This window comes from Buteo buteo, chromosome 19 (genome assembly GCF_964188355.1).
Source record: "Buteo buteo chromosome 19, bButBut1.hap1.1, whole genome shotgun sequence".
Taxonomy (NCBI): Eukaryota; Metazoa; Chordata; class Aves; order Accipitriformes; family Accipitridae; genus Buteo; species Buteo buteo.
Window position 1 is genome coordinate 5951609 of NC_134189.1, and position 277994 is coordinate 6229602.

A 277994-nucleotide genomic window follows, 5' to 3' on the forward strand; every position below is an offset into this window, starting at 1 on the left:
CAAGAAAGCTCCTGCGAGTGGAAGCGAGGGCATCGCCACCGCCTGCCGGTTCTCCCCGGGCTGCGGAGCCTCGGCCGGGCCCCCGCGGAGGGAGAGCGGGACGGAGGGAGGGAGACGGGGGCCCGGCTTCGCCCCTTGCCGCCACCGAGCCCCTCAGGGACCGCCTCAGGGCGGGCGAGAAGGCGTCAGCGGGGAAGGGGAAGCCGGCGGGAGCTGAGCCCGGGGGGCGTCGGGCCGGTCTGTGAGGGACCGCGGCCCCGTCCCGTCCCGTTTTCTCTCCCCTCAGCGGCGCGGGGCGGCGGCGGCTGCTGCTGCGCATCACGGGCCACATCATCGCGGGGGCTGCCCGCCCTCCAAGCCTCTTCCGCGCCTGCTCAGTGGCGGCGGCGCTCACCTAAGCTCCGGAGCTGTCACCGCCGCCGGGCTCGTCCCTCCTTCCCTCCCCGCCCGCCTCCGCAGCGATGGAGCGGGACGGCGGGCCGCTGCCGGCATCGCCCTCGCCCAGGTGAGGGGAAGGCGCCGACTGAGGCGAGGGGTGGGCGCCAGCGATGATGGCGGGGGGGGCCGGGGGGACCTGCCGCCCCGGGGGCGAGGGAGGCGGCGGGCGGGAAAGTTTCCTCACGCGTGGCCGAGCGGCCGCGGGCGCCGCCCGGCCTGAGGGCGCTGTGATCCCCCCCCTCCTCCGGCAGCGCCTCAATGCCGGGGGCGGAGGGGGGTCCGCGAAGGGCTGCGGGGCAACACCGGACCGCCCGGCCGCCTTCCAGGCGCGGGGCCGCCGTCCCCCCGCCGTGGGCGGTGTGGCTCTCCCCGGCTCCCCCTCGTCCGGGCCCTGAGGCGGCCGCCCCTCCTCACAGCTCCTCCTTTCACCCGCAGCCGCCCGTCTCCGGCACCGGGTCTCCTCAGCGGCCCGGCCGGGAGTCCTACGGCCGGCCCAAGGGGTGCTGAAGGGCGGTAAGGCCGCCCGGTAACGCTGCGGTCCTCGAATCCTCGGAGCTCTTTTTCATCGTGTGCGCATAAATACGCGCTGCTGCAGGTAGCCTGGACGAGGAGCCTTTTCTTTGGTTTCCCCGTGCGTGAGCGAGGTCCAGCAACATTTCCAGCGGCCCTCATTCCGTCCCTGTGTGCCTGCATGTCTGTTCCCACCTTTGCGCCCATAAAAATACGCCAGAATCTGCTACCGCAGATGCAGTTGGTAGACAAGCGTGGAACCTGTATCCAAACCTTCAACGATCATCCTCTTTTTTTTTTTTTTTTTTTGTTTACAAGCATTGTAATTAACATGTGATGGTACATTTTTATTCTTTCCGTACTTTTCTGCCAAAACATAGGAGCTTTTTGTGATTTGCTCTGCTTTACTTTCTACTCTGTCATTAATTCTCAATTAAGCTCAAGTTCTAGCTGGGTCTCTTTCTTTAATTTCAGTGAATATTATAATTTCCTCTCCTTCCACCCTCACCCCGCTGTCCAGGATGTGTCTTCTTCACTCACATTTGATCCTAGATTATAGACCACACTACATTAGCTGGGCTCTGATAAATGGAACATACAAAATTAAGTAATAGTTTAGTCTTAGAGTCAGGAACAAAACATAAATACCTGAAAAAAGTCTGCTCAAACATCTTTTCTAGGTAGGGTCCTAGCAAGCTTTAGTAGACATCCAAAGTTATCCTAACTTTACCAGTTCAGTAATGCTGGTAAAAAGATGAGAGCAGGTGGGAAGACCTGTTTTGGCAGCATTCCCTATATACACTCCCTTAAAGAGATTGTGAAACAGGAACCATAAATACTACAGTGTGACTGGTAGACACTTCAGAAGGAAAAAATAACAGTGTATCATTTTCTTTTCAAATACCTTAGGATATTATCCACAAAAAACCCAATGTGAAGTCTGTATCCTACTGCCTGAGTTAATAAGCAATTCATCCCTCCTTGGTGATGACAGTAGAAACCTGTAATCAGGGTCCCAAATAGTACAGTTAGGACTCATCCTAGCAAGTACCTATTGGTTATTTCATCTAGAGGATGGCATTAGCTCTTGTATTTCAAACTTTCCCACCTGCTTTTGATGGGCTGGATGTGATTTGCCTGGTGTTTTTCATGTTGGTGTTCTATTTGGGTGATTTTACAACCTGACCACATTTCACAGCCTTGCTACCTTGTTTCTGGCTCTGTTTTGGTCTCTTCTAATTGCATTGCCTTGAAAGTGTAGAGGCAAACCAAATCTTTTTCCCACAGGTGCTTTTTCTTTCCTTGGGGCCAAAATCGAAAGCTGCCACGTTCAGGAAGTGGAATGCAGCAGTCTCAAACTTGTCTGAAAACTGAGCCTGAGGCTAGCAGCTCTTTCAGTGTCTTATATTCAAGAAAGCATCTGGAGGTTCTTTAATCTGTCTTTTCCTCCTTGTTAATTTTGCTTTTGTTTCTTTTGCTATTGATTTAACCTACAACTGCCATACAATAAACACCATGTTAACCAGTTTACTGCATAATATTTAAGAAATGATATGTAATGCCCATATATCTGCCTTGCATGCAACATTTGTTAATTTTCAGCATGTTTTCCAGTTCTTAGTACTTAGCATTAAGTATCTGGTATAAATAATCTTAGCCCAGGTTGGGTTCTGGATTCTACAAAATGGTTAATGATAATACAGTCTGTTTGTTTACTTTCTATAATGCTGAGATGATATGATGTAGCCTTCACTGTCTACTGATATGTCCACTACAGCAATGTAAATGATTAACCAGAGCTGTGATAAGGATGTCAGTGTGATACTGGGAACTTGTATGTGTACAGGACTCAATAGTGGAGGAGGCCGTGCAGATTCCTGTATCACCTGTGTAAATCTTATTCTGAACTTAAAGAAGACCCCCCAAACCCTCACATTTCAAACTTTACAGAATCTCAGAATTGTTGAGGTAGGAAGGAATCTCAGGAAATTTTCTTTTCAGCCACCTCTGCTCAGTCTAGGGTCAAGTAGAGCAGGTTGCTTAGGGCCATGTTCAGTTGGGTTTCAGATATTGCCAAGGATGGAGCCTCCATAACCTGTTTGGACCAGTGTCCAACCACCCTCATGGTAAAAAAAGCTTTCTCTTCTGTTTAAATGGAATTTCCTGTGTTTCAATTTGTGCCCCCTACCTCCCATCCTTTCATTGAAAAGAGTCTGGCTTCATCTTTGAAGACAGAAAAAGAGTCTTTGAAGCCAGAAAAGAATCCAGCTTCATCTTTGCTTATTATGGCAAAATATTAAAGCTCAGTATTTCATTGACGTTTCATATTACTTTCCTGACTCCCTTTCCAAGTCTTATTCTTGTACTGAGAGGTGTTTTTCAGACAGGCATGTTTAAGCTATTGTATTTTATTGTGGACTACCTAGAAATGCAACGTAGAGATTATTATTGCTTTAAAAGATTACCTGTAAAAAAAATGTTTGCAGCTTCTAGGAGAAATTGAGTTTGACTGTGGTGTGATTAGCTTTGGATCCTGTGAAAGCCCTCAGTATTATTTCGATAGGTGTTATCTTTTGGTTTTGTTAGCCACACTCTGAAAGAAATCAGAAAATTAATTTTCCTAGACCTGGACTTTGACAAATATTTGTTTTAGCCTGTCATAATGTTGACTCTACAAAAGTTTCATACTTGATGATTCACCAATCTTCCCTCTTCCCCTTTTTTTGGAGGCTCTTGAAAAAAGCATGGTGATCTAATTGCTAATTGTTTTCATGCCTTAAATAAATTATCAGCAGTCCAATCACTATATGATCAAATCTAGCTGTAGAATCTGGTCCCTTAATCCTGCCAGCACTAGATGTTCTTTAAACCCTGGGAAAGTATAGAAGCATCTCTTTTCCCATGCTCTTGAGAACTGAATCATGGGTGTGTCTGAAGCAATGTTGGCAATTTGTTTGGGTACTAATGAAGAGCGTTCTTGGTGCCTCTTCCTGAACAGTTACATTTTCTTTGCCATCTTCATCTTTCTCAGATGAATCAAGACCAATCAAGCCAAAGGTGAAGGATGGAAAAATGTGATAATGATCAGGTGTTCAGTTTCATAGCTGAAGTATCTGAAATTTTTCTAAAGCAGCTATCCATTTCCAAAAGTCAGCATCTCTTCCAGCTCATAGTCCTGTCCATTTTCCACAACATCTGCTTCTGCTTGTCCATTTTACAAATCGTATATACTGTGTCCATGTGTATTTTTTTAAATTGTTGTATGCATCAATTGTATTAAGCCTTCTGGGTAAAATGGGTTTTTTATCTGTTGGATTGCTAAGTGTCTCACTTGTCAGGAGCATGTCTTCAGCAAACAGCAGAGTATGGCTGTATTTCCTATTTGTTTATGTTTGCAGGGCTATTTGTTTATGTTTGTTTGTGTTTATGTAAGTTTGCGGGACTGAGAGAGGTGAATAATACACAGTAATTGTTATGTGGTATGAAATTTATGAAGGAAAAGAAGAAACTATTAAACATAGGTACTTAGGAGATAATAAAGAAGTGGAAATCATTATATTCATGGTTTAGGCATAGCTCATTATTTTGCTTGTAGGGACAAAGACAAGATGTCCTTTCATTTCGTTTATAGCATGCCAGGTATGATAAATTTGAGTCTGCTTCCTGGCTTCTCAAAGGATCTTTGTGTCTCTCTTTTCTTTTTTTCAGTCCTTCACCTTTCTCTGTAACTTCCTGATTATATGGCAAGAAACCAGATTCATTTGTCTCCTCTTCCTACAGAAACTGGACATGGGGTTTTGGAGATTTTTACCTCCTTTTCTTCATATGAGTTACTCGAGTAGAACTTGCTTCTTTAGCTGACCATATATTTTCTAGACAACACTATAAAATTGGCATTGTTCTTGTCAATGATAAAGCTTCTTAGGAAGTTCTTGTCCCTGAGATCATACTGTTCCTTAGATGGCTTGCTGCATTTTGCAGGTACAACCCACCCCCCCACCCTCCCAAAAAAAAGAAGTACAGCAATATTAGCATCCTGTAACTCAGGATAAAATTATTGCATCAGATGACATTTGGAGAATTATCTTTGTTGGAACAGGTTTTCAGAAATGAATAGTTGCATTCAGAAGGCTTCATAGTTATCTCCTCTCTGTATGCTCTGAGCAAGTAATTACTCTTCTTAAATTCTCATTTTTCAGCATTTATCATTAGCTCACTTTTTGTCATTCCAAGTCTTTTTGGTATGAAAAACATAAATGACTGTCATCCAAACTGCTTTGTACTATTTCAATTGTTAGCTGTCTATGCCAGCCTCTTCCTCCCTTTGTAACTTGCTACTTGACCGAATCATTTTTCTGTTACTCTTTTTTTTTTAAGTGCCATTTCTATTTGTTAACACTTTCTCATATTAAGTGAAACCACAATCTTCCCAAAAGATTTGGTTCTTTTAAAGAAGAAAAAAAAAAGTAAAAATTTAAAAGGAGAAAAATCCATATGTTAGAAAGATATGGATAATTAACCCAAATATTTTTGGCCAGGGTTCCAGACCAATGAATAATTTCCATGACTCACTGGTCTAGCACTCTGGTGATGTGACTGGAGGACATATTGGAGAAACCACAGAGAGAGCCAGACTCTGCTTTGTTAAAGCTGTTGGGAAATTTTCTCAATGTATTTCCCTGTGAGTGAAATAAAATCCTTCCTTTGTTACTCCCCCCCTCTCCTAAAAAAAAAAAAAAACCCTCTTAATTCTACACCCCATTCTTGAATTCTGTCATAAAGTTTCTCTAATGTAGATGTTTCTTGTGACAAGCTGAAACTCAGCTGGCTAAAGTGATGAAAAGCTTTTCCCTCTGCAAGCTTCCTAAGTAGTGTGCCACTTCCCATTGTCATAAATCAGTTGGCAACCTTCAGCACCCTAGACTATACCCTTCCTGAAATTTTAATTTTCCTTAACTTCCATGAACTTCTCTTGTCTTGTATTCCTCTTAATCCTGCTATAAAGCTCTTTGCTGTTGTCATTAGAAGTTGATAATAGTTAGGTTGATAGTTAATGATACATCTGCTTCTGATTGTCTTTTTTTATGCACCATTTCTTTTCTTTTACATAGATAATGCCAGCTTTGGGCCAGGAAGAAACAAAATTGCCTCTTTTTGTTCCTTCTGGAGCACTTAACAGAGCACCATTTTGGCCTGTGGTTAGAGCTCCTCTGGGACAGCAGCAAAAGTTGTTTTGTTATTCTTAATTGAAGTGTGTGGAAAACCAGAACTGAGGCCTAGGAGTTTTTATGCACTTATACTAAAAGGTTCAACGTAGCACAATCTGCTACAGAGTGGCAAAAGATGTTGCAGGAACCTTGGTTACTTAAATTCCTCTGTCGGTCTTGTGGAAAAAAGATTGCTTTTTCTTGCAAAACTTGACTTCTTTCTATATCAAGCAATAAACTCCATTGTCATTTTTTAAATACGCGTTTCTTGGTCAGAGCTCCCTTGGATAAAGCAATTGGTAGAGGGAAAATCTTCACGTTGCTTCTGAGTCATGTCTTCACTCAAAAAACCCAAAACAAGTAATTCTGTGAGCAGCTGGACTTTTGAAGTTGATTTGCTGTCGCCATATATGAGTGAATTATCGTAACAAATGTTTGAAGATGCCTTACAGCAAGGGCACAAATTTGGATCTCTTATAAGGCTGTTAGATACTAAAAGCTTTGACATCTCTACTCTCTGATTGCTCCAGAAATACCGGATGACTTAAAAACATTGAAATGGAGGGAGGGAAAGTATAGGGATCATAACATTAGCGGTATGATCTTAGGAGCTCAATTTTCTTAGGAAACATAGATTAAAAATCCTCCAACCCTAAACTATTTTTAATTCCTGCAGTCTGTAAAAATATGTTTTCACAGCTTTGCATAGCTACAGTGTCTTGAGCTTGTGGAGTTGTGTTATCCCACATCATGCCGGTGTAGTCTGCCTGACCTTTGTTTCTGTGTTTACGCCAATCATTTGGAGTCTAGTAATAAATACCAAAGTCAACAAGGCTCCAAGTGAAATTAAGACTGTTCTTTTAGTAAATTAGCATAACTATTATCACAAAATGAAAACTGAAGAAGAGGAAGGTAAAGTAGCTTCTGGTGGAGAAAATACCAAATGACTTGAGACTGCCAATATATCATTGTTTAGTTTTCTATCATGATGGAAATTTCAAAGTAGAAACAAATGCACATTAGATCACATTAAACATAAAAGTTAACAGACTGTATTTGCATGATTTGCAGAAAGCAAAACAAATTAACCACATCTAGTGTTAATATTGATCAAATAATTATATTTTACTGGTTACTAGATGTTAGAATAACCTATCTTTCAGGAAATAACCGCAACCTACACCTCATGCAAAATTAAATTAAAATAAGATTTTTAATACCTTTGTTTTAATTATCCTCTTAACCTTTCTTCTAGTTTTAATTAAATTTTAATATGCCATATTTATGAATCCAGTACTGTAGGTTTATTTTTATATTAGACTAATTTAAACTATTTTAGACTAATTGGTCTGAATTTCAGTACTGTTGTAGTTCCTTGATATTGTAGTATTTTAGGAAAAAATGTCCAGTTTTATTATGTATATAGTAGCTCTTTATATTTAACATAATTTGTATGTTTGCTTCAGAGAAAAATCAGTTATTATGATTTTAAATTAGCGTGCTTTTGAATTGTACATATATTAGTTTGCCACCTTTTTATGGGGATGGAGGGCAGGGACTGTCAACACATAAGGCCTTTGCCACCCAGAATATTGCTTTAGGCTTACTGCCTCTGATAACGTTTTGAAAGTTGGGGGATTTTTCCTTATTTTTTCTGGGCTCCTTGCCATTAGCATAGAGTTGGAGGAACAACAGTGGCCCCGCAGTGCATCACGTGGGTTCTATTTGTCCATACCCTTGCACCTTGCAGATATACTTTTCCCTGGGGACCTGCTGCCTTCAAGGGCACTGAAAGTCTAGGTCTACACACAGTACCTGCCTGAAGACTTTGCCTTCCTGGGCTTCCAGAAGGCAAAATCTAGGCCCTCACCAATTCACTTTCAGTCCACATTGCTGTCACTTTCTTTCACTGAGAAGTACACTGGTTTGTGAAACTTCCTCACCCATCAACTTTCCCTTTTTACCTTCTGATTTCTTTCAACTTAGGCAGTTAAATGTCGGAGGAGATTGGCATTTCTACAAATACTTGCTTTGGAAAGATACTGGGTGATCTGTAAATTTAAACCAGTATCTTGTGTCTTCTGTAGAGTTCAAATATTTTAAATCTTGAATATATGCTTTTTACTTTCTTGCAGATCCAATCTTGCTTATGGAATTGTTGAAGATCTGAGATCAATGAAAAAACATTTTTGCATGCAAAAAAGGATCATTTTGGCTTATCTGTTTTAAAATCAAGGGTGGCACTCGATGACTCATCTACAAGATTTCTTTGCTGACATCTGAAGAACAAAGTGCTTTTCAACCTGTACTTCCGTAGCACTATGACTAACTGTAAAGGCAGATCTACCGTCTCCAAAACAAGTAGTAAAGTTCATGACAGAGAAGGTTTTGTAAACTGGACCATAAATCTTAATACAATTCAGTCTGATAAATTTTTGGGACTGCTTTTGAGTATGGTTCCTGTTGTTTACCAAATAAACCAGGATGAAAGACACAAAAAAGTGAATGGTGTCTGGCAAGATGGATTACAACCAGCAGGACACAATTTTAATGTTAGATCTGAACAACACACAGAGTACCATCACTTCTCAGAACCGGGTTTTCATGGTAGTAATGGACACAGCCCATCTAGCTGTAGCCCTAAATACGATAATTTTACCAGTTATAATTACTGTGATGGAATGGACACTTCAGAAACAGATGCTATGTTGCAGGAAGACAACCTATCCAGTGACAGTAATGAAGATATCATTGTGGAAGGAAGTAGAAAACAACCCAAAGAATCTAGTAGTATTATGGCATTACAGATACTCGTACCTTTTTTGCTAGCAGGATTTGGAACTGTTTCTGCTGGCATGGTTTTGGATATTGTACAGGTTGGTATTTGCTTTGGAAGATGTTTTTTTTAACAGGTAGTCTGTGAGGTTTATAATTGTGATGTGGGATATTGTAGATGTTTACAATGTTGGGGAATAATTAGGCCTGTGTATGGTCCTGCTGCTATGAACTCCTTTTCCCCAAACCTTGTCTTAAGCAGTTCCAATGTTTAATTTGGAGTCATTCAAGTCTTGGTAAGTGTTGTTGCTTAGCCACAGTGAGCTGGTGAATAAAACTGTTACCTTCTGCTTAAACTAAGGAGAGAAATATAGTAAGGGTTCAAAATTTTGTTGACACTAATAAATGTATACATAGTCAAGTAGGAGTTGTAATTAACCGTGACGCCACAATATGTAGGCGTTTAAAAAGATTAGAAGTATGTATTGCATTATCTCATCTCCTTGTGTGCTTCAAGTCTATGCAATTTCTGAAATACTATGTAGGTTTGGTCCATCATAATGCATACGGTATATGAAAATGTGCATTACATTCATATGTTATATGAAATTTATATGAAGTGATTTAGAGCTTTTTTGAATATTCAGGTGTATGTAAGTGACTTTTTTAATATAAAATTAGGTATACCAAACACTTGGAATTCCAAACATCGGTGGTGTGAACAGGGCTGCAAAGTCACGTCCCCCTTGAAATATGATTGTAGTAGGTCCAGAGAAGCCAGATTATCTTGGTATGTGGTAGCAGAGTTGACTGATGATAGTTATTCAGGGCTAAGATAAAATAGAACTTTCTTTCAATTTTAAGACTGAAATTTAATAATATTTTCAGAACCTGTTTTGGAGTATTATATCACTAAGACCCTACTGACATGGAACATTTTTAGGACAAGGTTTCACCTTGTCTTCCTTCCATTAAGGGAATGTGTTTGTATAGCTGGTTTGGGGGCTGGACTGAGATATATCTTGATTTTTCCTTCTATATTACTTTTAATCCTTATTGGTTTCCTGGTCCAGCTCACCATGAATGAGAGAGATGTAGCACAAAGACAAAAATAAATAGCTACTGTCAGTACTATCTTTTTTCACCTTAAACTAAGCATTAAACTGTGATGTCAGTAAAGCAGAATTTTGAAATGTGACAGGATAAGTTTTAAAAATGAAAATTTGAACACGACAAGCATTCTAAGGTTGTTTTTTACAAACCAGTTCATGGCTATTCTTTCCCACTAGTAAATACTCCTGTAACTTCACATATAGGTAATTCTTGCATCTTGTTTACATTTGAGAAATGAATCCTTTTATTTTAATTAAAATAAATAATAATTTGAATGATTGCAAATCCCAGAATAGAAAGACAATTTACAGTTTTGTTAGTTTAGTTAAAGTTGGTAAATGATTACAAATTAAATACATGGATTGATAGACATACAAAGTAGCACAGCATTTCAGTGCTGAGAACTCAGTGCACAAAAAATTATGGGAGAGTTTGCTTTATAAAATCTGGGTTTTGGAAAACTGTACTCTTCTAAATTTCACACGTAGAGGTGAAAGAATAAAGATAAGCTTTTTTCACTTACAGGCTCTGTTCATTTGATGACTAATTCCTTGCTGGTTTTACGTGAGGTTTCTACACAGCTGGAAGGGAAAAGATGAAAATATTATTGTAAATTAAGAGCAGACTTCAAGAGCAGTCATAGTACTTGTTACTATTTCAAAGTCATGAAAAAAAAAAGACTTCAAATTAATGACATCTTTTTTTAACTAGGTTTGTTTTAAGGCCAAGTTTTGTATCTCTTACTTTTGGTATTCTCATCTTTGAAGTAGTAATATGCAGTCATAAATCTATTTTATCTAGATAGATAACAGTTCTGGCTTTAGACTTTTAGGTCTAATATAAAAAGATTAATTTTTTTTTTTTAGAGGGTTAAGTTACAAGTTACAGAATTTTTTAAGTACTTTGCAGATGGTCTAAAGACAATTTTTCAGTTGTATGTTTCCTACTGTATCCTTTATATAGCACTGGGATGTGTTCAAGAATGTTACTGAAGTTTTTATCTTGGTTCCTGCACTTCTTGGTCTCAAAGGAAATTTGGAAATGACCTTGGCATCCCGGCTGTCAACTGCTGTAAGTAACTTTCTCTTCCCCTTTGCTCTTCAGATATATTTTGTAAATATTTCAAAAGGAAAACAAATCTTTGGAACACAAGTATTTTACGTTTATGGCTTAATCTGGCTGTTATGGGGGCTCTTTAAATCTGTTATTAAATTAGCAAACTTAAAAAGGCAACCCTCTTCTGATCTCCACATGTCAAAATTTTACTTCTTTTGTCTCTTCTGAGTCATCATTCAAAACAGATACAGTAGATTTTTGAGATTTGTATGTGTATTCTGTAAAGTTGACAGATCTCTTTGGCCTTGAGGGGGGTTGAAATAGACTAACGAAATGTGTAAGTTTTGGACACATTTTTCTAAAGGCCGCTTGTGTGGCACTGAAATAAAGCATTGCTAACACTGCTACTCCAGATCCCTGTTGATCAAACTGTAAGAAACTCTTTTGTAGCTTTCTGGCTGAATAATTTTATTCCTTTTTTGTTGTGGTGGGTTTTTGGGGTCTGCTTATTTTTTGTGTGTCAACATTCTTACATAGCATAACTAGGTTTTTTCTATGTCTTCTTTCTTACATATTTGTCATAGTTCTTTTCTACATCTCAGGGGATGTGTCCTGGTTTCAGCTGGGATAGAGTTAACTGTCTTCCTAGTAGCTGGTACAGTGCTATGTTTTGAGTTCAGTATGCGAAGAATGTTGATAACACTGATGTTTTCAGTTGTTGCTCAGTAGTGTTTAGACTATAGTCAAGGATTTTTCAGCTTCTCATGCCCAGCCAGGGCACAAGAAGTTGGCACAGGACACAACCAGGGCACCTGACCCAAACTGGCCAACGGTGTATTCCATACCATGGGACATCACATCTAATATAGGAACTGGGAAGTGGGGCGGGGGGGGAATCGCCGCTCAGGGACTAATGGGGTGTCAGTCGGCAGGTGGTGAGCAATTGCCCTGCGCATCATTTGTACATTCCAATCCTTTTATTACTACTGTTGTCATTTTATTAGTGTTATCATTATCATTATTAGTTTCTTCTTTTCTGTTCTATTAAACCATTCTTATCTCAACCCAGGAGTTTTACTTCTTTTTCCCGATTTTCTCCCCCATCCCACTGGATGGAGGGGGAGTGAGTGAGTGGCTGCGTGGTACTTAGTTGCTGGCTGGGGTTAAACCACGACACGACAGGATGTTCCATCTATCTTTTCCCTTACCATCTATCTTTTCTGTGTGTGTGTGAATAACTATAGTGAACAAAATGTTTTAATAATGTGGCTAAACTATTTCTGGTACCTGAACTGGGTATCTCTGTAAGACACTGCCTAATGCAGTGTTTCTCCTTTGTAAGGTAATTTTTCTGTTGTCCAGCAAGGCCCCCACTCTCTGCCTGTTCCTGCTTGAATGAATCTTTCAAGAAAATGTTTTGTCAAAGGTATATATAAAAGGTGTATATAACTCCACATGAGACCTTACTATGGCTTTGTAGGATAGCACTTCCCTATTTCTCTCGAGAAATTGCTCTTGAAACTTTGTAGGTTTATATGTACTTATTTGCCTAGCGGGGTCAGATTTAGACCTCACAGTCACTTTGTGATCAATGACTGCATCCCAGTATTTCTCCTCCTGTGTTATTTCCAGCTGTCACTCCCATCTTCTGGCAGAAATATTATTAGTCCATAAGTGCATGACCTTGCATTTCTACTGTTGAATTTCATCTGTTTTCGTTGCTGTAATCCTCAAGGTCATTCAGTTTTTGTACAATATTACAATGCTTTGTATTGACAAGGTCTCCCAGTTTTCTGTCATTAATAAATGTCACTGCCACATTATATTGAGTTATTGCCCAAATGCACACTGTGATGGACATAGCCTTAGCAGTCCTATGAAGGTTTGCCTGTGTCATGCTCATTATAGAAATTGATTACTTTTGCCCCATATGCATTCTTTCATATGTAAGAATTAACATGTTGTGCTGTATCTTTATCAATGGTAGCCTTAGCTATTCAGTCTTGTTTTCTGTTTGATTTTAATGCTCTTACTTTTCTGAGTATTCTTACTGTTTCTTAAGAATATTTTGTGTTTAAACCTTACCGCCTTTACTGTCAGGTATGAATACTTCTGTCTTTTGCCTTAATTTTTAATAGGCTCACTCTATTATTTAATACATGGATGAAATCTACACAGAAAATTAAGTTAGAATCAGACTATAATTAGATATACAGAGACCGAAAATGCAATAGGGTAAAAGAGGAATATAGAAAGAAAAATCAAGTTAGAATTGATTTCTCATGATCCGTACAGAGATCGGGATTGTAAAAGGGTAAGGGAGACCCTCCTGTTGAGTCACAAGGTTCAGAGAAGACCCCCTTGCTTTCTAAACTCCTTTTGGAGTCTAGGTGCAGCTGGATCAACTCTTAGTCACAGACTTGGTCAACAGTTTATATCTAAAGGGATTATGAGTATAATAACAGCCTGAGATTCATTCACAGTTGAATAAAGTTCCCAACAGTAATTTAAGTATAGTTTTGAAAAGCAATAACTTGTAATATACTTGCTATAGAATATTCAGGTTAGTACACACATGCGTGCATAAAGGCACTGAGACATATACATATAAGCAAGTAGAAGAGGTATACCTGTTTAAAATTCCCCTTGAGTTCAGTGAAAATATTCACATCGAATGCTTCGGCATCTCTTTCTCACTGGGCAAAGGGTTGAATCTCAAGGAGTGGAGAGTATCAGCCCAAGTCTTGTTGGCTTTCTGCGACAGACCTCCAACAAGTTACTATGTAAAACTCCATCAAGTTTAGCTACTTTTGGATAGATACTGTAAATACAATTTAAAATCAACAGCAATGCTTGACTTGAAGAAAGTGTAGCTTGGTTTTAACTTGCTTTCAGAATGTCTCTTTTTTTTGTATGAGTTGAATTATTTGTGGGTTTCTACCTTGTTAGTGCATTTTAAAGTAATACAATTTTAAACTCAAATATCTGAAATCCTTTTATAATTTTGACAGGTAAATATTGGAAAAATGGATTCTCCCATTGAGAAATGGAACCTAATAATTGGCAACTTGGCCTTAAAACAGGTAAATATAATGGATTTATTTGATTAACTCTTATAAGTGAGCGAAGTTATTGAAAAAGTCCATCACAAACATTGGTAAGTATGGAGATGGACAGTGTTAATGGGAAACTAGCCTTACTACACTAGCTCATACTTAATAGACAATGTTTGCATCATGATTTTTTTTGAACAGTGTAGTTCTCTGAAACAATATGAGCTTATATTTATCAGAAGAAGGGGTAAAGTATTCTTTGTGGCTGTACCAAGGGTATTTCCTTTTTCATTTTTATGAGAGAGGATCTGAGGATGATTAGAGAAAAATTTCAGATTTGGCAAAACCTTTTAAATTTGACCTCTCAAATGTTTTCAGTACTGTGTTTGCATTGGATGCAATGTTTAAAGGAAGTATGTGATAGAGCTTTTGGATAATAAACAATATTTTAAATAGCTGGGTCATTTGAAGAAAGGAGTGCTTGTTCTCCAAAGCAACTATTTCTTAAGATTAAGAACTATTTCATGTTCATGTAACACAACATGCTCAAAATATAAGTGAAATGTTTATGCTGTGACTTCACTGTTTTAAGTGGCTTAGAAACCTCTTCAGGCATTGGCTTCTGGTAAATCCTCGGCTCTTTTCCCTGATTTTACTTTTGCTGTTCTTGAGTCTCTGAAATGCTGGTAAAGCCTTTTCTGCTGGCATAAGATTTTTCTTCTTGATCATCCAAGGTTATCATCATCTCTACAAAATGGATGAGCATGCTCCCTTTACACCCTGCAAATAAATGTAGATAGAAGGAAAGAATAACAGAAAATGATTCTGTAGTCCTCTTAAGTCTATCAATTACTTTAAGAATTGCTCACCACCTTTTTTGTTTCCAGGTTCAGGCAACAGTAGTTGGTTTTCTGGCAGCAGTGGCAGCAGTTATATTGGGCTGGATTCCAGAAGGCAAATATCGCTTTGATCATTCAGTCCTTCTGTGTTCTAGCAGCGTAGCAACTGCCTTCATAGCTTCTCTTTTACAAGGTAAAAGGTGTATATATGTTACTTTTTACAGTTATTTAGTTTTCTGTGGAAGCTGAATGTATATTATGTTGCTTTTCCTTAAAAATTTAAATCCAGTAAGGTATAATACATCTGAAACACAGCTGAAGATGGGATGCCCTTTTGCAATTTCCGTATGCCTGCATATTGCATTCCTCTCCTGTCATATTCTTTGAAAAGGTTTTGATTTGCATGACCTCCTGAGCATATCTAAAACAAAAAGTATGTTTTTAGACTTTACCTAATATGATGGAGATCTTTTTTCCCCTGCTTTCTATACTCATTAATGTACAAAATATATTCTTAGTACTAAACAGGTAGAACTTATTTGTAATTAAACTCAAGTAAGCCCGGATGTTAGCTCAGCTGAATCTGAAGTTCCTGGTTGCCTGTGCTGCTTATATGTTAGTTTGTGCTCTGCTTTGTATCTGAAGTGAGCAAATTGGCTTGTTATGTGAAGGGTTTGGGCCAAGTTCAAGTCCCCCTCTACAAATAGTGCCAATGACTGTCTGGAGCCATATGACATGATGAATTTAATCTTCTTTTCCCAATTGTCAGGAAACATTTAACCATAAAAGACAGTACTTAATGGACATGAGGGGAGGGAAAAAGTACCTCTACTTGTGACATATTCTTAGTGAAAATACATAGTCAGTAGTCATAATTAATATCAAGTCAAGTAAAATGTTTAACTTCCTTTTTTTACTAATTTGATATGCTAACTTATGTGAAAATTACAAAATTGTTAAAGTTTTCCATGGATTTAAGAGCACGCACATTTTGTTAGTGACTACAAATCCATTGAGTTTGATCATGCACAGAATTAAGAGCAGTGAGAGAACTGGGGAACATGAATGCATTTTTTCCACTTCTCTTGTATAATTCAGACATGAAGAGAAACTTTTCTTGTTATCTGGTGGTGGGCCAGCACAGGAAATTACTTTCCAAGCTTCATCCTCCTACACGTGAAACAGGTGCTTTTGAAATATTTTGATCCTACAGGATCATTTCAGTTCTTTGAGAATTTTATGGAGTGTAACTCTTTAGGCAGTTCCTCTGAAAGTGAACTCCTAAGGTAGCCTACATTACATAATATTGCTAAAATACATGAAAATTATAATACCAATTTTTTAACAGTTCTTTAAAATAACATAAACAATAGCATACACAGTTGAAGCTCTTATGTGTATTATGTGATGAGAGGCAAATTAGTCAGGTTATGCCAAAGACGACTGTTAATAACAATGTGACTTTTATTTTTAGTGGCCACTTGCACTGTGCAGGGAAATGCCTCTTAAAAAGTTAGTGTTGCTGTTTATGGAAAAAAAAAATAGAAAGCAACATCCCTAACTTAAAATTCTTTAACTGTGTAGCAAGTAACATTCTTATATGTTGTCTTGCTTTTAATATATGAAGTAGCTTCTTGACATTTGGTACTAAGCCCATGACTGGAAATCTTGCACAATATCAAATGTCGAAGTATTTAATCTTATGTTGTTTTCAGCCTAGTGTAATTTAAATTTCAGTGAGTGAAAGTTAGTAGGGTGTAGAAATAATACACTGCATATTTTTTTCTTCAGGAAATGGCTGATTTACAGTTTCAATAGTGCTAATTATAATCATAAGCAAAATAGTTCATTGTACAGATGGTTCTTGATTTTGTGTGTGTGTGTGTGTGCTTACTGTATTTTTTTTAATATATAACCTCATTTTTAAGAATGGCAAAAACTTAAAAATACAGACGTCAGTCAGGTGGGAAGAACAATCATCCTGGGACAAAAGCACTGACTTCTTAAGCTTGAAATTGCCATTTTCTTGGAATTTTCTGTGGAGTTACAACAGTAGATATGGTTACTGTACTGTCTTCTTTGTTCAATCTAGGAATAATAATGGTTGGAGTTATTGTTGGATCAAAGAAGACTGGTATTAATCCTGACAATGTTGCCACTCCTATAGCAGCGAGTTTTGGAGATCTTATTACTCTTGCTATACTAGCATGGATAAGTCAGGGTCTTTATACTTGCCTTGGTAAGTACGTTCCTAAGTGTGTATGTCTCCCTAGGAACCTCTTTTGGGTTAGGAGGGTGGGGGAGAAGGCAGGGAGGGAGAGGTTCAGAAAACCTTTTAGTTTGACTGACTTTTTTGTCAACATTTTGTACCATTGAATGATAAACCTTGGGTTGCAACATTGTGCCGTGATCTTTTTTTTCCTCTTTTTTCTTTTTTTAAGATGATAGAAGTCACTGACCACAATCTTGGCACAATCTGCTAATGTCTGAAAGACTCTCACAGTATCACAGTCAATCTACATGTGAATTAGAAACTGTAGTTGCTGAATTTACTCCACTTTCTTGGGGAGGAGGGAAGGTGCTTCATCCAATTGTTCTTGAATGCCCACCCCTAAATCAAATATTTGCTTCCCAGAGAGCTTTTGAATTGTTCTCCCCTTGTACTGAGGGGAAGGAGTTGAACTGGCTATCTTGATAAGCTGCTGGGAGGCATTCAGAAAATGATTAGACAACAAGTTAAAAAAAGTTAAAGAAACTTTTTTACACAGTATGTGATTGGGATGTGGAACTTATGATGTATTAAGAGGACCAAAGTGATTTTAGAAAATTATTTGGATACATTAATCAGAGAAGAATCCATTGAGGAGCATTGAACAGACAGATGCAGACAGAAACTTGAGAGATTAAATCCCTGAGGCAAACAGCAGCAGAAGCTAGCAGAGCACACTGAAAGAAGCATCACTCTAAACTTGTCATTTTCTTTTCTTCTTTCCACAAACCTGAAGTATTGATCATACTCAGACACAGGATACCGGACTAGATAAGACCTTTGGCCTCACCCAGCACAGATGTTCTTATGTTCTTTCTGTTATTTCCCTGCTTTCTCAATGCTAGAATAACAAGCCCAATGGGAATGTTATAAAGAAACCCACAGTTTATGGGCTAGTAATGAAGCAGGTGGGATTCACCCCTCAGCTTCATTCTGAATTAACTATTTTCCCCTATGATTTATTAGCCTAGCTACTCAAATGTACGGAAACAAAATATAAGTTTCTGGCTCCTTTCTGCAGGGGAAGAGTTGTTTTCATGTAACAAGACTGGAAGGGGAGAAATTATTTTTGTACAAGCTTTCAGCTTGTTGGTAACAGAGCTGTAGCCCTGTGCTCAGCCTTTGGTTTGAGAGGGATAGGGATTTAAATATTAAAAGGTTAACAGTTCTTTCTGTCTTAACAACTCCCTAAAAACCCCTGTATTTGTGAATCGTTGTTAAATAGCTGGGGGAAAGCACTAGAGGGCTCCTCAGGACCGTGCTGGGACCCAGCTCCTCTTGCTTGAACACAACATGGGGAATGCTCTGGAATAGGAAGACCCAGTATATTAAATGTGGAGGTCCGTGTTGCTTGTCATTTATCAGTAATGATCTGAAGACTTCATTTAAAGCTTTCCTTTTTTCTCACAGAACATGGCTTAAATATGCAGATATAAATTATATTTATTTTGGTTATATTTCATGAATCATTATACACTAGCGAGACTGTCTTCTCATATTTTTTTTTCTGTTTTTTTTAAACTTGCTACAAAACATTTCTGTGGCAGGATGACGTGTATGTGTATTTTATATTTACATAGTTATTATTTATTTAGAAGTTACCTATTAAATAATTCTTGGTTAGTATTCATTGTTCATTTGCTGGATTGATTTCAGTTTTATCTATGTGCGCTTTCATTTTTTTTCAGAAGAAAAGAATTATATGATAATCTTTACTTATTTTTAGTGTTCTTTGTAATTCTTGGACTACATTACTGGACTAGCTCTCCAAGCCTGGAGACTGATGCAGATAGTTAAATGCTCTCCCTTTTTTCATGAACACATTCTAACAAATTCTTTAGTTGTTAGAGGGATTAAAAAATAAATTATTGTAAAAGGCATACTTTTTTGAACTTTAATTTCCTTTCCTGTGTTGGTAGAAGTCCTAAAATAAAGACTACAGTGGGCTAATTGTTGATGTACAAGTGAAAGAATTTTAAAAATTAGTGTTTAATTACAGTAGTGCTCACCATTGCATCCGTATTTTGCTGTTCAATGTTTGTTTGCAACAGAGGATCTTTGCTGACCAGCAGACTTTAGCTTTTAATAAAATTGGCAACCTCTCCAAAAATGTGGCAAAGACTTGGAACATATTTTGTGCCCCTTTGTATTTTACTAAATACACTACATTAGAGCTATTCTCTCATTCTGACCTTTAAATCAGTTATGGGCATCTGGTACATCCTAATGCCTCACCTTGGTTCCATATGAGAGGAACAGACAGGGAGAAAGGAAGATGTAGCAGGGATACAGTATGACTTATGGCTTGGAAAAAAAAATAGAGGAGAAAAAAAGAGAGGGGAAAAGGAGAGAAGTTTCAAATTTTTAAATAAATAGATGTAGAATGAATGATGCCTTCCCATGTGACAAATTTTAGTGCACACAGGGATCTTTCTTCATTGCAATTGGAGGGAAGGATGTGTTTACCTGGGCAGTAAGTAGTTCAAGAACTTTACATCAGTACATTTTTGTCTTTTTTTATTAAGTTTGATAAAACAAAACTATAATTATCAAATAGAGGAATCATGTATTGTGTGTACCCTTTTGAGTAAGAACACTACATTAGGCCCACCTCTTAGCTCACAGAAAGAGGAAAAAGGAGGAAAAAAGGCACAGGCACCACAAAGGAAGCATGAGATAATATACTAGAGAATAGTTAGGTAAGGAAAGGAAAAAATTACTTCTCTTTTGGGCTTTGTCTCATTCTCATTCTAATAGCTTTCCACTTTTAGCTTACACAGTGAAAGGTATCTCACTATCTTTTCTGCTGGCTCTGCTGCAGAGGTTGTTACCAGTCAATGCAGAAGGATAGTAACTTCTAAAAACTCCTCAGCAATTCTTCCAGGAGTAATTTTAGCTCCACCAAGATAACATCAAAGTAGTAATTGCTTGAATTTGCAGCCTTTGTAATAAGCCATAATACATGGGTGAGACTACTTCTTTATATACTAGATATTCCTCTTTGGTAAAGTGTTTGTGTGTTCTACATTAACCATTTCAACCTGTAATTTAAAATATATTTTTCATTAAGACTTGTCCAAATTCTGAAAGTTTAGACAAAATGTATTTACCATTAAATACATGACCACATTTCTCATAAAACTAAATATATGTAAAAGTGGAATATTTGCATAGTTTATCTATTTGCCATTAGCATAAATTTTCCTTTATTTACCTCACTGTTGAATTAGGAAGTCTTGGATAACTGTAGTAGCTTCTGTATGGATGGGATTATAAAACCAAGTAATCAAAAAAAATAGTATTCTTTCTGTGGAGGCAGCTGTTTGCCTTATAAGCTCAGCTTTATGATGGTACTCCCTGGTGTTTGCAGTTGTGTTCCTATGAAATATGATACAATTCTTGTGGATAGGTGCAAGCAGCAGAATCGTGGCTATGAATTTTCAGACTCAGACTGGTTATAAACCAACTGAGCTACTGATATAAATGTTTCAATATTACACATTGTGCTTGCATCATTTTAGATGTGCTATTTCTGGGAAGATTATCATTATTATCTGTGCTTTGGAAAGAAGGGGGTGTACATATGTTATGAATTTGTGTATAAACAAAATGCATTTTCAATATATTCAATTTCTTTTTTTTTTTGTAATATGTTATAAAATAATGTTTTCTATTCCACATCCTTACTGCATTTTTATCATAAAGCATCATACAAAAGTCCTCTTCAAAATTCCTTCTTTGTACAGATAGTTTTGTCCTTGAGAAGATGGGAGATGGTAATCACAGATGGCAGATATTAACCATATTGTTTAGTGCAGTAGTTGAAACTTTAGGTACAGTAGTGATAAAGGCTACTAAAATTCCTCAGTTGCATGATGTAGATTATAATTTATTTGAGAGTTCTAAATTAGGAAAAACATATAGGAATATCTTGAAAGTAACACTTTTTTTGTTGTTTTTTTTCTATATTTTTATTTTAGAAACGTATTTCTATGTATCTCCTTTGGTTGGTGCCTTTTTTTTGGCTCTGACTCCGATGGGGATTGTCATAGCTGCCAAACACCCAGCTACCAGAACTGTCCTCCATTCAGGATGGGAGCCTGTCATAACTGCCATGGTTATAAGCAGGTAAGTCTGTTTGCCTTGCTTCATCTTGAAAGTCATCCTGTGTCTCTGTATATCTTATTTAACACCTGATTGTACTTAAAAGAAACATTTAAGGCACCTCTAGAATGTAGAGTGTGAATAAACTTTAATCTCCCCCAAACAAGGAAGTTGCAAAGTTAAGTGACAGGTCGGAATGAGTGGGAGAGCCAGCAGTAGCCTGTGGCAATGACTGAGCAGAATTGTGCCATATCAAAGGAAGGAAACGGTGAGCTATTCATCTCCTGCAGTTTCCAATCAAGATTATACACCGATCTAAGAGATTATTTAATCCAGTGAAAGTTATGAATCTTAAAAGTGGAGTGATTGGCTGAAATCCTATGGTATTTGTTATACAAGAAGTCGATTTTAATATATAAATAACTATAGTGAAGTTAATCTGTAGCTGAGAACAAAGTAATGGGGTGGGGGAAAGATGAATTGAGAAGAAAATTGTGCTTTGAAGATGTTCTAAGACAGACCTAAAAAAGTTTTTAAATACTGGTTAATATACCTGCTTGCCTTATTCTAATTATTGTACTTTGTTTTTCAGTATTGGTGGCCTTATTCTGGACACAACTGTATCTGATCCTAACTTAGTTGGAATTGTTGTTTATACCCCAGTAATTAATGGTAAGACTCTGACAGGATTATGTGCTACTATGTATCAATTGATATACTTTGTTTTGAGAAAAGTCTATTACAGTAAATTTCTGTTATCCTAATTAGTATCTGGTATATTAATTTCAAGTTTTGATTTTGATGTCAACAGTTGTTTATTTGAACACCTTAGGAGTGCTTCCTGATCTTATTTACTACAACCATTAAAACATGATAGAGAATGTGAGAAGTAGGAACCTAAAGTATGCATTTAGAAACTGAAAGTGTAAATATTGGAGTAGTATATTCAAATATTAAATGATCAAATATCATATTAAAAGGGTTATGGCTGAGGAAAATGTAGATAAAATTTTATTTCAAAGGATTTTCTTATGAAAGAACAAATTTTCAAAACAGTAATTTATTATTCACATGTAGTGTACATAAATATAAGACCTAGCAGGGATGCTACAGGCAAGTAAATAGATTTCTCAAGAAAAATGGGTGTTGTTTCCCATGTTTGGTATGCGCTTTCCAGGTGTGTAAGAATGTATTTGTGAAAATTTGGTCCTTAAGTTAAGTATTCTAACAATAACAACAAGGCGAATTTTATAAGAACAGTTAATATCTTATTAGACTGATGCAGTTTGAAAATACTTTTTTTTCCTACAGTATCACAGGGTTGATACATATTTAGTTTGCAATAATTATAATCACCAAATCTGTTTGCACTATATTGCTACCTAGCTATTCTTTTCCCCTTTTGTATTTCTCTGTTTGATTTCTTACATTATTTTGCACTTCTATGTATTGTTGATTTTTAAACCATTTCTCCAATTACCAAGATGATTCTGACTTCTTATTTTTGCCTTACAAAGTGCTTTTGACTTAACTTGGCCTTTGCAAATTCCACATGGGTATATTCTATTCTGTTTTCTAAGCTATCAATTAAATTAATTACAACCACTTGTTTTCCACCTTGATAAGAAAATGTTAATATGGACACTGAGTTGTAGTTTTGAACCACATTGCCCTGATATAATTAATTTTCCAGAGGTTGCTAATGGAAATGTAGCATGGGATAGCACCAAAACATTTTGATAAGCTTTACTGCAGTTGAGAGTTAGGATATCTATTGCTGCGACCATTAGGCAAGCTGTTCAGTTAGAGGAGGAAATGGTATTGTTTTGACAGAAGCATGTTCTTGGTAAATTCATGTTAGCTCTTGTTTTACAGCTTTCATATCTTCTAGATGCTTATAAATTGTCTTTTTAATAATTTGTTTGAATACTTATGTAGGAATGTAAATTTCACTGATACACGATTCCCCAGATCATCCTTTTTGGCCCTTTTTAAAGATATATTTTCTATTTTCTCCATTACAGCCCTCTGGTATTCTCTAACCTCCAAAATAATCAGTTTGCGGAAATGGTCACTGATAATTCATGGATTGATCATCTAGCTTTCTGAGGATGCGCTACATTTAACTTACGCTCAGGCCCTAATACATATCAGTTTGTAATCAGTCATCTCCATTTTTATGAAGGCAGTAGACAAAAGGAACTGAGTATTTCAGTCTTCCGTAGAGCATGCTGCTTGTTCTTCTTTCACATTAAGGTCCTGTATTTCCTTTGTTCTTACTTTTAATATGAAGCATTTCTGTGTTGCCACTTGTGTTCCTTGGTAACCGTAAATTAATTTTTACACTTCAGCCTTTATGCTTTCTTGCCTGTGCCTTTATATTAGTTCAAAATTGCAAGTACTTGCAACTAACTTTTGTGTATTTCCATTTTGATTTCCAGATACCTAAAGAGCAGGGCAGATGTGTCGATCTTCAACTTTTTTCTGCTTTATACCTGTAACTTTTCTTACAATAGTCCTTTTTGGTAACCCCCTGGATTTGCTTCCTAAGAGAAGAGGATTGTTTTTCTTTTTAGGCAGGTGTACCCAAACCAGTAGTCTTACCAGTGGTCCTGCTTTCCTAGATGACATCCCTTGATTACAAAAGCCAACAACTGTCTGGTGATTGTTTCTTACAGTTTCCCCATAGGCCTCTATTTCTGCTCCAGTACAGTACCAGAATACTACTGGATTTTCTCTATAGACTCACTTACTCTATAGACTCGCTTATTCTAGCTATTCGCTACCTACAATGGATACAGGTCTCACGGATACACGCTTTTCTCAAGGCCTCAGGCTCCTACCAGATGTTGCAGTGATGATGGTCTTTTACCCTGTAGCAGTTATGGACTGCTCTTGTAAGTGGAACAGTGTATCCTATTCAAGGTCATTTTCTTTCACAGAAAGGCTGTGAAACCTGGATTGCCTGCATGTTTACATTTTACCTTTTTAATATTTTTAGCTAATGATTGGACTTAAGTAAATAATTTAAATCGCTAAGAATGACAGCTTACTATATGCCTCTAGAGAAAATGACAAATGTACCACTTTGTTTCCTGTTTTCTTTCATAAGTTATCAACAGAATTAAGGCAATGTGCATACATTCTTTTGAACTACCTTTAGAGAAAAAGAACTAACCAAAAGCTATGCGTAGCCGTGGATGATTAGCTGACAGGTCAAAAGATCCTTGAAGAATTAGGCAGATTGAAGAATTAGGCAGATGGAAGAGAGGGAAAGCTGGGGCTATTGGAGGAGGCAGGGAGAGCAAAAGGCATACTTGTAGCTGTGGCAGTCCCACAGTGGTTCTGTGCTGATGATTCCTGTGATGATTGTATGACCTGCATTCAAAATGCTGCTTTTTCATATGAAGTTTTGTATTTCTAGACTGCTCTTAGCCTTTGTCATCTACCCTCTGGACTACTACGCAGTGCCTGAGAATGTTATTTTCCAAGCCACGCCAGGTGCCTTACTCCGTTGTTCATCTGGATTTTTCATGCTTAGCTCCTTCTTTTCTTGATATGCGTAAGGCAGTCTTTTCCCAGCTCTCAAAGTTTAAACTTCTTCAGTGACTAGTAACGGACCATCAGCGAGTTGTTTATAGTCCCACGTCCATATTTTCAGAACCTTTGCTATTATCCCAAACTTAAACTCTACATTGTAAGAAGAGAAACCTCATACCAAGCTCCATTTTGGAGCTCATAACAAGCTCACAACCAGCCTACTAGGCCAAGACTGGAGTCTTGCAACGGTAGCAAAAGGTTCAGTTAGCCTAAGGCCCATGGCCTGTTACTACCAATAGCGATAACGCTTTTGCAGTGCCACGAGGCAGCAACAGAAGCACTAAGGAATTCTGGTTTTCCCTCATCCACAAAAAAGCAGAGGGGAGTAATGTTGTCTGTGCTTGTGCTTACCCCCTCAACCCTCAGAATTCTAAGGATAGAGGCATTTCTATCAGAAAATATAGAGAAAATATGTTCTGTGTAGAAGATGCAGAGTGGGCCTGTTTTATGGTACACCTCCTGGAAAAGGAAATTGTAGGTAGGTGATTTTCTTGGTTGCTGTTAGATTAGCCTCTCCTGGGTTTCATAATTCTGCTGGCACCTTTTGATATTGCTGGTCAGTATAGTGTAGTAAACTGGGGTTTAGGAAATCTTTCAGTTAAAAAAGTACATCTGTTGACACTCATTTACTGACATAAAAGGTGTGGTAGACCACTTAACAGATGGCTTTTTAAATATTAGTGTTGCAAAAAGCTTTCTCTACAAGTGCTTTCCTGGTCTTGGAATTCTCATTGTAAGCCTAAGGAGTGAAAAGAGTTGAGGGTTTTCCCCTCAAAATGCTTTTCACATGCCTTTTCCTTTCTCTTACCTTAAAGTTTGTTGCTCCTGTGACACAGAAAACCTGAAAGAAACCAGGGAAACCTGAAAGAAATATTGTAACCTGTTGGGATTGTGTCAAGCCAAAATTTGAGGACAGTGTAAATTTGTCCAGGATTTCAAGCTGTCACTGTTTTTTTCAGTGCCAGTTGTCATATCTTGAAATGCTAAACAGTACACACTGCAAAGTTGTCAGGTGTTAGGCTTCCTATGTGCACCATTAAGTAGCTTTCAACCTGGTTCTGTCTAGATGGATTGCTTATTCTTAGATGCGAGACAGGTTACTTTCATCACAAATGTTACAGTGTGGAACCATAAGCCTTTTGGGTTAAGAACTATTGGTCTGGAATTTGAGCAACCTCAAAGTTCCTACCTCTATTAACAATAACTGCAAATATTTGCCAAGAATATTAAAATAATTCTTAAGCAGACAGGCATTTATAGTCAGCTTTACTGCTGGTGGCCAGAAGTATTTCACAACTGCTTTTCCATTTTCCCTTTAAACACATTTCTTGAGATGAATAATTATTTTTAATTCTATGGTTGGTTGGGTTAAATTGTAACTGCTTTTTAAAAATAAATAAAGTGTTTTGTGGTTTCAGCCATTGTGGCACTTACAAACTACTTGAGATTTAGATGTCTGTGTTTGATGTACTGAAGTTCTGAATAAAATAACTAAGCCCAAGAGTGGCTGTGCTTCAGCCTAGATACTCAAGTTGATCTTTATGTTTTCTAATGGATGAGATAGTTACAATTTGCAAATCCTCTTACAGCATCACAGCATGTTGAATTTGGCTCAGGAATTGCAGTTTGCAAGTAGCCAAGTTCATTTGTGCAGAAAAAAGGTAATGCCTTAAACAATTAAATGCTTCTGAATATGCAGCAGAAGTGAACTAAGGTGCAGTTACCAGATAGAGCCACTTTTGTCTCCATTTTGGTTGTATGCTTAGACAAAACATTGTGAGATATCTTCTAAGTATTTGCATTTCAGGAGTTACTGCATAATAACCAAAATGTTGGTAGACTTCACCCCATTTTATGCATCTTATAGAATGGAGGTTCTGCAAATTAATTGTGAAAACACCTGAAAATCAAAGAAGCTTTGCAGGCTTTATGTAGAAAAACTTGCCTTTGCAGATGGTTTGAAGCAATACTCTTTAAGGGTAACACAAACCTGTTGTAATATTTCTTACTCTTTGGCTGTACATATTGTGAGAGTATTTGATATCTGGAGGGAATAAATGTAGATCAAGGAATATGAGAAAACTTAACACAAAACTTACTGAATATCTGTTGTCTGGGAGATGAAAGTTAAGCTTATGTAATATATTCCCCAAACCATACCTTTTTTATCCATTAGTAGGATAAATTGAATGACATTCAGGTTTTTCAGAGAGCTTTAGTTGTAAGTTGTTTTGGAGCATATGGAAAGAAAATACCCAGAAACCATTCCACCTCAAAAAAAAGAGCATTTTTTAATAACGGTATATTTTAATCACTTATAGCATAGTTGTACTGTCAGCTGTCACACAACAGACTAGTGCTTTGATTAGAAAGTAACCATTGCCTCAGACAGTTGAGCATCTGAAATTTGCCTCTGTAAATTACAAGGGAAAACATTAGTGTACCTGTAGGGTAGTAGAGTAACAAATTAATTTTTCTGCATCCTGAATTGGAAAGAATGTGATAATCTCAGAAGGCACCTATACTGTATGAGAAATTTATAATTCAGTCTTTATTTTGGCATGAAAAAGAAGGAGGGTTTTGATTTTGGATATTTAGTTCTGATGCATTATTGCGTGATAGTTTTACTACTTTTTAATTGCTAACCTGTACATGTAAATCTGCATATTCTGTGCTATTACAGACGTGTGTGTTCCTTCTTTTAAGTCTTACTTCTAAATTTTTTAGATTTCAGTAATCATTAGTTTTCACAACACAAATATATCCAGAATATTTTCATTTTTTGACAGTCAAGGAACAATTTTTTATTAGGCATAGGAAAGAAATGATTTATGAGTCAAATCAAACATAAAATGTAATAGTTTGCATGTATAATGTTGTCTCAAAGACTTCTCTTAAAAAACCATTCATATAGGAAAAGCTAATAATTTCCAACTGTTTTCCCTCAAACATTTTTAAGTATTAAAAGAAATGCTACAAAGTAAAAAGGAAGATAGAAGAAATGTGGATAAAAAACACCCATAAAAAGGTAGCTAGTTAAGCTAGGCTTCTAATCTAAGTATTTCACTTGCATAAAACATGATTTATTGAAGTTAGTGGTAGAGAGGTCAGAGCAAAAATTGATCTTGAATTTTCTGAAAGATAATACTATTATTCAAAAATTTAGAGCTTTTTTAGCTCAGTCACTATTGTAACAGATTCTTTTCCTCCCTTTTCATTTCATTTTTATAATACAAATGACATCCAAAAGCAAGTTGTTGTTGAACTCCAAAAAGACAAAATTATTTTGAACTATGGATTGTGCTCAGGAGTATGCAAAAGTGAGAATCTTCTTGTCTTCCTTCTCTTGATAGATTTACAAGAAAAATCATGTCTCAGAAATGGACATGGTACTCCTGGTGTGGCCTCACCAGTGCAGAGCACAAAAGAAGCATCACCTCTTTTGCCCTGCTGATAATGCTTTTCCTAATGCGGCCAAGGATGCTGTTGACCTTTGCCATGAAGGCGGATTGCTGGGTCATGGTCAACTTATTGTCCTCCAGGACCCCTATGTCCTTCTCTGGAGAGCTGCTTTCCAGATGGTCAACTCCCAGTCTCTACTGGTGCATGGGGTTATTCCTACCCAGAGGCAGGACTTTGAATTTTCTTTTGTTGAACTTCATGAGATTCCTCTTGACCCAATTCTCCAGCCTATCTAGTTCCCTCTGAATGGCAGTACAACCCTCTGGTTTATCAGTGACTCTTCCCAGTTTTCTCTGGAAAATGTTACCCTGTTCATCAAAACATGCAGTATAAGAGCTGAGGAAAAAAACAGCCCGGTGTGTTACCCAGAGCACTGGATGGTCTCAGACTAGTCTGCAACAGCAACACTCATCCAGCTTCCCTTAACTTCTGGTTTTTTACCTGTAATGAGGGTTATGAGACACAGATTTACTTTGACATATTCTTTAATATGCATTGATGTAAAGTACTTTTAAAGTGGTTTTCTGAATAGCATGGTTACTTCTATTATTAGAAAAAAGTCCTTTTTCCAGATAATGATTAACAGAATCACGCCCGCAGGCCTGTTCGCAAATACATGACATGGTTTTGGCTCTACTTTGAATATGGTTTTCTGTGCCTGTTAGACAAAAAAGAACTGTGATAACAATTTTCAGAAGTATTCTTGCATAGCCCTTAACTGGCTCGATAAAATGATGAGGTTTTCAATTTTCTTTTAATGTTGTAAGTCAGCATGACATCCTTCACACTTTACCAGACAACATCTCTTCTGCTTATTGACAAAGTAGCACTCTCTTATTGAAGTTAAACACATCTGCTCTTCTGAGAGGAATGCAGTAACAGTTGCAGGACTTTACTTTTGAAAGAAATTGTTTTCCTCTGTGTTGTAGTTCTCATGAGAATGAAGAGAAGCTAACAAGTTAGTCTTTATTTTAAAGTGTTTGCTATACTGTTTTCCGGGGGAAAAAAAATTCTGACTTAAATGTTCATGGAAACAGTCCTCATATATGTCTACAGAGATTTTCATAATATGAGCAGCTACTGAGCACATGACCATTTTATGCATTCAGAAGATGCTGAGAAGCTATCAATTTTGTGTATTGACATCTTGTCAACCTACGCAGTTTTATCTGTTTTCTGCCTCTTGCAGGGGTCTGATTAATCTGATACTGCTGAGATAACTTCACATGCACAGTAACTGCTGTTACAGAACAAACTGAGTATCTCTGTACATGTTGAAGTGATTCATTCAATCCAAGCACAGCTTTATATAAATCATTCTATGACCAGCAGAATAATGAAATGTGATTCTGTGCTGATTTGTATCCCGAGTTTTTAGAGCACCAGATAGCCCTTTCACCACCCAGTGTTTCCTATGTCCTCGTACACCTGCAATACGTGCTGCTCACAACATTCTCTCCATTCTCCCTCTGCTTTCCACAACATCATTGTTCCTCTTCTGTGTCACTGAACTTCTGGCTGAGCAAGAGGCATCATGCCTAGCTCCAAGCTAGGTGCTGACTGGCCAGCTGGCATGCTTATGCTGTTAACTATACAGTTCATATTACTGCCTTTCTCTCACTGAGGGCACAGATTTGAATCTTTCTCTTTATTTACCTAACCAACGTTTCCTGTTTGTTAACTTGTTTAACCATACTTGGAGGTGGTTAGTATCTCTATCCTGGTGTCAGACATGGTTGAAATTGGCCCAAAGGTTCAAAAATAATTACAAGAAAGAATTGGTAGATGAATGGACAGAACTAAAAGACAGTGTGACTGCTGCTGTCCATCACCATACGTTGTTGGCTGGTTGAGACTGAGCAGGATGTATGGATTCGAGAAGCTTTTTACACTTCAGTACACCTGCCTATCTTCTATGAGTTAAACATATACCACTGACATTAGATTACTGAGACTCAGACTAAATGAAATTTAAAATAATTTTGCTTAAGATACGCATATTGCATTTCCAGTTAGCTAAAATAGATTGTATATGTTCAATTCAGCTGTAATTAAAATAGAAGAGAGAATGTTACACCTCTTGAAATCACACTCCACGCTGGCTGTTTTGGTTAGCATATCAGCTTCCTTTGCAGAACAGATAGCACCTCCTTTTACCAGTGTCCCGTGGCTGACCAGTTTGATTTGGAATCACTTTTAATACTTTTTAATCATTTTTCTTGTTATCTACATGCATACTTGGGGCATACTTTCTCTAAACAATGGTTATAAAAGTAAAAAGATTTGTGATTAATAGCTATCCATCAAAGGATTGACAACCAATCTTATACCTTCTTTCATAGACTTGGCCATGTCTCTGTTATCCAGACAGCTTTTTAAACACCATTTCAAATGGGCAAATTTCCATTTTCCTTAATTCTTTTCTTTCACTCAGTTTCCCTTGTTATTAATTAGGGAAAGAGGTCCAAATCATCTATCATATTTCTGATTGTCTGAATTTGTTGAAGCAGATAATTATCAGTCACGAGAGGAAATTGCATACATCCTCGGAAATACGTGAAATCTATTTTTTTTTGTGCCAATGTGGTTTACGGTTGCATTGCTGCAAACCTCAAAACATACCTTGAAAACCAGCCTATTTACTTCTATCTTTTATTTCTTCTTGTAGTGCTGTAAGAGATATGGAGAGTGAGAGAAGAGTTCACTGATTTTTTTCTTTTAATATTGTTTTGAATATATCAGTTATTGCAGTTGTTAGCCTGCTTGTAATTATGCAGATTGCTTTTATCCCCTCTCTTTTACGCAGAAACTGTTTTGTATTTTCTAGTCATATGGCACAATCCCCAGCTTTGTAGATTTACTAAGAAGCAGTTTTATGTAACAGCTTTTTTGTAATTCAGTCACAGAAGTTATCTGATCCCCATCCAAATGTAGTGCATTGATCCTTAATTTTATTTCTGCCTCCCTTTCCATACTGTATTCTCATTAGTCAGAAGTCTCAAACTTATTGTTCTCAATCAAAGGACAGACTTTGGACCCTACTTAGATTGGTTTTAATCTGTTTAAACCTCTTGTAGTTTAGACAAATCCCTTCTTTTACTTCTCTTTCTGTAGTTCATCGGAAAAAAAGCTACTGTTGTTTTAATTTTCTTTGCAAACACTGACTCAACCTTTTGGTAGTTCATATTTTGTCTCTGTATCTCCTGACTGGGAAGATGCAGATAAGTTTGATGAACAATCCTTTCTGCCAACTCAACTTTGAGTTCTCAGTATTAGATCTTTGTCCTAACCACTCTATAGTCACCAAAAGTATTTGGCAAATAGTGTTTTCTGGTGACCACAGATACTTGTTCTGCGACCAAACAAAGCCCTAAGCATCAGATAAACAAATCCATTCAAGTACAATAAACAAAGGCTTTCTGAAGTGGGATCAAGATCTGCATTACTTCTGCCTAATCATATCTTCTCAGAGAAACCCATGGCTATGTAAAGCATCTGGAAGAAAAACAAAAAAAAAGCATGTGCTTGATACGCAAGCAGACAACTCTAGAGTATAATAACAGTAGGAGAATTTTATGCTAGTGCCACTGCATTCTGTAATGTAGATATAACAAGCTGGTTTAGTTTTCTATTCATTGAAGTAAAAATTCATAGAACATGGAACAGCTTAGGTTGGAAAGAACCTCAAAGAATCATCTGGTCCAACCTTTTGTGGGAAAGGGAGCCTAGATGAGACTATCTAGCACCCTGTCCAGTCACGTCTTGAAAACCTCCAGTGGTGAGGACTCCATGTCCCTGGGGTGGTTGTTCCAGTGAATGATCGTTCTTACTGTAAAAAATTTATTTCTTACATTGTGAGGAAAGGTCTTCTGGCGCAACTTGTACCCATTTCCCCTTGTCCTCTCCATGTGGCTCCTTGTGAAAAGAGAGCCTCTGTCCTTTTTGTATCTGCCCTTTAAGTACTGGAAAACTGTGATGAAGTCTCCCCTGAGCCTTCTCTTCTCCAGGGAGAAAAGACCTAACTTCTTCAGTCTTCCCTTATAAAGCAGGTTCTCTAGCCATTTGATTATCTTCATGGCTCTCTTTTCAACCTTCTCCAGTCTGTCCACATCTTTCTTGAATTGTGGGGACCAGAACTGGACACAATACTCCAGGTGCAGCCTGACAATTGCTGAGTGGGATGATAAGTCTATCTCTGCTGGTAATGCCCCCAATTTGCTTTCGTTGCAGGAGCAGTGCACTGCTAATTCATGTTCATCTTGTCCACCAGGACCCCCAGGTCCCTTTCAGCAAGGTGCTTCCCCAGCCACACAGATCCTAGCCTGTACTGGGCTCTGGTTATGTCATCCTAGGTGCAGGACCTTGCACTTGTCTTTGTTAAACTTCATACTCTTCCAGCCTGTCCAGGTCTCTCTGTAGGGTGGCTCTCCCTTCTGACATGTCCATCTCACTACTCAGTTTAGTGTCATCAGCAAACTTGGTAAGGGTGATTTCAATCCCATCATCCAGGTAATTTATTAAGATGTTGAACAGCGTGAGGCCAAGTATCAACCCCTGATTTCTTAAAAAAACATTCATATAGCAAAATCTAATAATTTCCAACATTGGAAAAAACATTGATCACCACCCTCTGAGTGTGACCTGTTAGCCAATTTCCTACCCAATTCACAGACTACCCAACCAACCTGTAACTTGCCAGTTTGTCTAGGAGGAAGCTGTGGGAAACTGTCAAATGCTTTGCTGAAGATAGCTGTGATATTTGCCCTCTTCCAGTCATCAGGGATAGCCCCTGATCTCCACAACTTTCCAAAGATTATAGACAGTGGCCTTGTAACAATGCCAGCCACTTCTCTTTGCATCCTGGGGTGGTTTGTTTCATAGAAATTGTTTCATAGAAATCTTTTTTCTAATGGGAAGTATATCAACAGTTGTCATGAGGAAAGTAGAATCTCCATCACTACTATTCTTTTAAAAATCAGTTATTCAGCCACTTGTCTTGTCCTTTCAGCCTGAATTATGAATGTCAGAAAACTATGGTTAATCCTGCTCTGTGGCAAAGGCGAATGTCTTTTCCAGTCCCATGTGTGAATTCTGTGATTCTGTGTGTGAAATCTGCATTTATGCTTGTGGTAGTGAGTGCATCTGCTTTGCATCATTTATACTTGCCAGCAATACTGACCTAGCAAGGTAATCCAGCAGTGGCACAACTATGTAGTACTTCTGTTGTTCTAAGACGTATTTCTGAAGAAGAGGGAGCAACAAAATGGAGCTTCACCTATGAGAAAGCATCAGATTGAACCTTTTGGAGGAATCTTTTGCACTTATGAATTAAAACTGATGTCCAAATATCCAGTGATATACCAAATTTTAGCCGAAGTTTTTTGACTTATTTTAGTGCTTGGTGTTAGCCTGTCTAATATACATTCTAAAGATGTTTCTCTTTTTGACTTTTGTATGTAGGGGACTGTGGTAAACATAGAGGAAGTTGTTACATTTGCAAAAACATTGCCTACTAGGGGGAAAAAATAGTTGAAAATTTACTACTTGTTCCCTTTTGTATTTCAGGTATTGGTGGTAATCTAGTGGCTATTCAAGCTAGCAGAATTTCTACCTACCTCCATTTGCATAGCATTCCTGGAGAGCTGCCAGAAGAAGCCAAGGGTTGCTATTATCCATGCAGAACTTATTATGGTACAGGTATGTATTAGTCAGCTAATTGTTAAAACTAATGTCTCATGTCTCCTCTTTTTCTCCCTGTATGCCAGACTGTACCACCAGTGAAAAATGGCAACAAACTGAATTTGTTGTATGCAATTCAAAGGGAGCAGAGGCTTGGCAGTTTCCTTTGCCTGCAGCTGTTTGCTGGTGAGAATCACAAAGAGCTCCCTGCAGGAGGGGGTGCGTAGAGAGAAACACAGAGAAAGGTCTAATCCTGGCAAGGGTGGAAGACAGGAACTGTTGAGGCGGGATGCTATGGTAGCCACTCAGAAGGATTTCAACCTTCATCTTTCCTTAGCTTGTTTACCTGCTCCTAACCTTTGTCATTTAACTCCAGAAGTTCCAACCAATTTCCTGTTAGGATGAAACTTTATATCTAACATTATTATTAAGCCAAGTCCCTGCTTTCCATTTCCCATTTGCCTTTTTCTTTCCAGATTCTTGCTTCACAGCTTATTCCTCCCCCGTATTGCTCCTTTTCCTAATAATGTGGTAACTGTGGTGAAATGTGATGTGTAGACAGCATGTATTACACTTTCATATTTATGAAATGAATTGGAACAGATGAGAAAGTGGTAGATGTGGGATTACTTTTTAGAAATATAAGGTACCTCTGAGGATGTCTTGAATACAATGTCCAAAACATCTTCTTTCCTAGGAAGGCTTTAGGAGGTCATTGCAGCTCCAAAAAAGTAGATGGTATTACATGAGTACAGAATGAAAGCAGACAGTTTGCACCCTCTTCTGGAAAGGCCCTACTTAACTTTTCTGGCAGACACTATAGGTGGCTTTTTTCCCCCTGTGAAAATCCTCAAGGAGTCTTTTAGCAGAAAATAATGCCTGCTGTTCCACAATAGTCAATGCTGTGGAATTCCAAAACTGCTTTTTATATTAAAATTAATAAAAATCTGATATAGTAATTGAAGAGCTTAACAAAATTTTTTATTTTTTTTATTGTAGGAGTAAATAACAAATCAGCCCAAGTTCTGCTTCTTTTGGTGATTCCTGGACACCTGATTTTCTTGTACACTATCCACTTAATGAAAAGCGGACACACTTCCTTAACACCTATCTTTATAGCAGTATATTTGTTTGCAGCTCTGCTACAGGTAAGAACAAGTACAACTTGAAAATGCTGGTATAAAATCAAGTTCTTGAAGAAAATCATGTTTTATCTGATTTCTGAAATCTCATGAATAGTACAAGAAGGTATGGGTTAATACAGGCTTCCAGCACTGTTTTGAACTAACTGATTATCTCTACAGCTTACACAGGTGTATCTGTATTGTGAGTGCTTTTCAGAAGACACTTGACTGCATTATTTCCCAGTCATGCATCCTGCGCTTTCTCTTTCACATGCTTCTTGGAACCATTGCATCTAAAACCCCCATAATTTTAATCAACTAGAGGGGAGATGGAGAAAATGAAAAGTAGCATTTATGAATAATGAATACATCAAGGAAACTCTCAAAGAAATCTCCGGAAGTGGTTCACATTACTGTTTTAGTTAACATAGTTAAATATGCAATAGATGAGAATGTTATGGCTTGCTTGGTGCATTCTTAATATTTATGAAAGTTGAAATTACTCTGACAGCGATCGCTGTACAAGAAATTGTAATTGCATTAATTGTCAAACATTGATACATTATTTTGGCTGGTCTTACCTAGTGGCCTGTTCACACCCAGCGAGGGCAGTTCTTGAGAGATTCCTTTTGAAATAGCAATGTCTAAAGTGAAATAATTTCACTTAGAGAAATCAGTAATACAAAATGAAATGTTTCTATTAAATCCACAGCCAATTTTTAGCTAAAACCTGGCTGAATTAATTATAATGTTTCGTTGTACCTTAAAAACAAAAATTAACTGTTCATGTTACACAATAAAAATACAGGTGAAATATCCATAAGTTAAATATACATACTGCTCCTAAAATTGTGACCAATTTAGTTTTAAAATACAAACAAAATTATAAACAGTCAATCCTTAATAAAAATTATAATTTTTAATGTCATTAATTGTCTTTCTGTGTTTATCACACTACTATTTCAATAAAGATAGGTTTCAAAAACTGTTACTATTGTAATTTCATATGAGAATTCTATACTTTTTTGGTAGGATATAACTGGTAACATTTCAACCTTTGCAAGTGAGAATATCATACTAAAAGTTATAAATTGCTTTTTATTTTCCTTTTACATAATATTCCTAGTTTCCAGCCTTATCATTTGTTTTATAATGTGTTTTCCTGAGGAAACAATGCTATACTTTCACTCTGTCTGTTCTGTCTGACTGGCTGTCCTTTCTAATAACTTTTGAATCCTTTGGCCCATTTCAGTCAAGTTTTTCTAAGTCCCAGCTCTCTCAGTGATACTATGTTTCTATAAGCTTAATAAAAACAGGTTGGGGAGAGAGTCCCTGTTAATGCCTCTGCTGAAGGTAAGACATCAGTGTGATTGCAGCCTTTACTAGACTTCAGAGATTTCACATGGGAATCAACCTGAATTCATAAATCCATATGAAATCCATCTCCTGCTCACAGAACTGCAATCATAATACGTTTAGGGATACAAACCTTTTCTTCAGCAGCAAAGGATACGGTAAGATGTGAGAAATGCAGAAGTTCAGCTGAAATCCAAGTTAAGGCATTAGGGCAGGACTTTCAGATTACACAGTAATTCAGACACAGCATCAGCACATAAACACGTGTAAAGTTCATTTTTATAAATTCAAGGTCTGATTAGAGTATTCAGTTTTGCAGTCATGCATCTCCATTGCAGTCCGTAAGGCCACACCTGATTTTCTTGATTTTTCACCTGTAGAGCAGACATATAGCTTTTTTTCTTTTCTCCCCACTGCCTTTTATAGATGATTTTTTCCTCTTTATCTTCTGTCTTTAACCATAACAGGCAGTTTGAGATGTATTTACTTTGAAACTGAGTAACAGTATTGCACACTGTAACTTTTCATGGGTCTTGACAGATTTACAATTTGGAACTCCATGTTTTTTAACACCTTCTGAAAATATTTAAAAGAGTCTTTCCCCCATTTTAATTATTCCGGCTTTTTTCTAGTAGTGATTATTGTAGTTTTGCGTACCTCTAATTAGAGGAGATTTAAAATTTTCAGAGACATTATTCTTGCTCTAACCCTTAAATCTTGAACATATTTTATTTACCTGTTGGTCTGAAGCACTTGCCTACTGCAGTTGTGTGATTTTAAGTTTCTCCTTTCTCAAGGAAAACACTTAAATATTTGTACTCATTCCTCTTCCCTTTTTTCAGTGACATCATCTATGCACCTGGATATAGTAAATAACAGTTTTTAACCTGCCATTTCTTTTGGCATAAGCCAACATCTACTATCTCATTTTTCCAGAATTCTTTTATATTTTTGTCCTCCCAATGAAAGCTTTACCAGTTCTGCTGTAAAGCTGAAAAAACACCTCACAGCTAATTGTTATAATTTCAATTATCAACAAAACAAATCCATTTACGGTCTTTCGAGCAGTGAGATCTGCATTCTAGCCCTTTTTTATAATACACTGGCCTTTGCATTTATTTTCACTTTGCCTAGAAGGCATATGAAAATGGATGTCAAAACTTACAAGCCTGCTTGCAGGTTGTATCTTTTATGTTTGAGGTGGTAGATGATAATTTAATGGAACATAGTGATTCCCAAAGGTGAGAGTTAATTATGGTCAGTCCTGGGTTTGAGGAGGTTTGATACTACTACTTTGCCCTTTCCAATTCCTTACTTATATTGAGCTGGGGGGCAGAAGGGGTATCTGAATAATGATTATGGCAATGTACCACCTATTTACACTTTTTCCACTATGTTAAAAAATTAATGCTAAATTAAAAACAACAACAACAGCAACAAAGTGAATTTTCTATCTTTAAAATTCAAGTGACTATTGTAAGATGTTAAATTATTTAATGACATGTTTTACAGTGGTCTGAAATAGATTGTTAATTAACTTCAAGATCTGTTTATTATCTCTGATTGTCCAGCTCTGTGTTTGTTTAAAATAGAGAGGAAGGGGTTAGGGAAATGACAAAAGTAGAACTAAAATGTTACAGTAAGCTGAAAAAAAATCAAGGAAATGTTAATACAAAAAGCCTTGAATTATGACTTTTATATTTCTCTCTTCCTCTGTCAGTTTATGCTATTCCACATTATCTCTACAGTAAATTTGTAACGTATATGTGAATTCTATTTGGCATTTTAACAAGACTTTTTCAGATTGCCTGTAAACTTCAATATTCTTCTTCCCAAAGTGGTAAAATGGAAATTGTTTGCATTGCAAGCTCTGTACATTATTACTGAACTTCCAATCAGATAGTTATTTTCATTTTCATCCAATTCTGATACTTTCATTGTTTGATTTTTTTGGGTTTTTTCACCACCCATGCCTACCAGCTTCTTTCCTCTCTTCTCCCTCCCTCCCTGTTTTTAGGTATTCTCTCCCCAGCATGTCATTTAATTGAAATATTTATGGGAAATAAGTAATTAATATGATATAATGTACATTAGCAATAGGATGATTTAGTTATTATTGACCAAAAATATGCTATGTAGTAAAACAAAGTACAGTTTCACTGAATATGTAGTTGTTTCTAAAAATCATTAATTAAGATATTTTAAATAATATGAGTAGCCAGTATTGTGATCTGCATTCTCTCTGATTCTCTATGAACAAAACAGTTCTGCATTTCTAGGCTTAAGAAAATCCAGAAAGTGTTTTATTTTCTTTTATTTTAATATTCCTACCTTTAATAGTACAGTTGTTTCTGTTCTTTAAATAAGTACATATTCTCGAAATGTTCTTCAATTAAATTTTAAATTGGTTCTATTGAAATCCAAGGCTATACTCCCTTTAACTTTAATGGGGCTAGGATTTCACAATTATATTTTCATAAAGAAGGGGGAAACTGCACAAATATTTATATTAATCTTTATTCAGCTAGAACTTTTAGGCTTGAGTTCAAAAGGTCTGAATTAGCTCTGTAGTGAAGAGTCTGTTCTGTGTTTATGAATGGCAGCACCAGGGAAAATAAAAAAAAATAAAATTATGAGGAAGGTACAGCCTGTAAGTATGTAGGGTACTTCACATAATGCATTGTACAGTATCTGGGCAAGCCAATGTGCATTAATGAAAACCAGTATATTGATTTTAAATGTGTTTTGGATTTGGTGACTGGCTTCTATGTAGGAAGAATACTCTTGAAAATGTTACAAAAACAAGTCACACACAAGGACATACCAGGATGCTACGTGCAGTTACAATCTGGCGTAGTCACACACAAGCACATACCAGTATGCTACATGCAGTGACAATCTGGCGTTTGACCAACAAAGAGTATGTTAATTGAAAACCAGTCCTCCTCTTATACCTCACAAAGGCCCACGTATTTTTTAACTGTATGAGGCTATGCACTGAGCAAAGGTTCATCCTCTGTCTTGTCAACCTGCAGCAGAACGAGAGCAGCGCTGGAATTGCCGAGCCATCAGTCCTAGCACACGGCTCAGCGTTCAAAGGCGGTCTCTGTTCTGCATGTTCTCACCCAGCCAGCAAAACGCCCTCTTAGGAATTTTCACACCTCCTAACCAAATCTGAGCACACAGTTACGTTAAAGACTCGGGGAATAAGCAAACAATAGGAGATTCCCAGAGCTATTACCAAGCAAATAAGTAATTCCAAAATACAGTCCTTCTTGCCCAGTGAAGGTCAGAAGTCTACTGCTGTGAAGTAACTTTTGCAGTACTTCAGGGCTGTTTGGGGCATAGAAAATGAAGAATTCAGCAGTGCTCATAATGACTTCCTGCTCACATCAAAAACATCTTGGATTTCTCACTAGTGTGAGGATTCTAATGATGGTATGGGTCTCTTCAATGTGGAAAAATAACTCATGGGGTATAATGTACATTATAGAGAAATAAGGAAAGTTGTGTTTATAGAGAAAATATTGATGCATTTTAAATACTGCTTTTTCTAATAGGAAAAGTTACTTCCAAAATGTAGAGCATATATCTGCTAAAGAGACTACATGATTCAAGGAAATATAGAAACTAAGGTCCAAACCTGGACAGTTCTGCGTGTTCAGTGCTTTCTCATTGCAGCATGAGAAACAGACTTGCCAGACTCATTGGGATCTGAATGTGGGTATCACCCGCTCTTTCACTTCCAGACACGTTGCTGTCTGTGGTAGAAACCTGGCTTCTACTAAGTCATTATCAGGGATATATCATTTTTGTCTCCAGAAGGCTGAACTCAAAGTGTTTATGTGTGTAGCATGACACACTGAGTTGTGCTACAGCTAGTGCGGGTTGAGCATACCTGAACACTGAATGGTCTGGGTTGCACTCCTCATTCAGACAGCTGACAAACAGCATGAAATTTGGACTGTCTTGGTCAAACCAGGGTGTCTGGCAAAGCTACAAAGAAATCAAGAAGGCAGTCTGAGGAATTTGGTTTCAAACTGTGGAATAAAAGAAGTTCCTTCCCACAAAATTGCATCAATATGATCAAATTGATTCAGAAACAACTTCACTTAAAATGGTATCCTCTTTTTTACTTAGATGAGGTTTTAGTCTTAGACAAATGTCTGCTATGCTGTCTGGGTACTTGGATACCATAGTGTAGCTAATACCACTTAGGTACAACACAAACAACAGCAGCAAGAAAGAACTTGCTGTTCAGTGGTTTCTTTGCAGCCAGACATTGAAGGAAATCTCTGTATGTTTGGAGGAAATAGTGACTTGTTTCCCCTGGACACGATACACACCAGATATGCCACCTGAGAAGACAGCGGAGGAAAATTTCATTTGAAAAATATACATAGACCCTACTCTGAGAGTTCACTGACTACAGGATTCTGGCTGTAGACAGTGGAAATTCAGCAAGTAAGTTCAGTGTTGATCTCTTATGAGCGCTTTACAGATACTACTTAGATTCACATGAAGACATCAAAAGCCATTTAAAATCTAAGAAATGTCGTGTAAAATTTAAACATTAACTTAATGAATGGTCACAACCACTAGAAGATCTAAGCCATAAATCTGGTGAGAATGCTGTCAGAGTCAGGACACAGTAGTCTTTAGAGATCCTTAACTGGGCGTTTCCACTCATAATTAAAAAAAAAAAAGCTTACCTTTGAATTTCATAGACTTGTAAGAGTTCTTATGCAGAATTACCAGATCTTGTCATAGTTACATTCTAGGTGAATTTTGAGTTAGTGTAAGTTTGAGAGTAAAGGAGAATTAAAATACATTTGAAAAGAGGTCACCACAGTTTATTTGCATCCGTGTTTCCTGTCTGAAGTAACAGAATGAAACTATTTTGTAATGCACCTTCACATGGAAACAATTTAAGGTGAATCAGCAGTACTAGCAACATGTGGGATATCCTGTCCAAGGCATGCTAAACAAACTGTTAAATGGTCTTGGTTCTACATACTAATCTTACGGTTGAATTTTGATAATGCCCGTGTGAAAAAGTATATGCAAATATATAACCTAAACTTTCTCTTTCCAGTTTGGTGTTGGAATTCACTAATCACAGCAACTAATGTAGAAACTAATACAAACATAAAAGATTAAAATCCGCTTTACAAATATTATGCATTTGAATGTTATACTTTTTATCACTGTGATTTTGACATGCATTCACTTATGAAAGATGGTCATCCCAGCTGAAAGAAACAATAAAAATATTATAGTATCTTGCAACATATTAATTAGGCTATAGGAAGCTTAGACAGTATTAAGAATGTTTGGAGGGAGTTATGTATTTTTATTTTAAATAATAGAGTTTCATTCTTTTCCCATTTCAGAAATCAGGAGAAAGTAATTACATTAGAAAATGCAAATATCTTTTAGGGGTCCTTACTTCATGCAAAAGACCAAAAATAACTTTTCTTTAGCTAAACTTGTTATTTGTACCTGAAGACCTGCAAAGCATGAAAATAAATTTTGTGCCCCATAATAAAGGAAAAAACCTGCTTTGTAGTGTATAATGCTCCCATTTCTAGTCTTGCAATCATAAGATTTGAGCTTTAAATAGTGATGCTCACCCTTATTTAAATATTCATATTCAATTTCAGTTTCAATCTGATATTCATAATTTGAATCAGAAAGTTCAATATCGAGAATTACTGTCTATTTCTGTCCTTTGTTGTACAAAATGGTATGTGTACTTACACTCCGTATTTTCAGATTCTTCATCATTAGGGTTTGGTAAAGACTTCACTCTTGCTCTTTCCCTCCCTTGCTCTCTCCCTCCTTCCCTCCCTCCCTCTCATTCTTATTGCTATATTCTGCTGCTTCTGTCTTCTGAGGACCTTTCTTGACAACGTGACTGATAAGTCTTTTTACAAATACGCATTTATAAACAGAATATATCAGTCATTATTGGGATACTTATTTCATATTTTGTTAGTCTAAAACTGATGATGTCTTTAGTTTCATTTTCCTCATTTTTTATTATAATTTCTTCCAGAAGAGTAATAGCTTAGCATGATCTTCCTTTTAAAATACCAAAGATCTGGAGTTGCCTGTATTTTTGTAATCCTTGCTCTGTGGTTTTTTTTCTTGATCAGTGACTATAGAGTGTCTCCCTTTTCTTAGATCTTTTTATGTATAGAGAAATTTAGTTATTTTTTACCTTTTTAAACCTCAGGGTTATTTAATTCTTCAGTCTGGAAGAATTCCTAGGGCTCTGTTTCATAATTCTATTACTGTTCCATCTGTTTTTTGCAAAAAAACCACTTCTTTGTTCTTTTCCTCTGTATATTAAATAATTTAAAAATACTAGCTCACATCTGAACAGTTCTGCATGTATTTACAAGCTTTTCTTATCACTTTTCTACAGCATTTCAAGCTAAACAGACCATTTTTGTACTATCTTATTAGGCTTTTCTGTAATGTTGATTCCTTCCCTCAAAACCAGCTGGTTTTCAATTTGAAGTATGAAGGCTTTCTTCCTCATAGCATGAGTGCAGAGTAGAAGTACACAGTAGTTGTACTGCTATGCCATCTGTGTGATTTTGTTGAAATAAGTGTAGGGCACTGATAAATCCCAGAAAATGTGAAGTGTTGTGCCACTTAAAGTAACAAGTCTTGTAATGTCTTTTGTATGATTTTTTCTCTTCTTTTGACCTCTGACAAATCTTTGTGAGTGACCTTTCTTATCACTTTAAATTCAAGGACTGTCTTACTTTCAAAAATCAGCAAACTCATAGTAGGGCTTTTGATTTATTTTTTTTTTTCCCAAAAACAACAGTTGATTGACAACTTTGATCAACCCATTTTAAGATTGTTAAGAAGTAAAATCTCATTAAAGATTTAAGTCACATTGATGTTGCAACACCAACTGTGGCCAAATAAGTAACCATTTCCAAAGACTGATCTGTGTAATTCTTAAGTGTTGGTGAGTTTCTAGCTATGCAAATGCATGATGATAGCATTATTCCTTCACCAAAATACAGGCTCTTTCAGTGTACAGCCCTTACCCCTTGTCCTGTCACTACATGGCTTTGTAAAAAGCCCCTCTCCAGCTTTTCTTCAGGCCACCTTTAGGTACTGGAAGGCAGCAGTAAGGTCTCCCTGGAGCCTTCTCTTCTGCAGGCTGAACAACCCCAACTGTCTCAGCCTGTCTTCATAGGAGAGGTGCTCCAGCCTTCTCATCATCTTGGTGGCCCTCCTCTGGACTCGGTCCAACAGCTCCATGTTCTTCTTATGTTGGGGGCCCCAGAGCTGAATGCAGTACTGCAGGTGGGGTCTCATGAGAGCGGAGTAAAGGGGGAGAATCCCTTCCCTCGACCTGCTGGTCACGCTTCTTGTGATGCAGCCCAGGATATGGTTGGCTTTCAGGGCTGTAAGCACACATGGCTGGGTCATGTTGAGTTTCTTGTCAACCAACACCCCCAAGTCCTTCTCCACAGGGCTGCTCTCAACCCACTTATCGCTCAGCCTGTGTTTGTGCTTGGGATTGCCCGACCCACGTGCAGGACCTTGCACTTGGCCCTGTTGAACTTCATGACCTTGGCACGGGTCCACCTCTCCAGCCTGTCCAGGTCCCTCTGGACAGCATCCCTTCCCTCCAGTGTGTCAACCACACCACACAGCTCGGTGTTGTCAGCAAAATTGCTGACGGAGCACTCAATCCCACTGTCCATGTCACCGACAAAGATGTTAAACTTTATATACTTTCATAAGCATCAGTTAATATAATATGGTATAACTTTTTTCCTATTACTTAGAGAAGCCAGGTTTGTTATAATTTGTGTTATGTGTTATGCGCCTGTAAGTTAATAAGAGAAGGTTCACAAAACTTAATTTCTAAACTACCCATTTTTCACAATAGTCTAAGTCAGTTATTTTAGGGTGGAAAAAATATAGACAAATTAAAGGTTTTCATCTAATGATTTTTAAAAGCTAAAAGTGCATACCGTCATTTAAATTGAACTGTGTGCACTATGTCTAATTGGTTGTGTCATATAAATGCATTTTAAATTATTCTTGGAACAAATGCTCTCATATTCTAATAGAACACGCATAACTATTGTTGATGTGGGGTGCTACAGAGTCTTCTGTGCACATCCTGTAGGAGATGTTAATGTACAGTATCTTTTATAAACAGGCCTCTTTTTGTCTCTGTTAGAAGAAGGAGCTGACTCAAAGAATCTGATAGTCTTCCAAAGAAAACATCTGTTTTAAATATATTTGTTTGGATTCCAGTCAGCACACCTAGGACTTGCATAATTAGCTTAGACTACAGAGTTCCCTTTTCAGAAGATATGTTTATATAAATAAGCCATGCATTTTTCATTAAGCAAATACCCCTCTCCTCCTTTTTTTTTTTTTAATTAGAAATTCAGGCTTGTATTTTAACATATGCTTTTGCAAATCAAAGATTAATTGAGAATTTTTTTCAACACTTTTTCAACAATTTTTATATGATATTCATTTTACTGTATTTCGTATTGTGGAGAAGTGTCTTGCAACCATCCTATCAGTATTTCAGTAAATGTGTGTATACTTTTATAAAGAAGTTTTTTGATACTAGTAATCGATCATTTACTAAATAAAATATGTATTTTGTACCTTTTACTACTTTTGATACTGCATATTCTTTTAAATGTACATAGAAGACTTTTTAAAAATGAATTATGGTAGTAACTGTCATACATTTACCATTCCCAAAGACCTGATTAACTAAAACTACATAAAATACAATGTTTATTTCATCTTAAGCAGCTCCTTAGAAGAGACAAGAAGAAATGGAAGCACAGTTAGTGGTCCTGTCTCCATTCATCTCATGCCATGCCACACCACATGACTCCACTGAACCAGAATCTCTTATCATACAGCTGTGCAACATTAAAAGAATTCTTTTCTAAAACTGGATTAATGATTATGCATACCTTTTGTATTAAGATCAAACCTCTTGAATGTTCAGACATTGACAGTTGGGAATGAAATCTTTTACTTTGGGACAAATTCAGCCTGGAGCGACAATTTCATAATATGTATTGCAGGTGTGCCTTATTACAGAAGGACTGAAGCTGGTATTTCATGCATAAAAGTAGCTTCTAGGCCATTTTTTGCAGTTCATACAATCCAGATGAAACTGTTCTTAATCTGACCTGGTATTCTTTATATCATATCTGATTTCAGCTCAGTTCTAGACCTGTGGAAACAAGAGTTAGCCTGTGTTGAGTGTTTTCATCTGGGGCAACATCTATTGATTCTGAATGATCTCGAAGCCCCGCTTAAGCTCTCGCTGTGCAGAATGATGTCTTGTGTGAGAAGTGCAGTCGCATGTTTCATTGGAATTTTTGCTTTCTCTTGCCATTTTCAGAAGTCCTCAAGCATAGACTGGGTGAAGAACGCTATCAATGGTTCAATATGTTCTTTCTACCTGTGCACGTGATTGACTGAGAGAAGTTGGCTAAGTGTCCCCATCTCTGGTTGTGGGGAGTGTTTCAAAAAACTATTTTTGGAAAATATTTTTCAAAAACAGTTGTATACAATAGTGCTAAGTAGTAAGGAGACAATAATGTTAGCTGTTGACTTCCTTTCAATGTAACTTAATTGGTAATAATACAGATTTTGTTTGATGTTCCGTAGGTGTTTACTCTGTTATGGATCGCTGACTGGATGGTGCACCACTTCTGGAAAAAAGGAAAAGATCCTGACAGTTTTTCTATCCCTTATCTTACTGCACTGGGAGACCTGCTTGGAACTGCCTTATTAGCGATAGGTTTTCATTTTCTGTGGCTCATAGGTGACAGAGATGGCGATGTTGGAGACTAATTATTCCAATGGATGCAATGACTTTTCCTGGAATATTGACAAGACCAATCATTCCACTTGAAGGTCCTCAAAGTGATCATTCCATTTGGTATAAGTAAATCAAGTTGACACAGTTATAAAACAGCCTTAATGATTTTAGTTTGGTTTATTTTTTAAAAAACAGGATGGAACTAGGAGGATACTTGAGACCTTTACTCTGAAACCAAGGTGGATTGCTGCTAGTTGAAAATATCTGAGTAGACACAGTGAAGGGCAGATCAATCCTTCATCAAGTTTTACATTTTTAAAAGGTCTGGTCTTTTAAAAGAACAGTTCCTTACCTGCATTGCAAACAACAACAATCTCTAATTGCTCATTCAGTGGTGATGAACAAGAGGGTAAGACCCAGTCAGTGGCTTGCCTTGTCTTTCCCTCCCGGGAACAAAGTGGGTATATATTTTCATCTTACCACAGAAGTGGTTAGTAGACCTCAGATGAATTCAGTTTCATAGACATTACCTGATTAGTTGATCATATGTTCTTATCTTACAATTTCAGTGCTGTGGCTCTCTGACCATTGCAGACTTGATATCAATAATAACTGTTATGGTGATTTGAACCCTGATTGTCTAAACAATTTGTCACTTTATTTTATGTGTACTAATATGACCATCAACATTTATAAAATTAGACACTTGAAAAGCACTTTGTGCTAAAAAAAGCAACCTAATTATTTTGCTGTTGTGATTTATTAGAATAAGAGCATAGTAAAGACAAATAATGTGACTCTGACCTGATCAATAATAATGGATGAATGATTAAAACTCCTTGTGTTGGAAAGTGTATTTTCATTTAGCAACTGAAAAGATATTTAACTAACTGATGTTAATGGTGTTGTGATGGCCAGTATCCTGATTTTAATGACGTATTTGGAGGTGTTGATTCAAGTGTAAATACTGATCCCCGATTAAAACTTGGGGTATAAAAGATTATGTTTCTTTTTTAGGCACTTAGGAAGTTACATAAACTTCTAAAATTCCAGAGCTATCTATGTCATCCATTTCTAAGCAGAAATCTTTGCTAACAGGATTTCTGTTTTCAAACTGTGGAAGTAATATGGTCAGTAAGGAAAATGACTGCTTCTAAATAATTTCTCTTATTTGTATACCTCAATATTTCAAATAATACATTGATCATGAGGACTCTGGTTGCCACTTTGAAAAAGATGTGCTAATTGCTCTGTTTTAAAGTTTAGTGGGAGTTCCTCATGGCATATGTTTATAAAGACTATAGCATACATCCTAAATGCATAATTAAATAAACAGTTCATATTTTAAATGTTGTGATTGAAAGTTTTAAATTTTGAGACTTAAATCAGACAGCTAAATCCATATATCAGCATATGTTGTAGTCCTGTAAACATTAGTCATGTGATTTATACATATAAAACCTCCCTTTTAATTTGAATGGACCTACTCAGATGAATTGAATTATATGGATAAGTGTTAATGGGACTTCTATAGGTGTCGGTCACCTTAAACTCTGTGGAAGTTGGAAGTGTTTGCAATTCTGAAAATTAAACCAGCTATTCAGTGCCTACACATGGATTTAGATGCCTGACTTTCAGCTCCCTCATTTAAACACTTTTATTTAAGCTTTTTCTTACCGTTATGATAATATAGTTGTTTGAATGAATCATATGTATTATGTCTTTTATTATGTGAGAGAGATGAAATCTAACTTCAGGTTCTCTGACTTTTCTTAGTTTGTATTAATGTTATTTAAAATAGTTTCTTGTATGTAGCATTGTGGGAAATACTCCTATTAAATTGTTTAAAGTGGACTAGATGTAACTGATTTTTTAATTTTTTTTTCTTCAATAATGGTTATTAATTTTTGGTACAGATGTAGATGCAAATTTTTTTATTCTGTTAGAACTGCCATCTGAATCAACTAAGCTGCCATTTCAAGAACTTTTCTCATAAAAGTTACTGGATTTTAAGGTCCTTTTTAAATGAATTGCAAGATTCTTAAAAATTAAAATTTCTTGAGATACTTGTGATCTGTGCTTATCTGATGCATGAGGGTGCTATAGTATTTAGTCCTGACAGTATCCTTAGTGTGTTAAGTATTTTCCCAGTAAATAAGCAGCAACTGTTGATACAGTCTGCTGACAAATGGGTGAGTGTTTAGATCACAGAATTGGGGAAGAAACGTTAAATGGGACAAATTCAGTGAAATTTGAAAAAGGGAAATATGTTGACAGACTGGAATAATCTGGGCATGGAAACAGTAAGTGATGGAAAAGTGTAATGGGAAAATTTGGTACTTCAAGAAGGGGAAAGTTCATTGCATGGTTGAGAGAGCAAAATCCATGTTGTGGGAAAGAAAGAGGTGCAAACTTTTACACAGCATTCATTATGAGAGGCAGGAGCAAACAAAAGGAAGTTATTTGGAGAAAAGAATAAAAAGGCACAGCCAAACTTGTTTTTCAGGAAGGGAAGAAAAATTTAAGTCGTGTTGAAAGCAGTTGGGGAAGAGGTGGAAAAAGAGATACTTTGGAGAAAGGTGGAAGTGAGAGAAAAAAAAGAATGGTCTCAGTAAGAAATGGTTAAAGAGGAGTTTGAGTGGGGAAAGAAGCATGACATTGATAAAGCAGAGAAAACCTTGACATCTGGAAGAGCAAGGAGTAAATAATCTATGATGTGGAAAAGGGTTTGATTCCTATGTGGAAGGGGCATTTTAACAACTTACAGGGATTGCTAACTCTGCTACCTAGTGTGATGAAGGTAAAAAGCTCTTACCACCAAGTTTTGGGGGAATATTATTGCAGCCATGAGAATAATATGGGAGAAGGCACGAAAGAGTATTTGGATAGAAGAGAACCTATCATCTGTTCAAAAGCTGTACTCCCTAAATCAATTTTAACTCTAGTCAAGTCAACCTCTCCACAGTATTCCACCAACCTGATTTTTTAAATGCATCCCCGTAACAGTCAATTACTTCACTGTATGTGCGGGTAAGAAATGTTACCAAAAATTCTATTAGTGACAAGTCGTGTGCTTTTTGTACTGCTCAAAGCATACGATTGAAAGGGATGTCCTGAGATGTTATTCTGTCTCTTGTTATCAGACCAGCCATATTTTATAATCTTGCAGATAAAATGATTGCTTTTTATATTAAAATTCATTATGTGTTTTCCTCCCCTCCACCTGCTAGAAGATTCTTTCATACCTTCTTTTATAATTTCTAGCCTAATTAGGGCTAGGGCTGATTCACATCTATTTGCTTTTGTGTCAGCATGTAGCGTTTTCTTTGTTTGACTCTTGCTCACATCAGCTCATTCACCTTATTTAAGCTGCAGGTCATTGTAAAGCTCCTCCTGCAACTTCTTGTACCATTTTCATTCTCCTGATGAGCTAGACCAGCCAGAAGCTCCAGTTGCTTCGCCTGTATGAGTTACTATCTGTAACCTGATGCTGAGTAACTGCTGGAGTGCTCTTGTTTGGCCATTCTTACTGCCTACTCTTTTTTTCTCTATTTCAGAAATATCTCTAGGGTTAAATATATGTAGGGGCAGGTTATTTGAAATCTGTATCATTTGCCGTTCTGAAGGATTTTGTGACCATCTCAGTTGTTCTATGAGCATGCATGAAAGGGGACAGACTCATCTGTTAAACTACAACCAAATGCAGCTTTGAAATTTGGAGTCAGAAGCATTTCATACCATAGGTGGTTTATTTTCTTTTTTCTGTGTAATACTTTGAAATGATGTTTGCATTCTAGTGAGTTACTGAATGACTCCAGCTTATTTTTAGAGTGATTATGTAGCCAGGATAGTTCCACAGCTTTATTATGCTGTTTGATACAGGGGAGGATTCTTTTTTTTAATGTATTTAGATCAATATTTTGAGTTTTATAGCATCATTGTACACCTTGCCTTAATCTGTGATGTTTAAATTTGCAATATCCTCTTCCACTCCTGTATTTAATATATTAATTTCACAGGGGTTTTTAGAATGCTGATGAGAAACTGGTGAGCAGCAAATTAATTTCATTGCTTTCTACAATTTGCCAACTAAATTAAACTTTTCTCATACAAAGATTAAAACAGCATGGAGATTACGGCTTTATAAATGCAAAATAGTTTGCAGAATCAGGACTCAAAATAAGACCTATCATCTTTTTAATGGATTTGCTATTTCACTTCAATTCTGAGCATCATGAAAAGCTCTCTTAAGTCCAAGAATAACCCAGAATACACATCAGGAAACAGTAGTATAAGCACTCTGTGAAATGAAGTGTTTGAAATTCATTATTATTATTATAATGGTAAAATTGCTATTGCAAAGGAGATAGCCTCTTTAGAGGTGCAGAAAATGGCAATAGAATATGGTAATTGAATTATAACCTGCTGTAAAAAGAGTAAGACGATGTTCGAAAACAGTACCAAAGGTACTGGAAGCAATGTGAAGTCTCTTAGGAGGATTTTTCTTTTTATTTTTGGCTAGGTTTTCTGTGATACAATACATGGTATTAATTCTGTTCTCTAATCCATTCCTAATCAAGTCAGTCTGTTGATCAGTTATCTTTTGGATTATCATTTTCCCATACGTACTCAAAGTTAAAAAATCAGCTTTCTGTATAAAAAGGTGGTGAGGAAGAACTAGTAAAGAGGTGTGTTTTGTCATTAAAGGACAAAGTCATAAAGGAAAGTCTTTCTGTTAAATTCAATGAAAATTTTATTGTCAGGCTGTGCATGGACACTCTAGGGAATCTAGTATTAGCAAAACATGAATAATTCACAATTAAAGCTAAGAACCAACACATTTAGTAAATAGATGAGATATTGCCATATTCTGGGTGGGTACCCAAGAGCAGCAGTGTACCCCTTAGTCGTTCAGCATTGGCAGGGCTGGATGGGCTTTACTTTCTCTGCAGTTAACAATTTAATTTGATTTCAAGTCCTGCTAGTTGTTTATTTAATATACAGGATAGTTCATCATATGGTCTATGTATGCTTTTATTTCTCAGTTCAAACTGTACTTGAAATTTGCTTCTTCCTTTACTTGGCATTCTTCAGCTTGCTCCTTTGGGAGATTGTTTCCTCTTCAAGAGCTGCTAAAAGTCTTGAGAGGTCAAGGAAGTGCTTTCCTTGAATAATTTTAAATCTGCTTTTTGCAAGTGAGATAGGGTCCTGAATAAATTATATGGTAGACAACTTTGGGAATAATTGACTTCTGAATAGTTCCTTGAGATTTAATATTTCTAAGTTCTCAGATTTACATTCTAAGTTTTACTGTGAACAGGATCTAAAAAGGATTTTGCCTGTTTACTAATTTTTTCTGTCCTCTCCTGGTTTTAATTAATGAAGTTGTTGCCATGTCCTGTCTACAGTAGAACAGCCTTTTAATAAATTTGACATTCTAAATGGTTTTCCAAAAATTACGAGCAATAATACTTGTTTTATACTTGGGAAGCAATCATCCACTACTTTCCTGTGAATCTTCATACTATGGTTAGCTTTAAATCATCCAAAGCCCTTTTTTTTCCTGTTTGGTTTTGAAGCAGGTGTTTTTCCCTGTGCTGACACAACTAATTGTGTTATTCTCTTATAGTATCCAAGATACTGGAGTAACATTAGGACATGCTTCATCTCAACTGTTTTGAAGACTGAACCAATTTTTACTCATTAGATAGGAAAATTTAGACATGTCTAATTCCAGTTCTAGGGACATGGATGGTAGCTTTTACTTAAAATAGAAAAGTACCTCTGGAGTTTAGAGCATTTCCAAATTTAGCTTGTTAAGCTTGCCCACATTAGGTAACTGAGATCAGCTCAGGTACCAAGTTCATCTGAATTTATGGACAAAAGTATAGATGATTTGGAGATGCAAGTGAGCTTTGTACTTATCTAATACGTGAAGACTGGCTGATCACTCCTGTTTCATTCATTTCATCTTAATGCTTTGAGATTGCCATTGCTGCTTCTTTAGAACCAATCCATTAAGGCCACTAAGTACTATGGTAGTGTAAGTAACTACCACATATATATGGAAACTGTGGTCCCCCTTTGTAACAGAAGACATTAAGGCCTTTGAAAAAAAACCCTTACAAAACCTGCATGTCGTTTGTGCAAAACGACAGATCTCAAATGCTGCAAAATCAGATACAAAAAGACACGCTCACTCCTAGGTTTCATTTCCAGCTGGGCTTTGCTCTATTCCCACTTTAGAAAGCTGATTCATTTTTTTTAAAGACTTTTTTAAAAAGCACTGTAAGGTTACCATGCCAAAGAGCATGAAACCCGGCTCTGTTAGACACCATGTCTGGTTACGTGCTCTGTGCGTGAGACCGACATGATCTATGACTATGTTTGCCCCTTGGAGAGAACTAAATTCCTTGCTTTGAGCAAAGCCGGGCTATATAGTCTTGCCATTAAACAGAATATGGCACTCTACAGGATTGGCACTGTGCTGAATGTGCCGTACTGGCTGTGCGGGGTTCTTCACCGCAGACAGCTCTACAGCTGGAAGAGCCGACACCGAGACACCCACTGTGTTGCTGGTACATAGTAAGACTCGGCTGAGAATTGGGAAAGAAAAACTGCACGCAACAGTTCCTCTAACCCATCTGAAGGTATTTACTGAGCTACCCCCCCCTTTGCTCCATGGGCCTTCGCTCTGCCCCGTGCAAGGTGTCTCAGCCATCTGCTTAGATTCTCCTTTAACTTGTTGACTTCATAAGGGATGTGAACTTGCAGACACCTCTGCGATCCATCTTATTTTCATGTCTTACTAGAGAAACAGGAAGATGTAGAAATGTCCATCAGTTCAAAGGAAGTCTGGTTCTGCTGTGCTACAAAAATTGAATTTAAACATTTATTAAGACCTGTAAATATTTTAAAGGCCTTCTGACTTGAGATTATTGCATTACATAAATGTTTAATAGATACAGAAGCTGCACTTAAAGCGCTGATTAATGCATACATACCTCTGGAATATGTATAGCTTTCAGACTGGCACTAAGAGAAACAAACTTGAACATTTTTTAGCACTCATTACAAGAAGTAGAAAATGTCCTATTACCATAGGAAGCTTCTCACAACACGTATTCATGAGACAAAAGTAGCAACCTTTCTGATTGTTTTTCATTCAACTCTAAGAATATAGCACCCAGTTTTCTGGTCTATTATGGAACCAAGGTGTTCAGTGTAAGCTCATTTTTAGTTACCAGATTTTTTTCAGAGCCACAGCATACCTGCTGCCTCGACCATGTTGTGGCTGTGTGCATCCCTCACATATGTTCATGGTCAAGTCTCCTGCTAGATAAGGACCAAGTCTTGTAACCCATTTAGTCCTGTTCGTACCTATGTAGAAAGCTCCTGCCATATGTAAGAGATTTATTTTTTTTTTTCCATTTCTCCTGTTTTTAGGAGGGGATGGCTTACAGCTCAGTGGACTAGGAGAGATCCGTGCACCCTCCGTCCGCCCTGAGGGCAGCTGTCTCCTGTTCGCCGACAGCCTCTGAAAGCCCCTAGATAGCCTGGAGTGCCTTTTCCAAGAGGAGCTCTCGGGATGAGGAGTAGGAGGGCTACGGTGTCAAGTGTGACTGTGCGAGGTCGGTAACTAGCCCGGTTTGCCTGCGGATTTTGGGGGGTGGGGGGTCTGTGTGCTTGCCTCTCAGGGCTACAGGGGGTGCCAATGGCCGTAGGGCAGAGACAGCTTTGTACAGCACTGACCCGGGTTTAATTCCTCGCGTGACATGGGAGATACGGCCTGGAATCCTTAGTCAACAACCCACAGCAAATTTAATTGGCTTCATATAAAATTTTCGAGTTCAGGCCAAACAATACAAGGAGCTGTGTTTGCTCTGTATGGCAGACTGATGGTCACTTGGTAGAAATGAACCGCTGTGAGTGAGAGGGACGGTAGGATGCCCAGGTTTTGGATGCTTCTCCGCTGTCTGACAGCCTCTGGAAAGGGGGGGGGAAGCATCTGGCCGTGCAGCACACGGCAGCATTCAGTTCACGTCTATCCTGACGTATATCCAGATCACATCAGCAAAATCTTTGATGCAGAAGGAAACCATTAGCTATCACCATCATCTCTTCAGCTAATTATCCCGAGGCTTTTTATGTGATCAAAGGAAAAATGCGAGCATGTTATTTCACTCGGAAGCAGGAGCACACCTGGTTGAATACATCTCCCGAAATGTCCTGCTAGAGAGAAAGCTAACATCTCTGTCTCCAGCTGGAGAGCTCTGCACACCTCAAAAGCTCACTTTGCATGGTAATTTGATAATAAAGGAGTTAACAGTAATACCCGTGACAAGGGCTACAACAGCATCTGTGAGCCAAAGGCTGGCTGCAGCCTTATCCTTGTTTAAGGTATGGAGGGCATACCGGTCCTAAGGGCTCGAGACGGAGCCTCTGCCAGTCAAAAACCAAGCACGAAGCATCTTAAACCTGAAACCAGTTAATTATTTCAGAAGCGTTCACCTGAATGCTTTCCATCTGACATCTTTACACTCGTGAAAAACAAGACTGAAATCCAGACACTGCAAACTGTGTAAGTCCTTCCTTAGGAACTGGGATGGAGCCTGTGTACTCTCCTCCGGCTGCATTTCCCAGCATGGAAATACTCATTAACATTATATGCGAGTCATTTATAGTTTTTAATCAGCTTCCAATAGCCCTGGTAAAGATTTGCCAGGTAATCTGAAACATACTACAATAAGCAAAGCAAGATTACTCACCTCGCTGTGTTCTCAAACACTTTCCTCTAATTTAATTCTCAGTATCTCACAAGGAGAATCCCCAAACAGAGACTTTCCATCTTAAATTTCCTCCCAGCTTGTGTTCCTTTCTGTAGTTAGACAGACTTAATTTCTCACCTGAATTGCACTCAGCTGTGCCTCCTTCTAATCCTTGCACCATTGACTTAAAGGGTTTTTTTGGTAAAAAAAATAATTGTGGATTTAATTTTTGAAATTTTCCTAAGTGACAAAGGGAGGCTTTAAAAGCATCTGCTGGAGGGAATGATACATATTGCACATAAAATCATACTGCACAAACAGCAGTAACATTTTTATGATAAAATAGCAAAGTACGTTGTAAAATTGATACAAAATAGCAGAATTGTTATGTCTTTCCATATAACTGAAGGCAAATTTCTTAATAAATCACATACAGCAATAATTCCAGGAGGGAAAATATTTTGTTTTTCTTGAATGGTTGTCTCAGCATTTACCCGGCCATCTCTGCAAACAGCGCTTGCCTCTCTATAGCATGGCTGCTTGCTCTGATTTGACCTTTCTTTCTACATCCATCTCTTGGAAGTTCAAAAAATGGTAAAAAAATCTATGCAGTGATTGATTGCATTAATGGAGCAAACAATCACTTTAAAAAAAACAAAGCAAGACTTCTACTTTAGACGTAGAACTAAACCTGTTTTAGCTAGAATAGTTATCTGCTAAGATAAGTCTGACTAAATTGAGCCTAAGAAGGGCTTAGGCAATGCCCCAGCCCTGTCTCTGCAGGAGCTTTTACAGCAAATTGGGGCCCGTTGTGGTTGCAGGTTTTGACTTGATGTAGGGCTGCAAATACCTGCTGACAGCACAGAGACCACTTGCTAGCTAAAAAGTCATGAATTGCCACAGTATAATTCTAGGTTTTAGAATAAGATGAGGCCTAATGGTTTAACAGTTATTATTCAGCCATATGTTATCCTGGCAGCTTTATGTATTAGTAAAAAAAATAGAACCAAGGGCATAAACTTTGGATTGATTTTTCTCTTACTGAGGAAAACAGCTTTGCTGGTTGTTTGTTTTTTAATTAAAAACTCTGACTGAAATGAGATTTTCAAGCCCACATAACTTTACTTGAAATGCTATGTCTCATTTTCCAACATAATCTGTCCATTTGTTGCATAGTGATTGGATGTATGCTACTAAACACCTAAAGAAATGTTCTCTCAGGTCTGCATTTACTCACAAAATAGGGACAGAGGAATCAATTTCAATGTCTAAGTCAGTAACATTCTTGAAATACTGGCAAAATATATTTTTAACAATGTATAAATGAATGAAAATATTTTCTGTATTTTTTTCCTCCCTGAATAAGTCACTACTCTCAGTCCTAAATGCCTCTGACTTAGTCAGCAGAAGCCATTTATTGACAGTGAGTTGTAGCTCATAGTCTGGAGGCTTGAGCACTCCAGCAGAGTGATGTTTCCAGTAATGGGGGAAAAGATCTGCTGTTCATCTTGCGAATAGGGAAAGTAAAGTTGATTTTTCTCTTTTATCACAGATTTTTTAAAAAATTGATTTGCATGCAATTTGGGGCGGTGGCTTTTGGTATTTTGTCCTTTAGTGCACTGAAGAATAAAACCAGACTCTGATTTTTCAAAATTTTCAACTTTTGGCAAAGTTGAACGTGTAACTGGAAAAGCAAGATGCTTTTGTGTGGCAGTCAGGAGTCTTGTATGTGATGATGTGTAACACAGCGAGTGAGAAAAGCACGGCGCTGCTGTCGAGAAGCATACGCTCTAGTTTCCACTCTGCTGCTGGCTGCATTTCTTTCATTTTTTTTCTTTCTTCCTTCCAGTTTGCCAGATTTTTAAATTTTTTCTTTTTTGCAATTATGGTAGAATTAAATTAAATGTATTGTCATCCAGACAAGGGTTGGGAAGCATTGGCGGAGCTCGCACCTGCACAGGGAGCACGTTACGCCCACAGGAACAGGCTTTCTTCAAACTTTGCATCATCTCCACTGGACTTCTTACTTGTGTGACCTGGTCACTTGCTTGGGCGAGAGGACACCTCAGCCGTGCAGGATCCTACCGCTTGGTCGCATCCCCCAGGGCTCTGTACCCATCTCCCCGGTGCCGTGCACAGCCCTGCTGCCCCCAGCTCTCCTGTCCTTACAGCAGCTGCCCCTGGTCCATACTGGGGGGGGGGGGGGGGTGTCTTGGCAGCTGTGGGGCATAAGCTGTATGCTGGGTACCAATGGGAAGGGATTTTTGTAAATCTGTAATTATTTAATGGAAAAATTGAGGCTTGCCAAGAAGACAAATCCTCACGCTTCCTTCCACTGGAGCAAACCCAATTTTGTCAGTCGCTGCGGCAGTATCAGGGATCGGGCTCTTCTCCGCTGTCTTACAAGCAACGGAGGAAACCACCCAAAAGCTGTGCACCCAATGGCTGTGCAGAGAGGCCATTTCTTACCCCATTACCCCCAAAATGGAAGTTCCCATTTTTGCATCCACGTGATTTCAATTTTCTGAAGCCCCCCAGCTCACCCCCTCCGTGGCCAAGCTCCGCAGCCGCTGGTCCCCGCTTGCCTGGGCTCAGTCCCCGGCGTGCCCTGCCCCATCTGCCCCCACGCAGCCACGGGATTTCTCTCGGCCCTCGTTTCTGCGTGACTTCATTTTTGGGAACGCAGATGTTATTCGAAGCTGATGGACTCTCTCAGGGCAGTGTAGTGGCTTGCTTAGACCCATGTACTGCCAGAAGAGGATTGCATCACTTCGAAGCTTAAGTCATCCATGCCCTGCCAAGGTGCTGAGGGAGGCAGAGCGATCAGCACGGTGTTAATCGCTCACTGACACCGAGTTCTTCTTGAGACCTTCTTAATTATCTCCCTCTCTGGGTGAGATTGTAGAGGAAACAAATCGCCCATGTTTTGAAATGTGAAGGTTGTTGTCTTAATACCGCACAGCCAGGCTGCGATTTCAGGAGGCTACACTCCAGTTCTGCCTATTAATTAGGGAGTGCAGGGTGGTGGGGCGTTTAAGGTGGGAATGGGCTCTAAAGATAGCCCACCATGTGCTATGACACCTACTCAGCAGATTTCCTATTTTCTGTTTGCCTCTGCTCTCATTGTGAATGCCGTTTGCCTTCTGAGGAGTGGGGCCGGCAGATTAAATGATCTGTTTGCCACTGGCAGTGCTGCACCCAGAATACGGCACTCAGTTTTGGGGCCCTCCCCGGTTCAAGAGGGATGTGAAGATGCTGGAGAGGTTACAGCGATGGGATACCAAGATGTTCAGTGACCTAAAGGATATCACCTACGAGGAGATGTTGAGGGATCTGGCCTTTTTTAGTGTGGTGACGGTGTCGCGAACTAGGAGACTAATAGCAGTCTACAACTACTTGAAGGAGACTTACAAAGAAAGTGAACCCAAACTCTTATTCCAGCAGTGACAAATGATGGAAACAAGTTAAAGGCTGGGAGTCTCAAAGAGCCCACTAGGAAAAACCATCTCTGCTGGGTGGGTCGTACGGCAGTGGACTGGGCGCTGAGCCCTCCGTCCCCAGAGGCGCTGAAGCCTCAGCTAGTCAAAACCATGGCTGACCTGGTCGTGGTGACCTTCTGCAGTGGGGTGGCCCAGGCGACCCCCAGGGTCCCTTCCAACAACACAGTCACGATGGTGAGCAGTTATTGCCTAAATGTATGCTTTTTCTTAAGTGTAATTTATGATGCTGATTTCCTTGCCAAGTTTGTCTTCAAAGCCCAGCTGGAAGTTTCTGCTTTGGGGTTAGATGTGGCCTCAGTGAAAACCACAGATGAGACCACACAGATTTGAAGACTGCGAGAAATTTTAACTCAAAGCCATTGTTAGTGAGTTCACACGAAGGTGGGCAAGCACGTGGCCTAAAGCTCATCAGCCAGCTGGAGTTTATGTCATCTGACTGACTCTAAAACATCCTTGCTTGAGGTGGGATGATGTTTCTGGGCACGCGACAGGTCTTAAATTGACAGCCCTCCTCCTTGCTGCTGGGAACCTGAGAAGGAAGGGAGCAAGAGGGACGGTGTTAGATGACTTTAGCTTTCCTCCTGCACAGCAGTACATAATTTTGACTCTTGTGCTTGTACTGCCACAATAAGCCTTGTGGGAAAGCAAAGCTATGCAGACAAAAATCCCACCCTGAAAGCATGAGCCAGAAATAAAGCACACAGAGAGGAACTTTCTTTCTTCAATTTAATTGAAGTTACTTAGAAAAATAATCAGGCTTGAATGGCTTTTTTAAGGAAAGATTCATGAGCAGTTCACACTTGTGTTGGCAATGTATAATTTAGCTTTTTCCTTTATTAACAGTATATTTAGGTATGAGGAGATACTTTTCTACAACAAGCCTTCTACTGCATACAAATAGGTTAAAAAAAAAAAATCCAACCCCACATCGATGTTAAATTATTCGTACACATTGTATTGTGCATGCATGTAAGAAAATAACACTCTCTGTAACAAGAGTAATAGTAAGGACAGTCCCTTTTTGTACCTGAAAAGTGCAGCAGACTACAGTGAAACCCTAAAACATCTGGGGTCAACTTACTTCTAAAAGCACTTCTGCTTGTGGATTATTTATTATTTCACTTCTTTTACACAGCGCGTGGTTCAGGCAGCTCGCACGTTTCTGTGATAATGGACATGGTTTATGAAGAGGCTGAAGCATGGACCAAGTCAGGATTGGGAGGAACCTCCTACCGCCCAGGAGTCACCACCGTGTTCAGATGGGCCAAATCCAGCCTGGGCACCAGGTAAAGGTGCTTGGGGCCATCTGGGGGGGGAATGAACCCCCAGCTGTGGGTAAGGAGCCGCAGGCGCTGCTGGGCTCAGCGCTGGCCCTGCCAAATGACAGGGAGGCACCGGCTGCTCGGAGATGGGGATCACTGCTCCCCAGCCCAGCGGCTTTGGAGGGGCTGGGGGCAGAGGTGGGGAGCGGGACCGTCCCCGCTGGGTCCTCTCCGCGCTCACCTCTGCTCGACCAGAACTAAACGCACATTCTTCTCAACCGGCAGCTCCCCGGGTGGCCCTCGCGGCCCCACGGGCACATCTGTATTTTGCATTTTGCTGGGGCTGCAGATTTGCCTGTCTGGCTCCCGGGACCAGCCGTGGCCACAGCAGAAATGAACCGGGGAGGGAGGCAGAGCTCGGGAGCAGACCAGCCCCTCTTCTCCTCCGGCTGGGAAACCCAGTAAAGAGGTGGGGGTAAAACCAACCTGGTTCCCCGGCTGCCCCCGCAGTGCAGGTGGTGGCCACCAGATCGCTGAGATAAGGAGGAACAATCCAGAACATCCTCCTGTGTGGGTGCAGTGGAAAGAGATAGTTTTTTGGCTCAGTCAAAACAACGCACCCAGTAGACCAAAAAAAAAAGGCTATTTCTTAACATTTGTGGTCCAGCTCTGACCTGCCGAGGGCTTCATGCTCACCACGCAGGACACGATCGTAGCCAGCATGTCAGCTGTTCATTTTAAACGCAGACCTACAGCCCATTCACAGCACCCCAAAATGCATATAACACACTAAATGGACGGTTTGTAGTAGTTTGGGATCAAGGTTTTTAAAAGGCAAGTGACTTTTCAGTAGCCACTTAAGTCCAAATAAAAGCCACCTCAGTGCTGAGCATCCGCCCATAGGGCAGCCCTCTGCGGGGAGGCAGAATTTGGGTAATCAAACCCAAAGCTGCTGCTAAAAATCCCGGCTCGAGCAGCGCTCACCCCTCAGATCTCCTGAACATGTTTTTCACCTAAAGCTTTTCTATCATAGCTGTCAAATAGGGTTTTTGTGTCTCCAAAGCAGTGAAACTAAAGAGAGTATTTCAGAACAGACAAAACCATGGTGATGACAGAGAAAAGTACAAAAAGGAGGGGGGAAGCACACTCCCTTTGAAAATGATTTACTTTCTGAAGCAACTTTTTTCTTAAATGAAAAAATTCACATCACATTCTGTTGGAAGGATTAACAGCTAACTGAAGAGAGAATTGGACCAAAATATGAACACTGTCAGATACAAGATGAAACAAGCACACAAACAGCTTGCGGGAAATATTTGGGGGGGGAGAGGGGGAATCTACCCTCAGACAGATTTTTTTTTTTTTTTTTTTTAACAAATATATAACCATTGAACTACAAACAAAAGAAAGCCAGGGCACACTGTGATAGGCACTTGCAACAGCTCCACGTACTCTAAATGAGACAAAACTGCTTTCAAGTAAAACAAGCCAGCGATCAGCAACCGCTCAGGAATTCAGAGCTGTCAGGCGCAGACAACCAGCTCTTCGCTAGCCACTGGGTCAGCACTCCGGGTTATAAATAGGACCTGGGTTATGAAAACTGTGGCTGTTCCAGAATGGACGAGAGATTTATTTGTAGGGTATGATAAAAAAAAATAATGACCCGAATCCTGGCTAAGACCAAATCCAATTGTGAAAGGACTTCAGCTGCTGTTTGTTATGTTAATTTGTTCTTCACTGAGATTTATTTGGAGACTTATTTTTATAAAATAAGATGGAACCTATTTTTCTCCTTTAACCACATATCTGTCCTGGAGACTAATGCAATTCAGTGGATATTACTGGCTACTGTACAATACGACATTTTCAAGATCCGGCTCTGATACTGTTAAAGCAGCTCTGCCTTCAGCTGAGTTTATTCGAATCTTCACTAAGTTTTGGAATGGTTTGGTTTGATCGTAAGATTGACGTGCAGGCAAGTTCAAACCCCATTTTAACCATCAATCAACTTTAAAAGAGATTTTGGGTTTCCCCCTGTGCCTTGATTTAAGCCTCCTTTTGCCCATCAGCTGGCTGCCCCGGGACGGGAGAGCTTGGGGTGACTACAGACCAGTCCGCGGGCAGGCGCCGGCCACCCGCTTGGCCGTACCCCTCGCCTGCCTCAAATTAAAGCAGACATTTGGAGAAGCCTGTACTTCTGCTCACTAGCTTGCTAATAGATCCACACTGAAATCTCATTTTTCATTCTTTATTTGCCGTGAATAGATTACTACTTGCTTGCCCAAAACAATTGCTCGGTATGCTATGCCTGGTACAGTCTGCCATCCCAACAAGGTGTTATACACAAAACAACTGCTACTCAGACATTCACCTTAAGTAAAAAGGTCATGATCTCACACTAGAGCTGACTTAGATGAAATACTAACCCACTGGAAATTAGAAACATCCCTGTCAATGGTATTTAGGCATCAACTAAAGAAAAAGACGACGCCCTCTTCCCCCTAGGAAAAAGCCATGAAACCAGCATGCAGGAGGATGAGACCTTTTTTATTGCCTTGCATGCTTAGAGATCAACATGAAGATGACTTTCTGACTTTTCAAATGACATGCCCACATCCTTTATAGCAACGTATCATGACCGGTGTCTTTCGAGCCAATTTCGGTTGTCCATCTTACAATCAGATAGGGAGGCAAGACTTGCAGAGGACGGAGCTCTCCCCAGCCCCAGCCTGGATATGAATTATGTCAATGGTAATTGCTTTGGGCATTCAAAAATCTCTACAGTCGCTTTCAAAATGCTGATTTTATCTGATGGACTATCTGCAAATCTGCATTCAATTGGGCTGGCAGGCTTCAAATTAAGACACAATGGGACTGGTCATATTCTTGATAAACTCATTAAGTCCAGACTTATAAAAAGTTCATGGTTTCTCTTCCCAAGGAATACATTCACATTTCTTTCAGTCATGGGTTTAGCTATCATGAATCTATCAAAATCTCTTTTACTTTTCCTTTTCAGGGCTAGAAGACAGATTTAATTTTTTTAGTACACTTGAGTGCAATATCACTTTCTGAAGAAATTATTTCCACCACTCTTCTCAAAACGTGTGGTGTCAAGAACCGTTCCCATATTTACCTGCATCAACGGCTAATGGAAGAGTATTATTACCCAGAGACAAGCTCAACCGAGGAAAGCACAAAACCAGACTCCTTTTGTCCAAATGTTATCTTATCTCTGCTGCTGAAGTGACACCTACCAAGAGACCATGTTTTAAATAAGTATAAATAACATTAATTAGAATTGGAGCAATGCAAGATCAATGAAATTCACCAGAACACAATTAACTTTTTTTTTAAACAGTGTAGCAGTATTATTCATTTCTACAGCTAGATCGTCACAATCCTGTTACCCTGCAAAGAGAGCTGTCCTTTCTTACAGTTGATTTAAATAATTTTGACTGTGCTGCTCGCAGCATCATTCAAAAAAAAAATATTAATTTACAAAATAACCCATTCTCCATATTTATTATGACAAATAAAAATCTTAAATAAAACAGGCTTTCTCTCCCCTCTCTCCCCCCAACCCATCCCTCATTCCAATTTCAGGTAGCTTGGCACTGAGTAATTGAACATTAAAAAATCAAGTTTGTAGACTTCATACAGCTGCGTTTGGTGCTCAGAGCTGATGTTCTGGAAGAACTCTGTGGTCATTTCGTCAGTAGTTCTCGTAGACTTTGCATAGGTGGGGAACTTCAGGTAGTTGCCTACTCCCGCCAGCTGGAGAATGTAATTCGAATCCTCTTCGAGCGTTTCGTATTTTCCTATGAGGTCGTAGTGGATGTGGCAAGGGTGGCAGAGAGAGTACACAGTCTGCCAGTGCTCGTTGAAGGGCTCTTCTCTTTGGGTGTGCGGGTCAATGAGATACGCCACAAATTCTTCAAATTTCACGTCATCGCCTTTACGTAGAGCTTCCTGGGTTGCGTTTTTCCTCTGGCGCCTCACGATTTTGGTGCCATATCGCTTGTGGAAGGAGGTGTTGTACTTCTGGGTGAACTTGTTTCTGTAGGCTGACACCAGTCTCTCGAAAGGCTCGCGAACAAAGAGGAACTTCATGTAGTTTTTCAAGCGGTGGTTGATCTCTGGGATGCTGTACTGGTTGAGGGTCTTCAGGTTCGAAGACACATGGGCTTCATTGGCTGGTATTTCCATTGGATCGCTGTACTTGCCTCTTCCCGTCAAAACCATCATGACTCTCTTCCAGTTTGTGCAGGCCACTTTGGGAACATAGCAATAGATCATTTCATGGTCTTCATCCACGACTAGGTGCTTGAGATCATTGGGTGTCAGCACACGGCGCTTCCTGCTAGATACACTGTTTGCTCGGCACGTGTCTGTCACTTGGTCTCGTCTAATCTGATGAAGAATTGCTGTGTTGGACAACTGCAAAGAAAGCACAGGCATCGGTAAGTCAAGCGGCTGGGAAACTCTTACTGCCTTTTTGCTTATCATACAAATTCATAGAAAAGTAGATTACTGCCTGTATAGAACAGTTCATTACGTGGCTGAGTAAAATTGTTCCTATGCTGGAAGACACACTCTTTTTGTCTCTGAACTTCTTGATACGTGCTGCTTAAATGCTGTTCAAAAGTGTCCAGGGCTTTACTTTGAAGCCAACACAAAGGAGCACAAGCGCTCACACAGCCTGGTGGCAAGTGTATCTGCAGCACCCTCATCCCGAGATGCGGTCACTGCTTTTCCTAGTGCTGGAAAACAGATCTCCCCTCAACTCTGCAGTCCACCCCACGGCTACAGCAGTGCTGGACCCTGCCTGACCTTTTGCTGCTGAGATGGGGTAGGAAGACATCAGAGTTGGAAAATTTGTCAAAATGAAAACAGTATGTGCTCTTGTTGCTGATGTCTTTTATGCTGGAGAATTTAATAATCGTGGCTTGTTTCTTCACTATGACCTTGGCAGAAGAAATGAAGCCCATGGAGGTTCCTGTTTGTCCTGGTTTCAGCTGGGATAGAGTTAATTTTCTTTCTAGTATCTGGTATAGTGTTATGTTTTGGGTTCAGTACCAGAAGAATGTTGATAACAACTGATGTTTTCAGTTGTTGCTAAGTAGTGTTTAGACTAAGTCAAGGAGTTTTCAGCTTCTCATGCCCAGCCAGCAAGAAGGCTGGAGGGGCACAAGGAGTTGGGAGGGGACACAGCCAGGACAGCTGACCCAGACTGGCCAAAGAGGTATTCCATACCATGGGACATCATGCCCAGTATATAAACTGGGGAGAGTTGGCCTGGGGTGATCACTGCTCGGGAACTAACTGGGCATCAGTCAGCAAGTGGTGAGCTATTGTATTGTGCATCACTTGTTTTGTATATTCCAATTCTTTTATTATTATTATTGTCATTTTATTATTGTTATTATTATCATTATTAGTTTCTTCCTTTCTGTTCTATTAAATTGTTCTCATCTCAACCCACAAGTTTTACTTTTTTTTCCCCCCAGTTCTCTCCCCTGTCCCACTGGGTGTGGGGGGAAGTGAGCGAGCGGCTGCGTGCTGCTTAGTTGCTGGCTGGGGTTAAACCACGACACTGCTACTCCCCAAGGGGAACATTCACTCAGATGTGATTTCTTGAGGAGCAGGGAGAACATTAACTATAAATTTGCCTCTCTGCTAAAGCCATATTGACAGAGAAGGAAAGAGTGCATGGCCTTCTAACACACACAGCAATACATTCATCTATAGCCCTTTATTATTTTATTAATAGTGCCCTAACTTTCTACTAATACTGCTACTGGATGCTTTGGAGAGGTTGTAATCTCTCTTAGGAGGGACCCACACGGCAGCGGCACAGACATGGCCACACTCTCACCACGAGCCACCTCCTGCCCAGATTGTGTCCAGCAGAAACAGCGAGAGCTTCTGCTAAGGCGGGTAATGAGCTCCTTGGGAAAACGGGGAATATTAGCCCAAGCAAAGGACCGTGCCGATGCAGGGCTCCTGTGTTTGGTTATTCAGAGCCAGCTGAGGTGTCTCTGCATGGCACAGCGTTTTGCTGTGCAGCCGTACCCTCACTGCTACAAACGCCTTTTAACATATTCTGAATAAATTGCATCAAAGCAACAGGGGGAAGGTTTTGGTAATGTTATTTACATTTATTTAACACCACTTACCTGTGGATTTCAAAGAGCCTTACACTCAGTAATTAGTTTAGCCTCAAAGCTAAGTATTAAGGCAAGTATTGACCTTCCTATTTGATAGGCAAGGAGGTCTGAGATTCCTTCTTGTATGCCAAGTCTTTCAAAATGTTTATCTGCTGCCTTCTAGTTAGGTTAACATGAATCACAGGACACTGCAATGAAGCAGTTGCAGCAATGTAGAGCGTACAAATCTGTTATGGGGATGCCTTTGGTTATAGGGGTCTTCCCCCTTGCCAGTATAACACCCTTGGCAAGTGGTTTTGCACCAGCTTATTAGGGGTTCATACTGAACCTCCAGTTCCTGCAGTCATGGGTCAAATCTCTGCTTTCAATACCAGTAGTTAGCCATGATTCCTATCAAAAAAAACCCTCAAAGAACAGGATCCAGATGCACTTAGAGGCAAAACTCAAACCAAATGCCAAGATGGGACCAAGCCGGTTGTAGAATTTCTGAGTTTTCGACGGAAAGGAAATAGAAATTGTATTGTTACAGACAAGCCCTAAGAGCCCAGGTTTCACCCGCCCAAGGGGCAGCAAACGCTTTTGCAACACGTGGGCAGCAAAGACTGTCCCTCTCTCTGAGCTGCGGTGGGTTGCAGAGGAATGTTCTCGTGGGATGGGCAACACCAAGGGGCTGCTGCACCTCAAATTTGGGCAGGAGGATTTTTTCTTCAGGACAGCATTTATGTGCCAAGCCTGGGACCTCTGTATTTTGTACCGTGCCACCCACGGCTTCTCCTCTGAATTCCTTGATACTTTCCTCATCTCACCTCTTTAGCCCCTTTGTTCAGTAAAATGTTGGCTAATGGTTAAAACATGCAATAGCCCAGTGCAGCTCCTTTAGACAGCTTGGCTCGTCTTTTGTGCGTGTGTGGTATCCCCCTGAAAACCTCCCAGGTGCACTTCAAGGGCAGTTTTGTGCTCTAGTCAAAGAGATGAGAAGCCAGATGTGAAATACGCTCCATGTTTCCTAGGAAAACTGACTGGCAGAGAGTTACCAAAATAAAATGCTAGAAAGCAGTTGTCAAGGACCACACAGATTTTTGAAGAAAATTACTTTTTCTGTTAAAAAAAATATAAAATCCCTATTTCAATTTATGCTGTCCTCAGAGACAAACAGAACTAATGGTCAGCTCTATACTGGTTAGAGTTACCAGTGAATAATTTTCAAAGAACTAAACAAAACCCTATGCAAACAATAGACGTACAAACTCTCTGCAGACAGATAAAATGGTGAAATCGCTCCTCCTGCAGATTTTCATCAATATTGTATAGCACAGTACTGCTGTTTGCCTCTGGTTTTAGAGTAAAAAAAATAAGACATGCCTGAATATACTGCTACATTACAATATGTTAATGCACTGTATTTGCTTTTCTGGTGCTGTTGTTGGGATAAATACAGAATTAAGTGGATGAGATTCTATGGCCTGCATTAGATAGAAGGTCAGATTTGATAATCTAATGGTTGCTTCAGACCCTTATCTGCAGATGAATCTTTGTAGAGCTGTGCTTTGCTCCTGATTTCATTCCTACATCAATAGGCTAAGCACTTCTTCCCCTTACATTAACATTAATGAGATTTTCAGGCATTCGGAGTAAGGGGAAAAATGCAGCCTTACTATTTGCAATTGCAAATGAGATTGTACTACATTAAATTCACTTAAAAGATGATACTTGTGCATTTTGAAGTGGTACTTGTCTCCCACTCTTTTTAACATGGAAAAGATGTGAAGAAATGGCATACAAGTTTGGTCAGCTATGTTTACTAAGTATACACCAACACCCCAGGGTCAGCTCTGCATGTGCTCTGGCCTTCTGGCCTGTCTGGTGGCACACAGAACACATATTAAATATCAATGTAACGTTAAAAGGGTATTGCCCTATTCTCATAAATTACAGTACCATTTGGTATGGCTGATGGATGAAGAACCATGTAGGAAATACAATTTTGAAAGCTCTGCTTCCTTTTTTTTTTTTTTTTCCCTATCAACTTCAGCTTATTGGAAAAAAAGGCCAATTTAGTGACTGTCCTAGAACGATGCCAACTGTATCAAACCCTATTTTCTTCTGCAGCTGACTAACACACCCGATGCACCCTGGAAGAGCTGACCTACCTGCTTCCCCCAGAGAAGCAAAGAGTCCTGCTGGCTCTCCTTGAGGTTTAATGGTAACAGCCCTCTCGCTGAAGGAGTGGGCAATACGAAAACCACACTCACACTGTGCTAGTGAAAAGTCGGGTAAGGCACCAGAAAGCCTTTCAGGGAGCTCCTGCAGAACCACCAAACTCTTCCTTGTAAGCTGCAGACCACGGAGGACATGCTCCACGGTCCCCAGAGCCTACAGCACCATGCGAGGTAATCATAACAGCATTTTTCAATTTGGTATTTTGAAATTATATATTAAAACTGAGTTATCTGATGCTAATATGGTCCCTCCTCATTTTAAGTTATAGGCAAGGCTTTTAAGCCACATAATAATTCAACTCCCGAAGCTGGTGAGGGGAACTGGGAAAGGAGTATGATTACTCGAGACTGGAACTGCATTCACGTAAACTAGAGATCCACTTGGCCAGTGAAAATGTGCTCACAACTAACGAGGAAAACACACCCTACAGATTTAAGCAGCCAGAGAGATAAGATCCAAGGGAGAGCTGTCTTTAAACCCGTGGATGGTGAAGGGTAAGTCAAACAATTTGGGCCAAGGACTGTCTTCCCCCAAAGCTGTTACAGATTTGGGTACAGCAGAGCTGGGAGAGCAGAGCTGCTGCCCGGACACCGACTGCGGCATCTACGGTCATTACCTGAGGTCCCCGCTGATCCCTCAGTTCCAGAATGGCCTAAATCCACCCCACTTTGGGAGAGGGCACTTTTAAGCACGTGTGTGGGTTACCCTGAGAGCAGCGTGGGGATGGTGGTAAAGTCAGTGCTCCGGTCTGTCCTCTGACAGTTCAACTTGGACTTCAGCTGGGCATTAAAGGTTTTGGGAAGACATCTGATAAAAGCATCCATTCTTCCCTGAAAGGACTGACAACACCATAGATGCACTTGATCACAGGGGTTTTTTTCCTGCAGAAGTTGTAAAGGGGGACAAAGAAGGGCATGCCAAGATCAAAGGTTTTTTTCTTTTCTGATGCAGCAACCGAGTTGAACAGGGAGGCAACATGAGCAGCAGGAGACTCCCCAGGTCAGCGGCATTTAAAGAAGAAAAAAAAATAAAAAAAGTAGTCTGGGGACATTCTGATCCTAGAAGCTTCAAAAAGTAGTCTGGGGACACTCTGATCCCAGAAGCTTCTCATCTCCATCAGTCCTAAACTAACAACAGGGGAGGAAAGCTAAGTCCAGCACACTCTGCTCATGTGGATGTCCTCTGTACAACGGGCGGGCAGGGGGCTTTGAGTGTAGTGCACTAGAGAATATCCTAACCAGAAATATATATGCTGACCAACTGACAATCATCAATCTGCGACATGCAAAGGTTATTCAAGGGAAATCACAGTAATGAGATGGGAGGTATTTTCTTCTGGTTACTTAGGCACAGCAGGATAAAATAATCTTTGAGGGCCTTTCCAAGCTTGATGGCCAAGCATTAAGTTCAGATTTAAACACAGGACATTTTTAATTAATGAGGTTTTTTCTGAATATAGTAGAGTACTCCAAACGAGGAGCAGAGATCAATCCAGTTCATAGGTACCTGCACTGAAAGCACTTTTTTAATAGAAGGATGGAAATACCTATGTGTCACTCAAAAAACTCATTAATTAAATTTTGTCTCGCTATACAAAATTAGTGTGCAAAGAAGTGTCCCCCACACTTAGAAGGCAGGGTTTTATTTATTTCTATTGCACTGCCTGCAGCTGCTGCTAGTTCTGCATATTACTGTAACCAGGCTCACAACCAATCAACGTTGGGAGTGCTAACACGACATTTGGGCATGACAGACTAAAGGGCAAAATTATCCAAATTAGAGTGGAATAAGGAGGATAAGTACTGTGAATGGGGTTTGCAGTCCCATGCCCTGCTAAATTGCTTTTTCTCTTCAGTTTTGCATTAACGAAGACTTTGCATCTGTCTTTAATTCTTCAGTTACACTTGTGTTTGGGGTTTGGTTGCTGTCCTGTGCTAGAACATTGCAACTTGCCGCCGCGTTCCCCTTATCTGTGGTCCAAGCGGCTATCAACCAAAATCAGCTGCATCTCTGCTGAACACCCAATTAGGTCTATCCAGTAGCACTGTTAAGCTTAGCATAAACCCGAGCTTATCTCCACCAAATTCTTCTTAATGGTATTTGTTTAGAAGCTCTGTGCAGCAGGCTCACAATCCATTGAAAACAAGGTCTTAAAGTGAAAAGTGTCAGATAGACTAACTATAGGTGGCACTAACGGTCCTAGTTATGTGACATGGAGAGAGACTACTATTTCAGTTGACTTAAAATCTCTCAGGTATTATCAGCTCTCCTTTCCCCAGCCCATCAACCACACCATCTGAGTTCTAGGAGGTGTTTGTTATTCCATATATAAAAAGTTTCTCAGTATTATTTATATTTTCCCAAATGCTTAAGGGTTGGGTTTTTTTGAGCATGAGGTTATGTGCAAGCACGTTTCCAATCCTGTTTTCACATAAGATTCTTGCAACCTTGATGGACAGTCTTGAAGTTACAAACATATTTTAGGCTATTTTAATACTTGGCTTTTACAATTTGCATCCATAACTACCCTACTTGGTATATATTCTATACACCAAATTCTAGATTTTGCTTAAAAACGTTCAGCATTAGACAATAAAGAGGAACTAGCAATTTTTCATACTTGACAGTCCAAGCATAAGCATTTCTCAAATCATCACAAATAATTATTACTCTTTGCAGACTTCTGCATATGACAGTCAGACAATTATAGCTATGGGAATCAAAACAGTGGATCTAAAAGAACAATTGCATTTTAGATAAAGGGATTAAACTGACCTGGACTGCAATAATTTTTTTAAGTAATAGCTTTGCAATGTTTCATACTTTGATTTATTTCACATTTCATAGCGTATTATTCTTGACTTAACTTTTTCAAAGATTTCCAGCGCTCAAATGAGAACCCCACCAAAGCCTCAATTAATATTGGTTCAGAGTCCAATAAAGCAGACTAGAAAGCACACCATATGTACTCGAGATGGAAAATCTTAACATCTTCCCTGACAGCCTGCAGACAGACAAACTGGAATATAAATTTGCTATGAAGATGTCTCTACAGAGTGGCTGGATAATAGAAGATAATAAAACTAATATTAACTTAGGAGCATTTTTACTAAGCAAGAAGATTTTAGAGACAAATTATATCCTCTGAAAGAAACTCTTGAAATATTACAAAGCTGCTTTCTTTTCTCCATTTCTTGCATTGAACTTACTGCCCCACAGAGAAGATAAGGCTGAATTCACATTTTTTTCAATTCTCTGTATTTGCAGTGCAAGATAACCACATAATTTTCAGTTCCCACTATACAGAATGCATTGGGGCCATGAAAAGAAGGATCAAAGCTGTTGAGAGTAAAACAGTCATACACAGTAGCTGCTAGCACTGTATTGTCCAAAATCCTACATTGCTTCAGACATTCCCTCCTTCTTCTTCCTTTGCATGTCCCCAACTTCGTCCATGTGCATGCATGTAGAACGGAAGGGTGAAATAATTCAGCAGTTGCATTACTTTGGGTTTGGAGGCTACAATTATTTGAATAACGACACACCCCAAGCCTGCATCAACTCTGGCATTCACTCTGCTTTGTCCAGGTATGTCATTTGGGTGCTTGAAAAGAAACAACACTAAACCAGTTACAATCTGGCAGCAGACACATACGCAGCTGAAGATGCTGATGCTTTTCCTGGGAAAACTTCACAACTAGGTCATTAAGTATTGGCCTTTTTGTCTTGGAGAGAAAGTAAAGTACCACAGTGAGCCTAAGTGATGCAAAAATCTCCTTGAAAAATCACAGACTGACACAAAGTGACACCAGCTGTATGTTAAAACCAGCTTCTTAATCAGTCTAAGACCCTGTCACACAATAAGGTATGGATTCAGGAAGAAAAGAGCAAGTCCCCTGCTAAATGCAACCTTCTCCTGTAAAATCCCAAAGGTCTTTGGAAGCCTGTCCATTCCCATTCTCCCTGCTAGAAACTATTTGGTGTCAGGACTTGTACAGTACATCGGGTTTGGGGCTAGTAAGATAAACATATACATCCTCTAAAATGTCTGCTCTGAAAAAGGAGATGGAAAAGTTGGAAGTCCCCAGGAAGACCAGGCAGAAAGACCTACGGCCTGGCCACACAGGGAGTGAAGGACGTGCTGCCGTGCATGTTGCTGTTCTGAAGCTCTGGGGGAATCTTAAAAACACAGGGCAGGCAAAACCAAAGTGACCGAGTTTAAGTGCAATACATGTGAGAGGTAAGAAATCACCAGGAAGGCTGGAGGAGCCTCAAGCTGGGAATAATTAAAGCAAAAAATCTTCATGTCGGTGGGTTTCTTGGGATTTAACTTACAGAAGACGAGTTTGGAGCCTCGTGTCGCGCGTACAAAGAGCACTTCGTGGTCGATGCCGGCTGTCAGGAGAGGGAGAGAAGGGGAATTTGGCGGATGGCCAATCCTTTTTTTTTGTGTGTGTGTGTGTGTCTCACAGCAAAAAGAAGCCGATGAAACCCCGGGCCGGGACCTCGGCTGCCGCGGCAGGGTGAGGGTGAGGGAGCTGCGCTGCCGTCCCGCGGCGGAGGCTCTGCTGCCGGGAGGGAGCCCGACCGCCCCGTGCCGACGCTGAAGCGGCTCGCCGCCGCTTTGACAGAAAAGGATGGCGCGTGATGAATTTGTCCGCTCCTGGCTCATTCTTTAAGTGCAGCCATAAATCACTGTTTGTATTAAAAAGCTGGAAGATCTGGCTATCCTATGAATTTAATTTTAAAAGGAAAACTTTCTGGCCTTTCCCCTTCAACACACGCACACAGACGTGCACCCACGTGATGGCTGGAGCTGAGCTCAGGCTCTCCGGACCTGTGCATGTAACCTGTAACGCACAGGGACACAACCACGGTCTTTCTAACCCTTCCCGGTCCCCAGGCATGGATGTTTCAGCTCCAAGCTACACCCAAGGGCTCCCAAAGCTGCCTCAAGCAGCCCTTAGGAGCCCCTACCTATCATCACCTCCGATGGACTTAATTGCGCTAACGGGTGATTGACAGACAAACAGCAGCAAGGAGTGAGTTTGCTCTCGGGTGGGTGGGGGACAGGGAGTGGGGACCTGGCGGTGGGACACAGCAGCGTGGCACATCCCAGAGTACGAGAGGCTGCGCTCGATCTTCTTGGCTGAGGGGGGGCCAAGGCTGGGAAAGCCCCGTCCTGAGGATACGCTACCGCTGGCTGCAGCTGCTTGGGAAAGGGCTGGACTTGCAGAACTGCCTCCAGGGACCGTAGATAGGGTCAAAGGGACTTCCACAGTTTATCTCACGACTCCCAGGTTGCAATCAAGGCACAGATGAATCACAAAGTGGGACAACCCAAGCCTGGAGACGAGGCACATGTGTCGGGAAGTTCGAAGCCAAGGGAGTGACCTGTAGCTGCTATACTCTGCTATTACATCTCTACTGTGGGAGCTGTAGATGTGGTTTTCAAGGAGAGGCTTGAGAACTGGTTAGGAAAAGGCATGCCACGGACATCTGCAAATGGTGCACCAGGAGGAGCACTGGGCTGGGGATGCATGGAGTCAGCCAGGGTGGAGCTGGGAGTCGCCCTTAAAAAACAGAGCGAGAAACTGCATTTTAACGTAGCTGGCATCTAGGAGACAATGGAAAAACTGACGTTTATTTCTCTGTTGCAAGAAGTTGTTGTAGTAGGGGTGAGAGAAACTGGGTGGAGGGGGGAAACAGGACAAAGTAGATACGTAAAAACAACAATACATAAGAAATTCCACAAGGAGGAAGGGAGTAATCTTCTGTCTGGACTCAACTGTGGTTAGGACAAGTAGTAATAAAGCTAAACAAGAGAGACTCAGTTTAGATGTAGGACAAACCCCAATAGAAAGGATAAGATAGGTCTGTCCTGAAACAGTGAGGAATCTCCAGCATTGGGAACCTCCACCTGCCCAAGAAGGTGTCAGAGGGACCCAAATGATCCGACCATGCGGGCAGGCGTCTCCTTGCGGGTCCTTCAAGCTTCATGACCCTGGGACAGTGGTTTCTGGAAGCAAAGCTCACTGTTGCAAACCTAGGCATTTTACACGCTTCAGGAAGAAGGCTTTCAGCAAATGCTGCAGAGCCACACAGGCAGAGCGGCCAGTTAGTGCTTTGAATGAAACCTCCCTCAGGAAAAGGCAACAACATCAAATGATGGGGTGGGCAAAGACCAGACAGGAGCTCAGATCCCACCATGAGAGATGCTGTGCGAGGCCCTGCACAGGACACGGTGGAGGAGATGCAGGAGGCCTGAACGCCCGGAGGTGCCTGGGACGCTCGTGCCCCGCTCACGCCGGCAGCTCTGACCTGGCAGCCGATGCTAATGGATTTCTCACTAACACAAATCCTCCTCCTGTACCTCTGGGTTGCAGCTTAGGTGTCACACAGTCAAGTAGAAACACTTATTTTCTTCTCAGCAGGATATCTGCTATTTTAACTGAATACAATTTACTCACTCCCATGCTAAATCAGGGTAATACATTTCCAATTTTTAACTCAGCATGCAACGCACCAATATTACTCCAAAGCTTTTGAAAGCCAAATAGGAAAAACAGAAGGTAGTTGCTGCATAGCTGGTTTCTTTACATATAATTCGCAGGCTTTAGCAACCCGCTCAAGGAGAGGGGAACCCGGTAATTACGTGTTTAGCCATGTTGAGTCCCTGTCCTCTTCTGACATCTCTGAGCAGTTCAGGTGAATGCTGCTCCTGCAAGCCAGGGATACAGGCTCAGGCCCCCACCAAGAAATGTGCTGGTTTTTTTAAGGTAAGACGCTGGAAGTAGGAGTGATCATGCCTGACAGTGTATACCCCTGCTGTAAGCTCTCCCCTGTGACGGTCACTTGCTGTCTAACTGGATGGTGCGAAGGACTGGAGGAAATGGGGAAGAGAGAGCTGGTCTCACCCCCAGCAGGTTGGTGGGAGAAACAAGAACAGATTTCATCTCCTATCTCAGTATGACTCTTTTTTTTTCTTGTAATGATTTGAATGAATTCATCCGGACACAGACTGGCAAAATACCTAAATCCTTTAGATAATGGATTTTCTTCTCCTCAACTAAACTCTTACAAATTAACATTGAATTTCTTTTACTTCCCCTTGGTGAGATTATGTTTTGCTCAGACTAAACCTTGCTGTTCCAAAGTAACTTTTCCTGGCACATTTGTCTGTGCTGGTCACTACTGTTCACAGAAGGCAACTAACCAGGGCTGCTCATTCTCCACAGCCTTAATTACAGTTAACCAGAAACTTCACCTTTCTGCTGCTGTACAAAAAGAATTAGATAACCCCCTGCTTGAAAAGACAAAAGGCCTTTTCTATTAAAATGCTAGCATCCATTTATAATCTTAATTACAACAGGCTTCCCAGGAAATCTTCCTGTCATGGAATGAAGTAGTACAGAAATAAGATTCTGGATTAACACGGCAAGCCTGTTTCATCAATAGCTTCTTAGGTCTGATTTCTTCTACCCTGAGATAAATACCAGTGACTCCAACCCTGAGGGATGCTCAGCCCCAAACAAGCCAGCAGCAGTCATTTAGTCCAACCCTAATGCTGTCAGGATTGGGCCCAAAGAGGGACCAAAGCAAAAGACTGAAGATGTACCATGACACAGGAGAGGGATTTGTTTGCATTTTCAATATTTTCTGATTTTGTTAAAAACCCAGATGTTTCAGTCTTCGTACACCAAAAGGAACTCACTGCCAGTAGCCGACCACAGATGACTCCACCACGGGCTTCTCCGGGAGGCAAAGAGCATCTGCATAAGGCTGCTCTCTCTGTTGGCCACCGACACCTCTTCCCAAATGCCAGCGTGCTCCATCCACTGTGCCAGCTCTACACAGACAACAACATCCAACGCTCTGCAGATCCGACCACCAGGCCCTCGCTGGAAACTTCCCGTCTCCCTGGGTCCCTCTAAATTGCAGCTGGGGAGACCTCGGCACAGCAACAAAAGAACAGAAAACGTGCCTAGGTAATCTTTAAATCCTGACAAACCTACAAGTGTCTTGGTTGCATTTCTAAGCATCTGACTTGCTACATTAAGCCTTCTTATGTCGGAGCATGAGGGCAATGTTAAAAGTAACTTTCATCAGTGATTTAAGACAACTGGAAGGTACAATTATTAGCATGATGCCTTGTTAATTTTCCTCGTCTCTACAGCTGTGTTTACTGTGATTTCTAAGGGTTCTCTGTCTCATCTAATAACAGATCCATTTAGAGACCGCATACTAAATGTTAATTTACAATAGAAGAACAAATTCTTAGTATTTCTTTAAATGGCAACTATTTTTTCGAAACCGTTCCCTCAACTACACCCTGAAAGAAATTGCACAGCATCTTTTTTCCCCTTTTTTTAATGCTCACTCTTTTTTTAAACTTCCCAAAGAAAATGAGCAGAAAAGGCCCCTCTGAGCTCTTGCTTTCGGGATCTTTCTCCGGCTGCAGCCAAGCGCCGTCTCCTTGCTCTCTGCTCCTTTCACGGATGCTGAACGCGCGCCAGCCTCTCATCAGTTCCCTCTCTATCTGCTGAAAGGGCCGGCTCCCTCTTCGCTGCTCTCGCATCCTTGTCATCCGCCTTGTCCCACCTGCAGCCTGAGCATGCCAGCAAAGATCAAGAAGAAAAAGGAGCTCCAGGACCAAGTTTTCAGCTAGCTCTCGCTCTGCATGCAAAATCCCCCAAAGCGAGTCCTTGCTGTCCCTGAGCCGACTGCAGCGCCAGGCGGGCGCTCACGGCACTTGCGAGCGTGGAGGGCGCTGAAAAATGGAGAAGATATCCCTTCTTCCCAAGCAGCAGGGCAAGGCTGAGCGGCGAAGAGGTGCCAACCCGCAGCCCAGCGGCCCGAAGGGACACGGTCTGGCAGCCAGGAGTGAGTCGAGGCATTCAGCTGTGCGGGCGACGGGAGCCAAGAGCGTGGGCTCAATGGAAATGTGCCCTCTCCTGCGCAGCGGGGAACAGGACGGCTCTGTCCTGCACACAGGACCAGCGCTGTTCACCTCCCGCGGGGCTCCTCACGCGGCAGCGGGGTGAGCTTTGCTTTAAGCCGCTTGCACGGGCAGCTTCCCCTCAGCACGGGTAAAATGTAAAGCCTGGCCGTTTACACCCACGGTGCTGCTTTTTGGTATTACAGCCTTGGAAACGTACTTATGGGAGAACTTTTTGCTTGGCTATCAATACCTCCAGCTACCGCTGGCTTCTGCTTGCCTACCCTTACCAGCCTGTTACGGTTCTCAGGGCTTTTTATTTTAATAAGCTGCCTATTTTCCCTTTGATTAACAAATAATGCTAGTAAGCTGAGCAGGAATACATACATCTCCCTATATACATACGCACGCATACATGTATATACATCCCTGCCTACATCCCAGTGGTGAGCACCCAGGTGGCACGCTGGCTTGTGTGGGTCACAGACCAGGGTGCACGGGTGCTTCCAGGCAGTACTGAAGCACTGAAAGACATTCTCATGCATAAGTAGGTGGGACTGAAAAAATTCAGCAGCGCAGTGGAGGGCAAGCATGCACTGCTGCTAATTTTGCTTGGTAGGGTGGTCTGAGAAGCATCTGTGGTACCCACAGCCAGGCGGTACCCGGAACTGCTGTCACCTCTCTGATGATTTCAATCAAGACAGCAGAGGCACCTGATGGCTCCTGAGAAACACTGGGAGTTGATGCTGCTCTGGCTTATTGAACGGAGGTTGTCCTTCTCCAGAGCTGCCAGATGACATGGATTTAGGGGCAGCGAAAAGTCACAAGTTCACGTAGGGCGGGAAGAGCTGATATTCCTGATGGGAGAAGTAAACCTAAATTACAGTTTCCAGCTAAGAGAGCTGTCGCTTTAGATTCTCTATGCAGTATCTTCCACCCACTGGATCCATGAATGAAGAGCTATAATCGTTCCCCCTCCAACCCGCAGCACTGCCCGCTGCAGGACCCGTTTTCACAAGGCAGGGAGAGCTGCCAAGCGCCGCCATGCCCTTCACCCCATGGGGGGGCTTCCATGGCACAAATGCCTCCCCCAAACGTGCTGATAATTAACAGTGGATTTTGCTCTTTGAACGTATCCTGCCATTTATGAGATGCATCAGCACAGCTGACCTAGAGATTAACAATGGCATCCAACTGCTCTCAACCCTTTTAGTTTTGCATTTCAAATGTAAAACTGATTTCATGAAAGTCTGCTTATCCTGTTGTTTCTAAATCCCTTCTGGAGGTTAATACTAGCTCAAGCAGGTCACCATATGAAGGTCCATTTGCAAGGACCACACTTAAACGCTTTTGATCAGGTGCCTGCAACCCTATATCCATTCCTGTAATCCATTCCCATGTGTATCTTCCAAGTGCTGTGTATCCCAGCCAGCACGAGCAGGGAAGTCTCACAAAGCCTCTTCCCAACTTCTCCTATTGTTTTTAGATACCTTCTCTTCCTGCTCCATGACCTAACTTTGTCTCTGGCTTTGTTTGTTTAAAAATAAGCTTTGCTTACAGGGAAAAGCAGTACGTGGGATTCACTGCTTCCAGAAACAAACTGTAATTTCATTCAACTTCTTCTGTCCTCCTGGGTGCTCTCTTCTCCCAGCTCGCCATCACCTCTCTTTATGCACACGCGAGTGCAAGCCCCCAACTTTAATCCCTCTCCTCAGCGCTCTTCAGAAGTGGTCAAGGCCCCTCACTCACCTTATTAACACCGCCGTGTTCTCTCAGCCCCTGGTTAATGCAATACAGGGACCAAGGTAATCCCAGTCATTTTAAGGTTAGCCTTAACTCTTCATTCTGCCTGAACTTTTTCACTTGTGCCTCTCACTGCTCTTTCCTCACTCTCCTCGGCTGCTCTTCATTTAAACCTTCCAGCATCCCTTTTGCAAGCTGCACTCAATATCGCTAGAGCTCAAGCTGAACTTTCAAACCCACGGAGGGCTGGGAGCAGAGTGGGGAGATGCAAACATTTTCAAAGGAAGACATGAATGTTAAACAGGACGAGTAAGAGGCCTCTCCAAAATACACATAGTACTTAGGAGATTGAGATAAAGCAGCTACCATACACTACTAGTTTAAACCTGATGCAGAACATCTGCTCCTGTTTCGCTTTTAATGATTCATGCTCTCTTGTCTGCAGCTCCAGAGAGAGAAGGACCACCTGAGCAGAGATAAACCGCAGGTTCGCTTATACCGTTTCCAGGAGGAGAAAACACTTGCCGAGATTAGCTGAGAAAAACTGAACTGCTGAACAGCCAGCTAGGCTATGCAGAGCCTACATATCAGCCTAACAATACTTTTTGTTCCCTCTTCACCCACCCTAACATTGCAGACAGGATGGGGCCCCCCTCATTCTCCCCACCCCACTTAGTTTTTGTGGATCAACTAAGATCAATAAATCTTAGGAGCTCAACTGTAGCCTAAAATTACAGCTTGTTGGAAGTACTATGAGACGTCTCAGCTCCCTACGGCGAGGTAGTGGAGAAGTCCTGAGTCCACTAAAATACCGGCGTATTTTAGCTATGACCTGCCTCATTAGGGACTGAAGGCAACAGATGTACACATTCAATGGGAATAAATGCTGGTTCCCAAATAAACCTCAGATAAACTGCAGAGAGATCTGCAGGTGCTGGCAGGATGGATAATTCCTCCTGAAGCTGCATCTGGAGCCGCTACTGCAGACTGAGGTCTGGGATAAAAATAACACTCAGTACTTATCTGGTCTGTTTCCATCTGTAAACTTCAAAGCATAATGCATCATCCCCGCTTCCCAGATGTGAGAAGCAAGCCGCAGAGAACCGGTACAGTGTTGCTGCATTCTTCTACCATCTTCACAAGCTGAACCTTGTCCTCTCCCAACACCTCAAGCACAACTCCGCCGTGTTCAAGGCAAGGCAACTCAACGCTACCAGCATGTTCAGTTTTCTGTGATTCTGCTCGTATTTTAAGATGGGGGATGGGGCTTATTTTTCAGCCCTGGTTCCTGGTACTTCTCTGGGAGAATTTCAGAACAAAGTATCTCCTTTAAGTATTTGTCCTCCCTGAAGTTTCCAGTCCTCCCAGCTACATAAAGGTTAAGTAAATGGATTAAACTGGAGTCTCAAAATTCAGGTTGAGAAATTGTGGCAGTAAAGAATGCTAGTATCAGCAGATTACAGATATTCAAAGCATTTGGTTTAGACTTACACCTTTTCCTCTTCGTTATTTCTTTCCTGACCAACACTTGTGAGATTCACCATTGGGTGTAACTTCCATATCAAGTTGGTGTCTATGAGAAATTAATAACATTTGGCACTGCCTGTTGTGAAATGTATAGCATGTACTGCAGCAACATGTATAGTTTTCCGCTTATCAAAACAACTATCATCTAATATGCCACTGAGATCTAATGAAAGTCATCAAAGTTCCGTATAGTCAGAGCACTCCAAGATGTTGTACCAGGATTAAAAAAGATTATTTAAAGTACAGAAAAGGAGGGTTACATGTATTGGTCTGTTTTTTAATTTGATAATAAGAGTTTGCCACACCCCTGAAAATCAACCTGTATGTTACTGAAGAAAACATAAAGTTCATGGATCTACAGAGGTCATGGCAAGAAGTAAAAGGCAGCATTTGAATTTTTCTGGAAAAGTACTGGGTTCACTGCAAGAAACAGGGACGTGAGAAGCACATGGTTTACCTGGAACAGGTGGACAATATTAAGCCAAACCAGTCCAATTTGGAGAAGTAGCATTAAAAGGCCGGTTAGTGGCTACAGCTTAAATGAAATACTACAACTCTGCCTACCTGCTTCAGCCTATCACATCTTACTCCTACTCATTTGCATTAAAAACAACTAGAAACACAGTAGAGAAGGTTAAGGAAAGCATGAAGGAAAACAAGTAGTTTGAGCGATTCCATGAAAAAAAACAACCCCAAACCAAAAACATGAGAGCCACAGGCTGCCTGGAAACAGCTCTCTGGGTTTGAATGGCATCTGGTAAAGCAGCTTGGTACCTCGACATCGGTACGAAGATGAATGGATGGTCTAAAATGGCTGTCCACGGATGACAGGAGAAAAAAGTTGGTGGACAAGTTTTTAAAGCCTTACAGTCCGCTCCAAGGAAGCAAGTGAAATCAGAGCCTGGCTCTGGCATTAGAAAGTGAAGGGGAAGGAACACAGTGAGGAAAACAAAAATGATACATAGTAAAAATATTGCTCTTACATCTCTGGGCTGAAGAGCTTCCTTTGAGAGGCTCTCCCTTTTGATGGTAGAGGATGCCATCTCTCTGGGACGGAAGAGGAAAGGAAAACAGAAAAGCCTGTGATAGATGAAAACTACTAAACAAAAAAGACTGTCTGCGGAATTAATATTTATGAAATGCAAAGAAGATTGGAGTAAAATAAGAGATAACACAAACCTAATAAAAGCAGAGTTGTTCTGAATTAAAAAAAAACAAGATGCAGAGCCTGCAATCTGATGCTGTACTATCAAGAAACCAATTCCCCTCTGTCTCAGGCAATGTCAAAACAAAAAAAACCACATATATGCCTGATCCAAAAGCCAGTGAAGTCAATAAAAAATTTCCTCTTGATTTCCAAAAGCTTTTCATTTGACTCTTTGGGAATTTCTGATGTCATTAAGAGCTGCGTACCACCACTATCATCCCCTAAAGAAATCCTACTGCTCACCCAACGGCACAGAGACACGCTATAGGGCTGAAGGGTTACTGCCAGCGGTCACCCAGCTTCTCCGCTCAGTAGACGACAACGGTGCATCCTAAACCTAGTGTGGGGCGTTGGGGGGGGTCTTACCTGCAGTGTTATGGAGATGATTACGTTTGAAATTGCAGATGGGAGATACCACACCAATGGCTTCTTAAAACCTTTGAAAATCTTCCCCCATCACAGGTGTGAGCTAGAAAAGATGTTTTCACTCAGAGACCCTGCTCCTTCTGTAGAGTATCATAGTGTGCCATAGTCAATGCACTGCCTAGTCTTGTTTTTAAAGCCCATTTGCTTTAGGGGAAGAAACTGTTTTATAATCTCACTGCACCTCTCTGTTGAGAAGCATTTCTTCTGATATTCTGCTAAAGTTTATGTTTCCTTTTTTTTTTTTTTTAAATTAAATGTACCCATGGCCAGAAGATCATGAATGTGGAAATGGGTCAGTTAAAAAAGGCTGAATGAAAACCACTGTGACAACCTCAATTCTGAGTTTGTTTCCCTGTGGGTTCGTTTCTTGGATGGGATTTTCATTTAGGTAGGGTTGTTTTTCATTACCAGGCACGGTTTGCTCTGGTTTATGCCCAAGGACTTGCGCTAACAAAGTCCTATGGTTCTGTGAAAGGAGTATAAACATAAATGCTAATAATCTGAAAATCTTACCTTCTGCACTATTTCTTTTCTTTAATAGCACTTTCCAGATTGGGGCCTTTAGATGGCGTAACTGCAGCCCAGGCACCCAGGTTCAGAGTTACGGACGCCACATAAACTGTGGCATCCCTTCCTCACAAGCGATCACGTTTGAAAGAGCGTTTGCTCCAGCAAGGAGTGAGTGTGTCCTCACCCCGGCGTACTCATGGTGCAGAGAGCGCCAAACTGCCCAGACCCTCTTCACGGGAGCACCAGGCTAACCCACCTTCATCCCTTTGGTTTGCGTGGGCAGGGCAGCACAGCAGGGATGACACCTGGCCTGATCCTGCCCCGAGCCCACGGCCGTCCAGGTGACAAATCTGCGCAGGCAACTGCTCCTGGAAATACCAGCTTCTTCCCGGGGAAGAAGGAGTAAACCTCTGGAGCGAAATGCCAGGTCATGGGGCATTTCAAGCCTATTAATATAATTTAGAAAGAAAAAGAAAATCCACGCTGGGCTATTAGTAAAAATCAGGTGTTAGAGTGCAGGGAAGACACATAAAACACTGCATTAAACTATGGCAGTTTCGCTCTACCTCAGAACATAAAGTTTATTGAATGGCTCCCAGAAGAGGGGAAAATGGATTTGGCACTCAGCGATAAAGTCTATAATTAGTTTTTTATAGAAAACCCACGAACTGTGCTCGACTCCTGACGATTTCTTGTGGCGTTGGCCGGTGAACGTCCTCGTCCAGCGCCGCCATCAATGGCAGCAGCACGTACAGCCGGAGGAGGGCTCCGGGCTGCCCCTTATCCCTTGCGAGGAGCCGTGGCTGAGGAGGAGCCCACAGAGGCCCCCCGTTTTCCCTGTTGTGCCATTGGAAAGGAGCAGCGATGGGTCCCTTCGCCCTCTCAAGGCCACCCCAACCACCCGGACAGCCGGCAGACAGGACCCAAGTTGTGGTTGACGTGGCCTCCAGGGAGCCCCGAAGCTGGGGGAGGCAGCGGCGGGGACCCGTCCTCTGAGCTCAGCTGTGCTGGAAGAGCCAAACTCAGGAACGTGTCTGTGGCAAACCAGCCCTGATGTTTTGTGACTCAGGGACCCTTGAGCATTTCTAACCATCTGGTTTCCCAGAACTGGCCAATCTGACGGGTTTGCTGCCAAATTAACAAAATAAATGAAATGCGTGGATATGGGAAATTGTGGGAATGCAGCTAGGGACGTAACATATCACTTCATGGAGATTTAAAAAGCTCTGCATCTGAGATTGGATGGGGTGGGTAGAGACAGGATAATTAAAAAGATTCACTAGCACCATAAGAAAACACTTTCTGAAATTATTTATGCAACAAAATTTTATGTTCAGGGACGCTAGAGTCATTCAATAGGCAGCTCACAGCTATACAGCTACTGCAAAGAATAACAAATACTGTTTTGGATGGAAAATTTATAGATGTGTTTTTAAAATGTACATGCCGATACCCTCACTCTGCTTTTTTTAATGGCCCTGCCTTCTGTGCATTCATGGCCTTCCTGAACCCTATGCGAAGTTTGAGAGGACTTGTAAATCAGTTCCTCTCCTGGACCTTTAAATAGCAAGTGATTAAAACTAAAAGCAAGCTCTAATTATATCAAAGAAACCACTCAAGTAATTCTGGTTGTGGTCATCAGGCATGATGCAAGCTTGCTCCCTCTGCGGCTCAACAAAGTAGAGAAACCACAGACTATTCCCAGGCTCAGTTCTTAAAAAGTCTAAATCTAGACAATGGTAATTTACACTACGGTTAGTCACACTAACCAATCTTTTGTATCTAACCTAACAAGACCTGCAGATAGAGAAAACACATATTTTACTTAGAGATTAAAGAAGAGCACTCAGCAGTGCTCTCACTGCTGTACAATGAATAGGTGACCGCCAACGAAAACATGACTAGACCAAACCCATCTGTCATCCAAACATAAAGCAGCAGCCTTTCATTTGGGATATTTGTGAAAGCAGACAGCTTATGTCTGTGTAGGAACACACACGGTCCCCACAATTACAAACTCTCAGTCCCACTGTGAAGCACGTAAACATTATCGCCGTTCAATAAATGTGAAACTTGGTCATGCCGACATGGTGAGTCTGTGGCAGAGCCAGGCTTTGACACCAGTGTCCTGGTCTCCTATCATTAACAGGAGCTTCTGCAAGCAGAAAATCTACCAAAGTAACAAGACAATGAAAATAAAGGTTTCCCAGTTTCTAGTCCAACATCTCCCTTTCTGCATCACACTTCTCAATTTTCTTACTGAGTTCACCGCTCAATGAAAAATGAATTTGCCATTGACAAGGCTGGAATTAAGCACAGCACAATTTTTTACCATGTCCACATTTCACTGCAAGAAGACTGTGGTTTGGATTGTGGGCCTTATGAAAATTAATGTCAAGTTTGTCAGTGACTTCAAGGAATTCAGAATTTCCTCCACTGTTTGTGCAATGTTGAAAGCCGTGAAGGACTGATTGCTAGCTGAGACCAGTAAGTGCTGTTCCAATAATGAATAAAAGTAATGGAGAAACTGAGCAGACCCAAATTAAAAGGCAAAGAAAATGAGCAACAATGAGAATACAGACTAATAACAATAACATGCTTTGGCTCTTCATGGCAATGTTCTTTTCATTGCAAATCCAGGTATGAAAGGTTTTCTTTCAAACGCCTTAGGGTTAGTGCATCAACAGCAGTTTCAGAGAAAAGCGACACTTTTATAATAAGGGAATGCACAGCAGACTTTTGTAAAAAGAAAACCAAACAAATAAAACATGTACAAATGTTTCCAATCTCTATGTCTCTACAGGCTGCTCTGTTTCATCAGTCTCAAATGATGGGAATTGTCGGATAGCTATCATGAAAATACCCACCTGAGAAAGTTATGAGAATTTTTGCAGGATGCAACACACCCTGCTGAGGGCTCAGCAGATGACCTGCTAACACGAGGGAGATTTCTATTATTAAGAGAGCTGCCCACGGGTTTTTTTATTAAGCTTCACAACAAAGTTTTCACACAGGAGGAATTAAAAAATGACAAGGACGATGACTTTGATATCCTAAGCATGAGTCCAGTCCTGAAAGTTTACATGGTGATGTGACTGAGGACTGCAAACAAGTGAGAAGAATTTGATGTCTAGATCAACCGACTGACAGTGCTCTGCAGGTGCCTCCTGCGGTGCTGGTGTTTGTTTTAAGCTCTCTCCCTTTGAAGAACATAATAGAGACATTGAGCTTTGGTAAATTTTGACCTGAAGACATTTTCCCAACCTTGCAGGTCATGTTTTCTGCCTCTTCAGTCACCAGGAGCCAACGGGAAGTTCATGCCAAGGCATTTCATGCTGTCAGTAGCAATCCAATTTCTGTAACCAGATTTTTGGAACAGAGAGTTCTTATTTTGGGCAAATCCCATGTGAAGGACATGCCTTCGTAGACAGATGGATACTTTCAACTCACTAATATAGCTTACAGAATCTATTATTAGATGCATAGACAGCTACTGCCTGGTTGCGCTTCATATGTTTAAAACTGTTTAGTGTAATGCAGAATCTCGTTAATGCAATACAGAAATACACATATTTTAAGTGAAAGAGAAATGCTCTTATTGCAGTATTCTAATTTATACCTTGATCAAAAAAATCAGCTGCTTTGCACTTCATGGTTCAGATGAACTACAGCGTGTCTGTAAAATGGTACGACTAGGGACACCTTATCATCGGTGAGGGGAACAGGCACCTCTGCTGGAAATTTCCATATTACATAATTACATTAATTTCTATATTGTGGTACAAAATTGCTACAAGATAGAATATTGCCTGGTGCTGCACGCAAGGATGTGGGAACCCTCAGACTGGTGCTTAAGGGCTGATCTATGGAGAACCAGAACAAAAAAACCCATTTCTACCAGCGATTTGTACAAGGTTGCAGCAGGCTGTCATTTTTGTCTGCAGAGAGTCTGGCAATCTGAGCACAAAATTTCTGCTTTCAGATCCATAATGCACAGAGGATCAGTTAATGTCAATGAAGTCCCTCCTGGGGACCGAATCCAACATGAGAAAAATGGGTACAGAGATCTGAGAGCGAAATTTTTGCCCTGCAGTTGGAAAGGCTGTTTTCTGGAAGACGCTCAGGAAAACGCCTGGCCCATGACACTGACAGTCCTTCTGCGCAACACTGCATAGCAAAGAGGGGCACCGGTTTTCCACTACCTTGGATCCTTTTCCAGCCGCATCCACGAAGAAGGTCTGATCAAAATTGCCAGCCTTTTGGGCAGACACCAGAGATGTGCATGGCAACCTGCGTTACAGCAGGCTGTGTGGAAGTATCCAGAGTACATCCCACAGATGTGGTAGGTAGGTCAGGTCCACCACGTGGGGAACCACCTAAAAAAATTCCTCTGCAGTGCAATACCAGCTTCTCCCTTTCAGTCGGGAACCACGGGATGGACAAGGGAAGCAGCGGGATCGGGGTGGTACAAAATAAGGTTTCCTGGCCCCTGGGCATCCAGACCTTGACCCTGGCTCAACTGTGCACGAGCTGGAGAAGAGCCCACGGTTGCTACAACCTTGTCGTCACTCTCGTCACCAGACCCGGCTGGGCACGCCGAGGTCGGTCACGGCAAATCGGGTTTCTGCGTGGGACATGTGGAAAGGGGCCAGAGAATGCCCTGCTTTGGGCTGACTCTCAGCCACAGCACTAAGGGGACAGAAAGTACATCTATTGCCCTAAATATGTATTAAACCCAAGAGAAACCAAATTCACCAGGCTTTTTTTCCTAAGCTAAATCGAGTCTATGGAAACTCTATGAGTGATTTTAGTCAAAAATAACAGACCTGGTCTGAAGCCCCTTTAATGTCTTAGCCTGCTCAAACTCCTGGAGGCTGGACATACTGTCAAGCTGTGCAAATTTTAAAACACATTGTTTCTCTGCGTGTTTAATAGTGCTGAGTATGGGCCTGAGCTCTGCTCCCACCAAAGTCAGGTCAATGAGATTAACTCCCCACTTCAGTGGGAAATTAATTAATATAATGGCCTTTTGAAAATCCCACCTCTCTCGCTTTGTGGGTTGTTTGTTTTTTTTTTTTAATTATTACATTTCAGTTGAGAAAGGCAAAGCTGGTAGAATTATAAAAATAATAGCAGAGAAATACTGGAGTCATCCTGCAAAACCTAACTGAGTAACTGGCATGGCTCATCTGACCACTCACTCTACTTCCCATTTAAATGGGGTCTGTAAATAAGCATCGAACAGATATATAACCCATGTGCTGAATTTTATTTTTGCTCTAATAATAAAAGCCACAGAGAGAGATTCCTGATAACATGAATCCTCACTCGACTGCGCACAAGCAGCAGCATTCATTACATTCTGATGATGCATTTAGCCCTTGGAGTACAAAGAGAGTTTTACCTTTTTTTTTTTTTTTTGGGCAATTTGACTGAGACATACAGAGCATTTAGTCTTTGAATTAATCAAAATATCTCTTCCTTCACTGAATAAATATATTTGAATACATGAATAAATAATATATTGAGTAAAATAATGAAACTCATTTAAAATAAGGCTGAGAATGAGGTCACAGTTTTTATTAAATGTGACATTTTCCACAGTGTTTACACTGCAAGAGATAATGGCCTATATATTATAAAGTGGGTAACAAACCATCAAATATCAACTTTAGATAAATTAAGTAGCTTAATTTTCAGCGAGCACTGGGCTTTTAACCTGACTTTCTGAAAGTCAGGTTAAGATGATTCAATATGAAACTTGGGCTTATGTGCCTAGAATGAAAATCTTCACTTAAAACCAAAGCAACCACTTAATTGACAGTCAATCCTAAGGACTAGGGGTCCTATTGAGAGGTCAATCTTGCTAAAGCTGTCAGGTGCCTACCCTCAGAATTAGATAGAAATATTTCATCCAGTACTTGCATGTCATCCATAGACATACCATAAACACAATATACTGATTATCTTAAACAAAAATGTTAAGTTTGTACAAAATCCTGTTCCTGGAAGCAAGCAGAGAACTCCTATAGACATAAACAGGAACTGAATTGAAAAACTCACATGAAACCCCACCAAGCCAGATACAAAATCTATTCACCAACAGTTGACTTGAGGACAACTCTATTTTACTTGGCTGCCTAAAACCATTGCTCGCCCAGACAAGTCAGCAAACAAAAATATAAGTGAAGCAGGTACTAGAAATGAACTCAATTAATTTGCAAATAGAAGAGGAAGAAAGGAAAAAGCTGGCAAACACCTTAAATAGTGAAATCCGTGGAACAGACCCTATAAAATTGCCACCACCTCGCTTCATCCCTGGTGTCCCACCAGCCTGCATTCAATGAGGGAGGAAGGACTGGAAATACCAATGCATGGTAGCAGCCAGTTGCCAGATTGTTTTCATTTGCTTCTGTCTGCTCAGGGCTCATGTCAGTTAGTACAGGGTAATCAGTATTTCATTAAAAACATAATGAAAAACCTAACTCTAAGAGAGATTTATAAGGTTGTCCATTACCACCATATTTGACTGCTGTAATTAAAACAGACCTTCGCTGTGCTTCACCTCCTGTAACTGTGACTCCATGTTAGGTTTCATCCATTTAGCAGCTACATCAAACACCCCTTGTTGATCTGCTTGTTATTACCCCTACGCTCTCAGCTGGCTGACAGGATGAGTTTCTTAGATTAAAACGATCCAACAGCATAGCAAGTCTTGGGGTAATTGGAAAGGTTTGTCCTGCCCTGCTCTTTCTTCCAAGGTAGTGGTGGAAAGGTTACTTTACCATTGATATGTCATACACTGTGCAGTCATAGTAAAATGGGTTAAATACTGAGACCACTGGATGAAGCTACCTAATTCAGTGCATTAATATGCCAGCCTTTTTCAGCTGAAAGCAATTTAAGTCCAAAGTCACTCTCTATACCGATCGGGCTGGATGAACTCATCCCTGCACCTGAGCGCTGGTCTGCACCGTCCATCCCCATGCTCAGTGCCGTGCAGCCCCTCTCCCAGACAGTCCTTGGGCACGATTCAGGGGTTTGCCCTGACCTGGGCCATCTGGACGGTTTGGATACGGTCGTCCCGGCCTGGGGGCGAGGGGGGGTGAGCTGCAGGGAAGCAATCTGTGCCACAGCAGTTCATCTCTGGGCCAGAGAGCGGAGCCTGGCTCTCTTTGCCTGCTGTTAAATCCCAAGGTTTTTGCTCTCTCTGCTCTAAAAAGCAAAATGTTTTGATTTATACTGTTACACATTTGAGTTTAAAAGCCTTTTTGGTCTTTGGGTTTTCACCAAGAAAAATAGGTGATGTTGCCCATCATTTTAACCTTTTCATCAAAACCTTTATAAATCTCATGCATTCTAATGCAGTAAATTTTCTGGTATGGTGGAGTTATTTGCCCAAAGCAATATTCACAAAGCATAATGCAAACAGTGCTCTTGGCAAGTCGTTAGGATTAGCGATGAAACGATCTGCAGTGTGGCTGGCCCATGGAACCTGCAGAGAAAGGGCTCAAAGACTTTAGCTGACTACACATAAACCTTCCTCACGCACAAAAAAATATTAATTTAGTCTCACAATAACTCAAGTTGAAGGTTGCCTTTAGGCTGTGATAACCTCTCTCCATCTAGCAAGTTTCCCCAGCGGTCCTGGGAGGAACTTTCAGCAGCAGGAATGTATGAGTGGTTTCCACTGCTATGCCCAGGTATTTCAGCAGCTGAAGAAGTGGGTGGAGGAGGAGTTTGGGAGGTATTCTTGGAAGACCGGTGAGGAATTGAGTATAGGAACAGCATGATTTATAGACCAACGTGAATAATCCAGGTTGCAAGTCAGTGCCAATTACACTGCTATGAATGATGACAGGGGAGTCGCAGAAGCAGGATGGAGATACTTCCCCAGTTCCAGCCAGTTAACCCTGGCATACCATAGCTTGCAAATCCCGGTGGTTTATTATCCAAAGTCAATTTACCAAGTCTTTGCCTTTAAGAATACTTAGGTAAATGAGGTGAATGAAGTATGACCTCCAATAGAAAAATCAATGCTTTTTGGATACGTTTCACATAGCTGGCGTTAGATAAAATAGCATTGCTTTAGGGACATCCCTCCACGCCAACCTTTCCTTTTCAGCCTGAAAAATTAGTATCTTACGTCCCTTTTAATTAACTCTCGTTTAGCCAATAATGCCAGTAACTTCCATGTCATAGCTTTTGCTTATGCAATTAGAAGCAAATCAATACAAACACAGAAGTCCAAAATACATGTGCAAAACTCTTCCAACAAGCAGTCCTGCTCAGGGGGGACCAGACAACTGAGACCCCACTAGTATCATTAGAATCATTAAGTAACGTCCAGTTTCCTAAATGCCGTCCTCTTACCTGACTTCCCCCTTGGATACTCCAAGCACAAAGTGTTCACTACCATCTTTTAGTCTCACAAGGAAGCATACTCATCCTGGGGGTGCTTTTGACAATAATGCAGATACAATCCTGAATTTTTGCGAGAATGAGGCCAGGACTGGGCACTGCCGGACAGCAAAGCCCCAGTCATGCCAGAGTTAGTGTTGAGAGTCAGTGTTAAGCCCTCAGCACTGTCTGACATGGTGAGCTTCAGAAGTTCTCATGAAGCTTCTTGAAAGAGGTCCTTATGCAACATCTCCTAGAAGGCAGGTTTCTGAAGGTACATGGAGCATGTGACTCACTCACTGTCTGCTAAACATGCACTGTGAGAAGTTAAACAAGGGAAATCAGCTTTTTTTTTTTGCCTCACCACATGTTTTTGGAGAACTTATGCAGGAAGAGATCCCAGGGTAAGGTTCTCCAGCAGGAGATGCCACATGGGATGATGCCAAGGACTAGATGGCAGAAGCCACCATAATATGGACAGTTAAAGGCAAATAAATAAATGAAACAAAAGTAAGGGGAACCGTGTGAGCACAAAGGTAAAGAAACCAAATGAGCAGAACTGACAACCTAAAAGCATCCTCCCTGTTTACATCCAGGCACCGGGATGGAGTGCACCCCAATGCTGTTGGTGGAAAAGGAAAGTCTCCCATATTGGCTGCCTCCCACCAAGGTCAGAAAGGACAGATGGCATGCACATTTCAGGAGAAAACCAGGATTTTAATTTAAAAAAAAAAAAGTACTTGGGAATAATGCTGCTTTGACCAACTCCTTTTGCATCTCTGGGCAAGGAACGTTAACCTTTAGCCATGGTCTTCCTCTCCTACAAAATGCAGTTGGCAGTTCCTACTACTGCTTGACATGGAGAACAATATGCATTCTCCCAGCATTTAGAAGATTAAAAACTCCACGCTGTTTGATTTATTTCTTTACTCTTGCTACAAATCTCACAAAACTGTGATTCATGTTTTAATATTGATCCTGTAATTAGTTCAGTGCAGGTAAGCCTTCATGCTAGATACAGTCCTACATTTACTCCCTTGGATGCCATTGTAATATTGGGCTTTAGATGCTAAACCTTTACAAAGAAACCTGTTTCATGGTAGTCGAGAGCCTGTTTCACACTGTGGTAACAGCCTGCTGTAATGATACCTTATCTGAACTAGACTTCTCATGCAACTTGCATGACCTCCCTCACATAGGCATCCAGATGGGATATCAACAGCACCATCCTTGTTACCGAACCCCACTCCTGGGGAGGAAGCGTCGGGCACCCGATGCACAGACTAAGGCTGTACAGGAGCCACCGATCTGGCTCGTGCTCCTCCGTCATCTCTCCTTATTTTAACAACCGTCCAAAGCGCAGCAAATCCAGTGAATACCACCAGAACCTGGATCAGAGCTTTAAAGTTTCCTTACAGAAAGCTAAAAAGGACCTGACCTGCTGCTCTCCTGTGCTTTACTGTAACGGCTTATTGTTTGTGGGTTTGGTGGGTCCCCTGAGGATGGATCATCCATCGTTCCACTGAAGAGTGCCATGGGATTTGGAGAGGGTGGAACCCTGCATCCCGTGACAAGGCATCTTACTGAACCGTGCCAAGAGGCCTCTACCTCCAGCCACAAGGCTGCTGGGCCGGCACGGCCGATCCTCTGTCAGTTCGCTGGGTGGATGCTGGGGATGTGTGGAGGGTGAGCGGTGCCTTCTGCCAGGCTCCAGAGCAGCTCAGGATATGGCCAGTGAACCCAGGAACATTCCTCCACCCCTTCGAAACCTCCTGCCAGGAGCCCCAAGGAGCTGAGCTCTGTATCAGATGGTGCCAACCTCCTACCCTGCCATCTGACCTTCCCTTGCCCATCACCACGTTACACCTGTGTGGTCCTCTCCTCTCCTCTCCTCCTCTCCCTGCAGAGAAAGGAGCAGTGTTTGCCCTGCACTGAAGCAGCTCTGCAGCCTCAGAGAAATTCTTCTCACTTTAGTTAACAAGAGAATTAGAAATCCGCTGGGTAAAGCTTAAAAAAAACCCCAACAAATCCATGTATATTACCGTACTCTGAGTCTGGTACAGTGGTGTGTGTAGAATGTTCCTGATCCAACTGGACTTTTGGCAACAAAAACAATCACGGAAACAACAACAACAAATCCTGCCGAATTTTGCATGGCTATACTTTTTCCTTACTGGAAATTATCATTTAGCAGATTATACCAAGTCTAAACATAAAGCTCTTTCACTGCTACCAGCATATCCCCCCAAATTATATACTAAATACCCATTTTATCCTGACCATCGCATGGAGAGATGCAGTCCTGGGCTATTTGGGGCTTCCTTTTCAATCTCACTTACAAAGCGCAACTGCAGATTTTCATTTAGTCTTTTTCATAAAGGTAAATTCTTCTCATCACAACTGATTTAGAAGCAAATCAGAGACACAGCCAGTAACACAGACCCATTTTAGACATCCAGCACTCCAACTGGCATCACCCTGTAAGCTGAAATAAGCTTCTCCTTTCATTCAGGAGAGAGAAGGGAGCTGTTTGTATGGATGGACATTACAGGCACTGTCTACTTCAGAGCACACATCCAAGAAGTGGCACTCAGCTGATTTAATTAGTGACCTGAACAGATCATGCATTAAAGGTCTTCTTATTTACATGCATTTTTGAGAAAATATCAGACTCCAACTTAGCTCATTATCTTGATGCAGCTATGCACTTCAGTGTGCGTTTAATATTAAGCCTATGCTTAGTTGTTGTGAAAATCAAAAGCAGCTGTTCTGCCACTTTGCAGAACTGTGCCTTCTGCTTTTTAAGAAATAGCTACAAAAAGTAATAGAAAAAGTTACTTAATCCCTCATAATGTGCTAAGAATCTTTGAAGCCCTTACAAAATCATCATCATCTCTTTACATGACTGCTACAGTTTCTCAACAAACGAGAATGCAATTATCCCCACAGTTTGAGGGCAAATGTGTGATTCCAGAGAATCTTGCCATGTGGTATGTGCCACTTGATGTCACATAAAAAGTGGTAGCTCCTAGACTACCGCCTTCCTCTACTGCTACTCCCTTTAAAAGCTGAAGAAATGACTGAGGAAAGCTTTGTCATCCAAAGTGTCACCACAAATTGGAGATGGAGACTGAGATACTAGATACAAATTCACAGCTCCCATCTTCCCAAACTAGGCAGTGGGGATGGAGAATTGCATATTTGTGAAGGATGCACCTTCCTTGAGGAATTTTTATTGAAACTGGTTGCTGATGCGTTTGAGAGGGGCTTGCTTGAGGTGCTAGAAGTCAGTTGAATTTATCACTTAAGTCAACCGAAGTTCAGGACAACAACAAGTATTCTGGTTTGGCCAGGTTCATCATGGCTTTAGCTCCAGACCCTGGTGCAGGAGACCAGCTTTTCCTACACTGTGATACGTACAACTACATTCACTCCCGTGAGCAAACAGAAAACAGCATCCTCTGATACTGCAGCAATCACACACGTGGGCAATAGTCCATGTATTTCACTGCTCCTTTATGGAGTGTTTTTTGACAGCCAGATGCGAGAGTAAGGAAAGCCAGCACCATCTGACTACCCTTCTCCTGTGTCAAACGTCCTGCGAGCCACCGACACTGCCCATCTCCAGCAGTGGATCTGCCACGAGGCACGGCTGAGAGCAGTCACATTGCCTACCTCTTCCACACACAACACCCATTCCACATCGGCAACATGTGACAGCAAAATCATGTCTTCTCGTAACTTCTGCAGACCAAGCATTCCCATCCTTCATACACAAGCATTAGCCTCTAACAAATCGACCTTTCAGAGGGATTTAAGGCTAGCCAGCTTGTGTCCTTAAAATTTTGCTTCAAAGAAAGCCTGGTTCCAGGCTCTGAAAAATAATGCTAGGGATGGATAAGTATGGAGTTGTCCTTCAGTTACTGAGACAGTTAGCTACAGCTCTCCCAAAATGTTAGGTTTGCACCAGGCTTTAATTACAGGCCATATTGCCTACATGGTAGACAAGAAAGAAATTATAATGCCATACGCTGCTTTCTGTATTTGCTGTCTAATGCCTGCAAAAGTGCATCCCGGGAGGAGACCTCCCCTTATAACCTACTGGGAACACCACAGGCGTGGTAGGAAATGCTCCCACGTGTAGAATGGGCTCACACCTCTTGCGTAAAGAAAGGATGTTGGGAGCAACAAGGAAGGAAAGCTGAAGCCCGTGCCACATTGGCTATCATCCTGAGCTACACATTAGTTTGGCTCAAGTTAGAAAAGCTCTTGAGCCACATATAACTGCACAATCAAAGTCTGTTTTATAACACCCAGAGGGACTGTGTTAAGGTTACCACGCATCTTTAATCCTACTCTTTCCTAAGTTCTGAGAGACTGACTTTTTTTTTCATGCATTCTTGCATGCAGCCCTGTTTAACTTAAAGTTTGTGATGACCATGACTTTTAATAGCAATGGAACCAAGAAGAGTCAAGGAAGCAGTTGTGTTAAGGCAACAGGAGAGGCTCCAAAGAGAAAACAGACTCATCCTCAGATGTGCTAAGAAAATTATTGTAAATTAAATTAGCTGGGAAAAAAAATAAATTGAGAAGTGTCAATATAAGGAAAATGACAAAGATTAAGGAGACAGTTACTTCCTAGAAGTACCTCCTTCAGCCAGCTACCCATGATAAAAGATCTTTTGCTAATCCCCTTAAGCACTCTACGAACATGAACACATGCAAACACACTAAATTCTTATGGAACACAAAGAGGTTTTCCTTCTGCAAGAACAAGAATGTAGGCTCAAAAACGCATGATCTTCAGGATGCTGACTATTTTGGTCAACTACCTGAGTGGGGACAGCAGGTCTAGTGTCACGACCAACCACAGAGCTCTTATTCTTGGAATCAAACACAATTATTTCCGAAGCTGAACTCACAAAACTGACTCACAGACCTGTCAGTCAAATCAAGATCAACATGTTCCCAGATATAGATCAACTGTAGGAAATAAGTTACTGCTCAAGGGAGACTCCTTTCAGATAAAGTTCACCTCTGGCAGACCAATACCAGGAGACCATTATATCTCTTGGAACTTAGGGGAGGCTGATATCGGGACGACACCAAACCCAGAGCTAAAGCCTAACCCAAGAGGGCAGATGGCCTCTGCTGTTGGTGCAATCAGCTAAAAAAAAAGACATATATACACCAAAGAAGGATCAGAGCAAAACTATTCTGTCTTGTCTGTGAGGGTGCTTGTAGCTTTATCGAATTGTCAGGATCTCAGCCAGAGCATAAGATTTACAGAGATTTACATAGAAATACAGAGCTACAACTGAAAGCCTGAGATATATCTATAGTCCTACTCAGTGTTCTTATTAAGCAAGAGCCACATTCAAGACGACAAAACACTCTGCACTGGGTTTGATCACTAAAGATAAGTCTCTGCTGCTGAGTTAAGTCAGGTGATTGGCTGCCTTCCTCAGCTGAAGCTGGTTTTGAGTGGCCATCCTGCAAAACTTGAGAAAGTACATCCTCACGGGTACATCACACGGAGCACCAGACGTAGCAAAGCCTTGCAGGGGAAAAGCACCTCATCTCCTGGGCTTCCCAAAGTAGCTCTTTAGCAGTCAACAGAGCAAGGTCCTGTTCGTCTTTCTGGACACACTATAAATAGCAGAAGAGGCAATATGAGGAGAATATCATTGCTTGAGAGGGGGATGGTCCTTGCAGGACTCTTGCTACAGGGAGGACCAGTAAGTATCTGGAAGCAAAGGAGTATCTGAATATATTGCCAGATGAGCCTGCTGCCCACCTCCTAAGCATCACTACGTCCAGAAGGGCAGGTTTTGCATGTGGTCAAGGACTCAAGAAATCACCTGAGCTGATGCTGCGGAGAAGATAAAATCTCAGTCTGCAGCCCACTCGAAGCTCTCTGTTACACTAATTCAGTTGCAGAAACACAAGACACGAGGATGATATTTCACACACCTGGGAATTATCTATTGCAGCGGCTGGAGCTGTTAAAAGAGCGGCAATTAACAGAACCGCATCTCACTCTATGAAAGGTCACTGTTTTTCTGGCCAAGGCTGAGATCATTCTCAAGGACATCTGTTTACACATTCCTCAATCTCGGCTAACCGCAGTATAAGCACAGTACGTCACATGAATATACCGTGGATCAATGCTTCACGGTCAGTATCTTATAAGCGTGTAGAGCAAGATTCAGAAACAAGTTTTGGATAACCTTTACTAAATGACGTTGAAATGTATGAAAGGGTCCCTCGTACTTTTTAAGCTCTCAGCACAACACTACAGATTAGTTTAATCCCAGTGGATATAAAATGCAATGATTCTGCCACAGCAATTTATGCGCTGAATATTACAGGCCCTCAACATCAGCCACGGTAATTACTGCAGGAAGAGAGACAGAAACACAGGGCCTGTGAGGGTCTTTCGAGGGAAGGAGCCCATCAACCTCAGGGCAGGGGAATGCTAAGTCATGCCCTCATTGCCTCCCACTTGCCCTCAACCTGCCATTATCTGAAATAACTAAAGAGTAAAGAGAGGGGAGAATAATGTAGATGCAGAAATGGAGGTAGGCACGTTCACTAAGGATCCATCGTCCCTGGTGAAAGGTACTGAACGTTCACCCATTTCGCTTCTGTTCCCCTGCCCGCACCAGGGCTGCTCCATGCCCAGGCGCTGCTTGGAAGAGGGTGGGAGAGCTCAGGGTGCCTCTCAAGCTAGGCTGGGGACGTGTTTTGGTGGAGCACGTACTGACACGACCCACTGCAGGCAATGGGGTCTTTGCTCTTTGTTCTAAAACCATGACTCCACATTGGGACTTCGGGGTGCGCACACGGCTCTGTGTCAGGCAAGTGTTTTATATGTATATGGATGTGCTTTTGTAAGGGCTGCAATCACCGAGTCTACAAAAGAGAGAAAAACTCTCAGAAGAGGCAGCCTAGTAGCAAAAAGGGACTTCTCAGGGTCTTAAAAGAGGACACAGATTATGTGCTAGCCTTCCATGGAGAAATGAATTTCACATGCCATTTCCTATCTTCCCTTCAAGTATCTGATCCTGTTTTTAGCCTCTAGCTCTATTTAGAAAAATACTCTGCCTGTACTCCTGTGAAAGCTCAGAGTTAACTCTTCAGTGGCTTGTATTCACAAAGGGTCTCTGTTGCCCATTTCCTGTAGGCAATCACAGATCAAGCCCTCTATCAGTCACTTTTCCTTCAGACATATTCATCCAAGGATGGGCGAAGCTTTTAAAGCTTTGAGCTAACACCACAGTAGCTTTTACAAATTTTTGAGCAAATGTTTAGTTTCAAAGCCCAGTAAGGTGAGCTAAGAGGCCACCATAGGGCAGGCATTTGCTAAGCAAATTCACTTATCATCAAAGGAGAAGAGAAAGGAATGATATACATTGATAAAAGTCAGTAAGTCATTAAAGGAAGGAGGGGAAATATGTAGATGGTGTTTAACATACTTCGACGGGATCCCCAAGGGATCTAACATTACACAGCATGTATTCAGACTGACTGCTCTGCCAGAGGTAAAATAAGCAAATCCTAGATATCTACTCTTCCTTAAGCATGTGCTTTCTCCAGAACAGAAAGGTCAGATGATTTCTTTGTAGAATCTCTTTTTCACACACATGCAAATTATTCAGCAACTCTAATCCACATTAAGACAATGATTCCAGGAGACTGTAACTGTGGCCTCTTTGTAAAATTACAGACCATCTTATATTACCTGTACACTAAAAAGACAGACTCTGTAAAATGAATTGCAAATAATGAGCTGGATTGGTTAACCCCACCTGAAGCTGGTTCAGGAATCTGACTCCACCAGCATGTAAAAGTTACCTCCCACCAGCAAGACCTCCAAGAGGAGCTAAGCTTCCAGTTAGGAAAAAAGTTTCCACTGTGACCTTTCTTTTGATGTACTCACAACGGTCAGCAAACCTGCAGTTTCATAATCTGTCCTGTTTTGACATGGAGGATGTCGTTTAGTCCACCACGGCAGACACCTTTATATCTTTGTGCAAGTGATCCGCTCTTCGAGAATTAACGGCCCTTTAAAATGCTGTTTTTCAGTTCTCAAAGCTATCAATCCAATTCCATTTCAGAGCTACGAAGAAGGCTGTAATCAAAGCAAGTGCAGCACACGAGAGCGATGGACATGCTTTCCCCCTTCCCAAATCAGGGTCTGCGCAGACCAACAGGACCTCAGCAGTGGCTGGGAGAAGTTCCCTCTCAAAGAGACACCATGCCATCCCATAGGTGCCTGGCAGCATCCTTGCTCTGTGCAAGGCTCCCACTGAATTTCAGACCCTGTCAGAAGAAGAAAGCACTTCCCTGGACAGGATGCTATGGCTCCCAGCTTCTGCATCCCATCTTGGCAGCTGTGCCAAATTTTGCTGTCCCCTGACATACCGTTTCTCTCCATGCACCCACAGGCAGCAAAGCAGATCTGCATTGAATGACATTCAGAAGTGCAAATTCTGCTCTCCGTTACCAGCGCTATCGGCTGGGGCAATCTGTGTCACAGCATTAGGATGTGTGAGGGAGATCTTGTGGCTGAGCTTCCTGCCTTGTAAGCCCGATCTGAAGCTTGCCGAAGTCAGAGGAGTCTTTTATTATTTTCAACGAGCATGGATCAGCATCACTTTAAACCTTCGTCACAACCTTCTAAACACAGCCTTTCACACCGTGCAAAACTGAACAAAAGCAATATGCTATATATAAACACGTGGAGGAAAGCATTATGAAATTCTTTACAAGATTCCTATAATGCTCTTGCGAACTGAATCCTTTCACTCAGCACCTCATCAGGATAAGAACTCACCATTATCTTCCCGCGTACAGCATGAAAAACTAAACCTAGCCTCCTTTCCTGCACTTTCTTATTCCTCCTCACTGCTGGTATACCAGCTATAAAGGAGAGCACTAAACCTTCCAGCTAGCAACGCCAGAGTTTGAGTCACTATTTAAAAAGATTATGTAACGTGACAAAGTCTCAGATGCCTCCATCCCCTCTGAATTCGATGCAATTTGGCCCAATAATTGTCCTGGAGCAAAGACAGAGAAAGCCAGTTAATAAAAGCATGCTCCTTTGCCATCTAACCTTCCATCCTCCCACACTGCCAGTCAACCACTCTTAAAATTGCCCTTCATAAAATTTAATTCCTAGCTTCAGAGGGCTACAAATCCTCTGGAAATCTAATTATATAATTTCTTGAACCCATGAGACTGACTTTGATGCTGTATCTTCTTTAGGTAAGGGTAGGTGCTGTATAGAAGCGATTTTTTGCACACTAATGGCTCTAGCCCAACATCAACATGGAGAAAGTCAAAGACAAGAACTCTATATGCAGCTAGAAATTAAACTTAATTTTAAGAACACAGGGATATATTTTTCTTTCACATTCATACAACATTGTCTACAGTGTACTGGCATACTCCGGGCTCTTCAAGGAAGGCAGAAAATATCATACAGTACCCGCTGTGTGTTTTAATATCGCTTTGCTTGTCTAAGGAAAGCCCCACAAATTACAGACAGCATTTGATGGGGAAATTAAAGTATCATCTACATTGCAATTGGTCTGCCGCCAGCTGTACGGATCGCATTTGAGATGCAGCTGCTGTATAAACAGAGCCATTTACCAGTTTTACCTAAGGCAGACGGTTAAGTAGGTTTCAGCTGCTACACAAAAGATTGTGAAGCTTTACTGGCCTGCAAATGTACTCTCTGCAGAGCCACAAATGTTTTGAAGCCGTGTTGCATTTCAGATCCCCCAGATTGAGCCTGAATGGGCTGAGTATATCAAAAGCGTATTACCCAGCTTTTCTGTTGTTGATATGTACGCTGAAAGAAAAACACTTTGTTGCCAGACTATGTTTCCTTAAAAGAAATTTGAAGTTTCAGCTTTCTCATCTCTCATAATCCTCACAAAGCAGGATAGCCTGTACCTTGGGAGGTGTTTAACTTGAACTTGTTGAAACAAAAGGCTCTGGATTTCACCAGTGCTATGTCTTTTACTTGCTGCAGGCAAAAAAAAAAAAAAAAAAAAAGCTGTGAGCAGTCCCATCAAGCTATTATCTTTGGGTCTCATTCAGACCACCGGCTCCCTGCTCTTGAAGCAAGCTGCTCTGATAAAAAGAAATAGCATTGAGTTGCAATTGAGACAAGACATAGACAGATCACACCGAGCTGACCAATAAACTTCGTTTCAATGCCTTTCTCTGATGGTGTTTCATTTGTCTGCAGGATGTGCAATAGAACAGAAAAGCATTCAGGCAAGAAAAAAAATTGAAATATAACACAAAATTTGTCTGTAATTTTAATACTAGCAGTTGATTCATGCCATGGGAGGGCGGGGGAGCAATTCTGTGGCAGTCTAAGTATCAACGATCATTTTTTTCCAGCATCACCGTAGCAACACTGTAGTTATTGTCAATGAAGCACTTTCATTCTAAGGTGCTATTTTTAGATGATTTTACCTTTCCAGAAGAATTACCCTCTAGGCTGCAATTTATCATGTTTGTTCCTTGGCCCATGGGTGAATTTTAGCAGGACCTTTATTTTATTTTTAAAGCAAAACCAACCAGCTCTGTTTTTTCCCCCAGTAGACATTCTGCACTCAGCCCAAAACGTCTCTGCTTTAACAGCTCAGACTGGGCAAGTATCAATGAGGACTGAGCTCCTGGAGGAGCCAAAACCAAAATACCAGCCTCTCTCCCCCAACAACCACCGATAAAGACAAAAGGAAGAGCAAACACATTTGCAGCACATGGAAAAACAAGCTGAGGATGGGGAAGGGAGAGAAGCAGGGACAGTTGGAGGGAGGCTGAAGACTCAGTCTTCTCCAAGGCTGGAGCTGGTGGTTGCGGCAGCCTCCTTTGCCTGTGCCTCAGCCATTTCTGGCAGCTTCCCAAATCTCAGCCTTTCCCCCATCACACCATGGCAGTAGGGCAGCTGCTGCCCAGCGGCAGGTATCCTTCTCACCGGGATGCTCCTGCTTACCTTGTCCCATCAGCCCAACCACGCGACGACCAGCTTGTCCCAGGGGCTGCTCCGTGCCACTGTGGATGGAGAGGAGCACTGGGAAAGCCGCCTGCGGAGCGAGTGCTGCTAAGTGTCCCCACCACACCACATTCTGCATTTGGAGAGTTTAAATATATATTTATCCAGTGAATAAATACACAGGACTGAGATTGCCACGCATGTCCATGGAGCTTCAATTCAGAAGCCCTAACTGGACACAGTAATGACTCAAGATCATGCCTAATCAGGCAGCCTACAAGCAGGCGCTAATTATGCACATGCAGATACAAGATCCAAATGAGCCCTCTGCTCCTACTGCTATAAAGTTAAATAGATCCTATACCTACTAAGCGTAACTGCATTCACACGAGATGTTGAAATGGTACAATTATTTCAGTATAATCCTCCATTCCCACATGAAATGAAGATAAAATCTCTACATTACAACAAAACCACAGGTTTCTAAGATCTGAAGCATCGAGGAATGCTTTGGGGGGCATGTGATCCCACAGTCAGGGTGACAACCCCCAAAGCACTGCCACAAGACAAGCAAATAGAGGTACCCAGGCACACAACACACGTTGCACGCGTGCAGCCAGGTCTGCTAAGGAAAGCGTCCGTGTGACTCTTGGCCAGGCACAAACGGTGTGCTTAGCACTGCTGAGACCTCTGAGAAGGCACGGTGCAAGCCCCACACATCAGTGCTGGTCTGCTGGTGGCACCCTGAGGACGCTCCATGTTTTTTTTTTATATCTGGACATACTTCAGCCTCTGAATCGTAACATCTCTACAGCACCACGGGGTTGTCATGAAATGAAACCAGTACTGAGCAGGTTAAGTACCTGGCCAAACATCGCTTGTTCTGCCATGCAGCACCACGTGCAGTGGAGGCACAGATCTGTATAAAGGCAGGAAAAACTTCCTATTCACACTGCTGAATAACATTATTGTCTGAAACCACGGTCTGCTTTCGGGGTCTGAAAACAGCTCCCGAGTCCCATGGGTCTCAGGACCCTTCTCTTGGCAAAGACGCCGTCCTTGTGTGCTGGCCATCCCAGCGGCCATCCTCCTGGCAGCCGTCCTCGGGTAGGATTTGGGATCGCTCCCAAGCCTCTTACCTCGTCCCAGCCCCGCAGCTCTCGTCAAGCCCTTCACAGTAACGTCATCCTTTGCTCAGAGCCGCGGTCTCAAGATACCAGACACCTAACTCATGGAAATCGGAATTTGGAAAATACTGGTTTTGCTCTCAAATTTAAAACACCAGTGAATTATCCACCTATTACCCTGGCACAGGTTTTATATCAAATTGCATAAAGCTTGTTTTTCTTAAATAACCATAGTTACAAGTGAGGGAGAAGAACTTGAGCAGATTATGGAGCTCTATTAAGAAGTCAAAGAATAAAGTATCTGCTGCTTCCTGAACAGCTAAAACATTTCTTTGAAATGTAGGCTATTGTGCTGGTTTTGGCTGGGGTAGAGTTAAATTTTCTTCATAGTAGCTGGTATGGGACTGTGTTTTGGAATTGTGCTGGAAACAGTGTTGGTAATACAGGAATGGTTTTGTTACTGCTGAGCAGTGCTCACGTAGAGCCAAGGGCTTTTCTGCTCCTCACCCCACCCCACCAGCGAGGAGGCTGGAGGGGCACAAGGAGTCGGGAGGGGACACAGCCGGGACAGCTGACCCCAACTGACCCAAGGGGTATTTCAGACCATAGGATGTCATGCTCAGCAATAAAACTAGGGGGGAGAAGAAGGAGTGATGGCATTTGTCTTCCCAAGTCCCTGTTAGGCGTGCTGGAGCCCTGCTGTCCTGGAGATGGCTGAACACCTGCCTGCCCGTGGGAAGTGGTGGATGAATTCCTTGGTTTGCTTTGCTTGTGTGCGCGGCTTTTGCTTTACCTGTTAAACTGTCTTTATCTCTACCCATGCGTTTTCTCTTTTACCCTTCCAATTCTCTCCCCTATCCCAGCAGGGAGGAGTGACCGAGTGGCTGTGTGGGGCTGAATTGCCAGCTGGGGTTAAACCACGACAGGTATATAATGTCACACATTCTTCATACCAAAACTCTATTTATTGACCAAGAAGCTAATGAAATAACCCAAGTCTCTGTCTGACACATGACAATAGGTTTACATTGAACCAGCACTGAAAACAGGACAACACTTCTCACAAAAATTCTGTCTTCCACTTCTGTTAGACATTTTATACTCTAGAAGAAGAAAAACAAGCACTTTTCAACCTTAAGTTATGTCTAGGCAAGCTGTAGTAAAGCAAGAAACTAGGATAATGTCACTACTCCCAAACAGTTCTTTCACCTGCCACACTTTCTTACTTGGAGCACCTATTGTTAGGTTTTATTTCCATATTAAGTTGAATGCCTTCATTCTGCTTTCAAGTTGTGGAAGCAGTAACAAACAGGCATTTCAAAAAATTATCTTTTCTGAGAGCTGCTATTATGTACCTGCACGTACTGCAGCCTTCATTTGTAGCCTGCACAGATGAGAACGACTCATTGAAACACCAGGTATCAACTTTTCCTGTTGGTGATGGGGATATGCTGCCGTGCTAAAGTTTCTAATCTAAATAAATGAGTGCCTAAAGTATTGCAGGTTCATCATATGATAGCACAGGTTGGAAATCTTAACAGCCCTAAGACGATCTGATCGAAACTTGGCCTGATTTTATAGATGGTGAGTCCAGAAGGTAATGCCAGCACCCAGCCAGTCCAGCAATATATATGAGAATATAAATATATATGAGAATATAAGCACCTGAACATAGCGACACACCAAATAATTTTGCTCATTGCATAAAATTATAATTATTGTATTAAAAAAGACTTGAATCATCTACATCTTCTCCTGAGAGAAAACAATTTAAAGTGCAAACAAATAACTAGTGTCCAGGGAAGCAGAAAGGACGGTAGAAATGCTAGCAAGTAAGGCAAAATTCCCGCAGCAACTCTTTTTCCTTAAAAATATACCTCAGGCCAAACAAATCTGTCCACAAATTCAACAACCTATTTCAATCAAAAGGGCATATTTTTAGTGGGTAAGAAGTCAAAATGTTTAATCAATAAAAACATTGTAAAGTCACTGGTGGGAGAAAGAAAACCAACATGCAAAAAATTATTTTTCTGTTCCATAAAAAATCGTTCAGCTTGGGCTGAGGAACAAAAAAATAATTAAACCCCCTTCATTTTGGATTTCATTTCAATTGGGAAACCCCTTTCTTTTGTTCACCTCAGATACATTTTCTGTTATTTTGCTGGACTGGCCAACCAGCTGAAGAAATAAAGTATTCAGCTCAACTACTACCAAGCCAGTTATAATTCTAATTTAAGGTTCCTGTATGGCAATTGCTTGGTGCTGACATGTGCTGAGTTTTGCAATAGCACAGCCTACATCTTCTGCATACTTGCCAATATTTCAAAAACTATAAATGGAAATCTTTAGAGAGGAAAGTAGGGACATACCTAGGGAAATACGCTGGTCTTTTTTAGACTAGAAAAGAAATAGTCTGTATCTTATTTAAAAAGGCAGAGAAATGCAAGTTGAGTCTTCTAAAGAAACATAACTTGTACCTCGTAATTATAAAGGTTGCTAAGGACTTATTTTGGGGCAGAATTTTGAGCTGTCATCATGACAACAGCTCACCTGAAGTCAGTATTACTATTTACATGCCTAAACCCAAGCTTAAATGCAGTTTGTTGGATTTCGCTCTATGTTGGTCTGCAGTTCCATCCTCCAGCCTTCACTGTGTACTTTAGCTTTTTTCTTTTTTTCTAGCATATGATTTTGATTAGCCAAAGAAATTCTTTAAAAATACTTCAGTGGGAAGTCAAATGCCAGCTCAAATAATTCAGCATTAAACTTAGAAAGTTTAACGCATGAGTGCCAGAAAACACTTCTGGTGATCCAGAAGCCAGCTTAGCAATCACGGAAAAAAACAAAACCCAAAGGAGCCAGGTTCTCCTGGCATTGCTTCCTCGGTCCTCACATCTCTTCTCTGAACTACTACAGCTGGATGTTACCATCCATGTTTGAGGCGGAGGCTATTTTTCTGCGGTCACCATGCTTTTGGTTTCTGCTGTTCCCTTATAGATCTAAAACCATGGTGTTGAGACGCATTTTGTGGCTTGTGACGGTCAGGGCAGAAGGAAAAGATGCTCTGCGCACCCTCCTGGGCTCAAGTAGAAACTCCCATGGGGAACCAGCTGGATCCTAAGGGCCAAGATTCCCAGTGCAGGGAGGGATGATTGTGGATATCCAAATCCAGTTTTAGAGAGGCCATATCCCCTAGGATGTCTCCACCTTTAGGATCTGTAGAGACATGATGGCTGGCCTCTCCATAATACAACACAGTACCATGCAGAGATGCCTATACTGGCAACCCGGACACTAGAAACAGTGACACCTGTGCAACAATCTTATCCCAATTATCTTGCAGGTCACAATATGACTCCTGGACTTTGTTCAGCCCTTTCAGAGCTAGCTTGGTTATCTCAAGAGATAACCGCTGCTTCGCAAAACCTTGAGAGAGGCTAAGCCACGCGGTTTGGCCGTTTGCTAATCTGCAGGCAGGGAAGGAGTCGATGGCAGGGATGGGCTCAGGGTTCCTCCTCTCCTGCACGTCACTCGGCTCAGTCTGCTATCATGCAATCCACACTGGAGAAGAAATTTTGGGTTGAAGGGTGTCCACCAACTCTAAAATCTGTGAAACGTTGAAGCCAACCTGTCATTGACTTGATATCTGCCTCTAGCAGATATAACCCACAGGGAGAGACGGCTCCTCATCCTCAATGTGTACAGCGTATGCCCTCATCTTCATTTGGGCACACTAATGCAAACTATGGAGTCATATTAATAATACCATTGCTATGGTTTTCATTTAAACATTTACACTTGTCTTTCAAGCTTTAAAAATTATTACAGCCCTATGTCCTGGGCTGCTGCACATTGGCACTGATTGGAATAGACCTGTGCACAGATGGGGAGTTTGTCTTACCTCTACAAAGCAATAACACTATTAGGTATCTTTTTAGTGTGCTGTTTTGAGCTGCAAACATCCACTAAACTATTGTTTGTTACAAGTCTCTCCCCCCCGCCCCTTATAAAACCTAAAAAAGTTTTATGCTTAATTCCTAGTGGAAACATTACATTACCTGTGAAAGCCTGATCAAACACTGCTGCTCTTTATGCCCTGTCACTGCTGATAGGCACAGTAATATATCCTGCCTTTTTCAATATAAACTCCCTTCCAATGAACAGGCTTAAGCTGGGGACTTTAAAATGAAATGCTGTTCTTCACAAGGTCTTGCACCCCTTGTCCCCCTCATCTGCGTCTGTCACTCGATCAACTGAATAACTCTTTGTTTCCCGCTGTCTCGGGCTTTTTTTTTTTTTTTTTTCTTTTTCTAAAGCAGTTCTGTATGTTTTCTGGTCTGCTTTTTGTAACCGCTATATTCACTCCTCCAGCTGAAGGACTGATCATTTGTTTAACCTAGCTCTGCTTGAAATAAAAGCTTCATTTGTTGTTTCTTGTTTCATTTACTTTTTAATGGTGGCTAATAAAGACTAAAACACATACATACTATATATTTCAAAAACAACAACAAGAAATCAACACAGAGGTGCAATTTTCAATCATTGCTCTGGAGGGGCATGGGAGAGGAATAGGCCTATTGTCAGGAAAGCCTGGGGTGCTTTGGCGGGGTGAGGGAACTGCCCGGCGCTTGCCAGCATCATTTCAGGCTGTTCTCAGTCCTGCTGGGTACTGGCTTTTCATGAGCACTAAAATACCTTCCTCTTTTAAATACACGAATAAACAAACAAACAAAAATAAAAGCAAGACTGCCTGAAATCTTGCAGGAGCAGGGAGGGGTAATTTCAATGTGTCATTTGTTTCAATCCAAATGACCAGCCAAACACTGCTCCGGGGAGTTTAGCTCCAAGCCCTCTTGCAGAGCAGTCATGCTCCAATGTCCCACTGCAAAACAGTTTCCAGCCTATTAAGGGGCTGACAGTGCTATGCAGCCTGCACAGTCTGCACATCCTAAGTCTGTGGAGGTGTCCATTTGTGCTGGTAAAATTGTATAATCGAGGTCTGGATGAGCAAACCTGTTGTAGACTTCTCTGTGCATCGGGCAGAACTTGCTTCATTGATTTCACTGATGTTTGCAGATTGTGTTTGGGATCTTAGGAATTACTCAGACTTTCATCCATTTCAAAATGGTCACTCCTTCCTGCAGCCAATCCAGACAAAAATAAGAACAGAAGAAAAAAACCCAAACCCTAACTAGCCTTTATGAACGTACTGGTTTTGTCAAAGTTGGACTGTGCATGAGAGATGTACTGGTTGTAATTCAGCCTCTAGAGCTATGTGAACCTCCAAGAATTCAATTTACAAAGGACCAATGGTTCTGTCAGAGCTGGTTTATATGTGCTCTTGAAGTTCAAGAAAATTTTGTTCTGAATTAATTTCAGTTTTTCAAACACAGACTGCATTTTGAAGACCCAGGATCTGGCAGTGCCTTGCTGCCAGCTGCTCTGATTATACAGCAAGCTTCATTATACCAGTATGTTCTTACAGCCTTAGTGGCTGGGAGAAGGGATTAGACCACCTAGATGACATACCTAAATGAGACTCTCATCAACCACCCAAGGTGGGGGAAAGGAGGACAGTCCCCTGATGCTTGCAGTCACATAGATGTGAAAAGCACATCCTCTGACTTAACAACTAAACAGGAAACACATCTTTAGGTGTTTTGTTTTTAAATCATACAACTCATTAATTTTTTTATTATTGGGGAGCCAACGATGGTCGGGAAGTGTGGCCCTTGGGAATGCACTGAGAGTTTAAGTGAGTAAGTGACAACCTATGTATTTTCAATTGCCCTCAGAGAGCCTCAGCAGAGGCAAAATCACTTTCCTGTTACCACCCTTTGAAAGATTGCACCCAGCACACAAGGTATGACACTGGATAAAGAGAGAATCCATCCCACCCTTCCTCACGCCAGGGTGGCACCTGAGGATGGGGCTGGGCCGAGGATGAATTTGGGGGGAGATGGTCCCTCCTTCTTGCCATGCCTCTGGATGCCAGTAGAAGCAGAAGCCCCATCAGCCAACAGCTGCCTCTGGGAAAACAGGACACAATCTCAACCTCCAGCTTCCACCAACGGAGAGAAGAGATGTCCCTTCAGCGCACATGGGCAAAACGAGCCCGTGCAGCAGTTGGCAGCAAAGAGGTTGCAGCAGCACGGGACGGGGAAGGGGTGCAAGGGCTTGCTGCAGTCCTGACCTCCAGAGTGGAGCTTCTGGGCTGTTTGGATAAATGGGGGCTGACCCTATAATAGGAAAGAAGAACAAGGTTAATGTGTGTCTCAGACAGAAGGAAATAAAGTGCTTGCTTGTGCTAAGCTTGACTCAAGCCAGCTATTAATATAAAACTTGGCTGTAAGGAGTGATTCAGTGGTGCTGCAGCAGAGCCTTCTCCCAGACAGCAAGCGAGCACGGGAGCAAAATAAATCTTCCATTGGTTTCACCTCTGGATTTGCTCCCAAGATCTCTCCCCTGCTCCAGACACTTACAATCCCTATTGTGTTACTACTGCGATATATCATTATGCCAGGGATGTGACAGCATCTCTCAAACAACATTTTATAGCAGACATAAAGTTTAAGTTGGGGGGGGAGGGAGGTAGTAAAGGGAGAAATGATGCTTGTTACCATGCCAATCCACATGAAACCAGAAGGACCAGATTGCTGCGCTTTTCCAAAGGCAGTTTTAAGCATCATTTCTCTGATGGTTCGATTTTCCCTGTTTAATGCTGTAACCAGTTACGAAAAAGATCTTCAAGAGCAGAAAACCGCATCTGGAAAGCCTTTGGGCCAATGGTCCCCCAGGTGGACAAGCAGTCCTCCTCATGCTGGGGCCTCCGACTCTGAGGAAGGCACTAGGGACAAGATCCCTGCTAACAAAGGTAGAGCCCCAAAACTGTAGTTTTGAAAAGCCCATCAGTTTAGCAGCTTGCTTTTTGTCTTTTTCCATGTGAGGGATTGAACAGGATGTCTGTTGCTGGAAATCAGGACAGGGTGCCAGAAGACAGGGATTTTAATAACCGGGTGTGACACTGCACAGTCACCAAACCCTTCTGAATCTCCACCGCCCTGTCTGTACATGAGTATAATGACCATCTACCCCATGGGTTTATTAAGTGTTATTAATTAATAGCAAGAGTGGTTTGTTCAGATGCTTGCATTAAGATGCCATATAAAAGAAAAAATAGTGTTATTGCTACTGACTGATTAAGAATCCAGTGGGTGCTTTACTCGGTCCCTAGGTATTCCTGAGGGGCAGCAACAACAACAAAGCTGCCTTTGAAAGCTAAAAAGTTGGGAAATGCTACTTAGCAGTGTATCCAGTCTGACAGCGTGTTTGGAAAGTTCACTTTGGGGCTTACGTGATGACAACATTTTGTGCACACAGAGAATCGCTGTTTAGGTCACTAGGGGTCATAAAAGTAAGGTCTACCTAAACGTTCCCATTATTCACCGCGCTTTGCAAACCCACTGTTCGTTTTCACAAAGCCTCTCCGATACGAGCAGATACCACTATCTACACTTAACAGGTGAGGGAACCGAGGCGCAGAGATGAGCAAGGAGCCTCGGTGAGAAGAGACAAGTGCCCGCATCTGCCCTGTTATCAGGCTGCCAAACAGCGGTGCCTCGTGCGAGGCAAGACCTGCCCGCCTGCCTCACTACACGCCTGGCGCGTTACAGGACCCTTCAGCCTAAACACGCTGTCTGCCACAGGTGATGCTTTGTCTCTAACAAACAAGTCGCAGTTTAAGACCGCTTGTGAGGCAGCATGCCTCCAACCATGCTGCTGACACAAAGGGAAGGTCATGGAGCTTGGAGAATACAAATATTCACTGGTTGGGGTCTGCTTAATCAGCTGTAAGCATGCTGAAACCCAAAAGCAAAGGCAGCAGAAGATGTTTTCAAGCTGCAGCCTCCAGCGGACTCGGAGAGCCTGTCGGCGTCTCCTCTGCCAGCAGCAGCTAAAACTCCAATCCCCATAGAGCAGCAGTCTGCGATAAACGTTTGAACAAATCCTCGCAAAATCTAATGCCTTGCGGGCTCCAGTGACATTTCCAGAATGCAAATGTGAAGCAATAACTTCTCAGTTCGACAGTTTAAATGGGGAAATGGATAGGGTAGAGTGCAGCTGAAGACACACTTGCACTCGGTGCTGAAACAGAGGAGGAAGGCGAAACCAGAAACTCAGTATCATTTTAGAAAAGAAAATTAAAAAAACAACAAAACCCCCCAAATTGTTAGAAGTACCAAGTAAGATCATATAAAAATTATTCTCTTTTCTAGGCCAGAACAGTTTTTTGGTTCTGTATAATTATGCACAGGATCCAGGATGATGAGCCCAGATCCGTGGCACACAGACACTACTGCAGAGCAAAGAAAGACCAGTGTGCAAAAGGAACAAGGGGATGGCATCAAGAAAACAACCCTTAGACCTCTTCACATTCTGGCTATTTGTAAAGCCATCTGACTTTTGAGTGTGGAAGATGCAGGCAATGATATTCCACAATTTGGAGAAGACATCAAGATTCATGATGCCCACAATACACCAAAACTTCATCAAGGTCTCACTGAGCCAGGAGCTGTAGAAGCACAGGTTTCAGCACATCTACACCTAATCAACTGACAGGTTTTAAAGTGTATGTAAAAATACCATGAAGAGATGAGCACTTTTTTTTTTTCTTCTATAGAGGGGCAATGGATTTTCCTTACAGAGGTCTAGCAATATTCCCGTTCAAGCGGGAGAGGGGTCAGACGTCTCCACTGGGAGCTGGGGGAAAGACTCGCTGATCTGACCATAATTTTATGGAGTGTGTCAGCAATTCAGGATGAGACTATGCCAGAAAGGCCTGAAGGAATATCCCAGGGAACAGTCAAAGCAGGATAGTTAAAGTATGAATTTTTTGTAGGTAGAAGCTTTTCCCCTTTCAAATATCCATACAGCCTCAAATACCAACTGGACTCAGTAGAATAAAGCTTTATTAGCATCAGTTAAGCTTAAGTTAACATGAAACTCAGGAAAAACTCAGCACTGACTGCATGCAGACCCCTAGAAGTGCAGTGGCATCTCCAAGGTCCAGTTAAGTCAGAACTCCCCCCCGTTAACCCTACCAGGTTTCTGTTCAGCTCTGTAATTTGACAACAGTATTTAGAAAAGGGAAAATCAAAGTCATGCTATATTCCAGTTAGATCAGAGACTTGATGCACAACTATAGTGCAAATTAAAAACAAGTAAAGGATTTGAAAACTACATTAAGGCTATGTGTAAAATACATGACTTTAAAATATACTATAATTAAACTGGTGAGGACAATATGTATAGAGAAGGAAGTTGCACAAATTTTTCTTGGCCAAGTTACTTGGTGGAAGTAAAAGAGATTAAAGGGGTGATTTAACAGATGCACCGTGAACAAAATTTCAGATTGCAATATTAACATGGTTTAGTGCTTAACTGGAAAACTAACAGTACGCCACCTGCCCCGCTGGTAAATTGGGACGTCATCTTTCTCTCTCTCGGACACATACTCGAACACATGTTCACTCTTCCGGATTTCATCACACGGTAGAGAATTGCCGTATTAGACAATAAGGACTGAGGCAAGGAGAGAGAAAAATCACTAGAGTTTCTCCACTAAATGGTTAACTACGGAAATTACAAAAATGAAAATCTGCTCCAAAGAACAGAAGCTGCTTTTCTGAAGGGGCAGAGAGGTAATTCCTTGGGGAAGATGCCTGACTGAAGGCACTGCTCCCCTATTAAGAGCTATCTAAGAGCAAGTGACTCACCAAAAATTGTAACACAGAGTTTTCTGTTTGTAATACACTGAAAGCTATAGGGCTTGATTCATAAACTCTGCCAAATCCATGGGAGTCCCTGTGATTCACTCAAATGGGCTTTGGACCAGATCCACAGCAGGTTTCATTTTATGGAGGGTCTCAGAAAACCATAAATTTATTCCTCAGATATAAGAGCACCAACTTCCTGCACTGGCTATTAAAAAGAAAGAAGAGTTATTCTGGTGAGGAGTAAAGCTTCACTGTTGCAATACAGTCAGCCCCCCTCTCAACAGGGCACTTATTTTAACTCCTGCTTGTTTGGGGGTTTTTTGAGTGCTGCCAGGGTAAGGAGGCAGGGACAGAAAGCACGGCAATGCACCTCCATGCTCTCTCCCGCCACTGTTCAGAAGATACCAACCCCAGCAAGCTCTGTGCTGGCCCAGCTGGCAAAGGTGCCAGCTAGCACCTAACGCGGCTGTGCTAACGACTGGCATCCGAACTCACTTCACGCACGTCACCACATCTCTGCTGGCGACCGCTTCAGAGGATGAGTCGGTCCAACCATCGCCAGCCTCAGTCAACTTCCCATTACCGAGCTAGGCTGGGAGAGCCCCTGCATGCCCTTTCCTGGACCTGCTTACTCTGGTACTTTGGGGAATTATCCACGCTTTTCATACCTCCTGAAACACAGACATGCTGACTAGACTTAAACAAGGTTCACCGAGGTCCAAGCAACAGCCCAGCGTGCCTGGGATGCACTGGGATCCGCTCGCCCCGCTCCCATCCAGGCATTGGGGGTCTGGCACACGGGGATCTCAGTCCTCCACTTGTGATGTGGACGCCACAAGTCATTGCTTGGTCACTATGGGCTTGACATTAAGTGATGCTGAGGACCACTCTGCCCATTTTACCCCCGCAGAGCCCAGTATTGAAGCTTTGAGTTGGTATTACTCAATTCTCCCCCAAGAGCAACCTGCACCTTACAGCCACGGTACCCTTGGCTGCTGCACGCCTTCTCTTTAATTCAGGGGAGAGAAGAGTTTTCCTCTTGTGCCGATTCCCCTTTCTAAAAAGGAAAAAGAAAGAAAAGAAATCTAAATGCTATAAAGGCGTTTTGGAGCCCCACCCTTCAGAGGCACTGTCTGCCTGGCACAGGCCATCAGTGTTTTTACTGCATATTTTTACACATCCTGAACTTTGGGAACTGCATGTTCAGCTGTGGCAAACACACCCATTTCATTTACACAGTCCTGTGTTTGTCCTTGTCCCACATCCCAAAAGTGAGGTTAGTCGGCATGCCGGAGCGAATGCATGAGAGTAAATAAACTCAGAAATGGGCTTACACTGCATTTAACTGATCTGCAAATAAACATAAAAAAACATATTTTCACACCTTATCAAACCATTTGATATTCCAAAAGTACACAGCCAAGTTTTTCAGACCTGCATTAATCCAAACTAGAAGCATCTCTTTCTGGGATCAATTGTTTGTCACGTAAAAATAACCTCAAAGTCAAAAAGGCTGTAGATGAACAACCAGAATGAGGGAAGAAGGGATTCATAAACAAACAAACAAACCTCTGCAAATAATACTAATACCGAAGAGCTAAAATTACCCAGTTAATTTTAAAAATCACACAAGGAACTTTTTCCAACATAAAAACAAGCTCCTGATTGTTGAGGTTTAATACGAAGCCCATTAAAAAATGGAAAATGCACCAGAGGCACAGGAACTTTCAGCACAGCTGGCCTAATGTAAAAACAAAGTATGTAATTGTCAGCGATTAACAAAATTGTGCCTTGAAGAGTTGCTAATTTATCCAAAGCTCGACTCTGAGCAAGGGTTGACTACTTAATGATTTTCATTTTTCCAAAGACTGTCATACCAGAGAGAAGTTGCTAAGAATTTGGTTTCTTAAGTAACTGCTCCAGGGCTGGATTTCTCCCTGGGATGCAATAAAAGTGGACTTCTCAATCACCTTCTCCCACTTCTCTCCTCTGCTTCCTTCAAGGGCTGTCTGCACCTTTGGAAGAGCAGTGACAGAAGGGTGGCACAGAGATTTTGTTAGGCAGAACAGCACAAACTTCAGTAACATCTCCACCTCATTGACAGCCGTCATATAGGAAACCAGGAGGGAATCCCTACTGATTTGTTACGGGAGACCACCAGAGAGAGCCCAGTCCCTCGGGAAGCAGGCGCCGGTGACTCGATCTGTAGGAGAAGGGCAGGACCAAAAGAAATATTTAGCGGGAAATGTCAAGCTCCCCACAGAGGAGGGTGAAGCCCACCGTGCTTTCAAGTGGCACCAGTGTTCATGGAAAGCCTGCGGTACCTGTCAATCACGCCGCACCCAAATGCAAGTGTGGTTGCCAACAGCAAATTACCTCAACCTCTAATTTGTTGCTTTTTCAGTATCAAATTATTTTTCATTGCCAGAGTGCTGTATAAACCCATAATAAACTTGTTTTGATCTAACTCATCACACGTTACCATGTGCCTCACTTCATTTCTAAGGTGCTTACAGACGACCTGCTTCCTATGGATTTCCTACGGCTGCATCCCAGTGTGGGGGGCTCACATACAACCCTTTTAATGAGCTTTATATTTATCAACCAAAGTCAGACTCCAGACCAGATGATTGCATTGACCCATACGATTAACGTAGGGACAAAATTAACTACTCTTCTTTTTTTTCCCACACCCAGTTTCATCAGAATGCATGCCAAGAAAGATGATGTTCAGAGCTAAGCCCTTCAGAAGACATCTGTGCCAAGCCTGGTGGAAGGGAAATCATTCCCTAAAGCTTACGAAAACGAAAATCCAACCAGAGCAAGTACCCTTCTCCCAGCTCCTGCAGATTCATAGGATTAGGAAAGATTACCAGGAACATCAAGCCTGAGCTACTGCATCGGCCAGAGCACACAGTTTCACAGACAAGCTCCAAGCTGACTAACTTGTCAATGTGAATTTTTAATGACTTTTTGATTGCGAACATATGCCGTAGCTGGGCTTGCTCCAGATCCCAGCTGAAGTCAGCTGGAGCCTGTCAGGGTGCAGCTCTGTGTCACGCTTCGTTCGGTTTTAACGCAGGACTCCCACTGAAGCAGGTAGTCCCAGTCTCCCTGCCCTGCCCGGCATTGCCTGAATCAGATCTGCTCATCGATCGGGCAGACAGCTACCCACACATCTCCACAGTACCCACGTGTCTCCACGAAGCACTGCCACGAACGCAAAGTCGTCGGGGCTGGCTCTGCACCCACTGCCTGCCCCAGGAGCTGTCACCTGCCTAAACGTACACCGGAGGGAAGGATATCGGGAGCTTCGAAAGTTAGGAATTAAGTAACAAGCCCAGGGCACGTGTAAAGTTGACAATCGATGCTCGTTGTTCAGCTTTTGTGGTGTTTGACTGTTCCCTCTCCAACACAGTCATCGCGCGCTTATCCCTGTGCTTTTCCTCCTAAAGCACCAACTTCTCAATATATTATAAGACATCAAGAAAGAAAAGCAACCTGAAGTGACTTAATGTGTGCTGTCCTAGTATGGAGAGTGCTACCAGCAGAAGTCTTTTGTTAAAGAAAGCGCCTTCTGCATTCCCCCAGGAATAAATACCCATTACTTCTCACTCTGCTAAGTGTAAACTGTTCAGAATTTAGGTTAAAAATATGAGTAATATAAAAATACAGGTGCTGCCAGGCACCTAAGCCCAAAATCTGTCTGTAAGCAGAATAGCAACTGACGGCAGTGGAAGCTGTGTGCACTCAACAAGCCTGAAACAGAAACCCTTGTTTGCTATTTCAAAGGAGCATAAAATACAAAAATAACCAACTCCCATCGAAGCATCACAGAAATTAGGTGCCTAACTGCTTTAGGCGCCTGTAAAAACCCTGTCTGTGACCTTTTTTTTTTTTTTGTGGTTATGATATTCCAGAAATAAACACCCCAAGACACTGAAATGAAAAGCTAGACTGCAACAGAACAAACCACACTTCTCCTGATCAGCAGGAAAAACCCCACTCTTATTGTTATTACATTTTTTAGTCCCTTCCCAGGGAACAGTTGATATTTGTGGTAGCTTTGGCTGTAGCTTGTAGCAGCTGTGTAGTATGCATCACATTAAATACACCGGTGGGTCCTGCATGGTCATTCTGGCACAGTTTCTATTTCATACAATGCCTTCAGTTTTTCTATTTAACCTCAATCATTTATCAATCATTCACCAATGCCAATAAATCAAAGTGTCTGGGGACTCTTAAACATAAAAATAAGGAGCTGTAAAAAAATATTACTGCAGCAATTAAAGACTCAAATAGTAATAAACTCTACTTGCATTACACCTTTAGAAAGCCCTACTGAAATTAAACAAACATCCAATATCAACAATATGAAAGGGGCTTTTTCTTCTAGTTTATAATAGCTACTGGTTTATCCAGAGCAGAAGAGAATTAGGGTTATTTTTATAGATCATGGAGCCTAAAGGTGAATGTAAAAAATGGGGGAGGGGAAAGAAGTAGTGAAAAGGTAAAACAAATTACAGTGGGGTTTTTTTTCCACCAGACTAAAAGAACATGTACCAGAATTTACAAAATAAATGTGAATCTTTATCCATGAAGTGTAATCTTTTGGTTTGGATCCAGACTGTATGGTTAACAAATCTATTTTGAGTCAACCTCACAGCCAGGTGTTTTAAAGTAAGTGAAGTTTTCTATTTTAATACATAAACTTCTTTTTTTGTTGTTTTCCTCAAAAGGCATTTTTATTTTCCAGAAAAGCCTTTTTTTTTAACTGACACCCAAGAAGAGGGGAAAAAAGTTTGCATCATTCGAGAAAAGAAAATGACCAATCTTGGCCAGACAGGTGAAAACATAACACACGAACAGACTTAGAGATTACCTGAATTAAGATCGGTGTCTCGGCTTCTACAGCCCCAGATGAAAAGGGGGCATTTCTCTTCAGAAGGGGTGATATGCTGTAACTGTCATGGCAGTCCAGCACTGGCAAGGAGAGGCCACATACCTCTGCCTTTACCGCAAGAGCCTGACGATTTAATTCCCATTAAAAGCTAACAGAGCGACGCTGGTGCGTCCCACAGAGAGCTCAGGCTTGGGTTTTACCCATGCCAAAATCCTGAGGTTTTGGCGAGGTATTCCCGCCTCCCCTTGCAAGAGGAAAGGAGTTTGTGACTTTGCATGGTTTTTCCACCAAGAAGCTCTTGGGAGGGTGCCATGCAGTGGGCACTGCCTGTACTGCTGGCGGGGGAGGGCTTTCCCCCGCGCTCCTTGCTTCCACTCATTAGCTGAGGGCCAACGCTTACTGTGAAGGGGAGCTCTCTTTTTTTTTTTTTTACAGTAAAAATACTGCAGGGATCCCGAGTGCTGGGATTGCCATCTTTATTAAAAATCACCAGATCCACAGCGCTGTTGGTTTGGGTTGGCTTTCATTACCGGCCCGCCACAGTTACTGCCAACGGAAAGGGGCTAATGAGTCGAAGCAAACCGTAAATGCTGGGTTTTCATTTTCTTCTTTCTCCCCCCGCTCTTTTTTGCTGGAGCGTTTTGACAGGACGGGGGCTACAAGAGCCAGCGGTGGCCGAGCCAACGGCCAGGCCTGAGGCGAGGTGGAGAGCCCCATGGCCGGCGGCCTCCCTGCAGGGCCCAGCTCCGGGCCGGCCGGTGGCTCCAGGGGTGCCCATTAACGTTTTTCAGACCCCAAACAATGCGAACTGTACTTCTGATTCCTTCCGTTCATCAATCACCTCCAGAGTGTCCTGACTGTAAAGAAAAAATAGTTCACAAATATTGATGTTTTCTGAAAGAATAGTACCGGGGACTGACCAACCCACCGGAGGCCGTACCTAGCCGGGCTTCTGCGACCGGTGGAAATTTCCTTCGCGCTTTTTTTTGCAACAGTATTCTCTTTCAGCGGTTTCCTCTCTGCTATAAAGTGTGCTTTTATTCTATCTGCGTTGAGCCGGTTCCAATGACGCACCTAAAATAGATGAAACTACCCCAGTGTGTTTTCCTAGGGCCGAACAGCGAGCTGCGCTGTCTGCGGCAGCAGCGCCGGCATCAAGACCAGGCATTCAGCAAAGCGCTGACCTGTGCCAAGCACAGGTACTGCCAACATCGCCACCAAAATGGGGCCAATAAATCCAGCTGTGCATCTCTCGCCTGTACTCCCCGTGTGCACTCAAAAAGTTCAGGGACCTCTTTTCAGAGACGGGTCGTTATCTGCGTCCGTGCACCTCTGTCTTTCAAAGCCCGGGCAAGCTGCAAATCTACAGGAGGAAGACGAACGGACTCAGCACAAAGCCTTGGAAAAGCTGTCAAATTAAAGGAGTCTTTGGGAAATAAGCTGGAGGCTTTGAGGATGGCTGCAGAGGGGCCTGGCAGAAGCGGGGATGATGACTTGCAACCCAGCAGCTCCAGTTGGAGATCTGGCTGGGGAGCCGGCACCGAGTGTGCAGGGTGGCCGGGAGCCTGCCAGCTCTTCACGTTTAATAAATTAGCACGGATAAGGAAGCTAAGATTGGGCTCGTAGAGACTGAATATATACAGACCTCTATACGAAGGTGCAGAAATGGCACTGTTTGAGTCTGACTCATTGTGTCCTTGTTACGTTGTCGGTTGCTTGGAGACTGACTGAAGGCACACAGCAAAGATACCGGCTTGGGAGTCGCTACCCTGCCTTATTTTCTTTTTCTCTATGCACATAATTTTCCTTTAAAGGCTTGCCTTGCCTCTGCAGATTGCTCAACTCCCTCTGCCACTGTGGAAAACTACGGCAGGGGAGGCAGCCGGGTGTCCGGGAACACTGTCGGTGTTGTTCCGCCCTCACCTCCCAGCCTCGGCTTCGCGTGCCGCAGGGGGAAAGAAAGCACGTCTTTATTTCTCTACAGGCTCGCCTGGATGCTAAATTTTACCTTAAGCCAAAGCAGTCACAGATTGCTTATTGAGAGACGTTCCCACACATTTCCAACAGGTTACCCTGAAGTCCTCAAACTTCCTTAGCTGGGAATAAATACCTACAAATCCCCAAAAGTGGTGGAAATGTAGTGGGGAACTCAAGCACGTTCCACTACTCGACAGGCATGGGCACAACCGAGCTCAGATGGCTGATGTGGAAATCTTGCTTGGCTCTTTCCTTACGCAAAACTGAGCAGTGTGGAGACAGTTATTCGTAATTTAACAAGTGCTGAAATTTAATGCCCATTGTATCTTGAGTGCTAACGGTATCACGCTTCAAAGCTGTAAAATATAAGCAGGACTTTTAGGACACTGTTAAATTAAATGGGCTAGAGTCTACGTTAGTATAAAAGTAAGGATTGTGTGTCCACTTCCAACAGCCCCGTATCTCATGTATTCTTAATAGCTGGAAACCAAGCAGTATGCGGTGGTATAGGGTAATGAATGACCTCTTACTTCTCTGTTTTAACAGGTCTTTATTCCCCTAATCAATCTCATCGTTCACACCAGGGGAATCAGCTAAAAGCTCTTTAAAAATACATAGGGGCGCTCAGAGCACATCCTGCAGATTTTTTCTGAAAAGACAATTTCTGTAAATTAATGATTAAAATGGAAGCAGAAGCAAAGAGGCTTTAGTGGGAATTGCAACGTGCAAAGGTTCCCTCTCTGGGGGCCAGAGGACAGGAGGGAGGTGAGCTGACCTCAAAGACACGAGGTGGCATGAAGCACTGCCCTGGGCTTCTCAGACCTCAGAGCTGCTTTCTCCATCCAAAGGGGTTGTCCCCTGACTTCTGCTGGAGAAAATGACTCGAGGTAAGAAAAAAGTGCCACTGAGTTACTTGTAATTTCAGGAAGGAGAAAAAAAAAGCTATCGACAGTGAAGGAAGGAGCCCCGCAGAGTTTACTTACAGCCCACTCAACTCAAATGAATAAAATCCTCCGCAATGAGTCAAACGACCTTAAGACTATAAGGGCACACTGTAGCTGCACGCGGGACCGCGTGGCAGGAGGACGGCTTTTGGGAAAACCGTCTCATCTGCTCCTTGGGCTCCGCTCCGAAGGCACAGATTGAGCCCTAGCTCAGTGGCACATCGCTCTGCCACCTGAGACGCCCCATGCCCCCACGGGGCTGAGATGGCCCAGGCAGGCACCGTGCCGCACGAAGGACCAAGAACCGAGCAAATGAGACGTGACAAGTCGATATTAATCCACGCAGACAAACCGCTCCCTAATTTTCTCTCTTTGCCCTACAGCTGCTCCTAGCAATTCACCTTGGGAAGGCTGACATACGCTTGGCCAGTAGTCGACTAATCCGAAACCAGCAGGACGCAGAGACGGCTTAAAGCCGTGTTAGTCCCGTGGGGCTGGGGCTGCGGTGCTTCGATCGCAACAGGCAGCCTCGCTGCTGAATCCTAACAGTCTGTGAGTGGTGCTGTGCCCAGCAGGATCTGCTCCTGCTTTCTCTGCAGAGATAATACCTCAAAGTAAGCCAAAACCCGTTCCAGAAGTGGTTTTTAACTAGCTGTCTTAATTGTCAGCAGCTAAAAACAAAGCTTTCTGCAAGATTAAAGAGGTTTTAACAAAAATTGGGAGAAAACCTTTAATCAAAACATAGCTTTTCCAGAGAAACCCTATAAAGGTATGCAAGCTAGTCACGGACTGTATGAAGGTTGTCCACACAACCCTTCAGAGAAAGCCTTTGTCACAAGTAAGCTGGGCTGCAAAGCAAAATGTGCAAAAATCAAGTGAACTTAACGTTGATGCTGCTGGTGATCATTCAGTTTTTCTCCTCGAACGACCCAGATACAGTTTGACTCAGGAACAAGATAAAATGAAACGCGAAGCAGCTCTTTAACACACAGATTTGTCCTCAATATTCAGTCCTGGTGCATCGCATCAGCAAACTTCTCAATCCCCACTCTGAATCAAAGACAGTGCCTTGCAGGAAAAAAGAAAACTAAAAAAATCAAACTAAACCCATATGGAATTGTTCAAAATTACACTGAAGGTGTATACAAAAAAAAAGAAGGAAAAAAAAAAAGACTAGGCAAGGGTAATCTGGGCAAACTTCCCTTCTATATTTTATGAAATTTGCAGGCTGCTCCCTGCAGCCTCAATCCACCGCTAATACTGGTTTTGAATAAGGTCTCTCATCGCGTTTCTCTGTGCCAGTGGAAGCCAGACAGCTAGCTAGTGTATCCTATGATAAATAAACAAACATCCCCCCTGCCCCCAAACACATGTAAAAGATGGATTTAAATCATTAGAATTTACTTAGCTCTGAAAAGGAACGATTTTTCACCAGACTGCAGAAAAGCCCACTGCAATGGAGGGACTAAGGCTGAGATTTTCAGAAGAAACGCAATGAGTTCAAGTACCCAATTTCTATTGAATTTCAAGGTAATTTGGCCATCGAGCTCCCTTGTGCACCTTTCCCTGAGCCCTTGTTTTCACTGAAAATTAGATTTTTATTAACTTGAAAAGAAGTAACAGAATAATTGTGAAAGGTTACAAGTTATTTTTAAAATAACATAGGGCTTGCTTTATCCTCCCCGGTGGCTGAACAGTTACAGCCAGAGTAACGCAGCTCTCGGGACACAATCTGAGATGGGGGAAAAACCTGGTGAAATTCCTTATTCTACCACGAACATTTTGTATGGACTTGGGCAGCCAGTTAGAAATTTATAAGCATTTCTGTGTCCAGCAAGGCATTTTCAAAAGTGCTGAAACACTTCATTTCTTTGGATTTCAAATGAGGACAATGAGGTAGTTTTGAACTCCCCTAAAATAAAAGTTGGACAGGATTTGCAAACACTCTGTTGATAAGAGCAAGCATTACTCTTTACAGCTGGAACTTTCCATCCAAATAATACCAAAGCTCTTTATATACAAGAATGATTAAAGATGAGGAACATGCCTGTGATACAGGTTCATTATTTGCTTATAGCTCAAATTTGGCAAAGCACATAAGCACTCCAGGATGGGGGCCAAGGTAATATTTCATTATGGCAGAACTGAGAAAACTCCCAAGACTTCCTCAGGCTTCCTTTAAGCTATCCAAAGGCTCCATGTAGGGTAGACCCTCCTCAGGAGCCAGACTGCAAGTGCGTTTTGCCAGGACCTTGTCAAAGTCCCAGACAAACAACATCTCTTGCATTCGTGCAGGCGAACCTCGTTTTTTTTCTGTCCTTGCCCAGTGTGGCACCGAAGCCACACGTAGCACCTGGCTGGGCCAGGAAGGCTGATCTCATGTGCTGTCTCCTGCCTAAGTAGACCTTGATGAAATTACCTCTTAGGCATCAGTAAAAAATTGAGTAGCCCATGTAAATTCAAAGAGGAAAGAGTGGAAGTAATTCCATCTTCATGCAAATTTCCTACCTCCCTTTCCTGCCTCCAGCTAAACAATCAAATGCAACAAAAAGGGAATACAAAAGGCATACAAGAAGCTTCAAATGGCCTTGACTTTCTTTGTGCAAGTATCTTATCTTCTTTTTGTTTCATTACTTCTGATTTCTGATGTAAAGCTCATACAAACGAGGGGGGGAAGCAAAAAAGAGAGCACTATCAAGTATCCAGCAGCAGTCAGACTAGGCTTAACCCAACTCACATCTAAGATTGCAACTCAGAAGACCCTTTACAAAGTATTTTATAGGTAGTTGCTCACATTGTGGTCATGCACACATGCGCTGTGGAGGGCACTAAAACTTCTATGCCATTTTTGCAGAACCGTATTATCTCATATTTGCCTTGATCCATATATAGGAGGTGCAAGATGCAGCGTGCAGAGCTGCCCTCCCACACCTTATGGCAGATCCCAGCTCCTGGAGGCTGCTCCACATGTCTGAGAGGCACTGCCGCTCTTGGAAACGGTTTCACACAAATGGAGGACAAGATCAACAAGGCACCTGCTGGAGAAGGCTTCTGCCAATTTGCACTAACTAAAAAGGCAACTGCTTTTCGGCAGAACGAACCTCAGCTTTCACAAACCTTAGCAGTTCCTTCACTGAGCTGTGCTGCACCCTTCGTGAATTGGCCACTGAGAATTTGTTTCTAAATGTGGCGCAGCTTTTCAATCAAATTCCCCTTATGTGCTGAACCATAAGCTTGCCAAGCAGTAGGAATGCTGAAGCATTAAATAAAGAACATTTTCAGCAGTCAAGGCCAAGGTTAAAAACATAAGGAATGTGAGGGGTTGTTTTTGCAGTGAATTTATTGTACAGGCAAAGTAATAAACCATTTGCATTTGAAGGATCTATAGCATAATGATGTAGATTAGTAGTGCTTCTGTTGATTTTTATTTTTTTTTTAACACAGGGAAACTTATTGTTATTTTTCACAGGGCTCTGCTCAAACTCTTTCAGCCTCTGCGGCACTCCAGTAAAGGCAGTTTGTGTGTAACTGTGGCAGTAGGCTCGGAGCACTATCTCACAGCTAAACCTCCAGAGCACTGAACCACCACACAAAGGAAACCCCTTTTTTTCCCCAAACTGCCAGCATTCCTTAAGGAAGGAGGAGGGTGGACTGTCTTTTGACACTATTATTTATAAAGTATAATTTCTTTAATAAACTACTTATAAAAGAAAAGCATTTGATTTTTTAGACCGAGCTGAAGAGGGCTTCCCCTTTTTCAGATACAAGTGTACATGGGCTCTGGTTCAGTCAGTCGGAGGCACAAGTCCCCATCTGCAGATGTCTACATACCTGGGGTTCCACTAGCAACCACTCAGGCTCACAAATTAAAAACCTGTCTAAAAACCTGACACTATTCATGCACTCAAATGCTTTTAAGAATATGGGTTTGATCCAAAAGTCCATTAAGGCAAATGGAAAGACGAATTGATTTTCCACTGACTTGGTATTAGGGCCTAAACTTGCAGCACTGGTCTAAAGATCATCTAATTCCCTCAGCTTTTAAACCAAACTTATTCAAAGCCTCAATTTACAAATGCAGGCATTATAATGGGGCATTCAAATGCTGCTAGCGGATTCTCAAAATTAGCTCTTTGGCCTGTAAAATACGCATTAAGCATACCTTGGTGCCAACATAAACATCCAGCTGCAGAGATTTCTAAAAAAATCTCATTATGATTGGTCTCAACAAAAATATGTTACCACTTGTGACTCCTAAAGTGTGAGGGAACCAGAGGAATGAACGAGAAGGCAAAGCTGAGTGACCTCACTTCAATTCCTCTCTATCTACTACTTCTTACTCGCAAAGCCTGCCTGGCGAGGTGAAGATGGCTGACAGCTTTCCAGGACAAGAAGACTCACCATGAGATGGGAATTCATTAGCAGTCAAGGAAAACACTACGCTACACAACAGGCGATCAAGAAACTGGCACTGTGGAAACCAGGAAAGGATGAAAAGATGTTTTGTAAGGTGAAAAATGGTACACAGAGAGATGAAAGTGTGTGTACTTAAAAGCAAAGTATCTGAACAGAGCAGCTGCTAAGTTGATTACGGTAAAGCTAAGGCTTCCTTCCACACAAGGACTGACACAAAGGCCAATCAGTTAAGGATCACTGTGCTAGGCTAGTTTAGTTAGGCTAAACTAAAACATTCATCTGTTCCTCAAAACATCAGTGAGAGTTTGAGCCCGCTGCCCATTTGCAATGCCAGAGCATGTACTGTTCGAGGCAAAAACCACGTCAATGGGAACAAACTCAACAGCCGCCTGAAAGGGCACAGAAAGCAAAAGACTTAAAGAAGAGCTACTAAGTTTTCCTACCTTACATAAAACATAAAGCACATATTAAAATTTACAGTTAATAATCAGTAGGAAAACTCTGCCAAAACTGCTGTACCTCCTCCTGTAGCCTTTTCTAAATACACAAGAATCAAAATTTAATGAAAGCTTGAGGCTGCCAAGTTTCCAAACTTGAGCAAACAATACCGGGTCAAGAGATCATCCGATCCCAAACACTCCTATTCCTCCTCTCCCCAAGAGGTCCTGGGTTACAAAAAACTACTCTTTATTTAAGAGTGCCAGGGGTAGCTCTCCTCCATCAGCAAATCACTAAGGACCTTCATGAGATACTTCCTTATTAGCTCCGTGTTTATCACCGGCCGCTGCTCTCCCGAGGAGCCCGGCGTGCGCTGCGAGCTGCGGCAACAAAAGCCGTGTTGGAGTGCTGAAAGGGGCCTTTACAACGCTGTTCGTAGCACTGCGAGATGGAGACAGACCCCCCAAGTCCGGAGTTCATCGCTCAATGGTACCACGACGCACCGTCTGTGCCAGGAGCTGTGCCCCGCGTTTGCCGATATAAAACCCTTCTCAACAGGGACACACCTTTGGGTGGTGTTTCATGATAGACCAGGATCTCGCCTCTACTTTTTCTGAAGCAGGTTGTGAACCAGGCGCTGAAACCATTATCAAAAATCCCTAACCAAGTGGTTGATGGTAAGACAGCTGGAGCAAAGAAGCTGGCATCCCTCTGTGCTGGGATTACGGGCCCCCGTGGGCAGAGCTCTGAAGAAGAAAAATGCTGTAATGACATCTCCGCTACTTGTTTCATATCAAACATTCCCCAAAACTAAGGGTGTTTCTCAATTTACTAATGGAAAGAAGGAAAAAAACCTATTTGGAGTAAAATAGGAATTTCAGTCTCTTTTCCCTCTCTCACATCCTCTATATTCCCCTTGGAACAAATTATATGGAAATACTCAAATACTTGTTGTATTGATACTAAGAAGTAAGAAGATACGTCACTGAGGGCCTTTGCCAGGCTGAAATCCCAAAAGACAGATGACTAGCAAATGCTTGCATCCTGCTGACATATTCCTCCGATAATTTTTACAGCGTGTTGCTGAATGCATGATGAGAACACAATGCCTGCTATTATGCTCAGCTCTCACTGTTAACACATTTCTACCAGCGTTTCACTTTGTCGTGCGCTGGGTTACTGAAAATTGCCAAAGACACTAGGACTTGAATGTACTAAAGCTAATAATTTCCACAGCATCCAGCTGCTTAACTAAACACTATCTCCATAGTCTTTTCCATTTCATTTAAAGGATCCTTTCTCACACGTCAAGGGGACAACTTTCAAGGCTTAGCACGAGCAATTTGGACACCAGCGCCCATTTAGGAGGTGCCTGGCATACCCTGTTGAAATTTGTTTCGTCCGTATATAGCTTTCTCTTCCCCACATACATTGCAGTTGTTCTGATAGATGTCAGTTATTGGTATATCTACAACACATTCCCTGCTGCTGGGCAGAATAAATTGACCTGCTCTGAGATTGACATCGCCATCATTAGACTATTACCATCAGCCAAATGTGAAGCTGTTGCATGGATGGCAGTGCTGTGCTTTACTTGCTGTATATATTTTCCCTTCTAGGGCTGAAAACATAACGGCTTGCGAACACACAGCTCTGTCTTTCACCGGCTGACTGCTGTGTTGGGCTGAGGATTTTTAATCGGCCACTTGTTTTTAACAAAATCCTAAGCATCACTAATGAAAAATGAAACACCTTTGCAAAAATTTACTTCTAGTCAAAAAGCCATTTCCCCCCTGCATTTAGAGGTGGCCTGGGTGATAACATTATAATAAAGAACCAAGTAGGGATCTAAATGTCAGACCTGCTTCAGTGCATAAATCACCATTAAACTGTGCTGGTTCTGGGGAAATTGGTTTTAACAGCACATTTCACCACAGACATAATAAAAAAGGAAATTTTTCCGCCCATGTTGAGCTGTTTAGGATGAAAAGAGATTTGGGGGTTCATTCAGGAGAATTTGCTTTCTCCTTTTTCAGGCTGTGGGATGAACAAACAGCCACTCATGTTGGTGTGGCCACGTGTGGCACTGGGTGGTCTTGCAGTGCTCATAAACCCCTGAACTTTGGCTTTGGCGAGTCCCAGTGTATTTTAGGCAATTCCCTGAGATACAGTAGAAGGAGCATGACTTAATGAGTCCAAATCTAGGTTTAGGACAGAGGTCTGAACTTCCCAGCTGCTTTGTATGCAGGTATTCACCCTGCAGTTACACAAGCCAGACGTATGAGATACGGTTACAGGGCACAGACTTGAACATATGCTCATTTGCAGACACCCTCGTCCTTTCCCTTTTATCCAGACCAGGGCTACATTGCTTCCTGAGGTATCCCACAGAGGATGAGATCATGAGAGCTGTCCTTATCCCTTGCAGACTTCTAACCAGATGTGGAAGTAGGAAGGAAAATAATTAAAATATTTTAGTTTAAATTCATGGTAAAGTTCATTTTTGTTCACTTAGGAGAGAGATTCTTAACTACCACACACTACAACAGATTTTTTAAAAAAGGGTTATTTCAACAATGTAAGCATCTGAATAAACTGGATTTTTTTAATCCAATTTGTGATTTTTCATGGAGATTTAATGACATGAAAGATTCTCGTAAGCCTATTGCAGTGCAGTCTCCTAAGCTGCTGGAACACATTATCAATAACAACTTCCTCTAGGACTGGGAAGGAAAAAATACATCGAAACAACACATCCAAGAAGTTTCCCAATATTATTTTCTGCAAAACAAACAGTCCAGGAAGTTAGTACAAACTGGAGAGACAGTTTTGCTACTTTGAGAGCTTTTATTAGAGAAAATAACATTTCACCTCCAGCCCTTCAGCTTGCACCCGTCATTCTCCCAAGCAACGGAGGAATTCTCCAAGTGACGCCCCAGCACTTTTGCTGTCAGCAGTAGACAACCCATGTGTAGGACTGTCCGCTCTGGTTACTTCAAATACATACCCTGTCTTGCATTAGGAGCGTACAGACAGATATAAAGTTCAGCCCTGAAGTCAACAAGAATTATTTCTATCAACATTAATGGCGATTTCAATCAAGCCCTGCTTCTTATCATCAGCTGTATATTAACTATTTAATCCTTTAAGTGTCTGACTTCACAAAATGCCAACAATCTCTTGAGAGGCAAGGGGCAGCTTATAGCTTGTCTTTAGTTTTCTGTTTCTCCTGGTTATTCTTCTAAACCGTTTTTGTTCTTCAACAATTGCATCACGTACAAAAGTAAGTTTTAGAAGAAATAATTCATTAATAACAGAACTTGTGTGCCTTATCAGCCTCCCAAGCTTTTATGTGTCAAGAAAGACTCAACTAAACCCAGTGGGCTTAATACTGAAGCATTAAACAACCCAAACTCCCCCTCAAATCCATGGCTAAGTAGCGCCCTGCCCACTGCGAACAGATGATGAATTAAAGATTATTCTTCAGTAAGGCAACAGATGAGTCAACGTTCCTAGTAATTTAGGGTGTTCCTTCAGAAAAGGCTGCTGTCAAGTATGGAAATGACACTGAATGGGAAAATGGCTTCTGGAGAACTCTCAGGAAATTTCTAGTGAAAACCCTCAGCAGACTGCACCAAAGTCAACTTCTCCCTGCAGCTAAGAGATGGCTCAGCTCTGCGTACAGGTCTGGCAAGATTGTTTTTTCAAATTTCACTGAGCAGAGCTACAACACGGCACTGCCGAAGGACGGGAGAGCCAAGAGCAGCCGTGGCGGGTCCCGAGCTCAGCATCGTTACTGCGGAATGGTCCTCGTGGCCAGACCTACCAGGGGCACGGCAAGGGACAGCGTAAGGCGATTAGCTCCAACCCGCCCATACTTCAGTACGTCCTTCAGATCACCTGGACAGGTCTGTCATTGCCATCACAACTTCAGCCAGCATTAGTAAAGAAACTACTAAGACAGCCACTTAATCTGCCAAAATCATTACTGTTTGCCAACCGGACACACCAAAAAGCCATCTGCCGGTCTCCCTCAGCTTTTATGGGATCATCTTTACAAAATACAGAGTGCTAAATAATGTTGCCAATTCAGAGAGCTCCACTCAGCCAATCCCCTCTAGAGGGTTAACAGAAATAAACTCTTCTCAGGTACCTAAGGCACCGAGAGGAACAGGTATCAGTCCAACTTTTTATCACTGTCCTTACCAGAAGGTGCAAGATCCATAAGGGTTCTTTGCTTTTTAATTTTTTTGGCCTCAAAAGGGTGAGATGAGCACGTCCCCAGGGACAGACACTACCTACCACTCTGCACATCACTGGGCAGCAAAGCCACATGCAGCAAGCTCCACTTCTGCTTGAACACAGCAATAAGAGGTGCTACGTTCTTCTCCACTGCCAGATGTGGCATTTGTTGCCAGCAACATTAATTATGTTTCCAGAAATAAAAAAAACACTAAAAGACTTGTTAATAAATTACTAGGGATGTTCGTACTGTAATTTAATAAAATGGTAACTATTGCATTTTCCCACAGTACAGAGTACACCTTGCCTCCCTGCACCATTGTCTATCTACTAAGCTACCTTAAAATAAATTTCACTTATTATGCCTTCATACAAATCCCATTACTTGCTCAACAAACAGTTATGTTTTCCTGCCTGGGCAACCCTCCAAACAAAGGCTGCTGTGTATGCTTTTGTAATTACTGATAGGCTGTATAAGAAACTATAGCGTGCTTCTGACAGACTAATTAAAGTCGAAGAACAGCCTTCCCGAGACCTTGACTCAATTGTTACTCTCCCCTTGGCTTCCTCTGTGATCTCCACCAAGCGATGTAATCTCTCTACGCTTCATTTCCCCACCTGTAAAACAGGGATGGGAACCTCTCATCCGTCTCACCTACTTACGAGATGAGATCCTTGTACAACGGGCTGCGGTTTCAACTGATTCCCAAATGCTCCTGTAACGTATGCGTGGTTTAACAAAGACATAGGGCAAACCCAAGCCTTTTGGTCAACACGAGTCTCCTCGCCGGCACCTGCGGCAGTGGCACAGCTATTGCGCAGCAACTTTGCAAATCCGCTGCTCTTGCACAGGGAGCAGCAGACTACAAACACGGCGATGGGAAGACAGACCACAAGAAAGTAACCCATCCAGTCATTCCCTGAGCCACAGCCCAGTTTGCCCCCAGGTCTGCAGCCCGTTTGATCACTGGAGCCCCATTTTGGTCCCACTGAAGTCCCTCAGAGGTCTCCCGTCCTGCCCAGGAGGGTGCCAGCAGGCAGCAGCGTGCCTCCAGCCAGGGAACGGCTGCAGACCTCAGCTCTGGAGGCTCCTAAACAAGTGTTTAAATGCATGAGTGGAGACCTAAAAGCAAGCTTTTCTTCAAGTGCGTGTTTTAGACTAAATCATATGTTTTCTACAGCGCGCTCTGGGTAATGCTGTCATCTGGTTTTCTTACATAGTAACACTGAAGGGCAGTAACTGTTATCCTCACCAGGAGATCCGGGGAAAAAAGAGAGGAGACTTTAAAGTTCATTACAGAAATTCCTGTGGCTTTTGCAATATCTTTCTGCACACACATTAAAAGGAAACAGCTGTCATTTCAAAACCAAGTCATGTGTTTGGATTAAATATTTCATGCAAATATAAAGTTTGGAGGAACAGTTAAAGTTGAAATGTCAAAGTAGCCTCCAAGATCACTCGTCTCAGTTGACTCTGGAATTTTATCTCTGCTCCATTAGAGCAACGCAGAGTTTTTCTTGACTAAGCACAATTTTTACCCAATTTGCACCTTTTGTGCACTATTCTAAGTGCATAATATTAACAATAATTATAATTGGGAAGACAGATAATGCTAAGATGTCATTTACAGGGCTGGAAGAAAGTAACTTATCTTCCCAGAAGCAGCAGGAGATAAGCAAACATTAATATAAAAGCAGAGGTCAAATTCTATATCGACTATCATGTGTAGAAGCATTCAGTACTGCTATGTCTACTTATGTCAGCTAAGTAAATGACCTTTTGTTCTTAATACTTTTATCATCCAATTGGAATAAGCTAGCAATGTTTGCCTAATATAATTTTCTTTATTTTACAAGAATTGATCATGCTGGAGAAGGGTTAAAGCATACAGGCTAGGCTGGGAGGTCTTAATTTCTCTATCCTCTATTTAGGTGGAGAAGAGAGGAAGATTGCTGTTGATAGTAGAAATTGAAGTAGGATGAGGCAAAAGAGAACAGTGACATTGTACAGGCAAAATGCTGACTGGAGATTTATATATTATTCTAAGCTTCATTAAGAGGTAGACTAAGTCAAGGCCCACAAAGTGGGGTCCTGACTTTACAGTATGATTTTTTTCTGAAATAGATTAGGACACATAAAGGAAAAAGAAAAAAGGATTTCTTTACCCAGCACCATACTGATATCTTTCTCATTTTAATACCAATTTGGCAAATGTAACCATGGAGTATGTTATCTGGACAGCACAAAGAACAAAAAAGTTTGAGACTATATGAGGAGCATGTCTGGAAGAGTTTTTGCAGTTCTTAATAAGCCAAAGGGGGAAGCACGCTCAGTGATGGTGTTTCCAAGCAGGACGTCCATAATCCTGACAAATAGGGAATTGGGAGTCCCCTGGAGCAACGCAGAGACTGTGGCTGTCACAGGTAAAGCACTCTAGCCACAATGAGCTGCTACATTCAACCTAGCCTAATAAGCCAGGTTTTTTTTTTCCTCAAGCTGTCTTTTTTCCCCCTACACTTCAAGCCTGAATAATACCAACTTACTCTGCCTATGTTGACCGAGGAGCAGCCTCACTGTCTTCAGCTGCAGCTCGAGGGGAGGTGCCTCCAGCTCCAACGTCCCTTCCATGCAACCTGTCCTGGGGTAATAACTAAGAACATGACCATCCGTCAGAAAAACCCAGTCTGAAAACATATTTCCGGATCCTTTCCTAGAAAGCGCCTTTTTCTTCCCTCCCCGACCTAAACAGCAGGAAAATGTGGCACATTGTAAAGGATGCCAACAGGGAGCGTGGCAGGAGTGAGTCCCTGCGCCTCCCCAGCCTGGCAGCTGTGAATCCTCTCTTTGCTCTCCAAACTGCTGGAGGCATTAACAGGGTGAACAGGACACAAATTAAGTAACAAGAAATTTACTTTGTAGTCAAAGGTTTCCACCTCCTTAAACCTCCAGGTTGCCATGTACTGATGACAGATAATCCAACATTAAACTTTGCAGGTGCCGCCAACATGTATTACAGGTACGACAGCACGCTCTGTATTTATTCTCCCATTTCTGGAAGAGTTGGTGCCTTTAATACTTACCTCTGGACAAATACATATTATCGTAGTTGCTACAGAAGCAGGAAACACAGGGGGTACGGTTCTGCTCTCCCATAAACGCTTCCACTGACTTTAAGGAGCCTATAAAGCCCATGCAAAGGCAGGACTAGCTCTGTTGCCATTAGAATATAAACTCAGTGTTTCAAAGAGAAACAATGTGTATGTACAAAAGGAAGAATTATATCCCTCCAGGCACTGTCTGCTTTTGCTGTAAAAATCTACACCCTACCTTTGGAGCTTTTATTAATAGTCATTTTATTCCACCTGCATGTTTTTCTTAGTAACAGATTTATGCAAAGCTAATGATTTGAAAGGAGGACTCTGGTGAACGGCATATTTTACACTAAGGTTTGTCACCGAATGTTATTGCTGTTTCCTTCAGGACCCTGTGTAGGTTACAAATACGTTTTGTTTCAGCTGTTATGCTGATAAATGAATTTTCCTTTTACACAAAGAACTGCTTAGGAGACAGCAAACCACGCTGTGCACCTTCTGCAGCGCTCACGTCTTCTCTGCTGAAACTGCTGCAAGAGCTGACTCTCGCTGGTGAACACCCCAGTCTCGAGGCGGAGGGTACCAGCTGAGCCACGCAGCAAACTTCATCAAGCACGTTTCAGTACAGATTTGACCTCAGCAGCCCCATCCTTCCATCTCGTTATATACAAAACCCCACTGACCCGGTAGCATCCAGCTCTCAGCTGCGCTGAGAGAGACAGGGAGAGAAAAAGGAAAGAGGGAGCGAGAAGCAGAGGAGAGAGAAAAGATCCCGTGACGCTGTGATTTCTAGGGTGGAAACAGCAGACTTACCTCCAGCTACCGCTGCGACTTTTTTATGTTAAGAAAGCTGAGCAGGAAGCAAGTGAAAAAACTGAAACACAATAGCCGTACAGAAGCGTGCTGATAAGAAAATGACTGGCATTTATGGGGAAGATTACTGACATTTTCACCATGCCTATTTTGTCAGTCTTGAAAAGGCCTAGCATGTATCAGGCATTTAATGAATCACGCAACACATCACCTGCGAGCTGAGTGCAATCAAGATCAGGCAAACGGGGATAGATCTCAATGAAGATGACACCAGAAACACCTTACTTGATGAAGGCATGTGTAGGTTCATGTTAGAGCAGCGTTTAAACAATCCCGCTAAAGGGCACCAGGCAAAGGCTGATGAAGAAAATCAAACACGAGGGAGAAGTGAAAGTCCTCCAAAGCTGGAAATTAAACCTTTGTACAGACAGCCAAAACTGTCACCGTAGCTCCTCTCTATCAATGACTAAACTGATCCTTCTTTGCAAACTACAATTTTCAGTGTTTAATACTGTGACTGCTTCAAATCCTGCCAACTGTGAGTCTGCTCTGCACTATAGAAAACTTACTTTGTTGGAGAGATTTCTGATCGTTAGAGTTTTCTTCTTCTTAGTTGCAAATCTTATCTTAAAACTTAGGCGTTGCCTAATAAGCCTAGAAAGCTTATTAGATAAGACATAACTTCATTAGGATGGCTGCTGGGATACTGATTGAATCAGGAGACCGGAGGCAAATCCAGAACGAACGTTTCCATGAATTTAAGGATACTGAGTTGGCCTAATTTGTTCATTCTCTCTTAAGTAATACTTCATTCATTTCAATCTCTTAGACCAAAACTTTTCTGCTATATTTATTACAAACACCCTTTGCTTTATATATAACTCTACATTAATAACAAACACCCAGAGTTGTTGAAACGCATCTGTAGAAATTACTGCCCAGTGCAAAATGTGAAGTTTTCAACCGAACCAGATGTCTTTTTTTTTTCCCCAACACAAAGTTGGAACAATTTGGGTCCTGTGTGAGAAATTCAAAGCAGTCAAGAAAATGAAGGTTGCCATTTCACTCCAAAGGGCAGAGAGCAATATGTGGGATAATCCATGGTACTGTCTCTCTCCCACTCACTCTTACTGCTTAGCTATCAGGCAATATGGTTGTAGCCTGCTCTCTGTGGTCAATATAATTTTGTACAAATAATTAACATCCACTCTAGTGAAAAGAAGATCTAAGCTGCCTTGACTCCAAAAACTAGCGTCCTAAGTCACAGACCTGATACTACGTCCTTCACATTGAGAGACGTTAGCTACATCCACCAAGCTATCAGGTAAGAGAAACCCACCAGTAATTCTCTTTCTGCCAGTGTTGTGAATCTAACCCTGAAAACCAAGTTTGGTTGGTAAATGCATTGTGTATTATACAGAACAAAAAGTTTTTACTTCCAGAGCACAGACACAGCAAACAGCACCCTTCATTTGCTCCCATCTGCACCAGCCAGAAGCTCCAGCAGCTCTGGTGGGTTGGTCTCTCTAAGCCATTTCAGGCAAGGTGAGAAGGCATTCCCCTCCTAACTTCATCAGCACATTAATCGAAACCCCAGCTAACGATGCCTGCAGCAGATTAGCAAGCACTCACATAATCCCTTCTGCCGGCTGGATGGGGGAGAAGCAAGGGACAACAACAGGTAGAGTCCGTACTAGTCTCAAACAGCATCCTACAATCAAAGTGAGTATCTCTTCTAATAAATCATCTCTGATATCCTCTGCTGGGCCACGCAGCCCAAAGAGGACTTAAACTGGTGTAATTTAGACATTGAGTGGGAGAGAGAGAGGGGGCGGACATTAAAGATTTAACTCAAATTTCCTTTTTCGGTTTTGCAATTATTTAAAACTTGAGAGTTAATAATTTTTTCTGCTATTCCCCTCTTTGAATCTTAGGTTTGTAAAATACATAAATATATATATATATATATATATATTCCTTTGGATTTGATTCTAAATGGGCCCATAAAGTAGTAAGAAACAACTCTAAATTGTACTCTAGCTCATAAGTTTGATTTTAAGGTTTCATGGCTGCTTTTATGACCTTAAAAAATAAAAGCTGAGTGCTCCAAGGCCAGCACAGAGCACACTTGCACACTGGGCAAGACATTGCACCAGGATCAAAAGTGCCTACAGCAAGGTGAGAGGATGCTAATTCATTTATGTTCACACAGTACTAGAGATCCTCTGATTGAAGGCTGTACAGAAGTATAGAGAATTATTAACTACAGAGACACTAACTGTGAATTTATGAATAATGAAGAAAGCACAGGAAGAACAACCACGTAGTTCAGTTTCCCTGATCACTGCCTCTTCAGTATTCACCCACACAGTCAGATTGGCAGACGGCAACTGCAGCTAATATCTTATGTAAAAAGGACGGAGATTTAGTAATACAGCATTCCCCATACAAGCCTCAATTTGGCAATTTATTCAAGTTCACTCTTGAAGTTTGGCACTTGCCTAAGAACGCAGCTGAATGAAGGTCTCAGCATCCAGCAGCGCATGAAGCCAGGGGAACACAGAAGGCAGCAGAGCCCAGAAATTACGATGAAGGGTGCAATAAAAATCCTTAAAACACTGACCAAGAGCCTCACTCAAAACAGCATGAAGAGCTTCACAGGTGAACAGCACCCTGGTGATGAGTCCAGCCTTTTCATGTATTGAAGAATGTGTTAAAATGTGCTCTGTGTTGCTAGAAGGCAGCAGGGGTTTCTCTGTTGGTTTTCACTTGAGCTTCTCTTCTATCACAATATTTAGTGCATGCACCTAATCAGCTCATGGCATGTCACCAAGGCTCCTAACCTGTTCATAAGAGCGGAGGCTCTTTAAAGAGCAGTAATTGCCAGGTGTCTCACAAGCAGTCAACTCATCCAAAAAAAGGGTCAAAAGAGAGTTCAGGAAACAGAGAGCAGAAACAACACCTGGCAAATCCAATTCCATCTCTATAATGTGAAGGAACAAGACTGAAAATTACTACATTGCAGTACCAGAGGTTCCTTGACATTTGGTGGTGAGACATAACTATAAAGCTTATTTATGGCTGCAGCGACCATAATGGACTTCTTTTTTTAGGTTTTATTAATCCCTTTCTAGTCTCGTGTTAACAGGCAGGAATCTTATCTCTGTTCCATTTTAAACTGATTTAGGATATAGGACTTACTGCACACTGCTCAAATTTAGGCGTATAGCTTGGAAGTCATTACTTACAGTAGCAGCTGCCAATGATAAAACAACCATTGTACTTTTGTGACAAGGGTTGACAGCATAATATAATTTTTAGGACTTCAATTTCGGGTTCGCTAGGATGTCTGCAATACTGGGGAAAAATAACTGAGCACGAGAAATGGAATTCTGCCAGTGTTTTTCAAGGCTTTTATCAAAAGATAAAGAATTATCTATGAAGGACATGTTTTCCACATGAGCTTAGATACTAATTTATATAGCTATCTACAGAGATCATTATTTATCAGATCACAGTGTCTCAACTGACAGAAGCATTATATATGCCAAATTCAGGGAAATCCAGGTTTAGCCTTAAATTAGTAGTAAATGTTCAATTTTTTAATGGTGATCACTGTATACCCACTGAAATCAGGAAACCATCTTGAGGCATTTACAGAAGCTAAAAACGAGGAGAATTTCCCTCCTTCAAAACACGCGTTAGCTCTGAAAAGCACTAATGCAAAAATAGCACCATGCTACTCCACAAACCTGCTTATTTATACACAATGGTGATTAAAAATAAAGCCCAAGCCTCGCCACCCAAATTTCTCCAGGATTTTACTGCTTTCAACCCTCCAGAATCAGTCCTGATAAAAAAAAGCCCAGCTTACATCCTATTTCTCCTTTTCCACCATCAAACAATGAGAGTATTTCAGACTCCGACAATTACCACCCCACCAAAGGCAAGGAGTTCAGCAAAGTTTTTGCACTCATCCTCTGAGAAAGAGAGGCTAAACTGGAAACTACGGTGCCCGCACCAGCCTCCCTGTGGGTGTTACTTGGGCTGCTGAACATTTGTTTCTCATTACATGGCAAGGGAGGGGAGAAAAAGAGGAGATAAGAATGTGTCCAATTTTCAGAGCCCGAACCGAGCTTCAGAAGGAGAAGCTCGAGAAGCCCTTCCCAGTATCAGCTGAGAGCACACGACCTGCGTATTTAATTCTATACAGCAGCTATTTTATGCCAGAGTTATGCTTTCAAATTCTCCACGGTGCTGGCCGCCTGGAGCACTATTTACAGCAATCCACCTCCACTTCTGTCCTGGGACCACGGCTTCAGAACGGAGCGCACGAGGGAAGCACAGGCTCCTCTCGCCACCTCCACAGCCCGACGATCCCATCCGAACACCGATGAACTCAACGGCCCGCTTACCTTATCGGAGCCAAGAGGAGGGCAGGGTTGGCTACGTGAATACAGTGAATAACATCAGCACCACCAAAAGACGGGGCTGAATGAAGAGATATGCTGGCCTTCAAATTTAAGGCGCAGAGATGCTAAAGTGGTGTTTGAGGACAAAGCCACCCGTCCAAGCCTTAAGGTCAAAATCTAAGCTCTAGCGTAAATCCCTGAAGCTCTCTGCAAGATCTGAAGAAGCACAGACGATATATAGACGATGTACAAACACGATATACAAGGGACCTTGTGCTAGCAATACTCTGGTAAAACACGTGGTGCCAAGTGGCTGCTGAGCGAGGGAAAGGGAACAGCAGATCAAGACCCAGCCGGATGATTCAATCTAGCTACAGGATCAATGAGCTCAGCAGCAACAACAACAACACATTAGCATTTCTTCACCAACCCTGACCCTTCAAAACCTGCACTGGCACGGAGAAAACGCGATCGCGAAGAGCCACGGCAGTGGGCTGCCGGGAGTTTCTGATGAGTCCTGGGCTGCCTACAGCCGGAGTACTGGGAGCTGCTGAGTAACAAAAGCAAAACCAGGAGACGTTACTTTGTAAAACACAATTAGAAGAATTTAAACATTGTTCGATGGAATGATGCACTGTTCCGTGTAATTGCTTGTTTGATAAATAGCAGGCAGTTACAGCTCACATTTTTAGCCTTGAATTATTGCCAAACTGAGTTATTTTGTGAGGTAGAACTGAATCAGCAGTTCACTTACAAAAATTAAGCCCTGGAGAATGTGAAACAGTGAAATATTTCTACTCATTAAAGAAGCTATTGGTGCTAGATAATCAGCATACAGACACAGCCCAGAAAGGTAGAATATTTATGTGCCCCAATCACTTTTCCTGAGATTCATCTGGTATGCAAATTGTCTCCAGCTTGATAGCATCCCTTAAATTTATTTCCCCCAAAGACTTACAACCACGTCCTAATCATGGCTCTGCACCACAGGGCCACAGTGCTCATACGACATCCCAGTACAAAGGTTATTTCTGCACCAGATATAATGTTAAAATTCAGGAGTCGTTTAGTGGTGCATGGAAACAAACATTGTGATTGCAGTCCCACTCACCACGGACACACGTTCTGATCCTCAAGGCACAGCATTACTTGGCAGTCCCAGAAAATGTTGCAGGGAACTGATGGCTGGATACTGTTCTTTTTGCCCGGGTGACTGTCCCCGGAGAACAGCAGCGGAAGCTGTAACGTATTTAATTTGTGGTTAAATCCACATCTGACATTCAGCATCCTTCAGAAAATAAAAAATTCATGTCCCTACATATGCATAAATTACTTTTGGAACATATATAATAAAATAATTTGGGGACAGTTTACATAGATAATTGTAGCAAGGGTAATTTCCTTCACAAAGAAAAAAAATGTATATATTTCCTCCTACAGCGTGAATTCATTTCCTATTGGATAATATTAGCCTGAGTTGGAATATGTGCAAATTTTAGTTCCAAGACAATTACATGTTTTGGAGCTGATATTTCACAACTCATCAAAAGCAGAGACGGAAGCTTTTGATGCTTTAAAAGGCAATGTCTCATTTTTCCAGAGAGAATTACAATGTTCCTTTCTAGCTTTCAGAGATACTGAACCATCAAACCTTATTTCCAATTTTGTTACAGTTGAGAAAAAACTGTGTAAAGTCATTTGTAAGAGTTTCTGAAATTTTCTTTTAATTTCTTCCCTCTCTCCTTGGAGCCTCTGTGGTTACTGGAGAGTCGTTTTACAAGTGGAACAGTATTGATGTAAGTCAAGAACGATGCAAAGTTGAGAGTAATCCTAAATCCAGGCTGACAAGCCTTTATATCATACAAACGAAGGGTGTACCTCTTACTCTACCTGTTAACTGCTCAGCATCTTGGGAAGGATACATCTTCACAAGTATGCCCAACCATGCCATTATTTTGGGATATATAATTCAGAATCTGCGAGTTTAGAACAGAAAGTGATGAAAAATAACAGATTAAAAGGAAAAAGTGTAAGCTGGCAGAGGCACATTATCCTGGGGGAAAATTTATGAGAGTAAGTAAGATCAAACATATTTATTCTTGTAACTCGTTCATGCTGATAGACCATCAGGAACCCAGCTCCATCCAGCCCTGAAGCGAGCGATGTGTCAGGAGAGGGACCTGCATGCAGGGTCACGGCCAGTTCCCTGGTGCTCTCCCACCTCCATCCCCACTGGTCCCAGTTTGGTTGTGCTTCAATGGTTACTGCTGAACAGGATCGCAGCAACAGATGCATACACCAAAATGGGACACACCGGCTTGGAACAACGCATTTGGTATTGTGGAAATTCCTTTCTAGATGCTATTTTTAATATCCAGTATTAAACATGCTTATGGATATTCCATTTCCAGCACAGTTATTACTATTCAATTGCCATTAATGTAAATGGTGGGTGCTGATTAATGCCAAGCCATGTGATGAAATTATTTCCTTTCCCATCTGGGTTTCTATAGTCTTAAATAAAAAAAGAAAGGACATTGGTGAGATCACAGCTGAAACATTCATCCTGATCCCCACCACCAGCACACATTTTGGAAGAAACCTTTGTTTTCAGGATAAAGCACGTCACAGGCATTATCCCCTCTATCCTACCTAATGCATAGTGGATAATACTACAGTTAAAAATGTTAATGAAAAATGACTAATGGTAACTAAATGATTCACTTAACTTGGCTCTCTCTATAATGTATTCTTCATATGACAGGCATTTATTAGCTCTCACTGATGACTCCACAGACACCCTGCTATGCACAGAGTGCCTGTCTACACATTAAAACTTAATGCACAAAGCAAGAATTATTGATGTTAGCTCTGTTCTAAAAGGGCATATCAGCAGGATTTTTTTTTTTCCTGCCATGGCTTTATTTTCCTTAGCTATTGAATAATCATGGACTTTAAATTTTACCAGAAGCTTGTGGTCCAAAAAACTTATTAATTTCCCCACAATATTATTTTTCCCACGACTGTTGTCTTTTTCTGTGATTTTTTTAACAGACACATTAAAATAAGTACACGTGTGGTGCTTCGAGATTAAAAAAAACAGCTTGGAAATCCTAACGCTTGCACATTGGGTGCTATCTGTATGCCTGGGGAAGCAGCGAGTCTTAATGGACCTTGCGTTTTCCTCAGGATTTCAGCACTTGTAAGAACAGCCAAGTGCTGATAATTACTAGAGCCAAATCCTGCACAAAGACGACTACTGCCTTGAATACGCACATACAATTGTCTCCACTTTATTGAAAGTATATACGCTGTGACGGAGCAGGAGCCAAGTGCATTGATCTGACGGAGCATCTCGCTCGCTAGCACGCAACAGTTCTGCTGCTTACGCGCCTTTTCCACCCTGGAAAGTGCTGATCGCTCTAAACCCCAGGTCTAACTTTTGACATTGCGGGGTGTCCACCGAGACTAACGTTAATGTGTGATTTAACTGCCTTCTAGAGTCCCTGAGTGAGATTTTCAGAGTGCCTACATCCTAGACACTTGGGAATCCCACAAATCCACAGCATCTCAGTCTTTTGGGAAAACCAACCACCAAACTACTATCTCTAATTACAGTTCTTAAAACCAATACATTTTTTCCCCTCTTCCTGAGCTAAACAGACCTCAGGCATTACAGCCAGCTTTTTAATGGTGCTTGCCCACCCCCGAAGGAGACCCTCTGGTCCACCTGGTCCGTTCAGCTCCTTTCGGTGCCGCGCGCCAGCAGCTCCCGAGCATCAGCTCAGAGAGCACCGGGGAGCCCGCGCTCTGCTGCTGGGGAAGTTGGGTGGGCACCGTTTCTCTTCGTCCTTTCGAGAGCCGGACCACCGAGTGCCGCTTCCCGCAGCTGGATAGATCCCACCTGGAAAGACGTGGCTGGAATCTGCCCCAAAGCAAATCTCACTCCGATACCTGCCTAGATATTGCTGCTGCCTTGCGAGGACCCGCAAGAAGGCAGCCGGCCGTGGCTGTTTCAGGCCAACCCTCCGCTGCCCCAAACCCGGTGTAACCCTTATGGCAGCGGACAGTGAGCAAAGAGTGGATGCAGAATGACGCTGCTTGGATTTGGCAGACCAGGACACCTGGTCTGCACTCCTTTGCCAGTTCGAGGAACTTCATAAAACCTCTACAGCGAACGGAAAAAAAAAAAAAGCCTCCAAGTTGAGCAGTTGAAGTGCTCCCTCCGTTTCTTTTCCTCTGAGCGGAGACAGAAAAGGAAGCACTTTCAAAATGCTTGAGTGCCTGTCCCCGAGATTTAACGACCAGAAACCTGAATGAATCACTCGCTTTTCTAATTGCCGAAGTCAGGCTGGAAATAGGCTTCAACCTAAGACACACAGGGCTAAATATAATTTAGGCCTAAATATAACTTCCACTAACAGCCTGTGCTACGCTGCTTTAATGTAAATGGCAACTTAGACCAGATATAGTAAGGGTCTATAATCTTTCAGCTATGTTTAAACAAAAGAGAGGTCAACAGGCTATTTACCATAATACATTTTTAGGTTTCATGAAATTATAGCATAAGAAACGACTCAAGCCTGGCCTTTACGATCAGGAAAGAATGGCGCTCTGTGCATTTTTTTTAAAAACCCAAAACCTGAAGATGGAAGGAAATGGAATGATTTTTTAAATGGCTATATTTGATAAGGGAACATTAATTCATTTTTCAATAATAAAAGCGAAGAATGCTGTTCCAGCCAGACATTTCTTCTCATTTTTATTACACAGACAGTGCTTGATTACAGCTTAGGGAAATGAACTGAAAGAACAGATGTACTATTTTTTTGATAGGTAGTCAGAAGGGTATTTTACGGAGTCTGGGAAGAGTTGTAAGGCAGATGATTCAAAGGATAATTGAAAAATGATATTTAAACAGGTTATATTTGTGCCCTCAGGCGTTAAACATAGGAGACTGTTTTTAATTCTCAACACGGGAGTTTGCATTGCTGCAAAGCAAATGAATACAATGAATAATTTTGTTTCAGAGACATGCAGTAACTGCTGGTCAGCAAGTAGGGAATTTTCTGCAATACAGGGAAATAGCAACATTTTTTTCTGAAGTTATTCTAAATAAGCCAGGTGCTATTCAGTTTAATATTCCATCATCATTCATTACGTTATAGTATCATGCTTTCAGTAGTTTCAGAACAGAGATCAAACATATTTCAGGGTAACATAGGTGGTAGCAAGACCGTGCCTCTGGGGTCCGAGGGTGCTGGTGGAAGTCGTCAGGCAGGTGGCAACGTCCGACCCCCCCAGTGGACCAGATCTACCTCAAGCACGAGCATCTCCGTCCCCTGCTCGAGATGTCGCAGCTCAGCGCAACCCAGCGGCGCTGCTGGTGCGAGCTGGGACTCCCTTGTCACGGCATAAGGGACGCGCAGGGCGTGCACGCTACTTTGTTCAAGCTACATCTTTAGTATCAGACTTCAGGAAAAAAGGTACCTTTCTAAGGGTTTCAGCGCTCACTGAAGTGTGCTCTGAACAGCAGGGCAGTCTCTTTAAAACCCCTTGGGTCTCGGGGTCTGACACTCCCATAGCCTGCTTAACAACAGAGCACACATTAACCCTTTCCAATAAAACCCACCTGTATTAATTAGAGAATTTCAGTGGAGTACACACTACATCCACGTCGACGACACATTAGTGTATCATGATTAATGTTGTGCACTTCATGCCAATTGAATTCCTAATGATTAGCCACTTAATTCTGAGCTGAAATAATTACTCTTCCCATTGAGAATTACTTGTTTCAGCTCAAAGCTCGGCAGCTGGAGTACAGAAAGCCAACCGTACCCAGTCATACAAATTCATCTTGTGGAATCAAAATTCAGGTTTACTAATACGTATTATGTATGCATAATAAAGCACTGGGCATACAAAAGCCTCACTTTTCAAGACTGGTGCAAAATCTGTTGGCAGGACTGAGCACATCCCTAATTCATAGATTTCAGCTGCAGCTGGGGTACGCACACATGCGTGTTCATATTTGTGCATGAGAAACCAGTTTGCCCTTGGTCTATAAAGGCCTCCACACAAACACTGGCTCTCCCTGATGTCATTTAGATGAACGTTTCAGTCTTGGTATATATTGGTGGATGCTGCAGTGACAATGTTATATGTCAGAAAATCAAATGGGTACATTTTGATTTAGATTAATTATAGTTAGGAGCAAATACTTGGCTTGCCACCAAGTAAGTGAGGAATTTAAGAGATACATCTCATGGCAGCTGCATAGTTTTGGTAGGTGCACAATTTAACTTGTAACCGGTAATTATATTTGTCATTTTCTACAATCAAAACACTGTGCAGACAATAATTATACCACCAATATGCCCCTGAGAAATAGATAAACAGGCATAACTCATTTTACAAGTGTGGAATCAGAGACATAACGATCCGATGACAAAAAATACTCATGGCAAAACCAGTATTAAGATGTAGGGTGTGCTCATTGTGCAAACCAGCTCAGACAATGGCATCGGCTGAACATACCCGCAGCCCAGCAGGATGCAAGAACTGCACCTTGCCAGGCTACTGCTGCTGCGACTTTGATGTGGTGATGATTACTGTATTATCATTATGGTGACTCAACGAAAGCACTAATGTTCCTACACTTAGAGACACAGACTACAGTATGCATGGTTGAGTACCACTGAACAGACATTAGTTCTCTGGGACCAGTTGCTCAATGTAGTATTTATAATAAAATCAGAGCTGCTAACAACGTGAATGGAGCATTTCCCTAAGTCTGTGCAACTAAGGGACTGACCCCAGAGCAAAGTAAGCAACGGGGGAGTCTTTCTGCTGACTTCAGTAGCCGCTGGATGAGACTCCTCTTATGTGCGATACAAGGGGCTGCTCCAACCTCGGCAAGACCTCCGCTGACTTTTAAAAGACATCAGACCATTTCATCGCCTACGCACTGACTTACCAAGCAGTACAGTATTTAGACTTCCTATTCCATGTGGACTTGTAGCTTTGCAGTGAAATGTTGTCCTGTTAAACCACGACAAATGTACTCTAGCACTTCACTGTACGAGGGATCCGAGGCTGATGCGTGCAACAGCAAGGACGCACAAGGGAGCGCGTTATTCCAAGAGACCCTCGCGGTGTCCAGGAGATGCTGCTTAGAGGAAAGTCAGAAGCTGCTTCTCGGAATTAGTTTTGCAGAATAAAGCAACGGTAGCTGTTAATTGTAATAAATTTTTAACTCTGATTTCTAAATGAATGGTTTACTAACAGTGCCTGCAGCTGCAGGGTGAGGTCTCCCCTTTAGTTTTATCTTTGCTTGGCCTCTGCAATTACGCTCTGTGCCCCATTTCTCCAACACAGAACCCATGTGAAGAAAAAACAGTCCCATATGTTTTCTAAACATACACATGCTGGCCAAGGCCAGTTGCATCCGGACTGCTTTCCTATCCCCTATTCCTCAAGGCTCTTTGATTTTTCAACATACTTCTTAATGGAGCAAAAGGAATCACAACAGCAACCATTTTCTTGGGCTTGGTGAGTGACCCAAGTTAGTGACCACCAGTAGCTCTGTGACAGATCCACTGGAAACGCGCACCAACACCCACATACGCTGGGCAAAGCCAATCTGCACAAAGTGAGAATCTTTTCAATGTACGGCTTCCAAAGACAGGAGCAGGTTTGGCAGGGAAGGAAGGAAGCTTATTTAGGTTATTTTTGGATGCAGATAACCAACTGAATACATGGATTTTTATCATGTTGGTACTTACACAACACTGACTTGCTAGTTACAAGACAGATCTTGAACCTGCACGACTGCAGGACAGCCCTTAATAACAGATGGCAGTACTTTGCCAATGGTCAGACAGAGAGGTTCGGTGTCTTAGCAGATGATACCTTCTATCTTACTTCTTTAGCCACCGATTTAATTACACTGATAATGTCATGAGAAGCAGGAATCAATTATTCATTAAACCTGCCTAAGAAATCATTTTTATCCCATGTATTTTGTTTCAAGATCATTTACACTTGGGTAAAAAGGCAGTTTTCTTCCTTCAGCGTCAATATTTTATACAGTAACTCAGTTAACAGCCCGAGTGAAAATGGAAGTGGGTCTGTCAAAGAGGACCAGGACATGATACTCTGTGCAAGGCATGAAGGTGACGTTTGAAAACTCCACCGATCCATCTGCTACGTATCAGCAGCTGTGTCATTCAGGGATCTTAAGCAGGATGCATGGAGTGATCTGTTACATCTCTTTGAAAACAAAGCCCTTTGATGCATTTACATCTCAGGGTCGCATGACTTCTTCAGAGGTTGTTGGAGGTGAAACCACAGATCTTGCGTTGCCTGTTTTCTAGCTCCCTCCATTTTTAATAAACACAAGACGTGGCCTGCCATTACTTTCTTGACACAAAAGAATTTTCCTACGTTCCCATTAAAAGCAATATTGCTTTTTATAAGCTCAAAAGAAGACACTGAGCTCCCTTTACCAGCACACAGACAAAAATCTTTTCTTTTGCCTGGTTTGTTTTTGCACTAGTTGACTAAAAACAAACAAATAAATGAAAGTGCAATTTTCAGAGGGACAAGTCACTCCTCTCTAACCACTTTGCCATCAACTGTTCACCCTCGTTCTCTCACTGCCTGGCTCCACTACTTTCTGATAAAGCCGTGACCATAAACCTGTACAGTAACTCATGTAAAAATATTCCCGTTTTTGTAAGATAAAAGGTAGGAATGGGAGAAGGAAACTGAGCAGAACTGAAGACATCAGGCTGAGAAGGAGACCTCAGGGTGCGAGGAAATGGGGAGGAGGAATGGCAAGAACAGAGAAGTAGGTCTGGGCAAGGAGACAACCCTACCCCCCTGCAAATTCAGCAACAGTTTATTAACCCAAGTTTACATGAAATAAAGATGATAAAAACAGCTGCAGAGAAAGCAGCGGAATCGCTCCCATCCCTACAGCTAGCCACCTGCGTGCGGCGTATCGGAGCCCTACGAGGCTGTTTGGGAGCTGGACGTGACTCAGCTGTGCGCATCGTGCTCCACCATCATACCGTCAATGCAAAGCTTTCGATGGCGTAAAATTTACTCCCAAACATACACAACCGCATATTTGTATATGCAGGTTGCGTTAGTTTTTAGCGTTACCCCGGAGCCCCTGAGTCCTTGCCAGGGGCCAAGCCCTACCTGGGCTAGAAACCGTGCAGAAACAGAGGCGAAAGAGTCTCTGCAGATTCGCATCCGTGCATCAGGCAGCTGGCTGAGCAGAGCACCCATGTTCTTCAGATGGAGACTCAGGTTAGCAGAAAACCATGCACAAATGGGAGCATGTGTAGAGGGGGCGAGAGAAGCCTACAGACACAGGACGTACCCACTTAGTGACAGCGTGCCCATGCCTGGAAAGCGCAGTGCGGAAGGATTTGTTTCCAGGCTGTAAATATGTGGCATTTAAACTTAAGAAAGTCCATACACAGGCTTTTGCAAGTCCAAAGCTATGGAAAAAAAGAAGGGAAAAGCCTCTGCTGTGCCTACACAAACTGCTCAGAATAGTCATTCTTGGCTATTAGTTCATAGAGTGATGCCACTGGCACAACAATCTCTTACAGAAAGAAAGCAGCAATTGTGGAAGAAGCTAATATTGCATCTCACCTTCACCACGGGAACCTTCATTCAATTTACATTAAGTAAGACATTACGCTTTGGAGAAGTACCAACGATTTCAGCGTCTCCTTACCAGTTCAACGAAACATTTTTCTCCTTCAGCTGAGCTTATTATGAATATTTAATGTATCAAAATGAGCTGAAAGCTACCACTGTGCATCTGCTCTCCAGCTCTCCATCCTTCTATTGACATCAAGGCTTAGTTCCCAAAATATGACATTAACTATACTGCTATATAAATACAACTCCTTCAACTACCATTTCATAAGTAAAATAAATGCAAGGCAGAAGCCAAGCCTGACCTGAATAGGTGAAACTGTCCTCTCCCAGCTAGAGATGTCTTTGTTACTTCGGCTCCTGATGTCAATTCCCTGCGCCAGCTTGTACGTTCATCTTCTGCCCTCTAATTGAATTAATATTCACTTCCTCTTACTAATCCCCAGATGCTTGTCTGAAATGATCTAAGACACAGCCCACGTTTACAGGGAGAAAAGATTTATATTAGGGCATCAATTTGATAGCTACAGAGGTTTGCTAATTTGCCGTGCAGCCAGGCAATCTGACTGCAGGAATATTGTGATTTTTTACTGTTCCTCTACAGCTGGGATGTAATGTTTTGCTTTTAGCCCTGTGCTAGAACCACACTCAGAATACTGTTCAGATGTGATTTAAGATCGAAAAGAAAGGAACACTCCTTCCTGGATTTTCCAGGCACAGAAATACATATAAACTTCAGTGCACTGTAAGTTTGCCAACTGTCTTTGGTTTGGCTATAGTTATTATGTCACTACCAGAAAAAAAAAAAAAAAGGGGGAAATCTTTTCAGCATCAAACTTACATTCTTCAGCATTTTCTATTGCAATAAAATGTGTGGAATGGTGAAAAGGGAGTTAAAGCAATGGTTGCAATTATAGCCCCTTTCTGATCCCCTGGACCAGATCTTTTAACTAGAAGTTTGGGCTCTAAAGCTTAGGAGGTTTGCCATCAATTTTTGAGAGGCCAGGTTTCACTTTTCTCCCAAGGTTATGAATGAACAGAAACATCTACAGCATGCTGGAAAACCTAGAATACAAAGCCACTTTCCCCCAACCCCAATGCAACTAACTGCACAATAGTCTCAGTGTGAAGGAAATAAAATTGTGTTTTCATTCCACCCCCCCCCATTTTGCCGTAGCCCCACGAATGTAGGGATGGTTCAAACATAAGACCCCATCCACACCAGGATATACAACTGCTACAGGTTAGTTGAGCAACAAAGATCTACTTGAGTGGCCCCAGTATGACTGCTGCTATGTTAATTTTATAGAGGAAAAAAAAGACATACACAATATAAACGCTGGTTTTGCCGTGTTCAAATGCTGTATAGGTATTACCTTGTAAAAATACTTTTTTTCCTTTTCTTTCCACACCTCTTCCATATGAATAAGAAGCAAGGTCTGAAACTACTGAATAGAAGCAGTTTAAGTGTAGCTGGCCCAGGTGATGATTAGCAGAACAACCAATCTTTCAGCCTGATGATTAAACAAGCAAACGTAAGAACAACTCCAACAACCAGCAGCGAGGGTGTTTCCTGTGCGTGGGGCACGTGTCCTCTGCTTGCAGGGATTTGGCTCCCGGTGCTCCCGTTCTGGGAGAGTGCCCTGACCATCGGCAGCGACAGCCCGGGCCCCTCCAGTTCAGGCTTTAGATTCAGTGAACTGTTAATTACTGCTGTCACGAGGGTCCGACAATGTCAGACAAACAAGATTGACAGAGCAAGGCACAATTTTCTCCTTGTTTTACTAGGCCAACAGATGAGCACACCGGGTCTTAAAACAACCATGGCTCTTACTCTATTATAGCCTCAGCTCATCGTGACAAGAGGCTTAATAAAGAGCTTGTTAGCCTGAAATCCTGCTCATTTCTTCTGTTTAGTTTCAGAACACAAGGCAGCATCAACAGGAGAGACTGAAGACACTCAGTGCACTGTGTCACCCGCGTACGTGATTTGAGCACCCGCTGCCAAGCGTGGGATGCACAGTCGAACCGCCCGAAGCCCATCGCTACCCCACGCGTACCTGTGAGATTAACCCCAAGTCAACCCAAGTGTCTCCCAGCTGCTACTACTGGAAGGACTCAGCCCAAATTCACAGCGAGTTTCAGTCATCCCCAAACTGCGTATTTTCCGGCGGACCTTTTTGCTCAGCCCTGTCCGTAGCCATGCGGTGCAGCGCCGCGGGAGGGGAAGCGTGCTTCTCCAGCATGCCAAGCGAGCGGTACGGATGAGACCGCGGTGCCCAGCTTGACCCACCTTACACCTCCCCACAAACTTCAGCAAAGAGAAAACTTACTTGGAAAGCACCCTTAAATAATCTGTGCTTGATTTAACGATTTACACGCTTGTACAAAAACTCTACAGGCTGCCTCCCCACAGTACCATGAATCTCCTTAGCACACTAGTCCCAAAAGGACGCTGGCTTCTGCAGCCACATCTTTCAAGGGGTAGTATTTTAACCTTGCTTTGTCTGTGGTATTTACAGAGACGCATTCCTGAGACTTTCTGCATAAACGGATGTCCTGGTTTCATCTGGAATAAAGTTAATTTTCTTCCTAGTAGCTGGTATAGTGCCATGTTTTGAATTTAGGATGAGAATAATGTTGATAACACAAGGATGTTTTAGTTGTTTGTGAGCAGTGTTTATACAAAAAGTCAAGGACTCTTCAGCTTCTCATACTGCCCTGCCAGCGGAGGCTGGGAGTGCAACAAGGAGGTGGGAAGGAAGGGACACAGCAAGGACAGCTGACCCAAACGAGCCAAAGATGTATTCCATACCATATTACATCATGCCCAGTATATAAACTGGGGGGACATTTGGAGCGATGGTGTTTGTCTTCCCGAGTCACCGTTAGGATGATGGAGCCCTGCTGTCCTGGAGATGGCTGAACACCTGCTTGCCCGTGGGAAGTGGTGGATGAATTCCTTGGTTTGCTTTGCGTATGCGCGCAGCTTTTGCTTTGCCTATTAAACCATCTTTTTCTCAACCCACGGGTTTTCTCACTTTTACCTTCTGATTCTCTCCCCCAGCCCAGAGGGGGGAAGCGAGCGAGCGGCTCCGTGGGGCTGAGTTGCTGGCTGGGGTTAAACCACGACAACGGACAAGCAGATTATTGCAGTTTCACTGAAGAAAGCTTTGGTAAGGTGCAACTGGTTACATTACTGAGGTTAATTTATATTGTACAGAGTTAAAAAACAAATGAATAATACATATCAATATTACATACAATATCAATAAATATTACGAGTCAGTTTGTAGGACTTGGGGTGCTACATCAGATACAGTTAAGTGTGTAAAAATGGGACTTGGGGAATCTAATCTCCTGAAAACAAAGCAAATTTAACAACTTCTTCTGCCCCTCCTTAGTATTACAGTTAGATAATATATGACAATTACAAGTACCAGTAGATAGGTTTTATGTCTGTGTTCTCTCATTTTCATAATTATGTCTATTGGGTTACATTACAGTCCCTCAGGGAGAGAGCGGTTGCAGCTGGGCTCTCTGGATTTAAAGAGATCATCTGGCCCTGTTGCAAGTGGGCTACAATTCTGCTGCATAGACTTAAACCTCTTGATAACAAAAAACACAGGAGAAAAAAAAAAAAAAAAGGCAGATGTTTAAACAAACAGAGTTGCTACCCTTCACACAATGGAGAAAGCTGCCCCAAAACTACCTGCACCAGAAATAAGCAAGAGAGCCTACAGTTTACAAGGTCTACGCTGAGAATATTGGGATACAGGTACTGAGCCAGTGATGCTGGAGCACTTGTTAAAGCGCAGCCGGGAAGGATGCGCTCTGCCTCTGCAGGAGCCAGCGGCAGAAATCCGTGCTCGTTACACCTATTTGCGAACACTGATATTCTCCCACTGCCCTTTGCTTCCTAATCCTCCAAACCGCCACATCCCCCTGCATTTTGAGGTATTTTCTGGCATATAGCTTTCAAGTGAAGAGGAAAAAAAAAGGAACTCCATGCAGAGAAAGACAGGTGCCCCATTTGAACATTACTCAGTTCAGAGCAAGCATCTGACTGAACCAACATGGTTCAGGTCACCAGAGGCCCGATTTGGGGACAATTAAACACAAAAAGCTGTTCAACGGCACCGGGTCAGAGTGCTGGAGCCCAGGTCTTCTCTCCACTCAGCTGCCCAACAGGGATCCCACACATTACATACAGATACCCAGTTCTGAAAGCTGTGTTACCCTCTTTCCCCTCCCAACACACACAACCCTTTTGGTTTTGGCCATGTCTCCTGTATTACAAGATCTTTCTTCTCATACTTTTAAGCCTTTATATTAAAACTCACATACTCTCAAAATAATAAAATATGAGTCAAGGACTGGAAAAATGAAAGAGAGGTGTCTCTGCTGCTTTTTTTCTATCAGGGAAAGCTGAGCTATTTTAAGTGACAACTATTTTTTCATTTCATGCAGGTAACAAGTCTTTTATTAAACACAGGTGCCCAAAAATTCATCCCAATGCACTGCAGTAACTTGAATGAGCATGTCCTGGGGATAATTCTGGCCTTGAGTGCTGGTAGTTACTGTACATACTTGTCTGATTAATTCCTCTTGACTTACAAAGGCATCCATCATGTCACAACAAATGATCTATGAAGCACAGTGTACCTGAAACCCTCGCCTCCCCAAGTCATTTCCCCAGCATCTAAAACAGGCTCTTATCATTTGTAATCAGTAATTAATAACAAAGCATTCTCACTAGTGTAATTTTTCTGCTAAGGTTAATGTAATATTTCATCCCAGGCCAGCTGCTCTTTTACAACTTCCAAGCATGACAGTAAGTAATGTCTTTGCATAAGAAGTCATCCACGGAGTAAATCAATTAGCTCCTCTTTCATCAGCAGGCATTTTGCTGCAGCAAGCGAGGCTAATTACACAGAAAGTTGTTTATCAACAGGAGTATGTACCTAAAGTTTGTCATTGTACGTTGACTTTTCTTCCCTATGCCTCCATTCTGCATCTTTTCCATTAAGGAGTTTTTAATCTATGATCAGCCAAATACTGTGATTACGAGTTGCACTTTGCACGCTGTTATTATCTGCATAGATTTGCCTACAAAGATCAGCACAGCATATGTTTTCAGTACTGGTAAAACTTTTGGGCCACTTCTTGCCCTCAAGGAGGAGACATACATATTTATGACTATTCATCTCAGTTGCAAAGCATCAATAAATTCTCTTTTTTTTTTTTTTATCAAAACTGCACTATTTCTTACACTCTGAAGTTCACATCGGGATATCTGTATTGCTGTCCCTAGGAGGAAATCTGGCACCCAGAACATATATTTTCTCCTGTGAAAACAGGAGAAAAATTAGTGTATAGCACTGGTGTATAGTGCTGGTGTAATCTTCTAGTCTTACTGAAATTGTTAAGTAACTTTGGAGACCTATGGTTTTTTCACCCCTTTTGATTGATATAGGAACTGTCTGGCATCTCAGGCTCTTCTTGCATGATGTAGCTGATGAAGACACATGTCTGGCTCAGGAAGCTCATGACCGACAGGTTGTTGGGTGCCGGCAGAGTATGATGAGCTCTTTATCCTTCTTGTCGTCTGTCCTGGTCACCTGCTGCCAGAGACAAAACACCAGGTGAACTGGACCTTTCATCCTACTCGGTGACCTGCCCTTTGGCTCTTGTGTTTCTAAGAATGAGAAGCCGTAGCACAGAAACGAACTGCCCAGTGCTCAGCGCCTCAGGATCACCAAGGGCAGAAATATCAGGTTTTAAGCGTTCAAACCTTTGATTCGAAGTGCTGTGGACAATGCATATGTAGAGCTCAGACCACAAAGCTGACCAGGACCTGCCAGAGGTGACCTCTGTCCAGGAACCCGTACAGTTGCCCCCAGAGTCATCCTAGTGAGTGGAAATCAACTGAAGATAGGAAATTACGAACCCAGATGAAAGTTGAGTGATGTGGGCTGAACTAGGTTGATGTTTGCTGATGTTATCCAGGCAGCCTAAACCACAGATAATCACACGGCAGCCCCCAAAAAGGAGCATTTGTGGCCTGAGGTGACTGAGGATGTATAAATACTGTCTGCAAGACAACAGCTCGCTTTCTTCCTTTCACTTGGTGGGAAGGAGGGGATTAAAAAAGCAGATATAATAAAAGAAATGGGTCATTTCAGAATGACTGCTCCAAACCAGTCCAATACAATTTCATAACACAAAGGCAATGCAAGGTCCACAGCTCTGACTCACCAGGTTTAGCAAATCGCTAGACATCCTGGCTCCAGCTACACCAAAAGCAGCCACCTGGAAATACATCTCCTCGACAAAAAGAAACACGTTTGAAAAGACAAGAAACAAATGGCAAACAGTGTGACCTTTAGTGAAATAGTCATGGGGACTCGTGAATTAGTCAGGCAATGTCAAACTAGAAACTGAAACAAACTCATCCTTGGATTTGGATCCTAATGGATATAGGACTGGATCTCTGCTGTGCTTCTCTCAGCAGTCTAGATAGTTAGATCAAACAATGATGCAGCCTGTATTTAATGAGAATTAAATGTTAATCTTGATAACTAGAAGATGAATTCTAACTTTAAAGATGCAATTATTTCCCATTCCTTTAACAATTGGTCTATTCTGGTTTGCAACTTCTTGTAATTCAGTAGCACATTCATGGCACCAAACAGATCAATGTTAACCACTAAAGTATGCAAGCCTCAAGTATGATGTTGCCCAATTCTGAACTTCTGGTGACTCCAGCTCGTGGGCTGATCCACAATTATCTGTTATTTTTGGAGCAGTGGGGCTGTACACAGTCATGCAAATTACAAGACACAGTTGTACATGTTGCCTTCTAAGAATATGTCTTGCAAATATTTGTTTACCCATATTCTTAAATTCCTGGGGTTTCATATACAAAAAAATAAAAACCCACTCAAGGTACGATGCAACTTTATGTCACATTCCTGCAAGGCTCTTCATCTGTGTTCAGTTACATCTCGATTTCCTCCTTTGCTACTTGCTGTATATTGAATCCTCTTTCTCTTTCTATTTACAACTATGTGGCAGAAGGAAAATAGTTCTGCTTAATACAGATCCAAATTGGCTTTCTAATAAACCCATTAAAGAAATGGTCCATTTCAGCCTTCAAAATTTGCCACAGGAACCTCTGCAGCTTATTACTAAACCTCTATCTGAAAACGAAAGGAAAAAAAGATAATTGAGACTCAAAGACATGCTACATACCGCCTGCCATATACGTGGAGACCACAGCCTGGAAATCCACTTACTCAGTGTAAATCCAGTTCAGTTATATTGACTTTTCTTTCCCTCACGGTATATTAGTGCTCATGAAAAATCTTGCAGTGAAAGCCCTAGAGTAGAAATCTCTTGTCCACAGACAAATGCACTTCCCACATTCTGCTCTATTACAACAGGCAAAAGAGCAAAAGCGTTGTTCCTACTTTTACAACAATCACAAGGCCAGACTCTCAACTAAGACATAAAAAACGCATGGGCTTTGTCATGGACACTTTCTCTAGCCCTAATTCAGTGCTATCTCCACCCATTTATCCTCTCCTTCTCCACCAAACATATGAACAATTATGATCAGCCCACTGAAAATCGGACTGCAATTCTAACATTCAGATCCTACAAGCCACCAGACCACCCTTTCAGTCACCTCCAGATCATTGCTACATTTGAATTTAGTCAAGCCAAATCTTCCTTTCTGGTTCTGGGTTTTTTCCTTTTTCCTTTTTCTTTTTTCTTTTCTTCTTTTCTTTCTTCCTTTCCTTTCCCTTTTCTTTTCACAACCATTTACCAAACCAAAAAGAGATTCAAGAGACAAATGATGGCATTTGCAAACAACTCAACTTCCATAGAAGGAAAAAAAACAGCGCAGGATCAGAGAGGCTGTTATATGTCAACATAGTAAATGCCCACAGTCAAATTCTCAGCTGGTGTAAATCAACCTGTCTCCATCTGGTTTTATGAGGGCACTGCAACCTGATGCTGAATGCACAGTAGAAAAAAACTTATTCCTGTTAAACTACAGCATTTTAAATCTGAGAGAGAGTATTGACCCTATCTGGCACCTATTTCAGTCGATGGCCAAACTCTCATCTCCCCTGACAGGGAGCAGCCAGGAGCACGCTCCATGCGAGGACGTATGGGCCCTTAATTCCATCTCAAAGCAGGGACCCCCCGCGGGCCCCCTCCCTTGCCCACCTCCCTCGGGCGTCCTCGAGACATTCCCACGAACGGCAGCAGCAGCAGTCACGGCTGCACACTGCTACCTACGCGAGGAAACGTGACGCACGTGAAATGTACGGTGCACTCTATAGCAGAGGATGGTGAGCCATAGGTGGGTTCTCCTGTTATACTAGGTCATGTAAAAAACATGCACATGGACACATTAAATATTTAAAGTTTCCTACCCTTAAAAAAATCACAACTGCACCTAGCTTATAGTAATCCAAAGCCATAGCTGCAGGGCATCTTTCAGCGGCTTAAGTCTGGTGTTTGAATTATACAGATTCCTTAGAACTACAAATATCTGCTTGATCAGCTCCACCGTTCCTCTGAGGCAGCTAAACTGAGTGCCAAAGAGTTCCTGCAATGGCACACGCAGCCATTGGCATCCAGGAGAAAAACATGGGATCACCGCACCAGAAGACCAAAAGGTTCTGATGGTCAAGGGTCATCTTTAAGATCTAACCAATTTTTTCAATTACCTAGGTCAGTGACTTCTGACTTAACTTTACAAATGGCCAATCGTAACTGCTTCAGCAAGAAACTCACGAGAAAGATTAGGGGTCTGATCTCCATTCCCCCAGTTTCAGAAACACTGGTGAATTCTTGAGGACAAGAATGCTACTGCCAAAATACAGACCAGTGTCTAATCTGCCACCTTCGAGACAGACATATTTGGGGGCAAAAATGGAAAACGAAAGATAACCCACATATTTGAAGAAATATTCTAGAGGGTCATCTCCAGTCTGTTGTCTTCTATGGCAGCCTCTACTCACTGCCTTTTCTTGTTACTGTTTTCCCAAAATGAGCGCACTTGCTTGCCTGACATTGCCAGTCCCTCTAGGACTGGTTGCAGCACGCAAAGCCCCATCCAAAAAGCAAACAAACATCAACTAAGAACAAAGGAAGCGACTAAAACTAAAAGCTTGGTAAGAATGGATGTCAGCGAGCTGATGGAAACATTTCGGCATAAAAAACATCATCTGCTTAGTTCAACATCAGCTGCAAGAACTGGCGTGCTTCCCCAAACATCAACTTTTCCGGCTGGCTCGTAGGCAAGCCCGGAAAGGGATGCTAACGGTTTGCTTGGTCAGGGCACGCAGAAAGGAAGGAGAGGCAGTGAAGGAGCTGCCAGCTGCATCCCCTGCTTCAGGAAGCTCAGGAAATCTTTTCAGTTGACCAAGCTTGCAAGGGCTCTGGGATTACGGCCCTTCAGTGGATGGGGATGTTTCTTTCTTACGGGATGGCCTCTAACAATGTTAAAGGGCAAGGAGGTTTTGACCGACACACAGCAGACCCCAGAGAGTCTCAAGCAGTCTCTTTTCCCTTACCCACACTTCTTGAGCATCTGCAAAGAGTCTTTAAATTTAACCTACAAATCCTAGTATTTTTCCTTTTTAGCACTGGATTGTTCCTCTTCAGGGCTTTTACGTGCACTTTCCATTTACCCAATGCTAACTCCCATAATGGTCAATAAAGGCCAGTATATTAGTATGATAAACTCATGTTCCCAGCCATGCACAGAATTCAAATTGAATTAGAAAGTCAGCCTATGTTCATAAAAACAACACTATGCAGCAAATGGAGCTTTACTGCACTACGTAACAGATATCACATATCTTTGGGTTGTTGTCAATTCTTCATATAAATACTTTAAATCACTTAGACTTCATTTTGCACACTATATAGTGAGTCTCTTCATAATCAAATAGTATTTAAAACATTTACTGCCTTGTTAAATCTAACAAGTCAGATTTATTGGGATAGTCACTTTCCTTAATAGCCAATTTAGTAAAACTCAATGTATTCATTGATGGATAAATATATAATAGGCGGTTGTTAAACTTTAATAAATATGTTTAATAGTCAGCTGGCATTTTCTCTCAATGGCAGCACTTCCTCTCAGCTGCCAACAGGAAATGCTGCTCCTGAATGTGCCAATTCAGCCCACATGCAGGGAATAAACTGATCTAGAGGAGCACAAATTTCAGGTAGCTTTCCCGCGCTGGTTATCACATGAAGAACTCTGGATAAGATTATCCTAAGCTCCCATCAAGACCATCAGGTGTTAAATAGCACACAGTGTAAGGAAGAGTATGAGCTACTGCGTTTGTCCAGACTCCGTACAAGCAATGAACTAGGACAGGAAGGGCAGCTGTCTACCTGAAAGCCATATAAATAAATATTCATGTATTATTATCACTATTTAGTCTTATCGCACTCTTTGTTTCATGTATATCATGTTGCATTCTCTCACCCTACCCTGCCACTCTGTGTTGATCCAACAGATTCAATTCCGATGCCTCAGCTTCTAGCTAGGAGATCAAAAAGGTACTCTTTTAAGGCTTTTAGGTACCTAGGGAAAAAATTTTAGTGGAGTCCACATCATTAGACAACTGAAAACCTTTAAAAATCAGGCCCTCAGCTCAAACTGTAGAACTTCATGCCTAAACTCTGCAGATCCCAGGATCAGTTCTCCAAGCTGAAGGCAGTTACCGCATATAAATGAGAAAAACCAGACCAAAATACCTTTCAGAGAGACTGTACTTGTACGCTGGGCTGGGAAGTTTGATCATAGCCACAAGACACTCACCTGGGTGGGATTATACAGTTCCTGGAGCGGGCTTCTGGATCCTTTCCGGCAGCAAATGTCCATGCCAAATGGATTTCTACGCATTACTGCAAGGGGAAATTGAAATTAATACAGGTTAGCAACATTGGTTAGCCATAACCTATTGCAATACCAACAGCAAGGAGAGATTTTCTGACAGATACTGGGATTCTAGACAGTGTTGTGTCTTAATTTCTAATTTTACTTTCCCGAGAAATTGCCCGAGAGCTAAATCCTTTATCTATTGTGGAAGTTACTAAAAAAAAAAAAAAAAAAGCCCTCTGGTTCCCCTCTCACAAAAGCTGTTATCCAACAACTTCCAGCTTGGGTGCACAAAAATTCAAGCATAGGGACCAAAGTGACACAATTTTAGCAGTGCTAGGTACCTGCTTCTCTGATCGTCAGGGAGGAGTCGGCTGGATTCCTATAATCAGCATCTCCGAGAGGCAATGTTTGAGCCTCTCTCAGCCTAAATACAGAAGTACACAGGAACCTAATATTGAAACATCTAATTTTAAAGCTTTTGGCCTAACTCTTTGGTTTCTCCTAGAACAGACACTCGGCAGTACAAGACACACATACAGTCAATCATTGCTGCACTTCTTGCTACAAACTATATTTTGCTCTATATATTGCAACTGAATATTTGACTGATCCAAAACCCAACTTATGCTATGTCATCCCAGCTGGAAACCAGCAGGTCTTTAAACCAAAGGCTTTGTCAAAGGTCTGACTGAGGAGCATTTTGGATGATAAAGTGTTTTCCAGGAGAGACCGTGACCTGAACCCCAGCAGGTGCAGAGATCAGGCGTTTCAAGTTAGACCTTCATGGCCATAAAAGTCTACCTAAGAAGCCATTCAGCTCCGATCACCCTCTAGAGTCATGAGGAGAACAAGACCTTGCCTGCCCTTCTAATCTCACGTGGCCCACATCATCCTCTGCCCCAGCTGGCTCTGCTACCTACGGAAGGAGCATCACGCTATCAGACGCCAGCATCAGGCGTCGCAGCCAAGGGAGATTTGTCTCGTCAAGGTTTAATTAAGACACAACCAAAAGGAAAGAAGAGATGTTCCTGCTGGGAATCTGAAGGCATTAAGCAGAGTCAGACACGCTTTTACCACCGCTTGTCATGTTTTGTAACCAGAAACTATTGAAGTGTCCTTCAGCAACGGTTCTGAGCTGCATCGCTTGCAGACACGATATTGCAGGCTTCAAGCCAAGGGTCAGAGAATACAGTCAAGTCATCTTTTAATACAGAGGGCTAATACGCAATCATAATTGATACATCAACTAGTATGAACCACAGAAAACTGTATACAGTTCCAATCTGGAAACATAATAGATTCCTTCGCTCAATTCCTATCTATTTTTCAATTGAAGGTAATTATCTAATAACGTGCCGTGTCGCTTTTGCCCTGAGCAAAGAGATTCCACGGGTCTTGTGGCAGGAGCCAGACATACATGCTTAGTAAACAAACTGGCTAAATGTTTTGATTTTCTTCACAGTTTAGGATAGTAATGTTATTAGAGGCTATAACTTCAATTTACATGTTTAAATACCTGATTAACTTCCAAGCATTTTTAGTCACGCAGCCAAGTATTGTGATTCCTTTGTTTTTGCGCTAATGTGCCTTTTTAAAAGCTGACTTAGAAAGTGTTTAAAACAGTTAAAACTTTAAAAAGTTTCTGCATGAGTAATGCCAGCTTCCAGGGTTTGGAAGTGGTTTTAGGAAGAAAACACTAAAGCGAGGGCGTGAGACATCCAGCAGTCGTTCAAACGACAGAGCTCCTGCCTGTCCCCTCCCCGTCTATCGTCCCCCTCCATATTCTTGTACCAGGACCTGTGTCCAGGGATGCTTTGAAAATCATTTTGTAGCCCCCTCACCATTACAAGAAATCTTTCCAAAATTGAGCCTTCCAGTCAACAGCAAACCACATCATTTCCATTTAAAACACCAGAGCAGGGGGAAAGGGAGAGGGGAACATTACAGTGTATCCAGGTCATTAGACTGTGATTAACCAGGATCCTGAAACACTGATACTTTGTTCCAAAATGAAGAAGAATTCTAGTGTGGTGTTCCTTAATTTATTACTTCACTTTTCATTTCCATTAAATACAGTAAAGAGCAATGTGCATAAATGTATCCCTTCTTGCTTCACTTAGCCAGCAGGTATAAACACAGCAACACTTTATATGCAGCAGTAACAGCCATAAAGATTAAATTATTTGCACAACATGCAAGATTTGATTCCCAGATGTAAACAAACAAACAAAGCAACTGTCTCCCCAGCAAAAGCTAAATGCTAATGTAGAACCTTAGTCACTGAAACCATTAAATCTTTTTTATGATTCCCAATATTACTTAATTGGTTTGTTTTTTCAATAAAGCCTTTAGAAGAAGACTGCGGAGTTAGCATAGCAACACAGCAGCTCCACACAGCACTCGCTTCCCTGTTTCTCGGTGTCAGGAACAGCACGCCCTGACGCAGCTGTACGCAGCACATCTGTGCACACCTGGAAAATACTTCTGCCTGGAATTTAACGCCAGCATTGAAATACAGGGGACTGCTCCCCTTTCCTCAGCAGAAATCCCACTCGCACCTTTTGCAAAATTGTCCTTAGGTGAATAACTATCAGGAATGTTCATAGATAGTTCAAAACATTTGCTGGCATGCCTGTGGACAAACTCACCTCTCAGGGCTCCTGCAACCTGTTTTCTACTGTCTCAGCTTCTCTGAGGCACTGTTTCATTATGTGAATGACATGACCTTTTTGGCCTGAATCTCATCTATAGCAGTCTGCAGTAAAAAAGACGTAGTATGGATGTTAACTGCAGCTATACTAATTTTAACAACGCTTTCACTAAGACTCCATCATACTATTGTGGTAGTGAAAATTAAAAAATCAAGCCCTTTATCTCCACCAAATCTTCTTATTAACATAGTAAATATCCAAATTTACATTTTATGGCTTGCACTGATCTCCATACATAATTACAGTTAATTATATTCTAATGATAAGTATTGCATATGCATGGCTCCAAGAACTGATTAAAAGATCACGTTCATGTAGACTAACTGTATGAAGCAGCTGACAGCAGCACTGAATGCCTTTAATGATTAAAGAGTAGTGTTAATACTGCAACTGCAGCAAAATCAGCAATCCCCTGAGTTTAGCCAGGATTGCGAGCAACTGAATGAATTGTTAGTTTGTTACTTAAATACAAGAGCTGTAAGAATAAGACCTTTTTTCCATCTCCAGGAATGTTTTGTCCAAAATGCAATCTTGGCCCATCTGTTAAAATCTGTGGAATCACTAGTCATTAATTTAATAGCAAGTCTGGAGAGCATGTTAGCTAGGCACCAAATGTCAGTTTCTCAAGAGAGAAAGATAAACAGCCTTGCTGAATTGAAAGCTTATCAACATAACAATCATCTGTGTATATATACATAGAAGGAAGCTCCATGTGCAGGCCTTAAATTAGCTCAGAACAGAAGAATCTGTGCACAACTACTCAAAAACTCGATTTAGACTTACTAGTACCAAGAGCAGGAATTTGACCTGTGAATTAGAGTGCACCGAGCAGGAGAACACAGCCCTCCTCAGTCAAACTTTCTTCTACTGTCTGTGCAGAAACAAAGTCCAGAGGTTTTGCCACAGTCTTGCTCCATTAGATGACTACAAATTAAAATGTAGAACCCTCAAATTAAAGACACCCTTTGGAAAGGCACGGTTTGGGAGCACGCTGAGAGCCTGCAGATCATCATCCAGGACCTCTGAACCTCCCACCGTGGTCCAACAAGCATCTCCTCCCCACGTCCCCCAGGTCCTGAACCCGTGATGGCAGAGGCTTAAGTTGTCACCTTGACTTGGCAGAAGGCATTTATAATGCGCTTAGTAACCTATGAAGACCCTGTCCCAGAATGGGAGACCTCCAGTATTCCCACAGGATGAACAATGACAGGAAAAAATACTTACAAAGCCACATCAATGCAATTTCTGCCTCTCCCTATCAGGAGCTACAGAGAAACTGAAAGAGGGGACATGGTGGCACTTCTCTTGGGAGATTACTAGCCTGAAAAGGTATGTGAACACTGGGACTATCTGGACAGAAGAGAAAGTGGGGAAAAAATCATGGGAACCAAGACTCTTGGAGACTTAAAACCATAAAGGTCACCCTCTCACAAAGTGTCAGAAGGGCAAATGAAACCAATTCTCACAAGCTGTGTGGGATCAAGTCACAGAGTAGACTCTGCTGGAAGAAACACACAAAATAATTGTCACTTCTTCCACTGGACTTGCAGAGACAAACAAGTGACATTTCGAACGCTGGGTACGTGCACTCAGCAGCCACCTGTATCACTACCATCCTACAATCCTGTAAAATGTCAGAGGTTCCCATTTCCAAGACTTCTGTAGAATAAAAGTTGCCCAACTGCTATCTAGCAACCACCTTCCTACTTGGTAACATTTAATTTACATTGCTTGGACTATTCTAATTACTTGCACAATAACAAAAACCACATGTAGAAGCTTTACCTCTGTTCACTGCCTCTTAAATTAACTGACTCATGTTACAAATATTTGAGAAAAGTTCTGAGGACATATTAATATTTAACTTTTCATTATGTTGGTCTAAAGTACAAAGACAAAATTCCCTAACACAGGATTGCTTAAAGCTGATATACATAATTCATTCCACCTATTTGGGATATGAGTTGTCTCACTGAGGAGAAAGTATGCATTGGAAGCAATATAGCGAGACTCTGGTTGAAGATGGGATCCTGTTCTTGTTTTAAAGAAAAAAGTCAAATATATTCCTTTTTTTGGTCTGAATTCTCTTCTTTTTTTGGTCTAATTTCTGTATGAAAGGCTGAAAAGTGACAGCGGTCTACTTGCTTCTTTTGGCTGAGGTACATTGCTTTCCAGCTAACACTGCTGTCCAATTGCCCCTAATTTCAGGCCAGGGTTAATGCTTTCCATGGAGCATCTTACTGCCAGCAAAGAACAGGTACATAACCTAGGACCTCCTTTTAGAGCTGTAAACAACTGGGTTAGGGCTGAACATTCACCTAAACATTCCCTACCCAACCTAGACAGAAAAATCAGTGCCACTTGGCCCAGGCAAGATAGCAGCATCAAAACATTCCCTACCCAACCTAGACAGAAAAATCAGTGCCACTTGGCCCAGGCAAGATAGCAGCATCAAAACAGTTACTTACATCTTTGGCGTCTCTAGCCATGTTTAAATAAGCTACTGCCCTCAAACTTCCTGAATTTTTAAAGCAAAGCAAAAGTTCAGAGATTCTCTTCAGCTAAAGATTTGGACATAGTTTGTCTTCCAAACTCTTGCACAGAGTTCTGCTATGACCCCAAAGCAGCACAGAAAATTACTTCTATTGGGTACATAGGACAGAGCATTGAAATACACATCCAAATACTACACTAAACACCTTCTCATGGACAGAGAGACATCCATAGCTCCATCATAAGTATATGCCTGTAAATGATATTATAAAACTACTGCTCCATCTGTACCGGCAAGAATTATGCTCGAGGCAAACTGGTCACATCCGAATACAAAACAAGCAAGGCTCATCCAACAATATTTTGCACATGCAACGCTCTTGAAGCATGAAAATACTCCGGGCAAAGTTGAAGTAAGTGACCCTAGGAAGCAGCCCTTTTCCAGAGTTCGTCAGAGGCTCTTGGACAGAATTTTTTGCTATTTGGAACATCTTGTCCACATACCTTTCAGACACTTAGCTAAAATCATGCTGAACAAGCTTGTCATTAGTTAACCAGCTCGTTCTGCTTCAGAAAAACGAGGCTTCCATAATAATTTACAACAATCTGCTCTGCAAGACTTCAGCCAAGTCCAAACCACAGGCAAAATCGGAAACTCGGCGACAAAAAGACTACCTCCTTTCAAACTTCATTAAAATTCCTATGCCCCCTTCTACAGACTAATCAGGCTAAGGACACTGAACGGTATGAAAGGGTTAATTTTTAATCAGCAACCAGAAGCATGGGGATTGAATGCAAATGCTGTCACCCAGCACTGGCTCCGGAGTCGAGTAAGGAGACTTTTAGATAGCTCTCCCGGCAATGATTTACGAACACTAATCCTTCAGCAGCGGTTCACAAAGATCGACAGATTGATAGCAACGTCTTGTGACATCTGGGGCCTTGTGCTTTGCTGCGTTCAGCTCAGGATTTTAGAGTAAATTATCGGTCCTTCATCCGGAGACCACAGGTACAAGGATTTATGACTAAACTCTTGTCTGGCCTCTTTCATTTTCTGAAGGCAAAACTGCAGCTTTCTTTGCTGGAGCTTGGGAGATCTATTTTTAGAAAGTAAAAATCAGATTAGGTATTGTATATGAGCATGCCAAAGTCCTAAATGCAGATATGAGATGATTCTTATTCTCTACGTTAACAGAGAACCAGATTTTGCCTTACACCAGACAGCAACTAGAAACACAGGGTTTTACTCAGCGTGAGAAACAAGCAAAAATCAGCGACCAGAGCACCTTACCCCACGTAACACCACTGTGCCTCACGGACAAACCAGAGACCTTACTGAGCTGGGTGCTGTATGTACACGGCAAAGAAACGACCCCCAAAGCTCAATATTTTAGAGCTCCACCTGAGGAACAGGGATGCTCTATTTTAGTTTAGCAATACCCGTTCATTGATTCAACGTGTCCATCCTACCCTCCCCTGATGTTTCCACTCCCACTCATGTACCAGAGGGACTTGCTGAAGAAAGACTGTGGATGGATACGACAAAAGCGAAGGATGAAAATAAAGAAGAGGTCACACCTTAGTGAAATGATTATGGCTGAGACGAGCAGCAAAGCCGCTAGTTATGGGACCAGGGACCAGGAAAGTACCAGTCCTCAGTGCACAGATCAGAAAAACAGAGGCAAAAAGGTTAAAGACCTCCACAAAGCAAATTAGTTGCTACAAATCAAATTCATTTTAGGAAGCAAGATGTCTAATCTGAACTACTCATTTAAGCTCCTACAATTAAGAGAGAGCCGTAGCTGCAGAGGTGGGTCGCCCCACGTCCCTCTGGAGGTGGCTCCTCTCTTTTCCACTGACCAGCAACCCTAGACGCGTTGATGGTTGAAGTTACATGAAATAAATCCTGGCACACCAAGGAAATGAATCTTAACATTTGTTTCTAAGCTCTAATCACTAATTACAAAGGTTGTAAATGCCCTCCAAAGAACAGAGAGATATTTAATTACTTTTTGCTTTAGACAGATTTCCAGAAATAAATTTGTATTTTATCCTGTTTGTTCTCAGATTAGCATGGGATGGGTTTAATTGGGCACAGTGGGGAAGTTAATATCCTTGGGTGAAATTATGCAGAGACTTAGATCCTTGGCCACCCTACGGACATTGCATGTGGCATAAATTAGCACAACATCTTTCCTGTTAATGAACAATGAGCAACTTTTTTCCAGTAATTTTTTTAAAATGCTAATCCACACGGAATTTCTTTAGAAGTCTCAAGAAATTATCCACAAACCTAAACCAAGAGACTTTTCCATAGGCTTTACTTCTCACACGAGGAGAGCTCTGTTTTATCTCTGTCACACACAGGCATACAGTGCTTTTAACGCATTAAGTTTCTGTGGGTGCAAACTACAAACTATATTAGACTTGGTCAGATCTTTTCCGATACAACCTTGTTTTCTCTGGCATGAAATGCAGATTCAGGGGCATCACAATCTTTCGTAGGCCAATTCTGGATGGCTCGCTGACCACCTCAGCTGCCTGCTCACCTCTGTGTATGCCCTGGCTTACACCATCCATAAGCAAAGCCAGATGTCCCAAAATGTTGATCAAAATGCTCTATTTCTTTTCTCCCAGAACTATTTCTAAGTCTTCAAAATAAAAAAAAAAAAATTTTTTACCATCCACATCAACTTAAGAGGAAGTTCTTTGTTTCCTTTTTTCTTTCTTTTTCATCTCAAATGCAGTTTTCTACAAAGGAAGTAAGAAACTAAGGAATTGTGACCAACTTTAACTATATGTATTTCACAAACAAACACATATTATGCATTTGCATGAAGGAACGCTGTGGATCCAGTATATCAAAATGCAAAGAAAAACTCTCTGGACGTTACGCTTTTTCCTACTTTTTCACCACAAGTTAGCCATATGTTTTGCAAAATGAGACTGCAATAATCTGGGAAGGTTGGAAAATTTCTAGTGAAGCTTACAGGTTTCCAAACATGCCTGCCTCCAATTTCTAGATACTCGCTGTAACAACATCAGCAGGCACATCTGCTGCTGGGTTCTCTTTATAGCAAAGAGTTGAATGCTCTGCTCTGTTCTTCTTATCAGCCTAGTTTTCAAGCCTGTAGATAGTTGGCTATATCCCATCTCTCTGATGCAAGTTCAAACGAAAACTGTGTAAATGTAGGTCCAGGGAAAAAAAAGCTACATTTGCATTGTCCTAAAAAAAATGAGAAGCTAGATTTCTTTTTCTGTATTTCCCACTACTTCCATTACACTGTCAGGACCAGCCTACTTAACAAACATGATGTATGAGCTTGCTCAAAAAAAAAAAAAAAAAAAAAAAAAAAAAGAGAGGGAGTGAGAGAAAAACCTTTAAAGGAGGAAGGTTTCTTTAGAAAGCTGTAATTTTAAAAGCATTTATCTTGAATCACAGTCAAAATGAAAACGACTGCTGCTACAGCTGCAGTCTATTTGAGCTACTGTTTCTTTGCTGCTCTTCAACAGATGTGCATTGAAGATGAAACACAAAATCATATTTGCTATGGATATACTCAAACGCACAGCAAGTCTTCTCACAAGCCAAGCAGAATAGAAAATAGAGCTGCAGCAGTCATTTTAACCCGGAGCAACGAAAGGCTCAAACTTTTGGTCTCTGAACTTCAGGCAGAAGTATTGCACATGCACAGATGCCCACCTGACCGGACACAAACAGAAATCAAGGGACACAAGTCATTTCTGTCCTAGCGACAGGTCTAGATGGACCAAGATTTACCACCTCTGAAGCAGTGCCCTTGATATTTTTAGTGCAATCACATCCTCCTGATACTTCACTGTGATTTATGAACAATAATTTTCTTTACAAAAAAGAAGCACTAAACAATTTGATAATCGGGAAAGAAAGTATGAAATCCTGCGGTAATCACTTCCAGAGCAGTCATTCATTACGCCAAAGAGGATTACGACTGCAGCTTGTTGGATAAGCAGATGAGCTCTTACAAATTAAGGATGCTACTTCCTTGGCAATGCGAAGGCCAAAAGCTGATATTAAAAGGAAAAAAGTACCACAGACAGTAAAGGCCTGAATCTGTGATTTGCAAAATGTCCGGACTAATAATTAATACACAGCCGGGCTTTACTGTCTTATTCCAAGAGTTTATTCTGTTTAATACTTCTAAACTCCAAGTAATCCCAAGGCACAGAGACGCAATCGGCTTCTTTGCAAGACCTTTTACTTTTCCAGCAGCTGGTTATCACCCCGGCTGACCGGGATCAGGGCCGGTCCAGGTCTGCAGAGCACCGCTGGGCCATGTCCAGCCCCATCGCGCCGTGGAAGCTCTCCGGTGCTCCTGACTTCTTCCAGCAGGATCTGTACGTCTATATGCGGAGGCTGGGAAGCCACTTTCACGCACTCTTTCTCTGTTAGCAACGAGCTGTACACAGATAATATTGCTTTCAGATATAAGAATCCCCTCATGCAGCAGTTTTGAAATATTCCAAACCACAGATCCTTCAAAACATTTTACATATGAATAGGACATTGTCAGCTCCCTCAGACCCAGGCTGCACTTCAGCACACAGAAGAGTAAAATACACATTAGCACTATAAAACTTCATCTCAATTAGCATAATCTGTATTTCCATTATAGAGCCCAGCTTTACAGCCAACCTCGGGTGATGTACTGAGCACTCTGGATCTGTCTTTCTCTAAGGAGAAATTCCCCAAACACAAGAAAACCATTCAGAGCGGTGAATGTATGAGCTTTCAGTGCCCGCTTATCTTTCAGCGGTTCTACTCCCTTCCTCTACCTCCTTCCATTGCTCCCATCATTTCAATGAGTTCAATTAAAACCTCGTGATGCACTTTGTCTACAGCGAGGAAACGCAGTCATGCCTCACACATACCCGAGTGGATGGGCCAAGCACACCAACTCCACATCCAAGAGGAAAAAGGAGTGAATGAGGAAAGATCTTCCTGTGATTTTATTTCCAAGGAGAGCATTTGAAGGAGAACCAAACCAGGCAGCAGTTGCAAATCACACATCTTCTGGTAACACTACCGAACAGGATGCTCGATAGACTAAAAATCTTAAATCGATTGAGACTCTTCCTCCAAATATTATGGATATGCTATAAAGCACGGTATAGTAATATATATGAGGTCACTGTGTGAGTGCAATAAACAGGAATGAAGGAATTTCACATTATTTCAAGGCTTCAGAATACTGGATACCTATCTGACCTTTATTGGTAATAATAATATTTCATAATTAGCATGCAAAATAATAAGCTTTGGTTTCAGTCACTAATAACCTGCCAAATGCATTGTGAAATTTCTAGTAATGTTGCAGCTGGTGACCGCTAAGTATCTAAAACACAGGATCACTCTGACAACACGACTCGGAAAGAGATGGACACCAAAACTGCTAGGCAGAACCATGGACTTAAAATGTTTTTCCACAGGAAACAAATTCTGTTCTCACACTTGTGAGGTCTCATGCAGAGAAGGATAGAAAGCACTGAAGAGAGAGGCAAAAAAAGAAAGCATCCTTTCCAGAAGAATTCCTTAAAATAATGCCCAATGAAGCTGTAGTTCATCTTTCAGAAAGACAACTCATCTTCTTTCTAAATTTGCCAGGAGCAGAAAATCCACCTTGGGAAACAGGTTTGATGTCAAACCCTCCTCTCCAAACAGACCCTCTCGCTGAGCTGCACTGACTCACCTTCCAGCCACCAGATCGCGCAGCTCTCCGCTCCCCCCGGCCATAGCTCTCTTCTCTATGCAAGAACCTACACGTTGTGATCAAGGCACCCCTTAACTTTCCATCATTCCATGCAAGCTTTCTCAGCAATTCCTCGCTTCTCTTACTTTCTCCTGCACGCGTTCGAAGATAACACCACAATGTTCTGAAAGCAGGGTGCCCCCACCTCACACAGGCAGGATCCGTACGACGAGCAGGTACAACCTTCCCTCTCCAGCCCCGGACTGCCCTTACATCTGTCTGGGCAGCACCAGCTCTCCTGGGGCCCAGGGAGGAGGCAGGCCAGCTAGCAAACCATCCATCATCCTCAAACCCTTTTCAAACCTCCCTTTCAAGAGAAGAGCGTCCTCGACTCAGTAAGCATCACTTCGGTTTTATTCCTCTACACACGCACCCTCACTAAAATTCACGCTATCTGCTGCCACCCAAGTCACTAGGTATTCACGGCTCTGTACTAACGACTTGCAATTTTGCTCCTCTGCACTTACCATTACCCTAACTTTTGCATCCTCTGTAAACCTGATCAATAAATTGCTATGTTTTGTTCTGGATGATAAATTAGAACATTTAACTAGAGTCAGCCCAAAATCTAGTCCCCCCAAGGATCCCATGGGAAATGTATCTGCTTAGTGATGACTTCCCAGTTACAGCTATTTTTACAAACTGTCAAACATTTTTAAAATCAGTATTATGTGTGCCAGATTGATATGTATTCACTTGCCAATTTAACTTTTGGTTTATTCATTCCCATATGCACTTGTATAGGAGTGATTCTGATATTCAAATATTGTGTCATTAAAACAAAGGGGGTCATCAGCTTGGAGAATTCATTTTAAAACATTTATTTGTGAAAAAAGTTTAGGTTAGTTTTCTGTCTTTAACCTTCTAAGGCTGCGGAGAAGGCTTCTGTAATGTATTACAGTCTTGCTTTGCTCTCAAGTCTGCATGAGTTAATTTTATCACAAGTTCTCAAAAGCTGAAACAGCGAAACTGCATTTTAATTGAAAATACTTCACGCTTTCAGCTTAAAAAAATAAAGCAGAATACAAATTACAGTTTAAGTGATGCTTTCTCAAGCCACAGAGTTGAATGGCAGATAGGACTGACCTGGAGGGAACAATCTCAGAAGGCTGCTGCTTTTGGGGTAATCCTTAACGTTCTATGCTGAAAACTCCATTTGTCTTCATTAAATATTAATCAGCCATTACCAAGGAGATATATATAAAAGCTGTGTTAAATAATAGAACCCAACAAGTGAAAAAAAAAGATTTGATTTCAAATTTACAATAAGGGATTATCACATATTACCCCTTTCCAAGCTGAGATAAATCATCTCAGCTCCATGAACTCAAGCTGATCTCTGTCCTTTTCCATGGCTGGGAATCGCACCTGAACTGTCTCCAGCGAAAGGAAGATTTACTGAGATCAACTGCTGGAGTCCTCAGCAGGCAAAGCAGTCAAAGCATTTTATTCAGCTGGGAAGGACACCATTTGCGTGCATATGTGGAGCTATTCATGCAGGTATGATATGAGTGAGTATGTTACATCCATACATGAGTGAATATACACATGCATTATTGATGTTGACATCGCACACCAGTGTTTTACCTACCACCAGATGCTGGTTATTTTTTTATTTTGTCATTACTTCATTTTCAAGAGTTGTAACATGCTGCATCATGTTTTACTGTTCAAATCCAACAATTAAATGGCAGTTTATTCCAGTTTCTCCTTTCCATTCTCTATATTTTGCTCCTATCTTTTTCATTACAGGGTTTCCAGGCTGAAAGCTTAACTAATATTCAGAGAAAGTGGCAATGTGAATTTTTCATCTAATAGTAGTCTCTTATTTAATAACCTTTTTTTTCCAGAACACACCGCCTTTCAACTATTCTATTTAATCAAGCTCTTGACATAATATTTTCCTGTCAAAACCTATTCTATTCTTCTGAAATCTTTACCCTCTCCTCCCTGACCTTTTCTTTTTCCCCCCCACCAAATTATTATTCCCTTTGGCACTCTGCTCCTGCCCCTACACACCCCGACCAACCTTTTAGGCTCGTTGCCTGCCAACCATTTCTCTTCCCTCACCTCTTCTAGTCTTCCACCACCACCCAGCTCCCTCCCACCGCACTCCCAAAGCAAGAGGCCAAGAAAAAAAAAGAAACCATCTCGCTCCCTGACCTGGCCACCGTGCCAGGAACGCGGGTCCCGCTCAACCCAGACCAAGGGGTGGCAATGGGGGCAGAGGAGGGGGCAAGGGGTGGTGGGGACAGGAGGTCCTGAAGGCATGGGGACTTGGCTTCAGTTGCTCAAGAAGAACCAGAAAACAGCCCCTTCCCGTGTGTCGTGTCGTCCCCCCCAAGGTTTCTGGGGCTTTAAATCCCATCCCTGAGCCCGGCGGGCCTTTTCCACCATCTCGGTGGCCCGCTCCCAGCTCAGCGCCGTCGCTCCCCTTCTCTATTCCCAGGAGACCCCGTCCACCCAGAGGCCCTACATTAGCTAAAACACACAAAACGCAAAATAATGAACAAGAGGCTTTGAGAGGCAGGCTGATTACAAGGCCAAGAGCTACAGCGCAGGGAGGCCAGGAGGCACGCCTGGTTTTATTTATAGTTTTTACTCGGCGCTTTGTTCTTCCTGCAGTTAAAGCAGTTAAGAAAGATGACAGAGTTCGAGGTCGGGAGCATCGTCACAGGCACACAAAGGCACGATCAGACGAGAGGTTCGGCAGCGGTGCCGCTGCGTGCTTTCCCGTTTCTCAACAAACAGTAGTTTTTCCTTTCCATTTTACAGACTCGCTTTCAATTCTCTATCCTACGTGTTTAAACAAAGAGCAGCCATCTCCTCAAACAATTAAAGGCCCTGAGTATGGAAAATAGTCCCAGGCTTTGCATGTTACTTTATGGCAGGATACACAAGAAATTTACTCTTCCCACCAAGGCTGCGCTGCAGCTAAAATCAGTGTTGGAAAAACAAGGATTTCAGGCAAATACAAAGGGCCTTAGAAATTAAGACTGCCTATTACCTGTACCTTAGCTATGAATGTTTTCTTGAAATGAGAACCCTGAATAGAAAAGAAAATGAGAAAAACCCAAGTTGATAACCCCACTGTCATTAACCTTGCAGGAACTGCATTTGCTATATTGTGTTTGTGGCTACCACCAAATGTGTGCTAATTTCAAAGGAGAGCTGACTGTGCGTATTTAAAAAAAAAACAAATCCAAACCACTAGCACTGACTAATTTTGCTGCTCAAGACCTTAGCTATATTCTTGTTGTTGTTGTTATTTTGCATTGCCCACAAAATAAAGGGATACAAAGGCTGTAGATGAGGATACCAGTGAATCTGAAAAATCAGAGCTTCTAATCACTCTGAGGTAATTGCAATATAAAAAAAGAGTGCAGGGTGAAGGTAACCAGTGATTTTATTCAGATACTCCCACATGAACAGAATTAATTCCATGCTCTGCAGATGTTCATTTGTGTCCTCCTTATCCTATGGGGAAATTAAAATACAGGGTGGTTTGCTGTATACTCTGCTTACAATGTCAAGACAATTTAACCGTTTCTATTGCAGCTGTGCTATTTCCCTGCAAAGAGAGGACAACAGCCCTAATGCCTATGCCCTCCATCAGCCCACCCCAGCCCCAGCACCGAGGACCTCATTCAATTCCTGCCTCACTGAGGAATGTTCTTTTAAGTATGAGGCTCTCTTTGCCGTCCTCTTGCCATACTAGTAATGCTACAAAGTACTGGAATTCAAATAAACTGTCTTAGGCTACAGTTCAAGCTCTTAGGTATAATATGTGCTTGGGGATTTGGCACAAGCTCCTCTGTAAGCTTCTACTTGCAGCTTTCTTCAAAACACCCTGATGGCATCATCCACCTTTCCAAATATCACCCCCACGACAGCTACTGCTAAACACCAGTCTCCAGTTGGACAACGCAACATCAACCACCTCTTTTCCAGACCTGTTTTGCTTCAAAAAGTCCCTGCTGGAGCTGGTTCTTTGCATCATGGTTTCTTTGCGTTGAATAGGTTGGGAATGCAACTGGAGGTTGCATTCCCAACCTATTCCATGCGAAGAAGCCTTGGAGAAGCCTCCTCATGGCCAGGTGGGAGCTGAATCTTCTGGTCTCCCTCTGGATGGTGGTCAGGGCTGGGAGCAGGTTGAGGCTCATCCCAACCTGCTCATCCCAAAAAACAGCTGGCAGTCAAGTCATCCCTATCCTCAAGTCAATCCCAAATAAAACACACAGGGCAGGGAGAGGAAAGGGGAAACAAAACAAAAATATAGCGAGTCCCAACCAAACGTAAGGGTTTCTCTCCTTCATCTGTTAGCTCTTCCTACAGCCAAAACACAGAGTTAAGCTATGCACATGACTAAGGGTTTCCAGCAGCAGGGGTTTCCCAACACTATTTGTCTAATCAAAAAGTCAACAAGCTACATTGTGGATTTTTATTGCAAGGACAACACTGAGGAAGAAACCACAAGACTTCATTTCCTTTCTCCCATGTTTTTCAAACAGCATCTGTTTGCTCACCGCAGACAAAACAAAACACAGGCTTCTTCCCTCCCTTTAAACTAGAGATTAAGATACTCAGATCGACTTTAATATTGAGAAGCAAGGGACCAGAATGGTTCTTTCAAACCCAAACAGCATTTTTCTTCCCCACCATCCAGACACAACATGGTCACAGCAGTCACCCAGGCTCTGCAATCTCCTTCCACAGCAGCAGCTCCCTCCCAGCAGTGCCATTTCCCCTCCTCACAGCAAAGCTTAGGTCAGGATTAAAAAGATTAATCTGAAACACAAAAGGTATTTCACTGGCCACATCAAGTACAATACGTGAGACAGAAATTACAAAAGCCAGAGGAAGACTTTCAGCTTCCCAGCAAAAAGTAGCCATTAAGAGCAGTCATCAAGGCCAGGCACCGAGCTAACCACGCACAGGGTGACAGCCAGCCCCACCGCTTGTCACTTGGTGAAATCACTGTCTACATGCTAACGCCTCAAACAAGCACTTATATACATCTCGCTCCCCAAATCACGCTGAGAGGAGACGATCGGGATGAACTGCAGGCCACCCGCAATGGTCACTAATGATGCAATTTATTTCTAACAGAGATGACATCGCAGCAACCAGCATTACTGTTTGACTTGAAGTGTAGAACACAGCAAGAACAAACGCTTCTTCCTCCCTAAATCACCTCTTTCCCCTTCCCATGACCTTTCTCCTCTGCAATGGAGTAAAAGTTAGTTTTAAAAAACTGAAGAAAATGGGGAGAAAATGAGAAAGCAAAAATAAGACTTACAAAAAGCTGCATCTATGTGGCACAAATTAAAAAAAAAAATAATAAAGCTTCAGTTTCTTAAGTTTCTTAAAAAAAACCTAGCCAAATTCTACTACCTTTCTCTTTTCAATGACAGCCTTTACAGGAGAGATTTGTCCACTTTCTTACCCGATTCTGTAATTCACTGCTGTCACTACACAGCCACCAGCATTACTGAATTTACAGAGAGTCACACCCAGAAGGTTATTCAAAATACAAATTACACAATCCAGCACTGAACACAACAACAGCTTTCCTGAATTTCGGCTGTTTCCCAAAATACGGGCTGGTACCACGTTGCTAACTGTAGCCAAACGCCTGACCAACCCATGTCTATCCAAACCGCTTCAAAAGAGCGAGGCAGCAGCAAGAAGAGACTGCCAAGCAGGGACACTCAGCCCAGATTTTGAAAGCAAGCACGGGTTTATTATTAGGCTGTTCTTTTGAGTTATACTACCAGCGCCTTGGCTACACTGGATAAAAATAAAAGCACAGTCCTTCACGTGCCTATCCTGACGCAAAGTGCTGCCCGTGCTCTGCAGCGAGAAGAGCACCCAGATGAAGGGATGCGTGCGGAGAAGCCGTGCCGCCGCGCGAGAGGGAACAGACACGGGACAGACAGACAGACACCCAGCTGCGTCCCTCTGCCACCGCGCACGCTGCGGAGACCTGCCAGGGGACAGCGATGGAGGGTTCTGAGGCAAGGAGAGCACGGCCACGAGCCGACTTCGCTGTCACCTTCCGTGGAGCGATGACAGCTCCGAGTCGGCTGGCTTCAGGCTGAAGCGGAATTCCCAGGTCGTGCAGCAGGGCACGGAGAAGTCGCCTTACACGGCGAGGTGTCGGGAGGGGAGAGCAGGGAACACAGGGTGCTCTGCCAGGCAGGATGAGGCAAGCCAAGACCGCTGGTACCACTGCGTCATCTTCTCTGTAAACATCGACCGGTCTGCTCCCAGCAATGGGGAGAAAAATACCCCCTTACAGCAAAGGGCTAGGGCTGGGCCAAAAAACCATGGGGGAAGACCCAGAATTGAGTTACCAATGTCACTAGGGTAAAAGATGCTATTGAGGATTACATCTGTATGGAAGACAGAAGCAAACTAGTCACTGGTAGACAGGATTAATTTTCCGTGTATGAAATCTGAATTTCACTTTGAAGGAAAGAGAAAAACTACAGAATTTTTTCAGGTAGCAGCAAAAGCAGCAACTCTATTGTCCTTCCCAAATTTCTACACTGAACGACTACTCATGTTACTCAGCACTGCCCACCTCTCACCTTCTTTCCCTCCGCTATGAGTGACTTCAACAACCCCTACTCTTGGCCCCAAGAATTTTTGAGTTACTAAACTGGAAAATAGCCAGTATTTAAAAGAATACAGCTGATGATAAAACATACCACATCTGAAATGGAGCATTCAAGAGCAGCTTCAGCAAAAAATACTCAGACTTTAGATTCCCTACTGAAAAAATCCACCTCTCCATTATTATTTGTCTGCATTTAAAATTCCTATAGAAAAGCTCTTACTTATTTAGCAAGAGCTAACCAATCCAGGTTGAGAAGCACCTAATCCCATTACAGTTTTCCTTCACATCATCATCATATACCTTCTGCCCCGTTCTTAAATCTGAACATGCACTTCTCAAAGTCAATGGGCTTGAGTGTTGGGCCAAAATTCTTCCCCAAGAAGCAAAGGTGCCCCACAGTTTATACCTCCCACTGGGGTTTACTTCTGGACTCTACTTTTGGTTCCCTCACAGTCTTCCTGTGTAACCTTGGAGGTACCACTTCAGCCCAGATTCAGCAGTATACTGAAGTACTCGCTTCACATCATGCAGATGATTTGAAAATCAATGCAAGTACATTGACACAGTCATGACTTGCTGAAGGTCAGAAAGCAAACTGGTGATGAAGCTGGAAATAAAACAGAGACCTCCCGATCTCAAGATCAATTCCTTTAACCTCCAGGCCACGTTTGCATGAATTAACAAGGGAAACAATTCATCTGCAAGTGGTCTGAATCATTTTAGTGATCAGGTAATGTGTCCCAGTTCTGTCATTGTTACAGTTGTTGGCTCAGAGCTCCGATTTCCACCCCCATGCCACTTGCCCAACAATTTCTGTCCTTGGGAAAAAGTAATCAAGTATGATAAGGATGACAATCATAATTAGCTTAAAATACAGGCCTGCTGGCATGTATTGGGAACACATTTTAATATAAAGAGCTAATGTGAAGGGAGCAAGACTAAAGCAATAGAAATTTTAGATTAATTGAATATGGATATCGAAACCCAAATTATGAGAAATGATCATTTTAGGAAGCTGTAGGAATCCCCTTTACATAAATTACTCCTTTAAATATTTAAAATCCCACTTCAACCTCAGTAGAAATTAATGTTTAATATCCGCTCTTCTGTAACCTGACAAAAGCATTTGTAAAAAGCATTAAGCCCAGTCAGCCCCATCCTGCTCTCAAAATGCGGGCAAAAGAAGGTGGGCAAAGACCAAACAAGGTAAGAAACCAACTGATTTCAGTCAGATAGCTTTGCTGAGCTACCTGTCATCGAGTAAATAAATCACTTGCTAGAGAAGAAAGGAGAACAGACCCGAATGCTTGAAGGTGACTCTTTGTAACAGCAACCAGTTATGAATTATATCACATTAGCACCACTTCTGTATTTTAGAAATTTTCTTTTTCCAATACATTTGTCTATCTTCTGCCACTTTTCACAGTTAAGCAATTACTGGTCTGCTGGAAGGACGCCAGCTGTCAGTACTTCTGTCAAACTGACACTTCACAAATATGTAAGAGTTCGCATTTCTGATGATGAATTCCTCACTGCATGTGTGACAGGATAAATTACTGCCAGCAATACCTACACAACGACTCCATGGGTCAGTGGGCTTCCCGTAAAGAGAGACAGGCAAGGTGAAAGGCACTGTTGCAGGATGACAACTGCCACGTTGTGGGATTTAAAGAGAGAGCTGTGTTTGGGGTTTTTTAAAACTAAACTTCATTAAAATCCCAGCTACAAAAGTGCCACAAGCACTATGGCCATGCCCATGACCTTGGTAACGTGTGATGAGAGTCAAGCAGAGCTATGGGACAGGTCTTCATGAAGGAGGCATGAACAGCAATGCTAGGTTGCCTCTCCAACACAAGGGACTACCCACTCCTTGGGTCCTCCGGAACCATTTGAGTTTGGGTGAGAAACAGATGAGAATGAGCCAGATGCAGCCTTCCCTGTGCATCCACAAAACCGTTCCGCTGCCCCGTCCCTGCTCTCCTCAACGCCACAGACACACCGGGGAGGCAGCCACCCTTCCCGGCAATTCTCCCTGCTGGGTCCTCATGACTTCTCCAGGTGCCCTCCTCCATCCCCACTGCCCACAAAGACAACGTCCACAGATTTGCAGGGAGAGAAAGCCCTCAGCCACGTTGATTGAACCTCTCACAGGACCAGTTGCAAGCCAACAGACCTGGGTAGAACAACTCTTTTCAAGAGTTTTAACCTTTCATTTAAATACGTACTAATTCTTAAACCTCTTGCCCACCCTACGGACTCAGATATCGGGGATGCAGATGCAGAGATCGATGCCACATTGATACAACACAGATATCAAAGCCAGACCACAATAAGCAGTATTTTACATTTATCAAAGTAGTGTTGGTTATGTGTCTACTGCATAAGCCCATCATGGAAATGACCTCTTAACCTGCCCTAACTTGTCCTTTCCAGCCAAGAGCATAGCACAAGTACTGGATCCCGGTGGGTTTCCAATCCTTTGCCCTTCTCACTGAATTTCTTTCCAAGTCATGCATTGTCCCACTGGCTGAGGAGCAAAAGACAGTGTGGGGTCAGCAAGCTGGTGAATAATAAAGGTTTATTTAATCAACCTCTTATAGAGCAGAACTTGACCAACTAACCCATGCAAGTACCCACGAGCTCTTTTGCCAAGTCTCTCCTGACCAACTCATTAAACAGAGCAGCGAAGTACCACCCTGGGAGGGTGATCAAACTCTTCGCTGGAGGAAGCAAGGAACGGTCTGAGATCGCTCAATGTACACACATGCTAGCACTCAGAGCCAACAAGCAGAGATTTCTTTCCAATTGAGAGAACTGCTGGTATCTGGGGGAAAAAAACCCAAGGCTTTTTCCTTGTTCTTTTTAATGATTTCCAGTGCTATCAAAAGACAGAGCCACATCTACAGCTGGTACAAATCTCAGCAAATCCACCGAATTTGACAACACTACATGCATCTAAAGCAACTGAAATTTTGGTTCCAAAGCCTTAACTATTACAAATAAAAAAGTAACACCCTAAAGTTTGGTTCCTATTAAAAACCCACTGACTGCCCCCAATAAAACTGAAAATACTGACTTCACTTTCTACTCACCCAGGCAAAAACAAAAATGTGCTTTTCTCAAATCTAACAAAAAGAACCACTTAAATGCCACTTAAAATAACAGCTACCACTGACTGCGGCCTCCACTCCTGCAGCTACCCTCCATTACTGTAAGCAAGCAGTCATTGTGCTTAAGTTTTCTAGACAAACCCGTAACAAACAAAATGAAACAGCTGTCATATAAGAACAAAATATTTAAAACAAAAAAAAAATTGAGCTGTTTAAGTTAAATATTAGTCATGTCAATTCCCTCAAAACTGTTACTGACTCATTATTACTAATATAGAATAGCAATGTACTATAGACAGTAGCCAAAATGTGTAACTTTTCTAAAAACAAACCTTATATAATGTCTGTATATAATTAATTTGGAAGACTATGAAACCACAATTGCAGGAAAGACATCTGATTCAAAAAAAGATAATACAATTTTTCTTGGAAATCCCACAAACTGCTGAAACATCTAGTTAATTCCAAAATAGGATTCCCACAGTAAATGAAAAACCACCGAAAATAGCACAAAGACCCCAAAATAGCACCAAAAACCTGACAGAAGTAAAGCCTCCCAGGCTTTACTTACATCCCAGGGATGTGTTTTAAAATGTCTAACTACAGCTTCCCTAGACAACTCAACCACATGTAGATAATATATTTTTAATGGGACATAGCATCACAAACAAGGGTGAATTGATAAGATTGCATGTGTACAAGTGAATGCAGAATGAGTTAGAGCAAAATCCTCTCTGCCAAGGCAGACCCCACAGTTGCTCAAGGCAAATACCGAAGCTCCACAGAGGAAGGAGGTAAATAAATGTGGTAGGATGTTATTCTGACAGCACAGAGAAGCCTGCCGGCACAGAAACCCCTGCAGAAACACCCCGACTTGGGGTTTTGGGGTGAAGAGGGAAGGATCTGGGTTGCAGCCTTGAGCCAGCTCCCCTCGTCGCAGCCGGCTCCTGCCATCAAGCTGCACGTAGCTGCACTTCCATCCCAGCGGGGAAGGGTCTGGGCTTGTTCCCACATGGGGTCTTGATCCAAGACTCAAACAAAATGAGAGCTAGATCATTGTGGCTGTATTTAATATGGGCCATAATGACCACAGATACTGTCAAAAGCAAGCTGAGTAGAGGCCACATACAAACAATCAGAATTATGTAGGTATGATTAAAGTGATCCTTACAATTCAAAATCATACACAGAAAATCTGAATCTTGGACTAAATCCTCCCAAACCTATGCCAAAACCAGGTGAAAAATATTAATTTCATTTTTGAGCAGCACATTTTCCTGCAGCCTATGCAGTTGAGCTAGGGATACACACAAGATCTGAAATGGAACTGACTACAGCTTTAAGCGAAGATAGCATTTAAAAACATGTTCAATGGGTTGAGTACTGTCTCCACTCCTGATTCAGGGCATAACTGGAAAAATACTGACATTTCTTTCTCTATGTAATAAAAATAAAGCAAATAACAGCACAAAAAGGTAAAAGTAAATCTGGGATTATTTACCAAATTTCTAAGCCTAAATTAAGAAAACTACCCTGATTAAAATACTTGGATTTTTCTAATTTAATTTGCCTTGTTAAAACCCACTACTAAAATAAAACAAGCTGTGAAATGGAAAGATACAGGATTCTGCCTTTAGCACATGAATTGAGCTGGCTTAAGCTATTCTACAGAGATAGCCTAAGGAAATACAAGTAACGCCAAGAACTGGATCATGAAAGATGAGAAGTGCTAACAAAAGAAGTAGTCTCTATAGTGGTCTTTATTTTAAAAAAAATCAACAGTTACAGCACTTAAAGTACTGCAGTTTGCAAATCTAGACTTCTTAACCTCAACTGCTACACAGGAGTCTGTGATACGGACAAGGGAAGACACGACAAGGGATTCCTTTTTTCAACTTGAACAGCCAGAACCAAGGAAGGCAGAGGGCAGGCAGGGAGAACAAGAGTGAGAAAAACCAGCTAGCTAATGCACCAAGCTACAGCTGTGAGCCCGGACTTGTGTAACTGGTGAATAAGGCTTTCGGCAGCGAAATGAAGGACGTGAACTGAGATCCCACGCAGCAAAGGTAGGTAAGGACACTTCCAGGGAACACACTGGGATCAAAGAAAGGGCAAGTGCTTTCACACTGGCTGGATCACAAGCACTGAACGGAGGCAGAAGGAAAAAAGAAACGTGAAAAAGAGCGGCTGTCATTATGGTGGAATGGCAAGACGTGTTGGGACAAAACACTGGAGGAAGCACAGGCTGGATTCACTGATGAAAAGATGACAGGCAGCGGATACACGCGGAGCGACGCTGCCAGAGTACAAAGCCATCTGGGAAACCTGATAGCATGTATCAGGGCAGAGGCTAAAAAGGAGAAATAAAGGAGAAAGCTTTGGTGATCTAAAAGGCCTTTGAAAAAAAGCTTTCTGAGAAGGTAATAAATCAAGTGGAAGATGCGGACTCACATCATCTCTGTACCATAATCTGGGCAGGAGACCTAAACAAGAATACACAACACATGCAAAACTTTGGATCGGAATATAAAATTTGCTATAGAAGATAATTAATCCATCTGACTGGGTACCTTGCAACTCACTGTGGCCCCATCTATTTTTCTACAGAAAGCAAAAGTATCCAATTAAACATCTGGTGCTGGACTGAACACAAAAGAGAAAATTATTTCCTAACCCCTACCATGGTCTTTCAAGTTGTGAGCTTCAGCTAGGGTTATTATCTCAGCCTGTACCAATGCAGTGTTAGTGGTGATCATATCATTACCATAATCAACCTAAGGTTTCGGTATTTGACCAAGGAACTCGCTGTGAGGAAGAATACCAGACCAGTTCTCTTACACTTTTGACTTCAAACAACTTCTTTTATACAATATTTTAATTTCACTTTGACAGAAGGAAGACTGTGACTGGTCAGATTGAAGAATGGTTTGGGTTTTTTCCTCTTTTTAATCAAGGTATCTCTGCTCTTCTACTTCCAGGATAAAAACATCCTGCACACCATGCACGTGCCAATTTGTTACACACTCTTGCTCAGCCATATATTCAAGGCTCTTTCAGAAAGATCTTTCCAGATCTCTCTCAGATCAGGCTGTGCCAGCTCTGGCCCCGGATTACCCACCTGCAATAACACACTTAAAACCTTGAGAACTTACTCGGTGCTCACACTGGCTCTCTACTCTGCTTATCGCAAAACTAATTCCTCGTTTCTAGCTAAATGGCCTCCTTCCCCTGTGGTTATTTATTTTCCAGAACACCTTCTTTTAAGGGAGGCTTCAATTTTGAACATCCAAATTAGTTACAGCCTCCAGGTCAGCTTTATTTACCGTTTTTTTAGCTTCTTCAGATCATTCTTTGCAGATTAAAGGAACCCTTGCAGAACCTGGCTGCACAGCATTGCTCAGCCCTTTGGGCGTTAGCACGCAGCAGGGCTGCAGCTTAGCTCTGGCAAGTGTGTTCGAAGAAACATAATTTTAAAAATATAACAATATTTCGCCTATGAGAAATAACATGTTAGGTAAGGAAACAGTTTCAACTTTTCATGCTTAGACTCTCACTAAAATGGAACTTGTTTTTCCAGCCTAGATGGCTGAGCTACAGTGAAAACTTTTGTTTTCTTTCACTAAATTACCAACAATTATACATGCAGATACTTATTAATACATACCATCTAGCCATACCCAGAATTATGCCAAGTAAAGCCTATTTCTGATGCACTTTTCAGAAGAGAGGAGCAAAACCAGGTTATCAAGCCCTCCTGCCCCGCTGGACACAGAGCATACCCCCTCCCTCATCACACTTGAGAAGCTCAACTGCCTTTCTTTTACAGCTCCCATAGCTGTCACATTATTTCCATTCTCTCCATCTTTTTATCTTCTTCTAACGCTTACATCAAGCTCTTGTGTACTTCTGACCCCTCCAACGCTGACTTCTTCGTTACCCAACACGAATAACGTGAGGAGGGGAGGCAAAGGGCTTCTGCAAGAAACCAAATGATATCCAGTTGGCGTGGTTCAGCATCTCCGCATTGCGCCCTGGTTTTCGGGAATCCTCTTTGCACATGCAGGTGGCTTGCTGGCCGAACAGCAGAAACCTCCACTGCAGATCCGGAGGCCTTGCACCTATGCCGGGACCCCTTTTTTCCATCCTGCAATCCATGCGGAGCACAGGGAGCACAGCCGGTTCCCTCTCGGAGAGGGATCTCCACAGGTGCTCAGCGGGACGCTCGCATCAGGAGAGGGCAAGGTAAACACCGAGGGTCGGCTCGCCCGCTGGAATTACAGCAAGGGGGATTAGGTGGAGTCTATTAACGGATTAAACCCCGTCCTGAAGATCACCAAGGCTTAGCATCCCTGTTCCGCTTGTATTAATAAGCGACATTGTTATGCGTTTGGGTGGACTTGTTTGAAATATCCATCAATCCACACGCGGGGGAAGAGGAGGGGAGGCAGAATACATCCTCTGGAAAAATCACCATTTTCAGAAGAACACATATTGCATCTGTTTCAAAAAAAATGTATCTTACAATGATGAATAATAACAAATTTAAACTTCCATTAGATTTCTTCTGCTGACGTATTTAAAGGACTGTAAACTATGTCCCTCCATCTTAAAGAGCTGCTTAAACTGCAGCAAATTGTTAGAAACTAATCAGGTCTACAAGATACCAATTCATTACACCGGCTAAAATACAAGCACTAATCCCTAACGGCTATCTGGCAAGAATGTAAACTTCATTAACTTCATGTTTTGCTTAGGGCTTGCATAAAATTAAATATTGATTGTCTTGCCGCTTAATACAATGTAAAGATGATACGTCTGTATTAGAGAAACATATAAATATTTATTACATAAGTAATCAAATGCCAAGCAAAGCCAGACTAATCACTTTTTTAGGTTGCTTTTTTTTTTTTCCCTCAAAGAACCAAAGCAGCACTCAGGCATGCTAAATGGGAGGAATACCACAGGTGTTAACATGCACACACTCAACTACCTTTATTTCACATTTGTTTTGTTCTTAAAGTGAGGGATGCTCTCTAGTTTTTAGGAAATCGTTAAAAACAGACTATGGTTCTGTGCTGAAAGTACGACTGCAGAACATGCAGCCACTGTCTGCACGGGGGAAGGGAAGACATTACATGGGAAGGGTTTAATTTCTCAAAAAAGATATTCTGACTGCTTTGTACATGCTTCTGCAATTCAACCTTTGCCATCTGGTTCAAGCAATTTCCCAGGCTTTGTTAACCTTAATTCTGGAGTGAAAGGAAGCAAGAGTGGTTATTGTTTACTGCAGTTACTACATTTCTGCAGTAGAGATTTTAATTTGGGGGGCATAAGGAAAAGTGTAACCAAATAAATTGTTGTGTGGTCCATGAAACGGAGTCAGTCTTAGGAACCTTGCCCAGTGAGACTCCGAAGCCGACTTTATCCTCTGGGCAACATCTTAAAATTGACTTTATTCCACCGTGCCTGCCAATTTGGATACTACACTTGCTGACACAAAAGCATCAAAAGAATATGCTAGTTAGTTAGATGAATTATAATGATTTTGAAAACATCACTTAGAAAGAAGGTTGAACACGCTTTCACTTGAGGGTTTTGCTACTTCTCTACAAAAATCTGTAGTTTCCAAACTTTCCAAACGCAGCTCTTTGCAGCTGTAAAGCCCCACAATAGAGGCTTGGAGTATATGAGGGCATCACACAAATAACTAGAATACTCTCCTTCCTGGGACTTTGATATTTTTTGCTACAATATGAGGGCTGGAATACTAAAGTCACTTTGTTCTGGCTTTTTGCTGTGGTATGATACCGAATGAATAAAATTCTAAGTGTCAATAACTTGGAATAGTTCAAATAAAAGAAAATGAGGATTTTCTTTTCCCTTGACTAAACTACTTATCTGAGATGAAAGATGGGACATAAAACAAGTCTTCCTGAAACTGTTAGTTAGAAAAGGCAGAAGAGTTATTGTTGGTTTTCTATTACTAAACCACTTTGCCCTACTGAACTATGTGCATATTGTAAAGCTACAGTCTCCAATCACAGTGATATCTGAGGATACCTTTTGCCAAAGTGCCTGGTAACTCTTACTGCATGTCCCCATTGATGCACACTGTCCCCCAAAGAAGGTAGCCCAGGGGTCAGAGATGACATTACCAAGAAAAGGAATTTTTAAGACATACTGACCAAGCCAGGGAACATGCAGGGCCTTTGCAATGACTCTCTGTCACCCTCTCTCAAAGCAAGTAAATGTATTTGGAGCTTCTGCATTTCAGACACTGCTAATCTGAGAAAAACTATTTACATTCTGCCTTGCAACAGCCAGCCCAAGGCAGTCTGCTTTCTGCCTATCGCAGGCATATCAGGGAACGCAGCTGGCACACTGGCCAGTTGTTTACTCATACTGCTTGTTTTGGGGGAGAGGGTCATCTTATGACAGTTCAGGGCAACTACAAAAACTTCAATCTGTGAAGCTGGGAATTGCTAGCTGATTTTTTCATTTATTTTTTTTTCTTCCAAAAAGAAGGAAGTTGCCCTTTACCTGGGCTTTTGGATGCCTTGTACAGAGGGTGTCAGGAAGAGGTGGTTAACAGATCGTGGATGCCACTTTCCCCAAAGCAGGAAAACCTCCTTCGACAACATTTACTACATACAGTGTCCTGCTATGATGTTGAATGATGGCAGCTTGAACTCTACGGTGGACGGATTTATAACACTCTTTTCCTCAAATATAAATAACACATCTCTGCTCCTTCCTCACCAGCCTATTGCTGCCCTGGCAGAGCAGCCCCCAGATAACAAAGCATCCCTGTACACACACACCTGATTCCTTCAGCGCTGTCTCTCTCCAGCAATGGATGGTGTTGCTCAGGCTTTTATTTCATCATTCATCTGTCACCCGCTTTGTGGCTTGGCAAGTATGACTGGTCTCTCAGGCAGGTTCAGAGCCATGTTTTCATAAAATGCTGCCCAGGCACACAGCACGCGACAGATAATGAATTACCTTGCCAAACCCAGATCACAGAAGAGATCGTGATTCCCCCAAAACAAAAGGAAATTCTTTCCAGCTACCATGTGGCTTAGAATGAAGAAGTTAGCAAATCTTTCCTCTGACATTGTTTTGGCACACACTGTTTTCTCAAGTGTAGACTAATTTTTGTTAGAAAGAGAAGGCACTTCCTAGAATTTATAACGAATCTGTACTCTTGAAAGAAGTTTGCTCTGCTGCTGCCTTTCTCAGGCAGTGAAGTTACCCAGCAGCTGTCTGAAAACCAACAAAAAAGGCTTCCTACGGCTCCTAACCAGGCCACAGAACAGGGGTTGTTACAGCTGGAAAGGACTGGGAAACCTACAGAGGATGCTTCCATTGGACATCACAGAATTAGCTGCATAAACCAAAAGGTGTATTTCCTCAACACCACAAAAACAAGGAAATTGATAAACATCCACATGACCCACTTAAGATAATTGAGTGTTTATCCAACATATTTCAGTAGTATTTTGTTGGGTGTTTTCTTCTTTGTTTTCAACTTGTACATGTTATATGGTCTTACATATGCCCATTTTTTGACATTGAGTACTATGGAAACAAACACATAATATTAAAGAAAATTGTGAGAAGATTTGTCTTTATTCCAATATGCTAAAATAGCAAGTATCTTCACAATCACAGTCATTTTCCTGGGACAAGTCTCTCAAGTTTCTCTGCATTAGTTTCTTCAGAACTTCAGAAGTTTTCCATCCCTTTTTGCAGAAATGCAGTAATTAGTAAGAAAGGAGAAGCAACGGTCACATTACTTTTCACTTTCTGTGTTTCCTAAAAGCCTGTCCTACCTTATCCAGCTCTTAAAAATCTTGACTTCCTGGAGGAAACGTAAAAATCCATTCCTTCTACATAAAACATTAGCAAATACCTAATGTACACAACATGTAGTAAAATCATTCGGATTGCTGAAATATTTCACTAAGTGCTACTGCAGGAGGGAATGAAACATTTCTCTGTGCCACAGTGCCAGGAACCCACCTCGTTACCTCCACCAGAAGCCAACATCGCCGTCACTCACACTGCACAGCACCTGCACGCCGCACCTCGCAAACCAACCCGCAGCCACCCGGTTGCACTTCTTCACGAAACAGCCTGTGGACTTCAGTAGGGTTTTTCACAAGAAATGCTAATCAGTGTAAGCATGACCATAAAACTTGGGTCTGCATCATCAAATTCCTCACTAACGCCAGCGCTGACACTGAAATGCCCAACACCATCTTCACTAGAGCTCCCAAAACAAGATCTGCTCCTCCCTGCAGAAGTAAAGGCTCTTCCCACCTCATTACTGAGAAATGCATCAGGACTTTGCCCACCTCCGATCCCACTGCCTCCAGCTAGGTAACATATATGCTCTGAGTCACGTACCTATGTGCTCCACAAAAACAGGGCCACAAAGATGGCAATGAAGATGGGAGCTTTCAGCGGATAAGGCAGAAACAAATCATTTTCTTCTGAACCCAATGACTGAACAGTCCTGTCATTAAATGGTCTGTCTACACTCGCAAGCGCTGAGAACACTTGTATCGGTGTAGTCAAGCCATCCAGACTGATTTTCCTTTATGCTTTTCCTCCTGTACTTCTGTTAAGAGTAGTTTTGAATCTTATACCTGGGTTACATCTTCCCTTAGCCATTGCCCCTCTTAGTATCTTGGGTGAAAGGCAGAGTAGCACAGGGTAAATGTCCAACACAAGGATGACAGAGTATGCCCTAAGCACCATGGCATTTGTAATGTCTTGCTGAAGGGTTCAACAAGAAAGGTCCGTAAGGTAGCACTAGTAAGGAAAATCAGCTAGTTTGAAGGAAAATGCTTGTTTCCAAGAGACTTGTTAGAGGTAAAGAAGGAAAGACTCACATCACCAAGGAGCCCCAACCATTTTTGCTCTCAAGACCAGGGTGAGTAAATAAGTTATCAAGAAGTACCCTGAACTGTCACTAACAAGTGATCAGACAGTCACTTTAGTTTACTCCGTTAGACTGACATGAGCTATACACATAGAAAGAGATTTTTAGTAGATATGCCTGTGGCACAATTTATCCTCACTGGCTTTCTGAGACCATTCCCTCTTCTATATCACCCCAAACAACTCCTTCATTTCCACCGGTATCTCACCAGAATGTTTGAAAGAAAAATTGTAACTATGAGCTCCAGAGAAAGTACCTGAAAGGCAAGAAACCCTATGCCTATCTTTGCACTCACGGGGCACATCAATGCTTGTAATTGTTCCCCTAGACAAGCAGCAAAACACAGAGCATTAAGCTCTTGAGCAGCTGTCAAAGATGATGCCTCCCCAGCACTTCTTTAAATTTAGGCTGTGCTGTTATGCAAGTCCTACAGCTACCGAAGTGATTTTGTGTAAAAAGACTTCAGTAACGTTAGCGTTCAGAAAAAGAGGAAAAATTCAACAAGTTTTAATGCACCTATATTTGCACTCAGTAGTACGTCAAGATAAAAGTGAGACAAAACGTCAGGTTTTGTAAAAGCAAGTTGAAAGGATTTTAGTGGAATCATCCCATCACCAGCAAAACTTCATGGATAGTCCTTTCTGAACAGTCTACGTCTGGAGCAAAAGTACAAATCTCTCTTAAAGAGGTGAGGCTGACCCATGAGCAAGTAGGCAGGGGGGGCACAGGGAGTTGGGAGGGGACACAGCCAGGACAGCTGTCCCCAACTGACCCAAGGGGTATTCCACACCATAGGACGTCACGCTCAGCACGTAAAGCTGGGGGAAGAACGAAAGAAGGGAGGGGAATTATGGTGTTCATCTTCCCAAGTGCCCGTTAGGCGTGATGGAGCCCTGCTGTCCTGGAGATGGCTGAACACCTGCCTGCCCGTGGGAAGTGGTGGATGAATTCCTTGGTTTGCTTTGCTTGCGTGCAGGGCTTTTGTTTTAACCTATTAAACCGTCTTTATCCCAACCCACGCGTTCTCCCACTTTTACCTTCCAATTCTCTCCCCCATCCCAGCAGGGAGGAGTGAGCAAGCGGCTGCATGGGGCTGAGCTGCCGGCTGGGGTTAAACCACGACAGATACCAGCACTGTTTTGGGGTTCGCCCACAGCTGCCTTCGTGCAGCACAGGGCCTGCTTCTAGTACCATCTGGGAGGTGCCTTGATGTCTTCCCAGAAACATCCCTCAAAGGCAGCGGTGCAAGGGAACAGCACCTCCTTGGGCCAAGTCCCACGAGCCAGACCCTCCAGCACCACACACGACAAGATGTCAATCCGCTGGCTGAGGCTGTTGGTGCGTTCACCCCCTTCTACGCACACATGGGCTTTATTTGTCTAGAGTACATCTGCAAATTAGACCAATTAAGCTTTAGAAGAGGAAATTGTGCCCCAAAAGAGATAAGAACTTCAAAACAAATGGAACCTAAATGGAAGGGTGCTCCTGAAAAGAGCCAAGAAAAGCCTTCTTTTGCAATGGTTTCATTTACAGCTACCAAAGAACTAGGCAATCTATTGGCGATACACTGAAAAGCTAGTATATTGGCAATGTAAGCACTGGTAACAGTCAAAAACTGCCTCTTTATCAAAGCCAGGTGAAAATTTTGCATTTATTTATGTAACAGAAAAAAAAATAAGATTTTTAGCACAAAGTGAATTCTTCTATTGGCATCTTGTTTTCAGGGAAAACGCAAACCCCAAAATATTGAGTACTTTAAATTGCTGTCGCATTATTCTTACACAACAGAGTACAAATGCCTTACAACTGCGTTATCTTCTATGAATTGAACTACTTCACTAGGTGGGCTTACAATCGAACATGCTCTGCAGCCCCATGACTTTACCACACAGGGGGTGAGATTCTTGAACACTCATAAGAGGTATAATCTGAACAGCGATCCAGTCTGTAAAAGAGAACAGGATCATGAAGTATCAGACCTTAAACATCCACATAATCTGGATCCTTAAAAACCAGTATCTTGGCTTTGTTTTTAAAAAACATAAAAATTACAGGAAAAAAAATACAATTTTAACAGCAAAGAAAACCGTTGACGTGGAAGGATACCACTCAGATGCTTTCTGCTTGAGTCTGGGCATTGTATTTTCTCCCTTTATGGATTTGGTATCCAGTCTCATGTCTAAATTGCTATAACTGAGGATAAGGTTCTCCAAAATCAGAGAATCGTGAAACTGTAGACATGAAGAGAGATATTGACGTTGAACATCATCGAATATCATCCAGCACCAGCTCCCGTTTGGTGTCTCTCCCACGCGAGTCCCAGCAGGCTGGTGAGAAGGGACCGCCACAACGAGAGATGCCCATGGCGAGACCATCGCCCTCCCTGCCTGCTCCTGCCACGTCGCAGCACCCCACCGCAGATGTGGGATGCACAAACACAGCTCAGGCTTCAGATGCGCGGGGGCTTCCCTTCCCTGGTTTTGGCCCACGTTCCCTCCGTCTATATATCTAATTAGCAGCAGAAAAAGGTGCCAGTAAACAGCACTCAAGAACGTGTCGCGTAGTTCCCGGGACCTCCAGATCTAACAAAACCCAAGGCAGATTGCACAGGACTCAGTTGGAGAGGCTTCACCTTGCCTGTTAATGAGGAACATATGTACAACTCCATATGCAATCTTCGGTAATGTAATACTCAAGAAACCACCCTGTCAAGATAAGGTTGAAGAGAAACAAAATCACTGTTGTTATAATCCAGTTTTCATCTCAGCCAATTTACCCTCCAAGCCTCCTGTTCTCCAGGCAGTATTTTCTTTATTATACAGTGCACAAAGGGGAGGGAAAAAATGTCAACAAAAAAGTGAGTGACCTCTTAGGTTGCCAATTTGTTCCATACTTCCCTTACTCTGTAGAGTAGGACTGTTTTGTGTTTGTGTCCCTCAGCCCGAATTCCACAGACCCATTGCCCCAAACAGCTGCAGGGCAGGAGGGAAAAGAAAAGAGGGGGAAGTTTTCTATTCCAGCTGCTGCTGCCAAAAATTGATCTGTGAACCCACCAGAAGAACGAGAGGACACAGAAGAGCAGGGTGCAGCATGTTCCATGTATATATTCCACATATTCAGAGGCCCAGCAATGCCTCCTGCACACAGTTACAATCAAACTTGTATTTCTGGACTGAAATTAGTAAGTAAATGCACAAAACAAACATAGGTTTTGATTAAAACCACAGAGAAACTCTTTGTAGGGAGAACTTGATTTAAAAACTATTCTCCTGGTTTCTCCTTCTCCAAAGGATTGGCCACGGCACCAGAATAAATATTCTCAAGGTCCTCAAGAGGTCATTTTCTTCTGAGCAGCGCTCCAACCTCTATGAACAAGGGAGCTATTCCAACATACCATGACTGTCTAGGAAATATTTAATAATTTCGGTGAGGTTTGAAAAGGTCTAGAGGACTCAGGAGAGTATCTCCAATTATTTTTCAAGAAGGTTCATGTGCTGAAGTCACTAAATATCCACCATTACGAAAAAGCTAAATAGATACATTATTAGCAGGTGTCCGAGGCCAAATATTTTAAAGTGGATGTAATATGGGCCATAAGTCAGTTGCATGATCTTAGATTAATTAAAAGTTAAATATCAACACATGAAAGAAATTCAAAATACACAATGGAACTAAACTGACAAAAGTCTCTGAACTTTAAGTTTACTAGGAAGCAAACTGTAGATCCTGCACATCGACAAGCCTAGGATGCTTAAATTTAAGTACATTCAGTAAGTGGATGATCAGGAATACGTACCTTCATTAGGAGAAGAACATACTAAAAGGCTGTGATTTTTTATTTCTTCCCCCATCTTTATGGCACCATTATCCAAAAAAAAAAAATCCATTTAAACAATTAAATCTCAAAATTTTTTCTGTATTTTTTTTAAATAGTAGATTCAAAAAGTGAGATAAAAGTTCCAGTGCAAGTCAAGACAGACACAGTATAACCATAGTACATTATTATCCTGAGAAAGGTTACTTGAAAGTGTTAGCACTGGAACAGATTTTGCTGCTGTTAAAGGTCACAGACATTTTTTCTAATAGTTTCCACTGGAATAAGATAGGATCATTTTGGTAACTGTTCTGCAACAGCATAATAGATAGAACTGTTGACTGAATAAACAGTAAAAGCATAAGAACAGTTGGGTATTTTTTATCTCACTGGGTTAACATTTTGTGTACACACTGATATATTTACAGAGCTAGCAAATTATATTTGTAATGGTTACAACGCTACAAGGATTAGTCATCAAAATCAATTCTATCACTACCAATCTCTATAAATATTAATGTTCCACACTAAACTACTTAATCTGCCACGGGGAATCAAAATCATTTCATCTTCACAGAACACTTTAGTTTACTCTTAAAATTTCCATGACTATTACCTTGCCCAGTTTATAAAAGGAAGTAGTGCAATGCCACAAAATTAATAGTGTAAATCATCCAAGTGTGATCAAAAGACACCATGCTTTCTCTCTCTGATTTTATAGTGTCCTTGTTTTTATGGGAAGCAGAACATCACAGTTTAATCTTGCAAAGGCAGATTCTGCATCGGTTGTGGCGGCAAGGGGGGAGATCGATTATCATGCAATCATTTATAGAGTAACTTCAACTACAACCCCCAGTGCAGAACCAGGGACCTGCCGTGCTGGAGAACCGCACGTCCACATCCCCCAGTGAGACAGGACCTCTCGGGAAGGCATCCTGGCACACCACCCAACCACCCATCCACTTTCTGGGTCCTACAGGGGTGTTTCAAAGCCCTTATCGGTTGCCACTCCGCAGAGAGCAGCTGATGCAGGGAGAGATGAAGGTTGAGCCCTTCAAAGGCAGAGTGGCAACTGTCACTCATTGATTTCAAGGAGAGGCAGATGTTCAATTTTGAGGACCTGGGCAACCCAGGTCCCATCAGGAGCACACTGCAGAGCTGGAGTTCAAATCCACATTGAAGCCACAGTGACAGGGTCACTCCTCCTCTGGCCTTATGATGCAAAACTCCCAAGACACTTGCTAATTAATACCAAGCCTCCTGGAAATGGAGAATAAATTAAAAAGACGTGGTACAAATGTATTCTCCATCTGCGACTGTCACCACAAGTCACTCCACAGAAGCTGGAAGTTTTTCAGTGGGATTTCAAGGAATAACCTGGTTGCTCTCAGCTTTACAGTGACCTCATCGCTAAAAACATTTCAAACAGACAACCCAGAGTCTTTCTCCTTTAGTGTCAAACATAATAGAAGTAGCCAAGTACCCACACGCTTTGCAAACCTATAAAATCATGTTTGGTTTTCAGCTATGGAACAAAAATAGAACCAAATCACAGAGGTCTTGTATAGACCATGGGAGCTTCAACCAAGAAATAAACACGAGCTGCAGCCTTTGCCCAGTTTTTGACAGATCTCAGTTTGCAGCAGAAGTAAAATGGTTATTGGGTTTGATCTTCTACATAAAACGAGCCTCCATTTTCACCACAACTTTCTTTGCTCGACAACTTTCAGCTAACATGGAGCACATTATTTAGAATCCCATCCAATTTAAATAAACACTCCAAGCAACGGAGGATTTATCACATCGTTGATAATCAGTTCCGCTGCTTCACCACATTCACTGTTAAAATATGCTTTTTCCCCCCCTTCACTGAGTTTTGCTGACTAATGTGGAACCACAGGAAGCAAAGAAACCCCCCAGGATCAGAGATGTTCTCCTCGTGGAGGCCGTTATACCCTACAATCAAGTGTTTTCTTTTTTATGAAGGAGACAATCTGTTTAGTTTAAGTTCTCATTATAAAAACATGTTTTCCTAAATTCTCTGGAGTTAATTCCCCATATAGAGTGGTCTACGAATCTTGTTCTTAATTAAACAATGCTTCTCTTGTACTTTGCATGCTTTCCTAATTATCTTTTTCCTTTTTTTTCCTCTTTCTTTAAGATGAATTGCTTTGATGTGTGAAGCAAAGTTAATGATATAGTCAGAACATTTCATATGAGCTCTCTGCTTTCCCAAGTGTTGAGCATCAATATTAGTATCTGGTTTTGAAACTTCTATTCCAGACAAGAAAGAAATTATTAAAAAAAGAAAGCCTCAGGAAGAAAGTAACACTGTTAGGTAAGAAAGAGTAAATCACTTTTTTTTGTGACAAATTTTCTGACAACGACAGTCACAACAAAGCAATCCTTTCATCACCAGCAGTTATTTAATATCTGTATAAAGCAACAGGTGAACCCACTCCCCATCAGAGACATGCGGCTCCCAAAATAAAAGTAGCGTAAACTTCAGGCAGCACTGCAGACGGTAGCTGGGGACACACCAAGGTCTTTCTGACCGCACTGTACTTGCGCCTGAGAAGTGTTGGTAGGATCTATCAGTCTGACCAAGTGCTCCACAAAACTGCAAAAATACACATGTTGACAGGAGAAACCCAAGGACAAAGGGAAGGGACGATGGACGGCAGACAGCCCGTGCAGGCTGGCACCGAGATTGACGGCTGATGCAAGGGCATGGGACAGGGGGGAGAAAACTCAACCAGAAAGGGTGACTGATTAGGGAATGTGACAGATGAAAGGGACAGCTTGAAATCAGACAGGAAGCTTGAATACATTTTCATACCCTTACCCATTTTTCAGATATTTTTTGTTGTTCAGAAGTTGTACAGCCGTAACAGACCACGACGACCATCTAAGCTGACCGCCCAACAGCGCTGGCCCTCTCATTCAGGGATCCTCACCCTGAGAACATTATCCAGGCCCGATCCGTGACAGACAGCAAACCCTTTGAAATCCCCAAAAGATGGAAAGTTTCCCACATTCTGTGCTTTTCTTTTGCACTCCCTCCTTAAACAGATCTTCTGATCTGACCTTTTTTTAAGGGGTTGCCCATCCCTTACTCCGTATGACCAGGAAATAACACAACCTCTGCCTAATCCACAGAGCAAGACATGTTCCAGGCAGGTTTAGGGTTTTCCCTCTTTGCTTTGTTCACTGCGCACACAGGCTCTTTTCCCTTCACATCCAAGTATTTAGTTTCCTTCTGGTGGCCACATCTGGACATGTCCCTATCCCCTTTCTGACTGGGGGCTGTGAAATGCACCCCTGGCTGGGGATTGGACTGATGCCTGCCATAACGCCCACAAAAACTGAAAACAAAACAAATGCTTGCACAGGAACCGAAAGTATTTCATCAGTACTAAAACAGAAACAAGGGCCTAAACGGCGAATATGCGTGAGCCCCAGGAGCCGGTCCTGCCCTCTTTCACAGACCATGGCTCAGCTACTGATCCAGTCAATAGCCACCTGCAGAAATACGAGAGGTAACTGTGGCACAAACGGATCTTCCCCAGCTTTGCTTTGCATGGAGAAAGCAATAACAACAACAATAAAAATCTGTGAAATGTTTTAAGAACCTGTCAAATCACTACGGTGCAATACATACAAATATATATCATACACCCCAGGACTTCAATACGTACTAACACTTCCAGAGAACATTTTGTACTTTATAAAGTAAAAGTAGCCTGATTTTGCAGAGCACTGAGTACCTGCTGTCCTACTGATAATGCCAGCAATAACTCCCCAGCAGCGATGAGGGAAGAAGCAGTTATCTCCGGCACGCAACTGAACTAGCTTGCTAGCAGGTGCCTAGCTTTATGTGTCCGGACCTGAACGCTCTGGCTCAGCTTACTGGAGATAGCCCAGGAAAAAAATAGCAGTATGGTTTTTTTTCAAGAACGGTTTTCATCATGTTCCTGGAAACTGAATGAATGCAAAAATATTTTAAAAACCTATACAGAATAACCCTTCATCTTAAAACTATCTTTAGAACCTCAATTCTATGTACACCACACAGGATGGGGCAGGGTTTTTTTCTTTTTCTTTTTTTTTTTTTTTAAGGCCTAACACTGAACAGTGTTCAAGCAAGATTTATTGTTCAGGGCAAAGATAGGCCCAATCTTGCAGTCCTTGCTGTAAATTCCACTATTAAGAATAGAGGCTGAGAAAACAAGGAGGCAAATTTAACATAATATGCTTGTTTTCTGAGGGCTGTAACCCTTTTCTAGGCATCAATTCTGCAAGCACTTAAATGGATGTTTATTTTCAGTCATACCAACCATCTCACTACTAAGCAATAGAAACTATATAAGGCTAAATGGTAGGGGGTTTGGTTTGGTTTTTTGTTTTGTTTTTTTAACTAAACTTCCATTTTTTCATTCTTACCTTTACTAATGATTGAGACAGACAATTACTAAAATGGAGACAGGCAATCTTTATTCCTGGCCTGCGCTGGGGGAGCCCCTTTTAAACCAGTATCAGTGTTGAGGCAATTGGAACTACTGGAGATTTATACGGGAACTCACAAGGACAGATTCTGCCCCAAAGCAAAGAGCGCTGTAACCTGAATCCGTGCAGCTTGCTGCTGGGCTTAGAATTAATAAACAAGCAGCTATCAAGAAGAAACTACCTCCTCTAGTAACCCCACATCTAGTCCACAGGACAATTCTTCTCCTCCTTGGCAGCCAGATCACCAGGGAGAAAAAGAACCTTTTAGTTTTAGTCCTATGGCTGAAGCAAGGGTGAGTAGTCAATGAAAAGCCATTTGTTCAAATGTGGCTGGAACTTTTTTTTTAATGATCTCAAAAGAATGTTAAAATTTTGTGGCTAAACTGTCTAGACCAGATTTGAGCTGTAAAATATTCCATTTAGCAGAGAAAATGCACTCAGAAGCAACTACGCTCCCAAACAGGGTAGTCTTCCAAACTATGGGCACAAGAAAATACTTGCTGTTTGTGTTAGTTTTCACTTCTTCTATTTGTCCATTCCCTTAGACCATCTGTAGAACATCCTGCCTGTTCTACACCAGACTTGCTGTTGAAAGCCTGATCACAAATGACATTAGCTCATATCAATTGAAATTTCATCGCAATTTCTGGCAGTCTCTCCCTAATCCCTTGTCCCTAAACAAGAATATACTCAGCTATGGTGAGCCAAGGACCTCACCAGTCTCTAGAAAAGCCTCCAGGCATGGTGTTTCTATTGCCTCTTAGTGTTGGGCTGTTATCAGGGATGCAAGAAATTAAGAGAATCACAAATACTAGTTTTCAAAAGGCACATGGTTCTTTTCTCCCTGTACGCACCCAGCCTGGACTTGAAGTCCCAGGTCTCAAAGCCTCCGGGTATCAGGAAGATACCTGCAGAGAAATCGGCAGCATCAGGGAAACCAATGCAATTCTCAAAGTCTCTGGCTTCTAGTTTGCATTGGAGCAGTCTCAGGTTTTTCTACCCAAATGTCAATGTTTCCAGTGGAACAGAAATTGCCAGTTCTTGCCAACTCTGAAGATAGGCATTGGAAAAAATACCTTGTAAGCTATAAGCTTCTTTTGCTCCAACTATAAGACATTATTTCTGTGTAGATGCAGGCCTAGCTATGCACGTGTTTCTCTTCCCACTAAGTTTAGGGCAACTTTGAACCAAACCTGACATATGAATGTCCAAGTTGTCTAGTTCCTGGAAGTCTTGGGAACATAAGCAGCAGAGGAGAGAGACTACCAATGTTCCCCATAAGGAAAAAGTTGCCGCAGGTCTTTGCCCTCATTATACATGAGAGATTCAACATTGCATGGAGGGGATGCTGACAGGTAAGATGAAAGAAAGATGTTAAGAGGCAGTGCTCCTAGCACAAAAATCCATAGCTGCATCAGCAAGCTTCCCCGTGATCCTGCTGGTAGCAGGTAAGTGGATTCTGCTGTTCCAAGTGGCTTTTTATCCATCTGAATGTAAGGGATATAGAAGTTATTTCTCCAATGGTGTACCAGGATCCGACTATGAATAGAGAAGTCCTGAGGTAGAAACTGTACCAGCTATGGTCTTAGACTCCATATGACAAAGAATTAAAATATGTACCTGCTAGCATGCATCAACATCAACTGCTATTGAGTGGAGATCTTCCATATGCTATTCTTAGATGCTGGTGACTATGGAGGCCTGCCAAAGAACAGGCCTATTGTTCAGTGCCTTGCAGGGCTGCTCAGATAACAGATGTCTTGCCATAAGTAGCAGCGATCTCTTTGAAACAGAGAATACCCTCATGGAGATCTGCAGCTTTCCAAGTCCCTTAAATTACTTCTAAATGTATCTATACACAGTACGGCAGATTTTTTTTTTTTTAATTAAGATATCCATCTGAGCCTTGCAGGAGATCTCATTGCTGTACGCTAGCAGTACAAAAACAGAAGCATCACAAGTAATTGTCATTAAAGCATAAGGACTATGAAAAATGTCAGTACCCTATAGTCTACATCCAAGGACATCCAGGCAGAAGCTCACGTAAGATGATCTGGCAATGACACTGCCCACTGCAGCAAGCATTCAATACAGTCATTTGGCTCTGCCAGGGTCTTCTTTCACAATGCAGGAGCAACACATCGGGCCACGAGGCAGGCGGGTGGCTGCAGGGCCGGTTTGCAAGACTCCTTCGAGCTCCGAGTGCTGCACACGTGAGCCCGGGGCTGCCATCCAGCTCTGTCCTTCTCTCTCAGCCCTGCTCGTCAGGCACATCCATCACTGGACGGCAGACCTACCAGCGGTGTGCAACTCACTGCTCACTCATGGGCCACCAGCTCTTGAGAGGAGACGGAGGAACAGGAGAGCATGGTCAATACTGCCACAGGGGAGACCGAGGAAACATAACGCAAATGCAAAAGAGACCCTGAATTTTTACTTGCAGTTGTAGGCTAGTCAGTAGAATAAATGGCCTGTGTGATAACTTATTCCTGTCACTGTCCCCACAACAGCGATGACAGAGTTAACTTTGCAAAGCTGAGCAGAGCACTAAAAAACATGCCTACCTGTGCCTTCGTCTGATCCTGTGAAATAAACCAGGTTAAAAACCAAACCCAAATCATTCACTGAGCACAATCAGATAAATCATAGCTGACTAAAAGGCGGCTGCTTGACAGAAGGGGCATAGAGGGGCAGCAGAAATAATCAAGCAGAAGCAGCAACCATACAGCCCTGAACTGGTGCCAGTGCAACAGCTGATGAACCATGCCCTTACTCGCACTGCTTAGTACCTTTCACTACAAGGAGTTTCACTGAAGCTGATGGGACTACCCACAGAGCAAGGTACTACCCACCGTGCAGACTAGTTTTGTACTGTGGTTGTGTAGGACACTCAGTCACTTATATACTCAAGAGACTGCTGCACTGGGAGTAGGATGTAATAACAGACTGCCGAGTCAAGGAGCAGAGTTAAACCTGTCTTCCAACTCCGCGCCAATCATGCATTAGATCCAGAATACACTTATCTTTTCTGTTAAGAGTTTTCTCCTTCTTTCACATTCTTCTGTCCCCACCCCAAGAGAGGTTTTTTGTGAGTCTGGGAGAAAATTCTGACAAGATCTCTACTTGCGTGTGATCTTTTCCAGATCAGAAGTGAGCTGTAACAATCTATGCTCTGTATTTGGCTTTTTAAAAGAAAGTCAATTAAGGTTAGTGTTCCACAAAGGTATTTCCTTTACAGCCATTAAAATTAAAATGGCAATGCATTAAACACATGGGAAGTCACAATCAAGCTTCCTGTAAGTTCTTATGAGAAAGTCTATAACATGTCAAATAATTCAACAGTAACCTGCACATGGAATTCAAAACCAGCATTAGCTCTTAAAGAGCCAAGCCCAATGAGAGGCTTAGAAAGCAGCAGCAAAACCTAATTAACAGTTTTTTGAGGGAGAGCCCAGAAACCAAGGATCCATTATGGCCAGCGGCACTCCCCAGCACGCTGATGCTGCCTCTCCTACCTTTTTCCTTCTCATCGGTTTAAGAAAAGCTGTTAGGACAGGGATTGAGATGTCTTTGGTACCGGGAAGTGCTGCCACAAGACAGACGTTAGCCAGAGATGTGCCCTGCCTCTGTTCAAACCCTCCACAGATGTGAAGGCCCTCAGCAGGCTGGAGGCTGAGCAAAGGTCCTCTTTGAGCTGGCCAGCTGTGGCATGCAATGCCTTCTGCCTAAGGAGCCTAGGAAGGTCACACAAAGGTTTTCCACCTTGCAAGCAGCCTGGTGGACATAAATGATCCCCATGTCACTGCCGAGAAGACTATGAAGGCAGTGCATGCATCCACAGGCAGCACTCGGAGCAGGCGAGAGAGCGGGACTCCAGGGAGTGCACTGACTGGAAAGATGCATTTTATTTGTGGGTTTTGAGAGACATCTCTCTACTTGTTACAAAGCACCTCCAACAGTCTGAACCACTAAATATCTGTCTCCGTAGACCAAGCCCCAACGCAGAGCCACATCCAGCCCCGAGGGCAGCACAGGATCCATTTGTTTAAAGCAACAGCTGGGGCCAGAATCTGCCCTGTAATTTGTTTTCTCTCCGGCTTCCTCTTGTTACACACCTGTGGCCAGTTAAAACTAATTACAGTCCTTCCCCCTCCCTCTTCCTCCCAGCAGCCGGGGATTCGGACCATAGCAGCGTCAAATAAATCTTGCCTCTGCCTCGGTGGCAGACGGCTGGATGCGGCCTCCACCTCCTGCGTCCCTCTTCCCTCCTCCCGGAGGCAGCTGCTCCCAGCGACGGCCCTGCTGCCATCGCCTCAGGGCTGCGGACGAGCCCAGGCAGCGGCAGGAGCCCCGGCAAGGCCCAGTTTCTCCTCACGCCATATCTGCCGGGGAGCCAACCGTGCGAAGAGCCAGGGATTTGGAAAGGCCGTCTCCCCCCGCTGCTGCCTGCCCGAAGCCATCTTCTTCCCTGGAGGTCTGAGGGTGTTTAGCTCGGACCCCACTAACATCAAAATGACAGCATCACGCCCGGTCTCGCTTTCTGAGGAAGGAGGAGAGCGGAGAGGCAGCCGAGTGGGATGCTGGTTCAGTGAGCCCACCTGCCTGGGGACAGGACGGGTGAGAAGAAAAAAGACGGCCCCGAGCAGACACCGTGCAACGAAGACGGCCAAGCTCCACGTGCGACCCTGATTCCAGCTGCTTATCCGAGCCTGGATGCCAGCCCGCCAGGGTACACCTCGCACACCCCGGCACCCACAGAGAGTTACAGGCTGGTAAGAGCCCCCCCGGCTCTCCCCAGTTCTCCTCGCCCTTCTCAATATCATGTGTTTTTTGTCCAGCACCAGCTCACAGAGCTGCTCAACAAGACAAGGACCTCAGCTCTTGTATGAAGAGGAGGGAACACCAGCAGGGCTCTGGAGAGAAAGCTTGAAAATACAGCCTCAGAAAAGCCTTAAGACTTCAGAGCCAAAAATGTACTTAGGCCCTTAGTTGCCCATGGAAAAGGAAAAGATTCAGGTATGCAGATGCCTCAGAAAAATCAAACTTCAGGAACCGTGTGTGTGTGTGCGTGTGTGTGAAGAATTATTTCGGTAGCTACTATTCAAAATCACGTTAGCAGTACAGAGGCAAAGATGATCCTTTGGAAACGAGGCGACCGATTCAGCCAGCCCCAAGCACAGCAGCGTGTCTGCTGGAGACTGCTGCCCCTGCGCTGCCAGCAGCCGCACAGCCTGAGCATCGAAGGGTACTGGGGGAAACCCAGCAATGCAAAGACCCTCACCTTGGCATCCAGCTCTGGGTGGAGGAGGAGCAGGGGAAGAGAGTGAGAAAGATTTTAAAAAAAAAAAAAAAAAAAGAGAGCTTAGGAAAAATAGGGGAAAGAAATTATATGACACAGCTTGGTCTTAAATGTAATGTCATTTTTCCCCTTCCTCCATCTACGCCACAAGCAGACACTGTCAAATGAAAATTAAATTGCTGACCAGCATCTCGAGGCGTCTCTGTCAGTTGTCATCACAGGATTGTTTGCACTGGAAGCAGAATAAGGGACCCAACACAGCAGACGCGCACTTTGGCCTCCCTCTGGGCTAGGGAGCAACTGAAGAACAAAACCCAAAAGGCACAACCCAAAAATCAGATAATACACAGATGCCAGATTTATCATTAACTAGGATTTTATCTTCTGCTGTGATTCTTGAAGAGGCTCAAAAACAACAACAAAAAAGCTCTGTTATTTCTGCTCTGACCACCCTATGTGTTCATGTAGTCTCTGTACCACAGGGCTTATTGGAAAGGGTTGCCCAAAACAAAGCTAATATTTTGTCACCCTAAGGGTCTGCAGGACAGATGCAGTGATTAGAAAAAAAAATAACAGAAACTTTCCATTTCAGTACATGCTGAATGCATGTTTTTCCTCAACAGTTACAATATCCACCCATGAGTCAGGATGTCCAGGGATTATCCTCAACTTTTTACCACTGATGCTGTCTGAAAGGAGCAAGCTGCTCTGCAGCTCCTCTCGTTCATTGCAACAAGACAGTAAATGCTACTTATCAAGATCAGAACATGTTAACATGTTCTGAAATCACCTAGGCACATTTAGTAGAAAAAAGTGTCAAGACCCAGGACTTGGGGCAGTTTCTTTAGGCATCACTAGCCAGATTTACAAAAGAACCTCAGTAAATTGTATAATGGAGTTTTTCAATAATCTAGTCCCTTTTTAGCCACCTACATCAAATCTGAGCATTTGGAAAAAAGAAGGAAGAGAGAACAAGAGAACCTCAAATCCTGGTGCCAAAATCTTGAAATAAAGAATGAATGCCCAAACCCTTCTTAAAAAAAAAAGTGTTTCCTTCATATGTCACATTTCCATACTTGCTACTTGGGAAAGGTTCCTTAGACGAACTCTTAGCAATCTCTGTCAATCATTCATTAGAAGAGATATAAGTATCTTGAATCATCTTTTTGCAAGTTGAAGACAGTCTTGTCTCATGTTTTTGAACAACTTTTTAAACTAGATTTACAAGAACTGTCTCAGAAACAAGTAAAATCTCACACTAATGTAGGTTTAACAAATTCAGAGTCAACAAAAACTTCTTTATATAAATTTTGTGGGCTGAAGGTTGTTAATGACTTTCTAAAAAGTTTTGGAAAAGAAAGGAAGTTTTAATGCAAGAAAATTCAAAACTTAAACCAGCAAATCTTATGAGGACTACTCTAATGTTTAATAAACTGTGCACTTAGAAAAGTATCAATAAGTCAACGACACAGTGTGAACCTCAGATAAATCAGCTATTGATTTCAAGACAATTCAATTTAGGCAAAGCAAACAAAAAAACTATTGCAACTGAAAGTCATCTATCTTTATTCCACAGACACTTTGACTTTTGAAGGTCATGTATGTGCGGGGGAGAAGTGCTGTTCAAGTTACAAAGGAGCTGGCAAACAGTTTGAGGCACTTCAGTCTAAATACTGGAGCCCTGCAAGGCAGTGTTAGGCCAGGTAAAGTGCCATCTTTGCAAAATACTGTTATGGTTCAGACAGACTTTTGTTTCAGTTCCTGATCAGACCACATCATCCTTCACAACCTGAATGAAGCCTTCTTTCAGTGCTTCACCACAGTCATTTTAAAGAAAAGTCTGAATCTGCTATCTTGACTAGCCAAAGAGAACATGGACAGCATCTGTATTATTCATTCCTGTTTAAAACACTCCCTGTTCTTCAGTAAAATGTTTGGGTATGTTGCTCTGCCTCACTAAACGCCTCCCCAGACAGATGCAAGACAAGTTTCTCCTCATGCTGCCCATGCTCAGAGGCAGAACCACCCTAAAGATTTCATGAGTGGCCATGGAAAACAAGATTCAGGATAAAACGCTCTGACCAGCAAAGAGCCGCCCATGTCATTAGTCCTTCCCTGAGATACAAGCTTCCGAGTGTAAAGCTGGGAAACCAGATGTGGCTGCGCCTTCCCTGAGTCCCAGCCAGACCCACCCTATAGCCCTGCGCTGTGCTGTAACCCATGGTGATGCTAGTATGAAATAGTACCAAGTAGTTTAAAATGAAGATTAGCAATGCCATTCCAGGGTAGCTACGAAAAACATCAATTACAGCAACAGAAAGCAAGCAGAAGCCTCAGAAATTATGTTTAAATCCATCATCACAGACACACACCACGCAAGCCCCAGTGGTGCACACAGAGCCTGGAGCACAGACCTACCAAACTGCTATCAGCATGCCAGGTGCCAGTCAGTGTGACTTTTTCACATTTAAGCACATACACGCTTAGACTTCCAGTAGAGTAAGTTTCTATCATTCACCGTCGCCTCAGTGTAAGTACTAAATAAAAAAGAATTTAATAAGCTGTAAGCAGGGGGAGTTAATATATGCAGATCTGATTGCAGAGTCTTAGCAAGCAGGAATAGCAGAGGATTTTATTTTAGAGCTGTCTGAAAGAAACAGAATTAGTGTGAAGGAACTGAACTCTTAGCACCTTCCTTCCACAAAATTATTCAACTATTTTTGCTCAAAAGCTAAACTACTTTAACTGGGCTGTGTAATTGCAGTGGCTCATGGCAGCTGCCTGCTCCCACCCTACCATCTCGGGTCCCCAGCGAGGCTACGGATCCAGCATCCGCAAAGGGCTCCTGCGATGCACAGCCTTCCCCAGCGAGAGGGTGGCCACGTATGTACATGCAGCCTTGCCAGGGAGCTTACGTTAGAGGGTAACGTAAAAGCACTGCAGCAGCTCTTCCAAACAGAGACAGCTGTGGTGTGGTTTTGAAAGTTTCAGGTAATAGGCAAAAATATATGTGAAAAGCAAATTTAAAATCAGGAGACAAAACTTCTATGAAGATACAGGACTCCATTATTTGGTTTGACACAAAATTCAACTTCATTAACCCTATTAGAGACCTCTGTGTAAATGCACAGTAAGACACTGGTGAATCAGGTCCTCTATTTACACATGTTACATGAAAATATAACATTTGAGCGTGGAGGAGGGCAGGGTTGTGACTGCAACATCACATCGCAAAACAAGTGGAAGCAAACCTTCTAGTTAAATGAAGTGGGGGAATAGCGTAAGATCTCCTATGAGAAAATTCTTGTCCCTTAACTAACACAACCAAGTAAATAGAAGAAACTGGCACAGGAAGAGGCCCTTCAGACTATCAGAGATGAAAAACAAGCAAAATTATCACACACAGACAGGTAACATAGAAAAAGAAATCCACTTATACTGGCATACTAAATAAAAGAGAAGACAAATTCGGTTGAAATGCCCCAAGAGGTGTGGTGGCTGAAGGTATACGGGACCAGAGATTAATCAGGGGAGATGTATTCGCTGCCTGAGTCCACACCGAACCCCAACACAACCGTGAGCAAGCTACTTCATTTCTGTGCCAGGGCATCTTTCCCCAGTCCTGACAGCTGAAATAACACACGCTTTGACTCAGTTCTTGCCTCAAACCACATAAGCATGCATTTCGTAGGATACCAGGACTCCTGTAATAAAAATACTTCTAAATATGTGTTTGCCTTTTACTGATATAAATTCGTATCTATGGTCTGGCTCTCACTTTGCATTCCCATTGAAATATAGGAGTTATTTTTCCACCGAGGAAAAAGAAAACATATAGTGAGTCACTGGGAAGGGGATGAGTCAGTCTGCTTCAGATGCTCTAGCCTTGTGATGATATATGACAAACCCCTCTGCAGTCTGAACCCTGGAGTCTCCTCCTCACACCCGCACAGCCCGCAGTGGAGGCGGCCAGATCCTGCACCGCGCTGCAGGGCTGTCGGAGCCATCACCTCCCACCGCAGCCTGGGGACCGGGACCGGCTCTCACGCTCAGGAGCCCGCAAGTGAAATTATGCAGGGGTCAAGTTATGTGCAAAAAGCAATAGTGAATTTGAAATCTTGATGGAAGAAACCTAAATTTCCGCTGGAAGCACCAGAATACCTAGAGTGGAGTTGCCAAGTTACGAAAAGACATTTTGCTAGTTTCTAACAAGAAATAAGTGGCACATACCCCTGCATCCTAACAAAGCCTGATAAAAAACAACAGGGAAAAACAATTAGATTGTCTTATACAGAGCAACTCTCTGCCTGAAGTTTTTCAAATTAATTTCCCTTCATTAAAGTGCTTCAAAGCTATGCGTTCCCATGACCGAAAGTAACCAGTGACGCTTTGTTTAAAGCACAAGAATGGGTAATTTGCAGTACCATGCTTAAAATATACTTGGCCTAAACTACTAGCAAAAAATGAGAGATGAACAGCAACTAGGAAAAAAACCCAAACCAACCAACCCACGCAACAAGCTTTATCTACTATTTGCCATTGTATTTCACACGTCTGACCTTTTCCAAATTCTATCCACGCTAACCAGACCTTATTTTGGCACGACAGCGAAAATAAGCAGTCTTCTGTTACAGCTACGTACAGATACTGAGAACTGCCACCAACTTTAAAGAACAAGTTTTCGTCCCGCTATATAGTCTACAATCAGAGAGACAGCTGCAATGTCAAGATAAGGCAGACACACAAGTTTGCAAGACGATTATCTGCTTGCAGAAGCCCCAGTCCTGAGGCAGAGAAGCACTGCCCTAAGTGGCCTCCAGGCAGGAGGAGGTGGCAGTCGCTGCTCCAAACTGCTTTCCCCAGAAGTAGGATCTATCAAAGAGCAGCATCTTCTTTTAGATTAGGTCACTTTAATAAGGTTGAACAAAAATACTGAGTTAAACCAACATTCTTAGACTTCCCCTACTTCTGAAGAAAAGTGGCTAATGTTACAACTTGCTTTACCTTGTTCAACTCAACAACTAATATTAAGAGTATAATGCTTTTATACAGCAGCTAATGTCTCATGGGCACATCCTAGGGGGAAGAACAATGTGCTGTTGTGATCAGGCTGCTGGACAAGGAGACTTCTGACCAACTTTAATTTGAACAGGCTGCAAGAATAGACTCAGCACAGCATCTGAATCCTCAACAATATCCAGTAGCTTAAACTGGTTTTAGGCACAGACACAGCCAAGTGTTCATTTAGCTACCTTTATTAGGGAATGCCAGTGGTTTATTATCACAGGAGAGATTTAGAATGAAAACCTGCTGTCAGAACCCTAACACGATCTTTGAGATTCTTCCACATTTTCAGGATGTGCTTTAGTCTATGCCCACCTTCTGCCTTACATCTAGAGGATCCCCAAAAGGACCTGTGATTTGGCCAAAGCAAGCCATTAGCAACATCACCATGGACTTGTACCATCATCTTGTGGTATTTTAGACTTCTGGAACGAGAAAAATGGGTAAAGTTCTCAAAAAAAATTACAACACCATGTGAAAGACCCAAGAAAAGGAACAGCTATCACTTATTTATGTGTTGTGTATTTTGTGGCATACAGATCTAAGACATGGTTTCCGTCAGCCTTTGGGGTATGGAACTGAACTATCTGTGTTTTCAGGCACACAGACTGTGAAAGAAAACAACAGAGATCCAAAATTCAGTGATATCTTTCAAGGCATAACCCATATATTTGCCAGGTGGAATAAAGTGATCATGCATCTCATAGGGCTTGGGTGTTTTTTCTTGAAGGCATGACTCACAAGTTAGTTACTCTAGGGAGTCATGTTCAGGACAGATCATTGTTTCTTGCTACTGCAGACAGCCATATTCTATGACAACTTTTACAAAATAAACAAGTGCCAAACTTTAATTATTTTTTCTCTTCCTTCTTTGCAAAAGCTCTTCTGGTGGTTCATACCCAAAGTACGTGTATTCGTCCGACTTTTTTAACTTTTATCGATCTCCCTTGTCTTGTGCCATTCTTGTTGGCGTGCTTGCAAACAGCAGTCTCCTCTCACCAGAGTGAAGCACTTACAGCTAACACTGAAGGAAAGACCTGGGCACTTCACAGCAAGGAGCTCTCTGCTTTTCAAACTAGGACATGAGTAGAAGCAGCTACCATCATTCTTGTCGTGATGCTCTAAGCTTGGGGACCCATAAAGCAGCCCTAGTGCAGCAGCTTTACCTAGTGCTTTTGACCCGATAAAGATAGTGCAGAAGATTGGTCTTGCAGCCAGATGCCAACCTTTGGAAACCACCCTTCCTCTCTACACCGAGGAAAACCCAAAATTTTATGATATAGATACATAAGGTGTGGTATTTTGGGACTCCACTCCCAAATGAGGCACTCCCTCAGTGCAAACAACACATGCAAGTTTTGAATAAAGTGAAAAACCCACTTTGAGCCATGGCTTAGTACTTCGTTTCTGCAAACAGTTCCCTGCCCCAAGTTGAAAACTGGAAACAAAGCCAGGTGACCTCCCACCCCACTGAATACACTCAGCAACTTGCAGGTACATGACCCAAATTCCTTCTTTGTTTTCTACCATCCAGTGGAATGGATGAGTTGGGAACTGTTGGGGCAGTTGTTAATAATTAGCTAAGAGGGTGGGGGGGAATGTAGCCTTTTTTTGTTATGCTCTGCTAGATTTTGGTCTTTATTCAAGTACTGGTCAATGAGCTTTTTTTTTTAAAAAAAATCAGAATTGAAATCTCTTTAACATACTACTATCAGGGGGTTGATTCACATGTGCATCTATTATCTATTTACAAGACGACACACAGCAGATCTGAAAGAATGAACCTTTGACAAACAGGTCTGTCTCTCAGCCAGTCCCTCAAGCTTTCATTCATTTTAATGGTGTATGCTTCACACTGAAATTCAGCCTTGAAGACATTAATTATTGGTGTTTCATTGCCCTGCAGGTGTTCTACAGTGAACCCTGATGAAATCTGTCACGTGCTTTATTACAGACTGCAATACCCCCACAAGTAGGGTTGGGTTTGGGGTGTTTCTTGTAACCGTTCAGTCCTCTCAGGGTGCATATCTGGCTGACATACCTTTGAACTCACCTTGCTCTTCCACCTACACAGCTTTATCTTAGCCACTTAATTTGCTCAAACCCTTACAGCCAAAGATTGTGCCTATCACCACAAGTCTCCAAAGGTTCCTTGGTGAATCAGCTTTTATCATGTGGCTTTTCCCTGCAACAGGAGACATTACAGGCTCCACATCTGGATCCAACATCTGCCACTGCTGGTCTAAGTAGAACTACAGCAAGTACCTCTGGCAGGCTGTCTCCGCTCCTTGCCACGAAACCTTTCTTCATTTACTCCTGGCAAGTGCTCTGGCCAGTACAAATTTACCAATCTGTAAAACACTTCAGCACCTCTTTCAGCAATGACTTCGGGGACATGACTATCATATTTTCCTTCTCATCTCCTCCCACACTGTTTACTGCTTCTTTGTGCTTTATTCAGATTTTCTACTACCACTTTTTCTGAGGACTTTTAAAGGCAGTCCTGTTTGGTTTGGCTCACTTCCCTTCCTTCACACCACATCCACAGTCATCACTTATCTGTACTGAGATCTGCCCATCTGAAAACTATTTACTGTAACTATCATTCCTACAAAACTGGCCTAACAAAGAAGCAGCCTTTTCTGCTTTGTAGCATTTGAAATCTACTCTGTATTTCAGCATTAAATTGCCACCGTAACAATATATCTATTAGCCTTTTGCTGTTGGTTTCCCTGGTACCTTTCAGGACAATCTTCATTAGATTTTTATCTTCAGCATTTTCACTTGCTGCAACCCTTGCCTATGAAAGGATTAACAAATGCGCCAAGTGTCTTGGAGAGATGGTCTAAATTTCTGGAAGTGGCCAGTCTGGTTCCTGCTTCTCTGTGTGGGGAAATTGCTTTCTGGAAGCTTTTGTTTGCAAAGAACATTCCAGTATCTGTGGCTGACACCCATTATACTGCCCACCACCTTCCACACCTCACTCTGAGGGTCACGGCTGAGCTTCAGCACCTAGTAATGGGTGACAGGAGTGAAACAGGCTAGGTTTGGGAATAACAACAGTCTGTACAAAGTCATACTGATCGGCTCATCTGCCCTAGAAGATAATCGTATTTGAAATGTAGCTCAACAACATAAGCTCTTCATCTCTTCTCCATCTCTGCATGTTTTTTATTGTGGAAAGCATGGGGTTACCCTCTGCATGGTAACCACCTCATTTCTCCAAATATATAATATGAAATAGATTTTTTTATTTATATCACTTTATCAGGTCCTAGCCATCAACACTTACCTTCTCCAAGAATTACACTTACTTGTTTTTTCCTTAATCACCTGCATAACTTTTTAGTGCAGCTCCATCTTATTGCTCTAAAATCTAACTTTCTATGCTTTTCCTTTAGAGACCATTATCAGGATCCTGGTATCCATCTGGAATCACCAGTTCTGCTAAGGCAGAGTCAACCACTTTGGCCCTCGGCCTGGGAAAAGGGTGATGCTTGTTTCTGAGCAAGAAAGGCCATATGACACCTGCCACAAGGTGAGCACGGCCAAAGATCTATTAAACCTGAGGCTCAAAACGCAACCGTGATTCTTAGGAGCAAAAAGCTTTACACAAAGGGTTTCCCTTCAAAATTCCCTTCTCCCATTCACCATCCCCACTTACATCCACAACACTATTAGAAATCTGTAAAGGAAAAAATATTTGTGGAAAACTGAAGTTCCTTGCTTCAGTACCACGTTGCTCCTGCAGCATGGAAGAAAGGACAAAGCGTGCCAACACCAGTGAATTTCACGTTTTTCCACACGCAGCCCTTGAAGTTTTCCAGTGAGCATGCAGCCCCTTAAGAAGTTTCACATTTGGTCTAACAGCACATACAAACTTGCTTACTTTAAACCGCTTCTTAGGCTCTTTCAAAGTTGCCTAGAGCTTTGGGGAACTACGAATGCAATGCTGGAAACCACTGTGCATGAACAGCTATTACCAGACACCGCTGTAGATCCCACATGGTGTTGATACATTCGTCAATTAAACTCAGATATTGCCAAATTACATCAAAACCAAAAATCACACAATAGAAACTTAAGGGATAAAAAGGATGACTTACAACTGGTTGCTGTGATCACATACCCAGGGAGAGGGGTGGGGAAAGAACAGAAGAGGAAATTCCTAAATACAACAGCGACAACACAAATTAAGCTTCCAGCTCATTACATTAGCACTAACCTATATTCAAATAACCTCCTAAACTTCACTATAAGCACTAGATGCAGCAGGAAAAGCATGGCATGTTGAAACAACATGTTTATAAAGGGAACACCCTCATTTGCCAACTAATACTTCATACTCATTGTCACAAATTAGCATTAATGCCCTGCATCCCCTCAGCCAACATGAAGCACATGCTGAATCTATTTTAGTGTTGTTCACTTCTATTAGATACAGAAGTTGTGTGCACAATTCACCAATAAAATTAACATGGATTACATTCTAGTTCTTCATCTCAACATCATTCAGTGTCATGTATTTTACATCAACTTAAAAGAGGTTTCAGGTTGCCTACTAGCAAAATAAACCAAAAATACATCATGGCACTGCACATCAGTGCAAAATGTACCAATACAGGCAAATGTTTCCAGTATGAGTCCCTCACCCGGTAATCCTGGGAGTATTCAGCAGTTTAAACTACTATTTTTACAGCCTGCTGGGCCTACCATCAGACAGTGCTGATGAGGTCCAGACACCAAAACAAATGCTACTCTAATGATTCAAACCCAAACCTCTTTCCTGTCCGCAACAAAACATGCAAGGAGGCATCTCGCACTTAACTGGTTGACTTACCGAGGAGTCCTGAATTCAAGTTTGCACGCTTTCTTCAGAGACTGGACTCAAATTAGATGCCACTTTGCTGGCAGGTTTCCCGCTGCATAGAGATCCTAATATAACCCCAGCTATACCCAGCAGCACAACATTTAAGCAGCAAAGGATGCAGGTAAGTGGTGGGTCGAGAAGCACTCAGCACGGACTCAGTGGGTGATCCTTAAGATTCATGTAGCTACATGAGTAAACAGGGGTGCCTGGGGAGGAAGACTGGTTGTCACCCCAAAAGGGCAGATTTTGTATTAAGTAAATAATATATCTGACTACCTTTCAGTTAGAGGTCTAAGAACTCATTAGCATTTTGTAAATATTTTACGTATGAAATTCTCTGATTTCTCAGATAATGGACCACATTCCAATTTCACTATCTCAACTGTGGAGTCCAAAAAGTATAATCAAGCCAGGCTAATGACAGTAAACAGGGAAGTGAAAGGCAGAGCCCAGAACTGAGCTGCCAAGCACTTTGAACTTTCCCATGGAGAACTGGCAATTTCAGATGCTGTAGGTCAGCCAGCTGATAGTGACCCTATAAAGCCATGCTATAAAAAAAGACTGTTGTAGTTCAGTGGCAAAACCATGAGAAATTTTCTTTTGATTTGTTCTTAAAGGAAGAGTTTATCAGGATTTCCCAAAAAAAAAAAAGCTTTTAAGGTTTATCCTCTCTCATTTTGCTGACTTTTTCTAACAACATAGATATGAAAGCAAGAAGTTGTTAAACTGTTCATTGAAGACAGTGATTAAAGGTGCTGGAGGGAAGTGGCATAACCACCAGGATAAAAAGCCACTTTGGCTGACCTTCTTGGCCAAGTAGGACAGCTCTGCAAGACAGAGAGGATGCCAATCCTGAGCAACACCACAGCTCAGTGCCATGGGCTCCCTTCCGAAAAAATGAGGAGTCACAAGCTTAATTCCTCTGCATCACTGAAAGCCACCTGAGGAATACTTAATTCCTCATCTCAACTGGGTAAAACCAGACAGGACTCTCAGTTTCAATTTCCTTAAGCAAGCGAACTAGTGTGTGTGTTGTCAAAAAGCACAGAGCTTGCAAATCTAACCTGGTGAGAAGGGAGAAAGATGGTTCCATGCTCTGTGTATGTTGCTCAGCTATTTTTATGTATGCAGATAAAACTACTAACTGAATTTGGAAATATTTTACAGAGACCCCCAAAGCTGCTTTTGAAAGTGCAACTTTTCGCTCTTCAAAAAAGTTTTACCCACACCTACTCCTGTGATAAAACCACTGCCGGGTGGCTGAGCAATAGCTGACTTCTCTGTAAAGCAAGGCCAGAGAGAGTGAAGGGAATACAAATAAGGGTTCAGGGAAAAGGACAAAGAACAGAAAAGCAACATATGCTTTGAAAACAATCTAGTTTGCAGCAGGAGATAGGAAAAAGGAAATATTCAGGAAGGAATAGGTCACTAAGAATGAAAAGTTGAATGAAGACAGAAAAAGGTCGGTTAAAATAACTTTTAATTGATGCTCTCCTAACACTAACAAAGGAAGTTGAATGGGAATGCTGCAGTGTTTTATTTAGAGAAATAGTCTAGTGATTAAATAAAACAAAATACCAAAAGGCAAAGGATTTGACTCACTGTGGAGTCATGCCTGACCAAAAATGTTTAATTAAGACTCTGGGGCTAGTTCAAAGCCACCAGAGACAGTTTTAAACAAAACCCTTTACATTTTCCTAGAACCACCAAAAATGATATGTTGTTAGGGGCATATTGGAGGTGCAGAGAGCTTACACTGAGCTTGGAATAAAAAAATTAAATAAAAAGAAAACCCTTTTCACTTCATCTGTGTCCACATAATAAAGTATTCCCTGGAAGCCTCTGCTTGACAGCAGAACCCAAAGCAGCTCACACCAACACAGATCCTCTTGGCTTTCAGCGCTCTCTGTGCCCAAGGGAGATGTAAAGGTGACCTAGAACCAGCACAGTTTCAGCACCAAGTCCACATCCAAAGCTTCTGTCCTTCATAAAAAAATAGGAAATCTTGAATTTACGCAATTACATCATCTCATCCTCACTGAGAGCACTTCCAAAACACAGGAGCAGTGATAAAATTTGGATCGCTAATGAAGAAAAAACGCTTTCCAAGCTCTTTGGATCCTGCCAAAAAAGACACATCCGTTATTGCCAAATGTTTCATTCTTTGCAATTTCTAAACAGACATGCCTCTTCACTGTACCGATCTCTAACTAGCTCTGTCACAGTCCACTCCAGACTGACATACTGGAAAGGGAAAATACAAAGCAGCAGCTTATTAAAAGCAGACAGTAAATCAGCTTCTTGCTGGAACTCCTCAGCTCTGATGGAGTCAGGGTAGGGCCACACTGACAGCTCACCGAGAGCTACATCTGGCTGCGACTGCGCACAGCATCAGCAGCTCCGACCTAACCGCCCGCTCGCGCCCAGACCTCCCCAGCAGCTCACCACACCACGCTGACCTACTGGCTCAAGGCATTAAACTCACTGACAACTACCTGGGACACACACATGCACACAAACAGCCTCCCCCCCCCAAAAAAAAAAAAGTTTTCTGATGAACTGCCTCATCGAACAGACAAGTGCTAGAGCTAGCAGAGCAGTGGAGCAGGAGCAGAGAGGACCAGGGCAAAGCCAACTGTATGCAGGTGGCAAGCAGGAGATAGATGATAATACAAATAAATAATGTAAGAAACAAAGAATTCAAGCAAATGAACAGATTCCCTCTTTGCACGCACATTTAACTGTTTTACTCTCAATTCTTTCCACAGCATTTCCCTACGCCCTCCACTTATGACCTCCTGATGGTCCCATTCTGTCGGTCCTCACCTCCCGGCTGCCATACCGTACACCCGCGCTGCAGTACCTGTAGTGCGTCACACAGGTGAGGAAAGTCAGGAGATGATTATATGTGATGAGTGGTTTTCCCCATGTCCAAGAAGGACAGAAAACTCCCATCTGCCCCTTCAGCTCTGCCAGTGACTTGGTTTTGAAAGCTGCGTCTGTAAGGGTGATTTAAAGGTGTAACTTCAGAGTTACAGCCGTGTCTGTCAGCATGTTTCTAAAAACATTCTCTGCACTGGCTTTTCCTCACTGTATTAGCCATAAGCACGTTAGCTCTATGCATTGATGCAGCGGCAGCTAAAAGCGACTATATCCTACCAAAGCTGCCGTCCTCTCGAGGCTGACAAATCCTGCCCAGCCTCCGTCCCTGAGAGAGGGCAGCACGTCCTTACTCACAAATGCTACAACTTCAAACGCAGGCAAAGCCGTCGCCTTCAAACATTCATCTTTTAACTCCATAGCAATGTTTCTCTTTTGCCAGAGTTCTCCATGCCACCTGCACTTTTTTAGTCTTACTGAGGTCTCTTCTTATAATGCTCACAAGTACACAAACAGCTTCACCTTCATCTTCAATGAGTCTTTTAAGCCTCAAAGACTGGAGATTTTCAGTACAATGGTGTATTTTGCACTTGAAGTTACAGTACGCAACAAAAACCCACTTTAAAACAAGACCCTTCAGTCTGACCCTCAGGCTTGAAACAAAGTGACATTTAGGCTTTGATCCTCAATCCCAACTCACAAGTCAGCTTTGGAACTGGATCTAAGATGATCAAGGACCAATCTCTGAATCAATTTCAAACATGACCCAAATTGTCAGTCTTGCATTAAGATCTGCTCTGCAGAAATTAATACGGTATTAATCGACATAAATTTAAATTCTCTTTCCCAAGATCTAACTTATTACGGCCAGATCACTTGACAAACTTTCCACTTAAACTCCAGTTAAGGTTTGGCTTCCCTAGGACTCCAAGGTCAAGACTAAGCTCTTTGACACCATAAAATCTGTGTCTTTCAGACTAACATAAATCAGGAGAATTGTTTTGGTACTATATGAATATAAAACAAGAAGCATTTGTTTTTCACATCAGTGATGTATCTGTTTTCTCTTCTTGCCTCCCTTCAAGACAAAAGAACTGGGAACCCCAGGAGCCTGCAGCTTACTTCTAGCATTAATAGTCACTGGCAAAGCCAAGCAGCATGACTGCCTATGCTATTGCTGTTCTACAGCAATGCACTAAAGACCAAATTAAAAATATTAAACAAACCTCACTTGTCACTCAGTCTTGCTAGAAAAGTCCTAAGAAACTCTCCTGTGGCTTTTCAGTAATTACTTGACAGGATGGCCAGAAGGACTTATGCTTCCCAGTCCTGTGCACAGGTGGAATGCCCTTCTTACGATATTGCCCCTGAATAACCTATTTCAGGAAAAGAAAAAGGGAAAAGCAGTCAAGCACAAGACAGAAATTACAGCCAAGAATAACAGGTGGTAAAACATAAACACTAACAATATTAATCAATAATGCATCATAAAAATGCAATCTTTAGCAGTAGAAAGTGGCATACTAAATTGCTCATAAGACAAGGCTAATAAATTCCTATCATTATGGAATTGAGTGACACATAATTGAGAATTAGGGGAACTTGTCCTTACTACTGGAGGTAAACTGCTCTCACTTGTACCTGGTACTTCCCAATTTAATGTGAAGTATGTGTTAGCACTGATAACCCAACCCTGAGGTGGTGACTGGCTGCATGAAAAGCACCTGATTGACAGGCAACACTGCCAAAGAATATTCATTTGCAAATTAACTAGCGTACACGGCAAAAGGATAAAAATGTAAATCAATAATTACAATTTTACTTCTCCATTTCTTATTCCAATGCGCACCATGGAATCTGTTGCTAGTTGGGGTGACACTTCTTGGCTGAACCCACGTATGTTTCTTCTGCTCACTGCCTTGGAATTCCAATCCCCTCGCTCCAAATGAACCTTTTGCACAGCCAAGAGTAAGGAAGTCCCAGTAAGCACCAGCTCCCTTTTTCCATACTTGCAAAAAGGCTTCTCTTGCCTTAACGTCAAGCTGCAGGCGATGGGTCAGCACACTTCCTACGTGCGTCCACAGGTTCCAGTAGTGTTCTTTATTTAATGACAGCATTTCTTTTAATTAATATTAAATTCAGTAATCTCTTTTTAATTATACTTAAATTCTGACTCCAAAAACTACCTGGTGACATTTCTTCTCAGTACTAATGCCCACTAATGGGAGCCTTTGAAAATCCAACATTTTTGAAGCATGATCTGAAAATCCAATTAGGCATGCGCTTTGATCAGGTTTTGCCGGCTTCACCACCAGTTCCAGCTCGAGATGCATACCAACAATAACTGTAAAGAGTGGCCCAGCATGGCGTAGCATGCTGGCGTAGCCTGCATGCCAGCACCATCACAGCCAGCAAACCAGAGAGGGCAGCAGGTTGGTGGCAGAAGAGGAGGAAGCAACAAAAGCCATGACCTCCAACTACTCGCACGTCACCAGCTAACACTGCCGGGGACCGCGTGCTTGGGAAGTTAGTCCTGCCCCTCTACCAACATGTGCCAGGCTATCTGTATCCATTTAGCAGAAAGTAGCTAGTTTTTCTTTGAATAAATATTCATGATGAAATAGATTCCCCTAGCAGGGACTCTTCCCCCTCAACAGAACAAGATCAGATAACCTATACAGATATCCCGCCAACCTTTTATCCTCTTATACCCACCTCTTCCCAAACTGTGGGCTTAAATATTGTAACAATGCTGCAAATCCCAGGATTACACCAGATGTTGTTCTGGTCATCAGAAGGATAACTAACTTCACCAGGTCTGAAGGAGTAGCTACTCAGCAGGCACAGGGTGTTCCTGGCTATAACTGCTACGTGTTTCCACATTGTGGTTGGAGATGCCTTTCCTCCCCTGCCCCAAAACCATCTTCGCATTTAGCATCCAAAACTGGGAAAGCCTAAAAGCCAAGATTAACTGTAACCCATTACACAAAACATAAAACCCTTACGATCACGGTGGTGGAACAACTGGCACAGCAAATTCTTCTCACTGCCTACCACTTGTCTCTGGGCTCCTCTGCAGCGCCAGGCCATCTGTGATGACTGTCACAAGAGCTTCTTTCAGAAGTCGGCAAATTAGTTGATCACAAAAATGAGCTAGCAACCCTACTGCCAGGGCCCTGCAGGCACCAACGGACCTTAGTTGCCCGGACCAAGCTCCCGAGGAACCCCCATCCACACCCCCTGTGTCTATTTAAACTCAGGCCTGGGCACCCAGTCCTAACCTAAGCTATGTCATACGTGGCCCCACATCCAGCCTTTTCTCCTGATGCCCAAACTTACTGGCTGGTCTTCTTGGATGGACATCATACCTCCTCTATAGTCAGGCCCTGTTTTTTGGCTGGATATATTCTCAACTTGCTACCTCACCCTACTTGGGACCTCGGTGAGAGCCTGTCACCACCCTGCTTGGGTGATGTGGGGCTGCACCCCATCACTGAGGGTGCTGCCCACCCTGGGGTTACCCTCGACTCCCACCTCCTCCCCCCTCGTGGGGAGCCCCACTCCTGCTGCTCCCCGACACCTATATTCCCCCACATTAAAAGAAAAAAAGGGGTAAACAGAAGCAAAGATGCAGTAAAAAACTCATTCAAAGTTTGCAAGGAACACATTGACTTTCTGCCCAGGAAGTAAAAATCTTCTGGACCCAAACAATAACACTTTATTAATGATTTATGCCTCCAGTTTAATCACACACCACAGTACAAGGCAATTCACCTGCAGTCTGTTCTACTATGAAGCTCCAGGCTTACTACTGAATGACAATGTCTTTGAGCAATATCAGGAGAACAGGGACATGCAAGTTGGGAAGGAAGAGATGGTCCTGATGACAGAGGTGCAACTCCCAGTTCCTTTAACCGCTTCCTGAATGGTTATGGGCACATGCTAGGAAGGAGGTTAATTTTACAGATTTGGCCATTTTACTGCAACCTAGTCTCCCAAAAAAGCAGATTACCCACCTGGAGCCACTGTTAGCAGCACAGTCCACGAACAGTGCTGGGGCACAGCTCATCCTGACGCAGATGCCGTGAGCCCACACTTCTTAGTGGCAGCTCAGCCTAACACCCTCCAAAGCGGGACATCTGCCTATCCTAGGAAGGAGGCCAGCCGACCAACTTACCTAGCACAAGCTCACGGTGTTCGTATAAGGCAATAAGAGATAGGCAGCGAAGATCACAAGTGGGAAGCTACGGACAATCTATGCTTGGCTCACTGTGCTGCAGATGGGGACGTACGTATCCTTACTTCAGTAGTAATGGAAGTGTGAGTGTTCTCTCCATCCACACCTTGGACCTCCCACGAACCCTATATGTGCACACAAGGCCAGTTCAAAGCAATGCAGAACTGAAGTGGTAATTGGGGTCAAGCACAGGCTCACACTTGAGTTTGAATAAAACTGCCAGAATTACCAGCTTTGGTAGCCAGTAACTGTTTTCAGCAATAACTTGCTATTCTGTTCTGCTGGGGCTACCCCCTACCTGTGTTGAACTGGACAGATTCAGAGCAGCTCTACTACGTGTCGGTGTTGTCACTGCATGTCAGGCACAACAGACTTCTGCCCTCAAGGTCTGGTCTGTGGTGCGCCCGCCACAGGACTCTGCTTCAGCACAGCCACAAAGGTAGAGAGTGTCCCGGCGCTGCAGAACAAGGATAGAGATTAAAGCAAAGCAGGAACCAACGGACCCCTCCTCCCTGCCAGCTAATTGCTATGGTCCACTTGAACATGAACTCCAATCTTTGCACCCTCTGTTCTGGATCAAAGTCCTTAACAAGAAGTCCCAGCCATACTTTAGCCATGGACACAGAAATACAAACACGGGGTTCTCAGGTCATGCTCATTTGCAGCATGACCGGTTGCAACTGCCTCGCCTGCAGATGAGAAAGTACATTCGGGTCATAAGTGCTTAACTCGCAATTTTGACCTCTCAACCTTGTATTGTAGCGACAGATTATTGGCAGCCCAGGAAGATAAAGCTTCCCTCCTTCCTGGGGTCAACCTCTTCTCCCTAAGGATCATCTTATAACAGAGACAAAGAAAGCAGCAAGTAAAATAAAACCCGAGTCTTATTCCCTGAACTTGACGTCTTCGCTTGTTAAAAAATGGCAAACCTACTTGCCAAAGGGCACAGGAACAGACAGGAACTGAAAGGGCTACTACATAAATTAAACATGTAAAAGCTGGCTGTCCACTCAAAAATCATCTCCTTTAATTTCCACATGCGTGGTAACTGATGCGGCCATAGAGCCGTTCCCACGCGCCTTCACTGGAGGCCGATGGGCGTACGTTTTCCCAGTTTGCTCCGTGACTATGTCGTGCTCAAAACTGCCTACAGCTAGAAAAGATGACAAACGTGACACAACCCTGCTATTTCCAGCAATGAAGTTAGACATGAAAAAAAGGCTCCACATGTATTTTTAGGCTATAATGGGAATTTTAAAGTAGCCCCTCTCCTCAACATTTGAATGCAGATGTAGCGTGCTGGCAATCTAGCACCAGTCACAACTTGTGACAGAGCAACATTTTTCATAATTCAATGAAAAATTAATCTCTGACAGATGAGCAAGAAGCAAATGAGCCCCAGAATTTCACAGACGCAGGTATGGTTTTTGCTACACTTGTTTGACTATGAGGGGGGACAGAGACTTACAGACCAGCAGGGGAGGGAAAGGCAGGAAGAGAAGAATTCCCAGATGCCTTGCAGCGCTGACAAAAGGTCTGTCTCTTCAAAATGTCTCGTCGCCGCTCACAGACTACAGCTGTTAGTCCTGTGCGCTTGTGGGAAACAGTCACACGCGTTCAGCAAGATAGATGGGAAGTTTTTGTTTACATGTCGAAGACTGAGGTAGAAAATACCCTTTCAAACATGTTAAGTAGCATCAGTTTCCCCACCTTGAGCAGCACTGCATGAAGCATTACTTCTGATGCCCCAGACCCCCACAGGAACTGAAAAAGATATTAGATTTAAATCTGAGGCTGTTCTGAGCAGTAGCAAACACATTCATCAAATGCTATACCAGAGATTTCTGTTTCAAGGAACAAACACCAGCAATGTCCCACAGCCACACAGAGAACATGGAGGTCTAAAAGGGAAGGATCTAGGAGAGCAGCAGCCAGCAGCTGCAGCCCCTCACAGATCACTGATGTTACCTTTTTGATAAGTGATAGGAAGTTTGACCTTAAAACTGCAATAAAGTAAGAATGAGCAAAGTGCAGGGACAATATATTTTACAGAGAGGCAATATTTTAATTTACAGATATGTTAATCATGGTTGTGTGAGTAAAAACCCAGAATGGATCACGCACATCAGCCTTGATCAACACTTAAGAGCTTTGCTGACATAGGAAGACCATAGAAAGGGTACGGTTTTATTGTATGTGCTCTTCTCTTTTTTTTTTTCTTTTTTTAAATAAACTCAGATTTGCCAGCAAAACCTCTAGCAGACATGGACACAAAGGCAAAAGAAAACAAAAAGGGAAGAGGCAGGCCTTTTTGTCACCTATATTGATCATCACTCCAACAAAACTTTCACTGGCAAAAGCTGTCCAAGCACAATACTATCTAGAGGAAGACAGGCTTGTCATTCCAGAAAAGAGATTTCTAAGTACAAGCAGGGCCTCCATCTCTGTTTGACTATGTCCAAATTGTAATGCAACATCTCCATCAACAATAATAGCAATTTCACCATTAATAATTGCATTTCACCTAGACAACCACGTTTCTGTGTCGAACACTACGTAGAAGATAACCTTTCCAGATAAAGAAAAGGCCGCATGTTGCTTAGATAGTGCAAGGGACAAGGTACCTGAAGAATAATTGAGCTGAAATGCTGTCTGCATGGGGCAGGAAAGAACTGGTGGGAGAAACCCAGTTTCCTGAGCTGCAGTGTCCCTCTTCCAATGGGCAACACCATGCTCCCAGTCAACGACTGCATCTCTCCAGCGATGGAAGCACCAAAAATGTCAGGTGTTTCCTACGCAGCAAACTTCGCTGTACTCAACTTGAAAAGGTGGGTATTTTGCTGCTGGCTTCCAAGCTCTATTTATGCAACCTGACTTCAAGCTGGGCACACAATGCTGAAGTATTAAAAGCCACTAACTAGAATTACTTCCCAAGAGCTAGTAAGGACCTTTGATGTTTTTTCAAGTATGCCTTCAACTTCTGATCCAGAAAAGAAAAGCCATTCAGTGTTTGTCAGGGCATGCACACAGAAGATTTATACTTTAGGAACCTAAACATAAAGGCAAAACACAGCGAAAAATTAGAAGCAGGAACTGTTTATGTTTCTGCTCTGTAGTAGAACCAAGCAGAGCAGGTCTATAGCTTCGCATCAGGACTCAGATGCCCTGGGGCACAACTCATGGTCCCATGGAGGCAACACCTTGTACAGCAGAGCTCCAAAGGAGCTCTCAAAGCCCCATGTATCTGCAACAGGAGGATTTTCCTGGCAAGAGCACCACGAAGGACACACAAGACTGCCCACAAGAGTCATCCTCACAAGCCTAGAGCACACCTGGATGGGACTGCAGTGGTGTCCCTTGGGCTGAATGCTGCGACTCTGGTTGTGCCTGACATCTAGTTTGCACTTTGGTCTATTCCAACCCTATAGGGGATTGCAGCCCTTAGATCATGCAAGCTTCAGGCTCCAAAAAACCATCCTACCCTGAAGTTTTATTCCTGAATGTGGGCACTAACCTAGTGGGAAACCATTAACCAAATCTCTGCACACATACCCTTCCTGTCCATGCCTCAGTTTCCCTAGCTGTAGATTGAAAAAGAAAACATGGACCTACTTCGTGGAACATTTTTAAGCCTTCTGATTAAGGCAAAGTATTACTACTACAGAAGTAGACTTTGGCCCAAACTCTCAAAGATTTCCAGAAATACTGCTCCTAACTCGCTGCTAAAGAAAGCTTTCAACTGCAGCAGGTAGCAGGAAAGCACAGACTTGCCATTAACCAATATACAACACACATGGCTTGACATCCAGCAGTGTTTCCAGGCTCCCACAATGCTGGAGAAATACACTGGGTATACCCCATTCTGGCAAGGTAAGAGTAGTTGAGGTACAATCTGATGACAAGAGATCCCCTCACAGCTAGAAAGGGAGCTTGAAATAAATCTCTCTTGGTCACTTCCCATCCCAATCAATGGAGAAACAAGCAAAAGGTCTAAAGAGTACAAAGAAAACTAAAACAAAGGGGGAAAAACTCTATGTAAAGATCGGCAATGGGAAACAACCCAAGCTAGTTTGGACATGCAAGAATTATGGCCTGTTTCCCTCAGTGCCCAACCACACTGGAGGGAATGAGATGCATTTCTAGTTGCGCAAAGAGTTCTCACAGTAACGTGTTACCACGCTGGTTACAGCATTCTTGAGATAGATGAGGCTGTAAGTCACTGACATTATACTGATGTATAGGCTTTGTGCATTACTAATCATTCGGACACAATAGCCCCCCTGTATATTTTTTGTTTTGCAAACTGTCCTGGCATCCTCTGCAAAAATTCTCCTTTCTCTACTCTGGAAGATTTTAAGAAACGTGTTTGGAAAACAGGCAACAGAATGAGGAAAGACTCACCAGAAACACTGATGTGTTCTGGGGAAAAAAGAAAACAAGCTGGATCAAGACAGTCAAAATGAAGATGATTTTAATTAAATCATGTCTGTCTTATATTAGCCATTTCAGCTCATTTAGTATCTCAAAAGAGTTTTATCTCAAAACAGTTAACAGCTCCAGAAGCCCCAACTTCTTTCCAGTTTTTTCTTTAATGCAATTACACTTTTGCTGTCGCACCAGAAATATTAATAGCCTTTTCTGCGTGGGATAGAGAAGCTCTACAGCAGGACCAGAAGACTTTGATCATATTGATGGCCCGTATGCTAACGGTTACATATAGCTTATCTGTCAATGTCATTTCCACTGAAACTAATGAAAATAGACAGCACCCCCTTCAATACTTCAAGCCTGTATCTCTATAGAGAAAAAGCTACCATTCACTTGGATGCAGAAGTACTCTGTGAAGGACAAGTAAGTAAGAAAGCAGAAAAGCAAAGCCGTTATTCTATTGTATATTGCTCTGTAGCAAGACACAGAGGGACAAATTCTGCTTTTCCTTACAATAGCTCTGATCCAGAACTGATATAACCAAGTCAATGGAGCTGACCCAGATTTACAGGGGAGAAGCGGTTCAGAGCTCCACTCAAGCCTGCAATCCTATATTTCTACCACCACGGGGGATGTGTGCCCTTTATGCAATTCAAAAAGCCTCTGCTCCAGCAGAGTAGACCTGACCCGGTGCTCACTAAGATCAACTGAAAAGCAACCATAGATTCCGCCAGTCAATCACACAGACCTCATGCGATCAATCCACCAGCAAATTCAAACCATTCATCAATGTACTCCTTTCAGGAAAAGTCATAAAATCTCACAGCTCGCCCAAAACAAAACCCCAAACCCAACAGCCTAGCAGGCAGCTGTGTTCATCCCATCTCAGCTTCCCCAAGCTTGCCAAAGGGCCACCAAGCCTGGTTTGGGAAGCAAAGGAAGGTAGAGAGGCAGAGATCAGCCGGCACGGTCCACAGGATTCCCAGGGCAGCAGTGGCAAGAACTTTGTACAACGTCCAGCTGACTAATCCCGCAACAATTACTAAAGAAGAGAAGAGGACACAGCAATGCCTGGGAGGCAGAGTATGTGTGTCAATAGCCACCCTGATTCTCCAGTGTGTTTGTCCCACTTGATTAGCAGTTACATCAACTTCGTAATTATGTGCACACACACTTAACTCCAAAGATAAAGCACTTATCCCCATCTGGAAACTCAAATATATTTCAGAAGTTAAAATCAAGACAGGCTTTATCAGTTTTATATTTATGACCCCAACTGACACATTTTATTAATCACCAAGTGTTTAAAAAGTGTTAATTCCCTCCCCCTCAGTTACTATAAATTCTCCACTCTCACTTCCAACACAGGCTGTAAAAATACAGATTACTAGAAGGACATATTCAGCTCCTGGTACCCATCAGTGTGGGTGCAGAATGCGCTATTCCGTGTCAGGTCACTTCAGATAATACAGACGTTTTTGTTCTGCCTGCATACCAATCAACTTTAAAGCACAATAACGCAAATAGTCTTTAAAAGGATTTTAACTACCTAAAGCTCTTTGTTTTAAGACAAGGTATTACAGCAAAGATCATCCATGGGATCCAATTATAGCCACCTTATTAATTATACGTCTACCTTCCCTAATCCAAAATCCCTACAAGTTATCCAGTTTAAACTTTTTGATCTCCTTATATAATCATTTATCAGCCAAAAGAGCATGAAAATTACTAGCTACAATGTCATTTGTTACATGAATTCAGAAGACATTACTCTCTGAGGGTCCTGAAACCCACTTTTTTACCGTTTACAAAACATATCTTGAATTGTCAGAATGTCTTAAAAATGAATAGAAAGTGTTAGCTTTCAAGATAAAACATACTAGGAAAAAAACCTCACAGTTCTCTGCTTTTTACTGAGTATAATGTGTTTGAGAAGGAAATTGAAACCCAACAAAGCCTTTTATTCCTCGTGGATTATTATGTGGACTCTGCAATTAAAAACCACCATCTCCCTCCACTCAGTGAAGTGACATAAAAAGATGCAATCTTTTGAGACTAAGCTTACTAAGGATGGTGTCTTTTAGCCTGAGACAACGTTCAGAGGAGCAGCAGCAGCTCCTTCGCAGACCAAGCACAGCTGAGAAGGACCATAACCTCCTCTTTCACCTACCAGAGAAGGGAGAGAAGGGGGGCCGGATCCTGCAAAACCACACACAGATCCTTGAAATCAAGGCTGCTCCTCATTGCAAAACGAAAAGCAGACAACCTTTACAGGATGTGAGCACTTCACACCTGTTTTCCCATGGTGTGGTCCACCTACCTTCGTGCCGTTCGCTGGAGAGAGTTACCATCTCCCAAAGCCCTGGAATCACAGTGCCGTGAGAAATTCTGCTCGATTGCATTGTTTGTATTTTCCATTTCCCCCAGCACCTTCTTTTAAGTTTTTTCATAGGAGTGTGAAGCCATTGCAGCAGTGATTGATAGTAACGGATGCAAAGTCATCCTTCAGTGTCTACAGCCTGGCACAAACAAGATGAAGGCTACCTTGAAGAAGCACTCTTACTGTTTAAGCTGATATACGCCCATAAAAATTCCTGCTCTTCCGCAGCCTGGAAAGAATTCATAAAATCATTACTTCTCTCAAGCTGGATGTTTCCAAACATGTATAAGTTGAGAAGAAATAACAGAAATGAGAAACCACACTGGCTGTATGTTTCAATTAGTAAAATAACAAAGGCACCTACACGGAGCCCTTGGCACTTCTGGGATTTCTTTTAATAACAAAGAACTTCCTTACAGCAGCCTTTCTAGGAGAACAGGGTTTGCGCTTCAGAAATCAATGCATTTGGATTACACGGGCCACCAACTACAGATTTTATAAGGGGTGCAAAGATCGGTGGGTGCATGTGTGCATCCACACACATTTGTGCGTGCAGCCCTCTTTTTTTTTTTTAAGTCAGCGTTTTATAAGTGCTCATACTCAGCTTTTTTAATCCAGAGATTCAAATTTGTCAGGAGGAAAAAAAATTGAAATATTAAATTTCCAAATCTAGCCTTACTGTCAGTCAGTACTCTCTAATGACATTTTACTCCAAAGTTTCCAGTGGCAGCCATCTAATTTTATTTCTTTTAAATAACATCCCTGTCTGATGCTTACAAGCTAAATGTTAATGCCTCATTTAGGATCTAATTTCTAATGCGTAAAATTAATAACAGCAAAAGCAAAGCTGTCATTTACTTTCATTGCCAACATTGGGCAAGGTGTAAGAAGCAACCAAAAAGAGCGTATCAGTTTAAAATAAAAACAAACTGGATATTTAAGTGTGAAATGCACAAGGCAGGGAAATTTCTTTAAAACAAGGAAGCCTCCCTGACTCGCACGGACACAAAGTTCGGCTGCTGCAAATTAACAAATGCTCGTGCTGCACCTATTTATACCACACTGTTTAGTCAAAGTCCTGCAAAAGCATGTCACAGGACTGACCGTCCCGTCATCCGCTCTGCCTCTCCCAGGCTGGCCAGCACAGAGGTTTCCAACCCTCCTGAAGTTCGTAGAGCGGAACAGGTAAAACAAGCCAGCTCCCACAGACACAGCCGCAATTCCCACGTCCCGTGCGAGGGGCTCCCCACCGGCCCCCAGGGACCGACGAGAGCATCGCAGAAAGGGCATCGCAGAGGACGTACGCTGCCACGAGACGGTCACCACCCTCACGCGTAAGGGCACGTTATTCGTGAGCTGGTTACCTTTCGTTAGGTAATTCCTAGTGATGCTACAGCTGGTGTGACAGACAACCCAAGAGGACAGCGAGGAGGGAGCTGGAATCTAACACAGGTCGTTCGTATGAAAACCTACGACTTCAGTTTGATGGGAGGGCAAGCCAACAAACCACATTCATCGATCCGGCATAAAATGAAAAATGGGGGATAACAACATTATGCAGGAGAAGCGACGCAGAGTCCAGGTGTGTATGCGGCAGAATTTTGATTTATTCATGAAACCTTAGTTTCAGGTGCCAAACAATTATATGAAAGGGGAACACGTTGCATCCTCCACTGATTACATTCACAAAATTGGAATCCAAGAAAATCCCTCTGTCTGGAGGCATGAGCCAGAGATAATTAGGAACTGAATTCTCTCATTGGTTCGCTGTAGTCTCTGGTGGTCTCATCTTCTAGTTGGAGCGTGAGGCTTGTGCCAGAAACACCACTTTGTCACACGCAGGCATTCTGCCTGCAACAAAAGGACGCTATCTATAACCTGGATACTGAAACACAAATAAGGAGGAATTAACCAAACTCTACAGTTTGAATTGCGACTGTAAGCACAAATACCTACCTCATCCACAAAGACCTTACATGAGTGGGCTCCACAGGGAACAGGAACACCCAACAAAACACGAATATGCTTTGAAACGTTATCCTTGTAGTAGAGTAGGTGGCTGCTGAATCTAAATGACTCCACAGACATCTCTTTGTCTTTATCCCGGACACTCCAGCTCTACACAAGTACAAAACTCCCGAACTTAATTTTTTTCCTTAACGTGAAGGGGAAAACTCCTGCTCTTTCATTGATTTGAACTGGGCCCTTCACCTGCACATCCACACTTGATTTTATATATGTTGACACTTAGACAAGTCACACGCAGAACTCAAACGTTTGCCTCGAACAACATGAACAATCTGCAAGAAAAACCAACAAATGCAAACCCTTGTGTCCCCCAGCCCTGTCCTTAACTCCCTCAGGATCACCTTAGAGTTGATACACAATACATATGCATCAGCCCAAAAGGCTGGAGAGGAAAAAAACTGTGCTGGAATGACATTCACACAAGGACAACTGCAGCAGCTTTGTCAGGCAGGATTTGATACAGTACGTCTGGCAACAGAGTCAAACAAAACACAGTAGTGCTGGCTTTGGGAAAAGTAACATGGATCTAATTTCTTCCAATTTTCTGAACCACTTTTAGAGTCAGTTACATGGTGCAGTACAAGATAAACTACCTGTCACTTCTGAAAAGCCATGGAAACAATTTAAGAATTCAGAAATATGCTCACCCTATACAGAGATAAAATTGACATACTAGTTGCACCTAATCAACTGTATGAATTTTTTCATAAAAAGCACTGGGCATTTCTGCTCTATGTGCTTTTTTCTAAAGGAAAAATAAAGTTTCCATTCACATTGACTTTATCTCTCAAGAAGTTAGACTTTAACCAAGTCATGACACTTTTACATCTATGAATACAGAGCGTCAGTGCTATGAAAGTCAGCACACAGTTTCCCAGTATTGATTCACAGTAACCAAAAAAAATTAAAAGCTTACAAAAACCTACGTTGTAGAAATAGTAACTGTGGAGTAATAAATATTCTGATAAATTAAAATTTAATAAGACATTACTGTTGACAGTGCCGGGTAATTTTTGCTTGAACACATTCAGAAACATCATTTTTATTTCTTAAGGTCAGCGAGCAGTTGTTGCAAAAAGCTACACTGGTACATACTGCAATAGAAAAAGCTGCTCTTCTAATAAGCTTAATATTCACTAACCAGGAAGATGTTCAGAAGATACAAAAGAGCAGTTTAACTCTCAACTTAAAGCAGCTGCAGACTATCAGTACCTTTGAGAAGAGGGACCAGAGTAAACTTGCTCACACTGACGACACAGTCCCATGGTAATCAATGAAAAACTTATAGGGACACCGACAAAAAAATACAGCGCGGCCCCCTCGCAGGCACACAGCAGGGTTTCTGCCTGCGACTGAGGGATGGATTCCATTGTGTGCAATTAAATGAGGGCCAAATTCTTGTGGCTGTCAAATGAACTCCATTTCTCTGTATCCCAAACAGAATAATTTAAAACCAGTATACGAGGTCCATCAAAGGAATGCCACACTCCCACTGCTTTGCAGATCTCATTCCCCTTTATAAGCAGGGGAGAAAGCAAGGATCAATTGCAAGATAGGAGACTGCTGCATTGATTTTCAAATGGAATCCTCCATCAAAACCAATGGTGAGCTTGTCTTCAGATACAAGGAAAAAATTCTCACGTGATCTGGATTGTTTTGACAATTGAGCAAAGGTAGACATCAGCCTTCTGTAAGGAGCAAGCAGCTACCAGCCATACAGTGCTGCACGTGTCACTGCGATGATCATGGGCAGTAGGCAAGTCTGAGGATCTAACCTTTGTTAGCATCCACAGGAGGACAGTCGAAGTCTAAAACAGGAGATGAAAAATGGAACAAAAACATTCTGGTCTGCAGCGGGGTGGGGTTGGGGACAGAAACCAGGTTGAGAATAAGTTAGTTTCATAAACCTGTCTCAGGTAAGATAAAGATAGTATTAATTATTCTACCTTCACGTGGAATTTTTCATCCTGAAGGATCCCAGCACATCGCCAGTCTGACCCCAGCCTAGCAGAGCAGCTCCTGCCTGCACTGACTGAGACACAGTCCCCACTCCCTGCAGCTGGGGTGCCTACAAAGAAGCGAACACATCCGTGAAAGCGTAGGCAAAGGACTAGCAAGTGGATTGATTTCACAGGAAAGGCAGCAAATAAAACTACGATGGGCTGTCATATAAAACCCTAAGACTGATCCACCGTACACAGACAGAAGATCCAGGAGCACGGAGCAATAATCAGGTTGCACTCGGTTACCCAGATAGCACGAGGCAGGAGAGTGAAGGGGGAAAATACTCTGAGCAAAGAGCCAGGGAAAATCAGCTATATGTTGCTATATATCCAGCTATAGCAAACGCTGCAGAATGTTTTTTTTCTTTTCAGAAAAGTCTAGACAGGCAACAGGAAAACGCACCAAAGTCCCCGCTGCCATTTCCTCCCTCAGGAACAAACAGTCCCCTGAATCCACAGATAAGCCACAAAAGCCAGGATCATCTCCAAAGTTTTCTTTACAGTGCTCCTGAGCACCGGAGCGCAGCACCATTCACCTTTCCCCACCAACAACCGGTCGGGGAACCTAATTGGGGAGGGGGGGTTCCCCAACACAAAGGCAATCTCTGCCAAAATTCAGACAATGCAAAGGTGCATTAACCGGACAGCACGTTTATCACCGGCTTCCCAACAAAGAAGGAGCCAAAAAGAACAAGGAGTAAAAACCACCTGATCTCCTTCCAATACGCTGGTACTTGAGATACAGCGCAAGAGGCACAACATCACACACTTTTGCAAAGATAAGGCTAAGCTCACCTCCCCCGCTTCAGGCTTCGGGTGTGTTTTTGTTGTTAGGGTTTTTTGTTTGTTTGTTTTTAAGAAAGGTTTCTGTTAACTAAGTCATTTTCCTATTTATTTATCCCAAAGAAAGAAACCTGCCAGCAGAAATTTGTTTTTGTAATGTTTCTAGCAAGAGATCCACATTCAGACCTCCTAAAACAGAAAATGCCCATCTAACAGATGAAGAGTTGTCTTGGCCCCAAGGCGGGTTGGACTCATCAGTTGGCCTTCTAGCATCTTTCCCCTTCTGTGTCACACCTAAAATTGTTTGGAAAGCTCTGTAGGCAGAAACCAAGCATCCTAAAATTCACCAAGATTTTGAAAGCTCTTAATACCTCCAGCCTCATCCCACCCGACGTGCACTCTGGCCAAGGTCTGGCTCAAGTGAATTCAGGCGTACATCAAGAAGGGTTACTGACGTATCTTGAAATCAGGACATAATGCCTCAAAATGATCTGCTACCTGATGTGTATCACATTGGCAGCTCTACCACCTCCCTCTCCCCAAGCCTTCAAGAACTCTACGTTAATCTATCCCTTGCACCACCAAGGTGGTAACACATAAAATCACATAATAGATACCTGGTGAAAGTAGCTGTACATAAACCAAATGACCACCCACTCTAGATGGGTCTAGAATAGAGTTCGATAGGTTTCTAGCAGTTTCCACTACAGCAACAGCCCACAAAAAAAGCAGAATCAGTTACGATCAAAAAGGTACAATAAGATGGACAGGTTGGGACCGCATTCATTTCCAGATCTACTCCACTCACGCTAACAACCTAAGTACGTGTCGAACGGAAAATGGGTGCAGATTATCCTCCCAGCGATTTCACAGCATTGCATTCTCTCCTCAGAGTTTATGGTAAATCCTTTGAATTGTACTAAAATCTCAACCTATTTATAGTTTCACAATAGCATGAATATAAAGCCATAATCTCCAGCAGTTAGCTATACAGCATATTGAGAATTCTTGAAAGGCAATTTTTCTACATTCAAAAAATTCACAGAAGAATATTTAATTTAATCTCTCACCTACTGCACACTGAGTTTGTGTTCCAGCAGGATAATTCATCTGAAACAAGGAGAAATAATAACCCTTGGCCAAATTTTCTGAATATGTGTGCAAACTATATTACCTGTGGAATGCAACCAACGAAAATGTCATACTTTTATTAAATTGGTGAAGCTGTGTTACAACCAAGAACTCCGCACGGCGCCTCGAAGCCCTGAAATAAAGCCGTCCCCAGGTCTGCTAAGGGCTGAGCACTCCTTGTGAAACCAGTAAGCACGGAGCAGACATAGCAGGAAAGAAAAAATATGCTAATTTTTCTGAGGAGTTGGCAGGTATTAACACAGATGGGCACCATACAAGAACACATTCATCAAGCAAATGATACCAACTTTGGAGGAGCAGACAGCTGATAGAAAAACGCCAAACGGGACTTGGCTTCACCACAGAACAGCAGATCTACTGATTCCTAATCCTAACAGCGCACTAAGCCTCTACCTTCTGACTCTAGAAACTTCAAGGAAAAATCATTTTTAATCAACTACGGCTTGGTGGCCACAAACAGGGAAGGAAAGAGCCAAATTGAATACGTCCTTTTTCTTTTCACCAAGCTGCAATTCCCTTATTTGCTACAGCTATGCCTGTAGCCACGACACTCGAGAGCCGGCAGGAGAGATTTACAGGTACGGCTGAGAAGAGACTCGCCGGCCGAGAAGTGCGGCCGCTCTGCCAGCTACAGCGGTTGGTCTGCTGAGAGGTATCGCTCCCTCTTACAAGCCTCGCTCCTCCGCTCAGCTGTCAGATCCCTCCAAAAAGACATGGCAAGCGCAATTTCCACCTCATTTCTCAGGCAGGAAGGGGGAAAAAAAGAGAGACAGACGGACGGATCAAAATTAATTCCTAAATTTCGCAGCGAAGCCGCACAAAGCGGTCTCGCCGCGCGCCACGATGGATCGGCGTGCGCAGCGGGCACCGCGTGAAGTTTCCGCGGCCCAAGCCCACTTTCGCGTGAACCAGCGGCCGACCCACCAGTGACTTCCACCGCACCCAGTAACCGCTGCCCCCAGCGCCGCTCTATCCCTAGCATCCACCGTGCCTGTCAACTGGAAAACTGGAACTCGCAGGAGTTTGGATCAGAGGCGATTCCTCCCCTCTACGCCAACTCGGGGGAGCCGGCGTGAAGTTCCCCGCTGGTGGCGGTGGGTGGGTGGGTGGGTGTCCCGGCCGGCCGACCCCCAAACCCCGAAAAGCAGCAAAGCCGAGGGGATAGGGTTTGGGGGGGGGGTTCCCCCATCTCTGCGGGGCAGCTCCCGGCGCCGCTCTCTGGTGCCGTCCCCGGTTCCCCCACCCCCACCCCCGCCAAACACACGCTGTAAGGCAGAAAAGAATAAAACTGGAAAAAATCAAACAACTTTCCAGCCTCCCGCGGGAAGTTTCCTGCGGGAGGGGCGAGAGGCGACCTTCCCGGGGCTGCAGGACGCCGCGCCCGCCGCCGAACCCCCGCGCCTGCCGCAGCGGCGCCGGGAAGGGAGAGCCGGGACCGGCGAGAACCGCCGAGGGTTCCCCGGGGCGCCCGGCACCTGCGCCGGCGGGGAGCGGGGCCGGCGGGGAGCGCTGCGCTGCCCTCCGCGGGACCGGGAGCGCTGCCGGTACGGTCGCGGTTGCCGGTACGGTTTGCCGGTGCGCAGCGGTGCCCTACCTGGGTGTAACATACTTTGGAAATAGAAGATGACGAGGATGAAGGAGCCCACGGAAGTGACCAGGACCATCCTGCACACCCGGTTCATCCTCATTACTTCCAGCACCGCCGGCTTCATGGCGTTGTCCGGGTGGCGGACAGAGCGCAAGGACTTGGCGCTGAGGAGAGCCGCTCTGCGACCGCCCGCGGCGCTCCGAGGTGCCGGGGAAGGACGAGCCGGAGCCGGAGGAGCCGGAGCCGCCGCCGCGCCGGAGGATGCCCGGGCGCCCGCGCCCCGCACCGGGGGGCGCTAATGCCTGCGCTGGGCGTGACCACGCCGCGCGCCAGGCGGAGGGGCGCTCTGCGCGGCGCGGGGGGGGAGGCGGGCCAGGCGGGGAGCCGGGGCGGAGCGCTTCCCCCTCTCCCCCCCCCCTTCGCTAAAGGGAGAGATGGTCCCGCCCGGCGGCGGCGGTAGCGGGCGGGGACGCGCCGGGCTGCCTCGAAGGGGCCGCCGCCGCCGCCGCGGGGCGCGCTCGGTGGGGGGGGGGCGGGGCGGGGCGGGGCGTGCCGGGCGCGCGCGGGCGGCGCCAAGGGCCGACGGGCGTCGCCGGCGCTGAGGGGAGGCGGCGGGAGCGGGGACGCCCGCGGGACCCTCCCGTCCTGGAGGGCGGTTGGCGGCGGAGACCGGCGAGGGTCGCGGCCGCTCTGGCTGTGAACGTGACCGCCTGCCGGTCACTCGCGCCCTCCTCGGGGGCTTTGGGTCCGCCCGCCTCACCTGGCCGGGCGAGTCGGCGAGGAGGCCGCCCCCCCCCCCCCCGCCGTCGCCCAGCGTGAAGGAGTGTTTCCCCCCGCGCCCCGCGTGTGGAGAGAAATTCTCTTCTGTCCCTTTTTTTTTTGTGCCTGTCACGCTGTCAATCCTAAACGCCTTCCTCCAGGTCTTCGCTGGCTTCAGTACTACGCGAGGCGCGATTTTGCAGCCAGTCCTTGTCGCTTCTCCTTCGGCGTTGCGCTGTCCCGACCGGCAGCTGTTAATATTTATAATCGGTGTAAACACTGACTTCCAGTAGCACTGAATCATCCCTCGCGAAAACAGTGCCACCTGGCCCGCCAGAAATGAAAGGGGCTTTTGTTCCTAACCGCCAGACTTTCAAGTTTTCTGAATTAACCGATCGCTCGTTTGTCTGTGGAAAACAAAAGGTTCTTCCCCCACGGTTCCTCCACCGAAGTCTACCTCTCGGTAGCCGGAGAGCAACAACAGGCAATGAGATACGAGACCGTACGTGGGAGGAATGCAGAAGAGCTTCGCGCAACAGAACAAAAGGCATCTGCCTTGTCCACGCGTGCATCGGGGCCTGGGACCCCCGGGGCTTCTGGTGAGCCGGGGCTGCCCCAGCAACTGCAGGTCAGCCAAGTCCTGAACTAGGTTTCCAACACGAACCACACAGCAGAGCTCCCGAACTGGGACTATCCACTTGCTCAGAACTAGGTGGGTGTTGAAAAAGCACATTGCTGGATGAAATCGGCTTCTTAGCCGTATACCATTTATCCTTGCACTGCGTTAACTGTTCCGTTTGTTCCTCTGATGCACCCAAATACTGGTTTGCTATTGCTTTTCTTTTTGCTAAAGTGAAAATCGTTTTGCTGGTGCTGATACCATCCTCATGTGTAAAAGGATTTTTTTTCCCTCAGATTTCTGTCTGTTCTGCCGATGTGGTGGGGGGGAGGGGTCTTTAAAATTAAAATAGCCCTCAACAGACCCAGCCCAAAGCTGGGAAGCAAGTGGGGTAAAACAGATTTTAAGCTTAAAAAACAAACAAACAAACAAACCCCAACCAACAAAATAAAAAGGTATGAGTATTCCTTCCTGGGTAATTGTGACAGAAACATGTCAAGTCCTTGGGGTTTTCCATTCAGACTTTCCAAAAGCCAGTTAAAAGGATTTTACCTCAAGGATAAACCAGTAATTAAGCAGACATTTGTAACAGAGTCGATTATTTAGGCTTGGCCTAGAGTTCCTTTTATTTGAAATAATTACCATTGTTCATTAAAGTTTTACACAATATTTTGCTTACTTTCTGTAGGTTTTTTCCAGGAGTTTTTTTTTAGCAGTTTTGATATGCAGTGAACATTTTCTAGTCTTTCTAATGTAAAGGAAACTTTAAATTGCTTTTTCTCTTTTAAATCCAAACCTCAAATGTAACACAGAAGCATTCTATGAAAAACACTAGATAAAGAGAAGTACTAATATGTAACGCATCAAAGTGGTGAATCTTTGAGTCAGTCAACAAATGTCAAGCAGAAGCACAGCCTGGCACTTCAGCATCCACCCGTCAATACATATGCTGCAGCACAATAGCAACTGCAGTATTTTAAGAGAAAGAACTGGACTGTATCCAGGAATCTGGATAAGACATCGAGGGATGAGAGCAAAAGCCTAGAACTCAATATTCAGTCAAGTAACACACAAGAGAAATGCTTTACGCTGCTAGCGAAGGTGGTCAGTTGCTCAGTATGGCTTAAACATAGTTACTCTTTTTTTTCCTGAGCATCATTCTCTGATGGAGTGTTTTAAAGCAGCAGGAGGAAAATCACCAGCTGTGTTGCCATTTATTATTAAAAGAACATTATATACAATAATACCTTCATTACAGACATTGGCGATTACAAACTTAACATCCACACACACGCTTGTAGCATCTCTGCAAATTTCAAACTATGACAACCTTTCTAATGTCTGGTGAGTCAGGACAATGAAATGCAGCAGCCTATTTTTTAGAGATTGAGACAGCTGTGCTTTGGTTTTCCTACAGAAAAGAGCATTATCGAGGGAACACAAGGAAACGCAGTTGTCTTTCCAGATGGGTGCCAAGTTATAGAATAGGTACAGGAACAGCACAGGCACTTCTTCTAAAGCATACCTCTGAGTGGAAACTTCAGCAGCTGCAGAGCAGTAGGGAGTCCAGATAGTACTGTAGGTGTGATCACCTACCGTTCCCATGATAATAACCAGTGTTCAGTATCTCTGAATAAAAATAGTCTTGTCATCCAAGAGGCTTCTGGAAAGAAAGACTTAAGAGATTAAGAACCAGATGCCAGTGACATCAAAAGAAGTCCAGGCAGTGTTTTGTAGATTATTTTGTATAACAAAAAAGCTTTACAAAAAAACAAACAAAACCACCCACATCACTGTTTATTGATAAAGCTCTAAAAATAACAAAGCCGCAGTTGACAAACAACACAGACAGAAATACAGTGTGTAGGAAACTCAGGGTACAATTTATTCAAAAATGTCAAGCAGGCTAATATTGAAGAGCATGTTGAAATGCAAAACAGAAAACCATTAGAAAATAGAGGTATCTGTGAAAGAGATATAGGTGTCTGCGCAACTTTTCATCTGTGATGAAACAATCTCAGAAAAAGTTACTGTGTTTTATACTGATTAGCTTCATCCTCTTAAAAACAGAAGGCAATATTTTTAGAGAATGTCTTCAAGGGGAGGCAACTAGTATTACTGAAGGAATGAATATACACAAGCTTTTAGGCATGTAAGCCACCTTAGGATCTGAAACAGAAACAGCAAATTTCACACTGTTTCTCTTCCTACCCTTAGACCGTTGTGACTCCAGTCCTGTCACGACTCTTTACCACCATAGGGTGAAGTAGTCTAGTTAAGTGGATCAGAAAATCTTCTGATTGTATCTGGTTATATTCTGTGGGGATAGTTTTTAACTTTCTCTGCCTAAAACAGCCATACCATAAAGAGACCAAGTCTTGTTTTTTGTCCCCCAAGGAAAAAGCACATTGCTTTAATGATTCCAGCCAGTCAGTGGACCTTTCATTTGACCAGCTGCCCTAAATGGTGCTGTCTGAAGGTAGGAAGTCAAACAAAAGAAGACCCATGTTAATGGTAAGGCACCCCCCTGCCTCATACCTTGTAGGGCCCTGTAGTGCAACCTAGAATTGCCTGTCAGTCAAAATGTGTTTAGCAATGTTGTTCTATTAATATATGATAACAGTCTTTTAAGATACTGATTCTGATCCCATTAAAAAAAGTCACTGAGAACCTCCCTACCCCAGCTGATTTCAGTGGAAGTAGGACAAAGCTCATTTCCCTACACAGATTCCTCAGTCAGCAATTCACTGTACGCATGAATAAAAGGCCACCCACCTCCAGGAAGCTACCACCACAGCAAACTGAAAGACAATCCTTTCTGGAGCTAAGCAGATGTCTTGCACCCTTCATCTTCCCTCCAAATAAGGACACACACCCCCACACACCTAACTTGTTCCCAAAGCTGAAGAATCTGCTGTTTCTGAAATACCTTGTCCTGCATCTGGCATTTTCTATAGTGATACCTTAGGTAATGCCTTTACACCCTGTGCACCCTGAAGTACTGAATTAGAAGGAAAGCCCACGTTCTTGCAATATCTAATTCTTGGTTCCAGGTAGATCTCCAGTGTCCTTTTCCAGGAATGTATGGGTTATCTTTTTTTTTTTTCAGGTTTTACAATACTTTGTATTAGATGTCACTCTGCTACCCAGCCAGCTTCCTCCCATATTTCAGAGAGGATTTCATCTGTCTTCATTCTAGACAGAACAAGTTTATGGCTTCTTGGACTGCATGCCTCCTAGGTAATGCAAACCAGACTGATGAGAGGCAGTATTTCTAAGAATGCAATGTGTATTATCTGAATGGTCATACCTGAAAGGCATTGCTGTCTCCACCCCCCATGTACTGATAGACCGCAGGTTAGTTTTGTGCTTTATTTGTCCATTAAGGAATTACAGCTTCCTCCCTTCCCCACAAAACTCACCAGTAGTTTTGTCCTGTGATAGGAGCAGATTCTTCCCTTCTCTGAGGAGAGGTTGAGAAGGTGGGGAGCAGGATAGTGTTTCCAAGGCTAAACAGGAGCCACTCCCATCTCTGAAATGCACATGGTATCTTTATTATTACCTTTACTACTACCTAATTATTAATATTCCCCTCAATAGAAAAACATCGAGGCAAGCTTTAGGAACCTCCCCTCTAGTGCAGACCCTTGCAAGAAACATTTTTGCCAGAATGGTACATACCTGGTCTGCAAGCACACTAAACCATGCTGCTAATGTCAGTTTGCTGACAAGACTAGATGAACATGCTTGTGTCTCTTAAAATCAAGAACAATGATATACATTTAAATGACTTCACAATGCTGACAAAAGTTTCTGTTGTAGAACTGGCTTGATTTAAAGGTGGCAGAATACAGGATCATGGTTAAGTTAAACAAGGTACATGAACAGACAAGCATACATTTGGCTTAACTAAATTCATAAGGAGAAGCAATCAGGAGAAGAAATATAAGATGTATTTCAAGATTAAAGTAGGACCTACAAGCAAAATCTGTGATTGATGCAAGACCGCTGTGATATTCATTGCAAAGCTCTTAGCTAAAAGACTTGGAGGAGATAAGTATAGAAGCAATTTTTTAAGGTTTGCTTTGAAGGGTGCTATTTCTAGAGGTGATGGACGCTTACATCTCTGCCCACTGTGATCAACAGCTGTCGTGGATCAAACCCAGTGGTCCAGCACTGACCAGGACAATGTCACTGGCTGCAGAGGAAACATCAGTAAGCCCTGCAACAGGTAGCAGTGGTCAAGTCTGCCAAAAGGCTGGCATTTGCTTGGGACATTTGTTAGCTAGAGCTTGGCTTTTGTCCTGTAATGCAAATGGCTGCACTTGGGGACCCCCCCCGAAAATCAAATCCAAGAAAAATTCCAATGCATCCCATCACCACAGCTACAACCAGAGCAGCCAACACAAATTCCTGGGCAAAGCAGACACTAAAATATTTGCCAAGTTCCACTGAAGTTCAGCTCTCTTTTTTTTCACCCTATGTGCACTTCCTTTGCAGTTTTCCCTATTGCTAGTTAAGGACACTTTTTATGAAGTGAAATTATTGGAGTAAAACTTAACAAATGTAAGGGCCAAGGCAGCTGCAAGGCAAGCTGTTCTGCCCATGCAAATTCCCCTTGTACTGAGTTAGTTTGCTTTTGTTAAAAGGACTTTTAAATGGACAAGTATTTTCCCCAGCGATGGCGGTGCACCCTTAAACTGCGGTGAAATTCAGATCTCTTTTTCAACTGACCCTAGGGCATCATCTGAAGTGTGACTCAGAGCACACAGAGGCTGAAATAAAGAGGAATTACTGGTTTTTCACAGGGTTGCTCATCCTAATTCTATTCTCACACCAGGGATTACTCATGCTCTTCAGAACATATTGCTGGCATCCTGCTATGCTCCTCATTAGACACAAGGGTCTCAGAATAAAACCCTAGTAGCCAGGAAGGCAGGATGCGGTAGCTGTTGGCTAGCAGAAGCAGCACACCACCAGATCAGTACAAACTGCTTATACTTTACAAAACATCAGCATGCTTCTTCCATTCACCCTGCAGCACTTTCTCAGATAAAATCCAAGGAAGCTACTTTTGGAGACAAATCAATTGGCTCCTGAGAGTTGGAGTGGTTTGTATGTTACTCGGGGGCGGGGGGGGGGGGGGGGGGGGGGGGGGCGGAATCTAGCTGAATAGGAACAAACACACATACTTAAAAAAGGAAAACCATCTTTGCAGAAGAAGTGAAGAGAATCATAGAAGAATTGGGGGGGGGGGGGGGGGCAGGGAGAAGCAAGGAAAATATCTACCCCATCCAAAAAAAGAAAAAGGAAACTAGGAAACTGGGAATAAGTTACTTAGATTCCACCATTCTACATTTTGAATTAAAGACAGCATCATCTCCTGTGTTTAGGGATTTTAAAAGCACCGTAACATGATTGTTTGGGTTTTCTGAAACAGTCTTTAATTATTTCTGATTGTGTAAATAAATTGCTGGTATTTTCTGTAAAGTGTTTCTTTCAAAACCATTATTATTGTCACTTCTGGGGTAGATCCATCTCATCAACTCTTATATTCCACCCAGCTGGTCAAATGTCAATACATCGTTAGTCAACAGAAAGGAATACAGATTTACATGACACAATTCATTTGCCCTATTTTGGACATCTAAAGTGTAATGAGACGAATCATGTCTTAAAAGTGCCCATTGACTGAAAAGCTCCTGGACGTCTAACTCTGCTACAGACACCTATATTGTACATGGGGAAGGTTAGGTGAAAGAAATCCCAACACAGGTTTCTAAATCTCTTTTTATTTTGAAGGAAATGCTGCCAAATCTCGTATTTTCTCTAGTCTAATGTTCAGCATTATATCCTGTTTTCTTGTCACCTACCTTACAAAATACCTTGCAGTCAAAAACGGGAGCCACATTCTTCATTGTTACTTGAGCATGTTAATTTTGGTAGAGATTCTTTTAGGTCAATAATACATCCTCTCTTTTCCTATATTTTTTTCTACACAAAAAAAAATCCAACTAGGTACAAATACAAACATTTTCCTTTATAAAATGTTTCCCATTTAAAATTTTAACCCTATCTCAAAATGCAATACTTTCATACAAGATTTTAGTTCATTATGATTGCCAGAAAAGCCTTTTTTCTTTTATGCTAAAACTGAAGATAAACACATATCCTCTTTACCTGGAACTTGTTCAGAAGACCATTTAAAGTCAACAGATACTGGGAAAATCCTTTGTTATTTTTCAGTGGTGAAACAAGTTCTGTGCAGTTTTTCATTCTAGTTTACATGTATTACTACTACATGTTCAATTTACACACATATTTGATTTAAATGTATGCTTAAAGTCCTTAGGACTTACGTGTGTTGAAGATTTTCCAAAATCAACAGCGAGTCAACATAGTCTTAAGTGGAAAGTCACATACCTCTTATGTTGTTATGCTTTTCCTATGTCTCATTCCTCTAACTTCTGCACTAGGAGAAAAAAAATCCACTGAAGCCAGTAGAAGCACAGGTGTAAAAAACAGATCCAAGGTTGAAAACAAGGGTTTTTGTGCCCAAAAGACAATTGCACTACTGAAAATCATCAGATTGAACAGAAGAGGCAGCAATTCGTACTTACAAGTAGGACTTTTCTCACTGTCTACACTGCAGTGACCTTAGGCTTCAGAAGTGCTATGAGGTGGTTAACTGAAAAGTGCTATGGGATTATAAGAAGCAGTTTAGAAACACATCTAAAAGAAAAGCATTTTCTAGAGCTAATTAAATGCTTTCACCATCCCTCCTCAATTAAAAGGTGTGACTTCGGGGACTCTTTCTATTTAAAGGATGTCTAGGTGATATTACAGGAGAGGGAACAGAGATAATAAATCACACAGCAGCTGTTCAAATAATACTACCCAACCTGTAAAGACATTTTTCCAAATCACTTCACACATTCGTCACTCTACCAGTATTGCATCTGTGTAATGAGTTACTCCTTACCTTTCCCCTCTGGCGTGGCTCCCCATTCTTATGAACCGCTTACACTGGAGTTACAATTCCAACTGCACTATGAAGTCTCTGTGAAGTAGAACATGAGTCAGCTCCAGTAAAGAGAATCTATAAACCCTGTTGATAGCTGGCTATGGAAAACCACAGCTTACATGGTGAAGCTTATCTTGACCTATGGAAGAGAAAAGGTTTGAGTTTACCATGAGTTTAACTATATTAAGTAAAATTAGCACTGTTAGAAAGGTTACCCAGTCTTACTAATTTGGTAAGTCTTCCTTCTGCAATCTAGAAGGCAAAAAGGGATATTTATGTCACTTTTCTTCTGAACAGCAAGTGAACAACTTCTTGCAGAGCACATTTTCTTGATCCATTCTGGTTGGGTTTCAGATCTGGTTTATGAAACATGAACCATAATTCTATCAAAGCTTATCTCTTCCTGGAGATGGGCTAGGATAACATATCTGTATTGACTCTACAACATCTATCAAAGGCTGATGAGGAATGAATACCATTAAGCTGTCTCTCTGACCCTGCACAGGAAGAAGAATGGCCATTTGCTATACATGATTCATTGTCAAAAGAAAAAAAAAAAATCAGAAATGCTTTCTGGCAGCTCCATGCTGCCTCATTACTTTCTTGTAGACAATATTTAAGTAAAACCAATAGAGGATGCATATACATAGTTTGGACTGCAGAAGTTTACAACTTTGATGACTTTCAAACCTGCGTTAATTCCCTTTTCGCTGGTCTCAAAATCAAATAATTTTGCAAATGCATCCTGAAAGACACATTGTTTTTCCCAAAAAAAGATTTAGCTAACCACAAGAAGAAAGTTTTCTGTCAATGCAACTGCAAACTATCATTTCCAATGACACAGAAAGGACTTCAAATCACTTTATAAATAACAACTACTGGTAGAGTCCATGTGAGTGAAAGAACTTCAAACTCAGACTACTGAAAAGCAAAAACTGATCTATTTCTACTGACGTATCATCACCCTTTCAATAATCATGCCATACAATTGAGCCAGCATTTGGCATAACCAGGGAGAGTGAGATTTCTTGGAGGAGATCAGCCACTGGTGGACCAAGAGAGAGAGTGCTGTGTTGTCAGGAGATCCGTTCAAGGAAGTTTGTGTCTCCACATGGTGCTAGCTGTTCATTCTCACCAAGACTGGAGATTTCTACTACCTTTGTGTGTGTCATTTACCAAATCAACTTTCTATGGGGCCATACTGTAACTGAGTGTGGTGGGTTAACCTTGGCCAGCTGCTAGACCCCCACCCAGCTGCTCTCTCACTTCCCCTCCTCAACAGCACAGGGGGTAGAAAATAAGATGGAAAAGCTCGTGAGTTGAGGTAAGGACAGGGAGATCACTTACCAATTACAGTCATGGGCAAAACAGACTCAACTTGGGGAAGATTAATTTATTGCCAATTAGAAATAGAGTAGGACAGTGAGAAACAAAGACAGAACTAAAAAAAAAAAACACCTTCTCCCCAGACCTCCTTCTTCCCAGGCTCAGTCTCACTCCTGAACTCCTAACGCATCTACCCCCTCCTCCCCTGAGCAGCAGAGGGAGATGGGGAAGGGGGATTGTGGTCAGTTCGTAACAGTTCCTCTCTGCCCCTCTTTCCTCCTCACATGGTTCCCCCGCTCCAGCGTGGGGTCCTCCCTGGGCTGTAGGTGGGCATCTGCTCCACCGTGGACCTCCCTGGGCTGCAGGGGGACAGCCTGCCTCACCATGGTCTTCACCACGGGCTGCAGGGGAATCTCTGCTCCAGTGCCTGGAGCACCTCCTCCCCCTCCTTCTTCACTGATCTGGGGGTCTGCAGGGCTGTTTCTTTCCTTTTTTTCCCCTCACTCCTCTCTCTCACAACTGCTACGCAGCTTGTTTTACTCTTTCTTAAATGCATTTCCACAGAGGTGCCACCATCTTCGCTGATGGTCTCAGCTTCGGACAGCGGGGGGTCTGTTTCAGAACCAGCTGTGTCCAGCATGGGGGCAGCCCCTGATCTCTTCTTGCGGAGGCCACCCCTGCAGCCCTCCCACTACCAAAACCTGGGCACCTAAGTCCGATACACTGAGGAAGTAGATATGATCGTCCTTTGGGTGTTTGGACTATAAACCTTTCCTTCCCCCCTTCTCCCACATTACCACCAGTTTGTGAAGTAAAAAAAATTAAACAGACCTAGTTCAAACCACAGCCTGCTAGCCCACCATGTAACTGATGGGATTAAGGGGGAAAAAAAACAAAACAAAACACCAAAAAAACCCAACCACACCAAAACCATCTGTGATTCATTCTACAGAAAATGTAAACCATGACCAGAAAGCACTTCAGGGAAGTGGGTTTCAGCAGTGTGTGCACAGCTTTAGACACACATCAACGCAACTTTCACTGACATGAGATTTGAGACTTTGTAGAGCGGAAGCAGTAGCAATCCGCGCCACTGGCACAAATCCCACATGAGGCTGGGGAACCTCACCATACCTTCCTCCAGAAGTGCTCAGCAATAGCAACCAGTGCTTCTGGTCTTCTTCAGGCTAGCTGCTTCCCTCCAGAGCTCTTCCTTTTGAAGGCCAACCACAGGTTTCTTCTGGCATCGAAGGCAGAGAGTCCTCTTTAAGGCATATGAGCCATTAAGGTAAAACGCACTCACAGGTACTCAAGTGTGGGCAGCCATGGCTGTGGCTGAGGGCAGCTGACCTCATGGGCTCTGGTCCTCAGTGGGGAGGGAATATACCATAGCATGCTAGGAGATCGCCTTTCCTCTTCTGGTAGCAAGCGAGAGTAAAGCAACAAGTGAAGGCTTGTGATGGCACCTCTCTTTACTGCACTTTCAGGGACAGTTAGAGAAGCTCCCTCAGAAGAGGGTCTCCTCTCCATTCCATAGGGGGGATTTCCCTAAAATACCTGGAACTTTATTTCTTTGGTTTGATGTTAATACTTGGTAGTTTCAGGCTTGCCACAAGGCTGAGGGAAGAAAGGAAAACCAGGTTGTTTCTTCAATACCTAAGTCCAGTGCCAGGCCCTGCCTTTAGCTGAAACTTGGCAGTTGTGCTTTTGATGACTTTATTTATAAAAAATTTATGTTAATTTTTATAACTACTTCTAGCTGTCACAATGCTAGCAGCAGGTGCCAAATCCATGTACACTAAAGCAAGCATCAACTAGCTTTGCATTTAGGGCAGAAAAAATAAAATAAAATTAAATTCTCTCTCCAGGAACCCAATCATCCTGACAGTTTAAGTTGCAACACACACCTGATGAAATGATTGTGCCTCAAATTAAGCCTTCTAATTTGTGTATAAAACTGGGTCACAAAGCTTATTTCCTCCTCCCGTTACCCCCTTCACAGCTCTTATACATGTTAGTGCACTATATTACACAGAGCAAAAAATATGCTGAGGGGCAGAGCTTTGTAGTTGGCTCTTCAGCCTATCTACACTGTGTGTTAAAAGTACAGCTTGCAGTCAACCTGAAATCTGAATCAAAACAAAGTGTATTTTACAGAGGTGCTCTTTGAATCCATTATTGTTATGCTGCTCACTAACCCTAATGCTATCAATGCAGCAATCTTACCTCCTCCTTACACACCCCCTCCCATTTGTGTCACCAGCATCACAAAAATCTTGAAGTTTTTTTTCCAAGTGTTTCTCAGTCCCTGGAGTTATGCAGGCAGTTTCCAGACCCGCGTTTGTAAGCCAACTTAATCATTGTTGTCACTGACTTGCAAAATGTCCATTACAATATGCAGTAGTTGCAGAAGATTTCTGTTTTCTTCTCCTCCAGGTGCAGGTGGGGGAAAAAAAAAAGAGAGAGAGACAATTTTCAAAAAAATAGTTCTAAAGTAATCTGGGAGATAAAAACATTTGTCACGCATACTGACTAAGCCCCCCAGCCAAAGTCTCTTATCACTCAACCATCCAGACAAACAACTGATCGTTTTATCCGCCCAACAGATGTTCCAGCTGCTCAGGTCAGTGGAATACCCTCTTCCATCTCTGCCCAACAGCAGCAGACTCAAACTCTTGAAAGTCACCATCTGACACCAGGAACAAAAGGTCAAACCATAGTCTAGACAGAAGCTATAAACTGGGATGCTCAAAAGCCATCAGTCTGACAGACTGAAGGAGAAGCCTAGCAGCATTTTTGCAACAGATTATGTGCAAAATAGGCATCTTATCAAACATACCTTCCTCCCATTAACTTAACAAACAATAAAAACAGGTCAGATTTTTGGCCCACACTACAATCTGTACAATTTTATAGTTGTTTATGCAACCTAGCTTATCCAAAAAAGAGCACAGATTTCTCTCTTTCTTTCTCAATAAGGTACTCGGTCACCTTATGTTAGGAAACCAGATTCAAAAGCACAAGTCAAACACACTATATATATATACCTTGATGAAGACAGGATCAACTCAACTGAAATTACTAGAAGAGTTCCAGAGATTCATTTAACCCTGGGATTAAATTCAGTCTTCTGTCTGGAAACACCAAATTGAAAAGCCATGGCATAACAGAGAATTATACTATACAACTGTTGCACTTCCATTCTTTTTCTTCCCAAACCCATCACAACACTGCTAGCATCATCCCAACATCAAGTACTACAGGCATCCTAGTCAGAGCTCTGACATTTTTTATTTGACCTCGTCAGCGCCCAGATTTCACCCCACCTGTTTTACAGCTCACAAGTAGAATAGCAATCTGAAGGTGATGAATGAAAAATGCGCAAAACATTCAGGATTTACACTCAACTAGTGCCTTATTATGTTTCCACTTGCTAAGCTCTGCTGCGGTGTCACAGAGCAGAGTCAAACACCTTCTGCATTTTGCTACATAGCTCTAATATGCATGCAGCTCCTATGCCCCCTGCCCACTTTGATTTCTCCTGCTTTTGGCAATTAACACCAGGAGATTAACAATTGGCTCCAGGACAATTGACTCTGGAGGCAATTAGCCTCTTACAGGCACCTCGCTAGTTGCCAATTTCGTAGAGGTGAGAGGTGCAGGGGCTATTAATGAAATGCATCAGGAAGAAATAACTGAGCTGTCAGTTAGTCTTGGGTCTCATCCATAATTCTGCTTAAGAACAAATGCCGTAATTCTACATCCCATGTGAATCACAGAAGGCTAAGTGAAGTCACCTTAGAAGGATTGTTTTCCTTTGCCACAAGTAAGGGATTCACTAGGTGCTCCCATTATGGTAACATCCATTTTAAATTTTACCTGTGTTACACAAATTAGGTGGTAGTGAAGTGAAATGACAAGGACATGGTTGTGCCAATCCATAGTCGCACCATTCCTGTCTGACTTCTAAAACACTGAGTAGACACATCTCTCTTGCCAATCTCATGTTGTGTATAAAAACAGATATCTTCACAGATGAGTGCTGTTTGCAATGCTGTGGTCAGTTCGTAACCAAATCCAAAATACATGAGCTGTTTCTGAAGCAGATGGTCTACTTGAGCCATTTAAAGAGCAACAAAAAATGTAAGGGTTTTTTTGTTTGGGTTTTGTTTTTTTTTTTTTTACTATTTGTAATACACTATGAGCTCAGTTCAGCAATCCTTAACTATTTGAAACCTTATTTATATTGGTAAGACTTGTGTAGGCATACATCCTTTGAGAATAAAGAAGATGGCTTCCAGGTTTTTACTGTTCAAAGAGCAAAGAAATACACTCCATTCAGCAAATCCTTGTGTTGGAAAACCAGGTAATGTACAAGTAACCCAGTGCTACCACAGCTGTATACCAGGAGCTTCTGGGGAATAAATCTGTGAAAGGAATTAGGTGTTTTATCCCCGCAGAGGGATCCTCATGCTCCCAGGGGAGAGAGAGATGCTCAAGACTGACAAGGAATAGAGTGCTGAGCCGTCCTTAAAGGGTGCTGCTGGGGGAGGCTCCATCTTACATCTTGTCCCTTTCCATGGCTTCATTTTGTGGCTACATCCACCTGGGAGCCCACAGTTCAGTGTATTATCCAATAATAATGTAGTTATTAACAACCCCTGCAGCCACGACTGGAGTTCAGGACACCTGTCAGCTCTAAACACCAGGGTTGGAAGTCTCAGCCCTTCATCAGTTTGTCTGTGAGGACAGACAGTGGGAGACAGCGTCATAAACCTTATTAAAGTCAAGATAAACAGCATCCACTGCTCTCTGCTTGTCCACCATGCCAGTCACCTCATCATAGAAGGCTACCAGGTTGGTTAAGCATGTTTTCCCCTTCTTATATCCATGCTGGCTACTCCCAATCACCTTATCTCTCATACATTTGCAAATGGTTTCCAGGATTAGCTGCTCCATTACTGTCCCAGGTATTAAGGTAAGCCTGACCAGCCTGTAGTTCCCCAGATCCTCTTTCTTGCCTCGCTTGCAAATAGTGACATTTGCTTTCTTCCAGCCTTCAGGAACCTCTGCTGATCAGTATGACCTTTCAAAGAGTGGCTTTGGAGAGACATCAGCCAGCTCCCTCACCACTCATGTATGCATCCCATCAGGTCCTGTGGACTTGTGCATGTCCGGTTTGAGTACACGTTCCATAACCTGATCCTTCTCCACTGAGGGTAAGTCTTTGTTGCTCCAGACTCTGCCTCTAGTCTCAGGGGCCTGGGATTCCTGAAGGCAGCTCCTACCAGTAGAAACCAAGGCAAAGGCATTGAGTACATACCTCAGCCTTTTCCACGTCCTTTGTCCATTCAGCAGCAGGCCCACATTTTGCCTACTCTTCCTTTTGCTGCAGATGTACTAGTAGAATCCCTTCGTGCTGCCCTTCATAGCCCTCACTGGATTCAATTCCACATAGCCTTTGGCACACTCAGACAGTGTCTCTACATTCCTCCTGGGTCAGCTGTCCCTGCTCCCACTTCTTGTATTCTGCTTTTTTATAGCTGGGTTTTGTCTGGAGCTTCTCATTCATCCATGCAGGCCTCCTGCCACCTTCGCTTGACTTCATGCATGGTACAGATGTGGGCACCAATGGTAAGGGAGGACTCCAGGAGCAGAGTGAGTCTGGGCTCAGGTAACATCTTCCACGTCTGCACTTCCAGATACATATAGACTCCTTTCTGCACAGCATCCTGGACATGCTGACGAACAAAATGGGGGAGGAAGGTCACCCTGGACTGAACGAAGAACAAGGTCTGCCAGAGAGATTCCTTTAAGCAGGACCAAATGGTTTAAAGAAGCTGAATCATCTTTTTAAAGAGCAGTAGCAATTCTGCTTTTTCTGGTAGCTGCAACACAAGGGACAGCAGGATGATCCGGCTGGAGGACCTCACCTGCACAGCAAGCAAAAGGGGCAGAATTTAAACAGTTTGAACACACATTGCAGAAGAGGATGCACAGTTAAGGCTGCACCCATTTGTCCTATGCTTGAGTCTGTTTCCTGGAGTTCACTGCCTGCTATTTAACTTTCTCTCTCCCATTCTAAAAATGTCTCTTAGCTTGTATAATCCTCCTTCAATAGATCTTTTCCTGTTAGCAAATTAAAACTAGTGCTCTAGAGGCCAACAAAAAGCAGTCTCTTAGTGCAGGTGGGATTTTTAAAAGGTGCTGAGCATTTTATTTGAGAATTGGAGAGGGAGAAACAGTCACATAAAAATTAAATTACACCTATTTGATACCAGTCATCATTTTATTGCACATAAAACCTGAAAAGCAAAGCATTTAAACTCTTCTATATTTTCAAGTCAGTTACCTTGTAAAATATTGTATTTAGCATAAAATATATTCTCAGCCAAAATATTGATCTACCAGTTACCCTAGACAGAAGGCAAATAACTGTCAGTTTAATGGTGTCTGGTATTTCAGTTTAAACCTTTCAGTTACAAAGAGAAGGAAGTGAGTTCCAACTCCCCATATGCATGCGAGGCTGGATCTTCTCCAGGCCACAAGCAAGGGGTGTACCTGGGTCTGCTACCCGATCTGCACAGAGGTCAAGAAATGAAACCACACTGCCAGTGTCCTCTGATGAAACTGGTTTGCCTGCATCACAGAGGGAACACAGCAGCTTTTCAGAGCTTGATTTCTCATCCATGGTATGGCCTGTGGACATTGAGGAGCACAGTATAAGGTGGGGTTGCACACAGGTGTAACATGGATTGAGGAAAGGGACTGTGTGGCTGTTGCTGCAAGTCACCTTGTTAAGCACTTGCTAAGGTTTTCATCTACATAAAAAAGCCAGCCATTACCATTGTTTAATCTCTACCAGAATTCTTCCCCATCAAGGAAGGTGTTTGGGAGGCCTTCTCCATTTACGACAGATAGTTCACCTAGGAACATATCAACGATTGAAACTCCTCAGTGACCAGTACTATACAGCCTTTCACTATACAGCCTAGAAGGTCAGAATCTCAAGGCAAGACACAGAGCTGGAAGGAAACATGGCAGCATAGAGAATGGCAAACATTCCCCTGAAAAATATATAGACTGATAACCCAGCAGTGTCTGGAGAAGGATCCATACAGACCTGAGAGGAACTCAAAGCAAAGTCCACTGAAAAACTGTATTCCTACAGAAACAGATACAGGTACCCATTATCTGATAGAAGGCATAATATACCACACTAATTCCAACTGATCCAAGCTGGCTCCCTCTGTAGAAGACCATGCAGAAGAAGAGGATGGGCATGTCTTATTCTGGCATGCAGAGCTCCAAGGCAAGGGTGCAACAAGACAACAACAGGTACACTTCCATGTGTGCTGGAATACCAGCACCTCTGTGACACGCAGTTTCAGAACAGGAGCAAAAAAGCAGTAACTGAGAAACAGAAAAAAATATTATCATTTGGATAGTTTCAAAGCATTTCAATCCAACCAAAAGTGAAAAGCTTTTGACAGAGTGGTCGGTGGGTGTGAACGGAGCAGGATGCCTCTCATAATAAGAAAATGTAGGTGTCCATTTTTATACCCAGGAATCAGTATAATGCCTGACTGCCTCACAATAAAAGTCATATCAGAAGCTTAAGGGGATGGGGCAGGGAAAAGCCTTTGAATTTGATCCTAGTCAGAACAGGATTAGGACTTCAAGGCCACATGTGCGCTAAAAAGCACAATAGAGATGCATACAACACTGGTAAAACAAATAGAAGAGCTTTGAAGAGCTACTGCTGCCAGTAGAGACCAACGTCTGTCTTGTAACAAGCGTATTAACCTTTTAAAGCTCTGATCCAGGTGTCTCATCAGTTCTGTGATAATTCTCTTACCATCAGTGTGCACATTACACTCATGCTATTCCATTTGCCAGCCAGGTCACAGGGTGCTGCTGCTCCAAGCTCATTTACGGTTTGATTTCACACACCCCTCCTCCATTTTTTCAGTCTTAAGAAAGTTCAGCTCCTGTAAAGAGGCCAGATTTTTTTCAAAAGCACTTAAGCTCCGAAAGTCTCTTCTTGTTCTCAATGGGAGATGAACCCTTTAGAAAATGCCAAATCTCCATTTAAAGTGTGCAGCTCTGTTGGAAATGGGATCCTTAGCATTTCGGATAGCGTTACATAACCACATGCTATGCCCATTGCAATTTGTTTTGCAGCTAAAAAGAAGTCCAGTAATATACGACTGCATTCTTGATGAGTGGTCTGAAAGTAGACAAAGCACGCTCCCTTTTATCAGCGAAAAGAATGCAAACCAGCTATCTCTCGAGAGTGCAATTGTATTAGCCCCTCCTTAACCTTCATATTTAGATAAAAAGTCTTAGGTATTTTGTGGTTGTTAGTACAATAACACCTGCACAATCTCTTGACTACATATATCCCTATGTCACCCCTATGGGGTAGTGTTATCACCTCCACCTTGCCGATAAAGAGTTGAGACCGGGAGATGGATTAAGCTAAAAGTCACCCAAGAGGCGTAGGAAGTCTGCACTAAAACTGACAGCTAACCCAGGATTCTGCTCAGCACTTGCCAACGGATGTGGACTCCTTTATACAGAGGAACTACAAAATGCTGAAACTATGATTTTATATTCCGGAATTAAAAAACCAACACATTGACCTCATTGGATTATTTTAAGGAATATATTGATAGCTAGTGCCAAGAATGACTACTGCATTCTAGAGAGAGTCCTAATACCAGATATAAATATGGAAACCAGCAGGCAGACAGAGAACTGCAATATGGGTCTCTAAGAAACTAGCAACAACCTTTAGTTGAATACCACAAAGCTGCTGTGTTTCTTTATGCAGCATATCAGTAGGAAAGTCCATTGGAAAAATGGTTTTGTAGAGTTGTTAAGGGGTTGTTGTTGTTTAGCCTTAATGCCTTTTAGGCATTAGTCTTATGAACCCTTACACCCCTTTACACCCCAACAAGCAAAGGTGCTCACAAGTACTTCTCAAAGAGATTCTTCTTCCATGTAAAATACTTATAGAATTGGATTCTTCAAGACTAGAAACTATCATTTGTGAGTTGGGTGGATTTTTTTTTTCCCTTGTGTGAATGAAGCAAGCTGATATTAGGAGGACATTCATAAACCCTGCTGTCTTCTCCAGAAAGCCTTTCAGGCCTAACTTACCTAAATGTTCAGCCCCTTTCAAAACTTTCTACACCTACCTTCACCTTTTCCTTATCCATCCCCAAGGAACCAGAACCTACCATGCTCTGAGTGCATAGTTGTCATCATTGCTACAGGGCTTCCTGATCTACCGGAGGTGCCATCCTTCAACAGTCTTTGTAACTGAGGCCTGACCCTGGGAATGCTTTTGCACACATGAAATTGCTCAAAAGCATTTGCCTGTTCTGCTCGCACTACTCTGTTTCAAAGAACATTTCCTTTCTCCTCCTTCATCCACTGGGAAGATACCACACACGGTTGTGAGTGTGACTGTAGCCCTCCAGGGCTGCAGTTTGCTCACAGCAGATTACTTGTCTACAAAGCATTTTCTCACCTGGGTCACCTCTTTAAAGGGAATTTCTCCAGCCTGGGTTTGTAATGTTTCTGTAGAACATTTATTACATTGCTATTCACCAGCATGAAATCCATGCTCCATATGAGTTCATCAGCTATAGCACAGCAACTTCCTAGACATCCTGCTATGCCCAAGGTCCAATTCTTAAATCCAATTTTCTCCACTTTAAGGCTGGCTGTCACAGTTCCCATTTGAGACTAATTCAGTGGCTCAATTTTAGAATCTGTTACTCCCAGCAATTTTAGCAAGACTGGTCTAATAAAGCCTATTTTTCAAAGGCAAGTTGGTGCAATTCTTTGTTTCTTCACCAGATTTGCAGGCAAATTATTTATGTTCTGTATGCACTTAATGGATCTCCAATTCTGGACTAGCACTATCCTTCACACAGAGTGAGATGTTACCATCATGCCCTTCAAGTACTGTCTTTTCTTCCCTACAGAAGTATCATTAGTAGGCTGATATTGCTAGTACGGTCATTGGCAGACTTTTATTCTGCTTCTGCCTCTACTACTAAGATGCTATGTAAGGCCAATGCTTCATCTTGTGTGCTTCTGCTCCTTTACCTCCAAAGTACAGATAACATGGGTACTGTCATATGTGGCCACTGATGCTTCAGGAAAGCAGAAGTGGGAGAGCAAGCCAGAATACAGCATTTAAATGTTTCCATCCCAATTAACTTGTTCATGTTAACCTTAGCTATTTCTCCTACAGCAGCAGCCGCCTGCCTCCTTGCACTATTTCAGTATCACCCGCTATCTGTAACAGCTTAAAAGCTCCTTATGGTCTGTCTCATCTACTCTCCAAGTAATACTGAACCAAACAAGTTTCCTGGCTGTTTTCTGCACTTTTGCTTTTGCAACCAATGTTCATCATTGCTAATTACCCATGGCATCATTACAGATCTCTAATCAGTGAAAAAGGCCACAACAGAATCTTAGACTGGATATACCTTGAATGAAAAGACAGCCCCTCTCCCAGGGGGTTTCCAACCTGCGGGTGACCATGGGTCAATATGTGGATGCACAGAGTTCCAGGTAAGAATGAAAGATGATGATTAGGTAAATGGCTCTCTCCTCCCTCATGTGTGAATTGTGAAACCCCTTTCTCCTCCTGAATATCAGCCTCAGATTGATGCATACAACACACCAGACAGTTTTAGTCCTGGCTTCCTCACAGGGGACCATCTCAGCGCGTTCCTGACACCCACACAGCCTGCTTAGCTCAGGGCGGACAGGCCACAGCAGCTCCAGGACCAGCAGCTGCTGGAGCCATCACATCACCTAGGATTAAAGCAGACTAGGACAGAAGGGACTGCCCTTCCCTCCCCACCACGGAGAAGAGCTGCAGGGCAGCAATACCCATGCAGCCTGAGGGGATGCTATATTAGATCTAGATAAGGTAAGAAGAGCTGTGCTGCCCCTTCGTTTAACTCTTGATGACCAAATGAGCAGCTTCTATCTTCTACCCCCAAGCAAATACAGATTTACAAATTGGGGGGAAGGAGTTCTGAGTGCTGCTTCTGGGTCTTAGGGAGACATCAGTGCTGAACTTCAGCTGGAAAATCTGGCTTACTAAAGAAATCTCCACAAAGGAAGGAGAGCCTGGTGTTTCTGTTCCCTTAAGGCACTTGGGATTTTTCTAGGCTCCCAGGGCCAGTCCTACATATAATGAAAACCATAATGAAAACCAGAGACCCTTAGAGTGAAAGAATACAAAATAAGGACTCAGGCCTGAAAATGAACTTGTTTTTGCCCTCTTGCCTACACAGAGCCAGATCTGCTGGGACAGGGACAGGAATTCCCCTACGCTGAGCTGCTCCCAGAAGGGAGGCTCAGGATCACAGCTAACTGGGTGGCCTTTTGCTGCAGTGCAATTTCCTCCTCCTTTGCAACTACAGCGCAGCAGGGTAGGATCGAGGCTCCCCAGCAGCATGGATGAAACTGAATTTTGCAGCCTTGAGAAGAGGAGCGGGAGGCAGAGGGGACAGCGGGGTTTCCTGTCCTCGGGGGTGCTGTGGGGCACGGAGGAGGTGGCACATGGCCTTGCAGGGAGGGGGAGACCCCCGTCCCCCATGTCGCCCACCCCTCACTGCGGCAGCGGCTCCCCAGGACTCAGGCAGATGAGGGGGAACCCAAAGTTTGGCCGCCTTGCTTTCTCCAGTGGCTGGGCCGGCTGCCCTTGACAGCTGCTGACACCGCAGTTAATGACACTTCGTTAAGGAACCTGCCTTTTTTTGCTCCATTTCTCAGCTTTTGGCCTGCTTTTGGTCGGGAGTTGCCTGAACAGGCAGCACAAAAAACCTGGCAGAGCCAGACTTCCCACAGGAATAAGCTAACAGATACCTCAGCTGGGCGTTTTTGGTACCAGGAGAAGCTCCCAAATGTCCTGCTTTATTTACTTGTGTTTTTTCATTTATATGAAGCACAGTTAGAGGAAAAAGAGCTGCGGTGAGCCCTGTGGCAGGGGTGCTTTTAACCATTTGCCTCCCGTCGCTGTTCTCCCTTCGGTGCAGCTTCACTTCGTTTTTTCCTCGCCATGTTCCCCCCTCACAGCGAGCAAAGGAGCCCTCCAGGCTTTTCCTTCCCCGGTGATAACGGAGCTTTCGGGAGGAGTTATTCAAGATACACCGTTCCCCTCTAGATTCATAGCAGCTTCGTTATCATCCCGAGCTATAAACGGTGGGCCGGCCGCACGGGAAGGCGAGCGGTGAAATAACCCGAACGCCTCTGGGGTGAGGGAAAACCACAACCTCGGGTTTACCTTTCACAGGGAGGCCGGGCGGGATCGGGCCCTCCTCGGCGGGGCGGGAAGCCCTGAGGGCCGCGGCGCTGCGGGGAGGCCGGCGGGGAAACCCCGCCACCGCCGCGGGGCCGGGGCCGCGCTGTTATGGCGCCACCTGGCGGCGCAGCCTGGCGGCGCTTGGCCGTACCGCCTCACGCCGCGCCCGGGCACCGCTCCGGCCCGGCGGGAAGGGGTGCGAGAGACCCGCGGCAGGGCCGCGGAGCTCCGGTGGCGTGTCACCTTGTCCGGCGGGCGATAATGCTGCGTGGGCCTATCGGGGGGAGTGAGGTTCCCCCCGGGGTGGGGGGACAGGCCACCTCAGGGCCAACCGCTGCCACAAACCGTCACCTGCATCAGAGCCTGCCGCTGGAACAGACCACCCCGGTCCCCATCTGGATCTTGGAATTCGCCCCAAAAAGGCCAGCCGGGGGTTGAGTCCCACTGCTAGCCCTGGCCGTGCGCTGTGGCACGAGGGGCCAGACATCGTCAGGTTCAGGAGGTTCAGGTCTAGGAGGTCCAGGTGGAGGCAACCAGGACAGGTCTCCCCCCGCACTGGCCTCTTGGCAGGAGTGGGGTCACTTACGTGACAAGGGCGGCTGCGGGCAGGGACACGGCACCACTGCGGGAGAAAGGCCGGCGGCAAGGAAGAGCTGGGCACCCTCCGCTCCTGGGTGTCCATCAGCGCGGGATAACCGCCTGCGAGGGGAGGCCGGCGGTCGAGTGCGACCACCGCCTTGTTCTGCGATAAACTCATGTCGTTCCCACCAAGAAGTGGAGAGGAAAGCAGTTCGGTGTCATTCACTTGAAGGTTTCTCCCAAAACCTGAGCTGCCGGGCAAAAAGAATGAAAAACAGAGGGGAAAAAATAATCATCTGCTTTCACCTCCCTCTTTCCCAAAATAATTATCCACAACCTCAAGCTTATTTCAGAGATTCAGGAGCTTTGTTTTCTTGTTTTACCTAAGTGGTATTTTACAGTGGGGAAGATCTGAGGGCTTTTTTCCACTTGGACAGAGGCTGAAGCTGCTAAAGCAGTGGTATAACAACACGGCGCTGAAGGTGACCATGTCCATATAAACAAAGCCTTACAGTAAAAGCTTCCTTTAGCCTGTTTCTTCTTTTTGTCATTTCACATTGATAAATACACTCAGATGGTCCTTGCTGTCATATCAGAGCACCTCAGAGTTGGCATAGCACCAATGATCTTATGCTCATCTGAATCTTAAATCCAAGCCTTGACCCGAGTAGCCTACCACCACCACCACCACCACCACCACATTTCAGATGCTCCACACCAAAGGCACAGAGGCACTTACCAAACTCCTCAACAGGTACTGTAACATTGCTTTAGAAGTAAGGGGCTTCCTACCACCTGTACAGCTTGAAAAAGGAATTAGTAGGTATTCCCTGTCATTTCAGAGTAAATGTTCTCTTATGTTGCTAATTTAAATGTTATCACACATGTGACCTTTGTCTGGGAGTTTTGACAGGGGGTGGGATGAGGGAGGTTGGTTGGAAATACTTTCTTTCTTGCCCCAGACATTACAATTCCTTTGAAAATGTTTTCTTTTTTGCATTTTTCTCAGGGGATCACTGCAGAGATCAGGAAGAGATAAGCACAAGATAAGGAATGTCTCCAGTCTGTGCTGGGGCTGTACGCTCTGCCACAGTCAACTTGAGCTCAGAGCAGATGAGAAAGCTTTTCCTGTAAGCCACAACCAGAGGAGAGTTGCATGGGGAAATGGACAACGCTAAGAACCGATATGTAATGGCTTCAGGATACGGAACAGGGTGAGGGAGAAGCCCACACCAGAGTATTTTAGTCTCCCTGGCAGATAGTCACCTTTGAGAGAAAGCGCTTTTCATAAACAGAATATTCTCCAAACCACTTTGTCATACAGAGAAACGCACTTTTAACAAAATGCCTTTCTTAACCAGTTTGCTGTTCCCACCTTTACCTTTTGGCAGGGGGGAAGGTAGTATTTATAATGTAGACTTCTACTGAGAATTACAGTTGAGCCCTTTTCTCAGCAGAAACAGAGAAATGTCATTGAGAGGGTTGTGTGACAAGTTACAAAGAGGGTTATTCTGAATAGTGGGAGGTTTTTCCAGGATTGCCATATCTTGTCAGAGAAGATTTTATTTGCAGGGAGGCTGCAAGGCAAATGTCCATGCTACAGTAGGCATCCCCACATTTCTCTGGGAATTTTTTGTACGGAGTTCATGAATGCAGAGATGGAAAGGACCTGATCCTTGTAGGGATGTACTAGGTATATGTGATGCTTGACAGACAGTTTCTTAGCTGTTTCTTAGTGACTTTTTCCAGCACTGAAGATAATACAGTCTTCCTGAATAATTTATCCCAGTGCCTCGCTATCCTTTCAGGGACAGGTATTTCCAAATGCCTAAGCACAATTCCTGGGACAGAAATAAGTGCACGTGCATGGTGTGGCCAGTAGTAGTGCATGGTCTTGCATCCAGCAAGGCTGCTGGCCATCTCAAAACTCCAAACAAATATTCAAAATTTTCAAATTCCACTTGGCAAAATTTCCGGGCACAAAACCTGTAAGGATGTCAAATGCTTTCCATACCTGTCCCTGCACTTTTCCATTGGCACTACAGAAAACCATAATGCCAAGTCAAAAAAATTTGCCATTTTACCCAGTATTATCCACTTCAAGGAAGAGATGATACAATTTTCAGAAAACTGTGCATTTGCAGTATAAGCTGAGTGCCTGTGGACTGCAAGCATAGTAGCATGTCTTACCTGCACAGCACAGCTCCCATGCAGAGAACTCCTCAAGGCTGGTGCAAGGACTGCTGTCTGCTCTGAAGCCTTAGCAGTGGGAGGAAGCAAGCAAGTAGCAGCTCCTGCTGCCAGCATCACTGGGCTACCCTGGCCCCCAGCTTTCTGCTCTGCACTATTTCACTCTGTTTTATTAGAGCCATAGCAGTGGTCTCCTGCCAGTGACCTGTGCCTAAAGTGCCTTCTCCCATCAGCGCTTGGAGCTACTTGGCTTTGCCATCCTGTCACCAAGACATTTTCAGTGGTTGTAGGTCCCGAACATACACCACTTCAAAACAAGGGATGCTATGTAAAATATCTGCCACATCAAAATTTCTATCATACCACCAGCAATCAAAGCAGCTGTTTATAATACCCCACCCCTCCAAAAGCTATATGTTTCCTTGTGTTTATACAAACACCTATTTTTGCTTGTTTAAGAAACAGGTGTGGGAGTGAATCCAGTTATAATGTGTGAAATTCTCTAGAGCTTCACAGTTTAAACTCTAAACTGACTATTGTCTGAGGCTACATTGCTAACTGGAACAGCAGCCATGCAGGAAAGGCAAACTGTTTGGCTGGCCAACACTTGCATGATCAAATAATTAATCAGCCTCAAAGGCAAAATTAGATTTCCAGGAATCCTGCTTCTTTGGGATTAGATTTTGGAGTGGAAAAGGTCAGACTGAGCTACCAGCTCTAATAACTCACTATACTTTTTTCTGTCATTTTTATTTAATTTGTAACAAGAAAAATAAGCTTCCATCTAGAGCAAGGTAAAGGAGTTTTCTCTTTCTTGTTAAGGTCCATAGGGCAAAATCCTGACATACTTTCTTAAACCTCCAGTAATTATTTTTGGCTTGGTCCCAGTTTGGTTTCTAGCAGATATTTGCCTGCAACACAGAAGCCCCCCTTGCCAACAGCAAATTTATTCACTCTCTGGAGAGAACCACCAGGCTGGACAGTCAGGACCCACTAACTTGCCATTTATCATAGATCTGACCAAGGTAGGACTGGTACTGAGATCTGAACGTGGAGCTTGTATTGCTGCTGAAAGATGGCAGGATCTGTCTCACATGAAAGAGGAATTAATCCTCTTGTGATATTTAGGATCTAGAGAATGGCTGCAATGGGAAACAGTAAGCCCAAAAGCACTTGACCCATCTCTGTGGAGATTACAAGCTGTGCTGGTGATATAGTAAACCTCTGGTCCACAGAACAGGCTCACACAATTAGTACGTCTAAATTTCCTTGGGGTGCCGAATTCTGATAACAACTTACACAGATGTAGAGTGCAAAGCCTGTTAAACACAGAAGTTAAGGGGAAATCCCCCATGACCTCCATTACAAACAATTGGAAAATTATTTTTCTTTTTTCATCATTACTTGATCAAAAATATTTATTATTCCTTGCAGTACTTAAAAGCTAAACAGACAAGACAGACCAAGACATGACAAGGTATGGGGGCAAGGTATGACTCTTCACAGTCACCTAGCAGGTCAGCGTCCAGGCTGAGAGAAAAGCCTCCGTCACCCACTACGGTCTGTATTATTGCAGTACCCACAACCTTCAGCCACACAGCAGGACTCCAGAATATTCCTGACAAGTACACGCTGGGAACTGGCATTTCTGCCCTCGCAGAGGATGTCCGTATCACCTTTAGAGCACCTCCAAAGAAGAAGTTTGTGTGCAGCAAGCAAGACGGTGAGTTACAGTGCACAGCATATTAACTCCCGATACAGTTGTGCTTGAAGTGCATGAGAAGCGGAGTAACTTGTCTCCCCCCCCAGAGCACACACAGTGCCTGCACAGGAAACGAATGCAGAGCAAAGTGGATGCTGTTCACAGCTTAGCTTTCCTGCACGCTGACTCCCCCAAAGAGGCAAGCCCCAAACAGCACCAGTGCTGATATGCAGGTCCCAGCAAAACTCTGAATACAACACTTGGAGTTTGTAAGGACCCTTGGGTGGATCTGTGGCCCAAAATTTCCTCCTTTCTGTTTACGGACGGGCACAGCATCGTAGGACCCTTTCTTTAAGTCCCTTAAGATGCATATGTTGGTAGTTAAAGAAGGCAAGCTGGGGGTGTAAGGAAAATACTTTTATCCTACAGCTTGGGAGTGGTCCAGCTAAATAGCAGGCTTCTGTACATCAGGTACACAGGGCATCAGTAGAACTGAATGTAATTCACGCATTTCCTACCAGCACTAAGCTCAGCTCTCACTAGCACTTTCAGTCCTCTCCTTCCCTGAGCAAAGAAGTCTCTCCAGTTTGTTTGTTTTCTAAACAAAAAATAAAAACTAGGAAGAGGGATATTTCTAAGCTCTCTATTCACTGCCAGTTGTTTACAGGTATGCTGCTAGGACAGCAAAGTCTGACTTTAGTGACTGGTAGCACTATGAAACTTCCCAAAGACAGATCTCTGTTTTGCCAAGAATAACTTTTCTGTACAAAATTAATTTCCATAGTGAGTGTACAAGGGGGAACGGAAATTTTAGGAGTATGCTTGAGAAAGAAGACTTTCAATTACAGGCTCTCAACAGTTCCTGGAACATTTTTTTTTGATCCACTCACTTATGCATTTCAAAAGTATATAAGGTCACAGCACAACCAGAGTACTGTTGCCATCATTTTTAAACTTTGAGAACGGCAAGCAGATTGTGTCTTATCAGGATCCACCTCTGAGGTTATATGTAACTGACACATGCATACAACTTGACAAGATGTTTGTTGACAGTAAGCTTTCAGCTACTGCTTTTTACTCTTTATGGTTCCAGCTAATGTCACTATGAAAAACAGGCAGAAGAAGACAAAGTGTATTGCTTAAGGTATCTAGCTTCAGTAAAACTGTGAGTCCTTCTCTCTTTTGCCACAGGTCAGAATCTTTTCCACTTCTTCCTCTAACTTGCAAATTCCTCTTTGGCAGCCCTAACTCCATTGTATTTAGGAACAACCAAGAATCAGGTTGCTAGCTGTGATCTTCTAGTCCCTTTCAAAGATATCTGCAGTTGGCATTTATATGAAAGGGAAGGAAATATAGAGTCATCTGGGACAGAATTCATAGCTGGACAAATTTAGGTGTGTTTCTGCAACTGTGCTGCCTAAATGGGTTGAACACATCTGAGAAGTGGGATGCTGTGAAATAGTGATTTTTCTTTTTTTTTAACTGATGTCTTCCACTTGAAAAACAGCAAGTCTTGATCATTGGCTATGGCAAATTGGTCTACATTCCCTCATTTATTATCAGCTTAATGTATAGTTTACATAATGTAACAAATCTTTATAGCATTTGTTCAATCTAAACAAAACTATGAACAAAGGAACAACTATTGTGCTCTCTCTTCACAGGTAGCGAAATAGAGTTCCAAGACAGTGACGGCAGTGAGTTCATGAGGAAACAGGTCTGCCCGGAGCTAGGAAATCCACATGGACCAGCTCTTCCTGACCTGAACAGAGCGCTTGGTGCTTCTGGACAAACACGTGTGGGCTTACTGCCATGGGTGAAGATATTAAACTACTGTTTACAGTAAATGCGATGCAGGGAGAACTTCCCAATGTTATGTTGGATGTCCCCCACCTTCTGTTCCATGCTGAGTGATGTGACCTCATGTGAGGCTCAGGACACACCTACTGTTTCAGGTCACCTCATGGGTATGACTCGCAAGTTATTTGACTGAGATGGTTGAGTTGGCAAATGGCTTCTGTGAAGGCTGAGAGGGTGAGAGAGGAAATGCCATGTCCCAGTTGAAAATCTGGGACAAAGTAGCATCTCAGAAACTTGTGAGGATAAGAAACAATATTTTCCAGGGTGTCCAGGCCCAGCCGAGACATCTGGTGACCAAAGCTTGACAGGCTGTGTGGCATGTATCTGGGATCCCAGCTATTCACACCACTGAGCTTGACAGATTGCTGGCACTGAGCTCTGGGCTGCTGTGCATGGTGATAGTCAGATGTCCACACAATGTCTGGCATCACTACGGAGATTCCAAAGTCACCCACCTGACTAAGGAAGAGCAAAAGGTCTGTCTTCTGCCCTAGTCCACTGACATGGCCACAGCAAACCATCCTTCCTCTGAAAGGAACTACAGAAAGCGGAGAGGTCTGGCACAGCAGTATGTCAAAGGCAGTGTTTTCCCTGTGATTTTTATGAGTCTCTGCAAGAAGGAAATTAGAAACTGAAGTCTACACTCTCTCCCATTTATAAATGTGTCCATAATGTGTACGTTGTGTTGTAGGTTAATGATGCAGTTCTCAAGCAAGATTAACTGCTGCTTCAGACAGCCATCAATTTTTTAAGATTGCAAGACCATTTCCCTACTAAAAATGAATGTTACATTCCCCAAGGGATGGGCTGTATTCAGCATCAGTCAGGTGTGTAGGGTGGGAAGATGAAAATAAAATAAAAAAAAAAGAAAGAAAGCAAAAGACACAAGCTAGTTCCCCAGATCCCACACCAGGGAACAAGTACGTGACTTTCCTCACTGTCATTTCTGAGCATCCTGAATAAGGTTAAATATGCAGACATGTGGATGTGCTACTGACCCTCGCTGATGGGCCCAGCTCCCTCTAAAGTGATGCTGTATGTATTCAATGCCCAATAGCAGGCAACAGTGACTTTGTACAAGATCAGCACAAGTGTCATCCTGCCTCAAGAGCCTAGGACACTGTGCCTGAGAAAGACAGTCCAGGGATTACTTAGTGCTATAGTTGAGCTTGTTATCATACTTAGCCTATATTTGGGGCAGATTCCACGAGGCTGCCTATAGCTGCATCAGCAGAACAAGGGGAGTCACCTCATCCACTGGTCCATTTTAAGACACCTGTCTAAGAAGGGTGGGAAGAATTGTCCTTTATAGGTGCCTCTGTCTCTCATTCTTTCTCTCTCTACATCAACTGTGGAAGGGAGTCTGATGCCTAACCTAGGTTAGAAGCACATTTTTAGATGTCTGAAGCAAGGGGAGATGAATCCTCATCTGGAGTACAAGTCTTTGACCCAGTAACTCTGACTGGGTACAACTGGTGGGCCTGAAAGGATCCCACCTGCCTTCATTAACAGTGATCCACATTTTAACCTGATTGGTAAAACCATTACCACTCAGTCTGAACCTTTTCAGAAGACTAAGCCAAAAGACCACAATATCATTGTAACTAAGTCCTTTGATTCAGCTCTGGGCTGGCTTGTCCTCACATGCCTTATTCTGACTGTATGTAGAGAAGTAAGTTACATCTATGCAAAGACCCTTGTATCCCAATAACCACACCTTTGTTTTGTTTTTGACTAATGAAATGAGGCAAGTTGAAAAAAGTAAATTAAAATTAGGCCTCGTATCACTAACGAGCAACATGTCATTGCCATTGCCTTTACCATAAGTGCAGCTGAGATCTTTATTAAAAAAGGGGACTGGAAAAAGTTCATTGTGAACACTGCAACACTAAATAGACTCCTAATCAAATGCAATCCAGCTACTTTACTTTAAAAATTGTCCTGGTGTTGGTTCACTGACAACAGCTGAATGACCCTCTGAGAAAGCCCATGCTTAGGTTCATGCTTAACTGCATTTCTTTCACCCAACTCCTACCCATGCTTGGAGCTCACAGCTGAAAACTCTGGGCGTCAACAACATTAACATTTTCTAGGCATCTCCCATTATTCCACAGTCACAACTGCAGCTATGGTTGGGTTTTGCCATTTGCAGTTGTGTTGAAGAAAGCATTTCTGGGATTGCTCTGTTGCAAGGACTTGGGAGGGTCCAGATGTGAACCTTAAACATATAGCTGCCTTTTGCTACAAACCACAACCACCACTATTGAGTTTACCTTTCTGCTTCAATATCTGTATGGTGAGATACAGCTGGATTATCTTCCAGTCCCCTAAAGAAATTTCAGCGTGTTTCTTGATAAAACAAGAATGGACATTGAATTATTTTGCATAGAAAATGTCGTTTTCCAGACTGAAGTCAATGAGTACCTTTTCTGTTAAGCCTGAGTTAACAGAATATAGATAAAAGCAAGCTGATGCATCTACTAGTACTGCATCCATTAAGCAAAAAAATCAAATATTTATGAGGAAGGAAAATATTTGAGGTTTTACTGCAAATATGCTAGGTCTCCTAACCTTCTGTAGGGAAATACGGTAAATCTTATGAGTATACATATGTAACTACCCTGAGTTGCTACAGAACAATTATTTATGGGGCAGAATATCACTCAAATATGCCAGATTTGGCACATCAGGAGTATTTCCAGTAAATTGTATATAGGGCAAGGACCAACTGTGTAGGTTACTTCCCTTTCAATAAAACCCACAGATCAAATATTATCAATTTACTATGGGTAACAATATTGGTAATGTCTGTACCTTCAGTTTTTCGAAAGAGCCCGGTTGCATATTGGATGGTTGGTATGAGTCATTCATAGGAGACGTGATGGTTTTCAGGGCTGGCGAGCATCCACCGCATCACTGGACTGCTGAATCCTCATAATGCGAAGGTGGCCAGGCCAGGTCGTAACCACAAAGGCCAGAGACCACCATGAAGGAGCAGGGTGATTCACTCGCTCTTTCTTAAACATCCCAGCAACGAGGAGGTCAAGTCCATAACCAGCCAGACCACTTCTGAAAGAGCAAATATTTGTCAGTGCTTATGCCAGTACAGCCTCAAAATACTGACAGAAGAACTGGATGAAAGAGGCATCTCTCCCCCTGTATTCCTTAGCCATTTGGAGAACAGTAATCACTATATTTTAAAAAGATGAAAGGCTTGACAAAGTAATATTTAAATGCAGGAAGGGTGCCAAAATGATAAGTGCAGGGACTCAAGCTTTCCATTCATATGCAGAACAGGTATAGTACAAGCTGTAGCAATGCAAACTTCAATTTATCTATTTCTGCGGTCCCACCATCTCCGGAGTATGGCAGTTCCCCCCAAGTGCTCTGACACAGCAGTAATATTTTCTTCTCTTGCAGCACATTGGAGATAAAATTTGATTAATTCCAGGCTTGTTTGTCTGGTCTGGCTCTGTGAGTGTGTGTATGTGTGTATAGAAACTTCAGCACCTTTGCCTGTCTGTTTTCGTGCATGGTGCTGCTCAGAAGAACATTGGACATCCACAAGCTTACAGGAAAAAACAAACCTAATGTAAAATAGAGATATGCAAAAGTTCACAGCTCCTTCATCATGGCTCCCTTCCATCAACCGGGAGGGAAGGGAAAATGTCATTCTTGTGTACAGATGACAAGGGTTACTTTCTCGTGTCTGATAAATACAGGTAAATGCACAATACAGGGAACTAAGACTGTAAAACAGTTTTGAACAAGCTAAAGGCATTAAACTGCATGTACCACATGAGAGCCATGGCAATTGCACTGGTAATTATTTTCATTTTTCCTAATTCTACCACAAGATACTCATTTCACTAGCTATTATACTCAAAAATTGTCACAGTGCAGGGGGAAGCAGGGAATAGCTTGTACATCCATAATGTGATCACTGCCAATATATCAGTGTATGAAAACAAATGAATGCATTTTCCCTCAAGTATCGGAGTAAGAGCCTACATATTAAAACCATTTGACTTAGTCTTATGAAGAGAAAAGCTATTTTTAAAGAAATAGCGTTAGGAGGCAGAAAAGCAGAACAGAATAACTTTATGGTCATTTCAAAAGAAAAGCAGAAGCCTCAGATGAGGTTATCTTTCATACCACAGCGGCTGGTCCTTGCACCAGCAAAGAAAGGAACAGGAAAAATATGTCCGATTTCTTCTTTGTTGTGTTTTTAATTAAATTATTTCCCTTGTACTTTTATTTAGGCTATAAATATTAAATCTTGGCTGCATACTCTTCGCTGGAGGATCCTGGCAATCTCATTGCGATGTTGCATAAGCTTTTAACTCGAATAGCAGATCATTTCCTCCCCCAGCGCAGGTTACAGGGAAGGCATACTGAAATTTAGGCCCAAAGTTTGCCCCTTTCAGATGAGCACCTGCTTTGCTTCTCTGCTTGCTTGGAGCATAAGAGGTTTAGCGAAGGAAAGGCAGGGAACTATAAGGTTAAAGGGGAAGAAGGAGAAGAGAACAGCTTGATTGACTGATCCTTCAAACACTTTGGCTTTTCTGAATTCCAAATATAGCGAGAATTAATGAGGCAGCACTGTCCTTCAACATTAAAATTGCCCTAAAATTGTTAATGCTCTATGACTGAACACCACAGAAGAAACACAAGGCAAGCTCCTGCACCCACCTTCACATAGCCATACCTAACCAAGTCTCCCTTTCAAACAGGTATGTTTAACTTACTTGTGATGGAGCATGTTGACGTACCACCACGAGGGACAGGCGGGTTGATCCCAGAGAGCAGATAACCAAGCCAACAGGGGATGGCAGTACAGGGAAGGAGAGCAGAAGAAAGTTCTTTGAGTTATAACCACATACCTGGTTCTTCCAGATCAGGTAGGAAAAGCCACAACAATGATTTTTACCACCAGCTCATCATTTCTCTCTGTCTCGTAGCTTCTCAACAAGTAAGAATAACTTCGTGAGGGACACCGATGCTTCTGATCTAGACAGTTTCTGAAAGGACAAAACCAAGCCAGGCTACAGAGTGGTAGCTTTGGGGCTGATCACATGTGTGTATGAGTCTGAATACTCCTGGGTTTGGAGGGCTGGCTTAGGGGCTCTGCTAACCAAGCAGCAAACAAAAAATTCACCTAATTTACACTTAAACTTTTTTCTAACTGAGGAAAGAGATTTATGTGTCTGTCTTTAAAACAATCTGTATAATGTATTTTGAAAAAAAAACCAAACAGAAAACACTCAAGTGTCACAATTATCATTACTGTACAATTGCATGTAATGAATCCTGACTGATGCCAACCTAATGCATATTTGCACCCAAAGGCCACCTTTTTCATCTTCTTCTTCCTGATCTGAGAAGCAAATGAGGAATATCCTTGCAAGGGAAGAAGCATAAATAACCTTGATGCTTTTTTTCTCCTAAATCTGATCCTGGTTAGTAGGTTTATTTAAAGCTCTCCTTGCTAGGATTCAACATGGCAGCTTTCAGCACCAGTGAAAACTGGAATTACTGTAAATAACTTTTTCACATTGAGTCAGGCTTCTGTCAATTGCCTCATTACCATGCTTTACAATACTGGGCAGGTCCATAAAAGCCAGGACCAGAAGGCAGTTCCAGAGTGACCGAGTCCAGGCCTGTACAGCTGCAGACTAAGAGCTCGTATACCAGTGAGAAAACATCTATCCTGATCTCCTGCTAGGTACAAGATTCAGTATCTAACCATGGATGTGCATTTTGTACCCGCAGAGTCAATAGCTGTGGTATTTAGATCCAGACCCACTTGAGTTCAGGGAAAAGCAATGTTCAACTTCGAGACAGCTCAACTCTATTTCTAGTTACACCTGCCCAATTCATTTGCTTTCAGCTGGGCTGGAGCAATTGTAACATTTGGCTTTTTTCATCACTGAACACCATAACCCTGACACTGATGAGTCAATAGCAAAGAAATAAGCAAGGAAGACAACAGACATAATCTGGAGCAGTACAAATGATACTAGGTGACCTTTTTAATGTCTAATTAATTTGGATCCTTTTCTTTTAACTCTAGACCTGTGAAGGGTGCTTCATGACCTTGATTTGCAAATCAGCCACAACTCTCCAACTTTGCAATCCAGTTGAGGTAGCGTTCAGCATCAAAGATGGGGGTTTTGTATTTACACTGCAGAGGAAATGAAAATACAATAATGAGCAACATACCCTGTAGCCTTGGAGCTAATTACGCACCTTTCTTCACAAAGTAAGTGGAAAACATATGAGCTTGGAAGATATCCACGGAGCAATTAAACACGCGCTTGTCAACGTGTCACAAATAATGTGTTTTTACAGTTGAAATGAAAACACAAAATGCCATCTGATTGAACTTCAGAATAATTAGCACATCACAGCACACAACCACGACGAGTACCTGTCAACAGCTATCAGCACAGCAATGACATTTTCCACCATGAATAATAATGTCATTTTCCACTTTTGAATAGTAATGCTATTTTTTGTCTTTTGAAAAAGCAGCATTGTTTAAAACAGATACAAATATATCCTCCGTAAAACAAGATTTCATTCTGCTAAGTTAACACTCAAACAGAATTATTTCATAGATTTTGTAACCAAAGCTCTAATTCCACACGCAGAAGCAAACAAAGCTCTAACTCCACATAGCTCCTGGAAGGAGAGGAGGATGCTGCCTGTGGAACGCTGCCTTTGTTAGCCATTGCCTGTGTACTCCCAGAACTCTTTGTCTGTATGCCAAGCTGCATAACCAGGAATGCTCTGGACTTGTACTAAACTGGTGATTTCTTGTAGGAAACACACCAGTATAAAAATATACCAGAGAGACAGGTACTGTGGGTGATTTTCAGCAATTTTTCAGGCAAGTTAATAATGACAGCTCTGCTGTGCTCCTAGAGTAGCTTGGCAAGAGAAGGGTAAGAAAAAGCCAAAAAAAGTTTCTGTAAAAGTTTTATTAAAGTTATAAACTGCTCTACTGGTCTGTTTTCTGTAAACAAGTCAGTTATTAATAGATGTGATTTAAAATGCATGTTGAATTGCACAGACTGGCAAGTACAGACTCCTGCTTTTGGGGCAGTTGTGTACAATTTTACACTTGTTGACTATGACTTAAATTAACAAGTCATATGAGCTTAGACCGTTTGGTCTTTAGAGTCCATTAAAAGAAAAGATTGTCTCTAACTAGCAACAACAAACTAACAAGCCCACAAAGACCAGTTTTGAAAGAACGGCTGGAAGAAATCAATGTGGGGTCAGCCTTGGGTACTGACTGTAGGGCAGAACTGGGCAGGAGTCAGATCCCTTATCTGATGTAGCTGAGTGGAATCGGTACGTTGATTTGCCTGATGGAGGACGTGGTTTTCCTATTTGCAGCACACCGCAGCCTTCCTCTCTCCCAGCTCTGCCTGTGCTCTGAAACAACACAGCACAGCGAAGCACCAGGCAGAGATGCTGAAGTTAGCTTTGAGAGCCTCAGACTTGGGTGACAGCAGTGGTATAGCCATGCTGGCTGAACACGCTGCCCAGGCTGAGAAGCAGGTGTAATTTCGAGGGAGCTGGATATTTCTGCATGATGCTCTGTTGTGACATATAGTTTTGCCTTACATGAGAGGTAAATCAACTCCTGTAGCCGTTCCTAACTTGGCTTGTCTGCCCACCAGAGTGACAGCTTTTAATGCCAGCTGGAATGAGATTGGTGCCATCACAACAAAAATTCTCTATTTATATTAACAGGATTAAGTAACTGATCCATGGAGACAGCTCATCTCCACTCAGAGCAGAGAAACCCACCTCCACTGAAATATGTATCATTATATCACAGTCCAGAGCAGTCAGTTCTGCCGAGGCTTCACATCCCCTGGAGTGGGATTTGTCTTGTCTTGTCTTTAGCCATTTAAAAGATAGGTGTTCATCTTAAGTGGTAGTGGTGGCTTCTGCTATAACCTGTGGAAAGATAGCAGTATCTCCAGACAGCAAGGCATCTCACCTGTCTTAGACACTTGCATCTGCAGCTCCCAAATTGTGCAGAGAGCACAGGATGACCTAGAAATTTGAACTGCTACTGGTACTGTCAGTACCAGACCCAAGCCAACCTGGGTCTTGGCTGACGTTGGGATCATAACAAAAATAATACAAAAATCTGCATTGCGTTTAAATGGCTTCCACTTCCAACTCTCAGTGTGAGAGAAGCCCTTTCCCAGCTGTATAAGTTTTACACCACTGGTGACATTGAAGGCAAAAGGCAGTTTTGCAGTAGAAAACTTAAGACTCTCAGTATGACATTCTACTAAATGGCATCGTCCTCTGAGTATTTGCTGTCAAGTCTGGTGATTAGGAATGGGCATGGATCAGGTGGATAAAGCTGTTTCTCTGTGCCAAACTCCCACATCATGTAAAATTCAGATAAAATTTTATTTAAAGTATAACAACAAAGATCTTCAAGGGCAAGATATGTCTCTTTCTGTCTTTATCCCCTTGAGCACTAATCCACAAAACTCTACACTTCCACCCACCACAATGAAAGGGCCAAATGCTACCGAAAGACTGTATCTGTGGGATTTTAGGCTCAACAGCGAGCATGAGAAGAAATCACAGGGAAACAAGCTGTTGAAATTTCCAACTCCCCGCAAATCTGTAATGTCCACAGAATTTCTGCAGTGACCGAGTTGCTGTTGTGGTTGCCTGCCCTGCAGCCTGGTGTCCCAGAATAGAGAAGGCCAGCCCAACTGTGAACACCACCAGCATCTCTTTGAAGCTGTGGGGCAAGGCCACCATCTCCTTAACTCCCAGTCAGCAAGAAAACTACCACCTGTCCCTTGGTTGAGGGCTGGGAAACCAACACTGAAGAATGAGAACCTCTGCTCTATGGTAGAGGTGCTGATTACAGATGGGGCCTTAATCACAAGCAGTAGAGACTTCCTATTTGGTTGTGATTTTAGAGCAGTGCAGATTTAGAGACTTGTGCCTTATGGAGTCAAGAAGCTTGCGTGGAAGAGCTTTCAAACAAACCAGCTACCATGCCACCGGGCCGTGGAGACACAGTCATTCTGGCTCTAGACAGCCCACCCACACTATCCTGGAGCTGCAAAGACTAGTAGTGTTCAAGTTAAAATAGTTTACTTCCAAAACACTATGAACTGAAAGACAGAGTAAATCTTCCTTAAAACTGAAATTACTTGGGGATGTACTGGAATTCCATCAGCCAAGGTAAAGAAGAAAGTTCCCCCTCCACAGTTATTTGGCACAGAATTTTGCCCTCTCTGGAGGTGAAATGGGCTGAGCTGATCTGTTAGATTAGTTCTGTCACCAAAAGGGTTGACCCTGTTCTCTCCCACTCCATCACTTCCTCTACTGCTCATCCGGCTGCTTGATGAGCCATTTCAGTCCTCAGACAATTATCCTGGGGGAGGGCAAAAGAGGGCAGAACACAGCTCCCTGTTAACAAATTGTATTTTTCATGGTTTTGATTCTTAATCTGTTTCACTTTTTTGTTTTGGTGGGGGTTTTCCTCTTTCAGGAAAGAAGGGGAGAAGGACAAAAAGAAAACCCACCAGTCTGAATAATAGATGAACGCAGGGCCAGCCGGGGAGAGCCCCTTTCTCCACAAAAGCATGTTGGCAGTGAGCTCAGTAGGTAACTGAGCTTGCGGTTTCCAGTACAAATCACCCTCCAGAGACAATTATTATAATCCTTCTGTGTCCACAGTGGTTGATGTTGGCAACCGGGGCAGACACATGGGGGACTACACGGCAGGCACGTACAAGAGCATCTGCATGTAGGGGCAGCGTTACAACTCTCTTGGCTGAAAGATCTTAGGCTGGATAATGTCATTTTTGCATGCCGGAGCTGTTGATTCAGCTCACAGTGCCGCTGGAGGAGAACTGAATACTCTTTAGCAACAGTATAAATGCACCCTGCAACATCTGCGCCATACTAGAATGACTCCAAAATGGAAACAAAACACCTTGCACATAAACTGCAGGGCTGACAGTAACTCTTATAGGAAGCAAATCTTTTGTAAACTCCAACACTTCACTAAAAATGCTTCATTTTATACTTAAAAGAAAAAGCCCTGTCAGTGTTGCATGTTGCAGAGATTTAATGGAAGATGCCATTTAAACCAATTTATTTCAACTACTCAAAAAATCCTGGGAATATATTTAATTAAATTTCAATACGATCTGCACAGGTTTAGTTTAAGTTTATCCCTTATTACTTCAGGGTGCTCGTTGAGAATCTGAAAGACATGCCCTTGGCTCGGTTGAGGGAGGCTGAAAGGTGGGCTCTCCCGTGACAGTGCCCCAGCTCGGGAAGTTCAGGGCTGACTCTGGGAAGTGGCAAGTGAAGATGCTGTCTGAGGGACAGAAAGGTCTGAGTGGACTGGAGGTCTCTCTGGGGGACAGGCCCAAGCAGAAACCTTTGTGGTTCAGGCATCACATCATAGAATGGTTTGGGTTGGAAGGAACCTTAAAGATCATCTAGTTCCGACTCCCCTGCCACATACAGGGACACCTTCCACTAGACCAGGTTGCTCAAAGCCCCATCCAACCTGGCCTTGAACACTGCCAGGGATGGGGCAGCCACAACCTCTCTGGGCAACCTGTTCCAGTGCCTCACCACATTCACAGTGAAGATCATCTTCCTTACATCTAAACTAAATCTACCCTCTTTCAGTTTAAAGCCATTACCCCTTGTCCTGTCACTACTTGCCCTTGTAAAAAGTCCCTTTCCGGCTTTCTTGTAGGCCCCCTTTAGGTACTGGGAGGCTGCTATAAGGTCTCCCTGGAACTTTCCCTTCTCCCATCCTCATAGGAGAGGTGCTCCAGCCCTCTGATCATCTTGGTGGCCCTCCTCTGGACTTGCTCCAATGGGTCCATGTCCTTCTTATGTTGGGGGCCCCAGAGCTGAATGCAGTACTGCAGGTTGGTCCACAAGAGCAGAGCAGAGGGGGACAATCACCCCCCTCGACCTGCTGGTCACGCTTCTTTTGATGCAGCCCAGGATATGGTTGGCTTTCTGGGCTGCAAACCCACTTTGCTGGGTCATGTTGAGCTTCTCGTCAGCCAACACCCCCAAGTCCTTGGGGACTGAGGCTGAGGGCTGCTCTCAATCCACTGATCGCCCAGCCTGTATTTGTGCTTGGGATTACCCTGATCTATGTGCAGGACCTTGCACTTGGGTCACATCACCCTCCCTCCAACTCATCCCCAGGGCAGACAGCACGGCAGAACTTGGGAGCGGAAAGCTTTGAGACACGAAAATTCTGAGCCTCAAGAAGACCAAGAATTACCAAATCGGTTTTGTGAGTCTTGAACAAACCAGACACCAAGGAAGGGAATATTAAGCATGAAGAGCCTATGCCATAGGTCCCCTTAATGTGATATCCTGTCTCCCAGGACAAGATGATTAGTTAAAGGTTATATAAAAAACCCACATTTAATACAGAGTGATGCTTCCTTTAGGTTTTCCTCCCAAGCTTCCAGCACTTAGTGGTTTAAGGGCATCCTGCACCATAAGCTACAGCCAGATCATTATTTTACTAACCTCCCACCCTGTGTGCATGCAATTAATCTTTTTTTCAACATATGTGTATTTTTAGACTATAACATCCTGTGGCAGTGACTTCCACTTAGTTACAGGTAATGCAGAAAAAAAACCCAGCCTTTCTTAACTGCTTTATCCGTAGCTCTCATATGGTGAGAAATGGTGAATCATTGCTCCTTGTTTGCCTTTCCCACAAGTTTTATGATTTTAGGACTGCTAAAAACATGTGCTAGGAGAACTCCCCAAGACAGGTCTAAACCAGCAAAAACTTGGTAAAGAAATAAAGATAGAAGAGAGAGAAGCAGAATAAAGCAGAAGTAAATACGTATCAACACAGAGTTTTAAAGCTCTGCAAGATTTAAATAGGAGTTGGTACCATTCCCCTTGTTCTAAGAAAATCAGTAGCATCTCACATTTCCTGAGTGCATCGCTTTTCTTCTGTCTAATTTGTAGGAGGCAGCATGTCTAAAACAGAGACATCACTTTAAGGTGCTTTATGGCAACTTCCCCACCAGTTTTATTTTCAGGTTGCTTTGATTTCCACCATGACTTTACCTTCAAAGGTACTTCAGAGCATACCCAGCTGATGGTTTGTGTACACGTCCCCAGCCTAGTCAAGAGTCTAGCTCTTGCTTTGACAGGCATTTTTCATTTTTATCTTCCTAAATTGAAAGGCACGCATACACACACCCCGAGATATTTCCCATCTAGTGTCCCAGCCTAACAACTGTGCTTTAATTGGCCCAAGGCATTAAACTGAGCCCAATACCTGTCTGAGCACAGAGCCGTGGCTCACATACATTTTCCATTGTTTTCTTTTAACATCGTGCCTCAGATAGCAGAGAAATAAACGTAGGCTGATGCCCATCTGTCAGACCCATTAAAATAACACGTTTAACGGGGTTAGCAGCATCTCTGCTTCATTTCCTCCTCTGGCCCTGCAGTAAGAGCTGCTCAGAGTGGTCCTGGGGTGAGGTTATCTGCAGAGATAGCCTCAACAGGCTGCCCTCACCGGTGCCAGCCCTGGGACAGGCTCTGCCCACCGAGCCTCCTCCAGAAATAACCCACAAGTCCAGCGCTGAAGCCCTCAGGGAGCACTGCTCATCTTGGACACCGGCACCTTTCTATCCTTTCTGGGTTGTAGCTGACCCGGCTCCAACACGTCCCTTCAAGGGAAGCTTCCCACCACGAACAGGAGACGTGACACAGCCTGCGGACCAGGGGACGGAGATGTAGAGCCAAGAGAGACCAGCGCGTTGCCAAAGGCACCTCAGATTCCTGGCCCAGCCTCCACAAACGCTCCACCGTGTTGGGTCAAGCAGACAGAACATGGCACGTACCTGGGATAGAACTACAATGGCCATTACTCAGCCTGTCTAAATGAGAAGCTAATGATGAAGTGGGAGGAATGACAGCTCCATGGCAGGAAGGAATTAAAGCCTGCTGCTGGAAGGAAACGTTTTGAACACAACACCCCATTTCCCCCCTCAGTTTGACATGTGCTTAACGGGGCACCACTCAGGAGCACAGGAACAAGGTGTAGAAATAGGAACTTTCAGCCCGTGTGATCAACAGCCGTCTCTTGCCCCTTGCAAAGCATTGAACCCCCTGTGCCCCCCCAGCAGCCTCAGGCCAGGGAGCAGATTGAGCCCCAAGGGGCAGGCATCAGCCTGACTTTAGGGCATCCGTGACTCCTGTCAGAGCTCTGGGAGACACACAATGCTTGCGATTTGCAGGCTGTAAAATCCAGCTTGGCTAAGTTGAGGTTCTTTCTAATTAGAGAAAACACTGACCTAAGAAAAAGCAAACACTCATCCAATCAGTATTACCCATCTGACTTCAGCTGCTGAAAAGAAACCTCGAGAAATCTCACTTAAGCTATAAATATGCAATAAGCAACAGTTCTGGTGTACAGTGTTGGAGTGACCAATGCCAGTCTAACAGTTTATTGCAAACATAAGCCATTAATTTGAGGTGGTTATTTTTAGCAGCTGTAGAGCTAAGGGAGAAATTATGCTTGTGGAGCCAGGAAAAACACAAACAAGGATGGTGCGAGTCTCTCTGCATCCCCCCCTTGCCACTGCCAGCGGAGCGCTGACCTGCCGTGCCCTCTACCGCACACAGCTCTATCACGGCCCCCCTGCACCCCAGGGGAAGTTACTAGAAGTCATGAGCTTTTATTTTCAGATACGCTGGTGGTGTTGAGACGACCAGGCTCCTCACAAGAAGCAGTTACACTACAACGCTAAACAGTGTTCACTTACTTACATCATACGGTTTCTCTCTCTGGCATCTTTCTTCTGTGATGTAGCAACCCCAAAGTGTCACCTAAGGGAAAATTTGCCTAGAGAGACCTTGAGTGTGTGTGCATGTATGTGTATAACTATATATATATATGCGTGTGTGTATATATATATACATACATAAATAAGAAATGGAGCAGAATCCCCAGAGTGGGAAGACCAACTCTGGGTAAAACCCAAATGCAAATCACTACTTTTGTTTGCCTCATGCCACACCATGTGGCACATGTGCACATCTCATCACAGGTGGTATTGCCTGTCAATTTACACTGACATTAAAAGGGAAATCAGATCTTGAGGCTAAATGTGTTACCATTTTTTTTTGAAAGCAATAGGCAGAGCTTGATTTACTCTGTACCTAACTTACAGTAAAACCTATTTTCAAGAAAAGAAGTGCTCGCTGAGACAAGTACATACAGAAGAAAGAAGCAGCTGGGTTTTAGCAGCAGATTTGTCACTATGTGCCCAGGTCAGCTCCGGGTAAAGTCTAAAGATGAGGACGGACATTTGTGCGGGCCCCTGGTGGCCGGCTGCAGCAGGGGATGGGCTCAGCAGCAGAGGATGTTCCATGGAGGGGCCTGGCCACAGCATGGCCTGCCTGGCAGAAGGCAATCACTTGGTGAGGCACCTGATGGTCAGCCAAGGCGGTGGGGTGGGTCAGGAGTCGGCGGTGGTCCCGAGCGAGGCCAGTCACACAGCTTTGCTAGGGGAAGGAAAGCTTTCCCTGCCCGTCCCCATATAGATCCCCCTGTGTGTGTCAGCTAAGTTTGTAATTTTAAGAGGTAAAAACGCTGTGGGAGAACTCCCTCAGGCAAGTCTGTAACTAGGAAGATTTCACAGGAAGAGAGCGATTAAAAAGGGCAATTGAATGGAAAAGCAATTGTACATGTAAAGTCAAATTCTGCTTAACAGAACACTGGTCAGGAGCATTTGGCGAATAAAAGTGAAACAAACATATAATATTTCCCCAACATAAAAAGAAAAACCCCAAAGACCCAGCAGAGCTCTGGCTGGAGCACGGGAGCGGAGTGAGAGGGACCATGCCGGGGAGGAAACAAGTCCCCACCACCCAGCGACTCCCCAGGCCCCAGCGCAACTGCTCGCGCCCCGGGGTGCGACTCACCCGTCGGCAGCGTCTGGCATCTCCCGGCACGCCGGTTCTGCGGCAAAGTGACCCTCACGGGCAAGCCAGACCCTCGCCAGGTGGGGCCGAGGGAGGCCCGGGAGCCCACGGGCCGTGCCTTTCACACGGCGGATCAGCAGGTCACCGACATCTTACCTCGACGGATGTGGCCGTTCCTCTGGGCACGGGCGGTAAATCCTCGGGATCAGCCGTCTGCCCGAGCCGCCTCCGAGGCCTCGCAGTCCCTCAGAAGAAAGACGTCCCCTCAGCCCCGAAAGGGCGGCTTTCACCCAGTGTAGGGAGGGAAGCCAGCAGCGTCCCCCCGACCTTTGGCAACAAGAACCTTTGGGTTCAGTCACGACACCCCAGCCTGGTTCCGAGCCGCAGGCTCCCGCAAGGCCCACAGGACGGGCCCGGCCGAAAGGCAGCCCGTCGCTGCAGAGGCCCTCCCGCCTTTCCCAAGCTCGGTGGTCTGTGGGGAGCACTCGCAGCCGCCTCCCCCCACCTCCAAGCCCTCTGCCCTGCACCAGGCCTTTGCCTTTCCCCGCCCGCGACCCTTCCCTCCTCACACCGCAGCCCCACGCAACACCTTCCCACCCTCGCCGATAAACGCCCGAGCCCCCGCTCCGCTCCCACCTCCCTGCCTGCAGCCCCCAAACCAAAACCCCCTGCCGACGCAAACGGTGCCTCTGGGACGGAAATCTTTCAGGAACCTTTTGCCGTTTGAAGGGAGGCTGGTGGTGTGGTAGACCTCTTGTGGGGTTTTTTCAGGTTTAAGTTATCTCTGGAGGCCAAACAGGCCTTGGCAAGAAAGCGGTCTCCCACCATCCCACGCAGAGGGCAACCGAGCCATCAGAAAAGCCAGTCGTCAAAGAGAAAGGGCTTCTGAAACTTCACTCTCGGCAGAGCTGCGATTTTACCACCAACATTTATACCATGTTTTGACCTGAAAGGAGTCTACCAAGTCTTAAGTAAAAGATTCAGCCACGTGGCACCTTCTTCACACTCTTCCATTGGCACAGCGTGCACCACCAGCA

The 277994-nt window shown here is 42.7% G+C and overlaps 2 protein-coding genes across 4 annotated transcripts; one reads left to right on the forward strand and one right to left on the reverse strand.

The window, feature by feature from the left end:
- The first annotated feature begins 388 nt into the window (after nucleotides 1-388).
- SLC41A2 (solute carrier family 41 member 2) lies at nucleotides 389-48764 on the forward strand. The gene is made up of 11 exons (XM_075052018.1): nucleotides 389-505; nucleotides 8291-9031; nucleotides 11007-11114; nucleotides 14111-14182; nucleotides 15040-15184; nucleotides 17084-17230; nucleotides 21241-21388; nucleotides 21957-22036; nucleotides 33992-34123; nucleotides 35105-35253; nucleotides 46276-48764. The coding sequence occupies exons 2-11, from the start codon at nucleotides 8477-8479 to the stop codon at nucleotides 46459-46461; spliced, it is 1722 nt and encodes a 573-aa protein (XP_074908119.1). The 5' UTR covers nucleotides 389-505; nucleotides 8291-8476; the 3' UTR covers nucleotides 46462-48764.
- Nucleotides 48765-59459: 10695 nt separating this feature from the next.
- On the reverse strand, nucleotides 59460-233835 carry CHST11 (carbohydrate sulfotransferase 11). Of its 3 annotated transcripts, XM_075050954.1 has the most exons (4): nucleotides 206708-206800; nucleotides 204567-204685; nucleotides 158795-158880; nucleotides 59460-64399 (listed from the first exon to the last, which is right to left on the reverse strand). In XM_075050954.1, exons 3-4 carry the CDS (start codon nucleotides 158876-158878, stop codon nucleotides 63551-63553), a joined length of 933 nt encoding a protein of 310 aa, XP_074907055.1. In that variant the 5' UTR covers nucleotides 158879-158880; nucleotides 204567-204685; nucleotides 206708-206800; the 3' UTR covers nucleotides 59460-63550. The 3 variants fall into 3 exon arrangements, with proteins under 3 accessions (XP_074907055.1, XP_074907054.1, XP_074907053.1); XM_075050953.1 differs by lacking the exons at nucleotides 204567-204685; nucleotides 206708-206800 and adding an exon at nucleotides 233583-233835; XM_075050952.1 differs by lacking the exons at nucleotides 204567-204685; nucleotides 206708-206800 and adding an exon at nucleotides 233568-233835.
- Nucleotides 233836-277994: the final 44159 nt, after the last annotated feature.

Bases quoted from the DNA above. Each gene is read 5' to 3' on its own strand.
- SLC41A2 (XM_075052018.1), top strand. From the start codon at position 8,477: ATGACTAACTGTAAAGGCAGATCTACCGTCTCCAAAACAAGTAGTAAA. The intron at 9,032-11,006 runs GTTGGTATTTGC...TCCTTTATATAG, and splicing joins TGGTTTTGGATATTGTACAG to CACTGGGATGTGTTCAAGAA. The intron at 15,185-17,083 runs GTAAAAGGTGTA...TGTTCAATCTAG, and splicing joins CATAGCTTCTCTTTTACAAG to GAATAATAATGGTTGGAGTT.
- CHST11 (XM_075050952.1), bottom strand. From the start codon at position 233,685: ATGAAGCCGGCGGTGCTGGAAGTAATGAGGATGAACCGGGTGTGCAGG. The intron at 158,881-233,567 runs GTAGGGCACCGC...TTCCCCTTGCAG, and splicing joins CCAAAGTATGTTACACCCAG to TAATGCGTAGAAATCCATTT. The intron at 64,400-158,794 runs GTGAGTGTCTTG...CTTTCTTTGCAG, and splicing joins AACTGTATAATCCCACCCAG to TTGTCCAACACAGCAATTCT.